We start from the raw sequence: 232,027 nt of genomic DNA, 5'->3' as shown, positions 1-232,027 counted from the left end.
GGGAGGGGGAGAGGGGGAGAGGGGAGAGGGAGGGAGGGGGAGAGGGGAGAGGGGGAGGGAGGGGGAGAGGAGGGGTGAGGGGAGGGGGAGAGGAGGGGGGAGGGGGAGGGGTGAGGGGAGGGGGAGGGGTGAGTAACTGAGGGAGTGGGGTGGGGAGAGTGTGGGGGGAGGGGAGGGGAGGGGGGGAGGGGAGGGGAGGGGGGAGGGGGAGGGGGAGCGGAGGGGGGGTGAGGGGTGAGTAACTGAAGGAGTGGGGTGGGGAGAGTGTGGGGGGAGGGGGAAAGGAGGGGGGAGGGGAGGGGGAGGGGGAGAGGAGGGGAGAGGGGGAGGGGGAGAGGAGGGGGAGGGGGGGAGGGGGAGAGGGGAGGGGTGAGGGGGAGGGGAGGGGGAGGGGTGAGTAACTGAGGGAGTGGGGTGGGGAGAGTGTGGGGGGAGGGGAGGGGGGAGGGGGAGGGGTGAGTAACTGAGGGAGTGGGGTGGGGAGAGTGAGAGGGGAGGGAGGAGCTGGGGAGTGAGTGAAGGTGGGTCTGGGAAGTATGAGTGGGGGAGGTCGGGGCTGGGGAGAGTGAGTGTGGGAAGGGGTGGGGAGGGAGGAGGGGATGGGGAGAGACAGGGTGGTGTGAGGGGAAGGGTGGGGGTGGGAAGAGATTGAGAGGGGCGGGAGGTTGTGAAGGAGGGATGGTGGACATGTGGAGTATGAGGGGGAGGTAGGGATGGGGAGAGTGATGGGGAGGTCAGGAAACGGTGTAGGGTTAGGAGGGTGGGTGAGGGTGGACAGGAGTGGATGAGAAGAGTGAGAGGGGGAGGGTGGGGGTGAGGAGAGTGAGGGGGAAGGGAGGGGTTGGGAGAATGAGAGGGGAGGAGTTTGGGGTGGGGAGAGGGAGGGGGTTGGGAGAGTGAGAAAGGAGGAGGTAGGGTGGGGAGAGGGAGGGGGAGGAGGTCAGGAGATGGGGTCGGGTGAAGGTCACAAGAGTGGGTGAGGAGAGCGGGGGGGAAGGAGGGGGTTGGGAGAGTGAGGGGCATGGTGGGTTGGAGAAAGAGAGAGGGAGGGAGGGGATGAGGATAGTAAGGGGTAAGGGAGGGGTTGGGAGAATGAGAGGGGAGGAGTTAGGGGTGGGGAGAGTGAGAGGGAGGGGGAGGGAGGGGGTTGGGAGAGTGAGAGGGGACGATGGGGGTAGGGTGAGTGAGAGGGGCATAGTGGGGTGGGGAGAGGGAGGGAGGGGATGAGGATAGTAAGGGGGAAGGGAGGGGTTGGGAGAATTAGAGGGGAGGAGTTAGGGGTGGGGAGAGTGAGAGGGAGGGGGTCGGGAGAGTGAGAGGGGAGGATGAGGGTAGGGTGAGTGAGAGGGGCATGGTGGGGTGGGGAGAGAAAGAGGGAGCGAGGGGGTTGGGAGAGTGAGAAGGGAGGAGGTAGGGTGGGGAGAGTGATGGGGGGGAGGTCAGGAGATGGGGGTCAGGTGAAGGTCACGAGAGTGGGTGAGGGAGGAGGTGAGGGTGGACAGGAGTGGGTCAGGAGAGTGAGGGGGCTGGAGTGAGTAGCGGAGGGAGGGGGTGAGGAGAATAAGACAGGAGGAAGGGAGGTGTGGAGAGTGAGATGGGGGAGAAGAGTGTGAGAGCCAAATTATTACATACATTTAAAGCAGAGAGTGTTCGGTTCTTGATTGGTCAGAGCATTAAAGGTTACAGGAAGAAGGCAGAAGAGTGCAATTGAATGGCAGAGCAGTCTTGATGGACCCACATGGTCTAAATCTGCTCCCAGGTCATATTTTATGGACCCGTCTGACCCTGTCATGCTAATGGAAGGATGAGCTGTGGGCCGAAGTGCCGGTAATGGGGGAGATTCAGGTATGCAGCGTCGATGATGGTGGAACAGAAATCCCATTTTGGGGGAAAAAGCGGACACCTCGGATGTTCTGAATGGAAAGACTTGTCCTGACAACAGATGCAGCAAAGGTGGAGGAACTGAGAGAAGGGAGTCACATGTTTACGAGTGACAAGGTGGGAAGCGGTATAACCAAGGTAACCATGGGTATGAGTGGTTTTGTAAAGATGTCCGTAGATAATCTGCCTCTGGGGGTAGAGACAGTGATTGAGAAAAAAGAGCGAGGTGTCAGAGGTGGACCAAGTAAGCTTAAGGGTAGGGTGGAAGTTGCAGACAAAATGAATGAGTCAGTATTAGTGCAGGAGCAATGCCAGTGCAGTTGTCAGTGTAGCTGAGAAAGAGTTCCCGAGCATGACCAGTGGAGATGTGGAGTTGTTGGCCCAAAAGGCTGTCCTCACCAGAGGTAGAGAGGGTCTGCAACTTTAAATTTCTTGGAGCTGTCCTGGGCCCAATACAGAGTGTAATTATGAAGAAAGCACGACAGCACCTCTGCTTCCTGAGGAGTTCGCAAAGATTCAGCATGGCAACTAAAACTTTGACAGACTTCTATACTGACTGACTGCATCGCAGCCTGGTAATGGAAGCATCATGCCCATAAGCAGAAAATTCCACAAGAAAGTAGTAGATAAGGAAGGCCCAGTCCATCATTGGTAAAGCCCTCCCCACCAATGAGCACATCTACATGAAACGGCGTTGTTGGAAGGCAGCATCCATCATCAGGGACCCCCACCACCCAGCAAATGCTGTCTTTTTGCTGCTGAGTTCTGGAAGAAGGTATAGGAACCTCACGCCACCAGGTTCAGGAGCAGTTGCCACCCCTCAATCATCAGGCTCTTGAACTAAAGGGAATACCTTCACTGAACTGCCCAAATATGGACTCACTTTCAGCATCTCTTCATCTTATGTTCTCAATATTTACTGCCTATTTATGATTGTTTCTCTATTTTTCTATTTGCACAGCGGCTGACTGCCCAAGTTGGTGTGGTCTTCCATTGGTTCTGTTATGGTTAATATTCTATGGGTTTATCGAGTATGGTCACAACACACTGAATCTCACAACACTGTACGGTGACATATATGTACTTTGATAATAAATTTACTTTGAACTTTAAAGATGGACTGTTAGGTGAACATGTAACCAACGAAAAGGCAATTGCTGCCATCCATAGGTTTTGGTTTGGAGAAAATTTTGCCGAAAGAAATTGTTGAGAGTAGCTATCAGTTCTGCCAGATGGAGGAGGGTGTTGGGAGAGAGGGACTGGTTGGGTCTGTTGTTCAGGAAGAAGTGGAGAACTTTAAGACTTTTCTGATTGGTGGGGAAGGAAGTATACAGGGACTGGAAGTATGTAGCATTCATGGCCAGGGAACTGGAAGTAGTTGAAGTGATAGGCATGAGAAGTGTCATGGATGTAGGTGGCACCCGACACTTATCCCTGTACGGATCTCCCACCCGGCACTTATCCCTGTAAGCGTAGGTGCTACACCTGTCCCTACACCTCCTCTCTTGCCACCATTCAGGGCCCCAAACAGTCCTTCCAGGTGAGGCAACACTTCACTTGTGAGTCTGTTAGGGTCATCTATAGCATCCGGTGCTCCCGGTGCAGCCTCCTCTACATCGGTGAAACCCAACGCAGATTGGGGGACCACTTCATTGAGCACCTCCGCTCCGTCCACCACAACAGACAGGATCTCCCGGTAGCCACCCACTTCAACTCTGCTTCACATTCCCATTCGGATGTGTCCATACATGGCCTCCTCTACTGCCATGATGAGGCTAAACTCAGGTTGGAGGAGCAACACCTCATATACCGTCTAGGTAGTCTCCAGCCCCTTGGTATGAACATAGAATTCTCCAACTTCTGGTAATTCCCTCCCCCTCCCTTCCTCTGTCCCTATTTCACTCTGCCCCCTCCCCCAGCTGCCTATCACCTCCCTCATGGTTCCGCCTCCTTCTACTACCCATTGTGTTTTCCCCTATTCCTTCTTCATCTTTCCTACCTATCACCTCCCTGCTTCCCCTCCCTCACCCCTTTATCTTTCCCCTTACTGGTTTTTCACCTGGAATCTACCAGCCTTCTCCTTCGCACCCTCCCCCCACCTTCTTTATAGGGCCTCTGCCCCTTCCCTCTTCAGTCCTGACGAAGGGTTCCGGCCCGAAACATCGACTCATCGTTTCCACGGATGCTGCCTGACCTGCTGAGTTCCTCCAGCGTGTTGTGGGTGTTGCTTTGATCCCAGCATCTGCAGGTTATTTTGTGTTATGGATGTAGGTGGGATGGGAAAGAACCAAGGGGATAAAATGGAGTCAAGGTATGTGGACACGAGTTCAAGGGACAAAAGCAAGAAGAAACAATCAGCCTACCAGATGAGGCCAAACTCGGGTTGGAGGAGGAGCAACTCATTCCATCTGAGTAGTCTGCAACCTTGTAGAATTCCTCCAAGACAGCTTTTTAGAGCAGCTTGTGGTGGTTGAGCCCACTAGGGGAAAGGTGATTCTAGATCAGGGGTTGTGTAATGAACTGGATTTGATTAGGAACAAAGAAATGGTGGACAAACTTATTAAGTATTTTACATCAGCCTTCACTGTGGAAGACAGTAGCAATATGCCAGAAATTTGAGTGCCGGGGGTAGCAGTGAGTGTAATTGCTATTACTAAGAAGACGGTGCTTCAGAAGCTGAAAAGTCTGAAGGTAGATAAAGTCATTTGGACCACATGGACTACTCTTCAGGGTTCTGAAAGATAGCTGAAAAGAATACGTAGATATTAGTAATGATCTTTCAAGAGTCAGTAGTTTCAGAATGGTTCCGGAGGTCTGGAAAATAGCAAATATTTACACTTCAAGAAGGGTGGGAGGCAAAAGAAAGAAAATCACAGGCCAATTAGCCTGATCTCAGTGGTTGGGAAGAAGATGGAGTCTTACTAAGGATGAAGTTTGAGGGCTCCTCGAGGTACACAATAAGGTAGGCCAAAATCAGCATGGTGGCTTCCTTTGAGAGAAATCTAGCCTGACAAATCTGTTGAAATTTTTTGAGGATGGACAAAGAAGAGTCAGTGGATGTTGTTTACTTGATGTTCAGAAGTCCTTTGACAAGGGGCCACACATGAGGCTACTTAACGAGAGCCCATGGTATTACAGGAAAGGTACTAACATGGATAGAGCATTGGCTGACTGCAGGAGGCAAAGAGTGGGAATAAAGGGGGCCTAATCTGGTTGGCTGCTGGTGACCAGTGTTCTGCAAGGGTCAGTATTGGGACTGTTTCTTTTCATGTTATGTGTCAAGGACTTGGATGACAGAATTTATGACTTTGTGACCAAGTTTGCAGGGATACGAGGGTAAGTGGAGAGGCAGGTAGTGTTGAGAAAGCAGGGAGATTGCAGAAAGACTTTGACAGGTTGGGAGAATGGGAAAAGAAGTGGCAGATTAAATTAGTGCAGGTAAATACACACAATGTGCTGGAGGACAATTCCATGCATAAAAGGCATTGAGCTCATCCGGAGTGAAACCTTGTTGTCGTCTATGTCACTTGGTTTCACTTTGAAGGTGATAACATGCAAGACCTGTTGCACCTGTCGGGGCATTCTTTAAGGATTCAAGTTTGGTTCGGAATTGCCACTTCACAAGACGGCTTTCTGGAGATCAGATCCGGGCCTCTTGTATTTAACTTAGTCACTAGATCTGAATGCCACTGATCAGGCCCTCAGCAGATTGCAGATCTCCTGGTTCATCCAGGGCTTTTGGTTAGAAAAGACTGAATGATGTTGTAGGGACACAGTCATCTGCAACTATTTTAATAAAGTCCGTGACAACCGTGCTGTATTCACAAGACAAAGGAGCAGAAGTAGGCCATTCGGCCCATCGAGTCCGCTCCACAGCTCCCCCATGAGCTAAACTATTCACCCATCTAGTTCCAATTTTCAGCTTTTTCCTCATGTTCCTTGATACCCTGACTAATTAGATACCTGTCAATCTCCTCCTTAAACACCCTCAATGATCGGGCCTCCACAGCTGTATGTGGCAACGAATTCCACAAATCCACGACCCACTGGCTAAAAAAATTTCTCCTCATCTCTGTTTTAAATGGGTACCCTCTAATTCTAAGACTATGGCCTCTTGTCCTGGACTCATCCACCAAGGGAAGCAACCTTTCCACATCTCCACATCTACTCTGTCCAACCCTTTCAACATTCGAAATGTTTCTATGAGATCCCCTCTCATTCTTCTATACTCTAATGAATACAGTCCAAGAGCCAACAAACGCTCCTCATATGTTAGCCCCTGCATTCCAGGATCCTCTGATGAGTCCTTGAACACGATCCAGTCCCTGACTTGAAGCAATCCCGTAGCCAGTCCTTTGCTTCCCACAACTATCTCTTTGGACCCTCTTTAGCCTCTGCCTGTTTGCTGGAAGGAGTAGGTCAGCCATTGATCAGATTTCCCCATATGTGGTCTAGGCATGATAATGTAGACATTCCTAATCATAGTATAGCAGAGGTGGAGTGTGTTGGGAACCCTGGTGCTGCAGGTGATACGTTAATGATAATTGGAGAGAAATTTCTTCAAACAAGCCTGACTGAAGACCCCAACCATGATTTGAAAGGCATCTCGGTAAGCTGTTTCTTGTTTACTGATGGTGGTACTCAGTACCTCGAGTGCCTGTTTAATGTCAACCTTTGGGAGTATGTAAACCGTGGTCAGAATCATGGAGGAGAATGCTCTTAGAAATTTAGGATTTTTAGATTTCTGCATACAGTGTACTTCCTAAGTTCACCGCAGTAAGATCCCTGACCTGCTTCCCGCCTGATCCACAGAGCCTAATGTAATGAATGATTAACACCAGCTGAACCTAGTTGGTGGAATTGAAGCTACACTTCCTCCTCTTAAAGGCAGCATTCAATATCTGTAACCAGTTTTGGAAATCATACCACAAGTTGTGGTACTTTGTTGATTGACAGAGGATTAATGAAGCAACCATTCTGATTTGTCAGGCATAACCCTGCAGATCTTCATCAGTGAGGTGGAGAACTGAGAGTGGTGTTCCAAAGGCAGTGACAAAAGAGTTATTTACTGCAGAGTCAAACATCTGTGACAGTTCAATAGATATTTTATTGATCCCAAAGGAAGTTACTGTGTCACAAGTATTGCAAACATTGTTTAGAATTGCCAGGATTTTCCGTGGGGTCCTTTGTTCTACTACAGCCTCCAGTGTGTCCAGTTTGACTCCTATTACAGAGTCAGCCTTTCTAATCAGTTTATTGAGCCTGATGGCATCACCCGTGTTGATGCCACTGCCCCAGTACACCACCGCTTGTAAGATTGTACTGGTGACGACAGACTGGTAGAGCATGTGAAGCAGAGGCCTGCATACTTCAAAGGACCACAGTGTCTTCAGGAATTAGAGATGACTTTGACCCTATGTGAGAATATCTCATTTAAGGTCAACACAGCAATGAAACTCCCAGGATGTGGATGTAGTGTTGGAAATGTTTAATCAAGTCAAGTTGATTGTCATTTAACTATATACATGGATACTGTCTAACAAGGCAAGATTTCTCCGAACCAGGGTGTAAAGCACAGTAGTATACTATAACACACAATAATGTGAAAGTAAGGATAAAATCTACAGAAGAATCACCAATAAGTAACAAAGTAAAGTGCCTAAATTAAATATTGTATGGTACAAAACAGATTAACGGATGACACTTCAAAATTGATGCGAGGCAGGGAGTTCAGAAGCCAAATGGCATGAGGGAAGAAATGGTTTCCCATCCTGACCGTTCCTGTTTTTATGCATTGGAATCTCCTGCCTGAAGATTGTGACGACAAACCAAGTTATCAGAAGATTCATGCTAATGAAAAGAGATGAGGGAGACAATGGAGGAACGTTCAAAATGTTAATGAGAGAGAAGAGAGAGATAATGGAAAAGAAACACAGTTCAGAATATTGACAGACCGGTTGCTTTGAACCTGAACAAACTGTTTGAAGTTTGATGGACAGGCAATACTCCAGCAGGGGGATAAAAAGAACAGGTTTGCTAAGGCATGACACACCACGAGATAACGAGACCCTGGAAGGGCAGTGTGCCCCCACAAGTTGGTGGAAGTTTGGCGGTCTGGTCGCGGGAACCGACCATAGACACACAGGGTGAAAAGGTACGATCGGTGGGAACCTGGTGTGTGTGTCCGCCCTTGCCTGGGTGCCGGGTTCACCGCGGAAGAACGGTCATATCCGGAACGGAGGGGTCACAGTCGGTGACCACAGAAGACATTAAAAAGGGTCCGCCCGAAAGCCAACTGCGAAGAACATCAAAGGTCTGCTGAATCAGATTTGCATATCTCTATCTCTCTCTCTCTCTCTCTCCAACGGCACAACAGCGATTACTGCGAACTGTACTAAGCTGAACTGAACTCTGCATCACTTGAGACTGATCATTTTACCCCTAGACTGCGATAGAGCTTGGTTGATTCCTATTACCCTAGTTCTGTGTACATGTATGTTTTATCATTGCTAACCGTTGCATTTATATCCTTACGATTAGAGCACTGTGTTACTTATTTCTTTAATAAAACTTTATTAGCTTCTGTTAAATCAGACTCCAACTAACTGGTCCATTTCTGCTGGTTTGGCAACCCAGTTACGGGGTACGTAACATAAGTAGGGATCTCGTCCGCGATTTTAAATGCCAAATTTGGGACTGGGTAAATTGATTGGGTTAAAATTCCCGAAAGAAAGAAAGGGCAAACAGCAGAAATGGAGATTGAGGAATTTCTAAAGGCGCCAACCTTGGAGGCATTAGAGGATGCCAGGAAATCAGAATTGGCAACTGTGGCCAAACGACTGAATCTTTTTAAGAGGAAGTCGACAATGAGGACAGCGGAGATGCACAGAGCTATCATTGAGCATTATGTATCTAAAGGTGTGTTTCCCCAAGGGGAGCTGGAGGTGGTATCTATGGGCAAACCTGGTGGAGAAGCAATACAGCGGCAAATGGAAAAATTGAGACTCGAGCACGAGTTCTGGGTAAAACAGCTGGACCAAGAAGAGAGGGACAGGCAAGTAGAACGACAACAGAGAGAGAAACAGAGGGAAAGGGAATTTGAGCTGGAGAAGTTAAGGATGACGCTAGAGAGGGGCCCATGCCGAACCAAGTTGGAGGGTTCAGGGCGACCCAGGAGGTTAGGCTGGTTCCCCCATTTGAGGAGGCCGATGTTGATTGGTACTTTCTACATTTTGAAAAAGTCGCTGCAAGTCAGGACTGGCTGAGGGATAAGTGGGCTGTTTTGCTTCAGAGAGTACTTAAAGGAAAAGCCCAGCAAGCTTACTCGGCATTGTCCGCAGAATATGCCCAGAGGCATGAGGTGGTGAAAGAGGCGATACTCAGGATTTATGAGTTGTTCCCGGAGGCATACCGGCAGAGGTTCCGGAATGCGATGAAGTAGTGGGGCTGCACGTATTTAGAGTTTGCCCGTGAGATGCAGATGTATTGTGAGCGTTGGTGCGCTTCGAAAGGGGTCAATGGGGATTATGACAGACTGCTACAGCTAATACTGATTAAGCAGTTTAAAGGTTGTGTCCTTGAAGGTATGAGGCCCTATCTAGATGAGAGAGAGGTAGAAACCTTAGCCGCAACTACTAAGTTAGCGGATGAATACGCGTTAACACACAAAGCGAAGTTTACCCCGAGTAAAAGCTACCAGAAGGGTCGTCAGGACGGCGGGGAGACTCCGCCAGAAAAGTCAGAAAGTAAGCCAGGGACTAGTGAGAAGGATTAGGTAGACCGGGAGCAGTTTGGTAGGAAGTCTCCTGGGGTCGTATGCTATAATTGTGGGAAAGCCGGTCACTTTGCATCCAGGTGCTTTGCCCCAAAGAAGGAGACAGGGAAAGGGAAAATGACAGTTCTGACTGGCTGTATTGAGCTGGCAAACAAACTGCTAAGGGAGAAGAGGTCTGATAAAGTTCAGGAAGGGCGCAAGAGGTTTATCTCAGCCTGATTGGTGTCGGTGAGGGAGGGGTTAAACCCAGTTCCAGTACAGATCTGGAGAGACACTGGAGCTTGTCAGTCATTGATATTAAAGAGCATGTTAGACTTTAGTTCAGAGACCCAGACTGGGGAGGTCAGGATGATAAAAGGCATTGGGAAAAGGACTGAAGCACTACCTTTGCACTAGATACACCTAAGAAGCGACTTGCTCTCTGGACCGGTCACGATCGGGGTGAGGCCCGAACTACCGATGGAAGACGTGGAGGTCTTACTCAGTAATGACCTCGCCGGCGGAGAGGTGTACCCAGCAGTAAAACTGACAAGCCAGCCTGCCAGGATTGGGGCCCCGCCCATGGACTCACACGCGCAGTGGCTCGGCGTGTGTCCAGAAAGGCTACCGAAGCGAATATAGATTTAGCTGAGACGTTTTTACCAGCCTTGTACCAGGAGGGGTTAGAAAGTGAGAAGGGGCGTAGTGAAACGGAAGTTGAGATAGACTTATCATTGGCAAGGAAGGAATTTATACAGGCACAGGAGCGAGACGAGGAGCTGATGGTTTTGACGGAGACAGCTCTCTCCGAAACAGAATTAAAAAGGGAGCCAGTGGGCTATTATGTGAAGGAGGGAGTACTAATGAGGAAATGGAAACCACGTAACATGCTCGCAGATGAGGAATGGGGGGTGGTGCAGAAAATTTATGGGGATGAGATTTTTAACCTGGCCCACAAGGTACCCCTCGGTGGACATTTTGGGGTGAGGAAGACAGTCGATAGAATCATGAAAGAGTTTTACTGGCCGCACAGGAGGAAGGATGCTATTGACTATTGTAGACGTGAGCTAACACAGTTACAGGCTATTGATATGCTAACAGCTTGCCACGATAGGCGAGCAGACCTAGTCGGTGTTATCACGAAAATTAATGAGGCTAGGGTGCCACCTGATAAGGGGAAAACCCATTTTGAAAAGGTAAGTATGGTGCCGACCAGATGGGAGAACTCTATTGTTTTGGCCAACTTTGCTGGTGAGTTCTCTCACTTAACCCCCGAACAGAGTGAGCGGCCAATAAAGCTAATTAAACGGCACGCACACGTATGTCCAGATGTCCCAAGGCGATGCAAAGAGCTGGGACATGGTGTTGTTGTCACATCAGGTCAGCCTAGTGAGCAACACCCCTATAGGATGATTAATTCAGTGACAAAAGGGCTAAAGAACACAGAAGCGTATATTGACGATTTAGTGGTCTGGAGTGATACGTGGGAGGAGCACATTATGGCAGTAGAGGAACTGTTTAAAAAGCTGTTGGAAGCCAGCCTGACAGTGAACCTCGCAAAAAGTGAATTCGGCCATGCGAAGGTCACCTATCTGGGATTTGTGGTAGGACAGGGGCAGCTGGCTCCGATGCAGGCTAAGGTGCGGGCTGTCTCTGAAGTCCCCGCCCCGACAGACCAGAGAGCCCTGAGAAGGTTCTTGGGGATGATGGGGTACTATTGGAAGTTTTGCAAAAACTGCGGATATTACCCTCCCTCTTACTAAGCTCTTGCCAAAGAATGCTAAGTTTGTGTGGGACGACCTTTGTTATATTCATCCGGGACGGAAACCACTGAGAATTTACACTGATCACAACCCAGTAGTGTTTTTGGGCACTATGAAGGATAAAAACAAAAGGTTGCTAAGTTGGAGCCTGGTCTTAGAGGATATTAAGATAACACATATAAAAGGAACGGAAAATGTGATTGCTGACTGTCTGTCAAGGTGTTGACAACTTAAAGTTCTCTGTATTAGCTGAATAGCTGATGACCCTGTACATTAGTGTGTATCTAATAATGTATTCATGCCTATAATTTTTACCCCGGTAAAAATCCTTTGAATGATAGGGGTGTGACGACAAACCAAGTTATCAGAAGGTTGATGCTAATGAAAAGAAATAAGGGAGACAATGGACGAATGTTCAAAATGTTAATGAGAGAGAAGAGAGAGATAACGGAAAAGAAACACAGTTCAGAATATTGACAGACTGGTTGCTTTGAACCTGAACTGTTTGAAGCTTGATGGACAGGCAATACCCCAGCAGGGGGATAAAAAGAACAGGTTCACTAAGGCATGATACACCACGAGATCACGAGATAACGAGACCCTGGAAGAGCGGTGTGCTCCCACAAGCTGATGGGAGTTTGGAGGTTTGGTTGTGGGAACCGACCATAGACGCACAGGGTGAAAAGGTACGATCGGCAGGAAGCTGGTGTGTGTGTCTGCCCTTGCCTGGGTGTCGGGTTCACCGCGGAAGAACGGTCGTATCCGGAACGGAGGGGTCACAGTTGGTGACCACAGAAGACCTTAAAAAGGGTTCGCCCGAAAGCCAACTGCGAAGAACATCAAAGGTCTGCTGAATCAGATTTGCATATCTCTCTCTCTCTCTCTCTCTCTCTCTCTCTCCAATGGCACAACAGCGATTACTGCAAACTGTACTAAGCTGAACTGAACTCTGCGTCACTTGAGACTGATCATTTTACCCCTAGACTGCGATAGAGCTTGGTTGATTCCTATTACCCTAGTTCTGTGTACATGTATGTTTTATCATTGCTAACCTGTTGCATTTATATCCTTACGATTAGAGTACTGTGTTACTTATTTCTTTAGTAAAACTTTATTAGCTTCTGTTAAACCAGACTCCAACTAAGTGGTCCATTTCTGCTGGTTTGGCAACCCAGTTACGGGGTATGTAACAAGATAGAAAGTCAAAGAGGATGCTGGATGAATGGGTGGGACCCTTAATAGTGTAAGGGCCCTGTGTACGCAGCACTCCTGATAAATGTCCCCGATGGATGGTAGGGAGACCCCTATGATCCTTTTAGCCATCCTTACACTCCTTTTTAGGGACTTCTGGTCCAATGCTCGGTTGCTCCCAAACCAGATGGAGATACAACTTGTCAGGGCACTCTCAGTGGTGCTCCTGTAAAACACAGTTACGATAGGTAGGGAGGAATGGGAGCCTCGCTTGCATCAATCTCCTTAGTACTGTGTCTTCTTGGTTGGAGAGGATATGAAAGAGAGGTACCGCTAACTGGAGTGCTCATCCTGGGAGCAGTCATCGCTAGAGTAGTCTGAGTCAGAGTAGTAAGGCTTAGGCTCAACTGTGCTTTGGTGAGAACAGGAAGAGCCATGGATGAGCCATGTATTTGCAGAGAGGGATGGTTCGTCTGCGCTGTCCTGAAGTCCATAATGATATCCTTGGTCTTCTCCAGGTTCAGACTTAGGTTGTTGTTCTCACACCAATCCATCAGATGCTCCACTTCCTCTCTGTACACTCCCTGTTTCCTCAACTCATTCGTCAGCAGCCAATATCCTTTAAATATCAAGTCTGAAATCCAATGTTTTTGTTGAGTCATCATCTCATAATTTCTGATTGTGCAATGTGGAATTGGTTAACCGTGGCAACTCATAGGCCAAAGTATTCATGCCATAAATACATTCTTCAAGCCACCTGTATACAAATGTGCCAGTGTTTAGCCTGAAGCTCAGTATCTTAATGTTTTTTTTGATGAGTACTGTGATCTGTAAAAGTGTGTCAGTTGTGATACACCACATTTAGACTCAACTAAAATTAAAGCTGCTTAAAGTAGTCAGGGATCATGAGTTTATGCAGGATGCAGCTTCGTACTTGTGAATTACTTGGATTCATATAGAAGTTGTGTTTACCTGTATGTCCCTAGAACGTTGTATGCAATAAGATAAACATCTCTGAACTAGCCAAATCCATTGTTCCAACCTGAGAACCATATAGAATCTGATTTGTTGTTGGTCAGTATTGAGCAATGTGTGCTTGTTGACCCTGGTTGGACAACATTTTTCCACCAGAGTGACTTTCATAAGTTCAGCTAGTGTGCGATTGGCTTTGATTATAAAGCACTAATATAGCACAGCCTCATCCCGTACAGGTGTCATCTTCCTCTGTATTTACTAGCGAGATCTGTTACATAGCAAGAAGGATTAGGAACTGTTGCTACCTCGTAGCTAGCTGTGTGCTGGCGAAGATTAACTCAACCCAATGCACAACAAGGAGCAAAAAGGGCCATGTCTGTGTCTATGTTCACTTTAATATATTAGTGCTCTCACTAAGATTAATTTGCTAAATTAGAATGGACACCAAAACTGAGGTAAGTTAAGTGAATTGTTTTTATTTTATATAAACTCTGATCAAAATGATTGTAAAATGTGAAAGTATACAATTTAGTCCCAAATAAAAAGAACAAATGATTATAGTTTTCAGTAAGGCACAAGTTAGTTGAAGCCACACATGAGAAGCTGATTATATAGAACTAACATTACTTATTTTAGTTGGCATGAAATTTCTTATGATTTAAAAAACATATAACATTATGTAAATCTGAGGTTATAATATTGGCTTTTGGTTAAACTCAGGTGTTGGATCTTAAGTGCCCTTGTAGATTAATATAGGCTTGCGGTGTATGCAAAACAGAATCCATCTTTCTTGTAAGGCATCTCTGTTCATCAATATCACATTATTAAAAATTGAGTTTTTTGGCTAAGTATGCGAGTGTACAAAATTTTTAAAAGTTAAAACTGACTGGCTGGTGAAATGGGTAGAGAATTAAAATTAGGTAATGCCTACCTTTCTGATCTCCATTTTGCCTAGTTGTCAACTCAGAAGGTTGTGGCTTGATGCCTATGTCAAGGCTTGGCTGAACAACCCAAACTGACATTTTTTTCCTAACTTGATCTACGGTGAAGGAAAATCATTTTTTGAACCCCAATCCAATCTGAGCCTCACACATGGTAGACGTCATGGGGTAGAGTCCATGATATGTTATACAGTGAGAGATTGGTGTCATGGGCCAGAAATGATCTTTGAATTCATGTTAAAATGGTGTAAGATGTGCAATTCATTAATGGATTGGGTAAGTCCTTGCTGAATGAAGTGGCAGATCAGAGTTCATCATATTGCAATTATAGATCATCAAATTTATAATTGGATGGGGTACATTAAGTAGATTAGATCAGCCTCTGTATAGGAGTAGTCAGCAGAACATCTATGGAATGATTCCAGCTGCGGTTCCAGGAACGGGGCTATTAGATTTTTCAAAGGAAGGCATCATATGCTGAGGGCATGTTGGTTGTACTCAGTCAATCCCATTCTCATTTGTGGATCAGAATTCCAGCTTCTCTTGACAATGTAGGAAATCCTATACACCGATTCAGAGATGTGGACTTTGTATCCCAGTTTTTTTCCTGGTAATTCTAAAATGTACTTGCCCTGTTAATATGGGTAATTGGACCGTCTGCAACAAGCCCAGCTCCAAAAGGGGGCAATGTTCTCTACAAATAAGGAGTATAGAGGTCAAGGGGTTTTGCCAGAATGACGTCTGAGCTAATCAGTTCAACTGCAGGGACAAATTGCACAGAAGACTCAAGGGGATCTAAGCTAAGATTGAGAGTATAGTTGCAGAGAAATTATTTCCTGTCGTGAATGAGTCAGGGTAGAGATATAACTTGCAATTACAACAAGGCGATTCAGGACAGAAACTTTTCCACACAAAGGGCAGTGGAAAGTTGAGAATTTCTCACTCACAGAACTGCCGTGGAAGGGGATTTTTTTTGTTAGGAGTAGGTTTCTCTACTCAGGTCACCAGGTTTTTGTTTGTGAAAGGTACAAATGATTAAGAAGCTGAATGTTATTAAGATGCAAATCGGGCATAGTCTAATTGAATGTCGGAATAGGCCAAGGGGCTGACTGGCTCCTTATACTTCGTGTTTCTGAGTTCGTGGTGGGGAAGGCTGAGCCCCACATTCCTTGGTAACATCGGGGGGACAGTTCTCCTGCTTGGGCAGATGATGATAGGAACCCCTTGCTGACCCCCTCTGTGGGCTTTGTCACTCGGGCCGCAACTTCAGCTGCTGTTCAATGTTCTCCCTCAGATTATATTTTAGAACCTGTAGCAACAAAAATTAGAATAGTCATCCTTGTAAAAATTCAGATACAGACATTTCCCACGATTCTGACCAGATTGAATTTCTTCTATAAAGGAGGTCACTCACCCACGGAGTTTCTGCCAGAACTCAGAGCAATCCCGTTCTATTCCCCACACACCTCTCTATAGCCCATTCTCCATCACAGTCCTGTGACCTCACCACGAATCTCCCAGCACCTCCTATGCAAAGGCTAATTCACAGTGATGTACAAAACCACACTGAGAATTGAACCTGGTTCACTGAGGCTGAAACAGCAGCACTACCCACTGAATTGCTGCATCATTTGCCAACGTCCAAACTCAGACTAAATAGCACATTCACAATATTTTTAGCCTCGGCACTCAATTACAGTGTCTCCATCATCACCATCTATCTCACTACAGTCCCACTTCCCACCTCACCACATTCCCCCCCCTTGATGCCACATCTCCAACTGCTCTCCATATCCTCACCCCCAGTATATAAGACCATAAGAATTAGGAGAAGAATAAGCCCTTTTGGCCATTGAGTCTGCTCTGCCATTTCATCATGGCTAAACCATTTCCCTCTCAGCCATAGGAAACATCTGCTCCACGTCCACTCTGTCGCGGCCTTTCAACACTCCATAGGTTACCCGCATGGCCGTGCCTGCAAACAGACAACACCAGAACTGTGCTTTTATCACGCTCAGGTTGGTACGAATGCTAGGAAATGCCATTCGCCTTGCAGCTTCAACAATGCCTGTGCATCGGGACATCAGAGATCTGTGAACCCCAGGGGTTCCAGCTGCCAGGGTTGTCTACTGTTCATTACAGACACCCTTTCAGGGCAATGCTTCGTATGTGACAAGGGTGCTCAGGTGAGTGGGTAACGCATAATAGTGGCTACTTTTGATGGGAGGTGTTTAGCACCTTCTGCAGAGATGAGATGGCTGAGAAAGGCAATGGTATGTCATGACATATATCAGTGATAATAAACTTGATTTTCATTCAGCCTCAACCACTTCCTCTCACTGCTAGTTCCATATATCTCCAACCCACCGTTGCCCCGCAGGTTCTTGTTAAACCTTTCAGCTCTAGTTTTCAATTTTTCAACTCTGGATGAAAGACTGCTGTCCCTGTCTAAACCTCTCACTTCATATATCATGGAGCAATAACACTTTATCGATTTTAATCAACAGATGGATTGTTGGGTCAGTGCTTAATTATATAAATACATATTAATCCTTTCCATTGTAAGTTATTAGAACCAATTTGCTCCTTTTGTACATACCTTTCCAGTGGTTGTCAGAGGGAAATCCTTCACAAACACAATGTATCGTGGGATTTTGAAGTGGGCGATCTGTGGGAGACAAAGAGGCTGGAAAATTCAAACACACTTTCTCTCCCTAACTAAGGAGCAGTGAAGTGACTGGATGTGGGAACTTTGGTGAAATTACCTTGCAGTGATTATCAACCTTTCCCAGTAGAACTATTTGTTAGTATTCATTCTGTCACAGAGATCCACACAATGTATGCTACAATCTGGAGGTAATAACCTTTATTTAGCTACAGACCAATGTGGATCTTTTGGTGTGAAGACCTGCCTGATCATTTGGTAATTAACATTCAGATCCCCAATCCCTCCTCAAATGCAGGAGACTTTTTGAAGAGAAAACCTCTCCATTTACAAGGAACAAGCAGCTTCTCAACTTTAAGGGTTAAATTTCCTAAGTCTCCACATGCATTGGAAATCTCATTGGATGGAAATGAACTTGGGACTCTCCTGATCCAACTTTAATAGCTTGAAAATCCTGAACAATCAATTGTCAGTGCCTTGGCCTCCGTGCCTGACTCTGCTGCAAACAAAAGCAGCACGGCCTCTGATTGTGTGTCCTAGCTACTCTCTCTGAGCCTCCCCCTGAATGCACAGTGGGGAAAGATGTTGCTGAGACATTTTCAGCTGTCACACAAGTAGAATTGGGATGTCCCTTGTTACATGTACCTGCCCTTTGCAGTAGGCCTTGAGCTCCTCAGCGGTGCACTCCATTCCATCATGCAGTTTCACACAGGCACAGACCTCTTCTCCCATCTTGTCATCACGAACTCCAATCACCTGCCAACAGAATGTACATGTAGCTCCCATTAATCAGTCTCAGCCTCCTTGGATCTCTAACCACTTACTGAACTGTAAGAGCACTAGCTTCACACAATCATCTCCTCATTACTTTTCAATTCACCTCAATGGTGGACTGCTCAAGACTGAATAGTTACCTTCTGTTCCTTTACGTATAGCAATGTCCCTATCTACTGCTCGGAAACAGACTTACAGGGCAAGAAGAGTTAGGTGCAGAGTAAAGTTCTCTGCATGTTGTGCTAACAGTATATCATAACATCAGTGTTAAGATGGCTTCTCCAGTGCCAATCTAGTATTTTTTTCCAATCTGAGTGAAATAACTCAAGTTAAAATAATCTAAATATTGTATTTCATGTACATTTATAGAACCACAGAAACAGGCCTTTTGATCCACCTCTTCCAGTCAACTTTGGTGCCTAGACTTCCTAATCTCATTTGCCTATAATAGAGTCAGTGCATCGCAATGTAGTTTTAATAATCATTGGTTAGACTAAACTTGAAACTTTTTTATTGGATAGGAGGCCATTTGTCCTATTATTCTTGTGTTGATTCACTGAAAAAGCTGCAACTTCACCCCACTCCTGTATACTTTACCCCTGGCCCTGAAATTATTCTGAACCTTACACTTTAATCCAGTTCCCTTTGTAAAGTCATAAAGAAATAAAATTTCCTTTCACCTTGAACTCTTTTTCCATTCAATTAATAATTACCAGCTGTTGACTTCTTGCCAGAGAAAGTAGTTTCTCTGTAATTAATCCAAGAAAACCTATCATGAATTTTATTCTTGGACATTGCTTGGTATGGCAACTACTTTGCCCACAACTGCAAATAAGTGCTGAGAGCTGTGAACACAGCACAGTAGAGTATGGAAACCAGCCTTCCCTCCATGGGATCTGCCTATACTTATTGCTGCCTTAGTAAAGCAGCTAACATAATCAAGGACCCTACCCATCCTGGACCTTCTTTCTTTCCTCCCCCACCCATCTGGTAGAAGATGCACCAATTGGAAACACCAATGGCCAGGAATGGAGAAGTTTATAGCAAGTGGTTGATATGGCCCAGTCCATCACAGGAAAAGCACTCCCCACCATTGAGCATATTTACAAAGAGAGCTGAATCAAGAAAATAGCACCCACCATCCAGCAGGCCAGGCAGCATCTGTAGGAAGAGGTACAGTCGACGTTTCGCCCAAAATGTCGACTGTACTTCCTATAGATGCTGCCTGGCCTGCTGCGTTCCACCAGCATTTTGCGTGTGTTGCTTGAATTTCCAGCATCTGCAGATTTTCTGGTGTTTGCGTTTTTAGATCCACTATCCAGGCTACTTTTGCTATTACCATTATAGATTGCACATCAGGGGGTTCAAGAACAGTTATTACTCTGTAACCATTGGGCTTTGATAACTTCACTCATCTCAAATCTGGACTGATTTTACAACCTACAAGGACTCTATAACTCAAGTTCTTAACATAACTTATTTTATTTGCATAATTTGTTTTATTTTGTACATTCGTTGTTTGTCAATGATTAGTTAGGATAGTTTTTCATAAATTTGATTGTTTTTCTTTATTCTTCTGTAAATGCCCACAAGAAAATGAATCTCAAGGTAGCATATGGTGATATCTATGTACCTTGATAATAAATTTACTTTGATTATGACTTTGGAAGCACATACCACCGGGTTCTAGGACTACTTTTATCTTGGTGTTATAAGACTTGAATGGCTCCCCTTGTTCAATAAGATGGAGTCTTGATCTCACAATCTGCTTTACTATCTAACTGTACTACACTTTCTCTGTAACTGTAACACTTTGTTTTCCAATCTGTTACTGTTTTCCTTTGCATTAGCTCAGTGCACTGATAAGTTTGGATGACATGCAAAACAAAGTTATGACTATAATAAACTAATATCAATATCATTCTCTTTAACCAAAGAATACTTTTAAGTTTCACAAACTCCACACTCTGTCACCCCTACTACTATTCTTGTAGAATCCCCCTTCACACCTTCTCCAATCAGCATTGGGCACAAACTCCATATGATGCTTGATTCATGATAGAAATGTTTACCACTGCTTCCGTACTTTTGTGTGATTGTACCCCTTACTTTCACTTCAAAGACAAGGCTATCGATGACATGGGACACTTTGAATATTGTGAACAGTTTTGGGCTCCTCATCTTAGAAAAGATGTGCTGGCTTTGGGGAGGGTCCAGAGGAGGTTCACAAGGATGATTTCAGGAATGAAAGGGTTATCATACGAGGAATGTTTGATGGCTCTGGGTCTGTACTCACGGGAATTCAGAAGGATGGGGGAAATCTCATTGAAACCTTTTGAATGTTGAAAGACCTAGTCAGAGTAGATGTGGAAAGGATGTTTCCTGTGGTGGGAGAGTGTAGTACAAGAGGGCACAGCCTTAGGATAGAGGGACGCCCTTTCAAAACAGATGTGGAAGATTTCTTTAGCCAAAGGGTGGTGAATTTGTGGAATTTGTTGTCACATGCAGCTGTGGAGGTCGGGTTGTTGGGTGTATTTACGGCAGAGATCGATAGGTTCTTGATTGGACACGGCATCAAAGGTCACGGGGAGAAGGCCAGGAACTGGGGTTGAGGAGGAGGTAGGAAAAAAGGATGAGCCATGATCAAATGGCAGAGCAGATCTGATGGGCCAGATGGCCTAATTCTGTTCCTGTCTTATGTTCTTAGCTCCTGACTGCTGACTTGTGTATTTTAAAGACCACCAGCAACTGCACTGTTTTGATTTATTTATTGATTGATTGATTGATATACAGCACAGAATAGACTTTTCCGGCCCTTCGAGTCACGCCATCCAGCAATCCTCCAATTTAATCCTAATCTAATCTCAGGATAATTTTACAATGACCAATTAATTTACCAACTGGTACATCTTTGGAATGTGGGAGGAAACTGTAGCACCTGGAAGAAACCCATGGGGTCATGTCCAAACTCCTTACAGGCAGCAGCAGGAATTGAATCCAGCTCGCCTGCACTGTAAAGCATTGTGCTAACCACTGAGTCGCCCCGTTAAACCCTTGCTGTGTGTTTATCCATAGCCTTGTGGTGACCGTTGACTTTCTGATGTTAGCGCAACGTTTGCAGGAACATGGTTAAAGATCAGCTCCAGAGCAACTGGGACTGGCGATTTCCACACACACACACACATACACGCGTACATGAATCGACCCTCCTGGGACATACCTGCACCTCAGCTACTTTGGGATGCTGGTGGAAGAATGCCTCTATCTCCACAGGGTAAATGTTCGCTCCTCCACGGATGATCATGTCTTTAATTCTGCCAATGATCTTGCAGTATCCATACGGATCAAGCATGCCAACATCACTGAAAGTGCAGAAACAATAAAGTTCAATTTCAGAATTCAAAGTACATTTTTTAATCAAAGTACATATGTATGTTACCACATACTACACCGAGATTCATTTTCTTACAGGCATGTACAGGGAAAAAAAAGAAATACAATAGGATTTATGAAAAACTATACGTAACAAAGACTGACAAACAACTGAACTGCAGAAGTAAACAAACTGTGTAAATAAAAAATTAATACTGAGAACATGAGTTGTGAAGAGTCATCAAGAGTCTGTAGGTAATTAAGAGAATCAGTTTATAGTTGTAGTGAATGAATTTATCCATGCCAGCTCAGGAGCCTGTAGCTGGTTGTGTGAGAGCTAAGGCTTCTGTAGGCTTTTGCCTGTAACGGACTGAGCTGCATCCCGCCACTTTCTGTAGCCCTTTCCATTCCTGGGCATTGATTTTTCCATACTAGGCTGAGATGCAATGATTTAGGATACTCTTCACTGTGCATCTCTAGAAGTTTTTCAAAAGTTTTGCTGACACGCACAATCTATGCTAACTTCTAAGAAAGTAGAGGTGCTGTTGTTCCCTCTTTGTGATGACACTTATGCTGATTCCAGGATGATATGTTAATACCAATGTTAAAGCTATTGACTCCCTTTTCCTCTGTTCCCCTAGTGAGGACTGGCTCATGGGCCATAAATTCACTTTGTATTCTTCTGGCTGTGACCGGAGGCCATTGGTTATTGGAGATGGTGTTTAGTTGCCAGTTTTCTGTATGTAACTGAGGATCAGAATTAGAATCTTACAGTTCAGCTCACTGTGTCTACATTAAGCAGTTGGTGTATAACCTGCAGTCTTTCAGTCAATGAAATAACCGGGCCACACCAGAGTGATGTCCCCCAGGTTCTAGTCTTGGTCAGAACCCAGTTAACCTCTGTAGGCCAAGGAGAGTATTCAAGTGGTATAACAGATCCCTGTATCCTCCACGAGGTACCTCAGCAGGAATGTCCCAGCATGAATGATAAAATGGACTCGACCTCTCAATCTGCCTTGCACCTCATTCCCTGTCTGCATTGTACGTCCTCTGTAACTGCAAGCCTATATTCTGCATTCTCTTGTGTCCTGCTTACTTGAACTGAGAGACTGAATACAGGAGCTCACACTGTATCACACCTGCTTCAAAATAACTGACTTCCCAATCAAAAAAAAGTACTTTCAATGCTTTATTACGAAACTAGCAAAGATGAATGATCTTCAGTGATAAAAACCTAAATTAAGAGTGATTAGTATTCAAATTAGTGTAATAAGCAGTCAACCAAAAAAAAGATGGCACCTAACAGTGACACCACTATTTGCATCTTTGGAAAGGATCCCGGCGGGAACGGAAAAAAAGATGGTGGTCCTGGAACATCGAAGGAAGCCCCGATAACTATGGAACTAATGAAGAAACTTATAGAAGATACAGTTACTCAAAGACTCGCCGCAATTGAAGGAGTGTTGAAGATGATTCTGAATCATTCAGACATGAAATCAATCAACAACAAGCTAGAATCTCGGAACTAGATGAAGATGGCTGCAAAAGGGATTGAAAAATTGAAGCTCTTGAAAAAAGTTTAACTTCGGTAACTCAACAGCTGGAACATTATCAAGCTAAGACTATTGATCTTGAAAATCGCTCTCGACGACAGAATTTGCGAATAATTGGTTTTCCTGAAGATGTTGAGACAGGAGATCCTACCAAATATTCCTCTAAATTGTTAAAGGATGTGTTCGGTCCGGATATATTGGAGGAGCCCCCACTGTTAGATCGTGCACACCGTACTTTTCGCTTTAAACCAGAGAAACTGGCCAGACCGAGACCAATCATCGTTTGGTTTCATAATGTCCGTGATGAGGAACGAGTGATTCGAGCTGCTCGGCACAAAGGCATGATTGAGCTTCAAGATTTTAAGTTCCGAATTGTCGAAGACTACAGCCAAGATGTATTGAAAAAATGGATGGCTTTTAAACCACAGATGTCAGAAATTTATCATCAGGGCTATAAAATAGCGTTACTGTTTCCAGCCTGTTTGAGAGTTGTTATGCCGGACAATTCTCGTAGCCTATTTAAAACTCCGATGGAAGCCCGAAGTTTCCTTAACAATCTGTCTCCCTCTGCGGAAGATTAATTAATGTATCATTTTTTTTTCTTTCTCGTGTTTGATTTGTTTTTTCGTTTCCTTTCTTTTTAAAGGAAAAAAAAAGTTAATTTTTAGTTTGTAAAAGTAGAACTTTATACTTTGAGGGCTTTTGCCTTGATCTTGTAGTGTAGGTATGCTCTATATTGTCAAATGATATTATGCTTTTCTGTTAGTGATCTTGCATATCTTACTCTTTATATTTTTTTCTTTTTGAAAGTTATTTAGTTACAATTTTAGTGCTTGTTTTCTTTTCTTTCTGAGATGTTACTGGAGTATTATATTTTAAGATGGTGGATTGTTTTCTTCTTCTTCCTAGAATCCTCTCTTTTTTTTAATGTCACTTCCGATCATTTACATACGAAAAATCAATAATATGATCTGGCACTTGACTTTTTTTTGGAAATACAAGTAAGGAGTAACTATTCTATGCTTGTAATCATTGTAAGCTTTTTCTTTTCGTTATAGTAACCTTTTTTTACTTCTTTGAATATGGGTGGTATTTCTTATGATAAACATATTTCTTTTGGGTTGCCTTCTGGAAAGATAGGGTTAGAATTAGCTATAGATTTAGCACTGGCCACTTTCTGGCTTTTTTTGCGGGAGGAGGGTGGTATTATTGTTCTTATTTTTAATTTATTTTTGTTTTTTAAATAGGCTGACCTGAAACTACCAAAATGTCCAAAATGTCGTAACTTCTGGTTCCTCTTTGGACCCTTTTTTCCTCTTCCAGGGTCATGAGTTTGTACTCTGGTTAATCCTTTACATACCTTATGCTCGAGCTCATTACGATGGATAAGATTATTAATTTGGTTTCTTGGAATACAAGTGGTTTAAACTACCCGATTAAACAGAAGAAAATTTTTAAAGTATTCCATAGGGTGAATGCTCACATTATCTTTGTACAAGAAATTCATGTCCGGAAAGAGGATAATCAGCGTTTTTTTAGATTCTGGAAGGACTAACAGTACCATTCGAATTCACAGGCCAAAGTAAAAGGTGTTTCTATTTTTATAGATCCGTCAATTTCATTTCTGCACCATGAGATGACTTCTGACCCGAATGGCAGATTTTTGTTAATTATTGGTTTGTTATTTAACAAAAAAGTTGTTATGCTTAATGTCAATGCCCCAAATGTTGGCTGTCCCGATTTTTTTAAGAATCTCTTTACATCTCTTCCTAATTTAAATGACTATGGTTGATCATGGGTGGAGATTTCAACTGTTGTTTAAATCCTTTGATGGATAGATCCATGTCCAATCAAGTACTTCCGAATAAATTGGCTACCCTTATTAACCCTTTTATGACTGACTCTTGAATCTCAGAAATTTGTAGATTCTTGCATCCGAATGAGAAAGAGTTCTTGTTTTTCTCACATGTATATCATCACTATTCAAGAATTGACTATTTTTTAAATCGATTCTCGATTAATTCCTCTTGTTACTGGTTGTGAATATGATTTCATTGCTGTTTCTGATCATGCACCATTGAAATTATCTATTAAGTCAAGGGATACATCTACTAATTCTAGACAATGGTGATTTAATACCACTTTGCTTCAAGACTCTGATTTTGTCAGGTTTATTGAGGAACAGATTAATTTTTTTCTTCACAACAAATTCTACAGAGGATATTTTCAGTGGGACATAATAGGATACTTTTAAAGCATATATTCGTGGACAAATTATTTCATATACTGTGGGATTAAAAAAGTGAACTAATAATGAAATATTTAAACTGGTTGACAAGATTAAAAAAATTGACAAGAAATATTCTATAGCCCCTAATCAGGAGCTTTATAATCAGAGAGTTGAACTTCAAATGGAACATAATCTCTTACTATCATCTTCAGTTGAAAGTCAATTAATCAAAACTAAGAAGCAATTCTATATACGTGGTGATAAAACTGGGAAACCATTGGCTAATCAATTGAAATTGGCCTCGGTTAAACAACAGATTGTTAAGATTCGTAAACAAGATGGCACTTTGACGGTTGACCATGGTGAGATAAATAAATCCTTTCAAGAATTTTACACTCCCTATATCAATCAGAATTTCCTGATGACTCCACGGTAATGCATCAATTTTTAAAGAAATTGAATATTCCAAAATTACCATCTAATGAATGCTTAAAACTAGACGTACCTATTACAGTAGAGGAAATAAAAAATGCTATTTTTTCGATGAACTCAGGTAAAGCACCTGGCCCAGATGGATTTACAGCCGAATTTTAAAATTTTTTTCTACTACACTGACTCCTTGGCTATGTAGAGTTTTTAGGGATGCAGTATCTATAGGTAAATTACCACAATCTTTTTATCGAGCTTCTATTTCCCTAATTCTCAAGAAAGATAAGGATCCTACTGAATGTGCATCTTACAGGCCTATATCTTTGCTGAATGTGGATTCTAAGATTTTTTCTAAAATATTGGCAATGAGATTGGAGAATGTATTACCTCAAATTATTTCTGCGGATCAGACTGGATCTATTAAAAATCGTTACTCTTCTTTTAATATTAGGAGATTAATGAATATTGTTTATACTCCTTCACCCAGAATTCCAGAATGTGTTATTTCATTGGACACTGAGAAAGCTTTTGACAGAGTTGAATGGAATTATTTATTTAACACCCTTGAGAAATTTAATTTTAGTTCGATATTTATATCTTGGATTAAACTGATATATCTCACCCCTTTGACTTTGGTATTTACTAACAATCAAAGATCTCCTCTTCTTCATCTATTCCGTGGTACTAGGCAGGGCTGACCTCTCAGTCCATTACTGTTTGATATTGCTTTGGAACCGCTAGCTATTGACATTCGTGACCCCCCTAATATATTTGGCATCACTCATGGAAATGAGACTCATAAATTATCACTATATGCAGATGATCTACTATTATATATTTCTAACCCAGGGAAATCTATTCCGGCCGTATTAACTTTGCTTGCTCAGTTTAGTAGTTTTTCTGGTTACAAAGTGAACCTAGGTAAGAGCGAACTTTTCTCATTAAATATGCAGGTTTCCATTTATAGATATTCTCCATTCAGAGTGACTACTGACTATTTTACTTATTTGGGAATTAAAATTACTAAGAGACATAAGGATCTCTTTAATTTCAACCTTTCACTATTAATTAATCAGGTTAAACAACTGATTACTAAGTGGTCCCCATTGTTTCTATCACTGATGGGCCGAATTAATGCTATTAAAATGATTATTTTACCTAAATTTTTATACTTATTTCAAACGATATCAATTTTTATTCCTAAATCCTTTTTTGATACTATTGATTCTAAAATTTCCTCTTATTTATGGCAAAATAAAAATCCCAGATTAGGTAAAAACTATTTACAGAAGTCCAAGAAAGATGGTGGTTTAGCACTGCCTAACCTAAGATTTTATTATTGGGCAAATAATATCTGATATTTAATATTTTGGACACAAGATTGGAATATAACTCCAAGCCCACACTGGGTAAACCTTGAAGGCTACTCTGTACAAGGGTTCCCTTTAGCTTCCATTTTAGGAACTTCACTTCCTTTTGTACTAGCTAAATTGAATAAACAAATGGTTAATCCAATAGTTAAACATACATTGTGAATATGGTTTCAATTTTGTAAATTTTTTGGTTTGAACAAATTTATGTTATCAAATCCTATTATATCTAATTTCTTTTTTCAACTCTCGGTTATGGACCAAGCCTTTTTGATATGGAAAATGAAAGGTATAACATGTTTTCGTGACTTATTTCTGGATAACTGTTTCATGTCTTTTGAACAGTTATCTAAGAAATTTGATTTGCCTAGATCCTGTTCTTTTTAGATATTTACAAATAAGAATTTTTTAAAATACTACGTTGCCTACCTTTCCGACTTCATACCCTACTGATATCACTGATGAAATTTTAGGTTTAAATCCTCTCCAGAAGGGATTAATAGCAGTTATCTATGATATAATTATGAAATTACAGCCAGGTATATCTGATAAAATTAAAAATGAATGGGAAAGGGAACTTCAACTTTGTCTACCTATAGAGAAATGGGATAAAATTTTTCAATTAGTTAGTTTTTCCTCTATATGTGCTAAACATACATTAATACAATTTAAAGTAGTACACAGAGCTCATATGTCTAAAGATAAATTAGCTTGTTTTTATTCCCATATAAACCCTATTTATGACAGCTATCACTCTGAGGTAGCTTCTTTAACTCATATGTTTTGGTCCTGTCCTCTCTTGGAAAAATATTGGAAAGATATTTTTGATATTATCTCAACAGTTCTATGTTTTGATTTACAACCCCATCCTATTACGGCGATTTTTGGATTGCCAATGGTAGAACATAGATTTTTATCTTCTTCAGCCTGTCGAATGATAGCTTTGGTAACTTTAATGGCCGGGAGATCCATTTTATTGAACTGGAAGGAGACCAATCCTCCTGCTACATTCCAATGGTTTTCCCAAACTATATTAAGTTTAAATTTAGAAAAAATTAGAAGTGATATCTTTGACCCTTTGGTTAAATTTGAAGAAACTTGGAAACCTATTATGCAACATTTTCATATGATGTAACTTGACCTTTCCAAATCTTCTTTATTAACTTAAAATATATGAATAGAGGAGCGGAGTTGACGACATTACTGAACGTGTTCAATCTAAGATATTGGTCTAGCCCTGTTTTGTTCTGTTTGCTTTTTTTGGGTTTAGTATTTAGTTCTTTTTTTTCTTTTTTTTTGGGTTTTTTTTCTTTTTATTTCTTTTTCTTCTTTATAATTAATTTCATCATGAGTTTGGAAGTCTATCATACCTATGTTATTTGAAATCTTTTTTGTACATGTTTATTAATAATATTATTCCAATCTCTTTGTATCAACATTGTTATTGTGTTTATTGTGCAGAAAGATGGCAGGTGGAGTTTAATGCTGAAAAATGTGAGGTGTTACATTTTGGTAGAACTAATCAAAATAGGACATACATGGTAAAGCATTAGAGAATGCTTTAGAACAGAGGGATCTAAGAATAGTGGTGCATAGTTCCCTGAAGGTGGAATCTCATGTGGATAGGGTGGTGAAGAAAGCTGTTGGTTTGCTGGCCTTTATTAATCAGAGCATTGAGTATAGGAGTTGGGATGTAATGTTGAAATTGTATAAGGCATTGGTAAGGCCAAATCTGGAGTATTGTGTACAGTTCTGGTCACCGAATTATAGAAAAGATGTCAATAAAATTGAGAGAGTACAGAGGAGGTTTACTAAAATGTTGCCTGGGTTTCATCTCCTAAGTTACAGAGAAAGGTTGAACAAGTTAGGTCTTTATTCTTTGGAGCATAGAAGGTTGAGGGGGGACTTGACAGAGGAGTTTAAAATTATGAGGGGGATTGATAGAGTTGATGTGGTTAGACTTTTTCCATTGAGAGTGGGGAAGATTCAAACAAGAGGGCATGGGTTGAGAATTAGAGGACAAAAGTTTAGGGGTAACATGAGGGGGAACTTCTTTACTCAGAGAGTGGTAGCTGTGTGGAATGAGCTTCCAGCAGAAGTGGTTGAGGCAGGTTCGATGTTGTCATTTAAAGTTAAATTGGATAGATATATGGACAGGAAAGGAATGGAGGGTTATGGTGTGAGTGCAGGTCTGTGGGACTAGGATAGGGTAAGAGTTCGGCACGGACTAGAAGGGCCAAGATGGCCTGTTTCCGTGCTGTAATTGTTATATGGTTATATGGTTTATAATTTTGAAAATTAATAAAAAGATTTAAAAGGAAAGGAAATGGGACCCACTCTCAGGGCCCCATGACCAGCCATTTTTCGTTATGTCAAGGACACGGCCTGGAAGACTAGTGCACCTTCAGGGTGCTGGATTTTTGTGGCTCTGGAAGTGGGTGAATTCGAGGTCAGTGCCACTGCCTGATGTGTCACAGAAGCAGGGAGCTGGCTGCTGGCTGTGTGCCCAGAGACCTGAGATCTTTGGGCACAGAGCTTGGAAAAAGCAACGCAACAGACTTTTAACACCATAAATCAGCGAGTTATTTTCTTATGTCTCCCCTCTCACTGTGAAATAGGGACATCTCTTTTTCCCTTATTAGGGAGAGAGAGAGAGCCTGTAGTATGTCGAATTGAAACCTATTGAAATTACCTCGTGGCTCACTCCCACTCAACTAGACGACGCTAAATTAACTAAGACAAAATGTGAGTGCATAACTATATTCGTTTGATTCTAGCACTCCCTAACCCACATGACAAATTACCCATAATAAACGCACAACACAAAATACCATAAGATATAGGAGCAGAATTAGGCCATTTGACCCATCGAGTCTGCTCTGCCATTTCGAAGGTTTCAAAGATACATTTAACGTCACAGAAATGTATACAATATACATCCTGAAATGCTTTTTCTTTGCAGCCATCCACAAAAACAGAGGAGTGCCCCAAAGAATGAATGACAGTTAACTGTTAGAACCCCAAAGTCCCCCCCCACCGCACATAAGCGTTAGCAAGCAACGATCCCCCCTCCTTCCACCAGCAAAAAAAACATCGGCACCCACCACTGAGCACTCGAGCCTGCAACAAAAGCAAGAGTAAAAACACAGACCTGCAGTACTCCAAAGACTACACATTTCACCCGGTATTTGACATACCACAGGCTCTCTCTCTCCCTAAAAATGGAGAAAGAGATGTCTCCATTCCACAGTGAGAGGGAGGACATAACAAATGACTTGCTAGTTTACGATGTTAAAAGTCTGTTGCATCGCTTTTGCCAAGCTCTGTGCCCTAAGATCTCTGGTCTCTGGGCACACAGCCAAAGATCTTCCAGCTCGCACGACACACTGGTCTGGGAAATGGACCTTCGATCTGCCCGTCTCCAGAGGCCCGATCTCCTAGGCCTCCAAAGGCGAGCTGAACTCTTAGACCACACCCTTGGCATATCAGATAATGGCCAGTCATGACACCCTGAGAACGGGTCCCATTCCCACAAAGAACCGAAATCAGTGTGTAACTCCAGGTCAGGGTCTTCAAAAGAATCCTGAAATGGAAAAATAAAGATATTAAAGATGGAATTAGAGCTGTTTCTGAGGATGCAAGAAAAGGAGTTGTCGTTTAGCGCCATCTTGACTAAGCTCCACCCTTCGTTCCAATCAAGGCTGATGAATTTCATAGATTCACCTTTTTCTGGCTAAAGAAATTGCTCCTCATCTCCATTCCAAAAGGACACCCCTCTATTCTGAGGCTGTGTCCTCTGGATTTTAGACTCTCCTATCATAGTAAATGTCCTTTCCACATCCACATTATCAAGGCCTTTCACCATTTGATAGGTTTCAATGAGTTTACCCCTCATTCTTCTGAATTCTAGTGAATAAATGATCAGAGACATCAAATGCTCTTCATATGACAAGCCATTCAATCCTGGAATCATTTTTGTGAATCTCCTTTGAACCGTCTCCAGTTTCAGCACACTCCTTCTAAGTTAAAGGGCACCAAACTGCTCACAATATTCCAAGTGAGGCCTCAACAATGCTTTATTTTGTCTCAGCATTACATCCTTATTTTCATATTCTAGTCCTCTTGAAATGAATGTTAACATTGCAGACTCAAAATGTAAATTAACTTTAAGGGAATCCTGCACAAGGACTTCCAAGTCCCTTTGCGCGTCAGTTTTTCATATTTTCTCTCCATTTAGAAAATAGTCAGCCCTTTTACTTCTTCTACCAAAGTGCATGACCATCCACTACCTAACACTGTATTCTATCTGCCATTTCTTTGCCCATTCTCTTAATCTATCTAAAACCTCTGTAGCGTTTCTACTTCCTCAAAACTACCTGCCCCTGCACCCATCTTCATATCATCTGCAAACTTTAAAACAAAGCCATCAATTCTATCATCCAAATCATTGACATATAATGTAAAAAGAATCGGTCCCAACACAGGTCCCTGTGGAACACCATTAGTCACCGGTTGCCAGCCAGTAAAGGGTCCCTTCATGCCCACTCTTTGCCTCCTGCCAATCAGCCACTGCTTTACCCACACTAGAATCTCTCCTGTTATATCATGGGCTCGTAGCTTGTTAAGCAGCCTCTTGCATGGCACCTTGTCAAGGGCCTTCTGAAAATCCAAGTACACAACATCAACCGATTCTCCTTCATCTATCCTCCTTGTAATTTCTTCAAATAATTCCAACAGGTTTGTCAGGCAGATTTTCCCTTGAGGAAACCATGCTGACTATGGCCTATTTTATCATGTGCTTCCAAGTACCCTGAGACCTCATCCTTAATAATTGACTCCAACATCTTCCCAACCACTGAGATCAGACTAACTGGCCTATAGTTTCCTTTTTTCTGCCTCTCTCCCTTCTTGAAGAGTGGAGTGACATCTGCAATTTTCCAGTCTTCCTGAACCATTCCAGAATCCAGTGATTCTTGAAGGATTATTACTAATGCCTCCATGATCTCTTCAGCCACCTCTTTCAGAACTCTGGGGTGTAGACCATCTGGTCCGGGTGATGTATCTACCTTCAGATCTTTCAGTTTCCCAAGAACCTTCTCTCACGTTATGATAAATTCACACACTTCATACCCCCTGACACCTGGAACTTCCACCATACTGCTAGTGTCTTCCACAGTGAAGGCTGATGCAAAATACTTAATTAGTTCATCCACCATTTCCTGTCCACCATTAATACCTCTGCAGTATCATTTTCCTGCAGTCCAATATCCACTCTCACCTCTCTGTTATATTTTATGTATATGAAGAAACTTTTGGTATCCTCTTTTAAATTATTGGCTAGCTTACTTTTGTATTCCATCTTTACCTTCTTAATGACATTATAGTTACCTTCTGTTGGTTTTTAAAAGCTTCCCAATCCTCTAACTTCCCACTAATTTTTGCTCTATTATATGGCCTCTCTTTGGCTTTTATGTTGGCTTTGACTTCTCTTGTTAACCATGGTTGTGTCATCTTTCCTTTAGAATATTTCTTCCTCTTTGGAATATATATATCCTGTGCCTTCTGATTGCATCCAGAAATTCCAGCCATTGCTGCCAGCGTTGTTTTCCAATCAATTCCTGTGAAGTCCTCTTTCATGCCTCTGTAATTGCCTTTACTCTACTGTAATACTGATACATATGACCTTAGCTTCTACTTCTCAAATTTCAGGATAAATTCAATTGTATTATTGTATAATTGTATTTCCTCTAAGCGTTCTTTTACCTTAAACTCTCTAATCAATTCTGGTTCATTGCACAACACCCAGTCCAGAATAGCTGATCCTCTTGTGAGCTCAACCATGAGCTGCTCTAAAAATCCCTCTTATAAGCACTCTAGAAATTACCCCTCCCGTAATCCAGCACCAACCTGATTTTCCCAATATACCTGCATATTGGAGTCACCACAACTATTGTAAGATTGCCCTTTTAGCATGCATTTTTTATCTCCCAGTGTAAATTGTAGGCCACATCCTTACCACTGTTTGGGGGGCTGTATGTAACTCCCATCAGGGTCTTTTTACCCTTGCAGTTCCTTAGCTCTATCGACAATGATTCAACGCTTTCCAACCCTATGTCACCTCTTTCTAATGATTTGATTTCATATTTTTACCAACAGAGTAACACCACCCCCTCCTGTCTGGCCTTTTGATACAATGTGTATCCTTGAACATTAAACTCCCATCCACAATCTTCTTTCAGCTATACCTGCCAATCTGTAACTGAGCTCTAAGCCATCTAACCTTATTCCGTATACTGTGTGCATTCAAAGATGTATCACCTTCAGTCCTGCATTCACCCTTTTTGATTTTGTCTGCATTTTACATTGCAACTAATCCTGTTGACTTGTAATTCTGCCCTATCAATGGCCTCCCCTCATTACACATTGCTTCTTTATGTAAACCATCTACCTCATCTTCAGCACTATCATCCGCATTTCCCACGACACTTCTTGTATTGAAGTATAGGCCGCTCAGGACACTAGTCACACCATGCTCAACCTGATTCCTGACCTTGTCTGAGGTCTCAGCAACATCTGCCTCCACAACCTCTCCATGAGCTGTTCTGACACTCTGGTTCCCATCCCCCTGCAACTCTAGTTTAAACCCCATCGTGCAGCATTAACAAACCTTCCTGGTCCCTCCAGTTCAGTGCAAACTGTCCCTTCTGTACAGGTCCCACCTTCCCTGGAAGAGAGCCCAATGATCCAAAAATCTTACACCCTCCCTCCTGCACCAATTCCTTAGCCAGATTATATTAAACTGTATAATCTTCCTAGTTCTGGCCTCACTAGCAGGTGGGTACAATCCTGAGATCACAGCCCTGGAGGTTCTGTGCTTACTCTCTGAACAGCTTATGCAGAACCTTGTCACTTGTCCCACCCATGTCATTGATACCTACATAGACCATGACTTATGGTTGCTCACCCTCCCACTGACCCTGTGGTGCAGAAGGGTGGGACGGAGAAGAGGAGAGCTGTCGTCATTGGAAACTCTATAGTCAGGGGAGCAGACAGGAGATTTTGTGGACGTGAGAAGGACACCCGCATGGTTTGTTGCCTCCCGGGTGCCAGGGTCCGGGATGTCTCTGACCAGGTGCACGACATCCTGGTACGAGAGGGAAAGCAACCAGAAGTCGTGATACATGTTGGGACCAACGACATAGGCAGGAAGAGGGATGAGGTCCTGAAGTGTGAGTTTCAGGAATTAGGCAGAAGGCTGAAGAACAGGACCTCAAGGGTGGCGTTCTCAGGATTGCTGCCAGTGCTACGTGACAGAGATGGTAAGAATTGGAGGAGATGGCAGTTGAATGCGCAGCTGAGGAGTTGGTGCAGGGAGCAGGGTTTTAGATTTTTAGATCATTGGGATCTCTTCTGGGGAAGGTGGGACCCGTACAGATTGGATGGGTTGCACCTGAACTCGAGGAGGAGCAATATCCTTGCAGGTAGGTTTGCTAGCATGGTTCGGGAGGGTTTAAACTAATTTGCGAGGGGGATGGGACCCACAGTGATAGAGCAGTGAAAGAAGTGCATGGAGTAAAGCCAGATCTAACATACAGAGAGGCTTTGAGGAAAGAGAAGCAGAACAAACTGTGTAAAGACAGTAAGGTAGAAGGGCTGAAATGTGTGTACCTCAATGCAAGAAACATCAGGAACAAAGGTGATGAACTGAGAGCTTGGATACATACATGGAATTATGATGTAGTGGCCATTACAGAGACTTGGCTGGCACCAGGGCAGGAATGGATTCTCAATATTCCTTGATTTCAGTGCTTTAAAAGGGATAGAGAGGGAGGAAAAAGGGGAGGAGGGGTGGCATTACTGGTCAGGGATACTATTACAGCTACAGAAAGGGTGGGTAATGTAACAGGATCCTCTTTTGAATCAATATGGGTGGAAGTCAAGAACAGGAAGGGAGCAGTTACTCTACTGGGGGTATTCTATAGGCCCCCTGGTAGCAGCAGAGATACAGAGGAGCAGATTGGGAGGCAGATTTTGGAAAGGTGCAAAAATAACAGGGTTGTTATCATGGGTGACTTTAACTTCCATAATATTGATTGGCACCTGATTTGTTCCAAGGGTTTAGCTGGGGCAGAATTTAAGTGTGTCCAGGATGGATTCCTGTCACAGTATCTGGACAGGCTGACCAGGGGGAATGCCATACTAGATCTAGTACTAGGTAATGAACCGGGTCAGGTCTGTGACGAGAATACACATAGATTAAGATGTTAGCTGTCCTGTGCTGGCACCACTGGGATCAGCAGTTGGTCTGCCACCTGTCCTCAGGAGAAAGAGAGATAAGGAAAACAATGGAGCAGCATTTGGAGATGTTAATGAAGGGACGGGAGAGTTTAACGGAAGGAGAGCTGTCAAGATCGGCTCCCCCTTTGAACCCTGAACTGTTTGAAGTGATGGACAGGCGATACCCCAGCAGGGGGATAAAAAGGGACAGGTTCGCTAAGGCAAGACACACATGACACCACGAGGTAACGAGACCCTGGAAGCGGTGCGTCTCCCACAAGTCGGTGGGAGTTTTGGAGGGCTGGTCGCGGGACCAAGCCATAGACGCACAGGGTGGAAAGGCACAATCAGCGGGAACCTGGTGTGTGTCCGCCCTTGCCTGGGTGCCAGGTTCACTGCAGAGAAACGATCGTATCTGGAAACGGAGGGGTCACGGTCAGTGACCTCAGAAGACATCACAAAGGGCTCACCCGAAAGCTGACTGCGAAGAATATCGAAGGTCTGTGTGGAAGCCGTTTGAATATTCATTCGTTTTGCTCTCTCTCTCCTTCCCCCCACTGTCCAGCTCTCACGGCAGTGATTACTGCGAACTGAACTGAATTCAATTGAACTGAACTTTGCGTCACTTTGAAACTGGTCATTTACCCCTAGATGACGATAGAGCTTGATTGATCCTGTTATCCTAATTCTGTGTACATGTGTGTTTATCATTGCTGAACTGTTGCATTTATTATCCTTTTGATTAGAGTACTGTGTTGCTTGTTTCTTTAATAAAACTTTCTTAGTTCCAGTAATCCAGACTCCAACTGAGTGATCCATTTCTGCTGGTTTGGCAACCCAGTTACGGGGTACGTAACATAAGTGGGGTTCTCGTCCGCGATTTTGAAAGCTAAATTTGGGACGGAGTAAATTGATTGGGTTAAAATTCCCGAAAGAAAGAAAAGACAAAGAGGAGAAATGGAGGTTGAGAAATTTATAAAGGCGCCGACCTTGGAGGCATTAGAGGATGCCAGAAAAGCGGAATTGGCAGCTGTGGCCAAACGGTTGAATCTTGCTAAGGGGAAGTCGACAATGAGGAGAGAGGAGATACACAGAGCTATCGTAGAGCACGATGTATTTAAAGGTGTGTTTCCCCAAGGGGAGCTGGAGGTGATATCTATTGGAAAATCTGGTGGAGATGCAGTACAGGTGCAGCTTGAAAAACTGAGACTCGAGCACGAGTTCTGGGTACGGCAGCTAGAACATGAAGAGAAGCAGTTAGAAAGGCGGGAGAAAGAGAAACAGTTAGAAAGGCAGGAGAGAGAGAGAGAGAGACAGCTGGAGCGAGAGGAGAAACAGAGGGAAAGGGAATTCGAATTGGAGAAGTTAAGGTTAAGGGCCGAGCAGTGGCTCGTGCCGAACCAAGGTGGAGGGTTCCGGGCGACCCAGGAGGTTAGGCTGGTTCCCCCATTTGACGATACCGATGTGGATCGGTACTTTCTCCATTTCGAAAAAGTTGCTACAAGTCAGGACTGGCCGAGGGATAAGTGGGCTGTTTTGCTTCAGAGTGTACTGAAAGGGAAAGCCCAACAAGCTTACTCAGCTTTGTCCGCGGAAGATGTCCAGAGTTATGAGGTGGTGAAAGAGGCCATCCGCAGGATTTATGAGTTGGTCCCGGAGGCATAACGGCAGAGGTTCCGGAATGCGAGGAAGCAGTGGGACTGCACATATTTAGAGTTTGCCCGTGAGATGCAGACATATTGTGAGCGTTGGTGCGCCTCGAAAGGGGTGGATGGGGATTATGACAGACTGCTACAGCTGATCCTGATTGAGCAGTTTAAAGGTTGTGTCCCTGAAGATATGAGACCCTACCTAGATGAGAAACAGGCAGCCACGTTAGCCGCAACTGCTAAGTTGGCGGATGTGAATGCGTTGACGCATAAAATGAAGTTTGCCCCGAGTAAAGGCTACCAGAAGGGTAGTCAGGACGGCAGGGAGAGTCCGCCAGAAAAGTCAGAAAGTAAGCCGGGGACTAGTGAGAAGGATAAGGTAGACCGGGAGCAGTCTGGTAGGAAGTCTCCTGGGGTCGTCTGTTATAATTGTGGGAAAGTCGGACACTTTGCGTCCAGGTGCTTTGCCCCAAAGAAGGATACAGTAAAAGGAAAAATGGTGATTTTGACTGGCTGTATCAAGCTGGTAAACGAACCGCTAGGAGAGGAAAGGTCTGCCAAAGTTCAGGAAGGGCGCAAGAGGTTTATCTCGGCCGGATTGGTGTCAGTGAAGGAGGGGTTAAACCCAGTTCCAGTGCGGATCTGGAGAGACACGGGAGTGTGTCAGTCATTGATATTGAGGAGTGTATTAGAGTTTAGCTCAGAGACCCAGACTGGGGAGGTCAAAGTCAAAGGTATTGGGGGAGGGACAGAGGCAGTCCCTTTGCACCAGATACACCTACAAAGCAACTTGGTCTCTGGACTAGTCACGATCGGGGTGAGGCCCGACTTACTGATGAAAAGCATGGAAGTCTTGCTCGGTAATGACCTCGCCGGGGGAATCGTGTTCCCAGCCGTGAGATTGACAGGTCAGCCTGCCAGCATTGAGGCCCCGCTCATGAACTCACAGGTTCATCACGGGACTGCGGAAGTAAATTTAGCTGAGACGTTTCTGCCAGCCTTGTACGAGAAGGGGGTAGAAAGTGAAAAGAAGGAGTGTAGTGAAACAAGAGGTAGTGAGGGAGCTGAGACAGACGTAGCATTAGCCAGGAAAGAATTTGTGCAGGCGCAGGAGCGGGACGAGGGGCTGATGGTTTTGGTGGAGACAGCTCTCTCTGACGCAGAATTAAAAAGGGAACCAGTAGGCTATTGTGCGGAGGAGGAAGTACTAAGGAAGAAAGGGAGACCAAGTACCGTACCCGCAGATGAGGAATGGGGGGTGGTGCAAAAGAGTTATGGGGATGAGATTTTTAACCTGGCCCACAAGGTACCCCCCGGTGGACATTTTGTGGTGCTGGAGGAAACAGTTGGTGGAATCATGAAAGAGGTTTACCGGGTGCACAGGAGGAAGGATGTTATTGATTATGGCAGATGCGAACTGAGACGGTCACAGGCTTTTGATATGCTAACAAACCTAATCGGTGTTAGCGCAGAAATCAATGAAGCTAGTGTCCCCCTGATAAGAGAAAAAAAACATTTTGAAAAGATGAGTATGGTATCGACCAGATGGGAGAAGGCTATTGTTTTGGCCAGCTCTGCTGATAAGGTCTCTCCCTTAATCCCCGAACAAAGTGACTCTTTAGGAGAAGTAATTAAACGACTCACCAACGTGTGTTTGATTGTCCCGAAGCGATGCAAAGAACTGGGATGCTGGGTGGTGTTTGTTACGCTAGGTCAGCCTAGTGAGCAACACACCTATAGAATGAGTAATTCAGTGACGAAAGGACTGACGAACACAGAGGTGTGTATTGGCAATGTAATACGGCTGTCTGAAGCCAGCTTGATAGTGAACCTTGAAAAAAATGAGTTCGGCCACACGAAGGTCACTTATCTGGGAATTGTGGTGACACAGGGGCAGCTGGCAGCGATGCAAGCTAAAGTGTGGGCTATCTCTGACATCCCAACCCCGACAGCAGACAAGAGGGCCCTCAGAAGGCTCTTGGAGATGGTGGGGTACTGTAGGAAGTTTTGCAATAACTCTGCGGTTACTACCCCTCCCCCTCCTACTAAGCCCTTGTGAGAGAAAACTAAGTCAGAATGGGACGACCCTCGTTATTGTGGTCCGGGACGAAACCCAATGAGAGGTTACATTGATCGCAATTCATCAGTGTTTTTGGCCACTATGAAGTTTGCTAAGTTGGAGCCTGGTCAAAGAGATTACTAATAACACATATAAAAGGAACAGAAAATGTGATGGCTGACTGTCTATCAGGTGTTGACAACTTCAAATTCGCTGTATTAGCCAAATAGCTGATAAAGATGTATATTTGTGTGTATCAAATAATGTATTCATGTTTGTAATTTCTACCCCGGTAAAAATCCTTAAAGGTGGGAGGTGTGATGAGAATACACATAGATTAAGATGTTAGCTGTCCTGTGCTGGCACCAGTGGGATCAGCGTTGGTCTGCCACCTGTCCTCAGGAGAAAGAAAGATAAGGAAAACAATGGAGCAGCATTTGGAGATGTCAATGAAGGGACGGGAGAGTTTAACGGAAGGAGAGCTGTCAAGGTCGGCTCCCCCTTTGAACCCTGAACTGTTTGAAGTGATGGACAGGCGATACCCCAGCAGGGGGATAAAAAGGGACAGGTTCGCTAAGGCAAGACACACACGGCACCACGAGGTAACGAGATCCTGGAAGCGGTGCGTCTCCCACAAGTTGGTGGGAAGTTTTGGAAGGCTGGTTGCGGGGCCAAGCCATAGACGCAAAGGGTGGAAAGGCACGATCAGCGGGAACCTGGTGTGTGTCTGCCCTTGCCTGGGTGCCAGGTTTACCGCAGAGAAACGATCGTATCTGGAAACGGAGGGGTCACGGTCGGTGACCTCAGAAGACATCACAAAGGGCTCGCCCGAAAGCTGACTGCGAAGAATATCGAAGGTCTGTGTGGAAGCCGTTTGAATATTCATTCGTTTTTCTCCCTCTCTCCTTCCCTCCACTGTCCATCTCCCACGGCAGTGATTACTGCGAACTGAACTGAATTCAATTGAACTGAACTTTGCGTCACTTTGAAACTGGTCATTTACCCCTAGACAACGATAGAGCTTGATTGATCCTGTTATCCTAATTCTGTGTACATGTGTGTTTATCATTGCTGAACTGTTGCATTTATTATCCTTTTGATTAGAGTACTGTGTTGCTTGTTTCTTTAATAAAACTTTCTTAGTTCCAGTAATCCAGACTCCAACTGAGTGATCCATTTCTGCTGGTTTGGCAACCCAGTTACGGGGTACGTAACAGGTCACAGATCTCTCAGTGGGTGAGCATCTGGGGGACAGTGACCACCGCTCCCTGGCCTTTATAATTATCATGGAAAAGGATAGAATCAGAGAGGATAGGAAAATTTTTAATTGGGGAAGGGTAAATTATGAGGCTATAAGGCTAGAACTTGCGGGTGTGAATTGGGATGATGTTTTTGCAGGGAAATGTACTATGGACATGTGGTCGATGTCTAGGGATCTCTTGCAGGGTGTTAGGGATAAATTTGTTCCAGTAAGGAAGATAAAGAATGGCAGGGTGAAGGAACCATGGGTGACAAGTGAGGTGGAAAATCTAGTCAGGTGGAAGAAGGCAGCATACATGAGGTTTAGGAAGCAAGGATCAGATGGGTCTATTGAGGAATATAGGGAAGCAAGAAAGGAGCTTAAGAAGGGGCTGTGAAGAGCAAGAAGGGGGCATGAGAAGGCCTTGGCGAGTAGGGTAAAGGAAAACCCCAAGGCATTCTTCAATTATGTGAAGAAAAAAAGGATGACAGGAGTGAAGGTAGGACCGATTAGAGATAAAGGTGGGAAGATGTGCCTGGAGGCTGTGGAAGTGAGCGAGATCCTCAATGAATACTTCTCTTCGGTACTCACCAATGAGAGGGAACTTGATGATGGTGAGGACAATATGAGTGAAGTTGATGTTCTGGAGCATGCTGATATTAAGGGAGAGGAGGTGTTGGAGTTGTTAAAATACATTAGGACAGATAAGTCCCCGGGGCCTGACGGAATATTCCCCCGACTGCTCCAGGAGCCGAGAGAAGAGATTGCTGAGCCTCTGGCTAGGATCTTTATGTCCTCGTTGTCCACGGGAATGGTACCGGAGGATTGGAAGGAGGCGAATATTGTTCCCTTGTTCAAAAAAGGTAGTAGGGATAGTCCGGGTAACTATAGACCAGTGAGCCTTACGTCTGTGATGGGAAAGCTGTTGGAAAAGATTCTTAGAGATAGGATCTATAGGCATTTAGAGAATCATGGTCTGATCAGCGACAGTCAGCATGGCTTTGTGAAGGGCCTGATAGAGTTCTTTGAGGAGGTGACCAGGCATATAGATGAGGGTAGTGCAGTGGATGTGATCTATATGATTTTAGCAAGGCATTTGACAAGGTTCCTCATGGTAGGCTTATTCAGAAAGTTAGAAGGCATGGGATCCAGGGAAGTTTGGCCAGGTGGATTCAGAATTGCCTTGCCTGCAGAAGGCAGAGGGTGGTGGTGGAGGGAGTACATTCAGATTGGAGGATTGTGACTAGTGGTGTCCCACAAGGATCTGTTCTGGGACCTCTACTTTTCGTGAATTTTATTAACGCCTGGATGTGGGGGTAGAAGGGTGGGTTGGCAAGTTTGCAGATGACACAAAGGTTGGTGGTGTTGTAGATAGTGTAGAGGATTAGATTGCAGAGAGACATTGACAGGATGCAGAAGTGGGCTGAGAAGTGACAGATGGAGTTCAACCCGGAGAAGTGTGAAGTGGTACACTTTGGAAGGACAAACTCCAAGGCAGAGTACAAAGTAAATGGCAGGATACTTGGTAGTGTGGAGGAGCAGAGGGATCTCGGGGTACGTTCACAGATCCCTGAAAGTTGCCTCACAGGTGGATAGGGTAGTTAAGAAAGCTTATGGGGTATTAGCTTTCATAAGTCGAGGGAGAGAGTTTAAGAGTCGTGATGTAATGATGCAGCTCTATAAAACTCTGGTTAGGCCACACTTGGAGTACTGTGTCCAGTTCTGGTCACCTCACTATAGGAAGGATGTGGAAGCATTGGAAAGAGTACAGAGGAGATTTACCAGGATGCTGCCTGGTTTAGAGAGTATGCATTATGATCAGAGATTAAGGGAGCTAGGGCTTTACTCTTTGGAGAGGAGGAGGATGAGAGGAGATATGATAGAGGTGTACAAGATAATAAGAGGAATAGATAGAGTGGATAGCCAGCGCCTCTTCCCCAGGGCACCACTGCTCAATAAAAGAGGACATGGCTTTAAGGTAAGGGGTGGGAAGTTCAAGGGGGATATTAGAGGAAGGTTTTTTTTACTCAGAGTGGTTGGTGCGTGGAATGTACTGCCTGAGTCAGTGGTGGAGGCAGATACACTAGTGAAGTTTAAGGGACTACTAGACAGGTATATTGAGGAATCTAAGGTGGGGGCTTATATGGGAGGCGGGGTTTGAGAGTCGGCACAACATTGTGGGCCGAAGGGCCTGTACTGTGCTGTACTATTCTATGTTCTACTTAAGAATGCTGAGGACTCAATCTGAGATATCCTGGACTCTGGCACCCAGGAGGCAACATACCATCTGGGAATCTCGTTCTCATCCACAGAACCTCCTGTCTGTTCCTCAATTAAGAAATCCCCTATCACCCCAGCGTGCCTCTTCTTCCCCCTTCCCACCTGAGTCACAGAGGCAGAATCAGAGCCAGAGATCTGACCATTGTGACTCTCCTCTGTTAGGTCATTACCCCCCCCCCCCCAACCGACAGTATCCAAAGTGGGATACCCGCTGTTGAGGGGGATGGCCACAGGGATACTCTGCATTGGCTCCTTCACCCCTTTCCCCTTCCTGACTGTCACCCAGTTTCCTGTGTCCTGCATCTTGGGTGTAACTACCTCTCTATATCCTCTCCGTCGGATCATCCCTTCAGCCTCCTGAATGATCCAGAGTTCACGCAGTTCCAGCTCTGACTCCTTAACACAGATTGTTAGAAGCTGCAGCTGGATGCACTTCTGGCAGTTGTTGTCATCAGGGACACTGGAGGTCACCCAGCCTTCCCACATCCCGCAAGAGGAGCATTCCACTATCTTGCCTGGCATCTCTCCTATCGTAGCAGAGCAGATATAAAGAAGGGAAAGGAAAAATGAAACAACCTTGAGCTTTTCATTTCTTTGCTTTCTCTGATTGAAACCTCTCTTCTCTGAAGCCTCAAGATCACCACTCTGTCCCTGTCCACTCAGACGACGGCTGCTGGGGTGATGGCCACTACCCTTGCCCCTGCCTTCCTTTAACTTGCTCTTGCCAATCAATCACAAATGCCGACTGGCCAATGGTCAAAGCTCCTTTTTGCTGCAGCTATCCACTGCTGCCTTTTGTACCCGATTGAAGTCCACTCCTCTCAAAACTTCCAGTGTCTGAATTGGTCAAGATGCAGTACGGCACACAGAAAGTCGATACATGGCTCCAACAACCCAGCCTCTAACATTACACTATCATAATTCATCCACATATTACAAAAACAGGAGGCATGAAATCATTAAGGATAAACATCTTAACAGTTATGGAACAACACACACAAAATGCTGGAGGAACTCAGCATGTCATGGAAGAGAGTGAACAGTTGACGTTTTGGGCCAAGACCCTAAATTTGAACATTTATGAAAATGTTTTCTTGCTTCATTCTTCTTCCAGTCAAGTCATGTACCAATCATCTGGGCCAGAAGTTACCGGCACTTAGCCCAGCACAGAGTGATCTTTACTACCACTCTCTGTCAAGTCAAAGGCACAAAGTTTCTAGAGCTGTAACTCCTCAAACCTCTGCCTCCTGTAGACGGCAGATCTTGGTTATAGGTCTATCTAGACAGCTAATCTTGGTCGTAATACGCACCTGCCCACAAATCTCAATTGTCTGGAAAGATTTAGACCATAAGATATCGGAGCAGAACTAGCCAATTGGACCATCGAGTCTGCTCCGCCATTTTATCATCGATGAACCCAGATCCCATTCAATGCCATCCACCTGCCATCCCACCTTACCCCTTGATGCCCCGATCAATCAGGAATCTATCAATTTCCGCTTTGAATATACCAATGGACTTGGCAGAGCATTCCACAGATTCACCACCCTTTGGCCGCACTTGGAGTATTGTCAACAGTTGGGCCTCTTATCTCAGAAAGGATGTGTTGTCATTGGAGAGAGTCCGGTGTAGGTTCATGAAGATAATTCCAGGAATGAAGGGGTTAACCTATGAAGAGCATTTGGCAGCTTTGGGCCTGTACTCACTGGAGTTTAGAAGAATTCTGGGGGACCTCTTTGAAACCTACCAAATGTTAAAAGGACTAGATAGGGTGGATGTGGAAAGGATGTTTCCTGTGGTGGGGGCATCCAATGACAATATATCCTTTCTGAGATAAGGGGCACAAAACTAGTGACAATACTCCAAGTGCAGCCTCATTAGTGTCTTTCACACAGACCTGATCAACCTCTCCCATGTTCCTCCAAGATGTGGACCAGCCAGGTGTTGAAAAATACATTTCATTCTTTTTTGAAAAGGACGTCACTGATACGTGAATGATTTCACTTCTCAATGGCTTCTCACAACTCATGCTCAGCTCCAAAAAAATTTGTCGCATTATCAGAGTGCAGTTCACGAACCTGTTCTCGTTTTGTTATAAAACGTTGAAGTGCATTAACAAAGGAATCTGTGTCTAAGGAAGGTACCACTTCAATGTGAAGACTCAAGTAGCTAGACAGGTAAATATGGCCCCATATCTCTTCACTGTACTTCTTCTGTTCTTCACCTCAAAAGGTCCAAATTAGTCCACTCCTACACGTGTAAGTGAAGGTTCATCTGGAGAGACCCTGTCCAGAGGTAGATCCGCCCTGTGCTGGTGTCCTGGAGCGGTGTGCAACCATCAACAAACAATGCACGTGGACAGGATTCTTCTTATAGCTGTACCAGCACTAGGGCAAACCAGTATTTTTGATGCAACCTGGATAACATGTGGTTACTCCACCATGTCTTGTCTCACCTGATATAAATGCCTCAGAGTGATGTCTGAGATATGAAGGACTTTCGCCACTATAACTGGATGTTTAGGTTCTTCAGGCATGGCTGCCCGACTAAACTATCCACCAACTCTCAATACACCATCTTCAAGTACTGATTGAGCTTGAAAATATGACTGTTCCCCTCCAATGAGCCCTATATCGACACTTTCCTGATTCTTTAGATCTACCCAAGCTCACAGATTTACAGAATGAATGCCTATTAGAACCAGTAACTGCCAAAGAACTGAACGCAGCCATCTTGAGATTAAAGGCTGGAAAGTCTCCAGGCTCTGATGGGTTTACCTCAGAGTGGTACAAATCGCTGAAGTCACAGTTAGTTCCATTATTACTTAACACCTTTAATTGGATCTTACAGAGAGGAGAAATTCCACCTTCCTGGAGAGAGGCGACTATCTCAGTTATTCCTAGAGAGGGTAAGGATAAACTAGAATATGGTAATTACTGGCCAATCAGTATTCTTAATTTGGACTACAAATTATTTACATCTATATTAGCCCTATACACTTATATTGTGGCCAAGTGGTTAAGGCATTGGACTAGCTACCTGAAGGTCGTGAGTTCGAGCCCCAGCCGAGGGAACATGTTGTGTCGTTGAGCAAGGCGCTTAACCACACAGTGCTCTGTGACGGCACTGGTGCCAAGCTGTATGGGTCCTAATGCCCTTCCCTTGGACAACATTGGTGTCGTGGAGAGGGGAGACTTGCAGCATGGGCAACTGCCAGTCTTCCATACAACCTTGTTCAGGTCTGCGCTCTGGAGAGTGAAGACTTTCCAGGCGCAGATCCATTGTCTCGCAAGACTAATGGATGACTTTCTAAATTAGCTCATAGACTGGAAAAGCTTTTATCTGGCCTCATCCACTTAGACCAGACAGGATTTATTCAACAAAGACAAACACAGGATAACATAAGGAGAACTTTACACATACTAGAACAGGTTATTAAGAATGGGACAGAGACAATGGTATTGGGATTAGACGCTGAGAAAGCTTTTGATTCAGTTAGTTGGGTATTCCTATGCAGAGTGTTAGGAAGATTCGGCTTTCAAGAAAAGTTTATTAAAGTAATCCAGACTTTATATGACAGCCCTACAGCTCAAATTAAGAAAAATGGGGACCTCTCTGACTCTTTTATTTTAAAGAGAGGAACTAGACAGGGATGCCCAATTTCCCCTTTCCTTTTTGCACTATACATTGAAACTCATGCCCAACTAATAAGACAGAACGAAATTGTAAAAGGTATCAAGGTGGCAGGGATTGAACAGAAGGCGCTATTCACAGATGACATTTTAGTCTATTTGAGTGGACCAGAAAAATCATTTATAGGATTGTTTACACTGTTGGATGAGTTCGGGAAAATATCAGGTTATAAAATTAATGTAAAGAAATTGCAGGTTTTGTCCTTAAATTATATAGCATCCTAAAAACTGCAGGATACATATGATCTTAAGTGGGAAGCTAAATCATTAAAATATTTAGGAATAACCCTGCCAAAAGATCTTTCAACATTGTCACAGGTAAATTATGGGCCATTAATTTCAGAGATAAAAGCAGATATACATAGGTGGAATCGTATCCCCTTTTTAAGTTTAAATTCAAGGATAGATACCATAAAAGTGAATATTCTCCCTCGGTTACTTTACCTTTTCCAGACTTTACCTGTGGAGGGTTAATCAATTCAGGGAATGGGACAAATGGATTTCCTGCTTTACCTGGCAAGGAAAGAAACCTAGAATCCGATTTAACACCTTACAGTTAGGAAAGGAAGGAGGAGGTATGGCACTTCCTTGTTTGAGAAATTATTTTTATGCTTCACAGATAACCCCTCTGTTATATTGGTGTAATAGGGAATATAAGGCTAGATGGAAGGAAATAGAATTTGGATTGGTTGACAGTTTTCCTCTACAGGCCTCAATAGCTGACAAAGGATTGATGGCCCAATTGGAAAAGATTAAAAACAGCTGGATAAATCTCACATTAAAAGTATGGCAGAAGGTGGCTAATTCATGTGGAATCAATAATATGTTAAAACTTTTCAGATGGTGTGCTTCCCAGCAGAGGAGATAAAAGGTTTGAACTATGGATAAAGAAAGGTCTTACAACCTACCTCTCATTCACACATAAAAGAGTATTACAAAGTTTTCAATCCCTGCGGGATAAATACGGCCTAGAACACAATGACTTTTTTAGGTACCTTCAAGTACACCATCATGTTAACCAGAGTTGTAGATAAACAGACTTGTCAACAGTAGAATTAGAATTTTTCAAGATTCTCAATTCGGCTTACAGTTAAATACCAAGTAAATCAGTTTCTCGATTATATAATGCCCTCTCTCATGCCAAAAATGTAAACACATTGTATATTAAAGAGAAGTGGGAGAAAGAAACGGGGTTGGTACTTTCAGAGGAGGCTTGGGGGAAAATATGCAGCTTCCAGTGGTCTTCGACTAACTCTTTGATTAGGAGAGAACATTGTTGGAAAATTATTATAAGATACTTCAAGACCCCATATCAGGAAAAATATAAAGACACAAATGTGATGTGTTGGAGAAGGTGTGGCTCCAAGGAGGCAAATCATTTCCATATTTTTTGGGATTGCCCTAAATTAAGTTTATATTGGGAAGGTATTCACAGAACATTAGTTAAGGTATTTAAGACTCAGATACCTCTGGACTTTGAGACTCTCTGCTTGGGGCATGTATTGTTTTTGGAACAGAAGAAAGATATAAAGCTGCTGCAGGCCCTTTTAGCGGCAAGTAAGAAATCAATCTCCAGAAAGTGGATAAATCCAACATCACTTACATTAGAAGATTGGCATGAAATCATTTTGGAAATATTTAAAATGGAAAAGATGACCTACTCTCTGAGAACTCAAAAGGAAAAATTTATTGTTCAGAAAAACCTTTTACTTCAACCCTCTAGAGGCCACATCCGCTGGGTTGCTTGAAGCGTTTGCATACTTCCATTGAGATGCATCTGGAACCTCAGGAACTTCTGCACACTGTCTCATTCCTGATATACTGTTCTTTAGCACAGAAGTCTCATCAGTCCAGACAAACAGGGTCATGAAGTTAGATGTGCAACTCCTTCCTCCACAATGATCTCCATACAAGGAATGAAAACTAACTTCACTGGAGCTTCCCTAGATTTTCCCATAATAAAAGCCATAGTCATCCTCATTTCCGTCTGTAAACTTATGTAACTGTGCAGCAGCAGCAACTTCTCCAAAATGCAGGGCTTTCAATCATCCAACAACATTGAGTCTTCAAATTGGCAGAGTTCTTCCAGCCAGCTTGTCTACTCATGAGCAGCTGATGTCAGTACAGTGTCATCCCAGCCAAGTACTTTCTTCTTAGCAGATAGCACCAATGGACTCGAGATTCCTAGAGGATCACGGATGGAACTAACTGTGGAGTGGATTCCCCTTCTGGTGAGTGGTTCATCTTGAATTGTGATCTTAAACTTGAAAGCATCAGACTAAGTGCACCATTGCACACCCAGTCAGTCAGTCAGTGGGTGCTGTCCCGAACCTGGGATTGGTGGCTATGCACCTCCATCTTCTTCGATCTCGCGCTCTTTTTCTGGCCTCAGCATAACTCAACCCAGTCCATTGCCACCAACTGGTTCGCTGCCTTCCTCTTTCCCTCCTTCCTTCTATCATCCCTTCCAATAACAATTTCTGCTGTCCACCACCTCGTAAGAAGTGCCCGGCATATTCCAGCTTCCTTTTCTGCGCATTCTTCAGCAATTCCTTTTCTCTCCTCGCTCTCTTCAACACTTCCATATTACTGACCTTCATCACCCATCTCATTTTCTGCATTCTCCTTAAACACCACATTTCAAATGCCTCCAGTCATTGTTGCGCTTCCTTGCATAAGGTCCACGATTCGACTCCATACAACAGACTGCTCCAGACGTAGCATTTCCAAATTCTACAATGCAGCCCAGAGTCCAACCTCTTGCCACACAACACCTCACTCAGGCTCCAGAACATTGATCTTGCAATCTCAATTCTTCATCTAATTTCTGTATCACATTTCCCATCCTCTGTGACCATCTGTCCCAAGTACACAAACTTCTTGACTTGCTCTATGCCTACGCCGTTAATTTTGATACTGATTTTGGGGACTTTGTTCTTCCGTGATACCACCATCATCTTCGTCTTTGCAGCATTTACTTTCATTCCAAATCGTTCTCCTTCAGCATTTATCTTATCTACTATTCTGAGTAACTCGTCCTCAATCTCAGCTAACAACACTGAATCATCTGCATACCTCAAGTTGTTCACTGTCACTCCACCAATTTGGACACCAGCTTCATCGTTCAACACCCTGAAGATTACCCCTGAGTAAATGTTAAATAATAAAGGGAAGATAATGCAGCCCTGGCGAACCCCTTTTTGGATCTCAACTTCCGGTGAATTCCCACCACTAGTTCTTATTACTGTCTTCTGATGCCAGTACAGACTCGCAATCAGTCGAACATCTTTCCCACCCAGCCCCAATGAGTTCAGGCAATTGACCAGCTGTTCATGATTGACTCAGTCAAACGCTTTTTCGTAATCCAGGAAGCACATGTAAATGTCTTTTTCTTTTCTAGACCTCGTTCCACAATCATTCGCAAATTGAAAATCCCTTCACGGGTACCCTTACCCGGTATAAATCCACTCTGGCACTCATTAATTTCATTAAGAACTGTCCTTTTTATTCTGCTTAGAAGTATTAGTAACAAGATCTTGGAGGCATGACTTCTAAGACTTATGGTTCTAAAGTCTGAGCATCTCGTGCTCTTACTTTTCTGTGGGATCATGACAAACTCTGACTCCACAAAATCTGTTGGCCACTTTCCTGTTGAGTAGATGGTATGGCAAAGCCTCGTGATCTCCTCAAACTCCGAGTCACCAAGGCATTTCAACATTTTGGCTGTAATACTATCTACACCACAAGCTTTACCAGTTTTTAACTTTCCAATGGCTGCTCTTGCTTCTGCCACCAAAATTTCCGGACCTTCCATGTTCTTCTCACTCACTTGATCATTACTAGCATCGTAGTACAATTCCCTAATGTATTCCATCCATCTACTTTTCACCTTATCATTCTCAAAGAGTATGTTCCTGTCCTTGTCTTGAATAATGCCAGTCCCTGATTGTGTCTTGATCCTGTTGGTCATCTCTGCAATCTCCCTGTGCATATCCCTTGAATGATGCAACATATCCATGGTCTCTATCTTTTCACACCGTTTGATAAACCATTGTTCTTTAGCTTTTGCACATTCTGCTCCTATTTGTTGGTCCAATTCCTTGTATTTCAATGTATCTTTCTTGTGTTCCCTTCTCTCTTCCATGAGCTTCAGGATGTGATCCGTCATCCAGGCTTGTTTAGCTACGCACCTTCTTTTGGAGAGACATTCTTCAGCTGCCATTTGCATACAGTCCTTCAGGTTTGACCACGTTATCCAGTGTTTGCTCCATGTCTTCTACTCTCAGTCCTTTAAACTTATTTTGTACTGCTGCAGAAAATCCTTCACTATATTCGCTCTTCTTCAGTAAGTCCATATCCAGCCTGGCTTTCTTGGTTGCAGCCTTAATGCACACCCAGTACTCTCCACCAAATCCAAATCCTTCATGTCTTTCACTCTTCATGGTTCTGGTGTCACAGTTAGCACACTATGCCAATTGCTTATCCACTTTGCAAATCGAAAGCCGCCTTTAGCAAAAATGGATACAAAGTCATGATAGAGAGACATAGAAACATAGAAAATAGGTGCAGGAGTAGGCCATTCGGCCCTTCGAGCCTGCACCGCCATTTATTATGATCATGGCTGATCATCCAACTCAGAACACCGCCCCAGCCTTCCCTCCATACCCCCTGATCCCCGTAGCCACAAGGGCCATATCTAATTCCCTCTTAAATATAGCCAATGAACTGGCCTCAACTGTTTCCTGTGGCAGAGAATTCCACAGATTCACCACTCTCTGTGTGAAGAAGTTTTTCCTAATCTCGGTCCTAAAAGGCTTCCCCTTTATCAGACTTTCTTATCACTGCGTTCCAGATCCTCTTCTGGCACTCTTTCAGCATAACCTTTGGAGATGACATCCTTCATGAAAGCTATTTAGTCAGTAAGGAATGATAAATCCTTCTTAAACCTCTTCCTTAGATTTAGAGCTGTTCTGCAATCTTCCTGTTATTTAGCAGGCTAACTTCCTTCTTTCTCAAAGGTAAATCAGTCTGGTTGTGGCTGTTCAGTAGTTTTGCAGAATTCATAACCAGCTCCATGAACTTGTGATCTTCTCTTGACAGGTTGTTCATCCTGACTGCCTTCAGGGAAGTCTGCCCGGAACCACTGCCGCCAAAACTCATCCAAGATTGAAACTGAGATCCTGTGAACTCTCGCTCAGGCTGTGCACGGTACCTCCCGTCGCCATTATTTCCTTTCTGTGATCCATCTGCAGCCCAACCCAACATTGTTCTGATTATATAAGTCCATTATTAACACTGCAAATCACGTGCAATACCTCCAATGCTTTATGCACATTTGTCCCTATCAGCAGCTCAGTTCCCAAATTCATTTCTGGCAAACAGACATATCTCAGGTGAGACCATTCCTGGAGATCCCTCCGTTGAGCAATGTTCCCTTCGTGCACAGGCATACTTTCCTGTGTATAGATGTTAGGTAGTTCTCAACAGTTTTCACCATCTCAGCCAGCCACTTCCAATCCTGAAATGATGTAGCTAGTCATGACCTTCTCTTGACCCATAGTGTGTATGTCACAACCATGAACTCTGCTGTGGAGACTATGTGTCCCACAGTTGGGCTGTGCAACTGATTCGACAGTTGTGCTCATGATTATGCATGTTCCAGCCAAGTATTGTTTCATTATGGTAGTATTTAACTCCCTCCATTTTGTTCTAGTCTTGTCGAGATTTGACCAAAAGCACAGCAAATTTTACACTCCCTGCCTACCCTCACCCTTATGCAGGAAAGAAGATTACCATTTCCACAGATGCTGTAAATTAGCAGTAATTCATTTACTATTTAGTTACTATTTCCAGCTGCAATGTTAGCATTTAACTTTCAGTTCGAGAGTTTTAGTTAATAGCCTTGTTGGCATAGCATTTATTGCCTTCCTTTTCCTTTAAACTCCGCAACAGTTTTCACTAAAGTCAGTGAACTGTTGACCTGCTTCAGTCTCAGTCTCTCTCTCTCTCTCTCCCACCCCCCCCCCCCCCCCACACACACACACACACACACACACACACACACACACACACACACTTGGGTCATATCTAAATGTATTGACAGCAAATCTTGACCACAAAAATGGACCCAGTAGAAAAGAGCTGCCCTTGGCCCTGAGATGCATTGGCTAGGTTTGGGAGAAGTTACAAGCAATTAAATCTATGTTGGGAGAAGTGACCGAAGCAATGTGGCAAATAATCTCAGTTCGACAAGCCCAGTCTTGGCTGGAGGAACAGGTGTCATCCCTCACTGAATCTGTTCAGCAGCTTACCTTCAACAAGCAGTATCAGTTGTCAGCAAACTTGCAATCTCAGAACTGCAGTCTACGAACTTACAGCTGATAGCCATTGGCATTCTCACAAGTGCAATCCAGCAGCCTTTGACCACATTAGTCTCACTCCCAACATCTCACAGATCCTTCTTTTCTGCTGCCTCAGCAACCTTGGCTACTAATGCCCTGACTGTCGCATCTGAGGGAGTACTGACCGCTGTGTCCGTACCAGAACCGAGTATTCCCCCCACCAGGCAGATACTCTAGTGACCCCGATGGCTATAGGAAGTTCATCAGTCAGTGTGAGCTGATTTTCCAAGCATAGCCCGGTCAGTTTGGTGATGATGCATGTAAGCTTGCGTACATGGTAAATCTCCTGGATGGCCCTCTGCTCAGCTTGTTCAATGCTCTAATGGAGCAAGGACCCTACCCACCCAGCCCACTCATTGTGACATGCTGTTGCGCAGTTAAGGAGAGTTTTTGACGTTCCAGTAGAAGGTCAGGAGAGTGCCCATCAACTTCTGAGCCTGCGCCAAGGTAGAGGGACAGTGAGAGACTATACATTTAAATTCAGCACATTGTGGTAGAGATAGGATGGAATGAGAGACCCTTCATCATTGCCTTCCAGTGTGGACTGAACACAGAGGTCTGGCACAAGATCACTGTCCATGATGAGTAGAACAATCTGGATGACCTGATTAATCTGGCCATTTGTGTTGATAACCAGGTAACTGGGTGACGAAGGAAGAGAATGTCTTGAGCTTCCTACTCTTTGGATCACTGTCTGTCTGCATCCTCTCCCTCAAAACCCATCCGTAAATCCATGGGGGAGCCTATGCAAGTGGGGCACATGTGCTTATCTCAAGAGGAACGAGATTGGCGCAGAACAGGGTCCTACCTCCAGTGTGGTGATCCAGGATATTTCCAGGCGTCATGTTCCAAGCATCTAGTAAAAGATGATGCCTGTCAGCAGAGAGGGGAGTCCTGATAGGTCTGTTCTCTCTGCAATCAGCTTCAGCTATGTGCCTGCTACACCTAGCTTCCTAGTCCTGGGACCTCAGACCCATGAGTGCCAGGCATTAATCGACTCTGGGGCAGCCAGGAATCTCATAAACACCTCTCTGGCTCAAAGATGTGGAGTTCCAACACAGAAATTGAGGGAAAAGATTGATGTCTAGGCCCTGGATGGCTTATCTCTGGGCACTGGCCAGATCCACCTCTCCACCGCAACCCTCTAACCTGCCCTGGAAGGCAACCACAGGGCACAACTCTCCTTCTATTTGGTTAATTTGCCTGAACTGCCACTAGTGCTTGGTCTCCCCTGGTTATCCTGACATAACCCATGGATCAATTGGTCCCTTGAAACATTCCAAGAGTGGGGACCAGAATATCTGTCTACCTGTCTCAATCCAGCTCAAGCCCCAGTCTATGAATCCCCTCCTGTGTCAACTATCGATGTGGAATGGACCTGTCTGGCATTCTGGTTGAATATGTGGATCAGTAAAAAGAAGACCTTTTGAAGAATGCCTCCACACTAGCCATACAACTGTGCCGTTGACTTCTTACCCAGTATCAGTCCTCCCCCGGGTCCAGCCCTTTTCTCTCTCTCTCATCCCAAAATGACGGCCGTGGAGAATACATCAGGAGGGATCTGTCAACCTTATCAGCAGGAGCAGGCTTTCTGTGAGCAAGAATGATGCAAGCTCCAATCCTACATTGATTATCAGCCCCTGAACAATGTCACCATGAAGTACCACTACCCTCTTCCCCTGCTTGCCACTGCGTTTGAACATTTCCAGAGGGTAACCATATTTTCCAAGATAGACCTGCATGATGTGCTTCATATCAGAGAAGAGGATGAGTAGAATAGAGCTTTCAACACCTCTCCTAGCCACTCTGAGTACCTTGTAATGCCCTTTGGTCTGGACAATGCCCCCGCTGTTTTTCTGGCATTAGTTAGCAATGTGCTCAGGGACATGTTGAATCAGTTCGCTTTTGTGTATTTGGACAACATTCTGATCCATTCCTGCTCTCACCAGGAACGTGTCCAGTACATCCAGAGGATTCTCTGACAGCTCCTCAAGAATAACCTGTTTGCCAGGCCAGAGAAGTGTGAATTCCATAAAGACCAGGTGTCATTCTTCAGCTATATACTTACCCCTTCCAGTGTTCAAATGGGCCTGAGTACAGTTCAGGTGGTCACGAAGCGGCCAAAGCCATCTACAGTCAAACAGGTACGGCACGGCGCTTCAAGGGGTTTGCAAACTTTTACCACTGCTTCATCCAGAATTTCGGCTCTATCGCATCCCCCATAAATCCACTCACCAGGAAGACCTGTGCAGGATTCCACTGGCCAAGTGCAGCAGAGCACATATTCTCAGAACTAACGTGCTGCTTCACCACTCTATGGTGCTGCAAAGCCCAGACCCATCCCGGACATTCATTGTCGAAGTGGATGCATCAGATGTCAGCATTGGAGCCGTACTTTCCCAGCAATCTTCTGCAAATACACGATTGCATCCTGTGCTTTTCTTCACAGTTGCTTGCCTCCGGCCAAGAGTAACTACAATGTCAGAAACCAAGAACTTCTGGCTGTCAAGGAGGTCCTGGAAGAATGGCTTCACTGGCCAGAAGGGGCAGAGTATCCTTTATTTTGGTTTGGACAGATCACAAGAATCTCTCCTACCTTCGAGACACTAAGAGACTCAACTCCTGAGAAGCCCATTGGCCTCTCTTCCTCACTCGGTTTAATTTCATCCTTATCTATCATCCCAGCAGCAAGAAAGCCAAGTCCAACACTCTCTCCCAGCAGTTCAATGGATGAGGACAATGCCTATCCAGACCCATCCTTCCTCGCTTGTGCATTGCTGCTCCGGTGATTTGGGGAATAGAGGCAGAAGTAAGGGCCAGCCGTACAACAGTTGAATCTAAGTCTCTTGCAGGGGACCCCCATCTGACCGTTTGTCCCTGCTACAGTGCACTCCAAAGTGTTGGAATAGGGTCTCTCCTCCCATATGGTTGGCCATCCAGGAATTCAATGGACCCAGACTTTATCAAGAGACAATTTTGATGACCATCTATGTCCCTGGATGTTCACAAGTTCGTATCTGTCTACCCCACCTTCACTCAGAATATCTGCTATGTCTGCTGCCTGTGCCCTGCTGCCCCTGGTCACACCTCTCAGTGGATTTCATCACTGGGCTTCCTCCATCTGATGGAAACACTACCATTCTGGTTGCTGTGGAACGATTCTCCAAGGCTGACCACTTCATTGCTTGAAAGGCTTTCATGCCTTCAGATTTGATAGGTACCCAAGAAAGAACTTTTTTGCATGGAGGCACATGCAATTTTCTGTTCAATACCAAAATGTTCCTGTAATAAAGCCTTAGCCTTTATGTATCTTTTTTAGGATTGATATGCTGGCAGCTTCTGACAAGTTCCCTAGGGCAACCCCTAGTGTACTCCTCAGAGGTGGAGCACGATGTAAATCAGCACGATGTGGAGTCATTATAACAGTACGTAAATTCACATGTAGGCCTGATTGAAAAAAACAAACGGGAGATATATGTTATATTAATTCATTGGGTAACAAACACACAAATAGGCTTAACCTTTACATCAGTGGAGCAGCAACACATCACAGCACCATATTCTTCTTCTTGAATCTGATTGAAGATGCTTTTTGCCTTTTCCATTATTATGACCTGGCTTAGGGTCATGTTTCATTGTCATCCCACTATATATTTTCCATTTTTTCAAGCCAATAGCTCCTTGAGCAAGTCTCCTTTGATGATGCTAATATTGAAGTCGTCATTGCAGAAGCTTTTATCTTGTCTGCAATTTTTATAATTGTTCTGATAGTCAATGTAGCCAATTTCAAAGAGGTGCCAACATCAAACTGACACTCACCAGCTTCCAAACACCATATCACTTGCAGTTTCACGTCCATGCTAATGCTATTACTCGATATCTTTAAAGTACTATTCTGACTGGAAGTTGCAGGCTGTTGTGGGTGAAAAAATGGAATAAATTGGCGAGGGAGCAAGAACATTTACACACGCAGGGGGTGACAGAGCGTGAACTAATACACGATTGGCTGAGAGTGTATATAAAGTGCTCTGATTGGCTGATTGAATGTTTATTATAATGGCAGATGCTCTTGAGAAGTTTTAGGTGTTGCTTACAATGATTTTTTGTCATTTTTTAACATTTCGATAAAGAATCGCATAACCGCTTTGTAACATATCAGTGCTATGGGAGGTAGAGTTATATGGGGTCTGAGTGTAGAGGCTGTCAGTCTTGCCTTCAACACTGTCTTCAAAAGCCTTCACAAATGCAGGATCACCCTCAAAGATTCGAATTTCTTTTTTTTAGGCAAAGATGTGATATGTTGTTGTGCTAATAAGGCTGTTGTTACTTTTTGCTTCTTTATTATATCAATACAGTGAGGTTGTTTCCATGCTGTAAGTGGATACCTCCACGAGCACTTTGAGCTGTGGGGTATTACATAGGATCAGAGTGCCTCATTCATGCAGACTGAGAGTGAGAGTAAATACTCTGAACTATCCCTTGGGGACTTGTACATGCATCCCAAATATTCGAGGAACAAATGAATCAACAATGACATTGAGCGTTTTTGTTTTTCTCTGTGCCTTTTCAATATAGGAAATCACACCATAGGACTGTTCTGCTGGAGTACCCTCAGCACTCGCCACACTTCACACTTGAAGTCTTTAGCACATTAACCTTGGTCACCTTTGTGGCAATTTTATCCTCAAACTTAAGTTTGCCATTGCTGCATAGCAATTAATTGTTCCTCTTGCTCCTCCAGTGCACGTTTATCCTTCAATAATTGTCAGTGTTATTAATGCAGCTAAATCAGCCTCTGCTTTAATGCATGCAGAGGAGGTAGTAGATACAGAAGATTTTCTTCCTGCAACCAGACTTCGAGAACTAATATTAGATACACTGGCACTTGGTTTCACATCATTCTGTGAGTTCTCTGCTATGTGCTTAGTCAAAAGATGCCTTGGACTTTAAGAAACATTGTCAGATGGAAGGTGAGACACATATTCACTTGTTGCAGCAACATGACCTTCAATGAAATATGTTTGGGTCAACCATTGTTTCACAACCTCTATGAACACATTATCATAGCTAGTAATGTTTGAAAAAATTTCATTCTGTTTACCTGTTCGTCCTTGGGAAGTAAGGATAACAGTGTTTGATGTTGCTTAGCAACAGCTTCACAGCGATTAGTCAAGTCCTCAAGATAAGATTGCACTTGTAAGGAATTTTCCTTATTATTCATAAGATCTTTAATTGATGGTAATAAACCTTTAATTTTGTTCATATTTGTCACATACTCCTTTCAAAGACCTTCAATTTGATTGCCTTAGTAGTAACTTGAATTCCTCTTCTGATAGTCCCAACTACACGGTTGCTAGTGACAATTCCATGCTTTGATTCACCTATCTTCCTTTTTTGCAAAACTCACAATTAACTCTTTGTTTGCCCACAGCACATTCACAAAATGCACTACTGATATTCTGTTCAGTAAATGTAGGCAACAAACTGTGCGCCCATCCACATCGCATAAATTAGCCAAATAGTGTTCGGTTCAACCCAAAGAATACTTCAGCACTTCAATAAAACAAAGCAACGGACTGTCAGACCAACACCTCACCACCAAGCAACAGTCCCCAATGGACAGGCAGTGCTGACTGTTCAAAACTACGTTCAAACCACAAATACACAGCACAAGTAACTGCTCCAGCTTCACCAACAGCTCCGAAACAATCCTTGCCGTAGACCAGTGTTCGCTTGGTATAACTTTTTTGTTGACAAAATGTAGTGGTTACTTGAAAACAAAGCAAAATTGCTGCCAGACTGAGCACAGGAGCTGGTACTGTATGACATGCTTCCAAATAACTGAGCTCCAGTATGTGCAATCCTTTATTATGAAACCATGAACGATCTTACAATGATATAGCAAAATAAAAGTAATTAACATTCAAATTAGCATAATTAAGCAGTCAACAAAATAATATCACCCCTGGCTTACACCCTCTCAACTAGACTAAACTAAACTAAGACAAAGCATGAATACGTAACTGTTCTCATTTGTTTCTTCTTTGTTTAAATAATTAATTACAGGTTACATGTATAAATACACAAATTGCATATGTCATCTCACTACCACGTGAAATGCATGTGCCTCACTTAAAATAAGATCGAAATTCAACTCACATTTCGGATTCCTTTGAATTAGTTTAATTTTTTAAGTTACAAAACATAACACTGGCGACAAGGTTATATTTTAAAATGAACCTGAGATGTCCACTGTCCTACTTAGGTGCAGCAAGATGTTTGAACAAAAGCAGAAATGTGAGTAGCGGCCAATTTGAGAGATTGAAAGCTTGAGAAGATGTAGTTTAACTCAGTTCACCAATTGAGTAGGAAAGGCAGTGACTCGTGGCAGTTCAGAGCTTTGAGCAGTGGCCAACTGGAGAGATTGGAAACCTGAGAAGATGTAGTTCACTCAAGTTCACTGATTAAGTAGAAAAGGCAGCGACTTGTGAAGGTTTGGAACTTTGAGTAGCAGCCAATCAGCATCAGAATTGATTGACAATAACAAATTAAAGTAAGGCAGGGGCAAGTGGAGCAGCCATTTCATAGCAGTCATTATTGGAGTGGATAGATAGAGAGATTTTGAGGCTTTAGCTCTTCAAGACTTCAGTAAGAGAAAGCAAAAAATGCTCTAGGTAGAGACCACCTCCCCCCCAACACACACGCATACACACACACACACACACTCACTCGCACGCACGCACGCGCACACAGTCGCCCACACAGTTTATTGTTCTTCCTTGTTTATAGCTGTACAGTTAGAATAGTAGAGATGCCAGGCAGGGTAGTGGAATGCTCCTATTGCAGGCTGTGGGAAGGCAGGGAGACCTCCATCCCTGATGACTACAACTGTGAGAAGTGCAAAGTGCGCCCAGCTGCAGCTTCTGACACTCCGCATTGAGGAGTTGGAGTTGGAACTGGATAAACGCTAGATCATTCAGGAGGCTGACGGGTGGCAGATAGAGCATACAGAGAAGTAGTTACTCCGACGGTACAGGACACAGGAAACTGGGTGACGGTCAGGAAGGGTAAGGGGTTAAACTGCCAGTGCAGAGTAACCCCATGATCTTTCCCCTCAACAACAGGTACACCACTTTGGATACTGTTGGGAAAGATGGCCTAGCAGAGCAAAGACACAGCGGTCAGGACTCTGGCACTGAGTTTCACTCTATGACTCAGAAGGGAAGGTGGGTGAGAAGAGATGAGCTGTGGTGATATAGCATTGTTGGAGGAACAGAAAGGAGGTTGTGTAGGTGAGAACAAGATTCCCAGATGGTGTGTTGCCTCCTGGGTGCCAGGGTATCTCAGATCAAGCCCACAACATTCGTAAGTGGGAGGTCAGAGGTCATGGTGCATGTAGGTATCAATGAGGTAGGCAGGTTGAGTGATGAGGTTCTTCAAAGTGAGTTCAGGGAGTTCGGTGCTAAGTTAAAGGTCAGGACCTCTAGGGTTGTGAGCTCAGGATTGCTACCCATGCCATGCGCTAGTGAGGCCAGCAGTAGGAAGATCACACAGTTTAAAACATGACCAAGGAGTTGATGTGGAAGGGTGGGAAAAAGATTTTTGGATCATTGGACTCTCTTCCAGGGAAGGTGGGACCTGTACAGAGGAGACAGTTTGCACCTGAACTGGAGGGGGACTAATAACCTAGCGATAAGGTTTGTTAATGCTGCACGGTGGGGTTTAAACTAGAGTTGCAGGGGGATGGGAACCAGCGTGTCAGAACTGAGGTTGATGTGGAGGCAGATGTTAAGGCCTCAGACAAAGTCAGGAACCAAAAGGTTGAGCATGATGTGACTAATGTCCCTACCCGCCTGTATTTCAATGCAAGAAGTATTGTAGGAAAGGCAGGTGAGCTCAGGGCATGCATGGATCAACAGCTGTTAGTGAGACTTGGCTGCAGGAGAGGCAGGGCTGGCAGCTCTATATTCTGGGGTTCCGTTGTATAACCATATAACCATGTAACAATTACAGCATGGAAACAGGCCATCTCGGCCCTTCTAGTCCGTGCCGAACGCTTACTCGATGTGGCAGAGCAGGAGGGATTGGAGCAGGAGGACTGGTGTTACTAGTCAGGGAAAATATCACAGCAGTGCTCAGTCAGGACAGACTGGAGAACTTGACTAGTGAGGTGTTCTGGGTAGAACTGAGAAATAGGAAGGTATGACCACCTTAATGGGGCTATATTACAGACCACTCAGCAGTCCGAGGGATTTAGAGGAACAAATTTGTGGAGAGATTGCACTGTTGCAACAATGTATATTTTAACTTCCCACATATTGACTGGGAATCCCATAATAGACATAGAAACATAGAAAATAGGTGCAGGAGTAGGCCATTCGGCCCTTCGAGCCTGCAACGCCACTTATTATGATCATGGTTGATCATCCAACTCAGAACCCCGCCCCAGCCTTCCCTCCATACCCCCTGACCCCCGTAGCCACAAGGGCCATATCTAACTCCCTCTTAAATATAGCCAATGAACTGGCCTCAACTGTTTCCTGTGGCAGAGAGTTCCACAGATTCGCCAGCGTTCAGGAAACATGTTCAGGAAAGTTTCCTTCATCAGTATGTGGAAATCATAATGCCAGATACTTGATCTGCAAATAGGGAATGAGACAGACCAGGTGATAGAAGTTTGTGTGGGAGAACACTTTGCATCTAGTGACCACAATGCCACTAGTTTCAAAGAAAATATTAAAAAAGATAGGTCTAGTCTGTAGGTTGAGATTCTAAATTGGAGAAAGGCCAGTTTTGATGGTATCAGAAAGGATCTGGCAAGTGTGGATTGGGACAGGCTGTTTTCTGGCAAAAGTGTACTTGGTGCACATGGGAGGCCTTCAAAAGTGAAATTTTAAGAGTACCAAGCTTTTATGTGCCTGTCAGACTATAAGGTAAAGGTAACAGGTATAGGGAACCTCGGGTTTTCAAGAGATATTAAGGTCCTGCTTAGGAGAAAAAGGAGGTGACTAGCAGGTAGAGGCAAGTAGGAACAAGTGAGGTACTTATGCAGTATTCAAAATGCAAGAGAACACTTCAGAAAGAAATCAGGAGGGCTAAAAGAAGGCAAGAGGTTGCCCAGCAGACAAGGTGAAGGCAAATTCTAAGGGATTCTACAGATCTGTTAAGAGCAAAAGGATTGCAAGGGACAAAATGTAAGATCAGAATGTTAATCCATGTGTGGAGCCAAAACAGATGTAGGAGAACTTAAATTAATTCTTCGCATCTCTATTTACTCAGGAGGTGGCCACAAAGTGAGGCAAAATGGCATCAACTTCATGGACCCTGTATAGATTGCAGAGGAGGTGGTTTTTTCTGTCTTGAGGCAAATTAGGGTGGATAAATCCCCAGGCCCTGACAAGGTGTTCCCTCGGACCCTGTGGGAGGCAAGTGCAGAAATTGCCGGGGCCCTAGCAGAAATATTTAAATCATCCTTAAAGGCAGGTGAGGTACCAGAGAATTGGAGGGTAGCAAGCGTAGTTCTGTTTAAGAAAGGCTCTAAGAATGAACCAGGAAATTATAGGCCAGTAAACCTGACATTAGTGGGAAAGTTATTGGAAGGTATCCTGAGGAACTAGATATATGAGTATTTGGACAGACATAGTCTATATGGTTTTGTGTGTGGTAGGTTTTATAGAGCCTGACTGATCGTATAGCGTTTTTTGAAGAAGGTACCAAGAAAGTTGATGAAGGCAAGCCAGAGGATGTTGTCTACATGGACTTTAGTAAGGCATTTGACAAGGTCTGGCGTGGGACGGCTGTCAGGAAGGTTCAGTCACCCAGCACTCAGGATGTGGTAGTAAACTGGATTAGACATTGGTTTTGTGGGAGAAGCCAGAGAGTGGTAGTAGATGGCTGCCCCTCTGATTGGAGGCCTGTGAAGATCCACAGGGATCGGTGCCAGATCCTTTGTCGAACTGTTGCCCAACAGAGGACAAACAGGTGATGGTGCCAGCCTCTGTGCCTCTGGCTGGAGAGCACACTGGACCACGTTGCTCAGAGGAATCGTGAGTGGTCCAACCACAACAGGTTTTGTAGGCAACATACCTGATATGTTAATCAGGCAGCTACTTGCAAAGTGTGTCTTCGTTTTAAGCTGGAAGGGAGTTCACAGAGCATCAGTAAAGTTGCACGCATTCAGTTTTTGTGAGTATGAAGAACCAGAATCGACTCTCTGTGCATTAAGGTTATTGCGTGAACTTGAAATGGGAGACAAAAAGCTGCTTGTAAAGGTAGGTGCAAAGACCAAAGCCCAGCTGGATGAATGGAAGGCCAAAAAGAAGGGAGTGAATGGAGGTACAAAAACAGAGGATTTGTCAGATGATATTGTGGATGAGGAAACCAAGAGGAGAGAACAGATGGTGAAGGGAACAATGAAAGGATTAATAAGAGAACACTCCAGTGAACTAAATGGCCCTTCCCAAGATCAAGATGCACAAACTAGAAGAAAAAGGAGGGAAGAAGTGGAGAGAAAGAATGTGAAGAGAAAGAGAATGGTGTGAAAGACAGAAAGAATGTAAGGAGGAAAAAGAAAGGGATTGAAGTAGATCCAGAGAGAGAAAGGAGAAGGAAGGTGGTAACCGCTGCCCATGTCACTTCCTGTAGGCCCGGAGTGAACTCCTACAGCAGCACGGAGGAGGCCCCAGCCACAAATCTCACCTGGCAAGCAGAGCCATCCCTCTTGTCAGGAAAGACGTTATCCTACAAGAGTAATAAATCCTCCACAGTGATTAAATCTTCATGGGACAATTCAAATTTTACAATGTTGTGCATAGTAGTTTGTATTATATAGTATACTATATACTGAATGAGATACATTCTTGATTGAGCTGGAGTTTATAGCTAAGCAGGGAGGAATGTTATGTATTTAATATTTGAGTAATATTGTATATATATATATATAGTTTGATTAAGCATTCTTCTTCATTTAAACAATTCATTACAGGTTACATGTATAAATACATGAACTGTCACGCTACCATGTGATATGTGCGCATCTTGATTAAAATAAACACGAAGTTAGACTCACATTTTGGATCCTGTGTCTTCCTTTGAATAAGCTTAATGGTTTGAATTTACAAATGTAACACATGCCCCAACCCATGTGACAAATTACCCTAATAAACACACAACACACAATACAGAAAATAGGTGCATGGCTCCTGCACCTGTCTAGTATCTTGATATATTGATCTGATGAAAGTATATGCATAAATAGTGAAAAAAAACTTTTTTCACTGTATCTTGTCATGTGTAAAAATATACCAATTTACCATCAGGAATATCCCAGCAGGAATGCACCATCAAGAGTGTCCCAGCAGGACTGTGCTAGGTGTGCCTCTCAAGAATAGCTTCGCACTAGGGTTTGGTCAGTCCAGTGATAGAGTTCCTGAGAAGGGAGATATGACAGTTTAAATTCTCCCCAGTGACCTTAGCAAACCTCCTTGCCAGGATATTGGTCCCCCTGGGTTGAGGAGGACTTGTTCTGGGTGGGCTGGTGGAATCAGTATTGGACCCACAGGTTTAAGCAAAGGTGCGGTGGGAAGTGATTAATATCATAGGGTTGATGTAAATTTAACAAGAGCAATGCTGGGGAGAGAACACTTACGTTGGTTCATTGACCTCGCCAGTGGAATTGGAGTGTTTTGCAGAGGCAACACTGCTGGCATCCTTCCAGTGTTTTGAAGCACCTGCTGGACGCAGCCTATGTCTCCCAAGTATACAGCAGGGTTTGAGACCTTGATCTTTTCCAAAACTGTGCCAAGCACTGGACTTCATTGTCGATGTGTACCTTCATTGTTGAGAGATGAGATCCATGCTGCACAATTTCCAGCATTTTATCATGGAGCTACACTAGCTGGGGCTGCTGTTGCCTGACAGAGGACCTGCGCTTTGCGTAATATTGAGTATGAAGCCTGTTTTCTGAATGTTTCAGGGAACGAGTGGACGATGGCAGCAAGGAGCCATGGAATAGTGTGGTAAGAAGGGGAGAGGTTAGTTGAGATGGAAGAACAGTGAAGGAGTGACTGAAGGAATGCGCTGAATCTACAGAGGTTAACAGTTGTCTGATTGTCAAATCTTATTGAAACTGGTTCTTCCCTTCCTCGATCTCTCCATCTCTTTCTCTCCAAACATCCAATAAAAGTGTAGCGTATTCAATATCTGAGTAATATTGTAAATATATTGTTGTTTTAAGCATTGCTCATTTGTTTACACAATTCATTATGGGTTATATGTAAGAAGTACATGAATGGCAAACATCTAATGCCACCACATCATGCCTGACCATTTCAGTAAAAAAGGGAAAGAAAAAACTAGACAAAAGGTATCTCAGCTCCTGTGTTTTTTTCTCAATTAGTTTCTGGGAGTTACAAAACATAACAGTGGCATTGAGGAAATTTTAAAATGAACCTGAGACAATACCAATCTGTTGAAGTACAGTATGTTTTTCTTCAGAAGGGCTGAGAGAGAAGTTTGAGTTTATAAAAAGGCAGAAAATGGATGAAACTAACGAGCAACAACTATATCCACGGGTTCATAATCAGTGAGTACTGGGTGATGATAATTTTTTTAAATGCAGAAATGGCTAGCTAAATCAGAAAGATAGATGTTCTTGATTGCACAACAGATAACCAGATGATGTTTACTTAACAAATTGAGCAGTATTTTGAAGCAAATGAAATAGCCGATGAAAAATGAGCGCCAGTGTTGCTGAGTGCAATAGGTGGACAAGCATACAGTTTCCTTTGAAGTTTAAGGGCTCCAACCAAACCAGACAAAAGGAGCTTTGTTTATAACGTGAACATAGTTCAGGAATATTTAGAATCAGAACCATTGTTGATTGTAGAATGCTTTAGGCTTCATAAGTGGAATCTAAAGGAAAGGGAGTCCACTTCAGCTTGCGTGGCCAAATTGAAGAAACTGTCTGAATATTACCAGTTTAGCAATCGTGCACTGAGGGATCATTTAATTTGTGGAATCTTACAAGGAAGCATTCAAAAATGGCTCCTAACTGAAACAAAGCTCACATTTAAAAGAACAGTTGAAATCACTGCATCAATGGAAACAGCAGCCAGAAATGCAATTGAGTTGAGTCAGCAGTGAAGGTGAGCATGAACAAAATTGCAACATCTTGGCACATGGCCAAGTGGTTAAGACATCGGTTTAGTGATCTGAAGGTCGCTAGTTCGAGCCTCAGCTGAGGCAGAGTGTTGCGTCCTTGAGCAAGGCACTTAACCACACATTGCTCTGCAACGACACCGGTTCCAAGCTGTATGGGTCCCAATGCCCTTCCCTTGGACAACATTGGTGTCGTGGGGAGGGGAGACTTGCAGCATGGGCAACTGCCGGTCTTCCATACAATCTTGCCCAGGCCTGTGTCCAAGGCGCAAATTCATGGTCTCATGAGACTAACGGATGCCTATTAAACAGAAAACCCGTGTGGCCGAACAAATTGTGCTACCATTGTTGCAGGGGCTCCCATACACCAGACCAATGCTGATTTAAAGGTGAAACTTGCAGAAAATGCAACGAAGTAAGACATATACAAAGAGCATGTTGGACAGACAAAAATAAATGGGCTACACGGGGAAGGAAAAAAGATCAAAAGTCAAGTTGCAGTTTCAAGAAGCCCATTAATCTGCATGCTGCTGATGAACACTCTGATCATGAGGAGAGTGACACAGGACTGAGTAGACTTAAGATTTACAATGTGAAAACTGACAGGAGACAAGCAACATGGCTTACAGCACAGTCTTGTGCAATGACATTCGTAGCCGTGAAATACAACAACAAACAAGCCACATTTGGCTTGTACGGTGTGAAAACAGGAGGACCAACAGCGACAGGCTACAATTGGCCGAGACAACTACAACTTGATTGGAAGTACGGCCACCATTTGCATGCCATATCTCCTGTACCAAAAACAACAGATGATAGACAATAGTAGAAATAGGCCATTCGGCCCTTCAAGCCAGCACCGCCATTCACTGTGATCATGGCTGATCATCCACAATCAGTACCCCGTTCCTGCCTTCTCCCTATATTCCTTGACTCCACTATCTTTAAGAGCTCTATCTAACTCTTTCCTGAAAGCATCCAGAGAATTGGCCTCCACTGCCTTCTGGGGCAGAGCATTCCACATATCCACCACTCTCTGTGTGAAACAGTTCTTCCTCAACTCCGTTCTAAAGGCCTACCCCTTATTCTTCAACTGTGGCCTCTGGTTCTGGACTCCCTCAACATCGGGAACATGGTTCCTGCCTCCAGTGTGTCCCATCCCTTAATAATCTTATATGTTTCAATCACATTCCCTCTCATCCTTCTAAGTTCCAGTGTATACAAGCCCAGTCGCTCCAATCTTTCAACATATGACAGTCCCGAGAATTAACCCAGTGAACCTACACTGCACTCCCTCAATAGCAAGAATGTCCTTCCTCAAACTTGGAGACCAAAACTGCACACAATTCAAATTTGGAGACGAAAAAACTGCAGACTGCAACTGCACAGAAGTCCATAAGACCATAAGACATGGGAGCAGAATTAGGCCATTCAGCTCATGGAGGCTGCTCCCGGATCCCACTGAACCCCGCGCGCATCTGCCTGCTTGAAGTCAACTGAAAGCAAGTTAAGAAAGTTCACTGGAAGATCCACAGTGGCATTGAAGGATGGGATTAGAAAACTCAAACATATCAAGCATAAAACAGTGTTAAATGAAAATGCTATACCTAAGTTTTACAATGCCCATCCAGTTCCTTATACCATCTGTCACAAAGTAGCCAGTGAGTTTGATTGAATGGGGGCTGAAGGAATTCTTTCCAAGATTGAAGGAATATATGTATGGTATATGGTTATGGTATAGGTGCAGTCATGTATGGTATATGGTTACTGTATAGGTGCAGTCATGTATGGTATATGGTTACTGTATAGGTGCAGTCATGTATGGTATATGGCTATGGTATAGGTGCAGTCATGTCACATGTTATGAGTGACAGAAGTGAACACCCCCATAGCCTTTGCATCACAGTCCTTTATCACTGCAGAGAAAGAAATATGCATAGATTGACAAAGAAGCCTTGAGTCTGGTTTGGGGGGTAAAGTGTTTAAACCAGTACTTGTACGGGAGTGAGTTTACCCTTGTTACTGATCAACAAGCACTAGTGTCCATTTCCAATCCACAGGATGGTCCACTAACAGCAGCAGCACAAACGCAGAGATGGGCTCCAATTTTTGGAGGACACAATTACAAGATTGAATTGAACTAATCGTGGGAATGCTGACGGAGTGTCCCGTTTACCCTTGGAAAAGAAACACCTGAAAAATTTACAAAAGAGAACATTCCTCGACATATTTTCCTGAATGCAAATTGAAAGCCTCTCTGTTTTGGCAGAGATGACCCAAAGAGAAACCAAAAAACCAGAAAGACTCTTCTGAAGGAGTATGTTCCGGAATACTTATTCAGTGACAATAGACCAGTTTGTGGTGGAACAGTTTCAGTCATTCCCAGAAATGAACGGAAGAAGACATGTTACATCTGTACCATGCCACCCAACTACAAACGGCTTGGCGGAGAGGTTTGTCCAAAGAACACACCACGAGCAATGCCAGAAGAACACGCTACACTGAATCAGATCACCCATTTCCTCTTTGTATATCGCAAGGCAGCATAGTCCACAACCAACACTCGCCAGCTATGCTGTTCCTGGGTCGTCCCTTGTGCCCATGCTTGGATCTCCTCAAAGCCAGTCTCAGCAGGAGTATGCTGCACATGCAGCTGAGGCAAACTGAGCTCTCCTCAAACAAGGTGGTTTGCGGTTTCACCCCCGATCGAGCGGTCCTAGCAAGGGACTACGGAGGTGATCAAAAGTGTTACTTAGAAAAATTAGAGACAGAGCTGGACCACTGTCCCTGACAGTGCAGATTGTGTCTGATGCCCTCTGGAAATGATATGTCGATCAGTTGAGGAGAGTAGAGTCAATTGTTTCAGAAGAAAGCTGTCGAACACTGTCAGAATCACTTTCTGCAGTCTCAGAGTCAACTCCTACAACCACCACGGAGGAGGCTCCCTGTCAGGAGTGGCTTATCCCACAAGAGTAAGAAATCCTCCACAGTCAGTAAATCGTTAGGCCTGAATGGGACAATTTCAAATTTACTATGCTGTGGATGCCTGTACAGTAGATGTATTAAATAGTATACCGCGTAGGATGGCTAGAGAACAATAGGTTACAGATTTGAGTTGAGATGCATTCTACACTGAGTTGGAATTTATAACTAAGCAGGAAGGGGTGTAGCGTGTTCAACATTTCAGTAGTATCTGAGTAATACTGTAAATATATCATATTAAGCATTCCTTGTCTGTTTACATAATTTATTCTGGGTTATGTGTAAGATGTACGTGAATGGGAAACACCTAATGGCACACACCACATCATAGATGTCATATATAAAAAAGTAGACCAAACATATCCTGGCTCCTGTGTTGTTCTGTTGATTAGTTTCTGCAGTTACAACACATAACAGGAGGTCTATCTTGACAATATTCCTCCCACTCTTTTTCTGGCCTCCTTTCAAGATCCCAGTTCTCTGTCTCCAATGATGAGACTTTCCACCCTTGAGCCTGTGCCCCTGACTTCACCCCATCTGCTGGTCTCATTTTCCTTCCACCAGCCCCGGCATTCAACAGGTCATCCTTCACAATTTCTGCTGCCACCAACACATCTTCCCTCTTCATATTCCACAGACGATTCCATGCACAACCCTAGCTCACCCTTCTATCCTCACCACTCACTCCCTTCTCATGGCATTTCTCCATACAACCGTAGGAGAGGCCACGTCTTCCCTTTCCACCCAGAACTCAAACAGTCCTTCAAAGTGACCAGTGATTCACTTGCACTCATTACAACATTAAAGTGAAAAGGGCCATAAAGACAGGGAGAGGATTGTGGTGTTGAAGCTACCATCACAGATCGCGGCCACTCATTGCGAGCTGCTCCTCGCATAGTCACACTGTACATCTACTTTCATCATTTTACACTTTTACATCGAAATTCTCTGACTTTATTCTGTGTCATTACTGTATTCCCTTGTTCTACCTCAATGCACAGTGTGTGGATCAGACCTGTACGAACTTTCACTGTATCTTGTACTTGTGGTAATAATATTCCAATTCCTATTGCATCTCACTGCAGGGCGGAGCGGTCAGTAGGAGACTCCTGGCTCGTCCTGTTTCTATTCCTCCAGCTGATCTCATCACTTATTGCGACTGGCAGCCTCTTCTCTCCCACTGAACTAAAAGCTGCAAGTGAACTACAATTTCCACAGCAAGTTAACAATCTCACTATAGATTGTCACAGCAAACTAACAGTCACATTATAAGTTCTCTCGCTCACCCAACTCCTGTAATTTGCAGTCGTCCCTGGAACAGAGCAGCCCATGCCAAGCACTTGGTCCCGAACTGCTTAACAAGAGTAGAACTGAGGCTGGATTTTTTCTCAGTGTTTGGAGGAACAAAACTCAGATGAACTAGCGACTGGGTTTCCTCCTGCACTTAACCCACACTCACTCACCCCGTTTTATACCAGCCCTCCGGGGTGATAACTTCCTTTGTCTGTTCCTGGTCATTCCAGTATCCCAACATGACGGAATAGCCGCGGATCCACAGTTCCCCTGCCGTGTTCACAGGAAGGATTTCCTCAGTTTGGGGATCCACAACTTTAGCCTGTGATACAAATTGAAAAACCTGAATTAGATTTAGATTAGATTATGAAGACACGCAGTCCTCTTTTATTGTCATTTAGTAATGCATGCTTTAAGAAATGATACAATATTCCTCCGGTGTGATATCACAGAAACACAGGACACACCAAGACTGAAAAGCTGACAAAACCACATAATTATAACATATAGTTACAACAGTGCAACAATACCATAACTTGATGAAGAACAGTCCATGGCACAGTAAAAAAGTTCAAAGTTTCTCAAAAGTCCCACATCTCATGCAGACGGGAGAAGGAAGAAAACTCTCCCTGCCATGTCCGACCACAGTCCGACTCTGAGTCGTCCAAAAACTTCGAGCTCTGATCAGCCCTCCAACACTGAGTACCGAGCACCATCTCTATCCGAACGCTTTGATCTCAGCCTTGGTCGCCAGCAGCAGGCAAAGCCGGGGATTTTGGGTCCTACCCTCCGGTGATTCTCGATTGCACAGCTGCTCCTCCAACAGCAGTGAACCAGGCATTTCAGAAATTTCTCCAGATGTCCCTCTGCTTCTCACATCTGTCTTCATCAAATCAGAATTGTCCACGGCCCCTATTTAACAGATACGATATCATTTCACCGGAGAGCTGCGCGCACTGCATTGCGCTGCCATCTTCTCCTCCCGCCGGGCATGGATTGGTGGAGCAGTACCCTGCAGATTCTCCTTAAATCAGAAGGCATTAAACGTGTTTCTGTGAGCTTCTGTGCAGTGCTTAACGCTAGCGTCACCATCCCTGTGGGAATGCTAATCTGCTGGGAGGTAAGTGCCACTGTACGCAAGCTGCCCAGGAGAAAGCACACAGGGCTGCTGAGCAGTGAAATGTTGGATAACAGTAAAAAGAGACTGCAGGAGAGGCACGCTTAGGGTTTGGGAGCCACACCCTTTCCATTAATAAACCATTTGAAATCGAACATTAGCAGACACAAATGTAAACCTAACAAAGCAAATTGTAAATGTAGGCTACACAACTGCACCTAATTTTTATTAGCCTGCTTCCAGCAATCAAACTCAGACAATGAACACAGTTAGCCTCTAATTTTTATTGACGTGATCACATTTACAAAAATAGAATAGCCAGAAAATGAATGAATCACAATATTATGACACTCAATATTTCATAATGCATTTTGCTTACATGTCGCAGTACATCGATCAGTGTCACTCATTTTTCACTTGTTGCTTCCAGACACTTGACATCTCTCGGCTTTAACCAGCCTGTCAACATCAGGGACCAGTTTCTGGGCAGTTGTGATTTTCATAATGTCATTTAGATGTCTGTGTGTCAGCTGCGAGCACAGTTTGGATTTGTTAATGTTCATTATGGAGAATGCCTGCTCACAGAGTTATGTTGTCCCGAACATGCAAAGGATCTTTGAGGCAAAGTCTGTCATCTTGGGGTACATCGGTCCCAGGTATTGATAGAATGAGTCCAGACACACAGTCTCAAATTTATATTTCAAAGCCGAGCTACACTGAATTTTAATTAGTTCCATTTGGAGTTCCTCCGGCACATCTGATGCTGCGTTGACGGCAAACGGCAAGCAAAATAGTGAGAATTCCTTCTCCAGCTGAGTGAAGACTTGGAAACGATTCTGAAGCTCACTTTTCAGCCGTGATATTTTGTCCTTGTACCTGTCCATGTTGTCACTATTCCCATGAGCGACACGCACAGACTGCAAAGAGGGGAAATGAGCTGGGTTGCTCCAGAATAGTGCATCTCCCACAGGCTTAATTTAATTTGAAAGGCACGAATGCTGTCCTAGTATTCTGTAACAAGTTTGTTGTGGCCTTGCATATTAACATTAAACACATTTAAGTGCTCTGTTATATCCACCAAAAATGCAAGATCATGAAGGCAGTCTGGGTCATCCAACTCTGCCACCGGCTTCCCTTTCTCGTTCATGAATAGTCCAATTTCCGCCACGTAATTGAAAAAAATGTTTGAGCACAACCCCTCTGCTCAACTAGCGGACTTCAGTGTGGTAGGATAGGCCATGTCCAATACTACTTTCGGACAAAAGCGTGTCAAATTGCCGATGGTTGAGTCCCTTGGCTCTAATAAAATTAACCGTTTTGATACTACGTCCATGACATTGTCCATTTTCAGGCTCCTGCTACATAACGCCACTTGGTGTATAACACAATGAAAATTCCAGAATTCCTGCTCTGAATTCTCTGTCTGAACTTTCTCTCTGAGTTTCACAACAACACCCGCCTTTTTCCCGACCATGGACGGTGCGCCATCTGTTGCCACGCTGACAGCGTGACTCCAGTCAACCCCCAGTCTGTCCAAGGCCTCGACGAGGCTGGAGAAAACGTCGTTCGTCGTTGTGGTGTTCGTCATGGGCACCATCTCCACAAACTCCTCGGTGACAGTCAAAGACGCATCAACACCACGAATAAATATTCCCAATGGAGCTACATCAGTCACGTCGGTGCTCTCATCAATTGCAATAGAGAAGGCGATAAATGACTTCACTTTGTCTTTTAGTTGACTGTTCAAAGCTCCTGCAAGGTCCCTGATTCTCTCTGCCACAGTATTTCTTGACAAGCTGATATTACCAAAAGCCTGACTCTTCCCAGGGCACCAGCTCAGCCGCCGTCAGCATGCATGCTTTGATGAATTCCCTCTCTGAGTATGGCTTCGACACGGCAGTTATTTTGTTGGCACTAATATAGCTGGCCTTGACAGCTCCATCATGAGTCTCTCAACCTTTAGTGAACATTGATTGCTGATTTTTCAGAGCTGCTTCAAGCTCGTTTACCTTTTGCGTTCGGAGTTGCCCTGCGTACTTGTCATATTTTTCTCCGTGTGACATCTCATAGTGTCGTTTGATATTGTACTCTTTTGCCACAGCCACTTGTTGCGAGCATATCAGACACACAGGTTTGCCGTTGACATCACAGAAGAAAAAACGAATCTTTCCAGTTATCATTAATTGAGTATCCCACCTTCGATGTCAACTTTTCTTTTCTTGGAAAGCATTTTGAACCACAGCAGCAAACAGTCTCAGCCTTGCTACAGGTGTTACTTCCCTGAGTACTCTGTGTGTTTATTTAAAAACGCAAACACGAGGAATTCTGCAGATGCTGGAAATTCAAGCAACTCACATCAAGGTTGCTGGTGAACGCAGCAGGCCAGGCAGCATCTCTAGGAAGAGGTACAGTCGACGTTCGGGCCGAGACCCTTCGTCAGGACTAACTGAAGGAAGAGTTAGTAAGAGATTTGAAAGGGGGAGGGGGAGGGGGAGATCCAAAATGATAGGAGAAGACAGGAGGGGGAGGGATGGAGCCAAGAGCTGGACAGGTGATTGGCAAAAGGGATATGAGAGCATCATGGGACAGGAGGCCCAGGGAGAAAGACAAGGGGGGGGGGGACCCAGAGGATGGGCAAGGGGTATAGTCAGAGGGACAGAGGGAGAAAAAGGAGAGAGAGTGAAAGAAAGTGTGTATAAAAATAAATAACGGATGGGGTACGAGGGGGAGGTGGGACATTAGCGGAAGTTAGAGAAGTCAATATTCATGCCATCAGGTTGGAGGCTACCCAGACGGAATGCAAGGTGTTGTTCCTCCAAGGTGGCCTTCTATATATTGGCGAGACCCGACGCAGACTGGGAGATCGTTTCGCTGAACATCTATGCTCTGTCCGCCAGAGAAAGCAGGATCTTCCAGTGGCCACACATTTTAATTCCACAACCCATTCCCATTCTGACATGTCTATCCACGGCCTCCTCTACTGTAACGGTGAAGCCACACTCAGGTTGGAGGAACAACACCTTATATTCCGTCTGGGTAGCCTCCAACCTGATGGCATGAATATTGACTTCTCTAACTTCCGCTAATGTCCCACCTCCCCCTTGTACCCCATCCGTTATTTATTTTTATACACACTTTCTTTCTCTTTCTCTCCTTTTTCTCCCTCTGTCCCTCTGACTATACCCCTTGCCCATCCTCTGGTTTTTGCCCCCTCCCCCTTTTCCTTCTCCCTGGCCCTCCTGTCCCATGATCCTCTCATATCCCTTTTGCCAATCACCTGTCCAGCTCTTGGTTCCATCCCTCTCCCTCCTATCTTCTCCTATCATTTTGTATCTCCTCCTCCCCCTCCCACTTTCAAATCCCTTACTCACTCTTCCTTCAGTTAGTCCTGACGAAGGGTCTCGACCCGAAACGTCGACTGTACCTCTTCCTAGAGATGTTGCCTGGCCTGCTGCGTTCACCAGCAACTTTGATGTGTGTTACTCTGTGTGTTTATACTGTGTCTGATGACGTATAGGGGCCCTAGTGGTCTTCAGTGCAGGGTGGTAGGTGTTTGTGCACAGCGGCTGGTTAAGTGCTGCCTGTTGTTTTCTAAGTGCACACAGCAAGCTGCCGGCACAGACAGCGGTGGGAGAGAGAGCGGCTGCCGTACAGATACATAATAAATGGTCGTGAAAATACCTTTTTTTTCCCCAAATCATCCCACGGGCCAGTAGTTTGACACCCTTGCTCTAGGCTTTTAAATATTTGATAGGTTTCATTGAGATCTCCCCTCATTCTTCTAAACTCCAGCGAGTAAAGGCCCAAAACTGGCAAATGCTCCTTATTCATTAACCCATTCATTCCTGGAATCATTCTTGAGAACCTCCTCTCAACCCTCTCCAATGTCAGCACATCACTCCTTAGATAAGTGGTCCAAAACTGCTCACAATATACAAGTGTGTTCTGACTAATGCCTAATAAAACCTCAGCATTACATGCAACACACATCAAAGTTACTGGTGAACGCAGCAGGCCAGGCAGCATCTCTAGAAAGAGGTACAGTTGACGTTTTGGGCCGGGACCATTCGTCAGGACTAACTGAAGGAAGAGTTAGTAAGAGATTTGAAAGTGGGAGGGGGAGGGGGAGATACAAAATGATAGGAGAAGACAGGAGGGGGAGGGATGGAGCCAAGAGCTGGACAGGTGATTGGCAAAGGGGATATGAGAGGATCATGGGACAGGAGGCCCAGGGAGAAGGAAAAGGGGGAGGGGGGAAAACCCAGAGGATGGGCAAGGGGTATAGTCAGAGGGACAGAGGGAGAAAAAGGAGTGAGAGAGAAAGAATGTGTGTATATAAATAAATAACGGATGGGGTACGAGGGGGAGGTGGGGCATTAATGGAAGTTAGAGAAGTCAATGTTCATGCCATCAGGTTGGAGGCTACCCAGACGGAATATAAGGTGTTGTTCCTCCAACCTGAGTGTGGCTTCATCTTTACAGTAGAGGAGGCCGTGGATAGACATGTCAGAATGGGAATGGGATGTGGAATTAAAATGTGTGGCCACTGGGAGATCCTGCTTTCTCTGGTGGACAGAGCGTAGATGTTCAGCAAAGCGGTCTCCCAGTCTGCGTCAGGTCTCGCCAATATATAGAAGGCCGCATCGGGAGCACCGGACGCAGTATATCACCCCAGCCAACTCACAGGTGAAGTGTTGCCTCACCTGGAAGGACTGTTTGGGGCCCTGAATGGTGGTAAGGTGGGAAGTGTAAGGGTATGTGTAGCACTTGTTCCGCTTACAAGGATAAGTGCCAGGAGGGAGATCAGTGGTGAGGGATGGGGGGACAAATGGACAAGGGAGTCGCGTAGGGAGCGATCCCTGTGGAAAGCAGAGGGTAGGGGGAGGGAAAGATGTGCTTAGTGGTGGGACCCCGTTGGAGGTGGAGGAAGTTACGGAGAATAATATGTTGGACCCGGAGGCTGGTGGGGTGGTAGGTGAGGACCAGGGGAACCCTATTGCTAGTGGGGTGGCAGGAGGATGGAGTGAGAGCAGATGTGCGTGAAATGGGGGAGATGCGTTTAAGAGCAGAGTTGATAGTGGAGGAAGGGAAGCCCATTTCTTTAAAAAAGGAGGACATCTCCCTCGTCCTAGAATGAAAAGCCTCATCCTGAGAGCAGATGCGGCAGAGACGGAGGAATTGCAAGAAGGGGATGGCATTTTTGCAAGAGACAGGGTGAGAAGAGGAATAGTCCAGATAGCTGTGAGAGTCAGTAGGCTTATAGTAGACATCAGTGGATAAGCTGTCTCCAGAGACAGAGACTGAAAGATCTAGAAAGGGGAGGGAGGTGTCGGAAATGGACCAGGTAAACTCGGGGGCAGGGTGAAAGTTGGAGGCAAAGTTAATGAAGTCAACGAGCTCAGCATGCGTGCAGGAAGCAGCACCAATGCAGTCGTCGATGTAGCGAAGGAAAAGTGGGGGACAGATACCAGAATAGGCACGGAACATGGACTGTTCCACAAAGCCAACGAAAAGGCAGGCATAGCTAGGACCTATACGGGTGCCCATAGCTACACCTTTAGTTTGGAGGAAGTGGGAGAAGCCAAAGGAGGATCAGTATCACATCCTTCCTTTTGTATGCTAGTTTTCTCGCAATGAATGCTGATATCGCATTTACCTTCATTACTACCAAGTCAACGTACAAATTAACCTTTAGGGAATCCTGCACGAGGGCTTCCAAGTCCCTTTGTATCTCTGAGGTTTGAATTTTCTCCCCATTTAGAAAATAGTCTACCCTTTTATTCCATCTACCAAACTGTATAACCATACATTTGCCGACACTGTATTCCATCTGTCACTTCTTTGACCATTCTCTTAATCTGTCTAAGGCCTTCTGCAGACTCTTTGATTCCTCAATACTACCAGTACCTACACCTATCTTTATATCATTTGCAAACTTTGCCACAAAGCCATCAATTCCATCATCCAAATCACCAACATGCAATGACGTGCAGAAGTCCGGGCACCCCTGGTCAAAACTTCTGTTACCGTCAATAGCTCAGTGTGTAAAGGATGACCTGATTTCCAAAAGGCATAAAGTTAAAGATGACACATTTCTTTACTATTTTAAGCAAGAAAACTTTTTTATTTCCATCTTTTAGTTTCAAAATAACAAAAAAGGAAAAGGGCCTGAAGCAAAAGTTTGGGCACCCTGCATGGTCAGTACTTAGTAACACCCCCTTTGGCAAGTATCACAGTTTGTCAACGCTTTGTGTAGCCAGCTAAGAGTCTTTCAATTCTGGTTTGGGGAATTTCCACCCATTCTTCCTTGAAAAAGTCTTCTAGTTCTGTGAGATTCTTGGGTCGTCTTGCATGCACTGCTCTTTTGAGGTCCATCCACAGATTCTCGATGATGTTTAGGTCAGGGGACTGTGAGGGCCATGGCAAAACCTTCAGCTCACGCCTATTGAGGTAGTCCATTGTGGATTTTGCTCATTGTGGCCAAAAAGTCCTATTTTAACTTCATCAGTCCACAGGACTTGTTTCCAAAATGCATCAGGCTTGTTTAGATGTTCCTTTGAACCTTTTGAATAGAACTTTTTGGCCGCAATGAGCAAAGGTATCTTTGGAGAAAAAAGGGTGCAGAATTTCATGAAAAGAACACCTCTCCAACTGTTAAGCACGGGGGTGGATCGATCATGCTTTGGGCTTGTGTTGCAGCCAGTGGCACGGGGAACATTTACTGGAAGAATGAATTCAATTAAATACCAGCAAATTCTGGGAGCAAACATCACACCGTCTGTGAAAAAAACTGAAGATGAAAAGAGGATGGCTTCTACAACAGGATAATGATCCTAAACACACCTCAAAATCCACAATGGACTACCTCAAGAGGTGCAAGCTGAAGGTTTTGCCATGGCCCTCACAGTCCCCCAACCTAAACATCATTGAGAATCTGTGGATAGACCTCAAAAGAGCAGTGCATGCAAGATGGCCCAAGAATCTCACAGAACTAGAAGCCTTTTGCAAGGAAGAATGGGTGAAAATCCCCCAAACAAGAATTGAAAGACACTTAGCTGGCTACAAAAAACATTTACAAAGCTGTGATACTTGCCAAAGGGGGTGTTACTAAGTACTGAACATGCAGGGTGCCCAAACTTTTGCTTCAGGCCCTTTTACTTTTTTGTTATTTTGAAACTGTAAAAGATGAAAATAAAGAAGTTTTCTTGCTTAAAATATTAAAGAAATGTGTCATCTTTAACTTTATGCCTTTTGGAAATCAGTTCATCTTTTACTCGCTTAGCTATTCACAGTAACAGAAGTTTTGACCGGGGTGCCCAAAAGTTTGCATGCCACTGTATAACATGAAAAGTATCGGTCCCAACACGGACCCCTGTGAAAGAACACTCAACACCAGCAGCCAACTAGAAAAGGCCCTCCTTATTCCCCCTCTTTGCCTCCTGCCAGCCAGCCAGTCTCGTATTCATGCCAGTATCTTTCCTGTAATAACATGAGCTCTTATCTTGCTAAGCAGCCTCACGTGCAGCACCTTGTCAAAGGCCATCTGAAAATCCAAGTACACCACAAATGTCAGTGAAGCACAATGCAGCAGGAACTAATGCAATCAATTCCATGATACAGAGCCTTAGACAGAGCACAATACAGAGCAGTGAAAACCGTAGCAACAAGTCAATGGTGAACTCTGCATTTGTTCACTGAGAAAATTGATCAGGGCCAATTGAAGTAGGTTGTAAAGAGAAACCAGAAGGAGCAGACTCCTTGAAGAGGGGTGCTGGAAGGCAGAGAGAAGATGGAAGGAGCAGACTCCTTGAAGAGGGGTGCTGGAAGGCACAGAGAGAAGATGGAAGGGATAAGAGGAAGAATAAAAAAAAAAGCAATGAGAAGGAACGTTGACTCTGATAAAGATAAGTAGGAAAGAAAGAGGAGGATGGGCCAAAAAGAGGCAGAAGGGAGGAGGAAAACTGGAGAGAATGGGACATTGATAGAAAGATAGGAAAGAACTGAGTGAATGAGAATGAGAAGAGGAGAGAAAGAGATGAAGGAGGGGATAGAAAGGAGGTGGGAAGTTTGGGAAGAGGAGCCAGTTCTGTAAATTAATTTCACCAGCAACAAATGGTACTGCCTTGTTCTTACCTCAGCATGAGGGGAGATGTATCCAACTGTCTCTGTTTTCTGTTTTATATCATCTCGTAGAAATCCCTGAAATGTGACAGGACTGTTCTCTGTTGTCCCATATGCAATCTGTACAAGAGAAGACACCTGTCATTCACAGTAATAAACCCAGCTCTCCATGATTAGGGAATTGGATGAGATAGTTGGTAAGCCCATTGGTACGCCAATAGTCTGACATGTCACCTTGCTTAGAAAATCAGGATAATGTAATTGGGCTAATTACCATTTCACCTGTTCTGGAATAACCTAGAGACCTGGATTCAAATCTACCAGCTGTACCAGAAGACTCAGCGACCTCTTCCGAAAGTGACTAAGGATGAAATTGTCAGCTGCTGGAGCAAGGAATGAGGTGCTGGGCTATAAATTTAACCTGCCTGATGTTCTACTTCTGAATGACTGCATCTAAGCCTTATCTTGCTAATCAATGTGTGAGCGAGTGAATTTTCAAGCCACTCACGATCTGACTAAGTCAGAGTCCAGGTATATATTGATTGATTCAGACATTAACAATGCTGACCTTGACTGAAACAACTACAACCACCACAGCCTCTGACGTTCCTGTCAGGTTAGTCCCCAAGACAGATGTGAAAGCAGCTGTCAGTCTTCAGGAGGAGTCACCCCTCTAAAGACCTGTGCTCATCAACTGGCTGGACTGTTCACTGAGATCTTTCGCCTCTCGATGGGCAGTCTGAGGTACCCACCTGCTTCAAGCAGGCTTCAACTGAGAACAACGTGGTAACCGGCCTCAATATCTATTGTTGAATATCACTTGCCTTTACCTCTCACCAACACCCCACCTCAGCCCTCCATATCCTTACCTTCACCTCACCCCTCCCTAACTTTACCCTCACCTCACCCCTCCCTATCTTTACCCTCACCTCACCCCTCCCAATCTTTACCCTCTCCTCACCCCTCCCAATCTTTACCCTCTCCTCACCCCTCCCTATCTTTACCCTCACCTCATCCCTCCCTATCTTTACCCTCACCTCACCCCTCCCTATCTTTACCCTCACCTCACCCCTCCCTATCTTTACCCTCTCCTCACCCCTCCCTATCTTTACCCTCTCCTCACCCCTCCCTATCTTTACCCCTCCTCACCCCTCCCTATCTTTACCCTCTCCTCACCCCTCCCTATCTTTACCCTCTCCTCACCCCTCCCTATCTTTACCCTCTCCTCACCCCTCCCTATCTTTACCCTCTCCTCATCCCTCCCTATCTTTACCCTCACCTCACCCCTCCCAATCTTTACCCTCTCCTCACCCCTCCCTATCTTTACCCTCACCTCACCCCTCCCTATCTTTACCCTCTCCTCACCCCTCCCTATCTTTACCCTCTCCTCACCCCTCCCTATCTTTACCCTCACCTCATCCCTCCCTATCTTTACCCTCACCTCATCCCTCCCTATCTTTACCCTCTCCTCACCCCTCCCTATCTTTAAACTCACCTCACTCCTCCCTATCTTCACACCTCACCTCACCCCTCCCTATCTTTACCCTCAACTCAACCCTCCCTATCTTTACACTCACCTCATTGGGCATGAGGAGTGAAGGGACAGAGTTTGTGAGGAAAATCAGTGGACATGAGGGGTGAAGGGACAGAGTGAGTGAGGAAAATCAGCGGACATGAGGGGTGAAGGGACAGGACGGAGTGAGTGAGGAAAATCAGCGGGCATGAGGGGTGAAGGGACAGAGTGAGTGAGGAAAATCAGCGGACATGAGGGGTGGAGGGACAGAGTGAGTGAGGAAAATCAGCGGACATGAGGGGTGAAGGGACAGGACGGAGTGAGTGAGGAAAATCAGCGGACATGAGGGGTGGAGGGACAGAGTGAGTGAGGAAAATCAGCGGACATGAGGGGTGAAGGGACAGAGTGAGTGAGGAAAATCAGCGGACATGAGGGGTGAAGGGACTGAGTGAGTGAGTGAGGAAAATCAGCGGACATGAGGGGTGAAGGGACTGAGTGAGTGAGTGAGGAAAATCAGCGGACATGAGGGGTGAGGGGACAGGACAGGGAAGTAAACATTTACCTAAATGTCTTTCATTTACTTATGTGGTGTGGAAACTTGTCCTGAACATTATATTTCAATATATCATTCCTGGTCTCTCACAAAGCAGCAAATTACAGATCAAAGCCCAACTCTGAAACAAAGTGACTTACAACTTGTTTACTACAAAGACAGTTTGGATAACCCAGGGTTGTCCTTGTCACTCTGGGGCAGATATCTGTGTCTGTATTCCTGCTCTCTTCAGTACGATACACAAAGTGTCAGACTCCTCTGTGAAACTGGAGAGCATTGTTAGCCATCCTCAGTATCTTCACTGTGCGCTACAAGGTATTCGTCCCTCTGCTCCGACTCTCTGCTGTCTTTCCCTGGGGCAAAGCCTGGCTTCTTCAAGTCAAGTCCCTTTTATTGTCATTTTAACCATAACTGCTGGTACAGTACACAGTAAAAACAAAACAACGTTCCTCCAGGTCCATGGTGCTACATGAAACAACACACAACTACATTAGACTTCAGACCTACACGGGATTACATAAAGTGCACAAAACAGTGTAAGATATTACAATAATTAACAAACAAGACAATTGGTACAGTAAAGGATTATTATTATTATTATTTCCTCTGGAGCCCGCGGTATCCTTGCATTAGTTATAATTCCTCAGGGGAATGTGGGAGGTATTGGGTGTAAGATACATGAACACACAAGGGGCTGTTAGCGCTCAGCAGGTCTGACATCTGTGGGGACGAAGGAATGGTTATTCTCGCCACAGGATTGAGAATGTCGAGGGAAGCATTGGTGATTTATAGAACTTGGTGGGGGGGGGGTGGCGGGAGTTAAGGCTTATAGGAACCAGTTAAGGGAGGGATGATGGGCAGATGGAACTAGATGGGGGAGAGTGGTGAGTTTCTATAAGGTGATGGAATGATAAAAGGTGAACAAATGGAGAGGGTCCTTAGGAAAATTCATTGCTCATAACACTGAATTGTAACCTCCCTAAGGGGATGATGAGATGTTGTTCTGAAGGTTTAGCCTCACTGCAGCAGTGGAGAAGGCAGAGGACAGACAGGCTGGCGTGGGAGTGGGAAGGAGAGTTAGATTGATATGCAACTGGAAACTCAAGGTGTCTGTTGTGGGCAGAGCACAAGTATTCCACAGAATAGTCACCTAGTCTTCACTTTGTCTCAGCACTACAGAGGGGAGCCCATCATGAGCAATGAATTGATCTGTGGATGAGTTTGCAGGGGTGCAGGTGAATCTTTGCCTTATCTGGATGGAATACCCCTCGACCGTCAGGCTCTTGAACAAAAGAGGATAACTACACACATTAAGGACTTTTTATCTTGTTCATTATTTATTACTATTTATTTATATCTGCATTTGCAGTTGGTTGCTCAGTGATCCTGTTCACCATTACTGTTCTATAGATTTGATAAGTATGCAGTTGTATGCAGTGACATGTATGTACCCTGATGATAAACTTTGACTTCGGGCCCCTGGATGCTGGTGATGGAGGATGTCATGAGACATGCTTTGCACCTCCTCAAAGGGCAGCAGTGTGCTGTGGATCAACATGACGATGTGCTGCTGGGTGAAATGGGTCTGGCCCATTAAAGGAATTCAATTTCCCAGAGAAGTTTCATTTAGGGCAGGAGCCAATTTGGTAAGTATCACACAAGGATAAAGATTGACTTTATTTGTCACATGTACGTCAAAACATGAAACATACAGTGAAATGTGCTATTTGTGTCAACGACCAACACATTCCAAGGCTTGTGCTGGGGGCAGCCCGCAAATGTCCACACACTACTGATGCCAACAAAACATTCCCAGATGTTACCTACCCCAAAGCAAACCGTATGTCTTACCCACCCCAAAGCAAACCGTATGCCTTTGAAATGTGTGAAGAAAGGGGAGTAGCAGGAAGAAACCCACGCGATCACAGGAGACCTGACAGACAGCAGCGGGAATCAAACCAAGACCTGTGAACACCGGCACTGTACAACATTGAGCTGATATGCTACCATACCACATATTAAAGCATCGCAAGCAGGAAGCACACATTCATCCCAGTCCTGGCTCTGAGTGAGCAGCATTAGAATCAGAAATGGAATAGGTTTATTATTGCTACATGTACTGAAGTATTTTGAAAAGCTTGTCTTGCATACTGTTCATACAGGTCAGATTATTACACAGTGCATTGAGGTAGCAACAGGTAAAAAAAAATAAAAAAGCAGAATCAAGTGTGAAAGCTACAGAGAAAGGGAATGCAGATAACAGTGAAGTACAAGATCATAATGAGGTAGATTGTGAGGTCAGGAGTCCATCTTATTGTACCACAGTGGGGTAGAAGCTTTCCTTAAGCCTGGTGGTACATGCTTTCAGGCTTTTGTATATTCTGCTCAATGGGAGAGGAGAGAAGAGGGAATGTCCAGTGTGGGAAGAGTCTTTGGTCATGCTGCTTGCTTTCACGAGGCAGTGAGAAGCTGAGACAGAATCCATGGAGGCAAGGCTACACTGAGCTGTGTCTCGTGGTCACAGGCAGAGCAGTTGTTGTACCAAGCTGTGATGAACCCAGATAGGAACTTTGCATGGTGCACCAAAAAAATTGGTAAGGGTTGACAGGGACATGTCAAATTTCTTTAGCCCACTGAAGAAGTAGAGGTGTTGGTGAGATTTAACAGCTATGGTGTCAACATGGGCTGGGACAGGTCAGGCTTTTGGTAAAGTTCAAAACATAGAAACGTCGAAAAAATACAGCACAATACAAGCCCTTTGGCCCACAATGTGGTGCCAAACATGTACTTACTTTAGAAATTATCCAGGGTTACCCATAGCCATCTATTTTTCTAAACTCCATGTACCTATCCAGGAGTCTCTTAAAAGACCCTATTGTATCCGACTCCACCACTGTCACTGGCAGCCCATTCCACTCACTCACCACTCTGCATAAAAAAAACTTATCCTGACTTCCCCTTTGTACCTACTTCCAATCACCTTAAAACTGTGCCCTCTCATGCTAGCCATTTCAGCCCTGGGAAAAAGCCTCTGACTATCCACACGATCAATGCCTCTCATCATCTTATATACCTCTATCAGGTCACCTCTCATCCTCTGTCGCTCCAAGGAGAAAAGGCCGAGTTCATTCAACCTATTCTTGTAAGGCACACTCTCCAATCCAGGCTTCGTTTAGCATAGTGCCCCAGTAAAAAAAAAATTAATATGTTTACCCTTAATATACAAATGCTTACCATTTGTTTACTTAGTAACTAATAACTAAATTATAACAAAGTAACATAATAATATCAAATTATAACAAGCCTTTTTTTTCATTTTTGGTCTAAGACCCATTTATAACTCAAGTTTCAAGGGAGGGGGGCATCTTCTCTGCCTCTCCAGGTAACATCTGTCAATAAACTTGTTTGTTTTAATACAGATTTCCATATAAAAGTCATGAAAGGTTGACCTCTGAGCATAGGGGGTTAAGAAGATGTGCTCCTCCAACTTGCTAAGAGTTCAAGGCAGCAGATCGGCTCTGTATAATGAAGACTCCTCTGTGCAGCTGTCTTAGATATATACGCATCTTTGTGCTATCACTTGTCTTCCTTACCCATATCTCATTCGTTCCAGCTGAGCTAATTACACAACCAATCTTTGCGTTTTCCTTAGCTTCCAAATAGATAGCCTGACCTTTATGATACCATCTCTTATCGCAATGTAACTTTCCATCTTCTATTCGTGCTTCATATCTTTGTGCTGGTGATTCAGCAGGAGTGCCGGGAAGATGCTCAGGAGAAGACAGGGATGCTGGTCTTTTTGGAGATTTAAGCTTATTGGGAGTTCGCAGATCTTCCATTATCTGTTCATCTGTTAACAAGTAATTTAACTGTACAGGTGCAGGTTTTTGTCTTTTGTCTGTAATTGGAACAGGGTCATTCGGTCTCCTCCTTAGTTTCCTAGTCATTATTGGTTTTACCTCCATAGAATCTCCTGTGAGTTCCATTGTTAGCCTCTCATTCTCAATCATCTTTCTCTTTTCTTCTAACTCAATCTTTTTATCTTCAAATTCCTTCACTGCTGCTTTCTTCTCTTTAATATAATTCCTTTCTACTTGTTCTGTCTCCAGTTGCAGAAAAAGCTCTGCATTTCGTATTCTTTCCTTGTATTCTTGATCTAGATTCTTCATCCTTTTCTGATACTCCTGCAAAGTGCCTTCCTGTAACTGCTGTGGCTGTCTTTTGAGAGATGTCAATTTCTCCTGGTACATCTGCTCTTTTACTTCCAGGTAGTCTTCATCGTCCTGCTTATTGGCAATATCTGTCTCACTTGCAGCCTCTGTATCTTCATCCGAGTCGGGACCACAGATACTGCGTTCGTCCCCATCGTTGATGCTGTCTAGATCCTCCCCGTCATTGTAATAGTCGACAAGGGTGAGAGGAGAGCTGCGGAAATCTTCCCCTCCAAACTGCCCCTCCTTTGTTGACACATTTAGTGCCTTGATGGTGTGCCAATCCAACTGGATTTTCCTGAGCCATTCCCATCCCAGCAACAGTGGTCCTCCATTTTTCAGTACATAGAGGTTCAGCTGCTGTGTTTTGTCTCCGTAGGTCACTGTCACTTTAATTTTACCTTTGGGATGCACCTTCTGTTCTGTGTAAGTCTTTAGCAGTAGCTTAGTTCGTTTCAGAGGTTTGTGAGAAAACAGTCGTTTGTGGTCATGTACAGAGATCACCGTTAAAGCTGAGCCTGTGTCCAACTCCATTTTCAGTCTCACGCCTGCCTCTTGTGGAGTGATCTATGTTACTCTTCGATCATCTGTCTCTTTCACGCTGTGAAGTTGCAGACAATTCACTTTCGTCTGAGTCATTTTCATCAGAACTGCTTTCTTCCATTTTGTGTACATTGTTGTGTTTTCCTTTCTGGGGTTTGTTTCTCTGTATTTTGTCCTTTTTCTGCTGTTGACTAGCTTTGCATACTCTGCCAGTGTGGTCCAGTTTTCCACAGTTTCTGCATTCTTTGTATTTAAACCAACAGTCATCAGGGTCATGTGACATGTTCCCACAACAGTAACATTTCTTTCCTTCATTTCTGTTCAGTGACATTTTATTCGTAGCACACTCCAGAGATTTTTGTTGTATCTCTGAAGCACTCCGTGCCGCTGTTTCCGTTGATACTGCAATGTTCAGCACCTTCTCCAATGTAAGGTCTCTTTCACACAGAAGCTTCTTCTGTGTGGTTTTACAGTACATGCCACACACTAACCCGTCCCTCAATGCATCTGATAGACCAGCTCCAAATTGACAATGTTCTGATAATTTGTGCAATTCAGCACAATATTCAGAAATGCTTTCATTTTTAAAAACGCAAACACGAGGAATTCTGCAGATGCTGGAAATTCAACATCACACATCAAAGTTGCTGGTGAATGCAGCAGGCCAGGCAGCATCTCTAGGAAGAGGTACAGTCGACGTTTCAGACGTTCCTGACGAAGGGTCTCGGCCTGAAACGTCAACTGTACCTCTTCCTAGAGATGCTGCCTGGCCTGCTGCGTGCACCAGCAACTTTGATGTGTGTTGTTATGCTTTCATTTTTGCTCCGATTCCATTTGTGAAATTTAAATCTTTCAGCAATGACCAGTGGTTTGGGGATTAAATGCTGTTGGAGAATGTCTACTATTTGCTTGAACGTTTTGTCAGCTGCTTTTCAGGGGTTAACAAGCTCCGTAGCAGCTCGTAAGTTTTTACTCCCATAATACTGAGTAAGACACCGGCTTTCTTTTCATCATTAACACCATTAGCCTCACAATATAACTCCACCCTCTCAATTTTAGTTGCCCAGTTTTCAATGCCACTATCAAATGCTGTAATGGTTCCAATCATCGCCATCTTTGTTATGTTAATTTAGCCCCCATTTTCTTTTTGACTCACATGCCCTTTTTAGCTAGCGTCATGAGCGCACTCCATCTAGATGTGTGTGTCGCTCCTTTTTATCTCCCTTCTGGGGCAGGCAGACTCTCAGCCCCTGGGGGTCAGCGCCGGCTGTGGTCTCGGCTGGATGTGCTGCGGCTCCGACTGTGTCTTTTGGTCTCCCGATGTTCCCGACCCCGGATGTGCTCCCGCTTCCTTTCAGACTCGCGGCCTCGCTCTGCCTCCTCCTCCCGCTCCTTGGCTCGTTCCTTGCGCTCTTCTTCCGAGTGTCATTATCAATTAAAACACGGCATTCCGATACGATGTAGGTTCATTAACCTTGACACCAATTTGTTGTGTATGTGGCCTGGTGACACAACAATGCTATTAATAAAAATGCTGGAGCCTGGAGCCAAATTTCATGGTTCTTTACTGGCAGAAACCGCACTCGGCACACACTTACAGATCAATACGCGCCTAATAGCGTATGCTCAATATGCGCCTAATAGCGCATTCAGCGACGTGTTACTAAAACATAAAGCAGTCCCTTATTACATTGTAGGCCAGGGGTCACCAACCCGTTGATTGCGATCCACCGGTCGATCTTTGAGACTTTCCCAGTAGATCCCGAAAAAAATCAAAAATAAATACACAAATACTGTTGTAATGTGAGCATTATAAAAATAAGTAATACTAATTAGGATAATGGTAATATAGCAATACTTTTGCTACAAAGCTGTTTGTAAAGAGAGATTGTTTCTGGTTGTGGGATTTTAGTTCCGTTCTTTCTGCCCAGTGCGCATGTGTGTAGCACCCCCACCATGAACTGCATTTTCAGCGTGGCTTGTGCTGCATCAAAGTGACCAATTAAATTAGATACGCAGTGGTCCCCAACCACCGGGCCACGAAGAATGCAGCGGTACAGCGGTGGCCGGAACGCACCCAGCACATCGTTAAGAAAAAAAGCCGAAATAAACAAGTTAATTAATTAGGTGCCACCCAGCACGTAAATGTTGCCCCAGATCAGAGGCAATTGCCAATTGTGTCGCTTCTGACTGAGAGAGGTAGTTTTTTCTCCAGTTCTACACACACTTTTCCACTGTCACACTTGGTTGGCGCTATTCTGTCACACCTTATCCCCTTGCTCTTTACATGCTTATAGAATGCCTCGGAGTTTTCCTTAATCCTGCTCACCAAGGCCTTCTCATGGCCCCTTCTGGCTCTCCTGATTTCATTCTTAAGCTCCTTCCTGCTAGCCTTATAATTTTCTTGATCTCTATCATTACCTAGTTTGTTGAACCTTTTGTAAGCTTTTCTTTACTTCTTGACTAGATTTTCTTGTTCACTGCTAGGAATTTGTAGCTCTCAGTCCTTTTGTTGATGTGGATGGGAACATGCACACTTTGCACCAGCCATTTCTACCCCCCACCCACCCACCGCCTCCCTGAAGCCAATGACCAGCTCCTTTGAAGAAAAGTTTGTTGTCATGTCAACATGTTCACTGGAGTCTCTGTCTCCTTCCTGTACTCTGACTCATCATTATTTGAGATATTGCCCACTAGGGTGGTATCATCTGCAAACTTCAATGAGGAGAACTGAAGAACTGAAAAGAAAGCAGATCCTTCAAATTTCTGCTGCCTCAGAGAAGCAATGGATATAGAGCTTCAAATAATAATGAACAGAAATCAGGCAGTGGTGAATTGGGCTGAAGTTGTGTACAGAGACATGCTTTGGTCTTATTCTGCTCTGGAACAGTGGCTTTCCACGTGCTGTGTTCCTGTCAGCTTTATATTTGAGGTGTGAAGGGAAGCCAGTGCACTCCGTGGAGTTGCAGATCGGTGATTGTCCACAGTGGCTCAACAGGAGAAATGCAGTCACAGGTAAGATCATTCATGTTCCTGTTAGGTTGAAAGGAAAGGTTAAAAGTTTGAGAGAGCCATGGTTTTCAAGGGATATTGGAAACTTGGTTTGGAAAAAGAGAGATATCTACAATAAATATAGGCAGCATGGAGTAAATGAGGTGCTCGAGGAATATAAAGAATGTAAAAAGAATCTTAAGAAAGAAATTAGAAAAGCTAAAACATATGAGGTTGCTTTGTCAAGTAAGGTGAAAATAAATCCAAAGGGTTTCTACAGCTATATTAATAGCAAAAAGATAGTGAGGGGTAAAATTGGTCCCTTAGAGAATCAGAGTGGACTGTTATGTGTGGAGCCAAAAGAGATGGGGGGAGACTCTGAACAATTTCTTTTCTTCGGTATTCACTAAGGAGAAGGATATTGAATTGTGTAAGGTAAGGGAAACAGGTAGGGAAGGTATGGGAACTATGATGATTAAAGAAGAGGAAGTATTGGTGCTTTTAAGGAATATAAAAGTGGATAAGTCTCCGGGTCCTGACAGGATATTCCCTAGGACCTTGAGGGAAGTTAGTGTGGAAATAGCAGGGGCTCTGACAGAAATATTTCAAATATCATTGGAAACGGGGATGGTGCCAGAGGATTGGCGTACTGCTCATATTGTTCCATTGTTTAAAAAGGGTTCTAAGAGTAAACCTAGCAATTATCGGCCTGTGAATTTGAGGCCATTGGTGGGTAAATTGATGGAAAGTATTCTTAGAGATGGTATATATAGTTATCTGGATAGACAGGGTCTGATTAGGAACAGTCAACATGGATTTGTGCGCAGAAGGTCATGTTTGACAAATCTTATTGTATTTTTTGAAGAGGTTACAGGGAAAGTTGACGAGGGTAAAGCGGTAGATGTTGTCTATATGGACTTCAGTAAGGCCTTTGACAAGGTTCCATATGGAAGGTTGGTTCGGAAGGTTCAATCGTTAGGTATTAATATTGAAGTAGTAAAATGGATTCAGCAATGGCTGGATGGGAGACGTCAGAGAGTAGTGGTGGATAACTGTTTGTCAGATTGGAGGACGGTGTGTAGTGGTGTGCCTCAGGGATCTGTACTGGGTCCAATGTTGTTTGTCATATACATTAATGATCTGGATGATGGGGTGGTAAATTGGATTAGTAAGTATGCAGATGATATTAAGATAGGTGGAGTTGTGGATAATGAAGTAGGTTTTCAAAGCTTGTAGAGAGATTTAGTCCAGTTAGAAGAGTGGGCTGAAAGATGGCAGATGGAGTTTAATGCTGATAAATGTGAGGTGCTACATTTTGGTAGGACTAATCAAAATAGGACATATATGGTAAATGGTAGGGCATTGAAGAATGCAGTAGGACAGAGGGATCTAGGAATAATGGTGCATAGTTCCCTGAAGGTGGAATCTCATGTGGATAGGGTGGTGAAGAAAGCTTTTGGTATGCTGGCCTTTATAATCAGAGCATTGAGTATAGGAGTTGGGATGTAATGTTGAAATTGTACAAGGCATTGGTAAGGCCAAATTTGGAGTATTGTGTACAGTTTTGGTCACTGAATTATAGGAAAGATGTCAACAAAATAGAGAAAGTACAGAGAAGATTTAACTAGAATGTTACCTGGGTTTCATCACCTAAGTTACAGAGAAAGCTTGAACAAGTTGTGTCTTTATTCTTTGGAGCGTAGAAGATTGAGTGGGGACTTGATAGAGGTGTTTAAAATTATGAGGGGGATTGATAGAGTTGACGTGGATAGGCTTTTTCCATTGAGAATGGGGGAGATTCAAACAAGAGGACATGAGTTGAGAGTTAAAGGGCAAAAGTTTAGGGGTAACATGAGGAGGAACTTCTTTACTCACAGAGTGATAGCTGTGTGGAACGAGCTTCCAGCAGAAGTGGTTGAGGCAGGTTCGATGTTGTCATTTAAGGTTATGTTGGATAGATATATGGACAGGAAAGGAATGGAGGGTTATTGGCTGAGTGCAGGTCGGTGGGACTAAGTGAGAGTAAGAGTTCGGCATGGACTAGAAGGGCTGAGATGGCCTGTTTCCCTGCTGTAATTGTTATATGGTTATATGTTTATATAATTAAACAGCAATCCTAGAAAATGATATTTCAAACACCAGCAAAAAGCAAAGAAGGAATATCGGGTCATTTTGACTGCCCTGATATATGTGAACTTGTTGTCAGAAACAGTAGAAAATATGGACAACATCAGTGCCAATTTTCCAGCACAGACTGCCCAGTGCCTCAGGCAGGGGGTCAGCAAATCTCAAGAATCAGGTGAGTTGTAGCAAAGTTGAAGCTTAGGCAACCATGACAACTCTTGTTGATTCCTTGAGGCACTGCTGGAGAGGAACCAAGGTGAACACCAGAATAAACTTCACCCTAAAGGTGAGATAGATTCAGAGAGAATGGACCAACCCCAGGAAGTGTACTTCTGCTGCAGTCACTGGAGGTGGACATGCAGGAGGAAAGCTGAGAGGTGAAGCTAAGCCTGGCAAGCCCAGCTTTTTGCTTTGGAGAGTTCCCCAAGGTCTGTAGAGCAGAAGGGGATGTGCTTACATTCGTTCCACAGGCGTCACAAAAGATGCTCTAGCATTAGCTGCCTTAAGGATAAGAACAGGCAGACATATTAGCGATCTGATAATCCTACCATGTTGCTGTAGGAGATCTCAAGGACAGCTATACATAAGCCACATGAGTGTGCAAGAACATGGAAGACAGAATGTGGGGTTCGCTATGTTGGCCAACAAAACAGAAGTGTTTTTTAAAATGATGACAGATTAGTTAATGTTGTATTCAAAAGGAGTTGGGTACACTTGTACACAAGTTCACTGAAAACCAACAAGATGGCTCTGCAAGCGATTGGACCTTTATTATAAGAGGATCTGAGTATAGCTTGTTATAGTTACACAGGGCCTTGCTGAGCTGGTACCTGGAGTAACATGGACAGTTTCCACTCAACAAAAGGGGATTGACTTGCTATGGATGGAATCCAGTGGATATTCATGGGCTGGTTCAAAGGATAATAGGTTTGCTGTTTGGGAACAGTTGACCACAGACGAGGCCTGTATTCAGTAGAATTTTGAAGAATGAGAAGAGATCTCATTGAGACTTACAAAATTCTTACGGGGCTCGATGTGCCGAATGAGAAGTCCAGAACCACGGGGTCACAGTCTCTGAACAGGCTATTTAGCACTGAGGTGAGGAGACATCTCTTCTCCCAGAGCGTGTCTCTACTCAAAGGCCTATGGAGGTTCAATCATTGAGTTTGTTCAAGAAAGAGAGGTGGGCTTCTGAGCATTACAGGAATCAACGGATATGTGGACAGTGGATGGCACCGAGGAGGAGGAGTAGGCATGATCTTGATCAAATGGCCTCCTCCTGCTCCTGCAATCAGGCAGGCTGGTGGAATACCAGCTGATCCACTGGCGAGAGTAAAGTGCAAGGATAGGGTGCAAGGATAGGGTGCAAGAGTAGAGTACAAGGGAACTGAAGCTTACTGCAGATGCAGAAACTCCACACCTGAAACTCTGGCAATCCTAAGAAACACCCCACTCTGAATTTAGGATGTATTGCACCTGGAGAGAGCACAGAATACTCAAATGATTCTGCAGATGCACAGGAGAGAGCATCCTAACATGCCGCATCACTGCATGGTACAGAAACTGCACGACGGACAGGAAGGCTCTGCAACAGCCCAACGTACTGACACCTGCACCAGCCAAACCACCATCAAGGATATAAATACAGAAAGGTACCAGGAAGGGACCGTAGTATCACGCACCGAGTTCATAGACTGGTTGTCCACTCCCATCAGGGAGGAGATTACATAGCGTCCAAGCCAGGACCAGCAGACACAGGAACAGTTACCTTTCCCCAAGCAGTGAGAATGATGAACACCCCCACTCACTAGTCCACCCTCCACTCCCCAGCACCTTTACCATTTCCTCTCAGAGTCACCTTATGTACAGACACTCATGTTGCTAGTGTCACTGCATCGGCAATCTATGTATAAGCTATCACGTAATTATATTTTTGTGTTTTTTTATTATTGTGTTCTTTATATTATTGTGCTTCATCAGGTCCAGAGTAACAATTATTTTGTTTTGCTTTACACTTGTGTAGGGAAATGACATTAAACGATCTTGAATGGAGTAAGGTTAGGAGAGCAGGGTAGGTCTCCAATTAGCCAGAAACTTACTGACAAGAGCATGTTTGAAGTGCTGAAGAACCTGCTGATGTTCCCAGCACTCTCCCAGGAGAGGAACAGCAAGGGTTAATTGTGAAGTGTTGCTCTCTTTATCCTGCCCCCTTCCAACAGGAACAGAAAGGCACCACCTTGCTCTGTCACACAAGCAGGTGGCTTGTTTTTGGAGCTTGGAGATAAGGTGGGCAGTTCCTGCTCTAACTGCTCCCTCTCAGTGAAGCCGATTCTGCTACTTATCCAAAAGGTTTTCAGAATTTTCCAAATTGCTCAACAAGTAGGAACGGAAAGGGAAGTAAACAGCAGTAAGATTGAAATGAGTTTCCGTCAGCAGCTTCCTGCAATCACCTACATACTCTACAAAGAGTGCTGATCAGCACGCAGTGCACACAGTACAGATACTGGCTCCACAAATGGCCCTTCATTCACTTCCACTGTACATCACCCCCTCATTCATTCTCATCTACAAGATTTCCTTTATTTCTTTAGCCAGCTGACAACTTGATATTAGATTTAGCTACCTTCATTTTTTTCTTAAATTAGCTTGCTTTTGATAAACTATTTCCCCTTGTAACCTTGCGCTTTGATCAAGGTCCTGACAGCAAACCAGCTGGCAGATCACTTTCAGCCAAAAAGGTCTTTGGAATGGTCAGGAGAATTGGATGGGGAGAAGGTGGTGTCATAACAATAATTGCTGAAATTGACACAACATGCAGTCCATGCAGTACAGTCCTCAGCCAGGTTTCCTCTATATCCTAAGTAATTTCCTGAGGCTCTTCCCTGAGCCTCATCCAAGGCCAGTTTATTGCTTGCCTGTAATGGGACTGACACTTGTCACAGGCCTCTAGTTGTCGAACACAAACTGGTGCCTTTTCTCTGAACAACCCTGGTGAGCGTAGCCTCAGCCCGGGGTCAATAGAGCCACTCAGAGAAAAAGCTGATCAGGATCTAACAGATTGTCTCATCAGCTATCTTAACCCTCTCTCAGATTTTGATTCGTCCTTAATGCTATCCTAAGACGCTGAGACATAAGAGCAGAATTAAGCCATTTGACCCATCAAGTCTGCTCTGCCATTCAATTTTGGCTGATCCTTTTATCCCTTCCTCAGCCCCACTCCCCAGCCGTCTCCCCGTAAGCTTTGGTGCTATGTCCAATCATATTAATCATATTAATTCCCAGTCATATTACACCCAATGACCTGGCCTCCACAGCTGCCTTGTGGTGACAAATTCCACACATTCACCACTATCTAGCAAAAGAAATGTCTCCACATCTTTGTTTTAAATGGATGCCCCTCTATCCTAAACACAAAATAATCTGCAGATGCTGTTGTCAAAGGAACACTCACAATGCGCTGGAGGAACTCAGCAGGTCAGTCAGCATCAGTTGAAAAGATTAGTCGACGTTTCGGGCCGAAACCCTTCGTCAGGACTGAAGGAAGAACTTTGGGGAGGGTTTGAAGAATGCTGGTAGTTGAAGCAGGAAGGTGATTGGAGGAGAACAATGCGAAGTAGTAGAAGGAGCCGGGAGATCCTGTCTGTTGTGGGGACGGAGCGGAGGTGCTCGACGAAGCGGTCCCCCGATCTGCGTCGGCTTTCACCGATGTAGAGGAGGCCGCACCGGGAAGCTCCACTCCGTCTGCCACAACAGACAGGATCTCCCGGTAGCCACCCACTTCAACTCTGCTTCCCATTCCCATTCAGATATGTCCATACATGGCCTCCTCTACTGCCATGATGAGGCTAAACTCAGGTTGGAGGAGCAACACCTCATATACCGACTAGGTAGTCTCCAGCCCCTTGGTATGAACATAGAATTCTCCAACTTCCGGTAATTCCCTCCCCCTCCCTTCCTCTATCCCTATTTCACATCACCTCCCTCATAGTTCCGCCTCCTTCTACTACTTCGCATTGTTCTCCTGCCAATCACCTCCCTGCTTCCCCTCCCCCACCCCTTTGTCTTTCAAATTACTGTTTTTTTCAACTACCAGCATTCTTCAAACCCTCCCCAAAGTTCTTCCTTCAGTCCTGACGAAGGGTTTCCGCCCGAAACGTCGACTAATCTTTTCAACCGATGCTGACTGACCTGCTGAGTTCCTCCAGCGCATTGTGAGTGCCCCTCTATCCTGAGGTTGTGCCCTCTTGTCCTAGACTCCCCTATCATGGGAAACATCATTTTTACATCTACTCTGCCTAGGCCTTTCAATATTCAAAAGGTTTCAATGAGATTCCCCCCCCACCCCCAATCCTTCTAAATTCCAGTGAGTATAGGCCCAGAGCCTATAATGGTCAGAATCAGATTTATTATCACCGGCATGTGATGTGAAATTTATTAACTCAATTGATAGCCCTTTTATTCCCAGAATTATCCTTGCAAACTTCCTCTAAACTCTCTCCAATGCCAGCACATCTGTTCTAAGATGAAGGGCCCAAAATTGTTCAGGTGAGGCCTCACATGTGCCTTATAGAGGAGAGCCTCAGCATCACATCCTTGCTCTTGTATTCTAGACCTGATGAAATGAATACTAACATGGCATTTGCCTTCCTCACCACAGACTCTACCTGCAAGTTGACCTTAAGGTTGTTCAGCATGGGGACTCCCAAGTCCTTCTGCATTTCAGATTTTTGTATTTCCTCCCTATTTAGAAAATAGTCTGCACATTTATTTCTACTACCAAAGAGTATGACCATGCATTTTCCAACATTGTATTTTATTTGCTACTTTCTTGCCCATTCTCCTAATCTGTCTGAGTCCTTCTGCATCCTACCTGTTTCCTCAACACTACCTGCCCCTCCACCAATCTTCGTATCATCTGCAAGCTTGGCAATGAAGCCACATGTTCCATCATCTAAATCATTTATATACAGCATTAAAAGAAGCAGTTCCCACACCAACCCCTGCAGAACACCACTGGTCACTGGCAATCAACCAGAAAAGGATCCTTTTATTCCCACTCACTGCCTCCTACCAGTCAGCCAATACTCTAACCATGTTAGTAACTTTCCTGTAATACCATGGCCTCTTAACTTGGTAAGCAACCTCATGTGTGGCACCTCGTCAAATGCCTTCTGTAAGTCCGAATATACAACATCCACTGCTTCCCTTTTTTCAATCCTACTTGTAATCTCAAAGAATTCCTACAGGTTCGTCAGTCAAGAGTTTCCCTTAAGGAAACCATGCTGACTTTGTCCTATCTTGCCCTGTGTCACCAAGTACTCCATAATCTCATCCTTAACAATCCTCCCAACCACTGAGATCAGGTTAACTGGTCTATCTCTTCCTTTCTGCTGCCTCCCTCCTTTCTTAAAGAGTGGAGTGACTTTTGCAATTTTCCAGTCCGCTGGCACCATGCCAGGGTCCAATGATTTTTGAAAGATCATTACTCATGCCTCCACAATCTCTACCACTGTCTCTTTCAGAACCCTTTGGTAGATGATAAGACCAGCAACATTGGTAACACCATTGAGGGCTCCACTAGAGAGCTGTGTCTATTAACTGGAATATTTTTAGCTGTGCATCAAAACCAATCTGTAAGTTCGCATATCAAATTCCTAACCCTTCCATCTTGTAAAGTAGTTGAATGGAGATACCTGATCTAGATCTCATTTAAGTACTAGATTGTAAATGACTAATGGATTTCCTTCAAGAGATTCAGTTTAGTAAATACATAATAGAGAATACGACAAATTAAACAAGGCACTTTCGAAGAAATAACTGAAGAGGGAAAACACAAAGATTTTTTCTCTTTACTCTGTAAGTAAGACTTGACCTGATGTGGGTTCCAGTTGGACATTGGAGAATGAAACCTGCAGACTCCTAGTTTAGCTGCAAAGACTGAGCCGCTTGCATCTCTTGGTCAGAAACCTGATGCTGTGCTGCAGCAGTCCATAGTTCCTTTCAGGCAGCTCCTCCCTGCATCACCCAACAAGGACAATTCATTCCATATCTGGTTTTCTGCAGGCTTCCTGCCTGTTTATCCAAAGGACTTACACACACACACTCACACATACACTCTCACACACACACACACACACACAGAGGAATTATACTTCGTAATGGGTGTGTCAATATTTACAATCATGGAGTTTCATTGGCGAGATTGAAAATCTTCCACAGCAAAACGTTCTGCCAAACAGGTTTCTGTGACTGTGAACAAAGGGAGTCAGGCTTCTGTTCAGAGGCTATGTTTAGTAAACTGAGGATTAGTAACTGAGCAACTGAGAACATTTAACTCCTAGAACAAGTCTTTTTCTTATTTAAATGTTATGTTTGGATCACAAATCCTTAGACTGGGATGTGGTTTGGGATATTGGAATTCTATATTTGGATTGGGTTGTTTTTTTGGATTAGAGACGTTTACCCAGACTTGACTATGATACGTGGTCAGTGAATGCAGAGGTGCTGAAGGCTGATACATAGGTCTAGGCTAATTGTTAGAAGTCTACTGTCTGTTTCTTCAGTACAGGAGGTAGGAGAATGAGGCTGCAGGTGGACATCTTTCTCAGGACAGGACTATGGCCGGTGTATGTGTGTTCTCAGCCCAAATCTGTCCATTCCAAAGTTTTACAAGGTCCTAACAGGAAATTAAGCTGTAAATATTTTGCTGGAAATGGCACCATGGAGGTTGAATTACACCACAGGTCACCCGGAAACTGGATTAAAGCTCTAAAAGTTCTAAATCCCACCGTGGAAACAGGAATTTGAATTGTCAATTGAGTAAAATTCAACTATAAATGTTGAGAGTGAGAGTCAGAGAAGGGGTCCTCTGTGGAATAGTCAGGTCAGTCTCTTCATTCTTGCTCATCTCCTCTCTGTAAATTTCGTCTATCATCTTCAATCTGAGCCTCAGTCTGTGCAGCTTCTGCGAATGAGTCTGGTTTATTTCTATTTCCTCCTCTGAATCCTGTGCAGCTCAGATGGTGTCCCCTAAACCTCTTTCACTCCATGGAGAATAAGCCCAGTTTCTGCAGTCCTCCCTCACCATAGACCAGTTCTTCTCAATCCCAACTTGCTTCTCCTAGCCTTGACATGTTACCTAAAGTGTGGTGATTCACACAACACAATACTCCTATTAAGGCTTTAAAGTAATATTTTTTATGCATAGGTTCAACATTGAACACAGATTTTGCAGTCTCTGCCACTATCTACAAGGCCCGGGATCGATGGCCCTCTCAAAATATTCTGCCACCTAGCCGTGCACAGAGCCTCTGCCCCCTCCAAGCTCACTATACTCAGCATGGTTCTCATCGAACTCTTTACCAGAGCTGCACTGGACGTACCTTCACGATGTCCCGGCACCTCTCCTCCTTCCTTTGTTGTTGAGAGAGCCCTGGCTTTAATCGCTGCAGCTCCCGCCCTTGTTGGATGGTGCTCTGCCTGTATGTGAAACACCTTTATTCAAAGGTCTCTCACTTTCTGTTAGCTTTAACCTCCCCACAGCCTCGATTAACAGCAGCAATTGCCAGCTGAGGCTGGAGACACACTTCTTATCAGATGTGACCAAGTCCAGGCCCTGGTTCTGCTGAATCCTCAGGATAATGAGTTTGCATCTGTTTGCTCTGTGACCTCTTGCCCCTTGGGCAAATACAAAGGCTTTTAAACATGTAGCCGCAGGCATAAAGCCAGGTTGTCTCCTGCCCTAACCAGATTCTCAAATGGACCTCTCATATGCTGGTAATGAATTCCTGTTCTCTCGGTCTCCCTTGTCATGACCCTTGCCCCTTGTCATGACCCTTGCACTTTGCTTTACCTGACTGCATTTTCTCCAGAGCCAAAACATGATATTCCGTGTTCTCTTTTTCTTTTACCACCTCAGAGTAATTTTGAATGGAATGATCTGCGCACAAATACAAGCTCTTCACTGTATCTTGGTACAGGTGAAAGCACCAACATAAGGTGCTGGCCCCTTTAGTGGTGAGGTGGCCTTGTCTATGCAGTGGTAACAGCAGATCATGAGAAAGTGCACATTTCTATGGCTGTAGCTTGGTGGCCCACCAGGTTGTCTCGTGGCCTGGGCAGGACACTGCCCCTGCACATTGCCCACCAGACTGTCTCGTGTCCTGGGCAGGTGGCAGCCCCTGCACGTTGCCCACCAGACTGTCTCGTGTCCTGGGCAGGTGGCAGCCCCTGCACGTTGCCCACCAGGTTGTCTCATGGCCGGGGCAGGAGATTGCCCCTGCACGTTGCTCGTGTATCACCTCGCAGGTGCTCACGCCACGGGTTCTTGCTCCTGAGACGGTAATCGACAGGGCAGAATGGGAGTGGAGCTAGGCTCAGCAGATTCTCCCTGTCAGCCTGGCATCATGTCCCGTTGCTACAGCCACCCACTGCCTCCTTGATGGACTGCTTTACTGACCGTAAAGATGTCTATGACTTTGTTCAATGCGATTCAACTCTGTTTTTCACTTTCCAAGACAGACTGCTGTCCAATATAAACTTTGGCACAGCTAAATCAGCTGTGTGTCTGAAGCCAGTGCGGAACCCAAGCCTGGCCTCTCACAGTCAACTATGTCTACATTGTCATCCCCACTGACACGAGACATAGATCACTGTGGCTACCTCTACATTGTGGACCTCTGCTCGGCAACACTGTGGGCCGCAGATCAGTCAGACAAACAACACAGGTACACAAACGAAGGGTCTCAGCCCGAAACATCAACTGTACCTCTTCTTAGAGATGCTGCCCGCCCTGCTGTGTTCCCCAGCAACTTTTATGTGTGTTGCTTGAAATTCCAGCATCTGCAGATTTCCTCATGTTTACACAAAGCAAAGCTGCATCTCCATGCAGTGTTCTGGAGACCCACCTGATCCAATGGTTTGAATATGTAATTATCTCCTGTGCCCAGGGCCACATTTACCCCCTACTCGGTGCTACTGAAAGAACCATCATTAACCTCTTTGCTACTTTTCCAGCTGGCTGTGCAGAAATTGGCCATTGTGCTTTCTACAGTCCATCAGTGGCCACACTGCGACAATTGTGACACATCATGGGACATCCTGACAGCAGCATGAAAGGTGCTATCGAAATGCAACTCCAGAAGACCAGGAAGTGAGCACAACCATACCCGCACGGAATGCACATTAAACAGCAGCTTTGTCAGCAAGACACACGTCCCAACAATGAGTGAAAATGTCTGCTCAGGAGTGGGAATGCTGGAGGCAGAAGCTGACCATTCAGGCATCCAGACCTCATCAGTCATTTGTATCATAACCCCAGATTCTCATCTTTGCTCCAAATCTTTCAATATCTTTCGAAACAAAAACTTACCACTCCTTGAGAATTCAGTTTTTCAGTACCACAGTCACTGGAGAGAATCCCAGTAGTCACAGGCTTCCAGTCAGAGAGGCTTCCATCTACGACCATTCCCTGGCTTCTCCCACAAATCCAAATTACTACCTCATCTTGAATGCTTCATTCTTGACCAACCTCGCATGCGAGATCTTGTCAAAGACACTGCTGAAGTCTACTGCCTTGCCTTGTTAACTTTCATGGTAATTTTGTCGATAAACTCTATAAGATTGGTTAGAAATGACCTACCAGGCACATAGCTGCTTTGACTATTCCTATTCAGGCCCCATCTATCCAAATACTAATACAGTATAACCGTTCCCTAAGAATACCTTGCAATAACTTACCCAATACAGTACTGATGTCAGGCTCAGTACCCTATAATTTCCTGGCTTATTCTTAGAGCCTTTCTTAAATAACGAAACAACAATCCTCCAGCACCTCACCATGGCTGAGAATGTTTTAAGTATCTCTGCCAGGTCCCCTGCAATTCCTGCATTTGCCTCCCACAGGGTCCAAGAGAACACCTTGTGAGGCCCTGGGGGTTTGTCCACCCTAAATTGTCTCAATACAGCAAACACCTCCTCCCCTCTAACCTGCATAGGGTCCATGACCTCACCGTTGCTTTGTCTCATTTCCACAGACTCTGTGTCTGTCCTGAGAAAATACACACACAAAAAAATCTATTTAAGATCTCCACAACTTCTTTCAGCTCCGTGCATCGTGACCGCTCTGATCTTGCAGGGGACCAATTTTGTCATTTGCTCTCAATGTATCTGTCGAAGCCATTGGGATTTTCTTTCACCTTGTCTGCTGGAGCAACCTCATGCCTGTCTGATTTCCTTTCAAATGTCCTCTTGCATTTTGTATACTCTATCAGCTCTTCATTTGTATACTCTATCAGCCAAGTACACCTTTGACAGAAAATAACCTGCCCCAATCCAAACTTGCTAGATCCTTTCTCCAATTTAGAATCTCAACCCAAGGACCAGGCCTATTCTTCTCCATAATTATCTTGAAATCTGTTCCGTCTCATTCCTTAATTTGAGATCTAGTATTTCACTCTCTCTAGTTGGGACCTCTATGGACTGGTCCAGGAGACATTCCTAAACATGTCTGACAAACTCTGTCCCATCTAGTCTTTTTACAGTATGGGAATCCCAGTCAAAGTGTGAAAAGTTAAGATTACCTACTATCACAACCTTACGTTTCTTGGAACAGTCTGCGATCTCTCTCCAAATTTGCCACTTAAATCCTGTCGATTGTTGGGTGGTCTATGATACCATCATGCCTTTCTTATTTCTCAGATTCACCCATAATGCCTTAGTAGATTTCTCCAGTCTGTCCTGTGACATCTTCCTTGACTAGTAATGCCTGCTCTTCCCTTTAATTCCTCCCACTGCTTCACAGCTAAAACAAAAGAACCCTGGAATACTTAGCAGCCCGTCCTGCCCCTCCTGCAACCAACTCTCACTAATGGCTACAACGTCATAATTCCACTTGCTGATCGATGCCTGAAGCTCACCCGCCTTTCCGACAATACTCCTTTCATTGAAATACACACAACTTAGAACATTAGTCCCACCATGCTCAGTCTTTTGATTCCTGGCATTGTATGAAGCTTAACAACATTTTCCCCATAACCACTCTGCTATCTGCTCCGGCGCTCTCGTTCCACTTCCTTGCAACTCTAGTTTAAACCTGCACAGCCTCAGAATAGAGGGGTACCCACTTAGAATGGAGGTGAGGCGGAATTTCTTTCACCAGAAGATGGTGAATCTGTGGAACTTGTTATCACAGAGAGCTGGTGGAGACCAGAGGTTGATAGATTCTCGATGTCAGGGTGTGAAAGGTTATGGGGAGAAGGCAGGAGAGGGAAATGGATCAGCCATGATCAAATGGTGGAACAGACTCAACGGGCCAAATGGCCTACTTCTGCTTCAATTTCTCACGGACTTATAATGCTCTGAGAACTGCACTGAATGGACATACACCTGTGATGTTAAATCATTTCCACTGAACGGACATACACCTGTGGTGCTCACCACAGGGGCAGCTCGTACAAATGCTAACTTCAATCCAGGTGAGATGGAGATTTTCAGGTCTTCAACACAAACCTCAGTGTGGATAAATAAACTGCAAACTTTGCCCACAGCGTTGCACTTAAAGGTGAGCTGCAGAACTAGACTGCAGACAGTCTGGTTACCTCACAGCCTACACTGGACAGTGCACAGAGTACCACTCTGATTGAAAGACTGGTGTTTATTGATATTACACTGCAGTCTTTGCCAGGTTCATCCAGAACACTGATATAATGAAGATATTCAAAAACAGACCTCCCAACTGGGAACACAGACCACAGGAGAAGCTGGAGGTTTACTGCCACTTGCGTTCCCGAACAGCAATCGGCTCTGACACGTTTACAGAACTGAGGTGCTCACTGTGCATTCACCACTATAGTTGGACCTACAGCTGAGATTTTGGTGACCAGGTTGCCTTTGGTTACAAGTGTGAGCTCGAGGCAGTGCAATGAGGACACCAGGGCCCTCAGTAAACTACACGAACAAAGAATACAATATCAGATCAGAAGCAGAGAGGGAAATGTACCAAAAGCTAAAGAGAAATGAGCAGTTTGATACCAAAGAGAAAAGTAAAACAAAAATTACATTTTCCGATCTAAAATCCACTATCAGATTGGTCATACACAATTTAATGTCACAGAGTCATACAGCACAGAAACATGTCTCTTGATGTCTATATTGACCATCAGTAACCTTTCTGCAGCCTTCCCATTCACTAGCACTTGGTTTATAGCCTTGGTGATATCTACGCTCGTCCAGACACTCCTTAAATGTTGTTAGAATCTCTGACCTCCACCACGCACCTCGGAAAAGGGTTGTGCTTTACAATCACCCTTTACATGAAAATATTCCTCCTCCTAATCCTTTAATCCCCTATCCTAATCCTGTCAATGTCCCTCATAATTGTGTATACCTCAGTTGAATTTCCTCCCCAGGTTTCTCCACTCCGAGGAAAACAAACACAACTTATCCATTTTCTCCTCTGAGATGAAATGCCTCATCCTGGTGGATCTCTAGTGCAGTCACATCCTTCCCATAGAGCACTGATTAGAACCGCAAAGAATACTCCCACTGTGGTTTATAAAACTGCACAGTTAACCTCTCTGCACTTATACTTTGTGTCCTATCTAATGAGGCCAAGCACCCTGTACACCTTTATCACCTGTACCTGTACACCTTTATCAGCACCTGTACCTTTATCACCGCCTGTACCTGTACAGCTTTATCACCACCTGTACCTTTATCACCTTTATCACCACCTGTACATTTATCACCTTTATCACCGCCTGTACCTTTATCACCACCTGTACACCTTTATCAGCACCTGTACCTTTATCACTGCCTGTACCTGTACACCTTTATCACCACCTGTACCTTTATCACCTTTATCACCACCTGTACCTTTATCACTTTTATCACCACCTGTACCTTTATCACCACCTGTACACCTTTATCACCTGTACCTTTATCACTTTTATCACCATCTGTACCTGTACACCTTTATCACCACCTGTACCTTTATCACTAACTGTGCCCCACCTTCAAGAATCATTGGGCTTATACAATACTCCCTGTACATAACATCAATAGGATTAAATTCCCTCTGCTGTTGCTGTACCAATCCTACCAACTGCTCTGTATCGGTTTGTTCCACATTCAGAACACTGGCTCCAGTCTTCAGATCAAAGTCAAGTTTATTGGCCGATGTTCAAGTCCGTAATGAAAACCTGACTTGCAGCAGCATCTCCGTCACATTCGCTAGACAAGCAATGTTCACAAGAAAAATGTAAAACAGATTAAACACCTGCCACTGTCTTCATCCACAGCACGCTGGCCCTCTGTATGTTTGTAACACTTCTCATAGTTTAACCCAAGGGACCCGTGCGTGCTGGGCATGTCTTTCCTCCTGAGAAGGTGTCAGGAGTATTACATTTATCGTTCCCCAGTCCCCTCCCCAACTCCTGTATCTAGGGAGGTGCTGGATAGCAACAGATCATCTTGCAGTTTCTCGTCAGGCACATGAATGACACAGTATGTAGGAGGCAAGGGCCAGACTGATCCTAGAGTAGGTTACATTGGCGGCTGTTGGCTGAAGAGGCTGTACTGGGTTCAGTTACCCAGGATGAATCTCATCTCTGCCAGGTGGCTTGTTTACATTAGTTAGGCCAGTCTAAACAATCTTCATCCATCCATAATCTCTGCCATCTCCCTTACCTCCAGCTCCACTGGTTCATTGCCAGCCAGTTGCTTCATCGGCTGGACAGTGAGGCATGTCTGTCAACTGAGAATCCGGGTTCTGCTGCTCCCTCTGCCCTCTGTCCCTGATCACAGTCCCCACATCCTCGCCCCACACATCTCTCCTGCTTTTAATTAACCCCATTGTGAATCTCCCCTCCTTCAGCCCCCTCACTCTCCACCAAACTACTTTCATCTTCCTTCTGACCGTCCAACTCTCCTTATCTCCCCACCCTCTCCCTCATACCTTACCATTTAACCTTCTCCTTCCTTCCCTGCTCCGGATGACCTAGCCTCTCTCTTACTCTCTTCTGACTCTCCACAATCTCCTTGCACCGTCTCTTCTACCCACTTCTCCTACCTATCAATTCTCCATCTCATTCCCCCTCACCCTGCTTTCCAGACTGAGGAAACAGCACCAATGTCCCGGGGCCAGTCTTGATCTTGGGTGCTGTCTGTGTGGGGTTTGCATGTTCTTCCTCTGCCTGCTGGGCTTCCTCACACATCCCAAAGACATGCAGGTTGGTTCATTAATTTCCCCCTACAGGTGCTAAATGGCAGATTTCTTGGGAACTGATGGGACGTGCCCCGTTGCTTTTCCCACTTTTCCCTTGGTGCTAGATGTTGTGGTCAGTAGCAGAGGTGAACATTTTGTAGACGGTACATCGATATGGAGGGAGTAACAGGGTGGTGGATGGACTGTTTTGGATTGGATATTGGATAAAGAGTTTCATAAGAGTTGGACCTTCAGGACTGGGAACTCTTCCATTTTGTTCCTGACGTGTTTAGTAGGTGGTGGATCAAGAGGTGAGACACCATACGATGGCCAGCGTCCCACCCGTTTCTGCAGCAAGATGTCGATGAGGCTGGTTCAGTTAAAGCTTCTGTTTAACAGCTGACCCAAGGATGCTGATGGTGGGAATTTGGTTCTAGTAAAGACTTGGAGCTCGGAAAAAGTGAGGCAACAGACCCTTAACACCATAAATCAGCGAGTTATAACCATATAATAATTATAGCATAGAAACAGGCCATCTCAGCCCTTCTAGTCCACGCCGAACACTTACTCTCACCTAGTCCCACCGACCTGCACTCAGCCCATAACCCTCCATTCCTTTCCTGTGCATATATCTATCCAATTGGACTTTAAACGACAACATCGAACCTGCCTCAACCATTTCTACTGGAAGCTCATTTCACACAGCTACCACTCTCTGAGTAAAGAAGTTCCCCCTCATGTTACCCCTAAACTTCTGCCCCCTAACTCTCAACTCATGTCCTCTTGTTTGAATCTCCCCCACTCTCAATGGAAAAAGCCTATCCACGTCAACTCTATCAATCCCCCTCATAATTTTAAATACCTCTATCAAATCCCCCCTCAACCTTCTACCCTCCAAAGGATAAAGACCCAACTTGTTCAGCCTTTCTCTGTAACTTAGGTGCTGAAACCCAGGTGACATTGTTATGTCTCTCCTCTCGCTATGAAACGGCAACACCTCTTTTTCCCTTATTAGGGAGAGAGAGCCTATGGTATGTCGAATTACCGGGTAAACGAGTTGTCTTTGAGGTACTGCAAGTCTGTGTCTTTATTGATGCTTTGCTGCACACTTGAGTGCTCAGTGGGGGGGGGGGGTGCAGATGTTTTTCTGGTGGGGGGGTTGTTGCTTTGCTGCTGCTTATGCATGGGTGGGGGGAGCTTTGGGATTCGAACATTTAACTGTCATTCATTCTTCGAGGCCTTCCTCTGTTTTCATGGATATTTGAGAAGAAGAAAAATTTCAGGATGTATATTGTATACATTTCTCTGACATTAAATGTACCTACTGAATACTACAGGTAAGTGGTTAGACTCTCTCTTTCGGATGATCACTGCCTCAAACATTTGTTGCAGAAATGTTTCTTTCTGCTTATCAGCTCATGTCTGAATGAAATTGAAAATTGTACAGTGCAGTGAGAAAGAGGGTGTAAAATGAGGGTAGAAGCAAAAAGTAGTAAGGTGAAAAGTAAAACATAATTGTATAAGGGCTACGAGTGTTGTAAAAGCGAGCCTGAAGGTTTTGTGTGTCAATGCAAGGAGCATTCGTAACAAGGTGGATGAATTAAAAGTGCAGATTATTATTAATGAATATGATATAGTTGGGATCACAGAGACATGGCTCCAGGGTGACCAAGGGTGCGAGCTCAACATTCAGGGATATTCAATATTCAGGAGGGTGAGACATGAAAGAAAAGGAGGTGGGGTAGCATTGCTGGTTAGAGAGGAGATTAACACAATAGAAAGGAAGGACATTAGCCGGGAGGATGTGGAATCGATATGGGTAGAGCTGCATAACATTAAGGGGCAGAAAACGCTGGTGGGAGTTGTGTACAGGCCACCTAACAGCAGTAGTGAGGTTGGGGATGGTATTAAACAGGAAATTAGAAATGTGTGCAATAAAGGAACAGCAGTTATAATGGGTGACTTCAATCTACATGTAGATTGGGTGAACCAAATTGGTAAAGGTGCTGAGGAAGATGATTTCTTGGAATGTATGCGGGATGGTTTTTTGAACCAACATGTCGAGGAACCAACTAGAGAGCAGGCTATTCTGGACTGGGTATTGAGCAATGAGGAAGGGTTAATTAGCAATCTTGTCGTGAGAGGACCCTTGGGTAAGAGTGACCATAATATGGTGGAATTCTTCATTAAGATGGAGAGTGACATAGTTAATTCAGAAACAAAGGTTCTGAACTTAAAGAGGGGTAACTTTGAAGGTATGAGACGTGAATTAGCTAAGATCGACTGGCAAATGACACTTAAAGGGTTGACGGTGGATATGCAATGGCAAGCATTTAAAGATCGCATGGATGAACTACAACAATTGTTCATCCCAGTTTGGCAAAAGAATAAATCAGGGAAGGTAGTGCACCCGTAGCTGACAAGGGAAATTAGGGATAGTATCAATTCCAAAGAAGAAGCATACAAATTAGCCAGAAAAAGTGGCTCACCTGAGGACTGGGAGAAATTTAGAGTTCAGCAGAGGAGGACAAAGGGCTTAATTAGGAAAGGGAAAAAAGATTATGAGAGAAAGCTGGCAGGGAACATAAAAACTGACTGTAAAAGCTTTTATAGATATGTGAAAAGAAAAAGATTGGTTAAGACAAATGTAGGTCCCCTACAGACAGAAACAGGTGAATTGATTATGGGGAGCAAGGACGTGGCAGACCAATTGAATAACTACTTTGGTTCTGTCTTCACTAAGGAGGACATAAATAATCTTCTGGAAATAGTAGGGGACAGAGGGTCCAGTGAGATGGAGAAACTGAGGGAAATACATGTTAGTAGGGAAGTGGTGTTAGGTAAATTGAAGGGATTAAAGGCAGATAAATCCCCAGGGCCAGATGGTCTGCATCCCAGAGTGCTTAAGGAAGTAGCCCAAGAAATAGTGGATGCATTAGTGATAATTTTTCAAAACTCCTTAGATTCTGGACTAGTTCCTGAGGATTGGAGGGTGACTAATGTAACCCCGCTTTTTAAAAAAGGAGAGAGAGAGAAACTATGGAATTATAGACCAGTTAGCCTGACATCAGTGGTGGGGAAAATGCTAGAGTCAGCTATCAAAGATGTGATAACAGCACATTTGGAAAGTGGTGAAATCATCGGACAAAGTCAGCATGGATTTGTGAAAGGAAAATCATGTCTGACGAATCTCATAGAATTTTTTGAGGATGTAACTAGTAGAGTGGATAGGGGAGAACCAGTGGATGTGGTATATTTGGATTTTCAAAAGGCTTCAGACAAGGTCCCACACAGGAGATTAGTGTGCAAACTTAAAGCACACGGTATTGGGGGTAAGGTATTGATGTGGATAGAGAATTGGTTAGCAGACAGGAAACAAAGAGTGGGAATAAATGGGTCCTTTTCGGAATGGCAGGCAGTGACTAGTGGGGTACCGCAAGGCTCAGTGTTGGGACCCCAGTTGTTTACAATATATATTAATGACTTGGATGAGGGAATTAAATGCAGCATCTCCAAGTTTGCGGATGACACGAAGCTGGGCGGCAGTGTTAGCTGTGAGGAGGATGCTAAGAGGATGCAGGGTGACTTGGATAGGTTAGGTGAGTGGGCAAGTTCATGGCAGATGCAATTTAATGTGGATAAATGTGAGGTTATCCACTTTGGTGGCAAGAACAGGAAAACAGATTATTATCTGAATGGTACCCGATTAGGAAAAGGGGAGGTGCAGCGAGACCTGGGTGTCATTATACACCAGTCATTGAAAGTGGGCATGCAGGTACAACAGGCGGTGAAAAAGGCGAATGGTATGCTGGCATTCATAGCGAGAGGATTCGAGTACAGGAGCAGGGAGGTACTACTGCAGTTGTAGAAGGCCTTGGTGAGACCACACCTGGAGTATTGTGTGCTGTTTTGGTCCCCTAATCTGAGGAAAGACATCCTTGCCATAGAGGGAGTACAAAGAAGGTTCACCAGATTGATTCCTGGGATGGCAGGACTTTCATATGATGAAAGACTGGATCGACTAAGCTTATACTCGTTGGAATTTAGAATATTGAGGGGGGATCTTATTGAAACGTATAAAATCCTAAAGGGATTGGACAGGCTAGATGCAGGAAGATTGTTCCCGATGTTGGGGAAGTCCAGAACGAAGGGTCACAGTTTAAGGATAAAGGGGAAGCCCTTTTGGACCGAGATTAGGAAAAACTTCTTCACACAGAGAGTGGTGAATCTGTGGAATTCTCTGCCACTGGAAACAGTTGAGGCCAGTTCATTGGCTATATTTAAGAGGGAGTTATACATGGCCCTTGTGGCTACGGGGATCAGGGGGTATGGAGGGAAGGCAGGTACAGGGTTCTGAGTTGGATAATCAGCCATGATCATACTGAAGGGCGGTGCAGGCTCGAAGGGCCGAATGGCCTACTCTTGCACCTATTTTCTATGTTTCTATGTCATCAATAACTTAGAGAGTGCCTATGTATGACATTCTGTTGGAAGGAAGGTCATCACTGAAGCCACTGAAGACTTTTGTACCCTGAAGACAGTCTTAAACAACTCCTGCGAAGATGTCCTGGGGCTGGACTGATGTTCCTCCCACCATGACATCTTCTTTTGTGAGAGGTCTGACTCCAGCCACTGGAGGTTTATCCCTCGATGCCCAATGACTTTGGTTTTGCTGTGCTCCTGAATAGCACATTTGGTTAAATTGTGCATTTATGAAAGGTTTTTCACTTTCTCTTCACTGCTGTAATTCAGCTCTTCAGGCTGGGTTCGGGCAAAGGCTGAGAGGTCCTGAGCCTGGGTTTCAGTGAATGGGTCACTCAGGACTCAGTGCGGCTTGCTACCACCGATTGTGACAGTACACTGGGGTATTAGCAGTTCAAAACAGATGCAAGCATCATTTAAAGCTGTGACCCAACAATTAACATGAGACCTAAAGCCCAATGATTCCAACTTTTATCTTTAAAGCTTCTTGTAAAGAGAGCTGTCATAGATCTCGTGATGGCATTCAAGGGCAGGTGAAGGGATAGACCATAAGACCATAAGATATAGGAGCAGAATTAGGCCATTTGGCCCATCGAGTCTGCACTGCCATTTCATCATGGCTGATCCATTTCCCTCTCAGCCCCAATCTCCTGCCTTCTCCCGATATCCCTTCATGTCCTGACCAATCAAAATTCTATCAACCTCGGCCTTAAATATACCCAATGACTTGGCTTCCACAGCCACCTGTGGCCACAGATTCACAGCCCTTCACCAAAGGATGCCCCGTGCTTGCCCACAGAACTGTAGATAGGCCCAGTTGTGATCTCATCACAGTTCATTTGCCCAGATCATAACTGTATCCTTTGATTCAAGTGTCTTTATCTACCTTCACCACCTCCTCAGCTTGTTCCAGATAACCATCGCACTCGGTGTGAAAAACTTAATTTTCAGGTCTCCTTGAAGCTCCTCCCCACTCATCTTAAACCTGTCCTCTCTAGTTGCAGACTCACTTGCTGAAGAAAGACTCTTTTTATCCTGTATATGACCCTATTAATTCTATAAACATCTATAAGGTCCCTCTCAGCGTCCTATGTTCTAGAGAGAATAAATGGAGGCTGTCCGATCTCTCCTTATAAACGGTGCTCTCCATTCCAGGCAACACAGGCACGAGTCTCTTTGACAATCTCTCTGTTGGACCACAGCCTTCCTGTAGCACTGTGTGGTGACCAGAACAGAACTGCACACAATAGTCCATATGTTGCTTTATACTGTTGCACTTCTTATATGCAGTGCCTTGGCCTATGAATGCAAGCATAGCAAATGCCTTCTTCACCACTCTATCCACCTGTTTCACTGCTTTCAGCGAGCAATGTGCTCTGTATGTCTCACCGGAACGACCTCCCTCAGTGCATTATCTCACACTTATCCAGATTAAATTCCATCTGCCACCACCACCAACTTCCCAGATAATCTAAGTCCTATGTCCTTCTTCACTGTCAATGGATCCGCAGTTTCTGTGTCATCTCCAAGTGTACAAAACATTTACCCTACTTTCTCAACCAAGACATTTATACATATGACAAACAACAAGGGTCCCAGCATCATTTCCCAAAGTACAGTACTTGTTACAGATTTCCCGTCAGGGAAATGCCCATCCATCACAACCGCCTGCTTCCTATCAGCAAGCCATTTTGAATCCAGTTCATCCACATACCCCAAATGACTTGTGCCCCAATACGCTGGGGAACAATGCAGACTTTTACAAACGGCTTATTGAAATCCACATAAAGAATGCCTCCTACAGAGCCTTCATCAGTTTTCTTAGTTTTTTCCTCAGAAAACTCAGCAAGGAATGATCTCCTCTGCACAGAAGCAGGCTGACTCCTCCTAATTGGTACTTGCCTTCCAAGTAAACCGAAATCCCATTCATCAGAATCAACTGACTTTCCTACTGCAGCTGTAGAGCTTGGATCACTGGACCATAGTTTCCAGGGTTAACCACACTGGCAATTTTTAACAATTAGCCACATTCCCTCTAACACAGGACTGTGGGAACCGTGCTCAGGAAGTTATACAATGTGAAAGCAGACCCTTTGGCCCAATTGATTCACACCAACCAAGGTCCCTGTGCAAGCCAGTCAGATCTACCAGCATGGCCCACAACCTTCTAAACCTTTCCAATCCATCTACCCATCCAACTGCCTTTTCAAAGATGTTATTGTCTTTGTCTCCGCAACTTCCCCTGGCAGCTCAATCCACCTACATACCACCCTCCGGGTAAAAAGTTGGCCCTTGAGTTCCTATTAAATCTTTACCCTCTCACCTTAAACCTATGCCTCCTGGTTCTTGATTTCCCGACCCTGGGAAAAAGACCAGCTGCATTCCCTATCTGTGCCCCTCATGATTTTATACATCTCTAAGTCTTCTGTGCTTTAAGGAATAGAGTTCTTGTCAGTCCACCACTTCCTTAAGTCCTGGCAACATCTTTGTAAATCATTTCTGTGCTTGTTTCAGTTTAATCACATCTTTCCCTCATTAGGAGAATGAAGGCTACACAATACTCCAAGTGTGGCCTCACTATGTCTTACACAACAGCACCATCACCTCCCGATTCCTGGACTCAACGTCCTGACTTATGAAGGCCAGCACATCAAAAACCTTCTTCACAACCCCGGTAACCAGTGACTTCACTTCCAATAAACTCTGCATTTGTACTTCAAGGTCCCTCTGCTCTGCAACATCCCCTAAGACCTGCAGGATCCTGCTAAACAGAGAACAGAGATATTACACATTGGAACAAACAACTAGTTATGAGGGGTATAGACAGGGTAAACGCAAGCAAGCTTTTTCTACTGAATGGTAGAGACATAGGTTAAGACAGAATATTTCAGGTGAACTTCTTCACTCAGAGGGTGGTGTGAGTGTAGAACGAGCTGTGGAAGTGGGCCCCAATGCCACATTGAAGAGAAGTTTGGATACATAGATGGATGGGAGAGGAATGGAGGGCAATGGTCTGGGTGTGGGTCAACGGGACAAGGCAGAATAACAGTTTGGCAGAGACTAGATGGGTCAAAGGGCCTGTTTCTGTGCTGTACTGCTCTATGACTCTATAACAGCAGAGCTCTGGACAGAACATTTGCCCCAAAACCTTGTGCCAAGTTTGAAAAGCTGAAATAAATTTCTGAAACTAAATATCTTCTAAATGTACTGAAACCCACCTGACAACGACACTCGACCATCAGTGCACTGTGACTGGAACTACTACCGACAGAATGGACTGAAACTCACCTGACAACGACACTCGACCGACAGTGCACTGTGACTGGAACTATTACCAACAGGATGGACTGAAGATACTCTAACAGCATCTTCTGAACTGATCACCTGCACACCCCAAGGTCATGTGCAGCAGATACATGTGAGCATGGCCGCCCGCAGCTTCCCCTCACACAACGCTCTGGTCGGTCTTTGGATGACTGTGCTCGAACTCCCTTTACCTGACTGCGAGAGCACGGTAGCCCGAGTGTCAGCTTCCCCCCAGGTGTCTCTGGTTGGGCAATGTGTGGCCAACATTGCTCCTTCTAAGCTGTGTGGGTGTGCGGCCGCACGGTAACTGAAATGCTCCCCTGCACATGCCTTCGTTACTGCGCAGATGGAATTTTCTTTTATTTATTGTCAATGTTAATGTTTAAAATTCCACAGTTTTCAGGCTGTGTGAAAATCTCCTGCTCAGAACAATGGTTGGTCTGTGCAGTTGTTAAAAAAAAATTAGAGGGAATGCAGGTGGCTAACTGTTGCCACATCAAATAAAGCAGCATAAGATAGATGGACACTTCATTGATGTCAAAGGAAATTATAATGTCACAGTAGCATTACAGTGCACAGATATACAAATATTAGAAGAGAAGAATAAAAAAAAATAGTTATCTCAAACAGTTTAACAGGTGGGGTCATCACTTCCCCAGCTACAGGTTGACTCATTATGGAGCCTAATGGCCGAGGGTAAGAATGACCTCATAGCGCTCATTGGAGCAGCGCAGTTGTCATAATCTATGACTAAAAGTGCTCCTCTGTTCAGCCAAGGTGGCATGCAGAGGGTGAGGAACATTGTCCAGTTTTGGGCCCCATATCTCAGAAGAGATTATGATTATAATTATGAGGACACACAGTCCTCTTTTATTGTTATTTAGTAATGCGTGCATTAAGAAATGATAAAAATGTTTTTCCAGAATGATATCACGAAAACACAAGATGTGGTTATCATTGGAGAGTCCAAGGAAATTCACAAGGATGATTCTGGGAATGAAGGGGTTAACATATGCGGAGCATTTGGCAGCTTTGGGCCTGAACTCACTGGAATTTGGAAGAATGCGAGGGGATCTCACTGAAACCTACTGAATGTTGAAAGGACTAGATAGGGTGGATGTGGAGAGGATACTTCCTACGGTGGGTGTATCCAGAACTAAAGGGCACAACCTCTTTTAGAACAGAGATAAGGAGGAATCTTTTGTGGCCAGAGAGTAGTGAATCTGTGGAATGTTCTGCCACAGACTGCGGTGGAGGACAAGTCCATGCGTATGTTTAAGATGGAAGTTGATTGTTTCCTGATTGATCAGGGCATCAAAGGATATGGTGAGAAGGCAGGTGTATGGGGTTGAGTGGTATCCAGGATCAGCCATGATGGCCTGGCAGAACAGGCTCGATGGGCTGAATGGCCTAATTCTGCTCCTATGTCTTATGGTCTTATACTCCGAAGGACTCAGTCTCCTCGGGAAGTAGAGGCGACCGTGGCCCGTGTGCACAGCCTGCGTCGGTGCTCCATACAGCACATACAGCTGTGGATGCCCGATCATTGAGGGTGATTGATAGGTACCTAATTAGTCAGGGTATCAAGGGATATGGGGAAAAAGCCGGAAATTGGAACTAGATGGGAGAATAGTTTAGGTCACGGTGGAGTGGCAGAGCAGACTCGATGGGCTGAATGGCCTACTTCTGCTCCTGTGTCTTGTGATCTTGTGAAGTCTGTCATTCAGGCGCACTCCTAGGTAGTTGTTGGTCCTCGCCATCAATAGTAACGGGGATCAGTGCAGGCTTAATTTTCCTAAAGTCCATCGCCATCTCCATCTCCTTTGTGTTACTGATGCTGAGCTGCAGATGATTCAGCTTGCAATATTTGACCAAGTCCTCAACCAGGACCCATGACTCCTACCCCTGAGAGGGGCAGAATGACACGCACAATGTGAACAGTACTGTAGGGCATAGTAACCTACTGGCAATCCTTCCCTCCTACACAGCCCATAACCTTTCGTTTTTCTCTTATCCATAAGAGTCTCTGAAATCTCCTCTGCCACTACCTTCTCAGTCTCTGTGTAAATAACCCTACCTCTGACATCCTCCCTAAACTTCCCTCCACTGGCCTTAAAAAGACTTCCTCTGGTATTCGCCATTGCAGCCCCCGGAAAAAACTCTGGCGGTCCTCTATTTCCCCACGCCTGGTATTATCTCCATCAAGTCACCGCTCACCCTCCGCTCCCGCCTCCTTCAAACCTGCCTGATAAAACCTGTCCTGTCATCCAGGCAGCAGCCTGATAGACCTCTGCCAGGTTTCATAACCTTCCTGTAATGAGGCGACCAGAACTGAACGCAACACACCGAGGAATGTTCAGTAACATTTTGAAATGTGGTTTGGAAATAACGATGAAAGGAATATTGGAGAAGGATTGAAATCCAAACCGTTATGTAAGGCTTGAGCTAAGGACCCGAAAATGTGTTTTCAGCGCCCGCGAACTGAACCCTCTGCCAACTCTGCTGGAATGAGGGCAAACACTCCCCCCCTCCCCCGGCCGCTGATTTGGGGACGACTCGCTCACACGTCTCGCAATTGTGGGACGGGACGGGACGGGACGGGACGGGACTTTTACAAATAAAAGACACAAACGCGAGCATCAGGATGGCAAGCATTAGCGAGCAGATCGGGTCAGCCTCCCGCCCAGCCCCAGCAGCGCTCCGCCCCGGCAGCAGGTTATAAGTAAGAGCGGCGTGCTGCGGGGACAGATTGCCTTGCCCGCCCGCCCCAGCAGCACCATGCAGCCGTTGCGCTGGTTGTGCCTCCTGCCGCTCCTGGCCGCGGTGACAGCTGCCCCTCGCTGTCCACCCGGCTGCCACTGCCTCGGTGACCTGCTGCATGTGGTGTGCGAGAACAAGGGGCTGAAGAAGATCCCGCGGGTGCCCAGCAAGGTGCGGCTCCTGAGTCTGCAGCAGAACAACTTCCCGAGGTTGACCGCCGGCGGCTTCAGCCCCTTGAAGAGCCTGGTGTCCCTGCACCTCCAGGACTGCCACATACGGGAGGTGTCGGCCAACGCCTTCCGCGGCCTCAGGAAGCTGGTCTACCTCTACCTGTCCAACAACGAGATCAGCACCGTGCGCCCCGGCGCCTTCCAGGACCTGGTCCAGCTCACCTACCTCTACATGGATCACAACCGCATCAGCGAGCTGGCCAAGGGGCTGCTGAGCCCGCTGAAGAGCCTCTTCCTGCTGCAGCTCAACAACAACCAGATGAGCCAGATCCGGCCCGGCACCTTCGCTGGGGCGCGGGAGCTCCGCTGGCTGCACCTCAGCAACAACGGGCTCTCCTCCATCCCGCCCGGGGCGCTGGACGACGTGGAGAACCTGGCCACGCTTCACCTGGACGGCAACAAGCTGGGCAGCTACCCGACGGCCGCCCTCAGTAAGCTGAGGGTGGTGGAGGAGCTAAAACTCTCCTCCAACCCCATCAGGACCATCCCCGACAACGCCTTCCGCTCCTTCGGCAGATACGTCGAGCGCATCTGGTTGAACAACATGGGGCTGGAGAGGGTAAGTTCACCCGGGCTAACGGGGTGAGAGCGGGAGGGGGGGGGTGTCACGGGCTGGAGAGAGTAATTTCACCCAGGCTAATGGGGTGAGAGCGGGAGGCGGGGGTGTCACGGCTGGAGAGGGTAAGTTCACCCGGGCTAACGGGGGGAGAGCGGGAGGCGGGGCTGGCACGGGCGGAGCGAGGCGGGAGTGTCTCGGGCTGGAGAGGCGGGGGTGTCTCGGGCTGGAGAGGCGGGGGTGTCACGGGCTGGAGAGACGGGGGTGTCACGGGCGGGGCGAGGCGGGGGTGTCACGGGCGGGGCGAGGCGGGGGTGTCACGGGCGGGGCGAGGCGGGGGTGTCACGGGCGGGGCGAGGCGGGGGCTGAAGGTCTCCGACTAGCGATGGAGAGCGTGAATATTAGATTAGATTCAACTTTGTCATTGTGTCGAGAACAGATACAAAGCCAATGAAATGCAATTAGCATCTGACCAGAAATGCAAAGAATAGTGTTATTTACAAAATAACTTCGAATAAAAAAAGTGCTACAGCACACAACTATAAAAGTACTGAGACAGTACAATATGGGTGCAATACTGCTTAGCGCTGTGATGTGGGGTTCAGCAGCGTCACAGCCTCAGGGAAGAAGCTGTTCCTGTGCCTGCTGGTGCGGGAGCGGAGGCTCCTGTAGCGCCTACCGGATGGGAGGAGAGTAAAAAGTCCATGGTTAGGGTGAGATGAATCCCTGCAAATGCTTTTCGCCCTGCCCAGGCAGCGTTTATGGTAGATGTTCTCAATGGTGGGCAATTGGGTGCCGATAATCCGCTGGGCAGTTTTCACCACACGCTGGAGTGCTTTGCGGTCCGATACAGGACAATTGCCATACCACACTGAGATGCAGTTGGTGAGTATGCTCTCAATGGTACAGCAGTAAAAGTCCGTCAGTATCCTGGGACAGAGGTGAGCTTTCTTGATGCTCCGCAGGAAATAATGTGAAGATATTCCTGTTACTGATAACGCTTGGATTGCGGCACCACCGGCGGTAATCTCCCCGCCGTCCCAATCCACAGCAGGCTCTCGCCCGGTTGGGACCACATTTCCCAAAGCGCTGGCGAGCCAATAACTACCCGCCTGGCGATCCCCCAGTCAGGATGTCAATGAAACGGAGGCGTTTGGACACCAATGAAGTTACCGGAAGAAACGAGAAACTTAGTCTGCATTTGGGGTTGGGTTTGTACCGAGCAGCTTGGGGCCTCTGGACTTGTGAACCTCCTCGAGGTGAGGATAGGTGACCTCCCAGTCCTCCAGCCGGCCCGGTCCTTGTCTCTGTGTGCGCAGGATGGCAGCTGCCCAGAGTGGTGTTGAGTGCCTGCTTAACCCGGCCAGCGGGGTTCGTCCAGGTCTGGAGCCGACTGCTGCCGGAACTCAGAAAACCGGTGAAAGATGCCAGAACAAACCTGACGGGGCGTTTGAAAATCAGTGAAGTTTATATGTAGTCTAGTCAGTGTGGAGACAGAACTTGTATCTGCTAGTTCACATTGGCACGCCTAGGCAGCCACGTGATCACTGTTACTTACTGGCCAGAATCTGAGCTTTTTTTTAACAGCATCGGATCCTCTGTGTCCAATTGTTGGCGGTGCCATTGCCATCGGCCCGAAAGGTGATTCTATACAAGCCAGACTGTAAACTGTGTGTTTCTCCTCATTTATCACTATGTTTAAAAGCTAACTAAACAGACACACATTTCTACCAACCAAGAGAAGGGTCTTTCAGAAGACTCCACAGATGAAACTCTTTAAATACAAGACACAATCGCAGGTCTATACAGCTTTGCTAATGTCCACTGGGTTCTTCAACAAGCGAGCCATTGACTGCAGTGTGCGCCTGAAAGAAAGGTCATATTCAGATGTGCTTCTCCGGGAGGTTCTGCCAGGCACCGTCAGTCAGTTTATTTGAAGTCTCCTGGATTTCGTACACCAAGGAAACATACATGTTTTATTTAAGTCTTTATTTTCTGGACGCGGACATCACTGGCAAGGCCAGGATTGTATTGACTATCCCTAACTGCCCTTAGAAGGTGGTAGTGAACTGCCTTCTTGAATCACTGTGGTCATTCTCGAGTAGGAATCATCACCCAGCATTGGATAAAGAGCTCCAGTATTTTGACTATTGACAATACATTTCTAAATCCTTTGTGACCAGAGGGACATCTACAGGAAGCTTCCCCAGTCTTTTCTGCTGGTAGTGGTTGTGGGTCTTGAGAGGTTTGAGGGGGTGTCAGCATCTGAGCTTAAGTGACTGCAGCCGCTGTGCAGAGGTGGTGAGGGAATGGATCTTTGGAGTGACCGATGGGGCACTCTCCCTCCTAGATGTGTCCAGACTCCAGGGCCTTGCTGGACCTGCATTCATCCAGACATTCCATAGCACGCCGGACTTATGCCTTGAAGATAGTGGAAAGACTTCAGGAGAGTCACTTACTCCAGAATCCCCAGCTGCTAATCGCCGTGAATGAAGCTGGAGTGTAGGTAGAAGAGTTCACCTGTGTCCTGTAGATTACCTCCACAGGAGAGGAAATAGATTGAGGAGAGTGTTGTGGAGATGACAGAGCCTTGCATGATCAGTCTGCACAGAGTGGATCTGTCTTGGACCCACTGTCTGCATACCACGCGATGCCCATATATCCCAACACACCAGTGACTTGCTTCTTCTCTGCCTGTGCCTGTGTCTGACTGTAGTCCAGGTCTTGTTGGCTACAGGCAGGGGCTGCTTCATCTTGTCAGACAGCTGCTTAATGTCTGTGTTCACATGTTCAGGACCAGAACTGCACAAAGTTGCTGATGCTGTGGGCCACACTGCCTTGTCTGGATTTGAAGATTACACAGACGCTGTATGGGTTTATTCTCACGCTGTTAGCACCCATTGGGGGTATTTCAGAAAACACGAGGCAAAATATTTCCATCACATACACAGGCTTCAGAAACAGACTGGCTCTACCATTTCCATATTGTACAGTTTAAGAACTGGGTACATTCACATGTGCATACACACCCAACCACACTCACATGTGCACACACACCCACAACCCTGCAGACACACCCACCCACATTTACATATACACACACAACCCTGCAGAAACACACCCACATGTGCACACACAACCCTGCAGACACACACACCCACATTTACATATACACACACAACCCTGCAGACACACACCCACACTCACATGTGCACACACAACCCTGCAGACACACACACCCACACTCACATGTGCACACACAACCCTGAAGACACACAGTCCCACACTCACATGTGCACACAACCCTGCAGACACACACACCCACATTTACATGTGCACACACACCCACATGTGCACACACAACCCTGCAGACACACACACACCCACATTTACATGTGCACACACACCCACATGTGCACACACAACCCTGCAGACACACACCCACACTCACATGTGCACACACAACCCTGAAGACACACAGTCCCACACTCACATGTGCACACACAACCCTGCAGACACACACCCACACTCACATGTGCACACACAACCCACACTCACGTGCACACACAACCCTGCAGACACACACACCCACACTCAGATGTGCACACACACCCACACGTGCACACACAACCCACACTCACATGTGCACACACAACCCTGCAGACACACACACACCCACACTCACATGTGCACACACAACCCTGCAGACACACACACACCCACACTCACATGTGCACACACAACCCTGCAGACACACACACACCCACACTCACATGTGCACACACAACCCTGAAGACACACAGTCCCACACTCACATGTGCACACACAACTCTGCAGACACACACACCCACATTTACATGTGCACACACAACCCACACTCACGTGCACACACAACCCTGCAGACACACACACCCACACTCAGATGTGCACACACACCCACACGTGCACACACAACCCACACTCACATGTGCACACACAACCCTGCAGACACACACACACCCACACTCACATGTGCACACACAACCTTGCAGACACGCACACCCACATTTCCATGTGCACACAACCCTGCAGACACACACACCCACACTCAGATGTGCACACACAACCCTGCAGACACACACACCCACATTTACATGTGCACACACAACCCACACTCACATGTGCACACACACCCCTGTACACCGACTTTTATGTTTGCACACACACACACGTGCACGCACACAGACCCACATGCTCTTCTACTCTTCATATAACGCACACTTTCAATTGACCTGCTCCCCAACCAGCACAATTTCTGGTAGACCTCAAAAGAATCAGCAGACAATAGGAGATGACGCTAATGTTTTCTTATACCAAGCAGGCCTGTGCTGAATTCACAGCCCAGATGTATTTGCTGTTGTTCTAGTTATGACATTGCGAGCTGGTATAATTAAAGTGATCTTGATACCACTGGACTAGATTAAGGACACAACCGATTACATTTAAGATCACCATGACCTGTGCTAAGGATGGACAATCCAGCCACCTCAGGAAATAAAGTACCTCCCTAGTAATGAATCTATTGCAGTATTGCAGTATGGTCTGGGCTTAAGTCTCTGGAACATGAACCCATGACTTTCCAGCTCAGAGACAGTAGTGCAATGGTGATAGAACTGTTGCACACAGGTGACTATCACATCTCTGTAAAGCCAGTGTTCTCCAGTCTATGAACAGTTAGTTATACAGTACCGATCCTTCACAGTTTTCCCTGAGTTCAGACCAGTTTCTCTAGGAACGGCATCACAGATTCAGCAGAAGTCAGTTGCCATCCGAACCATTCCCTGCCCCTCACCTAGAGTGCCTCTGGCACCTCCAGTGGTGTGCGAGTAGCCAACCCCAACACTGGTGCAAGCTTCTGGCTGCTGGCAAAGGCCAGCTTGTTCACGGACTGCCCTCTGCAAAGTCCTGTCCCTCCTCCCGCCTTCCCCAGCACAAACCCGGTTAAAGGGACATTGGATCTGGAATAGGGCTGCACCTGGCCTGTCCTCACACCTTTCTTGAATAAGTACCAGGATCCTTTGGAAATTTTCACATGTGCAGAGATGGAAAAATCCCAGGCAGCTTCCAGACGAGGGTTATGGACAGAGAAATAGCAGCTCCCTGCTGCCACATGCTGTCCAGCTTGAGTCTACAAGATCGACAGTGAGACAAGCAGCAGCCACAGCCAAGACTGAAAACAGTGACAAAATTGTTTTCAGGGTTTGCCAAGGAAGGCACCGAGGTCTTTAACACTGCATAAGGTCACCTGGAATATTTTCTCCAGCTTGAATATGCCAAGGAGGAATTGCAGAGGCTTAGGCTGTTTACACGAGGGCTCTCTGCAGCTCTGGCAGAGCTGGGCTGTCCCTATCTACTCCCTGGATGGAACGTGGAGACCTGGCACAGATCAGCTCCTGCCCTGGTCCAAACCAGCACGGGCCAGCCTGGAAAGGACATTCCGCTCTGAAGCTGATCCTCTACAGAAGAACACCATCACATCGACAAGCTGTCATGTCTGACCCACAGGTTTTGGCCTGTTGGTACAAGGGATGAAGCCCTTACAGGTCCCTCACCCCTCCCAGGGGGTCCAAGCCACAGTATGCAGCAAACAATGACTGTTCCTTCAGTTTTCCCCGTGATTCTGTGCTGCCACCTTCACTGTTAGACTGTAATGGGGTGGCATGCGTGTCTCTGATACGTGACGACAGTGGAGGTTCACTGTGAGTGAGTCACAACGTGGGGGAGGCGGTCATCGTGCGTGCAGCTGCTGTGGGGAGTTCAAGATGTAGCAGATGGCGGGGGGGGGTCACCATATTTGTGACAGATGTGGGGTGGGGCCTTGCACATGACCAGCATGGGGGTTCACCATATTTCAAAACATGGGGGTTGTTCACAGGTGGTGGGTGGGGGCTGTTCACACTGTGACTGGACTGAAGCACAACGTCCTGTGACACTCGGGAGGCGAGACTGCACTGCTGACAGTTGGCTTGCGGCCAGCTACTCAGTCGAGGTACTATCCGGTCAAGCCTTGCTGTTTATTCTGTGTTCGTCTCACTGAGCCAAAGACTCTCCACAGTTCCGAGAGGATGTGAAATAGTCCAATTCAAACTGAGCATCTGAATGGGTTCATTTGTCCATGTTCCCTGCTTTACTCTGATGACAGCTGCGACCTTGTTCAGTATCCGACCACTGTCTGCTGACAGTTTGGAGATTGACCCATATCCGATAAACCGCGTGTGTGTACGTACCTGTGGGGTGTGTGTGTGTGTGTGTGTGTGTGTGTGTGTGTGTATGCGTGTGTGTCAATGCATCTGTGTGCATCTGTGTACGTGTGTGTCTATGCATCTGTGTGCGTGTGTGGGTATCTGTGTGTGTATATCTATGCATGTGTGTGCACAAGTGTGTGTGATTCTCTGTGTGCGTGTGTCTATGCATCTGTGTGTGTGTGTACATCTGTGCGTGTGCGCGCGAGTGTGTGTGTGTGTGTGTGTGTGTGTGTGTGTGTATATATGTGTGTGTGCACACACACGTGTCTGCTCTGTGGCGATCAGACTGTCCTCAGGTACAGCCCAGCTTGTTGATGTGGTTGTCACCCTGCTGTTAATTTTCAATCCTCCCCCCCACCGCCCCCATGACTTGGAGCTTGGAAGTGGGAAACTTTCTGTCCTACACACCATCTCTTTTGACTCACTGCTTCTTAAATCCATGTTAAATGCATCCCACCCACACATTTACTGCTCCATCAGCATCTGATCAGAACCCCAGTTCTTCAGCAATAAACATTCATCAACATGCAGCTCAAACTTCAGTTCTTCCATAAGGTGGTAAGACAGAGCAGTAGAATTCAGCCATTCAGCCCGTCAAGTCTGCTCCGCCATTCCATCCTGGCTGATTTATTAACCCTCTCAACCCCATTCTCCTGCCTTCTCTCTATAACCTTTGATGCCCTGACTAATCAAGAACCTATCACCCTCCACTTTAAATATATCCAATGTTTTGGCCTGCAGAGCCATCTCTGGTAATGAGTTCCACAGATTTATTACCCGAAAGAAGTTTATCCTCACCTCCATTCTAAGTGGATGTCGCTCTATGCTGAGACATTGCCCCCAGTATGAGACTCCTCCATTATAGGAAACCCACTCTCTCTGGGCATTGCAATATTCAATTGATTTTAATGAGATTCCCCCCTCATTCTTCCAAACTCCAGTGAGTACAAGCATAGATCCAACAAATGCTCTTCGTGTGTTAACTCTTTCATTCCTGGGATCATTTTTATCAACCTCCTCTGGACCCTCTCCAAATCCAACACATCATTCTTGGATAAGGAGCCCAAAACTGCTCACAATACCCCAAGTGCGATCTGACCAATGCCTTATAAAGTTCCAGTATTACATCTTTGCTTTTTATTTCTAAACCTCTTGAAATGAAGACTAACATTGCATTTGCCTTCCTACCACAGACTCAACTGCAAGGTTAACCTTTAGGGAGCGTGCACAAGGGCACCCTTTGTACCTCCGATATTTGAATTTTCTCCCCATTTAGAAAACAGTCAATGCTTTTATTCCTTCCAACAAACTTGCCTCCAGTTACCCTGAAAACTCATTTTGAATAAACTCCAACATCTTTCCAACCACTGAAGTCAGGCGAACTGGCCCAAAATTTCCTTTCTTCTGCTTCCTTCCCTTCATTACTCTCCCCATACCCTACCACCGAGGGAGGGGTCCGTACCCACTCTCCCTACCACCAAGGGAGGGGTCTGTACCTACTGTCCCTACCACCGAGGGAGGGGTCTGTACCCACTCTCCCTACCACCGAGGGCCCTGTACCAACTCTCCCTACCACCGAGGGAGGGGCCTGTACCCACTCTCCCTACCACCGAGGGAGGGGCCTGTACCCACTCTCCCTACCACCGAGGGAGGGGTCCATACCTACAATCCCTATCACCGAGGGAGGGGTCCGTACCTACAATCCCTACCACCGAGGGAGGGGTCCATACCTACTCTCCCTACCACCAAGGGAGGGGTCCATACCTACTCTCCCTACCACCGAGGGAGGGGTCCATACCTACAATCCCTACCACCAAGGGAGGGGTCCGTACCTACAATCCCTATCACCAAGGGAGGGGTCCATACCTACTCTCCCTACCACCGAGGGAGGGGTCTGTACCTACTCTCCCTACCACTGAGGGAGGGGAGGGGTCTGTACCCACTCTCCCTACCACCGAGGGAGGGGCCTGTACCCACTCTCCCTACCACTGAGGGATGGATCTGTACCTACAATCCCTACCACTGAGACTCACAGTCACTCTAGCATTTCTTGACTAAAACTTCCGATTGTTCGAACTCTCTGAATCTCTCGATCTCTCTTTCTTCATTTAAATTTGTTTTTCAGAGAATATCCATTAATATTTCCGTGTACAGTCTGGCAGCAGAATCTCCTGCACAATGCTCCTTTGATATTTTATTGTGCCAAACGCACAACACAAACGCTAGGTGATGCTCTTCAAGATTGGATAAAACATATTATCAAAGTAAATACCTGACACCACATACAACCGTGATTCATTTTCTTGCAGGCATAAAAAACAAATTCATTATCGAATAATAACCCAACAGAATCAATGAATGTCCGCTCCAACTTGGGCGTTGAACCAGAGTTCAAGAACAAAAAGAAACAAACAATAACGGCAAATAAGGAATAAATATCATGAAAATGAAATGAAGAGTCCTTGAAAGTGAGCTCAGAGGTTATGGGAACCTTTCGATGATGGATATCCCCTTTGGTTCAAGAGCCTGATGGTTGAGGGGTAATAACTATTCCTGAACTTGGTGATGTGTGTCTTGAGGCTCCTGTGCCTTCTGAGAAGAGAGCACGTCCTGGCTGGTGGGTCCCTGATGATGAATGCTGCTTTGCTGTGACAATGATTGTGTCATCGTGTTCAGTGGAGGCGAGGGTTCACTCATTGCCCCTTTGTCTTTAACTCTGTGTTGTGCTCATCCCTGGACCTTTGCTGTTTGCCTCTTGCCTGTGTGCAGGTATGAGGAGGACAGTTGGTGACCGAATTTACTGAAACGCAGTCTGGGCATGGAGCACCAGCTACTCCTTACATCAGTATAACAATTGTCTAATGCGTTGGAACCTCTGCTGCTACAGGTTATACGTTGATGCAAATTGGGCAGGGTTGTTTTTCCAAACAATCCTTATTGAAGTCCCCAGCTAATGATTTGAAATACAACAGGATGGACTGTTTCTTGTTTGGAGATAATTTATCAGTGAGGGTTAAAATTAGACTGTTTTTTTTTCTTTTCAAGCTATTTGATTTAATTGAGGCATTTCTAGGTAAAGCTGCAGGATTACAGACGATTCATTTAGCTATTCGGTTTAGTTTTCAGATGGAGCTTTCAACGGTGTCACTGCCCTCTCAGCTCTCCACCTGAATGACAACAAATTACAGTCTCTGCCTCAAAGCCTCACCTTTACCAAGATGAAGAACATCACCCTGTCCGACAATCGATGGGACTGCGCGTGCTCGCTGGCTGCACTCCGAAGGTAGCGGATTTCTCAAACCCAGTTCCAAATCTTTCCTCTAACGCATTTTACACAGTTGGACCTAAACCTGTCACATTGGTCCAGATCAATTCTGCTTTTCTTTAAAGAGCAGGCTTAACCACCATGCTTACTATCCACCATACTTGTTTGGTCATTGGTGTCTAACCCACTGCTTGCCTTTGGACTTTGCATGCCACCTGATCCAAGGCTCCTTCCACAGTTCCTTTGCTTAACCCTTGTTTCTCAGAAAAAAAGAGTGTCTCGAACTAAAGCTGAGTGATGGCTACTGAACTTCCCTTTATTTACTCTCTCGCCTCTGCCACTTGCCCTAGCTCCCTCACTACTGCCACATCTCCAGCTTCGGTTTGTATGTGTGATGCTTGGCAATCCATCTGCCACCTCGAGGTTCAGACACTTGAGATGCATTAGGCTTTGACTGAGTTACTTAAAACCAGAGACAGAGAGGCACTGATCCCAATGGAGGAGGTCCAGGGGATAAAAAATACAGGCAATATAGGAGAAAGTGGCCTTGGGTGCTATTTGTGTAGAGTTTGCATGTTCTTCCTGTGACTCTGACTTCGTTTCCTCCCACATCCTACAGACATGTCATTGGTAGGTTAACCAGCTGAAATAAGTTATCCTTGGCAGTGGAGAATTGGGAAGGAGTGGTGAGGGAGGTTTATGTAGTAGCTGGATACTTGATGGTTAGCATAGGTAGAGGACTGTTGCTGTGTTGTGTGAAGCCACAAGTGGTTAGGGTCTGGGAGATAGTGTCAGAGGGAACAGTGGAAGCAGGTAGAATTATAGTGTTCAGGTGGGTACTGGATAAGGTACAGGGTCAAGTTGAGAGGACATCTAGTTGGATTGCACAGATTTGATGGGCTGAACGACCTCCTCCCGTACATTGACTCTTCTGTGATTTGAAATGGAATAAAAATGTTGACAATTTTCTAAATGGGGAGAACATTCAGAAATCGGAAATGCCAAAGGACCCGAAAGCCTGAGTGCTAGATTTCCTAAGGATTAACTTGTAGGTTGTGTTGGTAGTAAAGAAGTCAAGTGCAATGTTAGCATTCATTTTGAGAGGACTAGAGTATAAAAACAATGCTGTAATGTGGAGACTTTAGAAAACGTGTTTAGAGTATTATGAGAAGTCTTGCGCCCCATATCTAAGAAAAGACATGCTGGCTTTGGAGAGGGTCCAGTGGAAGTTTAAGTGAATGATCCTGGGATTGAATGGAATACTGTACGAGGAACTACAGTTTGATGGCTCTGGGACTGTATTTGTTGAAGTGTAGAAGAATGAGGGGAGATCTCATTGGAACCTACTAAATATCTAAAGACTTAAATAGAGGGAGTTTCCTATTGGAGAATTTAGAAACAGAGGGCACAACCTCAGAATAGAGGGACATCCATTTAGAATAGAGATGAGGAAGATTTTCTTTAGCCTGAGGTTGCTGACTGTGAAATTCAATGCCACAGACGGCTGTGAAGGCCAAATCATTAAGTATATTTCAAGAAGCTAGATTCTTGAATTACTGAGACTATCAAAGGGCAGCATGGTAGCGTAGTGGTTAGCACAACGGTTTACGGTACAGGCGACTGGGGTTCAATTCCCACCACTGCCTGTAAGGAGTTTGTACATTCCACCCATGACGGTGTGGGTTTCCTCCCTCAGTCCAAAGACTGTAGTAGGTTAAATGATGATTATAAATTTCCTGGGCAGTACGGCTGTAAGAGCCTATTCTGTACTATATCTCATTAAACAATGGTAATGAGGAGGAGACAGGAGAATGGGTTGAGAGGGAAATCAAATCATTGGGCTAATTTGGCCTCAGTGTCTTACTGTCTGGATTAGTGGGCAGAGCACTGAGGGGAACTCCCTCCCCTTATCTGAAGTAGTGCCTTGTGTTGCTCTATATCACACCTCAATGGAGCATGGACCCTGAGGTGTTCTCACTTGGTGCTAGCCTCTGACTTAAGTGCACTCAGGAAATGAAAGGCAAGGTTTCCGAGGTGTAGGTGCAGCCAGATTGCTCTCAACCCTTCACCAAAGGACTGACCTCTAATCATCTGCTGTTTCCTCCCGGGCCTAGATGGATGGACACCAGCAGGAACCGGCCAGAGGGAACCTGTGCTTCTCCCAGCCAGTTCCGGGGTCAGCAGATCCGGGAAACTGCTGCCTTCCAGACCTGTAAAGCACGCGCAAAACGCAACAGAAAGTCTCCGCTCTGAGCAGGTACGTGCAGAATGGGGATAGAGAAAGTCCTGCAGCTGGCCAGGACAATTCTGCTTTCAGCCAGAGGGGTTGTCAGGGCTCTGACTCAGTAAGTTGTGTCCAAAGAGAGGGTGGCACACCCTCCTCAGTGTAGGGTTTCATTCGCTGCTGCACACTCCTTCTGTCCCTTCCACATGCACATGGTCCGGCACTGGGCAGCGAAGGAGCAAAAGAGTCGTGCGGCACTGAAATTGTCACAGAGCACAAAATTCTAGCCCTGAGTATAGGTGTTGGGACATGATGTGATCGTCATTGGTAAGGCCACACTTGGACTATACCGTACAGTTTTGGTCACTGTTCTATAGGAAAAGGGGTTAAATCAGAAAGCATGCCGGGGGGTTTACAAGGAAGTCGCCAGGACTCAAGGGCAAGAGGTTGGCCGTGCTGGCACTCAGTGCTTGGGGTGCAGGGGATTGACAGCTGACCTGACAGAGATGTGTTTAATCATAAGGGACATAAATAAAGTCACTGCACACACTCTTTTTCCCAGGCATGGGGAAATCAAGGGATAGAGGACAGCTGCCTAATGTGAGAGGGGAGAGATTTAATAGGAAGCTTTTTCATTCGGAGGGTGGTCAGGATATGGAACGAGATGCCAGAGGAAGTGGTTTAGAGAGGCACATTAACATTTAAAAGGTATTTGACAGGTACATGTTTAGGAAAGGTTTAGATAAAGGAATGTATACCAAGCATGAGCGATGGGAGTAGCTTAGATGGGCATCTTGGTTGGCGTGGAACGGTTGAGCTGAGCAGCCCCTATCCCTCCCCTAACTATCCTCACCAACTCCCCCTTGGTGTGAACTCCCAAATATCTGAGTGAATTCTTTACTCTGTTGTGCCCTTTCTCTCTCTTATAGAGTCATGGTCATAGATCCGTACAGGCCCTTCGGCCCAACTAATCCTGGAGCATCGAACAGTAGAGCGCAGGAACAGGCCATTTGTCCCACAATGTTGTGCCAAAACAGATAAAAAAGCACATCAGAAACACAAAAACACTAATTTCTCCTACCTACACAATGTTCATATCCCTCCATCTCCCTGACATCCATGTACCTATCCAAATGTCTCTTAAAAGTCTTTAACATATTTGCCTCTACCACCATAACAGTCAGTGCATTCCGGGCATCCATCACTCTCTGAGTAAAAGAACATACCCCCCACATTCCTCCTTGAACCTACCCCCTCTTACCTTCAACGCAAGCCCTCTGGTGTTAGACAGATAATCCCTGTCCACTCTGTCTATACCTCTCATAATCTCATAAACCTCGGTCAGATCTCCCCTCAACCTTCGGCACTCCAGAGTGCATAACCTTTAAACCAGGCAGCACCCTGGTGAACCTCTTCTGCACCCTCTCCAAAGCCTCAGCGTCCTTCCTACAGTGAGGCAAGCAGAACTGCATGCAATGCTCCAGATGTGGCCAAACCAGAGTTTTGTAAAGTTGCAACATAACCACCTGACCTTTGAACTCAATACCTTGACTAATAAAGCAAGCATTCCACAAGCCTTCTTAATCATCTTATCGACCTGTGTAGCCATACCGAACTCCACCAATTACAGATCTCCATCTCTGATAAACCCCTTCAACCACTACCCTCTGATTTCTATGTGCAAGCCAGTTCAGAATCCAAACAGCCAATTCGTCACGGACCCCATGCACCAGAATCTTCTGGATTAGCCTCCTATGAGGATCTTTGCCAAAAGCCTTATTAAAACCCATGTAGACAACATCCACTACCGCACCCTCATCAATCTTTCTCGTCACCTTGTCAAGAAATTCAATCAAGTTGGTAAGACACAACCTGCCACACACAAAGCCATGCTGGCTCTTCCTAATTAGGGTATGGGTTTCCAATTGCTTGTATATCCTATCCCTATGAATTTTTTCCAGCAATTTCCCTACAATTGACATGAACTCTCCAGCCTATAGTTCCCAGGATTTTCCCTTGCTCCCTAAAGGTACAATATTAGCCATTCACCAGTCCTCCAGCACCTTGCCTACGGCTAGAGAGGCCAGAAAGGTACTGGAGATGGGCCCAAGCTCACCAAGGTGCCTGAATCAACCTCATTTGCACATCTAGTTAACATCTCTCTAAATCTTTCATATCTATGTACTTGACCAAATGCCTTTTAACACTGTGTGACAAAGTCGTCCCTCAACTCTCCTCGAAAGCTTTCCCATTTCACCATAAACCTATGCCCTCCAGTTTTATACTTTCTGCCCTGGGAAAAAGATTGTGATTATCCATCTAATTTATTCGGGGGTTAGTTGTGATAAATCTAATTTATGTCCCTCATGAATTTTACCCTCTCTAAGGTCATCCATCAGCCTCCAGGAATCCTCGTCCAAACTAGCAGAGGAGACACCTATTGGACTGTGTTTGAGCTACCTATATATCCCCAATGCTGGAGGCCCTTCAATGGGCCTTGGGATGGAGAGCAAGCAGGGGAGGGGTTGAAATTTTAATGTTGCACCTTTTAAGAGAGTGGGAGGTTAGAGTAACTGCTACCTACACACCCTAGCTTTCTGACACCTCTTGTTTTTCCAGTAGGTAATGGGGACGTCCGTCCTGGAGACTGGCTCCTCCACCAACCATTGCCAACTGCTGACTCCTCACAGCCAATTCCCACGCACACAGAAGGAATTTCTCAGTTACCCTTGTGAATCAGCTACTAAATTCCTTGTAACTTTGAAGAGCATATAATGGATTGCAGCTTCAGCTCAGTGAAACCTCCTCACTGTCCATGTGTGTGTGTCCCTCAACAGACTCGGCGCTTACAGACAGGAATGGAAACCAAGCAGATGACACAAATGGGGCAAATAGTCTTCTAGCTCGAAGCATCCTTTTGATTAGATACACACAGGCTTTCGTCTAACTATACATATTTATGTATACATACATGTAGGACATTCCTCAGTCAAGATTGTCTTTCTCCTCCCACCATCCCTGCCACGTCAGTCAATCTTCTATCAGACGCTTCGACAAAAGTCATACTTTGGATAATGAACCCTCCCAGTCCCAAACTCAGCTCTCTCACCTAACAGTACAGTCTCCCGTTTTTACAAACCCTGCCAGTGCTCCCGTCTTATTTCAGTCTGCCTGCTTTCTTCACCCTTAAACATGTTGTCACATTCAGTCACACGTCTGTGTAGGGAAAAATTGTTCCAACTGCCCTCCATACCAAATTAACTTGGGTCCTATGAAAACTCCCTCTACTCTAAGGGCTCCCCTTGTTAGAAGAACCAAAATGTTGGATTTGCAAACTGTTTATGATCTCTATAAAGATATCAAATATAACGGGCAAGAACACGAAGGCCTTGAGGCCTGTACTAATGCAGCAACCAGATTGCAATATTATCTCTACTCCTAGTTGGGACTTATACAGTGAAAGAGTAAGGGGGAAGGACAGACTTCAGGGAGGCATTGTGTGTGCAGACAGGCAGAGTCGGGTGGCCCTGGAGAGATCTTGCACAAAATGAATCCACAGAGCTTGCAGAACACATTCACACGGCACAAAAGTACTTTCTGTTGGCACAGTCCTCCCCGTGGACCAGAGGCAGAGATTCAATCCTTGCACTGAGAGTCAGGGCTCCCGCCAACCTTTCATTTTGCAGATTGTATGGAATGACAAGATTCTTGCAAGGCCTCAGGTAGTACATGCTGGGTTCTGTAGTGCTCACTTAGAAATCTAATCAACAAGCCTAGCAAGCGTGGGATAGAGTCAAATATGTCTGCTCCCAGTAATGCACACTGGACCCAAAGATCCACTCCAGACTGTCCAGATTGCACAGTCGCCTTCTTGAACCTCTGAGCCCTTGGTTATTTCCAGACACTGTACAATGCCTAGAGCTGTGAGTCTCTCCACTTGGAGAGAGCTATCACATTCATCTCCCTTCAACAACGTATCTCTGGACCCTGACTGTATCGTCCCAGCACACTCACACGTTATTACCTAATGAGCTCATTTTATTGGTTACAGGCACCCAGACAGATATGGCTTGGGCTGATCCTTGTCTGAATTATCTTTGAATGAGGAAAGAGGAGGTGGTTTACAGCAATGCAACTTCTGCTATTCATCACTTTGTTCTTATTTGTCTTGAGTGGAATTATCGGTCTGGAGGGCTGGAAAGTCTACGTCACAGCATCAGACACCAAGCACTGAGAGCAGAAGCTCTTCCAAACCGCCAAGTCAAATTGTTAGAACCTGACCTTAAAATACATTATCGAATTCATAGTTCAATCATGTCTCATGGGTCTTCAGACTGAGTAACATCAATTCACTTACAGCTTTTTAAAACGTCTTTCTTTCCAACTTCATTGAGAAATCTCACTTGTGGGGAAACCAGAAGACCCCAGAAGCACTGTGGAGACATCTACAGCCGTGGCAAGCATGTGAGACATGTCCCCATTTTGCTCAAATCATGCGTATCAATGAAACCTATTATCAGAACACACGATAGGTCTGTAGCTTGTGTGTCTGTGCTGCCCACTGTAACCCTCAGCTCCACCTAGACAGTGAAGTCTCATTCATCATTGTGGAAGCTTTCCTTCAGAATGAGTGGGGCAGGGTGGTAGAGAAAATCAGTCTGCTGGTGGTGATGGAACTGAATGTACTGTCCATACACACTTGGTTTGGTGTGGCATGGCCAAGGAAGGCAGGCTTTCAAAGTGAAAAGTAATGGCAGAGGCATCCCACCTTCTAGAAGCTTCCACCACGAGTGTAACAGGTGTGTTAGAACATCCCCAACACTGAGGCCCCCTCAGGTCACACACATCCCCCGAATGAGGACCTGCAGCATATAGGTTTGTTGTTGGCGGGTGAAAATCCTGAAAACCCCAGATATATCAGTACCACGGGCTATATCGATCACGACGAGGACTGCAGTGGTTCAAGAAGGTAGCTCCCCAGCACGTCCTGGCAGATACATCAAATCTGCCTTTCACAGCGATACCAGTGTCTGAAGAGCAGCTAAGTGAGCACTAGTGACACTGAACCCCCAGATACGGCCTCCAATATTATTCCAAGCTAAGTCTGCATTGCAGTGTATAACAGCGAAATGCACCCTAGGTGCCCTAGCTCTCTCCAGTACAACCTCCCCTCTTACCATGGAGGACGGGCATGCACGTTTCTGTGAGCCTGCTATCAATCAGAGTCTTTACCGTAATCTCACTGTTAGACACCGAGCAAAATTAAGGCAATTTGTAAATTTAAAATGTAACTTTTTTTCAAAAACAGTCAGTAGCTAGGGAAGTGTCATGGAGAAGCAGAGAGGTGATTGTTTTCTGACGTGTCAAGTGCTGTGAGGGACTGCTGCAGTAAGCTGAAGCCACTGTATATAAAGTGTATACATTAAGTAGAACCTGGTGCAGGTCACTCTTAACGAGGCCCATATGACATTGTGGGTCTTAAAATGTCTTCTGCCGCCAAGCTGACATTCTCGTTCCAGTAAGTATGAATTGCTGAGCAACTCTTCTGCACTTTACTTGCTACAAGTCTATCAATAAAAACTATTTTCATATCATTCAAAGGCAACCTTTCGTTATTTGCCAACTTGCAAGAGATTCTGCAGATGCTGGAAATCTTGAGCAACAGACAAAATGCTGGAGGAACTCGGTGGGTCAGGCAGCATTTACAGACAGGATCAAAACAATCAGCCTTTTGTCCTGATCAAGTCCTGGCGAACAGTTTCAACCCAAAATGGTGATGTTATTTCCCTCCACAGATGTTGCCAGACCCAGCGGTTTGTGTGTGTGTGTGTGTGTGTGTGTGACTTATGCTGCCACCTCTCTGAACTGAAGAATTAACCCCCACCAGGACGCGCCCTGGGACAGCAGTAGCTGTGCTCAGCTTCGCAGACGCGGTGGGGGGCAGAGGAATGAGGCCTCGGGGTCCAGTCTCACACCCACCTTCCAGCCATGGCTAACAAGAGAAAATCTGCAGATGCTGGAAAGCCAAGCAACACACACAAAATGCTGGAGGAGCTCAGTGGGCCAGACAGCATTTTGTGTGTTTTCCAGCTATGGCTTCTGGCTGAGGTCAGTTACAAGGTTTGAACCTCCCGTTCCCTGCAGGGGGACTGGCCTGGTGTGGCCGGTTCACACACAGACGTGTCATTCTCTCTGTTACAGAGAGCTCACCGACAGTCTGCTGTCCTTCACTGTCGTGGCATCTCAGGGGTAAGACTGCAGCAGAATTAGTCTGGTGATTAACTGTCCTTGCCCATGTTACCCACAGTAGATGGGTAGGGTTGTTGGTCACTCTACCTTCCCACCCACTGGAACGGAGGGTTGGGGAAATGACCAGCAACTCTGGCTGGAATGTTCTTGTGGGCTTGGTTACCACACAACAAAGGGATTATTGACCTTTAAGGTTAAGTTCATGAATACACCAAAAAAAACTTGAAATTAAACAGTCATTGAAAACTGCAGCGCAGAAACAGGCCACTTGGCCCATCTAATCCTTGCAGGCCTAGTCCCTGTATCTACCTGTACCCGGACCACATCCCTGCAAAACCGCTCACATCAATGTAGTATAGTGTAACTATCCAAACCGACCTTAAACGTTACCATTGGACTGGCACCTACCACTCCTGCTGGCAACTCTCCGCTTTTTGAAGCGCACCTGCAAACTCCCTTAAATATTTCACCTTTTGCCCAAAGCACATGAACCCTAGTTCTCATCTCATCGAATAAGAGGGGGAAAAGAGTGTATCTTTGAATATTCATAGTTCTCATGTTCTCGTACATAGGAATCACCTTTGCAACTTAAAAAAAAACTCTGGAAAATGCCACGTTTACTTACTCAGGTAATTAAAAGCATCAGAAGAATCACATGAACCAAGTAAAAGCACATTCTTCCCACATGAAGCAACCTCTACCCTAATCAAAAACCCATCTGCATCCCTGTGGAAACCACACAAGAAAGTCAATCCCCAACACAGTAATGCAGAGAGAGCGCAAGAAAAATAACGTACTCTGCATGGGTTCATCATCCATCCGGAAGGGAAGGAGCTGTTCCTGAAATGTTGAGAGAGAGTCCTCAGGCTTCCTCCTTGACGGCAGCAATGAGAAGAGGGATGTGATGGGGTCCTTAATGATGGATACCACCTTTTTGCAGCATTGCCTTTTGAAGATGCCTTCGATGCTGGGGAGGTTAGTGCCCGTGACGGATATGGCTGAGTTCACAACTTTCTGCAGCTTTTTCCAATCCATTGCAGTGGCCCCTCCATACCAGACACCGACTTTCAGGACCGATAGATTTTTTAAACATCTTAAAATGATGTTGCTTCCTAAAGTAGCCACGGCTGTGACTGTGGATTTCGGCTGTTGTAGTCCTGAACCAAATACCTCCTGATGATTTGCTTCGAAGCTGCACGCAGAGTTGCCACTTTCCGACGCCACCTTTAGAGGTGACGAGAGAGTTACAAGGTAGCCAGGAAGCAGCTGAAGAATGGACTTAGGGGAAATAGAGTGGGGGGGTGGGGGGAATGAGAAAGCCATGGCAATGTAGGATTTAGGAAAACCCCAAGGGGTGAAGAACAGGAGGATTTCCAGAGTGTGGGTAGGACTGATCAGGAATAGCAGAAGGAACATGTGCCTTGACACAGAGGAGGCAGGGGGATACTTGATGAATACCTTGCTTCAGTGAGAGGGATCTTGACGTTTGTGAGGACAATGTAAAACAGGCTGATATGCTTGAACATGTTGATGTTAAGAAAGAGAATACGCTGGAACTTTGGAAAAACTTTAGGATAGATAAAACCCCAGGGCCAGATGGGATATACCCCAGATTAGCAAGGAAAGTGAGGGAAGAGATTGCTGTACCTTTGGCAGTGATCCTTGCATCCTCACTGGCTACAGTCATACCAAATGTTTGGAGTGTGGCAAATTTTATTCCTTTGTTCAAGAAAGGGAGTAGGGTCAGGTCATGCTTCACGAACCAAATGGAATCCTTCGAGAAGATATCAAAGCACATTGTTGAGGGAGAGCAGTGGATACGGTGTATATGAACTTTAATAAAGTGTTGGATAAGGTTCCCCATGGTAGCTCACTCAGAAAGTCAGGAGGCAGGAGATTCAGGGAAACCCCCCGTGTGGATACAGAATTAGCTTGCCCAGAGAAGGCAGAGGGTATTCTGTCTGGAGGTCAGTGACCAGTGATGTTCCACAGGAATCTGTTCCGGGGTCCCTGCTCTTTGTGATTTTTATAAATGACTGGGATGAGGAAGTGGAAGGATGGGTTAGTAAGTTAGTAGACGACACCAAGGTTGGTGAAGTTGTGAATACTGTAGAGGATTGTTGTAGGTTGCAATGGGACGTTGACAGGATGCTGAGATGTGGCAGATGGAGTTCAACTCTGAAAAGTGTGGGGTGATTCATTTTGGATGGTCGAATTTGAAGACAGAATACAGCAGGATTCTTGGTAGTGTGGAACAACAGCAGGATCTTGGGCTCTATGTCCACAGATCCCTCAAAGTTGCCATGCACGTTGTTAGTGTTGTTCAGGTGTATGGTGTGTTGGCGTTCATTAGTCTGTGGGTGGAGTTCAGGAGCCGTGAGGTAGTATTGCAGCTCTATAAAACCCTGGCTAGGACACACTTGGAGTATTGTGCTCAGTTCTGGTCACCTCTTTATAAGAAGGATGTGGAAGCTTTAGAGAGGGTGCAGAGGAGATTTACCAGGGTGTTGCCTGGACATGTTTCATCAGGATATGTTGTGAAGACTCAGTCTCATTAGAGCAAAGGAGGAAGAGAGGTGAGTTGCAGAGGCGTACAAGATGGTATGAGGCATAGATAGAGTGGACAACCAGAGACTTTTTCTCAGGGTGGAAATGGCTAATACAAGGTGACCGGATGAAAGTATAGGTGGGTAGCAGAGGTAAGTTCTTTACACAGAGTCCGGTGGATGCGTGGACTGTCCTGCTAGGGGTGGTATAACAGACGTAGATAGGCACAAAAATAGAGAGTTATGTAGAAGGGGAGGGTTAAATTCACCTTAGTGTAGGTTAAAAGGTCGGCACAACATCGTGGGCCAAAACACCTGTACTGTGCTGTCATGTTCCATGTTTTTTAAAAATGTTATATTTTATTTAGAGAGTCACTGTGCAGAACAGGTCCTCTGGGCCCAATGCAGCAAACTACCTGCTTAATCCTGGCTTTATCACAGGGCAATTTACAATGACCTGCTAACCGGTACAGTGACCTACTAACCAGTAGGTCTCTGGGAGTAAACCAGAGCACTTGGAGGAAACCCACGTATAAATGGGAAAAACAAACAAACTTTCTTGCAGAGGTCACCAACACTGAACTCCAAACATCAACGCGCCAAGCTGCAATAACTGCTATGCTGCCGTGGCATCCTTCTATGTTGTAAAACGCCAGCTGGCTGAAGCTTTCCGAAAGTAAATTTAACAATGCTCCCCACTGTTGTATTGGCTTCTTCCCTCCACATGATCTCCGAAGCAGTTCAGGGTTATTTAGTCACAGAGGATTAGTGAAGCAATCGCTCAAGCCCAGCGTGTAGTGCACTAACGGGTTGCCTATTGGATGACTATAGAAGCTGACGTGTGATCCACATATTCTGGTGCCGTGTGGACACAAGTAAGTGCCAGCTGTGGTCAGTGGTCGGGTCTTTTGGTTGTTCAATCTCTCCTCTTGCAACTGCCAGTTGTTCTGTGGGGCACAGCGGAGGTCATTCACATTTAGTACAGTTCCCTCTGGAACAGATTTCCTCTGGGCGTGTCTATGGAGTGCAAAGTCTATCCAGTTTTTAGATTTAATATTGAAGGTTTTTAATGTTTTGATTTTACTTTAATGTTGAATTTCTTCAGGCTGATGTTGTTGTTATCTTTGAAGTGTTTCCTTTACTCTCCAGAGCTCTCTGATCTTCCTTCAACTGGAGTAAAGGTTGTGTTTGGGGAGATGCGAGTTAGACATCAGGTGACATGACCCATCCATTGGAGTTGGTATCACTGTGTTGTAGTGCAGATGCTGTTCACGTTGACCTCCTCCAGTACACTGATGGTAGTGCGTCTGTCCCTCAAGCTGATTGTCAAAATCTTCATCAGGCTCTTTGCTGGTTTTGTTCCAGGGGCTTGCAGTTGCCGACTGTAGGTGGTCCAAAATTCAGCCCCAGATAGTAACGTAGGAAGGATGGCTGCTCTATAGACCAAAAGTTTTGTTTGGACCTGTAGGTCACGGTCTCCAAAGGCCCCTATCATTAATCTTGCATAGGCTCCACCAGCACTGTGTGATCTCCGAGTCGATGTCTGCTTTTGAGGAGAGAATGCTGTCAAGGTCAGGAAAGTGATCTACAGATTCGAGGGCAATATCAGCAGCTGTTATAGAGTGCTGGTTAAATGGCTGTTTGGGCGGAGGCTGACATGGGGCCTGTATCTTTTTTATGTTCAAAACAAGACACCTTGGCAAAACATTCAGGATACACTGGAAATCTTCTTCAGAGATGCTGCAATTAACACTGCAACGCAAAAGGCCATTCAGCCCATCTAGTCTGCGCTGAACTATTAATCTGCCTTGTCATATTGACCTGCACCTGATCAGCCCTCCATATCCCTCCCATCCTAGAAATCCTGTACAGCACAGAAACAGCCCTTTTCCTAGAAATCCTGTACAGCACTGAAACAGCCCTTTTCCTAGAAATCCAGTACAGCACAGAAACAGCCCCTTTTCCTAGAAATCCAGTACAGCACAGAAACGGCCCCTTTGGTCTCTCCACGTCCTTTCTTCATTACGTGCCGTGCTACTTTAATGTTTTCAAAGGGACTGGTGCTTACATTTTCTCACTGATCATAATTCCCCACTTCATCATTCAAATATCTTTCAATTTAGAACATGGAAAATACAGAAAGTTTAAAGGAGATGTGGAGCCCTTAGGGTCATGATATGATGTCAAATGAATGTAAATCCCTTCTGCCTGTTAATGATCCGTGCCTCTCCAGGCCCTGCACATTAATGTGTACATCCAACAGCTTCATATATGTCACTGTTGTACTGGTTCCACACTACCCCCTAGCATCCTGTTCTAGGCTCCCACAACTCTAAAAAACACACAACCACGTGCTCTACAGATCTCCTTTAAACTTTCTCCTCACCTTGTGTACATTCTCTGAAAGTTGACATTTCTACCCTTTGAGAATTATTTTAATTTTGCAAACCCTTCAGCCTCTGCCCCTCTGAGACAATAAGCGCAGTTTGCCCAACTTTGTAGCTCATACCCTATAATCCAGGCATCTTCTGTAGCCTTTCCAAAGCTTCCCTGTAATAGGACAGATCTGTACATAATGCTCCAGGTGTGGCCTAACCAAAGTTTTATATAGCTGCAATACGAGTTCCTTATTCTTGTACTCAGTGCCCTGACCAATGAGGGCAAGCATGCTAGCTGCCTTTTTTAATCACCTAATCAAGTCACACAGCCACTTTGGACTTGCACCCCAGGATCCCTCTGTACATCAGTATGGTTAAGAGTCCTGCCATTAACTGTACATCTTACTCTTTAAAGTGACCCCTTTTGCTTGGATTGGCCTCCTCCTGCCATTTCTCTGCCCATTCCCAAAAATGACCTATATTCTATTGTATCCATTGACAGTGCTGTCCACAACTCCACTGATCTGCTCGTCATCTTCAAACTTGCCGAACCAACTATTTACACTTTAATCCAAGTTACACACACACACCCCACCCCATGGCCCTTGAAACGTTTAGAGAGAAATGTGCACAGTATTTACCTAAATAGTGTTTAAACATTGCTAATGAGCCTACCTCCACCACTATTTTGGGCAGCTCATTCCAGAATACACACTATCCTTTGTGTGAAAAGCTGCCCCTGATGTCCTTTTTAAATCTCTCGCCTCTGATTGTAAACAGATACCCTCTTGGTTTTAGTACCTTCTCCCTGGTGATGTCCCTCATGTATACCTCTGTCAGGTCAACCCTCAGTCTCCGGTATTCCAGGAAAAAAGTGCTAGTCTATGCAATTTCTCCTTGCAACTTAAGCCCTTAAGTCCAGACAAAATCCTGATGAATGTTTTTTGCACCTTTCTCATTAAAAATGATCTTTCCTATAACTCCAAATGAGGACTCACCAATGCCTTGTACAACGGCAGCATAACTTACCGTCTGCTGCGATCAGTGCCCTAACTGATGAGGGGCAGTCAGCCAAACACCTCTTCACCACTATATCTACCTATAACCTGTCTTCAGCAAAAAATGCACTTCAAGTCTGAAGTCTCTATTTTCCATTACACTCCCTCAGGTCAAATCGTTCACTGTACAAGTCCTATGTTGGTTTGATTTCCCCAATTGCAACACCTGACATTTGTCTGAATTGAAAGCGATTTGCCAATCCCCTGCTTACGTAACTAAGACCATAAGACAGGAGCAGAGTTGTGGCATTCATCCCATCAGATCTGCTTTGCCAGTTGATCACGGCTGATTGATTGTTCCCCGCAACCTCATTCCCCTGCTTATCCCTGTAATCATTAACAACGTTGCCCCTGTAATCATTAACAACTTTACCCCGTAATCATTAACTTTGCCCTTGTAATCATTAACAACTTTGCCCCTGTAATCATTAGCAACTTTGCCCCTGTAATCATTAACTTTGCCCTTGTAATCATTAACAACTTTGCCCCTGTAATCATTAGCAACTTTGCCCCTGTAATCATTAACAACTTTGCCCCTGTAATCATTAACAACTTTGCCCCTGTAATCATTAACAACTTTATCCTTGTAATCATTAACAACTTTATCCTTGTAATCATTAACAACTTTACCCCTGTAATCATTAACAATTTTACCCCTGTAATCATTAACAACTTTACTAATCAAGAACCGGTCAACCTCCACTTTAAATACAGTGGATTTAGGTTAATTGGACCATCAGTAATCGATACATCTGCTTATTTGGGACAACACTAAAAGGACAAAAACTAACTGAGAACAGAGCTGAGGTCCCTTCCTTTACTTGGGACAGGAGACTGTTGCTGAAAGGTTTATAATCAGTGTCAGTTGGACGCACTTGTGCAGCTGTTAGACCGTGCACAGTTTTGAAATAGCATCAGTTGTGTGTGTTTATGTTCAAAAAGCAGTGAGTTTTGTCACTGATAGTTGATGAGAAATAAGCAGTAAGACAATTCAGAACCATTCTGTGCACCGTAGTTTCAAGCACTCAAGCTTGGAGATGCTAGAAATGGCCAGGAGAGAAAATGAAACTATTTCACTGCTTCAATAAATTAGGAACTATGAAGAATTTGAAGGTAGCAGCAATCATCTTGAACGTGACAATGAAAATGAAGATTTGGAAGATGCAATCATCGACAGCATTGTATGAAGGCAGTCCATTATCTGCACTCAGAGTGTGCGCTGATTTTGTTCATTTACAGTCAAAGGAACACATCCAGTACACGGTGAATGAATTCCAATGAGGATAATAATGATGAAATTCCACAATTTTATAGTACTTCAGAGGTATTGTAGTGTTCTAATTTGTTCTGTATTTCAAGTACATAAATTGTTACTGTAATTCATTAAGTACAATGGAGTTTGTCTTTTTTATAACTTTATAATTATTTCCATGAAGCTTCAGCTAACTGGGACAGCCACATTAATTGAGCCAAAATATATTGGTCCTGATGTGTTCCAATGAACCAGAATACACTGTATGCCCAATGATTTAGTCTCCACAGCATTGAATTCCACAGACTCACCACCCACTGGCTAAAGAAATTCCTCCTCATCTCTGTTCTAAATGGACGTCCCTCTATTGAGGCTGTGCCCTCTCGTCCTAAACTCTGTCACGATTGGAAACATCCTCTTTATGTTCACTCTATTGCTGATTTTCAACATTCGATAGGTTTCTGTGATTACCCCTCCCCACCATTCTTCTAAACTGCAGTGAGTACAGACCCACAGCCATCAAATTCTCCTTATACATTAACCCTTTCATTCCTGGAATCATTCCCAACCCTTCTCAGGCCCTCTACAGTCCCAGCACATTCCTTCTTAGATATGGTGCCCAAAATGGCTCAGAATACTCCAGATGTGGTCTGACTAATGATTTATAGAGCATTATATTCTTGTTCTCTCAAAATGAATGCTAACATTGCATTTGTCCTCCTTACTAATGACTGCAAGTTGACCTTTAGGGAATCCTACACAAGGACACCAAAATCCCTTTGTACCTCCAATTTCTGATTCTACTCTCCATTTAGAAAATTATATATAACTTTACTCCTTCTACCAAAGTGCATGACCATACACTTCCCTGCACTGTATTCCATCTGTCATCTCTTTGCTTATTCTCCTCATCTGTCCAAGTCCTTCTGCAGACTTGCTGCTCCCTCAGCATTACCTCCCCTCCAGCTATCTTGGTATCATCCACAGACTTGTCCATAAAACCATCACCCAGATCATTAACATTCAGTGAACAGTTACTGACCCCTGTGGAATACCACTAGTCACCGACAACCGACCAGAAAGAGTTCCCTTTATTTCCATTCTTTGCCTTTTGCCAGTAAATCTTCTGTTAATGCTAATAGCTTTCCTTTAATACACAGCCTCATATAGGGCACCTTGTTAAAGGCCTTCTGAAAATCCAAGGAAGCAATATCCACTGACTCTTCTTTGTCTATCTTGCATGTCATTTCTTCAAAAAATTCCAACAGCTTTGTCAGGCAAGATTTCCCCTTAAGGAAACCATGCTGACTTTGGCCTTTTTTTAATCATGTATCAAGTGCACTGAAACCACATCCTTAATAATGGACTCCAACATGCAGGAAGTCAGGCTACAGGCCTTTAATTTCCTGTCTTTACCTCTCTCCCTTCTTCAAGAGTGGAGTGACATTAGTGATGTTCCAGTTCTCCAGAACCATTCTAGGATCTCATGATTCTTGAAAGATCATTACTAATGTCTCCACAATCTCTTCAGCAACCTTTGTCCATCTGGGTCAGGTGACTTATCTACCTTCAGGCCTTTCAGATTCCGAAGCATCTTTTTCTTATTAAGAGCAACTACACTCATTTCTGCCTCTCAAATTTCTGACATGCTGTGGGTGACTTCCACAGTGAAGACAGGCTCAAAATACTTATTCAGTTCATCTACCATTTCCTGGTTTCCCATTACTACCTCTCCTCCAATCCTTTACCTTCCCACTCATTTTTGCTTTATTGTATGCACTCTCTTGTTTTTAAGCAACACACATCAAAGTTGCTGGTGAACGCAGCAGGCCAGGCAGCATCTGTAGGAAGAGGTGCAATCGACGTTTCAGGCCGAGACCCTTCGTCAGCACTAGTTTCTCTTTTGTTTTTATATTGTCTTTGGCTTCCCTTGTCAGCCACAACTACCTCATCCTCCCTTTAGAATGTTTCTTCTTCTGATCCAGAATCCACTGTGATTTTTCATAACCTTTTATACCGCCCACAACATCACCTATTTTAGTATCACTTGCAAGCTTACTGTCAGGCCTTGTACAGTCACCTTCTAGTTGTTTATATAAATTACAAGCAACTAAGGTCTCAGCACTGACCCCATGGCACCCCCCTAGGCACAGGCCTCCAGTCTGAGAAAGAACCCTCAACCATCACTCACTGAGCCTATGATAAATCTAATCAGCTGTCTCCCCTGGGATCTCACGTGATCTGACCATCAACACCAGCCTGCAGTGAGGAGTGAGGGACCTTTCCCCATACAGACGACATCTGCTGCCCTGCTGTCACCTAGCCACTTAGTTACCTTCTTGATGAACCAGGATTTCTCAGACATGAATCCCTACATACAAAGCCATGCTGACTGTCCTGAATCAGACCCTGTCCCTCAGTCATCTCCAGCAATTTACTCCTCATATATCACACTTTCCAGCCTTAGTTTTTGCAATCTTTTTAAACAATGGTACCACATTAGCCACTCTCCAGTCTTCTGGAAACTCACCTGTGGTCAGAAATGAAACAAAATCGCTGCAAGGACTTTTGCAATTTCTTCTCTAATTTCTCACAACGTCTGAGAATGCACCAGGTTATTTCCTGGGGATTTATCCACCTTAATGCAGTTTAAGGCCATCAATATCTCCTCATAGGATCCAAGATATCACCCATTTCCTCAGCTTCTAAAATTTTCTCCATAGTAAAAACTGATCCCAGCCTATCCAATCTCTCTTGATGACTGAAGCTCTCCCTTCCAGACAACACACTTATGAATACTTTCAATACCCTCTCCAGCTTAACCACTTTGCTCTATAATGTGGTGACCAGAACTGCACACAATACTCCAAGTACAAACTAACCAACAATTTGTACAATTGTAACACAACTCTCAACTTTTATACTCACAACTCAGCCAGTGAAGCCCATCTTGTTATGTGCTTCCCTCCACATTCCTAACTAGCATTCTCACCTAGCTGTGTACAGTCTGCATATTTGGTCCCTTCATCTACACCACAAATACAGATGCATAAATACCAGATGCTTCGGCACTAATCCAGCTTCCCAACCTGAATATAAAGGATTTTTGCTGATTTGCTGCTATGTTAGCCAGTCTGTACTGGATGGAGAGAGCTGGAAGATGCAACAAGAAGAGGACACCCGTCTGCCACCCCGATGCACCGAAGCATCTGATGTTGTCTGGGAGCTGCCGAGCTGGAATTGCTTGCAGTGTTGGTGCTCAGCTTCGGAACCTGACCCGGTGGTGTGCGTGTCAGCACTGCTTGGACCTGCAGAGACTGGGAGACTTGCTTAATGAGAAATCCCATCACAGTGCCTGCGACAGTGTGCCTGAGAACTGTGACAACAAATGGGTATCAATTGGTAGGATTATCTGCTGTCTTTAAGCTTTCTGACAAATGCTCCCTGTTCTTGTGTCCTCTTCATCTCTGATTTTTTTTAAGTTATGTTTTTATTTGGTTTTTTTTGGGACAGTTGGTCAAAATGGCAACACCACTGCCTTCTCGAGATGGGGCAGGTGTCACTTGGAGACTTTGACATATTGGCAAAAGGGCCACTTCAGAGTCAGGAAGGAGGAGGAGAGAAAACCCTCCTTCCTGCAGACCCAGTTCTGCAGGTCATAAGCAGAGGATAAAGTACGACAGCCACTGATGCTGTCAAACCTTGCTGAAAATTTTCTTCATCGACCGAAGCTCCAATCATGGCTTGTTTCAGTCAAACTGCTCCAACCCTGTTCACACTCTTCTGCAGCCTCCGCTCACACCTTCCTCATCCACTCGCAAGAACCTGCGTTGCCTTAACCTTTGTCTTAGACATATTCTGCTTCATGTTGACACTGCGACACAAGCTAGCAGTGTAGCTTCTTGTTTAAAAGAGGACATTGGAATGGACAAGAAGGGTGTTATTGAGTAGTGTGAGAGGTGAGGTTCAAATATCCAGTACAAATTCCAATAAAACTCACAACACACAGTAACAAACTATGACATTTATAGTGGTTTGACCCAACTACACCAGTTCCTAATGATAACCTACATCCCTCCTCCTGTCCTGCTTCTGTTTGTGCAACATACGACTTAAAAAGTGTTTACAAATAACCTCCCCTTTGATCACAGTCATTTAACCTGAAGTGGACTCAACATCATAACAATTTTCTTCAGGTTGTACTACTTGAGCTAACCAGCATGAGACAATTTTTCCCGGTTGTTTTTCTAACCATTGGAACATCACCACCTGCAAGCCATCCAAACCTGGAATAATGTTTCATCGTTGCTGGCTCTAATCCTGGAACTCCCTCCCCAACAGCACTTTCAGGGGCAATTTTGGAAGGGGCAATGAATGATGGTGTTGCCATGGTGACCAACGACCCCAAAAAAAAAAATCAGAGATGAAGAGGACACAAGAACAGGGAGCATTTGTCAGAAAGCTTAGAGACAGGAAGTAATCCTGCCAATTGATACCCATTTGTTGTCACAGTTCTCAGGCACACTGTCGCAGGCACTGTGATCGGATTTCTCAGTAAGCAAGTCTCCCAGTCGCTGCAGATCCAAGCAGTGCTGACATCCACACCACCAGGTCAGGTTCCGAAACTGGGCACCAACTCTGCAAGCAATTCCATCATCACAGCAAGTCAAATCTTTTCAGCTCTTTGTCACTTCCCAGCCTCTGACATCTTCACCACTCCCACCCCGCCACCACCTTGCCTGGCTCTCACCCTCACCTCCTCATCTCACCCCCTCCTTCACCTGCCAGCTCTTGTTCCATTTCCTCCCTCCACATTTTTATACCGACGGACCCCTCCCCAACCCCTCCATAATGTTGACAGTCCATTTTCCTTTTAAGATGCTGTCTGACCTACTGATTTCCTCCAGCATTTTGTGTGTTGCTCCAGATTCTAGCATTTGTAGTCCCTCATGGCCAGCTTCTCTGTGTACATTATAAATTAACTCTTCTCCCTCTACCTCATTGTTCCCCATCCCCAGCTGTGACATTACACTGATATCAAACTGTTCTCTGTAGTACTGGAGCAGAACCTGTTCCACACAGTAGTCCAGCCACTGCCTACACTAAATCCTGTCACCATGCCCTGCTAATTCCTGCCTCACCAACAAACATCCCTGCTAACCCAAAGTCCTTCTCTTCCAGACCTCCCAATCCCGCCCCCACCACCTCTGCTCACTCCATTCCTTCTGCCCCCACCAATGCCTGTTTATCCGACCTCAGGCCACACACAGAAAATGCTGGAGAAACTCAGCAGGTCAGGCGGTATCTATGAGGAGAATAAACAGTTAACATGTCAGGCCAAGACCCTCTACCTGATGAAGGGTGTCAGCCTGAAACGTTAACTGTTTCTAGAAGCTGGCTGACCTGCCGACTTCCTCTATCATCTTGTGTGTGATGCTCAAGATCATTTTGGGAAGAAGCAAAAAAACAAGGTAGGTCTTACACAGTGAGTGATAGGCCGCTGAGGAGTGTGGTAGAATGTAGGGATCTGGGAATACAGGTCCATAATTCCTTGAAAGTGATGCTACAGGTTGATAGGGTCATAAAAGAGCTGGTGGTAGACCTGAGGAGAGCTAAGGTGCCGGTGACCCCTGTTTCCATGCAGGGGGTCAGTGTGGACATGGTGGAGGATTACAAATACCTGGGGATACGAATTGACAATAAACTGGACCGGTCAAAGAACACTGAGGCAGTCTACAAGAAGGGTCAGAGCCGTCTCTATTTCCTGAGGAGACTGAGGTCCTTTAACATCTGCCGGACGATGCTGAGGATGTTCTACGGGTCTGTGGTGGCCAGTGCGATCATGTTTGCTGTTGTGTGCTGGGGCAGCAGGCTGAGGGTAGCAGACACCAACAGAATCAACAAACTCATTCATAAGGCCAGTGATGTTGTGGGGATGGAACTGGACTCTCTGATGGTGGTGTCTGAAAAGAGGATGCTGTCTAAGTTGCATGCCATCTTGGTCAATGTCTCCCATCCACTACATAATGTACTGGGTGGGCACAGGAGTACATTCAGCCAGAGACTCATTCCACTGAGATGCAACACAGAGCATCATAGGAAGTCATTCCTGCCTGTGGCCATCAAACTTTACAACTCCTCCCTTGGAGGGTCAGACACCCTGAGCCAATAGGCTGGTCCTGGACTTATTTCCTGGCATAATTTACATATTACTATTTAACTACTTATGGTTTTATTACTATGTATTATTTATGGTGCAACTGTAATGAAAACCAATTTCCCCCGGGATCAATAAAATGTGACTATGACTATGACTATAGCTTTTTGCAGTTCTTTCCTCATGTGAGACACATAGTTGAGATATGTTTTCTGCGACAAGTCTTCAGCACTGGTTCCAGAACAGAGAACTACAGGTAATCTCACTTCATCCCCGGACATTGATTCGTATGGCGAGTACCCTGTAGCTTCAATCTGTGTACAGTTGTAGCAGTGACCAAATGTCCAATATGCTGGCTCCAGCTGTTCTTTTTGTTGGTATCCAGGGTTCCAAGCATGTCTAACGATGTCCGGTTGAACCTTCAGGCTGAGAATCACTCTGAGGGTTATATGACATGGTCCTTGACTTCTCAACTCCAAGCAAGCCCTGTAACTCATGTATGAGCCGACTCTCAAAATCCCTTCCCAGGTCACTGTGTATTTGTCTTGGGAGGTCATAAGGAACAAAATACTTCTCTCATAACACTTTGGCAACAGTGGATGCTCTCTGATCCTTTGTGGGGAAGGCTCGAGCATTTTTGATGTAGTGATCAGTAATGACCAAGTCATTAGCAGTGTTACTGGAATCAGGGTCTACAGAGAGGAAATCGATACACACTAAATCAAATGGCCCAGTACTCTGCAAGTGAGTTAATGGAGCAACTCTTATAGGCAGCGTCTTCATCTGAATACATTGGATGCACAACTTCTTTGAAGTATTCAACCTTAGGCTTCATTTGGGGCCAATAGAACTAATTTCAGACCAATCTGTAGGTCTTGTCAAACCCTAAATGACCCAAGTCATCATGAAGTGACTTTAGTCCAATCCTCCCAAACTTCTCAGGCAAAACCAACTGGGAACACCGAGGTCTGTCTGAGGGAGATGTAATCCAGTATAAAACTTTGTTCCTCAACTCCTGTTTGTCCCATTCCCTCATAAGTAGGGTGCTTTGTCTTCTCAACTTGGGCCATATCGCCTTTGACAACAGCTGACTAAATGACACCCATACAAGGGTCATTTCGCTGGGCTGCTACCAATATTGCAGGACTAAAGGCAGGCAACTGCTTCATATCCAGACCAGTCAAGTTGCCATATGCTCAAGGAATGGCATGACTAGAAGCTCCTAAATGATCCTCAGCTAATGTGCCATAGCCTTGCCTCTGATTTCCCCTCTGTGGGAAAACTGTCACTTTGCTTTAACACCAGAGGCAGGAATACCCTCCCACTCTCTGTGCATTTCTAGCACCTCATGCCAGCATTGGGACAACACATCCACATCAGTGTTCTGGCTCCCCGGCTGAAATCATAAGCAGACAACGCCGCCAACCACTGATGACTGGTGGCGTCCAACTTTGCTGAGGTCAGGATCTAAGTCAGTGGATTGTTGTCAGTCCTCACCTCGAACTTGCACCATATAGATAGTCACTTAACTTATCCACTATGGTCCATTTCAATGCCAGAAACTCCAGTTCGTGCATAGGGTAGTTTCGATCAGGGGATGACAGACTCCAGCTGCCAAAAGCAATCTCAACACTTTACTTTGGTCCAACATAGAACACCGCCTAAGCCCTCACGGGTTTGTAAAGGCCAGCACAGGTGCCTTAGTCAGCAACTCTTTAGTACATGCAAGGCCTCTTCAAATTTTGCACCCCATCTTTCCCTGAAAGGCTCCAAAGAGCTAAGATAAACCTTGCCTTCTTCTCCTTTCATTATCCTCCCTTTCTTTGGGGAAGTGAGGAAGTGACCACACAGAAGCTGATTCAAAGGGTGGCTTACTGTGGCGTGGCCCTTCACGAGTCTCCCATAGTCCCCACAGAATCCAAGGCACTCACATTCCTGGGCCTTGGCCAAGCGGTCACTGCCTCTATCTCAGACGGACCCAGAGCCATCCGGTGTCAGCAATCATTCAAGTACATTTATCAAAGGATGTATAAATGATGTAACCTTGAGATTGTCTGCTTACAGTCATGAAACCCAAAAGAATCCAATTTAAAAAAAAAGACCAACACCCAATTCACAGAGAAAGAGAAAATAAACACACAAATCATGCAGACAACAGAAGCAAGCACAGCATTCCGTACCCTTAGATCTGAATCGGTGGAGCAGCCCGGAGTGGGTCTACAGACATGAAGCTTAGCTGTCTCACCGTCTCAGCGTTGCAGACAGAGCAGTGACCATAGCAAGAGAATGAGCAGAAGTGGCCGGCTGTCACCTCGGGTCCCAACAATCGGGGCCGGCGTTTTAATCCTCCAAATAGCGGATAGTGCCTCTCAGTAGGATCTGGGCCCCACCACAACAAAATTATCTGGGCTTAGACCTGAAGCCACTCTTGACTTCTCCAAGTCGGCTTGAAATTTAGAGTGAAGTAGTCAAACACCCGGGTTAGTTGGACAGGCGCCGAAACTCCCCCTCTCCGAATCACTCGCTCCAACTCCCTCTGTGTCAAATTTGCAACACAGCACAACGGCTCATCCCTCGAATTTGCTTCGCCTTTGCTCGGCTCTTCATTGTTTGTGGTGATCATTCACCAGAATTTACTTCAGGAAATGTCTTATCAATAATATATCCAGTCATATTTCTTGCCTTTCATACTACCAATAAGCTCTTGCTTGTTTTCAGCAGCACCACCTTAACCCAGAAGTTTAAGTCATTTGTTTAACATTTCACGGTTAAAATCACATTTCTCCTCCATCCTGATGTTTGGTCTGAACAACGACTGAAACTCTTGCCCATGCCTGCTGTTTTTATGCATCAGACTGCCACACGATTGGCTGATTAGATACTTGCATTAACTAGAAGGTGTTCGGGTGAACCAATTAAAGTGTTTTTCGGTATTTCGGTGCAGGGTCTGTAGCATTCTGTGACTCTATTTCCACATCCGCCCATTGTCTTGAGTGCTTGTGGTACCTAATCTTAGTCCTCCCCAATCTCTTCTGTGGGGAGGGGGAGAGGATTGTTAATGTTGCTGTTTATTCTGTGGGGATGGTATCAGGGATTGTTATTGTTGTTTTTCTGTGGGGGAGGGGGGAGGGGATTGTTATTGCTGTTTTTTTCTGTGGGGGGTTCAGGGATTGTTATTGTCGGTGTTTTTCTGTGGGGGAGGCGATCAGGGAATGTTATTGTCGTTTTTTCTGCAGAAGTGGGGGTGAGGGATTGCTATCGTAGCTGCTTTTTCAGTGTGGGAGGGGGTCATGGGTTCTGGGTCTGCCAATTTTGTTTCTTTTATTTTTCCATGGCTATCTAGAGAAGATGAATTTCAGAGTTGCTTTGTACATGCATACTTTGACAATATAATGCACCTTGAACCTTGCTGGATCTCATGGTAGGGGATGAGAATGGAGAGAGTATAAAAACATAGGATCAGTGTTAGATTAGTGTAAAATGGATGATAGATGGTCAGCACGTGTCTTGTGGGCTGAAGGACCTCTTTCTCTGTTGTGTATCTCTATGAAATTTTGTTATAACCCTTATAAGATACACGATTTGATGTGCCGACTAGTGAGTCTGCAGAGTTACAAGATAAGAAGTGGTCATTAAAATTGAGCTACATGGGAATCTCTTCTCAGAGGGTTGTAAATGTCCACTGTTCTACAGCTTGGAGCCTGATGATGGCACGGCCAGGGTGGAGTCTTGTGTACAGGTCTCTTTGCATTGCATAGCATATACAATATTGCTCCGTTTACGTTTGGGATGGGAACTGCAGAGATCCGTAATTCGGCAAGACAAAACAACCGCTTCACAAACACAAACACGGGGAAATCTGCAGATGCTGGAAATTCAAGCAACACACACAAAATGCTGGTGAACGCAGCAGGCCAGGCAGCATCTCTAGGACGAGGTACAGTCAACGGGTCTCAGACCGAAACGTCGACTGTACCTCTTCCTATAGATGCTGCCTGGCCTGCTGCAGTCACCAGCATTTTGTGTGTGTTGCTTCACAAACAGATGGCCCAACATAGGAGGGCCAACACCTCAGGTCAAGACTCGGCTGTATGACTACACCTAAAAGACAAGGGCCACTCCTTTGATGATAACAACATACACATTTTGGAGACGGAGAAGAGGTAGTTTGAAAGAAAGGTTAAAGAAAGCATCTTTGTCAAACTGGAAAACACATCCCTGAACAGAGGGGGTGGGGTATGATACCAGCTATCAGCTACTTACAATGCAATCCTCACATCTCTACTCCGGCATCTCAACAACAGTTCACACCAGTCATGCAAAGGTTAAGTCTAATAACCCTCTCATTACCTCTACGACTCTTAACGAGTCTCATGTGATTGCTATACCTTTAAATAACTCACCAAAAACTCCCCACCATGGATCAGAACTGAAGAAGTCTCTTGCATGAATAGTGAAACATTATCTCGAAAACACAGCAAGTTCAGTTGCCTTGATTTACTACTGCTGTATATACAATGGGGAGGGAACGTCGACTCAGACCATGAGAGGCCTGCGTCGGCATTTTCATGCCTTACAAGGCGCAGATTGGAAGTCTGTGTGGGGCACCACTCCTCACACAGACTAGAGCAATGTGTGATTAAGTACCTTGCTCAAGGACACAAACACGCTGCCACAGCTGAACCTCAAACTAGTGACCTTGAGATAACTAGACGAACGCCTTAACCACTTGGCCACGTGCCCAAAACATGTCCCCCCCCCCCCCCCCCATATACAATGGCCTGGATGACTGAGAACCTTCACCACAGACTTACCTCTTAAGTGTTCAGTCCGAGGGCCACCAGTCACCAGTGTCAGGTTTGTCAGTAGTAACACATCCCAGTAATGAAAAGTCATTACCTACAATCTGAATGGTCATTTTACAGGTGGCATTTCCTTGTTACCCTGTGTTTAAGCAGATTGACAAAGCCACTCTCACTTTAAAGTCATGCCTGGGTCTGACTCTTCACAATCATCCCCCCAGTCAATGGAGAAAGAGGCGGGAAGAGTTTGAGCCAGTACTCACAACAAATTCTTGTAACTTCATCCTGTCCAGGATTTGCTTGGCCAGTTCGGAAGGACACAGTGAACCACCTGAAACTGCTGCAGACAAACAATCAGAACTCAAATGTTAGCTTCCTCTGTCAATGAGGAAATTAACCCATCCAATCACAACTAACCCTTTCCCACAGTGCCATCCAATAGAAATTAACTGTTGCTCATTCTCCCAGCCAATCACAATGAACCCTTCTTCATAGTCCCACCTAATAGAAATTAACCTTTCCTTATTTTCCCATCCAACCACAACTAACCCTTTCCCATGTCCCATCCAATCATAATTAATCATTCCTCATTATCCCACCCAATCACAATTAACCCTTCCCCACAGCTCCATTCAATCATTGTTAACCCTTATGTCCTGAATCAGGGGTTTGACCAATCCCTTTTCTCCCCTGGATGTTGTTGGACTCATTGAGTTCCTCCCACACATTGCTTACTGCTTCAGGTTCAAGCATTAGTAGCCCCCTGCTGTTACCCCTTCTCACTGTCCTGTTCAATCACACCGTTGGTTGTTAAGAAGGCACCATGATGGCAGGTTTCAAAACATCCAGGAACCTAAAACACTGTACTCATCCGAAACTCACTCCACAAGCTCACCATGTGAAGAATACTTAAAAATAACAGACCAAACAAAGTAATTGCTTCTGCTATTAATTTTTATCAGGACCCTGTTGAAGGATTGTATTCTGGTTTGGATATAATGTGTGATACCTGCTCTTTACTTCAGTTCCCACTGTCCAGGCAGCTCTGTGCTATTACAATTATGATTCTTCTTTTTTTGGTGTGCGCCTACGTGCATGCCTGCGTGCACGTCTGTGCGTCTGCGCGTCCGTGATAATGTCTTTTTCATGGCTTTTACAAGGTGCGGAGCGAGAGAGAGACTGTGTAGTGCGCCACTCCTCACACAGACATTTTTGCAGTATTTTTCCCTTTATTTTACGAGGTCGAGTTGCGATCTCGACACTCAACCTGGCACAGATGGAAAGCGTACTCGGGAGCGGCTCCGACTGGATTCGAACCCGGGAACCTCCACTCCCAGGTCCAGCGCTGATGTCATTGCACCACCAGCCAGCCCTACAAATTATGATTCTATTGTCACACCCACTGTTCATTATGTAGAGTTCGTCTTGTGGAGATTTGTTTATAGGCCTTAACCCCCCCACCCCCCACTGCTCCTAGATATTCCCATTTCTTCCTACATCCCTAAGATGTGGACAAATTGGGTGCTGTGAGTTACCAGTAGGAAAATTGGGAAGAATGGAGAAATGGGGCTAATACAGTTGCTTGAAGAACCAGCATTTACTTGATGGGATGAACAGACTACTGCTATGTTTGAAAGAAAGATGAAGGTAGGAAAATATTAAAACGTGAACTGGCATGGGAGAGGTGGAGATTGAGAGAGACAAAGAGTAACTCTGAGTTAACCGACAGAGATGGAGCTGAGATATATTTACCATCCTGCAGGAAGCCATGGAGTAACGATTTCACAATTACTGCTTCAGGAGAAATCAGAGGCTGAAGCGCCCACAGCAACCATTGCTCAAGTATTCTGCAGGGGCTGCACGCCATCAAAATGTGAGAATAGGCTGAGCTGGCACTGACTGTCACTGTCAGACTAGAACCCAGCAATACCATGATGAGCTATCATGGAAGAGAATGTGTTTACTGTGGGCAAATTCCCATCTCCTGCATATGATTCAAAGATTCAATGAAGGGTTCATAACAAGCAGGCACCTCGCAAACCTGTCCCACCCTTCACTGTGGCGTAGTGGTGCTGTAAACAGGGGCAACGCTGAGGTGGTGCTAGCTGGTGCTATAGCCCCAGCAGAAATTGCAATAGCACCAGCGTAGCACCACCAAGAAATTAACTGAAATTTCACATACAAATTGCAGCTGCTTTGCTTTCTCTGTATAGTTTTGAATACAGCTTGTTTCTCCAGTTGATCTAGTGAAACAGCGCCCCCAATTACCATAGCACCCACGCAGCAGTAAAGTTATAAACTCTGTCAGATCCACTCTACACTTCGTTCGTTGTCAGTGTCTTGCCGTTGCTGTCCTCAAATCAGTTAAGCTGATCTAAGGTCACTTAAGGTGGTGATGTCACTCACTCTCACTCACGCGAGAAATTGATAGTATACATCCAGGCGCAGATCCATGGTCTCGCGAGACTAATGGATGCCCCACACATACACACATTGTGATTTTACAAGCTAGCGTGGACCTGGCACGTTCATTATTTTGGCAGTGTGAAAAATGGATTGATTTTTAGTCAGAAAACGACCTCATCCAGAGGAATCAGTGGTGTCTCAGCCTGAGCCTGTCTTAATTGAAAGTGACATGCAGAAAGAAGTAAGTGGGGATGAGGATGACAGCAGTTCATTGAAGGAGTTTGAGGGTGAAGTAGAGGAGCAAGAAATTGAGCAGTATTCGGAAGATAAAGGACATGCAAAGATTGTCCAAGAAAATCGTGAGTATATTTGAGCAGTAGTTGAGTCTCTATGCTATACTGCGAGCCAAGGCATTGCCCAGCAAGGACAGCGGGAGAATGATGGATCTGGCAATAGGGGAAACTTTGTTGAGTTGTTCAGTGTAATTGGGAAGTTTGATAAGACTGCAGCTAAAAAAATAGAGGACAATCCTGGAAATGCAAAAAAACACCCATCACGATATCCAAAATGAAATTATGGGTATTATGGCAGATATGGTCAGACTTCAAATACGTGCAGAAATCAAGGAGGCTGGACATTTTGCCATCATGGTGAATGAAAGTAAAGACTTGAGTAAAAAGGAGCAAATATCGGTATTTGAATAACGAAACAGTGCTTGAAGAATTCTTGCACTTCACTCCAGCAGAAGAGTTGGACGCAGAGTCGCTTCTTAAAAGCATTGAACAGACACTCGCCCAGTGTGGTATTGATACGAACGCGTGTATAGGTCAGTGTTATGACGGGGCGGCAGTGATGTCCGGGTGCATTAACGGGGTACAAGAGAGGTTCAGGAAAGAGGTCCCGCAGGCATTATATATACACTGCCATGCTCACAGACTGAACCTCGTTTTAGTGGATGTTGTGAGCAATGTACCGCATTGGGCGGGTTGAATTTTTTGAAACTGTGCAGCTGCTTTACAACTTCTTTTCAAACCCTGTTGCCCACGATCTTTTCATGAAGAAACAGAGAGAACTGGAATCAACTGCACAGCCCGTGGAGTTGAAGAAATTGTCAGATACATGCTGGGCATGGCAATATACAGCTTTGTGGGCCATAAGGAAATCACTCCCTGCCATTCTAGCTACGCTACAGGATATTATGGGTCAACCAAATGCACGGAGGAAAGTGGAGGCCGGAGCTGTAAACAGACTGATTGACGAACAGTTTACTTTACTTCTCACTCTGTTTGAGGATTTATCCCGAGTCACCAAGTTCATGTCAGACCAGCTACAATCTCCCAGTTTGGAGCTTTCATCCGCTGTGGACTTGGCTCAGTCTGTTATCGATTCACTCTCAGCAAAACGGAGAGAGGAACCATGGAGTGAAGTTCAGACAAGAGCTAGGGACCTGTGCGGCAAGGCCGGTATACAGAGCAGAACACATGAAAGGAGACAGGCCCAGCCACCCCGCCGCCTACATGATTTTGTTGTTGAGTCCCAAACTGAACGCACACCTGTCACATCCTCTGATGACCTTCACAAGCACTGTTTCTATCCGGTTATAGACAGACTTCTGACTGAAATGAAAAGACGGTTCTCAGTTGAGACTTGGGGTGTTCTGACTGGAGTCTCAGCATTGAGTCCCAAACACAAACTCTTCCTAGACAAGAATTGTCTTTGGCCAATGGCCCAATACTATGGAGTGACTGAAGTGAACCTGACTGCAGAGCTACATCAGGTTCAGCGTCTGCTGAAAATAAAACAAAAGCAAGTACAGACAGCAAATGACATAGTGGAATTTCTAGGTCCAATGAGACCCTACCGCGATGCATTTATAGATTTATACAAACTAATCTGCATATCACTGACTCTGCCTATGACATCTGCTTCATGCAAACGGAGTTTCTCTTGCCTCAGACGCCTCAAAAACTACCTAAGGAATAGCAGCAGCGATGCTCGGAACAGCAACTTGTCCCTATTGGCCATAAACAGCCGGAGGACCAAAGCACTTGACATCCAGAAAACCATTGATGCTTTCACCACCAATCACAACAACAGATGGATTGTGCTTCTCTGAAAACATCAATGGTGAGTGCAGTTGATTTTTAAAAAATTTGGGCCAAGACTAATGCTGATTATTATTATTATTTTGTGGTGGATACTCCATAGTCTTTATGTTTCCTGCAAATCCTAAAATATTACATTTACTGCTATTAAGCCTACTGGTTTTGCTTAGACTTCCAAGCGGTGATTCTGTTGATTTTTGTTTTAAATTCAGTAGCCGAATTAATTGAGGTACTGCATGGTCAGAGTACGATTTGTCCAACTTCTGGTAAAGCCTTGCATCTGTTGTTTGCCTTATTTGACTTTAATAACTGTGTATCTTTTGGCAGTATCTGTCTATGTAATGTGAATAGCAGTGGACATTGTGGGTTAGTGTTGTGTTTTTCAGATGAAAAGCAAGCATTTGACACTGATTGCGGGATTGGTGCGTGATTCACGTTGTGCTCTGTGGGTCGGATGCTCTGTTGGTTTGTTTGTTTATGCTCTGTGTAGCCCGGGTTGTCTCTGATGCTGTTGACCCTGTCACAGTTCACTTCTATATTATATTCATCAATTGCTGTTGCCTGTGAATCAACAGAGGCATTTATAGTAGGCTGACTTTTGAAGGCCACGCGTCTGGAATTGCGAATACATATTACCACAGGGTACATCCCTCAGCACCATCACTGAATAATTCAGCCCCACTGTAGCACCAGCAAGAAAAAATCTCTGGCGCCACCACTCGCTGTAAAGCATAGCACAACATTTTACAGTAGCAGCAAGCGGGGTTCATTTCCCACCTCTGCCCGTAAGGAGTCTGTACGCTCTGCCCGTAAGGAGTATGTGCTGTCATGTGTGACACCAAGCAGAGTTACTGGACGGATGATGCTAATGAGAGAGATAACGGAGGACAATGGAGAAACATTCAAAATGCTAATGAGAGAGAAGGGAGAGATTAACGGGAAAGAAACACAATTCAGATATTGACAGACTGGTTGCTTTGAACCTGAACTGTTTGAAGTTTGATGGACAGGTGCTTTCCCCAGCAGGGGGATAAAAGAAGCAGGTTTGCTAAGGCACGAGACACACCACAAGACCCTGGAAAGAGCAGTGTGCCCCCACAGGTGGTGAGAGTTTGGAGGACCGGTTTGCAGGAAACAATCAGAGGTTCACAGGGTGCAAAGGTACGATCGGTGGGAACCTGGGGTGTGTGTCTGCCCTTGCCTGGGTGCCAGGTTCACCGCGGAAGAACGATCATATCCTGAACGGATGGGGTCACAGTTGGTGATCACAGCGGGATTAGAAGACATCAAAAGGTCTGCCTGAAACCAACTGCGAAGACATCAAAAGGTCTGCCTGAAACCAATTGCATTTCCCACTCTCTCTCTCCAATGGTACAACAACAGTGATTACTTCGAACTGCACTAAACTGAACTGAACTCTGCTTCACTTAAGACTGATCATTTTACCCCTAGACTGCGATAGAGCTTGGTTGATTCCTATTACCCTAGTTCTGTGTATATGTGTGTATTATCATTGCTAACCCGTTACATTTATATCCTTACGATTAGAGTACTGTATTACTTATTTCTTTAATAAAGTTTTATTAGTTCCTAGTCATCACAGACTCCAACGAGCGTTCCATTTCTGCTGGTTTGACAACCCAGTTACGGGGTATGTAACATGAGTGGGGGCTCATCCGGGATTTTGAACGCCAAAATTTGGGACTGGGTAAATTGATTGGGTTAAAATTCCTGAAAGAAAAAAAAAGGGCAAATGGTAGAAATGGAGAATGAGGAATTTCTAAAGGCACCAACCTTGGAGGCATTAGAGGATGCCAGGAAATCAGAATTGGTGACTGTTGCAAAACAGTTGAATCTTTTTAAGGGGAAGCCAACAATGAGGAGAGCGGAGATGTACAGAGCTATCGTTGAGCATTATGTATCTAAAGGAGTGTTTCCCCACGGGGAGCTGGAGGTGGTGTCTATGGGCATATGCAGCAGTGCAGCTGCAGACGGAAAAGTTAAGACTCGAGCACAAGTTTCGAGTAAAGCAGCTAGAACGAGAAGAGAAGCAGTTAGAATGGGAAGAGAGAGAGAAGGAAAGGGAGTTTGAACTGGAGAAGTTAAGGATGACGCTAGAGAGGGACCAAATGCCGAACCAAGGTGAAGGGTTCAGGGCGACCCAGGAGGTTAGGTTGCTTCCCTCATTTGAGGAGGCCGATGTTGATCGGTACTTTCTACATTTTGAAAAAGTCGCTGCAAGTCAGGACTGGCCGAGGGATAAGTGGGCTGTTTTGCTTCAGAGTGTACTTAAAGGGGAAGGCTCAGCAAGCTTACTCGGCATTGTCCACAGAAGATACCCAGAGGTATGATGTGGTGAAAGAGGCTATACTCAGGATTTATGAGTTGGTCCTGGAGGCATACCGGCAGAGGTTCTGGAATGTGAGGAAGCAGTGGGGCCGCACATATTTAGAGTTTGCCCGTGATATGCAGATGTATTGTGAGCATTGGTGCGCCTCGAAAGGGGTCACTGGGAATTATGACAGACTGGTACAGCTAATACTGATTGAGCAGTTTAAAGGTTGTGTCCCTGAAGGTATGAGGCCCTATCTAGATGAGAAAGAGGCAGAAACGTTAGCCGCAACTGCTAAGTTAGCAGATGAGTACGCGTTAACACACAAAGCAAAGGTTACCCTGAGTAAGAGCTACCAGAAGGGTAGTCGACAGGGCGGAGAAAGTCCGCCAGAGAAGTCAGAAAGTAAGCCGGGGACTAGTGAGAAGGATAAGGAAGACCGGAAGCAGTCTGGTAGGAAGTCTCCTGGGGTCGTATGCTATAATTGTGGGAAAACCGGTCACATTGCATCCAGGTGTTTTGCCCCAAAGAAGGAGACAGGGAAAGGAAAAACGACGACTCCGACTGGCTGTATTGAGCCAGCAAACAAACCGTTAGAGGAGAAGAGGTCTGATAGAGTTCAGGAAGGGCGCGAGGAGTTTATTTCGGCCGGATTGGTGTCGGTGAAGGAGGGGTTAAACCCGGTGCCAGTGCAGATCTGGAGAGACACTGGGGCTTGTCAGTCATTGATCTTAAGGAGGGTGTTAGACTTTAGTTCAGAGACCCAGACTGGGGAGGTCAGTGTGACAAAAGGCATTGGGAAGGGGGCTGAAGCAGTACCTTTGCACCAGATGCACCTAAAAAGTGACTTAGTCTCCAGATCAGTCACGATCGGGGTGAGGCCCGAACTACCGATGGAAGACGTGGAGGTCTTACTCGGTAACGACCTTGCAGGTGGAGATGTGTACCCAGCAGTAAAGCTGACGAGCAAGCCTGACAGGACTGAGGACCCGCCCATGGACTCACAGATTATCCCGTTTGCGCAGTGACTCGGCGCATGTCCAGAAAGGCTGACGAAGTGAATGTAGATTTAGCTGAGACGTTTTTGCCAGCCTTGTACCGGGAGGGGTTAGAAAGTGAGAAGGAGCATAGTGGAGCAGAAGGAACTGAGGGAGTTGAGGTAGATTTATCATTAGTGAGGAAGGAATTTATAAAGGCACAGGAACGAGACAAGGAGCTGATGGTTTTGACGGAGACAGCTCTCTCTGAAGCAGAAATAAAAAGGGAACCAGTGGGCTATTATGTGAAGGAGGGAGTACTGATGAGGAAGTGGAGACCAAGTACCGTGCCCGCAGATGAGGAGTGGGGGGTGGTACACCAGGTGGTAGTGCCGAAAATTTATGGGGACGAGATTTTTAACTTGGCCCACAAGATACCCCTCGGTGGATATTTTGGGGTGAGGAAGACAGTCGATAGAATTATGAAAGAGTTTTACTGGCTGAACATGAGGAAGGATATTATTGAATATTGTAGACGGTGTCATTCCTGTCAGGTGGTGGGAAAGCCGAACCAGGTCCTGCCTAAAGCACCCCTTCGACCGATACCCGCTTTCGGGGAACCTTTTTCCCGAATAATTGTGGATTCTGTCGGTCCCCTGCCCAGAACTGCGAGTGGGCGGGAGTACGTGATGACTATGATGTGCGCTGCCACCAGGTTTCCAGAGGTGGTGCCCCTGGCAAGCGTCAAGGCTCCCGCAGTAGTAAAGGCGCTTGTGAAATTTTTCACTACGGTGGGGCTGCCCAGGGAAATCCTGTCAGATCAGGGGAGTGTCTTCACATCTCACACATTCCGACGGATGTTGGATGAGATGGGAGAAAAGCAGATTTTGGCCTCCGCGTACCACCCGGAGTCCCAAGGGGCGTTGGAAAGATTCCACGCAACATTAAAGACCATGATTAAAATTTATTGTCAAGAGAATGCTAGGGGCTGGGATGATGCCTTGCCTCTTCTGGTATTTTCCGTAAGGGACACAGTTCAGGAGTCATTCGGGTTCAGCCCATTTGAGCTCGTCTTCGGTCATCGGCCCAGAGGACCCCTGACCTTACTGAAAGAGCAATGGTCCAGTCCGACAGTACAGGTCAATGTGATTGATTATGTTTTAAAATTTCATGAGAGGCTTAAAAGGATCTGTTACCTTGCCAAAGAAAATCTACAACACTCCCAAGCTAAAATGAAACAGTGGTATGATAGACGTGCCCGCGAACAAGTCTTTCAAGTGGGCGATAGGGTCTTTGTTCTGTTTCCAGTGGTAACCAACCCCCTCCAGGTGAGATTCCACGGTCCGTACAAAGTGATTAAAAAGATAGACTCTTTGAATTGCTATCGAAGTGCCGGACAGACGTAAGCCAACCCAATTAGTACACTTTAATATGTTAAACACTTACCACGATCAGAAAGCAGACCTAGTTGGTGTTATCATAAAAATTAATGAGGCTGGGGTGCCAACTGATAAGGGAAAACCTATCTTGAAAAGATAAATATGGTGCCGACCAGATTGGAGAACTCTATTGTTTTGGCCAACTTTGCTGATAAGGTCTCTCACTTAACCCCCGGACAGAGTGAGCCGCTGATAAAGCTAATTAACTGGCATGCAGATGTGTGTCCGGATGTCCCGAGGCGGTGCAAGGGGACGGTACATGATGTTGTCGTTACATCAGACCAGCCTATTAAACAACACCCCTATAGGATGAACTTGGAGAAGGGCAAGCTAGTGGAGAAAGAAATTGAACACATGCTAGCCACAGATATCATTAGGCCATCCAAATCGGAATGGGCATCCCCCGTGTGGTTGTCCCGAAAGCCAATGGGAGCATACGATTCTGTACAGATTACAGAAAGGTGAACGCCATCACAAAAACTGATGCTTACCCCATCCCAAGGGTAGACGATTGCATCGATAAAGTGGGGAGAGCTACGTACATCACAAATATCGATTTGCTGAAAGGGTACTGGTGTGTTCCTTTAATTGACCGGGCTAGAGAAATCTCAGCACTTGTCACTCCATCCGGGTTATACGAGTATAATGTTTTACCTTTTGGCATGAAAAATGCCCCAGGGACCTTCCAAAGGATGAATAATTTGGTGATAAAAAGGTTAAAAAACGCAGAAGCGTATATTGACGATTTAGTGGTCTGGAGTGACACGTGGGAGGAGCACATTGTGGCGGTAGAGGAACTGTTTAAACGGCTGTCTGAAGCCAACCTGACAGTGAACCTCGTGAAAAGTGAGTTCGGTCACGCTCAGGTCACTTATCTGGGATATATGGTAGGACGGGGCAGCTGGCACCGATGCAGGCTAAGGTGTAGGCTATCTCTGAAGTTCCCATCCCGATGGACAAGAGGGCCCTGAGAAGGTACTTGGGGATGGTGGGGTACTATCGGAAGTTCTGCAAAAACTTTGCGGATATTACCCTCCCTCTTACTAAGCTCTTGCCGAAGAATGTGAAGTTTGTGTGGAACGATCTTTGTCAACAAGCCTTCGAGAGTCTGTCACCACCCTGTATTGAATGCGCCTGACTTTTCAAAACCCTTCTCCCTAGCAACAGATGCCAGCGATGAAGCGACAGGGGCGGTGCTGTTGCAGACAGACAAAGAGAAAATTGAACACCCGGTGGCTTATTTTTCTAAGAAGTTTAATGTCCATCAGAGAAATTATTCCACTGTGGAGAAGGAATTACTGGCAATCATACTGGCATTACAACATTTTGAGGTTTATATTTGTCCGGCACAGAAACCACTGATAATTTACACTGATCACAACCCATTAGTGTTTTTGGCCACAATGAAGGATAAAAACAAATGCTTTCTAAGTTGGAGCCTGGTCTTACAGGAATTTGATATGAAGATAAAACATATAAAAGGAACGGACAATATGATTTCTGATTGTCTGTCAAGGTGTTAAAACTTAAAGTTCTCTGTATTAGCCGAATAGCTGATGACTACCTGTATATTAGTGTGTATATTAAAATGTGCATTCATGCCCATAATTTTTACCCCGGTAAAAAATCCTTTTAAGGGTGGGGGTGTCATGTGTGACGCCAAGCAGAGTTACCCGACGAATGATGCCAATGAGAGAGATAACTGAAGACAATGGAGAAACATTCAAAATGCTAATGAGAGAGAAGAGAGAGATTAACGTGAAAGAAACACAATTCAGATATTGACAGACCGGTTGCTTTGAACCTGAACTGTTTGAAGTTTGATGGACAGGTGAAACCCCAGCAAGGGGATAAAAGGAGCAGGTTTGCTAAGGCATGAGACACGCAACAAGACCCTGGAAAGAGCAGTGTGCCCCCACAAGTGGTGGAGTTTAGAGGACCGGTTCGCGGGAACCGATCAGAGGCTCACAGGGTGTGAAGGTACGATCGGTGGGAACCTGGGGTGTGTGTCCGCCCTTGCCTGGGAGCCGGGTTCACCGCGGAAGAACGATTGTATCCGGAATGGATGAGGTCACAGTCAGTGACCACAGCGGGATTAGAAGACATCAAAAGGTCTGCCCGAAACCAACTGCGAAGACACCAAAAGGTCTGCCTGAAACCAATTGCATCTCCCATTCTCTCTCTCTCTCCAACGGTACAACAACAGCGATTACTTCGAACTGCACTAAACTGAACTGAACTCTGCTTCACTTTAGCCTGATTATTTTACCCCTAGACTGCGATAGAGCTTGGTTGATTCCTATTACCCTAGTTCTGTGTATATGTGTGTATTATCATTGCTAACCCGTTACATTTATATCCTTATGATTAGAGTACTGTATTACTTATTTCTTTAATAAAGTTTTATTAGTTCCTAGTAATCACAGACTCTAACGAGCATTCCATTTCTGCTGGTTTGGCAACCCAGTTACGGGGTACGTAACAGTACATTCTGCCCATAGGGAGTCTGTACGTTCTGCCCGTAAGGAGCCTATACGTTCATACCGTAAGGAGTCTTTACGTTCTGTCTGTAAGGAGTCTGTACCTTCTGCCCGTAAGGAGTCCGTACGTTCTGCCCGTAAGGAGTCCGTATGTTCTGCCCGTAAGGAGTCTGTACGTTCTGCCCGTAAGGAGTCTGTACGTTCTGCCCGTAAGGAGTTTGTACATTCTGCCCATAAGGCGTCTATACCTTCTGCCCGTACGGAGTCCGTATGTTCTGCCCGTAAGGAGTCTGTACCTTCTGCCCGTAAGGAGTCCGTACGTTCTGCCCGTAAGGAGTTTGTACATTTTGCCCGTAAGGAGTCCGTACATTCTGCCTGTAAGGAGTCTGTACGTTCTGCCCGTAAGGAGTCCGTACGTTCTGCCCGTAAGGAGTTTGTACATTTTGCCCGTAAGGAGTCCGTACATTCTGCCCGTAAGGAGTCTGTACGTTCTGCCCGTAAGAAATCCGTACTTTCTGCCCATAAGGAGTCTGTATGTTCTGCCCGTAAGGAGTCCGTACGTTCTGCCTGTAAGGAGTCTGTACGTTCTGCCCATGACTACATGGGTTTCCTTCTGGTGCCCCAGTTTCTTCCCACAGTCCAAAGACGTGTCGGTTGGCAGGTTAATTGGTCAGTGTAAATTGTCCCATGATTAGACTTAAATTAGAGGATTGCTGGGTGGTGCAGTGAGGAGAGTGAGGAGAGGCTTGATGTTTGAATGGAACTTCTGACAGATTTGACAGGATGGGCATAAAGAGTATATACTCTAGTATATCTGATATTTAAGAAGGGTGGGAGGCAGCAGAAAGGAAACTATAGACCTGTTAGCCTGACATCAGTGATTGGGAAGTTGTTGGAATAGATTGTTAGGGATGAGATTATGGAGTACCTGGAGGCACATGACATGGTTTTCTGAAAGGAAGATCCTGCCTGACAAACCTACTACAATTCTTTGAGGAAGTTACAAGCAGGGTAGACAAAGGAGATGCAGTAGACGTGATGTACTTGGATTTTCAGAAGGCCTTTGACAAGGTGCCACCATGAGGCTGCTTAGCAAGATAAGAGGTCATGGAATTACAGGGAAGTTACTAGCATGGGTGGAGCATTGGCTGATCGGCAGAAAGCACAGAGAGTGGGAATAAAGGGATCCTATTCTGGCTGGCTGCCAGTTACCAGTGGAGTTCCACAGGGGTTGATGTTGGCACTGCTGCTTTTTACAATGTATGTCAATGATTTGGACTATGGGATTAATGGATTTGTGGCTAAATTTGCCAATGATACAAAGATAAGTGGAGGAGCAGGTAGTGTTGAGGAAACAGCGACTTAGATAGTTTAGGGGAATGGACAAAGAAGTGGCAAATGAAATACAATGTTGGAAAGTGTATGGCCATGCACTTTGGTGGAAGAAATAAACGGGCAGGCTGTTATTTAGATGGGGAGAGAATTCAAAATGCAGAGATGCAAAGGGACTTGGGAGTCCTTGTGCAAGAGACCCTGAAGGTTATCCTCCAGGTTGAGTCGGTTGTGAAGAAGGTGAATGCAAAGTTGGCATTCATTTCCAGAGGTATAGAATATAAGAGCAGGGATGTGATATTGAGGCTCTATAAGGCACTCGTAAGACCACACTTGGAGTATTGCGTGCAGTTTTGGGTTCCTTATTTTAGAAAGGATATACTGAAGGTTCAGAGAAGATTCACCATAATGATTCCAGAAATGAAAGGGTTACCATATGAGGAATGTCTGGCAGCTCTTGGGCTGTATTCCCTGGAGTTCAGGAGAATGAGGGGGGATCTCATAGAAACACTCCGAATGTTAAAAGGCCTGAACAGATTAGATATGGCAAAGTTATTTCCCATGGTAGGGGAGTCTCGGACAAGAGGGCACGACTTCAGGATTGAAGGACGTCCATTTAGAACTGAGATGCTGAGAAATTACTTTAGATTATGAAGACACACAGTCCGCTTTTATTGTCATTTAGTAATGCATCCATTAAGAAATGATACAATATTTCCTCCGGTGTGATATCACAAAACACAGGACAGACCAAGACTGAAAAAAACTAACAAAACCACATAATTATAACATATAGTTACAACAGTGCAACAATACCATAACTTGATGAAGAAGTCCATGAGCACAGTAAAAAGTTCAAGGTCTCTCAAATGTCCCACATCTCACGCAGATGGGAGAAGGAAGAAAAACTCTCCCTGCCATACCCGACCACGGTCCCACTCCGAGTCATCCGAAAACTTCGAGCTCTGATCAAGTCTCCGACACCAAGTACCGAGCACCATCTCTATCCAAATGATTCGACCTCCATCTCGGTCGCCAACAGCAGGCAAAGCCGAGGATTTTGAGGCCTTCCCTCCGAAAGATTCCCGATCGCGCAGTAACAACAGCAGCGAACTGGCGTTTCAGAAATTTTTCCAGATGTTCCTCTGTGCTTTCACGTCTGTCTCCATCAAATCAGAATTGTCCACGGCCGCTATTTAATGGATACAATATAATTTTTCACTGGAGGGCTGCGCACGCACGGCGTGCTGCTCTCTCTCCTCCCGCCGTTCAGAGGGTGGTAAATCTGTGGAATTTGTTGCCACGAGCGGCTGTGGAGGCCAAGTCATTGGGTGCATTTAAGGCAGAGATAGACAAGTTCTTGATTAGCCAGGCCATCAAAGGGTATGGGGAGGAAGGCAGGGGAGTGGGGATGACTGGAAGAATTAGATCAGCCATGATTGAATGGCAGAGCAGATTCGATGGGCTTCTGCTCCTGTATTTTATGGTCTTATATCAGTGAGATCCAACGTAGATTGGGAGATCGCTTCGCCAAGCATCTACATTCTGTCCGCCAGAACAAGAGAGATCTCCCAAAGGCCACCCATTTTAATTCCCCTTCCCACTCCCATTCCAATTCGTCCATCCATGGCCTCCTCCACTGCTGGGATAAGGCCACACTTGGGTTGGAGGAACAACAGCTTATATTCATTTTGGGTAGCCTCCAACCTGATAGCATTGACATCGACTTGTCAAACTTCCAGTAATGCCTCCCCCCTTCACCATTTCCCACCCCCTTGTCCCTCTCTCATGTGACCTCCTTGCCCGCCCATCGCCTCCCTCTGGTGCTCCTCACTCCCCCCTTCTTCTTTCTTCCATGGCCTTCTGTCTCTTCACCAATCAACTTCCTAGCTCTTTGCTTCATCCCTCCTCCTATCACCTTTTGTTCATCTCTCTCCTTCCCCCACCTTCCAAATCTACTCCTCAGCTTTTTTTTCTCCAGTCCTGCCGAAAGGTTTTGACCCAAAACATCAACTGTACTGTTTTCCATAGGTACTGCCTGGCCTGCTGAGTTCCTCCAGCACTGTGTGTGTGTTGCTCAGGTTTCCAGCATCTGCAGACTTTCTCTTGTTTGTGGGTGTAAAGACGATGTTTCCTCTTGTAGGGAGACTAAATCTACAGGTCACATTCAAGACAGGCATAAGGTGAAACTTTTCGTTAAGAGGTCTTGATTCTTTAGAACTCTTGTTGCCACGGATTAGCAGGGCTCTGAAAACTTCCACTCGTTTCTCACTCACACTTTATTTAATTGTAAACAAAGAGTTGTCAACAGTTCAGTCTGTTCTAAAAACTGATCAAAACACTGTGCACTTCTGAATCGCATCATGGTATTTACAGGAATAATGTAGCGACCACGCAGAATACATTTTTCAAGTGTTAATAGACAATACAAGTTGACTACCCCTTATCTGAAACACTTGAGGCTGGAGTGTTTTCAGACTTTGAGATAGTTTGGGTTGCCATCATATCTGACTTTGAATTTGTAGGCAGCCCTTGCTTTGCAGCTGTTCAGCATGTTAGATTTTCATCAGCAACAATCTTGGCAAATTCGTCAACGGATTTCTCTGCTGCCTCATCATCAGTAGGCACTTTATCATTTAATGCCATGCCTTTTCTTAAATTTCTGCAACCAGCCTGCTGAATATTCACAATAACCTTTAATTTTTAGTTTGTCATGATAAATCTTTGCTTGTTTCATGATCAGCTTACTATTAAATGGTATATGTTCACTCTGACGCTAACAAATCAACTCTTTTTAATACACATTTGAGATCTTCATTTTTCACTTCATGCAGTGTTTTTCACTATTTTTGAGGTCACTTCTCAGACTGTGGTGTGCGCAGACCTGCACATCACCGGGGAACCTTCCCAGCACCTTGTGCAATTTTCCATTGTGGCATCAGATCAGAGCTCAAAAAAATTTTGGATTTCAGAGGTTTTGAGATTTTGGAATTTTGGATACTCAGCTGGTTCAGTCTGCATATTAATGGCCTTAGGATTAATAAAATAACTGTCCTGCTAGTGCAGGCTCTACAATCCTTCATTGGCATCCTTATCTTGCATTGGTCTGCCTGGTGACCTTGGGTTCAGGTCTGAACTAAGATCTTGTAGAGAGTAGCTCTGTTTCCAAGGGCCTGGTCAGCTTGGACGATGACAATATCTACACACTGTCTCTGTCAGCACATTGTCTTGCTGCAACTTCCACACATACTGTTCCATAAAAAGTGGTGAAAGGTGGAAAAACGGAACGAGGATTATGTTTGCACAGACACCATCTGAATAGGGTGTGCACCACTGTAGGCCAAGAACTCTGCAATAGCTATGAATATTTTTGCACTGGCAGTGGGTGGATGGGAAAATCAGACCAGCTTTCTCCTGCAGGCCGTGATTTGACATTTTCAGTTGGTGTGACGTTCATGAATATCCTTTGGGTTTGGGGTGATATATGATTGTGTAGGGTGCTCTGATAACATACAGCCAAAGGAAAGCAGTCTGTGCAGATGGTGAGAGGTGAACCAGGGTATGTACACTATAACTCCTTGCCCATCCTCTGGGCTCCCCTCCCCCTTTCTTTCTCCCGAGGCCTCCCGTCCCATGATCCTCTCCCTTCTCCAGCCTCGTATCCCTTTTGCCAATCAACTTTCCAGCTCTTAGCTCCATTCTTCTCCCTCTTGTCTTCTCCTATCATTTCAGATCTCCCCCTCCCCCTCCCACTTTCAAATCTCTTACTACCTCTTCTTTCCATTAGTCCTGACAAAGGGTCTCAGCTCGAAACATCGACTGTATCTCTTCCTATAGATGCTGCCTGGCCTGCTGCGTTCCACCAGCATTTTGTGTGTGTTGCTTGAATTTCCAGCATCTGCACATTTCCTCGTGTTAGGGTCTTTTAAAAGACTTCTTTATACACGGAGCTTAGAAAAATACAGGGCTATGGGTAAGCCTAAGTAGCTCTAACATAAGGACATGTTCGGCACACCTTTGTGTGTTGAAGGGCCTGTATTGTGCTGTAGGTTTTCTATGTGATGAGCAGGATGAAATTTAGCCCAGATCCATGTGGCAAAGATTGCTGGTTGGCCAGTGAAAGGAATATGGTGCTACAAACAGAGGGGTAGAGATGGACGGATTTGAGCAGAGGTACCCTCAGGCTTCCTCAGGGTGTTGTGAGTGCTTTCACAACTGGAACGTTCTACATGGATCCCAGCTCCTCAGCCCTCCAAAAGGCACTGGCTTTGCAGACTGCCCAGTAAAAATCCCTGGGGGACGTAGAGGACTCCCAGAACGAGAGCTCCAACCAGATTTTTGTGCAGTGGGCCGGTTCTTACCTACTTCCAGGGTTGAGAGGTCAAAGGTGGAGAAGTCCTTCTGACTCAGCATGCCAATGTACATGGTGGGAGTCCCATACATTATCGTACATCTGGAAGAGGCAGATTGCACATGAGAAATGTTGCAACTGGAGACCTGATGGCCAGCAATAAGGAAGGACTGAATGGCCTATTTCTGTGCAACATCTCTACTTGTCATAATTTCTCATTATTCTGCAAGCATCCCATCTCCCCCTTCCACTTTCTCATCACGTCATTTTGTTGGTGGAGCTCAGGCCAACATCCTGGTGAACCGTTGTACCGATTCCTTCTGATCTTGAAGATTCCAACCCACTGCTCTCGACCTTCCTGGGATCCCTCAGCAACTCCCTCCCCAGTTCACTCCTTCACTGAGAAACCTCCTGCCTCATTATGCAGACAACACGATGCTGGTGAAAGTTAGGGTGGGACGGTGCAATGCAACACTGTCCCTGCTGGTGGTGAGGATTTTATCAGTTGTACAACACACAGGATCAAAGTTCACAAATTTCCCTAAACTCAAGGCTAGGGTAACCTGTCACCATGGAAACTGAGCATTCTCTTGGACCTTCCACAAGTGGTTACACCTCCCACTTCTGCCATACACACTTCGTACATAGAGCGGGATATCAACAGCCTCATTTTTGTAGGCCCCTAAATGAATCCTTCACCCCTGCTGACCCTTGCAAGTCTGCTGGTCTGTGACTGTGCACTCCTAACTGCCAGACCAGAACCCACCTCTGCTGGATGTGGGATCAATTGTGGCTGCTCCCTGACCAAATCTTTCTCAGGCCTCTCTCTCCCCCTGGATGAAGTCAGGTGATACGTTTGACGGTTTTCAGCTCCTGTTAGCTTCTACCTTGAACTGCTCTGCTGTCTGCTAATGCTCACACCTCACAACCAGACCACTTTCACTGTGGGCTGATTCTACACCGAGTCACAGGGCAAAACAGCATGAATACAGCTCCTTCAGTCCAAACAGTCTATGGTGACCATGAGCTCATCCATTCAGTCCCAATTTCCCACATTCAGCCTATACCCCTCCAAGGCCTGTCCTCCATGAACCTGCCTCAGCCACCTCCCCATTTACTAACCCCTCCCCCCCCATGAAAAGCTGCCTCTCAAGTCTTTCCAAAATCTTTCACCTCTCACCATAAAATTCAGTTTTGGTCTCCCTTGCCCTGGGAAAAAGACGGTATCATCCATCTTATCTATGCAGCTCATAATTTTAAATACTTTTATAAGTTCACCCTTCATTTTCCCGGCTTTCCAAGGAATAACAACAGTCTGGCCAAAATCTCCCTATAAGAGAGGAGGGAGTTCACTCCACTCTGCACGAGTGCAGAAGGCAGCAGCGAAAAGGAGCTTTGACCGGTGTCTAAGTCTGGAAACCAGAAGTTTTGAGAGGAGGGGACTTCAATCAGGTCCACTGCCTGGGTGAAAAAGGCAGCAGCGAGAAACAGCTTTGACCTTTGACCATTGACCAATTGGCATTTGTGATTGATTGGCAAAAGCAAAGTAAAGGAAGGCAGAGGCAAGCACAGCAGCCATTGTCAGAGTGGACATAGGCTTCAGTCAGAGAAAGCAAAGGAAAGAAAATCTCAAGGTCAAATCTTTTTTCCTTTCTTTCTTTCTATCTGCTCAGCTGGGGTAGTTGAGATGCCAACAGAATAGTGAATACGCATTTTGTGGGATGTGGGAAAGCAGGGTGACCGCCAGTGTCCCTGATGACTACGACTGCCAGAAGTGCATCCAGCTGCAGCTTCTAACAATTTGCATTAAGTAGTTGGAGCTGGAAATGGGTGAACTCTGGATCAGACAGAAGGCTGAGGGGGTTTTTCCTCAGCCCCAATCTCCTGCCTTCCCCCTATCCCCTCAAGCCCTGACCATTCAGCAATCTGCCTTAAATAGAGAAACATAGAAAACCTACAGCACAATAAAATCCCTTCAGCCCACAAGCTGTGCCGAACGTGTCCTTACTTTAGAGCTACCGAGGCTTACCCACAGCCCTCTATTTTTCTAAGCTCCATGTACCCATCCAGGAGTCTTTTAAAAGACCCTAATGTTTCTGCCTCCACCACCGTCACCAGCAGCCCATTCCACGCACTCACCACTCTCCACGTAAAAAGCTTACCCCTGACATCTCCTCTGCACCTGCTTCCAAACAGCTTAAAACTGTGCCTTCTTGTGTTAGTCATTTCAGCCCTGGGAAAAAGCCTCTGACTATCCACACGATCAATGTGTGGATCATTATCTTATACACCTCTATCAGGTCACCTTTCATCCTCCGTTGCTCCAAGGAGGAAAGGCGAGTTCGCTCAACCTATTCTCATAAGGCATGCTCCCTAATCCACAACATCCTTGTAAATCTCCCCTGCACCCTTTCTATGGTTTCCACGTCCTTCCTGTAGTGAGGCGACCAGAATTGAGCACAGCACTCCAAATGGGGTCTGACTAGGGTCCTATATGGCTGCAACATTACCTCTCGGCTCTTAAACTCAGTTCCATGATTGATGAAGGCCAATACACCGTATGCCTTCTTAACCACAGAGTCAACCTGCATAGCAGCTTTGAGTGTCCTATGGACTCAGACCCCAAGATCCCTCTGATCCTCCACACTGCCAAGAGTCTTACCATTAGTACGATATTCTGCCATCATATTTGACCTACCAAAATGAACCACTTCACACTTATCTGGGTTGAACTCCATCTGCCACTTCTCTGCCCAGTTTTGCATCCTATCGATGTCTGGCTGTAACCTCTGACAGCCCTCCACACTATCCACAACACACCCAACTTTTGTGTCATCAGCAAATTTACTAACCCATCCCTCCACTTCCTCATCCAGGTCATTTATAAACATCACAAAGAGTAGGGGTCCCAGAACAGATCCCTGAGGCACACCACTGGTCACCGGCCTCCATGCAGAATATGACCCGTCTACAACCACTTTTTGCCTTCTGTGGGCAAGCCAGTTCTGGATCCACAAAGCAATGTCCCCTTGGATCCCATGCCTCTTTACTTTCTCAATAAGCCTTGCATGGGGTACCTTGTCAAATGCCTTGCTGAAATCCATATACACTACATCTACAGCTCTACTTTCATCAATGTGTTTAGTCACATCCTCAAAAAATTCAATTAGGCTCATAAGGCATGACCTGCCCTTAACAAAGCCATGCTGACTATTCTTAATCATATTATACCTCTCCAAATGTTCATAAATCCTGCCTCTCAGGATCTTCTCCATCAACTTACCAACCACTGAAGTAAGACTCACTGGTCTATAATTTCCTGGGCTATCCCTACTCCCTTTCTTGAATAAGGAACAACATTCACAACCCTCCAATCCTCCAGAACCTCTCCCGTCCTCATTGATGATGCTAGGATCATCACCAGTGGCTCAGCAATCTCCTTCCTTGCTTCCCACAGTAGCCTGGGGTACATCATGTCTGGTCCCGGCGACTTATCCAACTTGATGCTTTCCAAAAGCTCCAGCACATCCTCTTACTTGATCTTCTTCTTCTCTTCGGCTGTCCATTGATTTTCGATGTTGACTGAGGCCTGGGCAAGACTGTATGGAAGACCGGCAGTTGCCCATGCTGCAAGTTTCCCGTCTCCACGCCACCAATGTTGTCCAAGGGAAGGGCACTAGGACCCATACAGCTTGGCACCAGTGTCGTCGCAGAGCAATGTGTGGTTAAGTGCCTTGCTCAAGGACACAACACGTTGCCTCAGCAGAGGCTCGAACTAGCGACCTTCAGATCACTAGACCGACGCCTTAACCACTTGGCCATGCGCCAATATCTCCATGCTCAAGCTTTTCAGTCCGCTGCAAGTCATCCCAAGTCCTTTTCCGTAGTGAATACTGAAGCAAAGTATTCATTAAGTATCTCTGCCATCTTGTCCGGTTCCATACACGCTTTTCCGCTGTCACACTTGATTGGTCCTATTCTCTCACGTCTTATCCTTTTGCTCTTCACATACTTGTAGAATGACTTGGGGTTTTCCTTAATCCTGTCTGCCAAGGTCTTCTCTTGGCCCCTTCTGGGGAGAGGTAAAGGGGTGGGGGAAGTCTGCCCCCTCCCCCAGCTGCCTATCACCTCCTTCATGGTTCCGCCTCCTTCTACTACCCATTGTGTTTTCCCCTATTCCTTCTTCACCTTTCCTGCCTATCACCTCCCCGCCTCCCCTCCCCCACGCCTTTATCTTTCCCCTTACTGGTTTTTCACCTGGAACCTACCAGCCTTCTCCTTCCCACCCTCCACCCACCTTCTTTATAGGGCCTCTGCCTCTTCCCCCTACAGTCCTGATGAAGGGTTCCGGCCGGAAACGTCGACCGATCTTTTTCCACGGATGCTGCCCGACCTGCTGAGTTCCTCCAGCGTGTTGTGAGTGTCCAATTTATGCTTCCAAGTTCCTGCCTGATAGCCTCATATTTCCCCTTACTCCAATTAAACGTTTCCCTAACTTGTCTGTTCCTATCCCTCTCCAATGCTATTGTAAAGGAGATAGAATTGTGATCACTATCTCTAAAATGCTCTCCCACTGAGAGATCTGACACCTGACCAGGTTCATTTCCCAATACCAGATCAAGTACAGCCTCTCCTCTTGTAGGCTTATCTACATATTGTGTCAAGAAACCTTCCCAAACACACCTAACAAACTCCACCCCATCTAAACCCCTTGCTCTAGGGAGATGCCAATCAATATTTGGGAAATTAAAATCTCCCACCACAACAACCCTATTATTATTACTTCTTTCCAGAATCTGTCTCCCTATCTGCCCCTAGATGTCCCTGTTACTATTGGGTTGGTCTATAAAAAACACCCAGTAGAGTTATTGACCCCTTCCTGTTTCTAACCTCCACCCACAGAGACTCCATAGACAATCCCTCCATGACTTCCTCCTTTTCTATGGCCATGACACTATCTCTGATCAACAGTGCCACGCCCCCACCTCTTTTGCCTCCATCCCTGTCCTTTCTGAAACATCTAAAGCCTGGCACTTGAAGTATGCATCCCTGCCCCTGAGCCATCCCAGTCTCTGTAATGGTCACAACACTTGGCCTCCATAGCTGGCTGTAGCAACAAATTCCACAGATTCACCACTCTCTGGCTAAAGAAATTCCTCCTCATCTCCGTTCTGATAGGACGCCCATCTATTCTGAGGCTGTGTCCTCTGGTCTTACACACTCTTACTATAGGAAACATCCTCTCCACATCCACTCCGTCAAGGTCTTTCACCATTCAATAGGTTTCAATTAGATCACCCCTCACTCTTCTGAATTCCAGCGAATACAGGGCCAGAGCCAAACAGTCTACATATGTCAAGCCATTCATTCCTGGAATCATTTTCATAAGCTTCCTTTTAACCCTCTCCAGTTTCACCACATCCTTTCTGAGATAAGGGGCTCAAAACTTCTCACAATACTCCAAGTGAGGCCTCACCAGTGATTTATGAAGTCTCAGCATTACATCCTTGTTTTTATATTCTAGTCCTCTTGAAATGAATGCTACAATTGCAACTGCCTTCCTCACCACAGACTCTACCTGAAAATTAACCTTTGGGAAATCCTGCACAAGTACTCACAAGTCCCTTTGGTCCTCAGATTTTTGTATTTTCTCTCCATTTAGAAAATAGTCAACCCTTTCATTTCTTCTGCAAACTACATGGCCATACACTTCCTGACACTGTATTCCATCTGCCATTTCTTTGCCCATTCTCCTCCTCTGTCCATCCTTCTGTAGCCTCTCTACTTCCTCAAAACTACCTGCCCCTCCACCCATCTTTGTACCATCCGTAAACTTTGCAACAAAGCCATCAATTCCATCATCCAAATCATTGACATATAATCAGCCCCAACATAGTCCCTCTGGAACACCACTAGTCACCAGCAGCTAACCAGAAAAGGCTCTCTTTATTGCCACTCTTTGCATCCTGACAATCAGCCGCTGCTTTATCCATGCTAGAATCTTTCCTGTAATACCATGGGCTCGTAGCTTGTTAAGCAGCCTCATGTGTGGCACCTGTCAAAGGCCTTCTGAAACTCCAAGTACACAATATCAACTGAATCTCCTTTGTCTATCCTGCTTGTTATTTCTTCAAAGAATTCTAACAGATTTTCCCTTGAGGAAACCATGTTGACAGTGGCCTATATTATCATGAGCCTCCAAGTACCCCAAAACCACATCCTTAACATCGACTCCAACATTTTCCCAATCACTGAAGACAAACTAACAGGCCTATAACTTCTTTTCTTCTGCCTCTCTCCCTTCTTTCAGAGTGGAATGACATTTGCAATTTTCAAGTCTTCCGGAGTCATTGCAGAATCTAGTGATTTTTGAAAGATCATTACTAATGCTTCCACAATCTCTTCAGCCACCTCTTTCAGAACCCTTGGGTGTATTTCATCTGGTCCAGCTGATGTATCTACCTTCAGACCTTTCAGTTTCCCAAGAACCTCCTCCCTAGTAATGGTAGTTTCACACACTTCATGACCCCTGACACCTGGAACTACCACCATACTGCTAGTGTCTTCCACAGTGAAGACTGATGTAAAATACTTATTCAGTTCTTCCGCCATTACTACCCCTCCAGCATCTTTTCCAGCAGTCCAATATCCACTCTTGCCTTTCTTCTACTCTTTAAGTATCTGAAACTTCTGGTGTCCTCTTTAATATTATTGGCTAGCTTACTTTTCTATTCCATCTTTACTTTCTTAATGACTTTTTCAGTTGCCTTCTGTTGTTTTTCAAAAGCTTCCCAATTCTTTAACTTCCCAGTAATTTTTGCTCTATTATATGTCCTCTCTTTGGCTTTTATCTTGGCTCTGACTTGTCTTGTAAGCCATGGTTGTTACCTTTACTTTAGAAAGGATGCTGCCCGACCTGCTGAGTTCCTCCAGCGTGTTGTGAGTGTTACGGGATGACTTTACTTGGGACCCGGGCTCTATTTCACTGGACACACAAGTCGAGAACGTAGATGATCACACATCAGCCGTACATTGAGTGTGCAATGATGGCATCTCTACAAGACCCACCAATGACAACCCGAAACAGCAAATATTGCATTAGCACAGGCCTCTGTGTACAAACCCCATTTCCAGAAAAGTTGGGATATTTTCCAAAATGCAATAAAAACAAAAATCTGTGATATGTTAATTCATGTGAACCTTTATTTAACTGACAAAAGTACAAAGAAAAGATTTTCAGTAGTTTTACTGACCAACTTAATTGTATTTTGTAAGCATACACAAATTTAGAATTTGATGGCTGCAACACACTCAACCAAAGTTGGGACAGAGTTAAAATGAGATTGAAAAGTGCACAGAATATTCAAGTAACACCGGTTTGGAAGACTCCACATTAAGCAGGCTAATTGGTAGCAGGTGAGGTATCATGACTGGGTATAAAAGTAGCATCCATCAAAGGCTCAGTCTTTGCAAGCAAGGATGGGTCCTGGCTCACCCCTTTGTGCCAAAATTCGTGAGAGAATTGTTAGTCAGTTCAAAAGGAACATTCCTCAATGCAAGATTGCAGAGAATTTAGGTCTTTCAACATCTACAGTACATAATATTGTGAAAAGATTCAGAGGATTCAGAGACATCTCAGTGCGTAAAGGGCAAGGTTGGAAACCACTGTTGAATGCGCGTGATCTTCGAGCCCTCAGGCGACACTGCCTAAGAAACCGTCATGCTACTGTGACAATTATAGCCACCTGGGCTCGGGAGTACTTCAGAAAACCATTGTCACTCAACACAGTCCGTCGCTGCATCCAGAAATACAACTTGAAACTGTATTACGCAAGAAGGAAGCCATACATCAACTCTATGCAGAAACGCCGGCGAGTTCTCTGGGCCCGAGCTCATCTCAGATGGACCGATAGACTGTGGAACCATGTGTTGTGGTCAGATGAGTCCACATTTCAGCTAGTTTTCAGAAAAAACGGGCGTCGAGTTCTCTGTGCCAAAGATGAAACCAACCATCCAGATTGTTATCAGTGTAAGGTGCAAAAGCCAGCATCTGTGATGGTATGGGGGTGCATCAGTGCCCACGGCATGGGTGAGTTGCATGTATGTGAAGGTACCATTGACTCTGAGGCGTATATTAGGATTTTAGAGAGACATATGTTGCCATCAAAGTGACGTCTCTTCCCTGGACATCCATGCTTATTTCAGCAGGACAATGCCAGACCACATTCTGCATGGGCTACAACAGCGTGGCTTTGTAGACACAGAGTGCCTGTGCTTGACCGGCCTGCTGCCAGTCCAGATCTATCTCCTATTGAAAATGTATGGCGTATCATGAAGAGGAGAATCAGACAACGGAGACCACGGACTGTTGAGCAGCTGAAGTCTTATATCAAGCAAGAGTGGACAAAGTTTCCAATTGCAAATCTACTACAATTAGTATCCTCAGTTCCAAAATGATTAAAAAGTGTTATTAAAAGGGAAGGTGATGTAACACAATGGTAAACATGCCTCTGTCCCAACTTTTGTTGAGTGTGTTGCAGCCATCAAATTGTGTATGTTTACAAAATACAATTAAGTTGGTCAGTAAAACTATTGAAAATCTTTTCTTTGTACTTTTGTCAGTTAAATAAAGGTTCACATGAATTAACATATCACAGATTTTTGTTTTTATTTCATTTTGGAAAATATCCCAACTTTTCTGGCAATGGGGTTTGTACTTCCGTCTACAATTGCACTGCTGTATAATCACTTACCCTTCACTAGCAACTGCCTCGAGGGTTGCTTGCTGTTCAAAACTTGGAGAGGGAAAACAGAGATGAGATCCATAAATGGCTACCATCAGCGAGGCTACCACACACGCAAAGATGTGACAGAGAGGGACTGGCACACAGATCCGGGCTTCCTAAATCGCCAGCACAGGAGCAAATGAGAGAATTTCTTAGTACACATTGTGAAGTTAGAACCTAGAACAGTTATCACAATAAATCTACAGCACAGAGAAACGACTTGATAAACGCCATTTTCCCAACACATTTATCTGTACAACTGTGAGACATAGCAGCAGAATTAGGCCATTTGGCTCATTGAGTCTGCTCTGCCATTCTATCATGGCTGACCCCTCCTCAGCTCCACTCCTAGGCCTTCTCCCTGTAACATTTGATGCTGTGGCCAATCGAGAACCTATCAATCTCCACCTTAAAAACACCCAATGGCCTGGCCCATGCTACTCAGTTCCACAAATCCACCACTGAAATTTCTCCACATCTCGGTTTTAAATGGATGCCCCCCCTATCCTGAGGCTGTGCCATCTTGTCCTAGGCTCTCCCACCATGGGAAACATCCTTTCCACATCTACTCTGTCTAGGCCTTTCAACATCCGAAAATTTTCAATAAGGGCCCCCCTCATCCTTCTGAATTCCAGCGAGTACAGACCCAGAGCTGTCAAACGTTCTTCATGTACTAACCCTTTCATTCCCAGAATCATCCTTGTGAACCTCCTCTGAACCCTCTCCAATGCCAGCACATCTTCTGTCAGATGAGGAGCCCAAAACTGTTCCCAATACTCAGGGTGAGGCCTCAGCAGTGCCTTATAAAGCCCCTACATCACATCCCTGCTCTTGTATTCTAGACCTCTAGAAATGAATGCTAACATGGCATTTGCCTTCCTCATCACCAACTCAACCTGCAAGTTAACCTTTATGGTGTTCTGCACAAGGACACCCAAGTCCTTTTGCACCTCAGATTTCTGGATTTTCTCCCCATTTAGAAAATATCCTGCACATTTATTTCTACTACCAAAGCACATGACCATGCATTTTCCAACATTGTATTTAATTTGACACTTTCTTGCCGATTCTTCTAATCTGTCCAAGTCCTTCGGAAGCCTGCCTGTTTCCTCAACACTATCTGCGTTCCCCCCATCCCCGCCAATCAGACTTCGTATTATGTGCAAACTTGGCAACAAAGCCATCTATTCCATCACCTAAATCATTTATACACAGCATAAAACGAAATGGTCCCAACACCGACCCTTGCGGAACACCACTAGTCACAGGCAGTCAACCAGAAAAGGGTCCTTTTGTTCCCACTTGCTGCCTCCTACCAATCAGTCAATACTCTAACCACGCCAGTAACTTTCCTGTAATACCATGGGCTCTTAACTTGGTAAGCAGCCTCACGTGTAGCACCTTGTCATAGGCTTTCTAAAATCCAAATATAGAACATCCAATGCATCCCCTTTATCTATCCTACTTGTAATCTCCTCAAAGTATTCCAACAGATTTGTCAGGCAAGATTTTCCCTGAAGGAAACCATGCTGACTTTCTCCTGTCTTGTCCTGTATCACCAAGTACTCCATCACCTCATCCTTAACAATTGACTCCAACATCTTCCCAACCACTGAGGTCAGGGTAACTGGCCTGTAGTTTCCTTTCTGCGGCCTTCCTCCTTTCTTAAAGAGTGGTGTGACGTTTACAGTTTTCCAGTTCCAGTACAACCAGTCCAATGATTGTTGAAAGATCATTCCTAATGCCTCCACAATGTCTACCAGTGCCTCTTTCAGAACTCTAGGCTGCAGTTCATCTGGTCCTGGTGACTTATGCACCTTTAGGTCTTTCAGCTTTTTCAGCAACTTCTTCCTTGTAATAGTAACTGCACCCACTTCTCTTCCCGCACACCCTTCAACATCAGGCATGCTGCTAGTGTCTTCCACAGTGAAGACTGATGCAAAATGCCCATATTATATACTTGAAAATGCCTTTTCTATTGACCTTAATATTGCTTGCTAACTTGCTTCATATGTCATCTTTTCCCTCCTAATGATTCTTTTAGTTGCCTTCTGTAGGTTTTTAAAAGCTTCCTAATTCTCCGTCTTCCCACTATTTTTTGTTGTATTGTATGCCCTCTGTTTTGCTTTTACATTAGCTTTGACTTCCCTTGTCAACCACGGTTATACTATTTTGCCATTTGAGTATTTGTTTTTTTTGGAATACATCTATCCTGTACCTTCCTCATTTTTCCCAGAAACACACGCCATTGCTGCTCTGCTGACAACCCTGCCAGCAGCTCCTTCCAATTTACTTTGGCCAACTCCTCTCTCACACCACTGTAATTTCCTTTACTCCACAGAAATACTGTTACATCAGACTTTACTTTCTCCCTATCAAATTTCAAGTGGAACTCACTCATATTGTGATTACTGTCTGCCAAGGGTTCCTTTATCTTAAGCTCCCTAATCGCCTCTGGTTCCTTACCGAACACCCAGTCCAGTACAACTGATCCCCTAGTAGGCTCAACGACAATCTAACATAGCGATGTACAATTAAATGTTGCTGGACTGGTTGAATTAGCTGTAAAATTAACAGCAGGTTTCAAAAATGAAGTATTTATTAAATCAGGAGGCCTGGAAATGGAGCTGGAAGCAGTAGGATGTATATATTAAGTTCATAAGGATCATCCTGGGCAGGAGAATGAAGACCACTCTGATAAAGCATAACCTTTACATTCAGGAACTGTTATAGGGTCAGAGTTATACAACGGGTAACAAGTCTTCAGCCTAACTCGTCCATGCCAACTGTTGCCCAGCAAGTTAGTCCCATCTGTCTACATTTGATCCATTGTCCTCTATACTCAATTAGTTGACTATTAAATGGCATCAAACACTATTTCAGCAGCTCGTTCCAACTATGCACTACCTTGAAGAAGCTGTCCCCAATCTTCCTGTTAAATCTCTTGCCTCCGATCTTAACTATAGGCCTTCCTAATTTTATCATCTTCTTCCTGGGGAAAAAAGGACTGTGTTTTCACCCAGTCTAGGCCCCTCATAATCTTATACACCTCTATCAGGTCACCCTTCAATCTCCACGTTCCAGGGAATACAGTCCTCATCTACGCAACCTCTCCTTGTAACTCAGACCCTCAAGTCCAGGCAACATCCTGGTGAATATTTTCTGGACTCTTATATGTCTGCACCTGGCTGGTGGTGTCAGACTTCTGGACAAAAGGTCCCGAGTTCAAATCCAGCCGGCTCCCCTGCACGCTTTCCATCCGTGCTGGGTTACGAGCTGGTGATCTCTTTGGAAACTCACCCGGCAGAAGGCAATGGCAAACCACTACTGTAACTTGTCTTGTACGCGGCTCCCCACTACGTCAGAGAGGCGTGGAGGGAAATCGTCCGCTAACCGGAGAAACTCCAGATGCAATGTACCTTTCCTTATATGTCTAATAACATCTTACCTATGATGACCAAAACGATATAAAATATTCCAAGTGTGGTGCCCCCAACACATTAAAGAGATGCATCATAACTCCCCAACTTCTATACTCAATGCCCGAGTCGATGGAGGTCAGCATGCCAAATCCCTCCCTCAGCACCTTATCTACTTTCTGCTCCCACCATTTTCTGCTAGCTGTGCATTTGCAATCCCAGGTGCCTCTGTGTCACAATGCTCCCAAGGACCCAATCATTCACTGCACATCCTGCCCTGGTTTGATCTCTCAAAATGTAACATTTATCTCGATTGAAAGCCATTGGCAGACCACAGTACGTGTGCTTGCAACACTGTGTGTCCGACAGAGTGATCAGCAGCACTGGGGCTCCACAGGGGACTGTCTTATCTCCCTTTCTCTTCACCATTTACACCTCAGACTTCAACTACTGCACAGGGTCTTGTCATCTTCAGAAGTTTTCGGATGACTCTGCCATAGTTGGATGCATCAGCAAGGGAGATGAGGCTGAGTACAGGGTTACGGTAGGAAACTTTGTCACATGGTGTGAGCAGAATTATCTGTAGCTTAATGTGAAAAAGACTAAGGAGCTGGTGGTAGACCTGAGGAGAGCTAAGGTACCGGTGACCCCTGTTTCCATCCAGGGGGTCAGTGTTGACATGGTGGAGGATTACAAATACCTGGGGATACAAATTGACAATAAACTGGACTGGTCAAAGAACACTGAGGCTGTCTACAAGAAGGGTCAGAGCAGTCTCTATTTCCTGAGGAGACTGAGGTCCTTTAACATCTGCTGGACAATGCTGAGGATGTTCTACGAGTCTGTGGTGGCCAGTGCGATCATGTTTGCTGTTGTGTGCTGGGGCAGCAGGCTGAGGGTAGCAGACACCAACAGAATCAACAAACTCATTCGTAAGCCCAGTGATGTTGTGGGGATGGGACTGGACTCTCTGATGGTGGTGTCTGAAAAGAGGATGCTGTCTAAGTTGCATGCCATCTTGGTCAATGTCTCCCATCCACTACATAATGTACTGGGTGGGCACAGGAGTACATTCAGTCAGAGACTCATTCCACCGAGATGCAACACAGAGCGTCATAGGAAGCCATTCCTGCCTGTGGCCATCAAACTTTACAACTCCTCCCTTGGAGGGTCAGAGACCCTGAGCCAATAGGCTGGTCCTGGACTTATTTCCTGGCATAATTTACATATTACTATTTAACTATTTATGGTTTTATTACTATTTGATTATTTATGGTGCAACTGTAACGAAAACCAATTTCCCCTGGGATCAATAAAGTATGACTATGACTATTTGCCGATCAACAGCCCACATAGGCAGCTGATGAAAATTTCCCTTTAATTTTTCATAATGTTCCATTCTATCTTGAACTCCACCTATTTATTTTAGCTTTGATGGCCAGAAAGAACTAAAATCTGCAAACCAGTGAACAGGAATGAAACAAGGATGGTGGAACCAGACAAAGCAAAAGTCTTTGTTCCTGTCTTGAGGTTGCAGGAATGGAGGCAGCCATTTCATGAACTGTTTGAATGGATTCTTGCTCCGGGGTAACTTAATCAGAGAAATGGAACATGGACATGGAGAGTTTTCTGCTGTGACTATTTTGCTCTTTATTATGTAAGATGCCTGTTGCCTGGTTGTCTGGTCCCAGTGAATGGGTGACTGATTAGAGTGGTCAGAACCAGTCAGAGTTGGACAGAACAAAACACATCGCCTAAGGCACAATACTGAGGGAGAGACAGAGAAGATTCAGAGCACTCTGATTATCAAAGTACGTCTACAGCTCTGAGATTTCTTATCCCACAGGCGACCATGAAACACAGAAACACCATGGAACCCCCTCAAGAAAACTTCAAACACCCAATGCAGAAAAAAAGAACAATGTGTGCAAATGGGAACAAGCAAGCAAACAGCAAACAGAACATCGAACATCAAACCAGGAGTCCACAGGTACTCCGTTCAGATCAGTGTTGTGCAGCAGCCCACTGTGGGCTGCAGACCCATTCTGTGCCAAAGTGCCCCAGTACACAGTGACTGACCTGAACAAAACAATTAAAAACAGAAAAAAAAAGAAGAACCACAATCCAGAAGCACATGGAACATCAACCTCAAAGAGCACAACCTCACTGATCAATCCTTCCAATGTAGATCCCAAGAATCCGGAAAAATCCTCCGACAGTAGCTAGCAAGAGAAAGAGGAAGAGCTGTCGTAACAAGCAGCTGGCATCAAACACCTGCCCGCCCTCATCGATTTCAAACACCTGCCCACCTGCGTCGATTTCAAACACCTGCCCGCCCGCGTCGATTTCAGACACCTGCCTGCCTCGTCAATTTCAAACACCTGCCCGTCCTCATCGATTTCAAACACCTGCCCGTCCTCGTCGATTTCAAAACACCTGCCCGCCCTCATCGTTTTCAAACACCTGCCCGCCCTCGTCGATTTCAAACACCTGCCCGTCATCGTCGATTTCAAACACCTGCCCGTCCACGTCGATTTCAAACACCTGCCCGTCCTCGTCGATTTCAAACACCTGCCCGTCCGCGTCGATTTCAGACACCTGCCCATCCGCATCGATTTCAGACACCTGCCCGTCCTCGTCGATTTCAGACACCTGCCCTTCCACGTCGATTTCAAAAACCTGCACGTCCGCGTCAATTTCAAACACCTGCCCGTCCGCGTCGATTTCAGACACCTGCCCGCCCGCGTCGATTTCAGACACCTGCCCTTCCGCGTCAATTTCAGACACCTGCCCGTCCTCGTCGATTTCAGACACCTGCCCTTCCACGTCGATTTCAAAAACCTGCCCGTCCTCGTCGGCTTCAGACACCTGCCTGCCCTCGTCGGTTTCAGACACCTGCCTGCCATTGTCGGTTTCAGACACCTGCCCGCCCTCGTCGATTTCAAACACCTGCTCGCCCTCGTAAAATTTCAAACACCTGCGCATCCGCGTCGATTTCAAACACCTGGCCGTCCTTGTCGGTTTCAGACACCTGCCTGCCCTCGTCGATTTCAGACACCTGCCTGCCCTCGTCGATTTCAAATACCTGCCCGTCCGCGTCGATTTCAAACACCTGCCTGCACACGTCAATTTCAAACACCTGCCTGTCCTCGTCGGTTTCTACACCTGCCCGTCCTCGTCGATTTCAGACACCTGCCCGTCCTCGTCGATTTCTGACACCTGCCCGCCCTCGTCGATTTCAGACACCTGCCTGTCCTCGTCAATTTCAAACACCTGCCCACCCTCATCGATTTCAAATACCTGCCCGTCCGCGTCGATTTCAAACACCTGCCCGTCCTCGTCGATTTCAAATACCTGCCCGCCCACGTCGATTTCAAACACCTGCCTGTCGTCGTCGATTTCAAACACCTGCCCGCCCTCGTCGGTTTCAGACACGTGCGTGTCCTCGTCGATTTCAAATACCTGCCCGTCCTCGTCGATTTCAAACACCTGCCCGTCCACGTCGATTTCAAACACCTGCCCGCCCTCGTCGATTTCAAACACCTGCCCGCCCGCGTCGATTTCAGACACCTGCCTGCCTCGTCAATTTCAAACACCTGCCCGTCCTCGTCGATTTCAAACACCTGCCCGTCCTCGTCGATTTCAAAACACCTGCCCGCCCTCGTCGATTTCAAACACCTGCCCGTCATCGTCGATTTCAAACACCTGCCCGTCCACGTCGATTTCAAACACCTGCCCGTCCTCGTCGATTTCAAACACCTGCCCGTCCGCGTCGATTTCAGACACCTGCCCATCCGCATCGATTTCAGACACCTGCCCGTCCTCGTCGATTTCAGACACCTGCCCTTCCGCGTCGATTTCAAAAACCTGCACGTCCGCGTCAATTTCAAACACCTGCCCGTCCGCGTCGATTTCAAGCACCTGCCCGTCCTCGTCGATTTCAGACACCTGCCCGTCCGCGTCGATTTCAGACACCTGCCCGCCCGCGTCGATTTCAGACACCTGCCCTTCCGCGTCGATTTCAAACACCTACCCTTCCGCGTCAATTTCAAACACCTACCCGTCCGCGACGATTTCAAACACCTGCCCACCCTCGTCAATTTCAAACACCTGCCCGCCCTCGTCGATTTCAGACACCTGCCCGTCCTCGTCGGTTTCAGACACCTGCCTGCCCTCGTCGGTTTCAGACACCTGCCTGCCATCGTCGATTTCAGACACCTGCCCGCCCTCGTTGATTTCAAACACCTGCTCGCCCTCGTAAAATTTCAAACACCTGCGCATCCGCGTCGATTTCAAACACCTGGCCGTCCTTGTCGGTTTCAGACACCTGCCTGCCCTCGTCGATTTCAGACACCTGCCTGCCCTCGCCGATTTCAAATACCTGCCCGTCCGCGTCGATTTCAAACACCTGCCCGCACACGTCAATTTCAAACACCTGCCTGTCCTCGTCGGTTTCTGACACCTGCCCGTCCTCGTCGATTTCAGACACGTGCGTGTCCTCGTCGATTTCAAATACCTGCCCGTCCTCGTCGATTTCAAACACCTGCCCGTCCACGTCGATTTCAAACACCTGCCCGCCCTCGTCGATTTCAGACACCTGCCCGTCCTCGTCGGTTTCAGACACCTGCCTGCCATCGTCGGTTTCAGACACCTGCCCGCCCTCGTCAATTTCAAACACCTGCCCGCCCTCGTCGATTTCAAACACCTGCCCGTCTGCGTCGACTTCAAACACCTGCCCGCCCTCGTCGGTTTCAGACACGTGCGTGTCCTCATCCATTTAAAATACCTGCCCGTCCTCGTCGATTTCAAACACCTGCCCATCGTCGTCGATTTCAAACACCTGCCCAACCCCGTCGATTTCAAACACCTGCCCGTCCGCGTTGATTTCAAACACCTGCCTGCCTGCCCTCGTCGATTTCAAACACCTGCCCGCCCTCGTAAAATTTCAAACACCTGCGCGTCCGCGTCAATTTCAAACACCTGCCAGTCCGCATCAATTTCAAACACCTGCCCGCCCTCGTCAATTTCAAACACCTGCCCGCCGTCGTCGATTTCAGACACCTGCCCGCCCTCGTCAATTTCAAACACCTGCCCGCCCTCGTCGATTTCAAACACCTGCCCGTCTGCGTCGATTACAAACACCTGCCCGCCCTCGTCGGTTTCAGACACGTGCGTGTCCTCATCCATTTCAAATACCTGCCCGTCCTCGTCGATTTCAAACACCTGCCTGTCGTCGTCGATTTCAAACACCTGCCCATCCCCGTCGATTTCAAACATCTGCCCGTCCGCATTGACTTCAAACACCTGCCTACCCTCCTCGATTTCAAACACCTGCTCGCCCTCGTAAAATTTCAAACACCTGCGCGTCCGCTTCGATTTCAAATACCTGCCAGTTCGCGTCAATTTCAAACACCTGCCTGCCCTCGTAGGTTTCAGAGACCTGTCCGTCCTCCTCAGTTTCAAACACCTGCCCGTCCGCGTCGATTTCAAACACCTGCCCGTCCGCATCGATATTAAACACCTGCCTGTCGTCGTTGATTTCAGACACCTGCCCGCCCTCGTCTGTTTCAGACAGCTGCCCGTCCTCGTCGGTTTCAGACACCTGCCCGTCCGCATCGATTTCAAAAACCTGCCTGTCGTCGTTGATTTTAGACACCTGCCCGCCCTCGTCGATTTCAGACACCTGCCCGTCCTCGTCGATTTCAAACACCTGCCCGTCCGCGTCATTTCAAACACCTGCCCTTCTGCGTCGATTTCAAAACCTGCCCGCCCTCGTCGATTTCAAACACCTACCCGCCCTCGTCGATTTCAGACACCTGCCCACCCTCGTCGATTTCAAACACCTGCCCGCCCTCGTCGATTTCAAACACCTGCCCCGCCCTCGTCGACTTCAGACACCTGCCGGCCCTCGTCGATTTCAGACACTTGCTCGTCGTCGTCAATTTCAAACATCTGCCCGCCCTCGTCGATTTCAGACACCTGCCCGCCCTCGTCAATTTCAAACACCTGCCCGTCCTCGTCGGTTTCAGACACCTGCCTGCCCTCAACAATTTCAGACACCTGCCTGCCCTCGTCAATTTCAAACACCTGCCCGCCCTCGTCGATTTCAAACACCTGCCCGTTCGCGTCGATTTCAGACACCTCCCCGTCCTCGTCGGTTTCAGACACCTGCCCGTTCTCGTCGGCTTCAGATACCTGCCTGTCGTCGTCGATTTCAAACACCTACCCGCCCTCGTCGATTTCAAACACCTACCCGCCCTCGTCGATTTCAGACACCTGCCCGTCCTCGTCGATTTCAGACACCTGCCCGCCTTCGTCGATTTCAGACACCTGCCCGTCCTCGTCGATTTCAGACACCTGCCCGTCCGCGTCAATTTCAAACACCTGCCGTTCCGCGTCGATTTCAAAACCTGCCCGCCCTTGTCGATTTCAAACACCTGCCCGCCCTCGTCGAGTTCAATCACCTGCCCCGCCCTCGTTGATTTCAGATACCTGCCCGCCCTCGTCAATTTCAGACACCTGCCCGTCGTTGTCGATTTTAAACACCTGCCCCACCCTCGTCGATTTCAGACATCTGCCCGCCCTCGTCGATTTCAGACACCTGCCCGTCGTCGTCGATTTCAAACATCTGCCCACCCTCGTCGATTTCAGACACCTGCCCGTCCTCGTCAATTTCATACACCTGCCCGTCCTCGTCGGTTTCAGACACCTGCCTGCCCTCGTCAATTTCAAACAACTACCCGCCCTCGACGATTTCAGACACCTGCCCGTCCGCGTCGATTTCAGACACCTGCCACCCCTCGTCGATTTCAGACACCTGCCCGCCCTCGTCGATTTCAAACACCTGCCCGTCATCGTCGATTTCAAACACCTGCCCGTCCTCGTCGATTTCAAACACCTGCCTGCCCTCGTCGATTTCAAACACCTGCCCGTCCGTGTCGATTTCAAACACCTGCCCGCACACGTCAATTTCAAACACCTGCCCGTCCTCGTCGGTTTCAGACACCTGCCTGTCCTCGTCGATTTGAAACACCTGCCCGTTCGCATCGATTTCAAACACCTGTCTGTCGTCGTTGATTTCAGACACCTGCCCATCCTCGTCGGTTTCAGACACCTGCCTGCCCTCGTCGATTTCAGACACCTGCCCGTCCTCGTCGATTTCAGACACCTGCCCGTCCTCATCGATTTCAGACACCTGCCTACCTCGTCGATTTCAAACACCTGCCCGTCCTCGTCGATTTCAAACAGCTGCCTGCCCTCGTCGATTTCAGACACCTGCCCGTCCATGTCGATTTCAAACACCTGCCCGTCCTCGTCGGTTTCAGACACCTGCCCGTCCTCGTCGGTTTCAGACACCTGCCCGTCCTCGTCGGTTTCAGACACCTCCCTGCCCTCCTCGGTTTCAGCCACCTGCCTGCCCTCGTCGGTTTCAGACACCTGTCTATCGTCGTCGATTTCAAACACCTGCCTGCCCTCGTCGATTTCAGACACCTGCCTGACTTCATCGATTTCAAACACCTGCCCGCCCTCGTCGATTTCAGACAACTGCCCGTCCTCGTAAAATTTCAAACACCTGCGCGTCCGCTTCGATTTCAAATACCTGCCAGTTCGCGTCAATTTCAAACACCTGCCTGCCCTCGTAGGTTTCAGAGACCTGTCCGTCCTCCTCAGTTTCAAACACCTGCCCGTCCGCGTCGATTTCAAACACCTGCCCGTCCGCATCGATATTAAACACCTGCCTGTCGTCGTTGATTTCAGACACCTGCCCGCCCTCGTCTGTTTCAGACAGCTGCCCGTCCTCGTCGGTTTCAGACACCTGCCCGTCCGCATCGATTTCAAAAACCTGCCTGTCGTCGTTGATTTTAGACACCTGCCCGCCCTCGTCGATTTCAGACACCTGCCCGTCCTCGTCGATTTCAAACACCTGCCCGTCCGCGTCATTTCAAACACCTGCCCTTCTGCGTCGATTTCAAAACCTGCCCGCCCTCGTCGATTTCAAACACCTACCCGCCCTCGTCGATTTCAGACACCTGCCCACCCTCGTCGATTTCAAACACCTGCCCGCCCTCGTCGATTTCAAACACCTGCCCCGCCCTCGTCGACTTCAGACACCTGCCGGCCCTCGTCGATTTCAGACACTTGCCCGTCGTCGTCAATTTCAAACATCTGCCCGCCCTCGTCGATTTCAGACACCTGCCCGCCCTCGTCAATTTCACACACCTGCCCGTCCTCGTCGGTTTCAGACACCTGCCTGCCCTCGTCAATTTCAAACACCTGCCCGCCCTCGTCGATTTCAAACACCTGTCCGTTCGCGTCGATTTCAGACACCTGCCCGTCCTCGTCGGTTTCAGACACCTGCCTGCCATCATCGGCTTCAGATACCTGCCTGTCGTTGTCGATTTCAAACACCTACCCGCCCTCGTCGATTTCAAACACCTACCCGCCCTCGTCGATTTCAAACACCTGCCCGTCCTCGTCGATTTCAGACACCTGCCCGCCCTCGTCGATTTCAGACACCTGCCCGTCCTCGTCGATTTCAAACACCTGCCCATCGTTGTCGATTTCAAACACCTGCCCAACCCCGTCGATTTCAAACACCTGCCCGTCCGCGTTGATTTCAAACACCTGCCTGCCTGCCCTCGTCGATTTCAAACACCTGCCCGCCCTCGTAAAATTTCAAACACCTGCGCGTCCGCGTCAATTTCAAACACCTGCCAGTCCGCATCAATTTCAAACACCTGCCCGCCCTCGTCAATTTCAAACACCTGCCCGCCGTCGTCGATTTCAGACACCTGCCCGCCCTCGTCAATTTCAAACACCTGCCCGCCCTCGTCGATTTCAAACACCTGCCCGTCTGCGTCGATTACAAACACCTGCCCGCCCTCGTCGGTTTCAGACACGTGCGTGTCCTCATCCATTTCAAATACCTGCCCGTCCTCGTCGATTTCAAACACCTGCCTGTCGTCGTCGATTTCAAACACCTGCCCATCCCCGTCGATTTCAAACATCTGCCCGTCCGCGTTGACTTCAAACACCTGCCTACCCTCCTCGATTTCAAACACCTGCTCGCCCTCGTAAAATTTCAAACACCTGCGCGTCCACTTCGATTTCAAATACCTGCCAGTTCGCGTCAATTTCAAACACCTGCCTGCCCTCGTAGGTTTCAGAGACCTGTCCGTCCTCCTCAGTTTCAAACACCTGCCCGTCCGCGTCGATTTCAAACACCTGCCCGTCCGCATCGATATTAAACACCTGCCTGTCGGCGTTGATTTCAGACACCTGCCCGCCCTCGTCTGTTTCAGACAGCTGCCCGTCCTCGTCGGTTTCAGACACCTGCCCGTCCGCATCGATTTCAAAAACCTGCCTGTCGTCGTTGATTTTAGACACCTGCCCGCCCTCGTCGATTTCAGACACCTGCCCGTCCGCGTCATTTCAAACACCTGCCCTTCTGCGTCGATTTCAAAACCTGCCCGCCCTCGTCGATTTCAAACACCTACCCGCCCTCGTCGATTTCAGACACCTGCCCACCCTCGTCGATTTCAAACACCTGCCCGCCCTCGTCGATTTCAAACACCTGCCCCGCCCTCGTCGACTTCAGACACCTGCCGGCCCTCGTCGATTTCAGACACTTGCCCGTCGTCGTCAATTTCAAACATCTGCCTGCCCTCGTCGATTTCAGACACCTGCCCGCCCTCGTCAATTTCAAACACCTGCCCGTCCTCGTCGGTTTCAGACACCTGCCTGCCCTCAACAATTTCAGACACCTGCCTGCCCTCGTCAATTTCAAACACCTGCCCGCCCTCGTCGATTTCAAACACCTGCCCGTTCGCGTCGATTTCAGACACCTCCCCGTCCTCGTCGGTTTCAGACACCTGCCCGTTCTCGTCGGCTTCAGATACCTGCCTGTCGTCGTCGATTTCAAACACCTACCCGCCCTCGTCGATTTCAAACACCTACCCGCCCTCGTCGATTTCAAACACCTGCCCGTCCTCGTCGATTTCAGACACCTGCCCGCCCTCGTCGATTTCAGACACCTGCCCGTCCTCGTCGATTTCAGACACCTGCCCGTCCGCGTCGATTTCAAACACCTGCCGTTCCGCGTCGATTTCAAAACCTGCCCGCCCTTGTCGATTTCAAACACCTGCCCGCCCTCGTCGAGTTCAATCACCTGCCCCGCCCTCGTTGATTTCAGATACCTGCCCGCCCTCGTCAATTTCAGACACCTGCCCGTCGTTGTCGATTTTAAACACCTGCCCCACCCTCGTCGATTTCAGACATCTGCCCGCCCTCGTCGATTTCAGACACCTGCCCGTCGTCGTCGATTTCAAACATCTGCCCACCCTCGTCGATTTCAGACACCTGCCCGTCCTCGTCAATTTCATACACCTGCCCGTCCTCGTCGGTTTCAGACACCTGCCTGCCCTCGTCAATTTCAAACAACTACCCGCCCTCGACGATTTCAGACACCTGCCCGTCCGTGTCGATTTCAGACACCTGCCACCCCTCGTCGATTTCAGACACCTGCCCGCCCTCGTCGATTTCAAACACCTGCCCGTCATCGTCGATTTCAAACACCTGCCCGTCCTCGTCGATTTCAAACACCTGCCTGCCCTCGTCGATTTCAAACACCTGCCCGTCCGTGTCGATTTCAAACACCTGCCCGCACACGTCAATTTCAAACACCTGCCCGTCCTCGTCGGTTTCAGACACCTGCCTGTCCTCGTCGATTTGAAACACCTGCCCGTTCGCATCGATTTCAAACACCTGTCTGTCGTCGTTGATTTCAGACACCTGCCCATCCTCGTCGGTTTCAGACACCTGCCTGCCCTCGTCGATTTCAGACACCTGCCCGTCCTCGTCGATTTCAGACACCTCCCTGCCCTCCTCGGTTTCAGCCACCTGCCTGCCCTCGTCGGTTTCAGACACCTGTCTATCGTCGTCGATTTCAAACACCTGCCTGCCCTCGTCGATTTCAGACACCTGCCTGACTTCATCGATTTCAAACACCTGCCCGCCCTCGTCGATTTCAGACAACTGCCCGTCCTCGTCGGTTTCAGACACCTGCCCGCTGTCGTCGATTTCAGACACCTGCCCGTCCGCATCGATTTCAAACACCTGCCTGTCGTCGTTGATTTCAGATACCTGCCCGCCCTCGTCGATTTCAGACACCTGCCCGCCCTCGTCGATTTCAGACACCTGCCCGCCCTCGTCGAATTCAGACACCTGCCCGCCCTCGTCAATTTCAAACTCCTGCCCGTCCTCATCGGTTTCAGACACCTGCCCGACCTCGTCGATTTCAAACACCTGCCCGTCCGCGTAGGTTTCAGACACCTGCCCGTCCTCGTCGGTTTCAGACACCTGCCCGTCCTCGTCGATTTCAGACACCTGCCTGCCTCGTCGATTTCAAACACCTGCACGTTTGCATCGATTTCAAACACCTGTTGGTCGTCATTGATTTCAGACACCTGCCCGCCCTCGTCGATTTCAGACACCTGCCCGTCCTCGTCGATTTCAGACACCTGCCTACCTCGTCGATTTCAAACACCTGCCCGTCCGCATCGATTTCAAAGACCTGTCTGTCGTCGTCGATTTCAAACACCTGCCCATCCCCGTCGATTTCAAACATCTGCCCGTCCGCGTTGACTTCAAACACCTGCCTACCCTCCTCGATTTCAAACACCTGCTCGCCCTCGTAAAATTTCAAACACCTGCGCGTCCACTTCGATTTCAAATACCTGCCAGTTCGCGTCAATTTCAAACACCTGCCTGCCCTCGTAGGTTTCAGAGACCTGTCCGTCCTCCTCAGTTTCAAACACCTGCCCGTCCGCGTCGATTTCAAACACCTGCCCGTCCGCATCGATATTAAACACCTGCCTGTCGTCGTTGATTTCAGACACCTGCCCGCCCTCGTCTGTTTCAGACAGCTGCCCGTCCTCGTCGGTTTCAGACACCTGCCCGTCCGCATCGATTTCAAAAACCTGCCTGTCGTCGTTGATTTTAGACACCTGCCCGCCCTCGTCGATTTCAGACACCTGCCCGTCCGCGTCATTTCAAACACCTGCCCTTCTGCGTCGATTTCAAAACCTGCCCGCCCTCGTCGATTTCAAACACCTACCCGCCCTCGTCGATTTCAGACACCTGCCCACCCTCGTCGATTTCAAACACCTGCCCGCCCTCGTCGATTTCAAACACCTGCCCCGCCCTCGTCGACTTCAGACACCTGCCGGCCCTCGTCGATTTCAGACACTTGCCCGTCGTCGTCAATTTCAAACATCTGCCTGCCCTCGTCGATTTCAGACACCTGCCCGCCCTCGTCAATTTCAAACACCTGCCCGTCCTCGTCGGTTTCAGACACCTGCCTGCCCTCAACAATTTCAGACACCTGCCTGCCCTCGTCAATTTCAAACACCTGCCCGCCCTCGTCGATTTCAAACACCTGCCCGTTCGCGTCGATTTCAGACACCTCCCCGTCCTCGTCGGTTTCAGACACCTGCCCGTTCTCGTCGGCTTCAGATACCTGCCTGTCGTCGTCGATTTCAAACACCTACCCGCCCTCGTCGATTTCAAACACCTACCCGCCCTCGTCGATTTCAAACACCTGCCCGTCCTCGTCGATTTCAGACACCTGCCCGCCCTCGTCGATTTCAGACACCTGCCCGTCCTCGTCGATTTCAGACACCTGCCCGTCCGCGTCGATTTCAAACACCTGCCGTTCCGCGTCGATTTCAAAACCTGCCCGCCCTTGTCGATTTCAAACACCTGCCCGCCCTCGTCGAGTTCAATCACCTGCCCCGCCCTCGTTGATTTCAGATACCTGCCCGCCCTCGTCAATTTCAGACACCTGCCCGTCGTTGTCGATTTTAAACACCTGCCCCACCCTCGTCGATTTCAGACATCTGCCCGCCCTCGTCGATTTCAGACACCTGCCCGTCGTCGTCGATTTCAAACATCTGCCCACCCTCGTCGATTTCAGACACCTGCCCGTCCTCGTCAATTTCATACACCTGCCCGTCCTCGTCGGTTTCAGACACCTGCCTGCCCTCGTCAATTTCAAACAACTACCCGCCCTCGACGATTTCAGACACCTGCCCGTCCGTGTCGATTTCAGACACCTGCCACCCCTCGTCGATTTCAGACACCTGCCCGCCCTCGTCGATTTCAAACACCTGCCCGTCATCGTCGATTTCAAACACCTGCCCGTCCTCGTCGATTTCAAACACCTGCCTGCCCTCGTCGATTTCAAACACCTGCCCGTCCGTGTCGATTTCAAACACCTGCCCGCACACGTCAATTTCAAACACCTGCCCGTCCTCGTCGGTTTCAGACACCTGCCTGTCCTCGTCGATTTGAAACACCTGCCCGTTCGCATCGATTTCAAACACCTGTCTGTCGTCGTTGATTTCAGACACCTGCCCATCCTCGTCGGTTTCAGACACCTGCCTGCCCTCGTCGATTTCAGACACCTGCCCGTCCTCGTCGATTTCAGACACCTCCCTGCCCTCCTCGGTTTCAGCCACCTGCCTGCCCTCGTCGGTTTCAGACACCTGTCTATCGTCGTCGATTTCAAACACCTGCCTGCCCTCGTCGATTTCAGACACCTGCCTGACTTCATCGATTTCAAACACCTGCCCGCCCTCGTCGATTTCAGACAACTGCCCGTCCTCGTCGGTTTCAGACACCTGCCCGCTGTCGTCGATTTCAGACACCTGCCCGTCCGCATCGATTTCAAACACCTGCCTGTCGTCGTTGATTTCAGATACCTGCCCGCCCTCGTCGATTTCAGACACCTGCCCGCCCTCGTCGATTTCAGACACCTGCCCGCCCTCGTCGAATTCAGACACCTGCCCGCCCTCGTCAATTTCAAACTCCTGCCCGTCCTCATCGGTTTCAGACACCTGCCCGACCTCGTCGATTTCAAACACCTGCCCGTCCGCGTAGGTTTCAGACACCTGCCCGTCCTCGTCGGTTTCAGACACCTGCCCGTCCTCGTCGATTTCAGACACCTGCCTGCCTCGTCGATTTCAAACACCTGCACGTTTGCATCGATTTCAAACACCTGTTGGTCGTCATTGATTTCAGACACCTGCCCGCCCTCGTCGATTTCAGACACCTGCCCGTCCTCGTCGATTTCAGACACCTGCCTACCTCGTCGATTTCAAACACCTGCCCGTCCGCATCGATTTCAAAGACCTGTCTGTCGTCGTTGATTTCAGACACCTGCCCACCCTCGTCGACTTCAGACACCTGCCCGTCCTCTTCGGTTTCAGACACCTGCCTGCCTTCGTCGATTTCAAACACCTGCCCGTCCTCGTCGATTTCAAACACCTGCCTGCCCTCGTCGATTTCAAACACCTGCCCGTCCGTGTCGATTTCAAACACCTGCCCGCACACGTCAATTTCAAACACCTGCCCGTCCTCGTCGGTTTCAGACACCTGCCTGTCCTCGTCGATTTGAAACACCTGCCCGTTCGCATCGATTTCAAACACCTGTCTGTCGTCGTTGATTTCAGACACCTGCCCATCCTCGTCGGTTTCAGACACCTGCCTGCCCTCGTCGATTTCAGACACCTGCCCGTCCTCGTCGATTTCAGACACCTGCCCGTCCTCATCGATTTCAGACACCTGCCTACCTCGTCGATTTCAAACACCTGCCCGTCCTCGTCGATTTCAAACAGCTGCCTGCCCTCGTCGATTTCAGACACCTGCCCGTCCATGTCGATTTCAAACACCTGCCCGTCCTCGTCGATTTCAAACACCTGCCCGTCCTCGTCGGTTTCAGACACCTGCCCGTCCTCGTCGGTTTCAGACACCTCCATGCCCTCCTCGGTTTCAGCCACCTGCCTGCCCTCGTCGGTTTCAGACACCTGTCTATCGTCGTCGATTTCAAACACCTGCCTGCCCTCGTCGATTTCAGACACCTGCCTGACTTCATCGATTTCAAACACCTGCCCGCCCTCGTCGATTTCAGACAACTGCCCGTCCTCGTCGGTTTCAGACACCTGCCCGCTGTCGTCGATTTCAGACACCTGCCCGCCCTCGTCGAATTCAGACACCTGCCCGCCCTCGTCAATTTCAAACTCCTGCCCGTCCTCATCGATTTCAAACACCTGCCCGCCCGCGTCGATTTCAAACACCTGCCCGTCCTTGTCGATTTCAAACAGCTGCCCGTCCTCGTCGATTTCAAACACCTGCCCGTCCTCGTCGGTTTCAGACACCTGCCCGTCCTCGTCGGTTTCAGACACCTGCCTGCCCTCCTGGGTTTCAGCCACCTGCCTGCCCTCGTCGATTTCAAACACCTGCACGTTTGCATCGATTTCAAACACCTGTTGGTCGTCATTGATTTCAGACACCTGCCCGCCCTCGTCGATTTCAGACACCTGCCCGTCCTCGTCGATTTCAGACACCTGCCTACCTCGTCGATTTCAAACACCTGCCCGTCCGCATCGATTTCAAAGACCTGTCTGTCGTCGTTGATTTCAGACACCTGCCCACCCTCGTCGACTTCAGACACCTGCCCGTCCTCTTCGGTTTCAGACACCTGCCTGCCTTCGTCGATTTCAAACACCTGCCCGTCCTCGTCGATTTCAAACACCTGCCTGCCCTCGTCGATTTCAAACACCTGCCCGTCCGTGTCGATTTCAAACACCTGCCCGCACACGTCAATTTCAAACACCTGCCCGTCCTCGTCGGTTTCAGACACCTGCCTGTCCTCGTCGATTTGAAACACCTGCCCGTTCGCATCGATTTCAAACACCTGTCTGTCGTCGTTGATTTCAGACACCTGCCCATCCTCGTCGGTTTCAGACACCTGCCTGCCCTCGTCGATTTCAGACACCTGCCCGTCCTCGTCGATTTCAGACACCTGCCCGTCCTCATCGATTTCAGACACCTGCCTACCTCGTCGATTTCAAACACCTGCCCGTCCTCGTCGATTTCAAACAGCTGCCTGCCCTCGTCGATTTCAGACACCTGCCCGTCCATGTCGATTTCAAACACCTGCCCGTCCTCGTCGATTTCAAACACCTGCCCGTCCTCGTCGGTTTCAGACACCTGCCCGTCCTCGTCGGTTTCAGACACCTCCATGCCCTCCTCGGTTTCAGCCACCTGCCTGCCCTCGTCGGTTTCAGACACCTGTCTATCGTCGTCGATTTCAAACACCTGCCTGCCCTCGTCGATTTCAGACACCTGCCTGACTTCATCGATTTCAAACACCTGCCCGCCCTCGTCGATTTCAGACAACTGCCCGTCCTCGTCGGTTTCAGACACCTGCCCGCTGTCGTCGATTTCAGACACCTGCCCGCCCTCGTCGAATTCAGACACCTGCCCGCCCTCGTCAATTTCAAACTCCTGCCCGTCCTCATCGATTTCAAACACCTGCCCGCCCGCGTCGATTTCAAACACCTGCCCGTCCTTGTCGATTTCAAACAGCTGCCCGTCCTCGTCGATTTCAAACACCTGCCCGTCCTCGTCGGTTTCAGACACCTGCCCGTCCTCGTCGGTTTCAGACACCTGCCTGCCCTCCTGGGTTTCAGCCACCTGCCTGCCCTCGTCGGTTTCAGACACCTGTCTATCGTCGTCGATTTCAAACACCTGCCTGTCGTCGTCGATTTCAAACACCTACCCGTCCTCGTCGATTTCAAACACCTGCCCGTCCTCGTCGATTTCAAACACCTGCCCGTCCTCATCGATTTCAGACACCTGCCCGCCCTCGTTGATTTCAAACACCTGCCCGCCCTCGTCAAATCAAACACCTGCCCGTCCGCGTCGCTTTCAAACATTGCCCGCCCTCGTCGGTTTCAGACACCTGCCCGTCCTCGTCGATTTCAAACACCTGCCCACCCGCGTCGATTTCAAACACCTGCCCGTCCGCGTCGATTTCAGACACCTGCCCGCCCTCGTCGATTTCAAACACCTGCCCGCCCTCGTCGATTTCAAACACCTGCCCGCCCTCATGGATTTCAAACACCTGCCCGTCCTCCACCTGCCCGCCCTCGTCGATTTCAAACACCTGCCCGTCCGCGTCGATTTCAAACACCTGCCTGCCCGCGCCGATTTCAGACACCTGCCCGTCCGCATCGGTTTCAAACACCTGCCTGTCGTCGTCGATTTCAGACACCTGCCTGCCCTCGTCGATTTCAGACACCTGCCCGTCCTCGTCGGTTTCAAACACCTGCCCGTCCTCGTCGGTTTCAGACACATGCCTGCCGTCGTCGATTTCAAACACCTGCCCGTCCTCCTCGATTTCAAACACCTGCCCGTCCTCGTCGATTTCAAACACCTGCCCGTCCTCATCGGTTTCAGTCACCTGCCCGCCCTCGTCGGTTTCAGACACCTGCCTGCCCTCGTCGATTTCAGACACCTGCCTATCGTCGTCGATTTCAAACACCTGCCGGTCGTCGTCGAGTTCAAACACCTACCCGTCCTCGTCGATTTCAAACACCTGCCCGCCCTCGTCGATTTCAAACACCTGCCCGCCCTCGTCAATTTCAGACACCTGCCCGCCCTCGTCGATTTCAGACACCTGCCCATCGTCGTCGATTTCAAACACCTGCCCGTCCACGTCGATTTCAAACACATGCCTGTCGTCGTCGATTTCAAACACCTGCCCGTCCTCGTCGATTTCAAATACCTGCCCGTCCTCGTCGATTTCAAACACCTGACCGCGCTCGTCGATTTCATACACCTGCCCGTCCATGTCGATTTCAAACACCTGCCTGCCCTCGTCGATTTCAAACACCTGCCCGTCCTCGTCGGTTTCAGACACCTGCCCGTCCTCGTCGGTTTCACACACCTGCCTGCCCTCGTCGATTTCAGACACCTGCCTGCCTTCGTCGATTTCAAACACCTGCCTGTCGTCGTTGATTTCAAACACCTGCCCGCCCTCGTTGATTTCAGACACCTGCCCGCCCTCGTCGATTTCAGACACCTGCCCGCCCTCGTCGAATTCAGACACCTGCCCGCCCTCGTCAATTTCAAACTCCTGCCCGTCCTCATCGGTTTCAGTCACCTGCCCGACCTCGTCGATTTCAAACACCTGCCCGTCCGCGTAGGTTTCAGACACCTGCCCGTCCTCGTCGGTTTCAGACACCTGCCCGTCCTCGTCGATTTCAGACACCTGCCTGCCTCGTCGATTTCAAACACCTGCACGTTTGCATCGATTTCAAACACCTGTTGGTCGTCATTGATTTCAGACACCTGCCCGCCCTCGTCGATTTCAGACACCTGCCCGTCCTCGTCGATTTCAGACACCTGCCTACCTCGTCGATTTCAAACACCTGCCCGTCCTCCTCGATTTCAAACACCTGCCCGTCTGCGTCGATTTCAAACACCTTCCCGCACTCGTCGATTTCAAACACCTGCCTGCCCTCGTCCATTTCAAACACCTGCCCGACCATGTCAATTTCAAACACCTGCCCGCCCTCGTCGATTTCAAACACCTGCCTGCATTCATCGATTTCAAACACCTGCCTGCCCTCGTCGATTTCAAACACCTGCCCGTCCTCGTCGATTTCAAACAACTACCCGCCCTCGACGATTTCAGACACCTGCCCGTCCGCGTCGATTTCAGACACCTGCCACCCCTCGTCGATTTCAGACACCTGCCCGCCCTCGTCGATTTCAAACACCTGCCCGTCATCGTTGATTTCAAACACCTGCCCGTCCTCGTCAATTTCAAACACCTGCCTGCCCTCGTCGATTTCAAACACCTGCCCGTCCATGTCGATTTCAAACACCTGCCCACACACGTCAATTTCAAACACCTGCCCGTCCACGTAGGTTTAAGACACCTGCTTGTCCTCGTCGGTTTCAGACACCTGCCTGTCCTCGTCGATTTGAAACACCTGCCCGTTCGCATCGATTTCAAACACCTGTCTGTCGTCGTTGATTTCAGACACCTGCCTGCCCTCGTCGATTTCAGACACCTGCCCGTGCTCGTCGATTTCAGACACCTGCCCGTCCTCATCGATTTCAGACACCTGCCTACCTCGTCGATTTCAAACACCTGCCCGTCCTCGTCGATTTCAAACAGCTGCCTGCCCTCGTCGATTTCAGACACCTGCCCGTCCATGTCGATTTCAAACACCTGCCCGTCCTCGTCGATTTCAAACACCTGCCCGTCCTCGTCGGTTTCAGACACCTGCCCGTCCTCGTCGGTTTCAGACACCTGCCTGCCCTCCTCGGTATCAGCCACCTGCCTGCCCTCGTCGGTTTCAGACACCTGTCTATCGTCGTCGATTTCAAACACCTGCCTGTCGTCGTCGATTTCAAACACCTACCCGTCCTCGTCGATTTCAAACACCTGCCCGTCCTCGTCGATTTCAAACACCTGCCCGTCCTCATCGATTTCAGACACCTGCCCGCCCTCGTTGATTTCAAACACCTGCCCGCCCTCGTCAAATCAAACACCTGCCCGTCCGCGTCGCTTTCAAATATTGCCCGCCCTCGTCGGTTTCAGACACCTGCCCGTCCTCGTCGATTTCAAACACCTGCCTGCCCTCGTCGATTTCAAACACCTGCCCGTCCTCGTCGGTTTCAGACACCTGCCCGTCCGCGTAGGTTTCAGACACCTGCCCGTCCTCGTCGGTTTCAGACATCTGCCCGTCCTCGTCGATTTCAGACACCTGCCTGCCTCGTCGATTTCAAACACCTGCACGTTTGCATCGATTTCAAACACCTGTTGGTCGTCATTGATTTCAGACACCTGCCCGCCCTCGTCGATTTCAGACACCTGCCCGTCCTCGTCGATTTCAGACACCTGCCTACCTCGTCGATTTCAAACACCTGCCCGTCCTCCTCGATTTCAAACACCTGCCCGTCTGCGTCGATTTCAAACACCTTCCCCACTCGTCGATTTCAAACACCTGCCTGCCCTCGTCCATTTCAAACACCTGCCCGACCGTGTCAATTTCAAACACCTGCCCGCCCTCGTCGATTTCAAACACCTGCCTGCATTCGTCGATTTCAAACACTTGCCTGCCCTCGTCGATTTCAAACACCTGCCCGTCCTCGTCGATTTCAAACAACTACCCGCCCTCGACGATTTCAGACACCTGCCCGTCCGCGTCGATTTCAGACACCTGCCACCCCTCGTCGATTTCAGACACCTGCCCGCCCTTGTCGATTTCAAACACCTGCCCGTCATCGTTGATTTCAAACACCTGCCCGTCCTCGTCAATTTCAAACACCTGCCTGTCCTCGTCGATTTCAAACACCTGCCCGTCCGTGTCGATTTCAAACACCTGCCCGCACACGTCAATTTCAAACACCTGCCCGTCCACGTAGGTTTAAGACACCTGCTTGTCCTCGTCGGTTTCAGACACCTGCCTGTCCTCGTCGATTTGAAACACCTGCCCGTTCGCATCGATTTCAAACACCTGTCTGTCGTCGTTGATTTCAGACACCTGCCTGCCCTCGTCGATTTCAGACACCTGCCCGTGCTCGTCGATTTCAGACACCTGCCCGTCCTCATCGATTTCAGACACCTGCCTACCTCGTCGATTTCAAACACCTGCCCGTCCTCGTCCATTTCAAACAGCTGCCTGCCCTCGTCGATTTCAGACACCTGCCCGTCCATGTCGATTTCAAACACCTGCCCGTCCTCGTCGATTTCAAACACCTGCACGTCCTCGTCGGTTTCAGACACCTGCCCGTCCTCGTCGGTTTCAGACACCTGCCTGCCCTCCTCGGTTTCAGCCACCTGCCTGCCCTCGTCGGTTTCAGACACCTGCCTGCCCTCGTCGATTTCAGACACCTGCCCGTCCATGTCGATTTCAAGCACCTGCCTGTCCTCGTCGATTTCAAACACCTGCCCGTCCTCGTCGGTTTCAAACACCTGCCCGTCCTCGTCGGTTTCAGACACCTGCCTGCCCTCGTCGGTTTCACACACCTGCCTGCCCTCGTCGATTTCAAACACCTGCCCGCCCTCATCGATTTCAAACACCTGCCCGCCCTCGTCGATTTCAGACAACTGCCCGTCCTCGTCGGTTTCAGACACCTGCCCGCTGTCGTCGATTTCAGACACCTGCCCGTCCGCATCGATTTCAAACACCTGCCCGCCCTCGTCGATTTCAGACACCTGCCCGTCCTCATCGGTTTCAGACACCTGCCCGACCTCGTCGATTTCAAACACCTGCCCGTCCGCGTAGGTTTCAGACACCTGCCCGTCCTCGTCGGTTTCAGACACCTGCCCATCCTCGTCGGTTTCACACACCTGCCTGCCCTCGTCGATTTCAGACACCTGCCTGCCTTCGTCGATTTCAAACACCTGCCTGTCGTCGTTGATTTCAAACACCTACCCGCCCTCGTTGATTTCAGACACCTGCCCGCCCTCGTCGATTTCAAACACCTGCACGTTTGCATCGATTTCAAACACCTGTTGGTCGTCATTGATTTCAGACACCTGCCTACCTCGTCGATTTCAAACACCTGCCCGTCCTCCTCGATTTCAAACACCTGCCCGTCTGCGTCAATTTCAAACACCTTCCCGCACTCGTCGATTTCAAACACCTGCCTGCCCTCGTCCATTTCAAACACCTGCCCGACCGTGTCAATTTCAAACACCTGCCCGCCCTCGTCGATTTCAAACACCTGCCTGCATTCGTCGATTTCAAACACCTGCCTGCCCTCGTCGATTTCAAACACCTGCCCGTCCTCGTCGATTTCAGACACCTGCCCGTCCTCATCGATTTCAGACACCTGCCTACCTCGTCGATTTCAAACACCTGCCCGTCCTCGTCGATTTCAAACAGCTGCCTGCCCTCGTCGATTTCAGACACCTGCCCGTCCATGTCGATTTCAAACACCTGCCCGTCCTCGTCGATTTCAAACACCTGCCCGTCCTCGTCGGTTTCAGACACCTGCCCGTCCTCGTCGGTTTCAGACACCTGCCTGCCCTCCTGGGTTTCAGCCACCTGCCTGCCCTCGTCGGTTTCAGACACCTGCCTGCCCTTGTCGATTTCAAACACCTGCCCGTCCATGTCGATTTCAAGCACCTGCCCGTCCTCGTCGATTTCAAACACCTGCCCGTCCTCGTCGGTTTCAAACACCTGCCCGTCCTCGTCGGTTTCAGACACCTGCCTGCCCTCGTCGGTTTCACACACCTGCCTGCCCTCGTCGATTTCAAACACCTGCCCGCCCTCATCGATTTCAAACACCTGCCCGCCTTCGTCGATTTCAGACAACTGCCCGTCCTCGTCGGTTTCAGACACCTGCCCGCTGTCGTCGATTTCAGACACCTGCCCGTCCGCATCGATTTCAAACACCTGCCCGCCCTCGTCGATTTCAGACACCTGCCCGCCCTCGTCGAATTCAGACACCTGCCCGCCCTCGTCAATTTCAGACACCTGCCTGCCTCGTCGATTTCAAACACCTGCACGTTTGCATCGATTTCAAACACCTGTTGGTCGTCATTGATTTCAGACACCTGCCCGCCCTCGTCGATTTCAGACACCTGCCCGTCCTCGTCGATTTCAGACACCTGCCTACCTCGGCGATTTCAAACACCTGCCCGTCCGCATCGATTTCAAAGACCTGTCTGTCATCGTTGATTTCAGACACCTGCCCACCCTCGTCGACTTCAGACACCTGCCCGTCCTCGTCGGTTTCAGACACCTGCCTGCCTTCGTCGATTTCAGACACCTGCCCGCCCTTGTCGATTTCAGACACCTGCCCACCCTCGTCGATTTCAGACACCTCCCGTCCGCGTGGATTTCAGACATCTGCCCGCCCTCGTCGATTTCAGACACCTGCCCGTCCTCGTCGGCTTCAGACCCCTGCCTGCACTAGTCGATTTCACACACCTGCCCGTCCTCGTCGATTTGAAACACCTGCCCGTCTTCGTCGTTTTCAGACACCTGCCCGTCCTCGTCGATTTCAGGCACCTGCCCGTCCACGTTGATTTCAAACACCGGCCCGCCCTCGTCGATTTCAAACACCGGCCCGCCCTCGTCGATTTCAAACACCTGACCATCCGCGTCGATTTCAAACACCTGCCCGCCCGCGTCGATTTCAAACAGCTGCCTGCCCTCGTCGAATTCAAGCACCTGCCCGTCCATGTCGATTTCAAACACCTGCCCGTCCTCGTCGATTTCAAACACCTGCCCGTCCTCGTCGGTTTCAGACACCTGCCCGTCCTCGTCGGTTTCAGACACCTGCCTGCCCTCCTGGGTTTCAGCCACCTGCCTGCCCTCGTCGGTTTCAGACACCTGTCTATCGTCGTCGATTTCAAACACCTGCCTGTCGTCGTCGATTTCAAACATTGCCCGCCCTCGTCGGTTTCAAACACCTGCACGCCCTCGTCAAATCAAACACCTGCCCGTCCGCGTCGCTTTCAAACATTGCCCGCCCTCGTCGGTTTCAGACACCTGCCCGTCCTCGTCGATTTCAAACACCTGCCCACCTGCGTCGATTTCAAACACCTGCCCGTCCGCGTCGATTTCAGACACCTGCCCGCCCTCGTCGATTTCAAACACCTGCCCGCCCTCGTCGATTTCAAACACCTGCCCGCCCTCATGGATTTCAAACACCTGCCCGTCCTCCACCTGCCCGCCCTCGTCGATTTCAAACACCTGCCCGTCCGCGTCGATTTCAAACACCTGCCTGCCCGCGCCGATTTCAGACACCTGCCCGTCCTCGTCGATTTCAGACACCTGCCCGTCCTTGTCGATTTCAGACACCTGCCTACCTCGTCGATTTCAAACACCTGCCCGTCGCGTCGATTTCAAACAGCTGCCTGCCCTCGTCGATTTCAGACACCTGCCCGTCCATGTCGATTTCAAACACCTGCCCGTCCTCGTCGATTTCAAACACCTGCCCGTCCTCGTCGATTTCAAACACCTGCCCGTCCTCATCGGTTTAAGACACCTGCCCGTCCTCGTCGGTTTCAGACACCTGCCTGCCCTCCTCGGTTTCAGCCACCTGCCTGCCCTCGTCGGTTTCACACACCTGTCTATCGTCGTCGATTTCAAACACCTGCCTGTCGTCGTCGATTTCAAACACCTACCCGTCCTCGTCGATTTCAAACACCTGCCCGTCCTCGTCGATTTCAGACACCTGCCCGCCCTCGTCAAATCAAACACCTGCCCGTCCGCGTCGCTTTCAAACATTGCCCGCCCTCGTCGGTTTCAGACACCTGCCCGTCCTCGTCGATTTCAAACACCTGCCAACCCGCGTCGATTTCAAACACCTGCCCGTCCGCGTCGATTTCAGACACCTGCCCGCCCTCGTCGATTTCAAACACCTGCCCGCCCTCTTCGATTTCAAACACCTGCCCGCCCTCGTGGATTTCAAACACCTGCCCGTCCTCCACCTGCCCGCCCTCGTCGATTTCAAACACCTGCCCGTCCGCGTCGATTTCAAACACCTGCCTGCCCGCGCCGATTTCAGACACCTGCCCGTCCACATCGGTTTCAAACACCTGCCTGTCGTCGTCGATTTCAGACACTTGCCTGCCCTCGCCGATTTCAGACACCTGCCCGTCCTCGTCGGTTTCAAACACCTGCCCGTCCTCGTCGGTTTCAGACACATGCCTGCCGTTGTCGATTTCAAACACCTGCCCGTCCTCCTCGATTTCAAATACCTGCCCGTCTGCGTCGATTTCAAACACCTTCCCGCACTCGTCGATTTCAAACACCAGCTGCCCTCGTCCATTTCAAACACCTGCCCGACCGTGTCAATTTCAAACACCTGCCCGCCCTCGTCGATTTCAAACACCTGCCTGCATTCGTCGATTTCAAACACCTGCCTGCCCTCGTCGATTTCAAACACCTGCCTGCCCTCGTCGATTTCAAACACCTGCCCGTCCGTGTCGATTTCAAACACCTGCCCGCACACGTCAATTTCAAACACCCGCCCGTCCACGTAGGTTTCAGACAGCTGCCCGTCCTCGTCCGTTTCAGACACCTGCCTGTCCTCGTCGATTTCAAACACCTGCCCGTTCGCATCGATTTCAAACACCTGTCTGTCGTCGTTGAGTTCAGACACCTGCCTGCCCTCGTCGATTTCAGACACCTGCCCGTCCTCGTCGATTTCAGACACCTGCCCGTCCGCATCGGTTTCAAACACCTGCCTGTCGTCGTTGATTTCAGACACCTGCCTGCCGTTGTCGATTTCAGACACCTGCCCGTCCTCGTCGGTTTCAAACACCTGCCCGTCCTCGTCGGTTTCAGACACATGCCTGCCCTCGTCAATTTCAAACACCTGCCCATCCTCCTCGATTTCAAACACCTGCCCGTCTGCATCGATTTCAAACACCTTCCCGCACTGGTCGATTTCAAATACCTGCCTGCCCTCGTCAATTTCAAACACCTGCCCGTCCGCGTCGATTTCAAACACCTGCCCTCCCTCGTCAATTTCAAACACCTGCCCGTCTGTGTCAATTTCAAACACCTGCCCGTCCTCGTCGATTTCAAACACCTGCCCGCCCTCGTCGATTTCAAACACCTGCCTGCCCTCGTCGATTTCAAACACCTGCCTGCCCTCGTCAATTTCAAACACCTGCCTGTCGTCGTCGATTTCAAACACCTGCCCGTCCGCGTCGATTTCAAACACCTACCTGTCATCGTCAATTACAAACACCTGCCCGCCCTCGTCGGTTTCAGACACGTGTGGGTCCTCATCCATTTCAGATACCTGCCCGTCCTCGTCGATTTCAAACACCTGCCCGCCCTCGTCGATTTGATACACCTGCCCGTCCTCGTCGATTTCAGACACCTGCCCGTCTGCGTTGATTTCAAACACCTGCCTACCCTCGTCGATTTCAAACACCTGCCCGCCCTTGTAAAATTTGAAACACCTGCCCGTCCGCGTCGTTTTCAGACACCTGCCCGTCCGTATCGATTTCAAACACCTCCCTGCCCTCGTCGGTTTCAGAGACCTGCCCGTCCGCATCGATTTCAAACACCTGCCCGTCCGCGTCGATTTGAGACACCTGCCCGCCCTCATCGATTTCAAACACCTGCCCGTCCTCCACCTGTCCGCCCTCGTCGATTTCAAAAACCTGCCCGTCCGCGTCGATTTCAAACACCTGCCTGCCCGCGCCGATTTCACACACCTGCCCGTCCGCATCAATTTCAAACACCTGCCTCTCCTCATCGATTTCATACACCTGCCTGCCCTCGTCGATTTCAGACACCTGCCCGTCCTCGTCGGTTTCAAATACCTGCCTACCCTCGTCGATTTCAAACATCTGCCTGCCCTCGTCGATTTCAAACACCCGCCAGCCCTCGTCGATTTCAAACACCTGTCCGTCCTCGTCAATTTCAAACAACTACCCGCCCTCGACGATTTCAAACACCTGCCCGTCCGCGTCGATTTCAAACACCTGCCCGTCCTCGTCGATTTCAAACACCTGCCCGCACACGTCAATTTCAAACACCTGCCCGTCCACGTAGGTTTCAGACACCTGCCCGTCCTCGTCGGTTTCAGACACCTGCCTGTCCTCGTCGATTTCAAACACCTGCCCGTTCGCATCGATTTCAAACACCTGTCTGTCGTCGTTGATTTCAGACACCTGCCTGCCCTCGTCGATTTCAGACACCTGCCCGTCCTCGTCGATTTCAGACACCTGCCTACCTCGTCGATTTCAAACACCTGCCCGTCCGCATCGGTTTCAAACACCTGCCTGTTGTCGTCGATTTCAGACACCTGCCTGCCCTTGTCGATTTCAGACACCTGCCCGTCCTCGTCGGTTTCAAACACCTGCCCATCCTCGTTGGTTTCAGACACATGCCTGCCCTCGTCAATTTCAAACACCTGCCTGCCGTCGTCAATTTCAAACACCTGCCCGTCTGTGTCAATTTCAAATACCTGCCTGCCCTCATCGATTTCAAACACCTGCCCGCCCTCGTCGATTTCAAACACCTGCCTGCCCTCGTCAATTTCAAACACCTGCCTGTCGTCGTCGATTTCAAACACCTGCCCGTCCGCATCGATTTCAAACACCTACCTGTCGTCGTCAATTACAAACACCTGCCCGCCCTCGTCGGTTTCAGACACATGCGTGTCCTCATCCATTTCAAATACCTGCCCGTCCTCGTCGATTTCAAACACCTGCCCGTCCTCATCGGTTTCAGACACATGCCTGCCCTCGTCGATTTCAAACACCTGCCTGCCATCGTCGATTTCAAACACCTGCCCGCCCTCGTCGATTTCAAACACCTGCCCGTCCGTGTCGATTTCGAACACCTGCCTGCCCGCGCCGATTTCAGACACCTGCCCGTCCGCATCGGTTTCAAACACCTGCCTGTCGTCGTCGATTTCAGACACCTGCCTGCCCTCGTCGATTTCAGACACCTGCCCGTCCTCGTCGGTTTCAAACACCTGCCCGTCCTCGTCGGTTTCAGACACCTGCCTGCCGTCGTCGATTTCAAACACCTGCCCGTCCTCCTCGATTTCAAACACCTCCCCGTCTGCGTCGATTTCAAACACCTTCCCGCACTCGTCGATTTCAAACACCTACCTGCCCTCGTCCATTACAAACACCTGCCCGACCGTGTCAATTTCAAACACCTGCCCGCCCTCGTCGATTTCAAACACCTGCCTGCATTCGTCGATTTCAAACACCTGCCCGTCCGTGTCGATTTCAAACACCTGCCCGCACACGTCAATTTCAAACACCTGCCCGTCCACGTAGGTTTCAGACACCTGCCCGTCCTCGTCGGTTTCAGACACCTGCCCGTCCTCGTCGATTTCAAACACCTGCCCGTTCGCATCGATTTCAAACACCTGTCTGTCGTCGTTGATTTCAGACACCTGCCTGCCCTCGTCGATTTCAGACACCTGCCCGTCCTCGTCGATTTCAAACACCTGCCCGTCCTCGTCGATTTCAGACACCTGCCCGCCCTCGTCGATTTCACACACCTGCCCGTCAAGGTCGATTTCAAACACCTGCCCTCCCTCGTCAATTTCAAACACCTGCCCGTCCGCGTCGATTTCAAACACCTGCCCTCCCTCGTCAATTTCAAACACCTGCCTGTCTGTGTCTATTTCAAATACCTGCCTACCCTCGTCGATTTCAAACACCTGCCCGCACTCGTCGATTTCAAACACCTGCCTGCCCTCGTCGATTTCAGGCACCTGCCCGCCCTCATCGATTTCAAACACCTGCCCGTCGTCGTCGATTTCAAACACCTGCCCGTCCACGTCGATTTCAAACACCTGCCCACCATCGTCAATTTCAAACACCGGCCCGTCTGTGTCAATTTCAAATACCTGCCTGCCCTCGTCGATTTAAAACACCTCCCCGCCCTCGTCGATTTCAAACACCTGCCTGCCCTCGTCAATTTCAAACACCTGCCTATCGTCGTCGATTTCAAACACCTGCCCGTCCGCGTCGATTTCAAACACCTACCTGTCGTCGTCAATTACAAACACCTGCCCGCCCTCGTCGGTTTCAGACACATGCGTGTCCTCATCCATTTCAAATACCTGCCCGTCCTCGTCGATTTCAAACACCTGCCCATCCTCGTCGGTTTCAGACACATGCCTGCCCTTGTCGATTTCAAACACCTGCCTGCCATCGTCGATTTCAAACACCTGCCCGCCCTCGTCGATTTCAAACACCTGCCCGTCGTCGTCGATTTCAAACACCTGCCCGTCTGTGTCGATTTCAGACACCTGCCCGCCCTCGTCGATTTCAAACACCTGCCCGTCGTCGTCGATTTCAAACACCTGCCCGTCCACGTCGATTTCAAACACCTGCCCACCATCGTCAATTTCAAACACCTGCCCGTCTGTGTCAATTTCAAATACCTGCCTGCCCTCGTCGATTTCAAACACATGCCCGCCCTCGTCGATTTCAAACACCTGCCCGTCCGCTTCGATTTCAAACACCTGCCTGTCGTCGTCGATTTCAAACACCTGCCCGTCCACTTCGATTTCAAACACCTACCTGTCGTCGTCAATTACAAACACCTGCCCGCCCTCGTCGGTTTCAGACACGTGTGTGTCCTCATCCATTTCAAATACCTGCCCGTCCTCGTCGATTTCAAACACCTGCCCACCCTCGTCGATTTGATACACCTGCCCGTCCTCGTCGATTTCAGACACCTGCCCGTCCGCGTTGATTTCAAACACCTGCCTACCCTCGTCGATTTCAAACACCTACCCACCCTCGTAAAATTTCAAACACCTGCCCGTCCGTATCGATTTCAAACACCTCCCTGCCTTCGTCGGTTTCAGAGACCTGCCCGTCCTCCTCCGTTTCAAACAGCTGCCCGCCCTCATCGATTTCAAACACCTGCCCGTCCTCCACCTGCCCGCCCTCGTCGATTTCAAACACCTGCCCGTCCGCGTCGATTTCAAACACCTGCCTGCCCGCGCCGATTTCAGACACCTGCCCGTCCGCATCGATTTCAAACACCTGCCTGTCGTCGTCGATTTGAGACACCTGCCTGCCCTCGTCGATTTCAGACACCTGCCCGTCCTTGTCGGTTTCAAACACCTGCCCATCCTCGTCGGTTTCAGACACATGCCTGCCCTCGTCGATTTCAAACACCTGCCTGCCATCGTCGATTTCAAACACCTGCCCGTCCTCCTCGATTTCAAACACCTGCCCGTCTGCGTCGATTTCAAACACCTTCCCGCACTCGTCGATTTCAAACACCTGCCTGCCCTCGTCCATTTCAAACACCTGCCCGACCGTGTCAATTTCAAATACCTGCCTACCCTCGTCAATTTCAAACAACTACCCGCCCTCGTCGATTTCAGACACCTGCCCGTCCGCGTCGATTTCAAACACCTGCCCGTCCTCGTCGATTTCAGACACCTGCCCGCCCTCGTCGATTTCACATACCTGCCCGTCGTCGTCGATTTCAAACACCTGCCCGTCTGCGTCGATATCAAACACCTGCCCTCCCTCGTCGATTTCAAACACCTGCCCGTCCGCGTCGATTTCAGACACCTGCCCATCCTCGTCGATTTCAGACACCTGCCCGCCCTCGTCGATTTCAAACACCTGCCCGTCGTCGTCGATTTCAAACACCTGCCTGTCCGCGTCGATTTCAAACACCTGCCCTCCCTCGTCAATTTCAAACACCTGCCCGTCTGTGTCAATTTCAAATACCTGCCTACCCTCGTCGATTTCAAACACCTGCCCGCCCTCGTCGATTTCAAACACCTGCCCGTCCGCGTCGATTTCAGACACCTGCCCGTCCTCGTCGATTTCAGACACTTGCCTGCCCTCGTCGATTTCAAACACCTGCCCGTCCTCGTCGGTTTCAGACACCTGCCCGTCCTCGTCGATTTCAGACACCTGCCCGTCCTCGTCGATTTCAAACACCTGCCCTCCCTCGTCAATTTCAAACACCTGCCCGTCTGTGTCAATTTCAAATACCTGCCAACCCTCGTCGATTTCAAACACCTGCCCGCCCTCGTCGATTTCAAACACCTGCCCGTCCGCGTCGATTTCAGACACCTGCCCGTCCTCGTCGATTTCAGACACTTGCCTGCCCTCGTCGATTTCAAACACCTGCCCGTCCTCGTCGGTTTCAGACACCTGCCCGTCCTCGTCGATTTCAAACACCTGCCCGCACACGTCAATTTCAAACACCTGCCCGTCCACGTAGGTTTCAGACACCTGCCCGTCCTCGTCGGTTTCAGACACCTGCCTGTCCTCGTCGATTTCAAACACCTGCCCGTTCGCATCGATTTCAAACACCTGTCTGTCGTCGTTGATTTCAGACACCTGCCTGCCCTCGTCGATTTCAGACACCTGCCCGTCCTCGTCGATTTCAGACACCTGCCTACCTCGTCGATTTCAAACACCTGCCCGCCCTCGTCGATTTCACACACCTGCCCGTCGTCGTCGATTTCAAACACCTGCCTGTCCGCGTCGATTTCAAACACCTGCCCTCCCTCGTCAATTTCAAACACCTGCCCGTCTGTGTCAATTTCAAATACCTGCCTACCCTCGTCGATTTCAAACACCTGCCCGCCCTCGTCGATTTCAAACACCTGCCCGTCCGCGTCGATTTCAGACACCTGCCCGTCCTCGTCGATTTCAGACACTTGCCTGCCCTCGTCGATTTCAAACACCTGCCCGTCCTCGTCGGTTTCAGACACCTGCCCGTCCTCGTCGGTTTCAGACACCTGCCTGCCTTCGCCGATTTCACACACCTGCCCGTCCGCATCGATTTCAAACACCTGCGCATCCGCGTTGATTTCAAAAACCTGCCCGCACACGTCAATTTCAAACACCTGCCCGTCCGCGTCGGTTTCAGACACCTGCCCGTCCGCGTCGGTTTCAGACACCTGCCCGTCCTCGTCGATTTCAGACACCTGCCCGCCCTCGTCAATTTCAAACACCCGCACGCCCTCGTCGGTTTCAAACACCTGCCCGTCCTCGTCGGTTTAAGACACATGCCTGCCCTCGTCGGTTTCAGACACATGCCCGCCGTCGTCGATTTCAAACACCTGCCCGCCGTCGTTGATTTCAAACACCTGCCCGTCCTCCTCGATTTCAAACACTTGCCCGTCTGCGTCGATTTCAGACGCCTACCCTTCCGCGTCGATTTCAAACACCTGCCCGTCCTCGTCGATTTCAGACACCTGCCCGTCCGCGTTGATTTCAAACACCTGCCTACCCTCGTCGATTTCAAACACCTACCCACCCTCGTAAAATTTCAAACACCTGCCCGTCCGTATCGATTTCAAACACCTCCCTGCCTTCGTCGGTTTCAGAGACCTGCCCGTCCTCCTCCGTTTCAAACAGCTGCCCGCCCTCATCGATTTCAAACACCTGCCCGTCCTCCACCTGCCCGCCCTCGTCGATTTCAAACACCTGCCCGTCCGCGTCGATTTCAAACACCTGCCTGCCCGCGCCGATTTCAGACACCTGCCCGTCCGCATCGATTTCAAACACCTGCCTGTCGTCGTCGATTTGAGACACCTGCCTGCCCTCGTCGATTTCAGACACCTGCCCGTCCTTGTCGGTTTCAAACACCTGCCCATCCTCGTCGGTTTCAGACACATGCCTGCCCTCGTCGATTTCAAACACCTGCCTGCCGTCGTCGATTTCAAACACCTGCCCGTCCTCCTCGATTTCAAACACCTGCCCGTCTGCGTCGATTTCAAACACCTTCCCGCACTCGTCGATTTCAAACACCTGCCTGCCCTCGTCCATTTCAAACACCTGCCCGACCGTGTCAATTTCAAATACCTGCCTACCCTCGTCAATTTCAAACAACTACCCGCCCTCGTCGATTTCAGACACCTGCCCGTCCGCGTCGATTTCAAACACCTGCCCGTCCTCGTCGATTTCAGACACCTGCCCGCCCTCGTCGATTTCACATACCTGCCCGTCGTCGTCGATTTCAAACACCTGCCCGTCTGCGTCGATATCAAACACCTGCCCTCCCTCGTCGATTTCAAACACCTGCCCGTCCGCGTCGATTTCAGACACCTGCCCATCCTCGTCGATTTCAGACACCTGCCCGCCCTCGTCGATTTCAAACACCTGCCCGTCGTCGTCGATTTCAAACACCTGCCTGTCCGCGTCGATTTCAAACACCTGCCCTCCCTCGTCAATTTCAAACACCTGCCCGTCTGTGTCAATTTCAAATACCTGCCTACCCTCGTCGATTTCAAACACCTGCCCGCCCTCGTCGATTTCAAACACCTGCCCGTCCGCGTCGATTTCAGACACCTGCCCGTCCTCGTCGATTTCAGACACTTGCCTGCCCTCGTCGATTTCAAACACCTGCCCGTCCTCGTCGGTTTCAGACACCTGCCCGTCCTCGTCGATTTCAGACACCTGCCCGTCCTCGTCGATTTCAAACACCTGCCCTCCCTCGTCAATTTCAAACACCTGCCCGTCTGTGTCAATTTCAAATACCTGCCAACCCTCGTCGATTTCAAACACCTGCCCGCCCTCGTCGATTTCAAACACCTGCCCGTCCGCGTCGATTTCAGACACCTGCCCGTCCTCGTCGATTTCAGACACTTGCCTGCCCTCGTCGATTTCAAACACCTGCCCGTCCTCGTCGGTTTCAGACACCTGCCCGTCCTCGTCGATTTCAAACACCTGCCCGCACACGTCAATTTCAAACACCTGCCCGTCCACGTAGGTTTCAGACACCTGCCCGTCCTCGTCGGTTTCAGACACCTGCCTGTCCTCGTCGATTTCAAACACCTGCCCGTTCGCATCGATTTCAAACACCTGTCTGTCGTCGTTGATTTCAGACACCTGCCTGCCCTCGTCGATTTCAGACACCTGCCCGTCCTCGTCGATTTCAGACACCTGCCTACCTCGTCGATTTCAAACACCTGCCCGCCCTCGTCGATTTCACACACCTGCCCGTCGTCGTCGATTTCAAACACCTGCCTGTCCGCGTCGATTTCAAACACCTGCCCTCCCTCGTCAATTTCAAACACCTGCCCGTCTGTGTCAATTTCAAATACCTGCCTACCCTCGTCGATTTCAAACACCTGCCCGCCCTCGTCGATTTCAAACACCTGCCCGTCCGCGTCGATTTCAGACACCTGCCCGTCCTCGTCGATTTCAGACACTTGCCTGCCCTCGTCGATTTCAAACACCTGCCCGTCCTCGTCGGTTTCAGACACCTGCCCGTCCTCGTCGATTTCAAACACCTGCCCTCCCTCGTCAATTTCAAACACCTGCCCGTCTGTGTCAATTTCAAATACCTGCCCACCCTCGTCGATTTCAAACACCTGCCCGCCCTCGTCGATTTCAAACACCTGCCCGTCCGCGTCGATTTCAGACACCTGCCCGTCCTCGTCGATTTCAGACACTTGCCTGCCCTCGTCGATTTCAAACACCTGCCCGTCCTCGTCGGTTTCAGACACCTGCCCGTCCTCGTCGATTTCAAACACCTGCCCGCACACGTCAATTTCAAACACCTGCCCGTCCACGTAGGTTTCAGACACCTGCCCGTCCTCGTCGGTTTCAGACACCTGCCTGCCCTCGCCGATTTCACACACCTGCCCGTCCGCATCGATTTCAAACACCTGCGCATCCGCGTTGATTTCAAAAACCTGCCCGCACACGTCAATTTCAAACACCTGCCCGTCCGCGTCGGTTTCAGACACCTGCCCGTCCGCGTCGGTTTCAGACACCTGCCCGTCCTCGTCGATTTCAGACACCTGCCCGCCCTCGTCAATTTCAAACACCCGCACGCCCTCGTCGGTTTCAAACACCTGCCCGTCCTCGTCGGTTTAAGACACATGCCTGCCCTCGTCGGTTTCAGACACATGCCCGCCGTCGTCGATTTCAAACACCTGCCCGCCGTCGTTGATTTCAAACACCTGCCCGTCCTCCTCGATTTCAAACACTTGCCCGTCTGCGTCGATTTCAGACGCCTACCCTTCCGCGTCGATTTCAAACACCTGCCCATCCTCGTCGATTTCAGACACCTGCCTGTCGTCGTCGATTTCAAACACCTGCCTGTCCGCGTCGATTTCAAACACCTGCCCACCATCGTCAATTTCAAACACCTGCCCGTCTGTGTCAATTTGAAATACCTGCCCACCCTCGTCGATTTCAAACACCTGCCTGCCCTCGTCAATTTCAAAACACCTGCCTGTCGTCGTCGATTTCAAACACCTGCCCGTCTGCGTCGATTTCAAACACATGCCTGTCGTCGTCAATTACAAACACCTGCCCGCCCTCGTAAAACTTCAAACACCTGCCCGTCCGCGTCGATTTCAGACACCTGCCCGTCCGTATCGATTTCAAACGCCTCCCTGCCCTCGTCGGTTTCAGAGACCTGCCCGTCCTCCTCCGTTTCAAACAGCTGCCCGTCTGCGTCGATTTCAAACACCGGCCCGTCCGCATCGATTTCAAACACCTGCCCGCCCTCGTCGGTTACAGACAGCTGCCCGTCCTCGTCGGTTTCAGACACCTGCCCGTTCTCGTCGATTTCAATCACCTGCCCGTCCGCATCGATTTCTAACACCTGCCTGTCGTCGTTGATTTCAAACACCTGCCCGCCCTCATCGATTTCAGACACCTGCCCACCCTCGTCGATTTCAGACACCTGCCCGTCCGCGTCGATTTCAAACACCTGCCCGCACACGTCAATTTCAAACACCTGCCCGTCCGCATCGGTTTAAAACACCTGCCCGCCCTCGTCGTTATAACATCTGCCCGCCCTCGTCAATTTCAAACACCTGCCCGCCCATGTCGATTTCAAACACCTGCCCATCCGCGTCGATTTCAGACACCTGCCCATCCGCGTCGATTTCAGACACCTGCCCGTCCTCGTCGATTTCAGACACTTGCCCGCCCTCGTCAATTTCAAACACCTGCCCGTCCTCGTCGGTTCCAGACACCTGCCCGTCCTCGTCGATTTCAAACACCTGCCCGTCCGCGTCGATTTCAGACACCTGCCCGTCCTCGTCGATTTCAGACACTTGCCTGCCCTCGTCGATTTCAAACACCTGCCCGTCCTCGTCGGTTTCAGACACCTGCCCGTCCTCGTCGATTTCAAACACCTGCCCGCACACGTCAATTTCAAACACCTGCCCGTCCACGTAGGTTTCAGACACCTGCCCGTCCTCGTCGGTTTCAGACACCTGCCTGCCCTCGCCGATTTCACACACCTGCCCGTCCGCATCGATTTCAAACACCTGCGCATCCGCGTTGATTTCAAAAACCTGCCCGCACACGTCAATTTCAAACACCTGCCCATCCGCGTCGGTTTCAGACACCTGCCCGTCCGCGTCGGTTTCAGACACCTGCCCGTCCTCGTCGATTTCAGACACCTGCCCGCCCTCGTCAATTTCAAACACCCGCACGCCCTCGTCGGTTTCAAACACCTGCCCGTCCTCGTCGGTTTAAGACACATGCCTGCCCTCGTCGGTTTCAGACACATGCCCGCCGTCGTCGATTTCAAACACCTGCCCGCCGTCGTTGATTTCAAACACCTGCCCGTCCTCCTCGATTTCAAACACTTGCCCGTCTGCGTCGATTTCAGACGCCTACCCTTCCGCGTCGATTTCAAACACCTGCCCATCCTCGTCGATTTCAGACACCTGCCTGTCGTCGTCGATTTCAAACACCTGCCTGTCCGCGTCGATTTCAAACACCTGCCCACCATCGTCAATTTCAAACACCTGCCCGTCTGTGTCAATTTGAAATACCTGCCCACCCTCGTCGATTTCAAACACCTGCCTGCCCTCGTCAATTTCAAAACACCTGCCTGTCGTCGTCGATTTCAAACACCTGCCCGTCTGCGTCGATTTCAAACACATGCCTGTCGTCGTCAATTACAAACACCTGCCCGCCCTCGTAAAACTTCAAACACCTGCCCGTCCGCGTCGATTTCAGACACCTGCCCGTCCGTATCGATTTCAAACGCCTCCCTGCCCTCGTCGGTTTCAGAGACCTGCCCGTCCTCCTCCGTTTCAAACAGCTGCCCGTCTGCGTCGATTTCAAACACCGGCCCGTCCGCATCGATTTCAAACACCTGCCCGCCCTCGTCGGTTACAGACAGCTGCCCGTCCTCGTCGGTTTCAGACACCTGCCCGTTCTCGTCGATTTCAATCACCTGCCCGTCCGCATCGATTTCTAACACCTGCCTGTCGTCGTTGATTTCAAACACCTGCCCGCCCTCGTCGATTTCAGACACCTGCCCACCCTCGTCGATTTCAGACACCTGCCCGTCCGCGTCGATTTCAAACACCTGCCCGCACACGTCAATTTCAAACACCTGCCCGTCCGCATCGGTTTAAAACACCTGCCCGCCCTCGTCGTTATAACATCTGCCCGCCCTCGTCAATTTCAAACACCTGCCCGCCCTCGTAAAACTTCAAACAGCTGCCCGTCTGCGTCGATTTCAAACACCGGCCCGTCCGCATCGATTTCAAACACCTGCCCGCCCTCGTCGGTTACAGACAGCTGCCCGTCCTCGTCGGTTTCAGACACCTGCCCGTTCTCGTCGATTTCAATCACCTGCCCGTCCGCATCGATTTCTAACACCTGCCTGTCGTCGTTGATTTCAAACACCTGCCCGCCCTCGTCGATTTCAGACACCTGCCCACCCTCGTCGATTTCAGACACCTGCCCGTCCGCGTCGATTTCAAACACCTGCCCGCACACGTCAATTTCAAACACCTGCCCGTCCGCATCGGTTTAAAACACCTGCCCGCCCTCGTCGTTATAACATCTGCCCGCCCTCGTCAATTTCAAACACCTGCCCGCCCATGTCGATTTCAAACACCTGCCCATCCGCGTCGATTTCAGACACCTGCCCATCCGCGTCGATTTCAGACACCTGCCCGTCCTCGTCGATTTCAGACACTTGCCCGCCCTCGTCAATTTCAAACACCTGCCCGTCCTCGTCGGTTCCAGACACCTGCCCGTCCTCGTCGATTTCAAACACCTGCCCGCCCTCGTCGATTTCAAACACCTGCCCGTCCGCTTCGATTTCAAACACCTGCTCGCACACGTCAATTTCAAACACCTGCCCGTCCACGTAGGTTTCAGACACCTGCCCGTCCTCGTCGGTTTCAGACAGCTGCCCGTCCTCGTCGGTTTCAGACACCTGCCCGCTCTCGTCGATTTCAGACACCTGCCCGTCCTCGTCGATTTCAAACACCTGCCTGTCGTCGTTGATTTCAAACACCTGCCCGCCCTCGTCGATTTCAGACACCTGCCCGCCCTTGTCAATTTCAAACACCTGCCCGTCCGCGTCGATTTCAAACATTGGTCGCCCTCGTCAGTTTCAGACACCTGCCCGTCCTCGTCGGTTTCAGAGACCTGCCTGCCCTCGTCGATTTCAAACACCTGCCTGCCCTCATGAATTTCAAACACCTGCCTGTCGTCATCGATTTCAAACAGCTGCCCGTCCGCGTCGATTTCAAAGACCTACCTGTCGTCGTGGATTTCAAACACCTGCCCGTCCGCGTAGGTTTCAGACACCTGCCCGTCCTCGTCGGTTTCAGACACCTGCCCGTCCTCTTCGATTTCAGACACCTGCCTGCCTCGTCGATTTCAAACACCTGCCCGTCCGCATCGATTTCAAACACCTGTCTCTCGTCGTTGATTTCAGACACCTGCCCGCCCTCGTTGATTTCAGACACCTGCCCGTCCTCGTCGATTTCAGACACCTGCCTCCCTCGTAGATTTCATACACCTGCCCGTCCGCATCGATTTCAAACACCTGTCTGTCGTCATTGATTTCAGTCACCTGCCCGCCCTCGTCGATTTCAGACACCTACCCGTCCTCGTCGATTTCAAACACCTGCCCGTCCGCGTCGATTTTAAACACCTGCCCGCACACGTCAATTTCAAACACCTGCCCGTCCGCGTCGATTTCAAACACCTGCCCTCCCTCGTCAATTTCAAACACCTGCCTGTCTGTGTCAATTTCAAATACCTGCCTACCCTCGTCGATTTCAAACACCTGCCCGCACTCGTCGATTTCAAACACCTGCCTGCCCTCGTCGATTTCAAACACCTGCCCGTCATCGTCGATTTCAAACAGCTGCCCGTCCACGTCAATTTCAAACACCTACCCGTCCGCATCGGTTTAAAACACCTGCCCGTCCTCGTCGGTTTCAGACACATGCCCGCCCTCGTCGATTTCAGACATCTGCCCGTCGTCGTCGATTTCAAACACCTGCCCTCCCTCGTCGATTTCAAACACCTGCCCGTCCTCGTCGGTTTCAGACACCTGCCTGCCCTCGTCGGTTTCAGACACCTGCCTGCCCTCGTCGATTTCACACACCTGCCCGTCCGCGTCGATTTCAAACACCTGCCTGCCCTTGTGAATTTCAAACACCTGCCTGTCGTCGTCGATTTCAAACAGCTGCCCGTCCGCGTCGATTTCAAACACCTGCCTGTCGTAGTCAATTTCAAACACCTGCCCGCCCTCGTCGGTTTCAGACACGTGCGTGTCCTCATCCATTTCAAATACCTGCCCATCCTCGTCGATTTCAAACACCTGCCCGTCGTCGTCGAATTCAAACACCTGCCCGCCCTCGTCGATTTCATACAGCTGCCCGTCCTTGTCGATTTCAAACACCTGCCGGTCCGCGTTGATTTCAAACACCTGCCTGCCCTCGTCGGTTTCAGAGACCTCCCCGTCCTCCTCCGTTTCAAACACCTGCCCGCCCTCGTCGATTTCAAACACCTGCCCGTCCTTGTCGGTATCAGACACCTGCCCGTCCTCGTCGGTTTCAGACACCTGCCTGCCCTCGTCGATTTCAAACACCTGCCTGCCCTCGTGAATTTCAAACACCTGCCCGTCCTCGTCGATTTCAAACACCTGCCCGTCCGCATCGATTTCAAACACCTGCCTGCCCTCGTCGTTTTCAGACATCTGCCCGTCCTCGTCGATTTCAAACACCTGCCCGCCCTCGTCGATTTCAAACACCTGCCCTCCCTCGTCGATTTCAAACACCTGCCCGTCCTCGTCGGTTTCACACACCTGCCTGCCCTCGTCGGTTTCAGACACCTGCCCGTCCGCGTCGATTTCAAACACCTGCCCGTCCTCGTCGATTTCAAACACCATCCCGACCTGCTCGATTTCAAACACCTACCCATCCGTGTTGATTTCAAACACCTGCCTGCCCTCGTCGATTTCAAACACCTGCCTGTCGTCGTCAATTTCAAACACCTGCCCGCCCTCGTCAGTTTCAGACACGTGCGTGTCCTCATCCATTTCAAATACCTGCCCGTCCTCGTCGATTTCAAACACCAGCCTGCCTTCGTCGATTTCAAACACCTGCCCGCCCTCGCAAAATTTCAAACACCTGCCCGTCCGCGTCGATTTAAGACACCTGCCCATCCGCATCGATTTCAAACACCTGCCTGCCCTCGTCGATTTCAGACACATGCCCGCCCTCGTCGATTTCAAACACCTACCCATCCGTGTTGATTTCAAACACCTGCCTGTCGTCGTCAATTTCAAACACCTGCACGCCCTCGTCGGTTTCAGACACCTGCCCGTCCGCGTTGATTTCAAACACCTGCCTGCCTTCGTCGATTTCAAACACCTGCCCGCCCTCGCAAAATTTCAAACACCTGCCCGTCCGCGTCGATTTAAGACACCTGCCCGTCCGCATCGATTTCAAACACCTGCCTGCCCTCGTCGGTTTCAGAGACCTGCCCGTCCTCCTCCATTTCAAACACCTGCCCGTCTGCGTGGATTTCAAACACCTGCCCGTCCGCATCGATTTCAAACACCTGCCTGTCGTCGTCGATTTCAAACACCTGCCCGTCCGCGTTGATTTCAAACACCTTCCCGCCCTCGTCGATTTCAAACACCTGCCTGCCCTCGTCGATTTCAAACACCTGCCCGTCCTTGTCCATTTCAATTACCTGCCTGCCCTCGTCGATTTCAAACACCTGCCCGTCCTTGTCGGTATCAGACACCTGCCTGCCCTCGTCGATTTCAAACACCTGCCTGCCCTCGTGAATTTCAAACACCTGCCCGTCCTCGTCGATTTCAAACACCTGCCCGTCCGCATCGATTTCAAACACCTGCCTGCCCTCGTCGTTTTCAGACATCTGCCCGTCCTCGTCGATTTCAAACACCTGCCCGCCCTCGTCGATTTCAAACACCTGCCCTCCCTCGTCGATTTCAAACACCTGCCCGTCCTCGTCGGTTTCAGACACCTGCCTGCCCTCGTCGGTTTCAGACACCTGCCCGTCCGCGTCGATTTCAAACACCTGCCCGTCCTCGTCGATTTCAAACACCATCCCGACCTGCTCGATTTCAAACACCTACCCATCCGTGTTGATTTCAAACACCTGCCTGCCCTCGTCGATTTCAAACACCTGCCTGTCGTCGTCAATTTCAAACACATGCCCGCCCTCGTCGGTTTCAGACACGTGCGTGTCCTCATCCATTTCAAATACCTGCCCGTCCTCGTCGATTTCAAACACCAGCCTGCCTTCGTCGATTTCAAACACCTGCCCGCCCTCGCAAAATTTCAAACACCTGCCCGTCCGCGTCGATTTAAGACACCTGCCCATCCGCATCGATTTCAAACACCTGCCTGCCCTCGTCGATTTCAGACACATGCCCGCCCTCGTCGATTTCAAACACCTACCCATCCGTGTTGATTTCAAACACCTGCCCGCCCTCGTCGATTTCAAACACCTGCCTGTCGTCGTCAATTTCAAACACCTGCCCGCCCTCGTCGGTTTCAGACACCTGCCCGTCCGCGTTGATTTCAAACACCTGCCTGCCTTCGTCGATTTCAAACACCTGCCCGCCCTCGCAAAATTTCAAACACCTGCCCGTCCGCGTCGATTTAAGACACCTGCCCGTCCGCATCGATTTCAAACACCTGCCTGCCCTCGTCGGTTTCAGAGACCTGCCCGTCCTCCTCCATTTCAAACACCTGCCCGTCTGCGTGGATTTCAAACACCTGCCCGTCCGCATCGATTTCAAACACCTGCCTGTCGTCGTCGATTTCAAACACCTGCCCGTCCGCGTTGATTTCAAACACCTTCCCGCCCTCGTCGATTTCAAACACCTGCCTGCCCTCGTCGATTTCAAACACCTGCCCGTCCGTGTCCATTTCAATTACCTGCCTGCCCTCGTCGATTTCAAACACCTGCCCGTCCTTGTCGGTATCAGACACCTGCCCGTCCTCGTCGGTTTCAGACACCTGCCTGCCCTCGTCGATTTCAAACACCTGCCTGCCCACGTGAATTTCAAACACCTGCCCGTCCTCGTCGGTTTCAGACACCTGCCTGCCCTCGTCGGTTTCAGACAACTGCCCGCCCTCGTCGATTTCAAACACCTGCCCGTCGTCGTCGATTTCAAACACCTGCCCACCCTCGTCGATTTCAAACACCTGCCCTCCCTCGTCGATTTCAAACACCTGCCGTCCCTCGTCGATTTCAAACACCTGCCCGTCCTCGTCGGTTTCAGACACCTGCCTGCCCTCGTCGGTTTCAGACACCTGCCCGCCCTCGTCGATTTCAAACACCTGTCCGCCCTCGTCGATTTCAAACACCTGCCCACCCTCGTCGATTTCAAACTCCTGCCTGTCGTTGTCGATTTCAGACACATGCCCGCCCTCGTCGATTTCAGACACCTGCCCGCCCTCGTCGATTTCAAACACCTGCCCTCCCTCGTCGATTTCAAACACCTGCCCGTCTTCGTCGGTTTCAGACACCTGCCCGTCCTCGTCGATTTCAAACAAAATCCCGACCTCGTCGATTTCAAACACCTACCCATCCATGTTGATTTCAAACACCTGCCTGCCCTCGTCGATTTCAAACACCTGCCTGTCGTCGTCAATTTCAAACACCTGCCCGCCCTCGTCGGTTTCAGACACGTGCGTGTCCTCATCCATTTCAAATACCTGCCCGTCCTCGTCGATTTCAAACACCTGCCTGTCGTCGTCAATTTCAAACACCTGCCCGCCCTCGTCGGTTTCAGACACGTGCGTGTCCTCATCCATTTCAAATACCTGCCCGTCCTCGTCGATTTCAAACACCTGCCTGCCTTCGTCGATTTCAAACACCTGCCCGCCCTCGCAAAATTTCAAACACCTGCCCGTCCGCGTCGATTTAAGACACCTGCCCGTCCGCATCGATTTCAAACACCTGCCTGCCCTCGTCGGTTTCAGAGACCTGCCCGTCCTCGTCGATTTCAAACACCTGCCCGTCCGCGTCGATTTCAAACACCTGCCTGCCCTCGTCGATTTCAGACACATGCCCACCCTCGTCGATTTCAGACATCTGCCCATCCTCGTCGATTTCAAACACCTGCCCTCCCTCGTCGATTTCAAACACCTGCCCGTCCTCGTCGGTTTCAGACACCTGCCTGCACTCGTCGGTTTCAGACACCTGACTGCCCTCGTCGATTTCACACACCTGCCCGTCTGCGTCGATTTCAAACACCTACCCGACCTGGTCGATTTCAAACACCTACCCATCCGTGTTGATTTCAAACACCTGCCTGCCCTCGTCGATTTCAAACACCTCCCTGTCGTCGTCAATTTCAAACACCTGCCCGCCCTCGTCGGTTTCAGACATGTGCGTGTCCTCATCCATTTCAAATACCTGCCCGTCCTCGTCGATTTCAAACACCTGCCCGTCGTCGTCGATTTCAAACACCTGCCCGTCCTCGTCGATTTCAAACACCTGCCCGTCCGCGTTGATTTCAAACACCTGCCTGCCTTCGTCCATTTCAAACACCTGTCCGCCCTCGCAAAATTTCAAACACCTGCCCGTCCGCGTCAATTTAAGACACCTGCCCGTCCGCATCGATTTCAAATACCTGCCTGCCCTCGTCGGTTTCAGAGACCTGCCCGTCCTCCTCCGTTTCAAACACCTGCCCGTCCGCATCGATTTCAAACACCTGCCTGTCGTCGTCGATTTCAAACACCTGCCCGCCCCCGTCGGTTTCAGACACCTGCCCGTCCTCGTCGATTTGAAACACCTGCCCGTCCGCGTCGATTTCAAACACCTGCCCATCCGCGTTGATTTCAAACACCTTCCCGCCCTCGTCGATTTCAAACACCTGCCTGCCCTCGTCGATTTCAAACACCTGCCCGTCCGTGTCCATTTCAAATACCTGCCTGCCCTCGTCGATTTCAAACACCTGCCCGACCTCGTCGGTTTCAGACACCTGCCCGTCCTCGTCGGTTTCAGACACATGCCCGCCCTCGTCGATTTCAGACATCTGCCCGCCCTCGTCGATTTCAAACACCTGCCCTCCCTCGTCGATTTCAAACACCTGCCCGTCCTCGTCGGTTTCAGACACCTGCCCGCCCTCGTCGATTTCACACACCTGCCCGTCCGCATCGATTTCAAACACCTGCCCGTCCTCGTCGATTTCAAACACCATCCCGACCTCGTCGATTTCAAACACCTGCCCGTCCGTGTTGATTTCAAACACCTGCCTGCCCTCGTCGATTTCAAACACCTGCCTGTCGTCGTCGATTTCAAACACCTGCCCGCCCTCGTCGATTTCATACACCTGCCCGTCCTCGTCGATTTCAAACACCTGCCCGTCCACGTTGATTTCAAACACCTGCCTGCCTTCGTCGATTGCAAACACCTGCCCGCCCTCGCAAAATTTCAAACACCTGCCCGTCCGCGTCGATTTAAGACACCTGCCCGTCTGCATCGATTTCAAACACCTGCCTGCCCTCGTCGGTTTCAGAGACCTGCCCGTCCTCCTCCGTTTCAAACACCTGTCCATCTGCGTGGATTTCAAACACCTGCCCGTCCGCATCGATTTCAAACACCTGCCTGTCATCGTCGATTTCAAACACCTGCCCGCCCTCGTCGGTTTCAGACACCTGCCTGCCCTCGTCGATTTCAGACACCTGCCCGTCCTCGTCAATTTGAAACACCTGCCCGTCCGCGTCAATTTCAAACACCTGCCCGTCCTCGTCGATATCAAACACCTGCCCACCCTCGTCGATTTCAAACTCCTGCCTGTCGTTGTCGATTTCAGACACATGCCCGCCCTCGTCGATTTCAGACACCTGCCCGCCCTCGTCGATTTCAAACACCTGCCCTCCCTCGTCGATTTCAAACACCTGCACGTCCTCGTCGGTTTCAGACACCTGCCTGCCCTCGTCGGTTTCAGACACCTGCCTGCCCTCGTCGATTTCACACACTTGCCCGTCCGCGTCGATTTCAAACACCTGCCCGTCCTCGTGTATTTCAAACACCATCCCGACCTCGTCGATTTCAAACACCTGCCTTCCGTGTTGATTTCAAACACTTGCCTGCCCTCGTCGATTTCAAACACCTGCCTGTCGTCGTCGATTTCAAACACCTGCCCGCCCACCTCGGTTTCAGACACGTGCGTGTCCTCATCCATTTCAAATACCTCCCCGTCCTCTTCGTTTTCAAACACCTGCCTGCCTTCGTCGATTTCAAACACCTGCCCGCCCTCGCAAAATTTCAAACACCTGCCCGTCCGCGTCAATTTAAGACACCTGCCCGTCCGCATCGATTTCAAACACCTGCCTGCCCTCGTGAATTTCAAACACCTGCCTGTCGTCGTCGATTTCAAACATCTGCCCGTCCACGTCAATTTCAAACACCTGCCCGTCCGCATCGGTTTAAAACACCCGCCCATCCTCGTCGTTTTCAGACACCTGCCCGTCCTCGTCGATTTCAAACACCTGCCCGCCCTCGTCGATATCAAACACCTGCCCACCCTCGTCGATTTCAAACTCCTGCCTGTCGTTGTCGATTTCAGACACATGCCCGCCCTCGTCGATTTCAGACATCTGCCCGACCTCGTCGATTTCAAACACCTGCCCGCCCTCGTCGATTTCAAACACCTGCCCTCCCTCGTCGATTTCAAACACCTGCCCTCCCTCGTCGATTTCAAACACCTGCCCGTCCTCGTCGGTTTCAGACACCTGCCTGCCCTCGTCGGTTTCAGACACCTGCCCGCCCTCGTCGAATTCAAACACCTGCCCGCCCTCGTCGATTTCAAACACCTGCCCACCCTCGTCGATTTCAAACTCCTGCCTGTCGTTGTCGATTTCAGACACATGCCCGCCCTCGTTGATTTCAGACACCTGCCCGCCCTCGTCGATTTCAAACACCTGCCCGTCCTCGTCGGTTTCAGACACATGCCCGCCCTCGTCGATTTCAGACATCTGCCCGTCCGCATCGATTTCAAACACCTGCCCGTCCTCGTCGATTTCAAACACCATCCCGACCTCGTCGATTTCAAACACCTGCCCGTCCGTGTTGATTTCAAACACCTGCCTGCCCTCGTCGATTTCAAACACCTACCTGTCGTCGTCGATTTCAAACACCTGCCCGCCCTCGTCGATTTCATACACCTGCCCGTCCTCGTCGATTTCAAACACCTGCCCGTCCACGTTGATTTCAAACACCTGCCCGCCCTCGTCGATTTCAAACACCTGCCTGCCCTCGTCGATTTCAAACACCTGCCCTCCCTCGTCGATTTCAAACACCTGCCCGTCTTCGTCGGTTTCAGACACCTGCCCGTCCTCGTCGATTTCAAACACCACCCCGACCTCGTCGATTTCAAACACCTACCCATCCATGTTGATTTCAAACACCTGCCTGTCGTCGTCGATTTCAAACACCTGCCCGCCCTCCTCGGTTTCAGGCACGTGCGTGTCCTCATCCATTTCAAATACCTCCCCGTCCTCGTCGATTTCAAACACCTGCCTGCCTTCGTCGATTTCAAACACCTGCCCGCCCTCGCAAACTTTCAAACACCTGCCCGTCCGCGTCAATTTAAGACACCTGCCCGTCCGCATCGATTTCAAACACCTGCCTGCCCTCGTGAATTTCAAACACCTGCCTGTCGTCGTCGATTTCAAACAGCTGCCCGTCCACGTCAATTTCAAACACCTGCCCGTCCGCATCGGTTTAAAACACCTGCCCATCCTCGTCGTTTTCAGACACCTGCCCGTCCTCGTCGATTTCAAACACCTGCCCGCCCTCGTCGATTTCAAACACCTGCCCTCCCTCGTCGATTTCAAACACCTGCCCGCCCTCGTCGATTTCAAACACCAGCCCTCCCTCGTCGATTTCAGACACCTGCCTGCCCTCGTCGGTTTCAGACACCTGCCCGCCCTCGTCAATTTCAAACACCTGCCCTCCCTCGTCGATTTCAAACACCTGCCCTCCCTCGTCGATTTCAAACACCTGCCCGTCCTCGTCGGTTTCAGACACCTGCCTGCCCTCGTCGGTTTCAGACACCTGCCTGCCCTCGTCGATTTCAAACACCTGCCCGCCCTCGTCGATTTCAAACACCTGCCCGCCCTCGTCGATTTCAAACTCCTGCCTGTCGTTGTCGATTTCAGACACATGCCCGCCCTCGTCGATTTCAGACACCTGCCCTCCCTCGTCGATTTCAAACACCTGCACGTCCTCGTCGGTTTCAGACACCTGCCTGCCCTCGTCGGTTTCAGACACCTGCCTGCCCTCGTCGATTTCACACACTTGCCCGTCCGCGTCGATTTCAAACACCTGCCCGTCCTCGTGTATTTCAAACACCATCCCGACCTCGTCGATTTCAAACACCTGCCTTCCGTGTTGATTTCAAACACCTGCCCGCCCTCGTCGATTTCAAACACCTGCCCTCCCTCGTCGATTTCAAACACCTGCCCGTCTTCGTCGGTTTCAGACACCTGCCCGTCCTCGTCGATTTCAAACACCATCCCGACCTCGTCGATTTCAAACACCTACCCATCCATGTTGATTTCAAACACCATCCCGACCTCGTCGATTTCAAACACCTGCCTTCCGTGTTGATTTCAAACACCTGCCTGCCCTCGTCGATTTCAAACACCTGCCCTCCCTCGTCGATTTCAAACACCTGCCCATCTTCGTCGGTTTCAGACACCTGCCCGTCCTCGTCGATTTCAAACACCATCCCGACCTCGTCGATTTCAAACACCTACCCATCCATGTTGATTTCAAACACCTGCCTGCCCTCGTCGATTTCAAACACCTGCCTGTCGTCGTCAATTTCAAACACCTGCCCGCCCTCCTCGGTTTCAGACACGTGCGTGTCCTCATCCATTTCAAATACCTCCCCGTCCTCGTCGATTTCAAACACCTGCCTGCCTTCGTCGATTTCAAACACCTGCCCGCCCTCGCAAAATTTCAAACACCTGCCTGTCGTTGTCGATTTCAAACAGCTGCCCGTCCACGTCAATTTCAAACACCTGCCCGTCCGCATCGGTTTAAAACACCTGCCCATCCTCGTCGGTTTCAGACACCTGCCCGTCCTCGTCGATTTCAAACACCTGCCCTCCCTCGTCGATTTCAAACACCTGCCCGTCCTCGTCGGTTTCAGACACCTGCCTGCCCTCGTCGGTTTCAGACACCTGCCTGCCCTCGTCGATTTCACACACCTGCCCGTCTGCGTCGATTTCAAACACCTACCCGACCTCGTCGATTTCAAACACCTGCCCGTCCACGTTGATTTCAAACACCTACCTGCCTTCGTCGATTTCAAATACCTGCCCGTCCTCGTCGATTTCAAACACCTGCCCGTCGTCGTCGATTTCAAACACATGCCCGTCCTCGTCGATTTCAAACACCTGCCCGTCCACGTTGATTTCAAACACCTACCTGCCTTCGTCGATTTCAAACACCTGCCCGCCCTCGCAAAATTTCAAACACCTGCCCGTCCGCGTCGATTTAAGACACCTGCCCGTCCGCATCGATTTCAAACACCTGCCTACCCTCGTCGTTTTCAGAGACCTGCCCGTCCTCCTCCGTTTCAAACACCTGCCCGTCTGCGTGGATTTCAAACACCTGCCCGTCCGCATTGATTTCAAACACCTGCCTGTCGTCGTCGATTTCAAACACCTGCCCGCCCCCGTCGGTTTCAGACACCTGCCCGCCCTCGTCGATCTCAGACACCTGCCCGTCCTCGTCGATTTGAAACACCTGCCCGTCCGCGTCGATTTCAAACACCTGCCCGTCCGCGTCGATTTCAAACACCTGCCCTCCCTCGTCGATTTCAAACACCTGCCCGTCCTCGTCGGTTTCAGACACCTGCCTGCCCTCGTCGGTTTCAGACACCTGCCTGCCCTCGTCGATTTCAAACACCTGCCTGCCCTCGTGAATTTCAAACACCTGCCTGTCGTCGTCGATTTCAAACAGCTGCCCGTCCACGTCAATTTCAAACACCTGCCCGTCCGCATCGGTTTAAAACACCTGCCCATCCTCGTCGTTTTCAGACACCTGCCCGTCCTCGTCGATTTCAAACACCTGCCCGCCCTCGTCGATATCAAACACCTGCCCACCCTCGTCAATTTCAAACTCCTGCCTGTCGTTGTCGATTTCAGACACATGCCCGCCCTCGTCGATTTCAAACACCTGCCCGCCCCCGTCGGTTTCAGACACCTGCCCGCCCTCGTCGATTTCAGACACCTGCCCGTCCTCGTCGATTTGAAACACCTGCCCGTCCGCGTCGATTTCAAACACCTGCCCATCCGCGTTGATTTCAAACACCTTCCCGCCCTCGTCGATTTCAAACACCTGCCTGCCCTCGTCGATTTCAAACACCTGCCCGTCCGTGTCCATTTCAAATACCTGCCTGCCCTCGTCGATTTCAAACACCTGCCCGCCCTCGTCGGTTTCAGACACCTGCCCGTCCTCGTCGGTTTCAGACACATGCCCGCCCTCGTCGATTTCAGACATCTGCCCGCCCTCGTCGATTTCAAACACCTGCCCTCCCTCGTCGATTTCAAACACCTGCCCGTCCTCGTCGGTTTCAGACACCTGCCCGCATTCGTCGATTTCACACACCTGCCCGTCCGCATCGATTTCAAACACCTGCCCGTCCTCGTCGATTTCAAACACCATCCCGACCTCGTCGATTTCAAACACCTGCCCGTCCGTGTTGATTTCAAACACCTGCCTGCCCTCGTCGATTTCAAACACCTGCCTGTCGTCATCGATTTCAAACACCTGCCCGCCCTCGTCGATTTCATACACCTGCCCGTCCTCGTCGATTTCAAACACCTGCCCGTCCACGTTGATTTCAAACACCTGCCTGCCTTCGTCGATTGCAAACACCTGCCCGCCCTCGCAAAATTTCAAACACCTGCCCGTCCGCGTCGATTTAAGACACCTGCCCGTCTGCATCGATTTCAAACAC

The 232,027-nt window shown here is 47.3% G+C and overlaps 3 protein-coding genes across 5 annotated transcripts; 1 reads left to right on the top strand and 2 right to left on the bottom strand.

The window, feature by feature from the left end:
- Positions 1 to 14,019: 14,019 nt before the first annotated feature.
- On the bottom strand, positions 14,020 to 188,432 carry LOC140187433 (medium-chain acyl-CoA ligase ACSF2, mitochondrial-like). Its single transcript, XM_072242756.1, has 12 exons — positions 188,351 to 188,432; positions 184,648 to 184,702; positions 184,439 to 184,559; positions 179,029 to 179,177; positions 170,286 to 170,377; positions 153,117 to 153,193; positions 79,179 to 79,286; positions 70,099 to 70,250; positions 21,164 to 21,305; positions 17,815 to 17,925; positions 17,104 to 17,172; positions 14,020 to 15,813 (listed from the first exon to the last, which is right to left on the bottom strand). Exons 1-12 carry the CDS (start codon positions 188,430 to 188,432, stop codon positions 15,754 to 15,756), a joined length of 1,218 nt encoding a protein of 405 aa, XP_072098857.1. The 3' UTR covers positions 14,020 to 15,753.
- LOC140187321 (sin3 histone deacetylase corepressor complex component SDS3-like) lies at positions 84,724 to 113,154 on the bottom strand. The gene is made up of 5 exons (XM_072242498.1): positions 113,075 to 113,154; positions 112,365 to 112,550; positions 102,934 to 103,047; positions 98,484 to 98,580; positions 84,724 to 85,689 (listed from the first exon to the last, which is right to left on the bottom strand). The coding sequence occupies exons 1-5, from the start codon at positions 113,152 to 113,154 to the stop codon at positions 84,724 to 84,726; spliced, it is 1,443 nt and encodes a 480-aa protein (XP_072098599.1).
- chad (chondroadherin) lies at positions 115,858 to 133,987 on the top strand. 3 transcript variants are annotated; one of them, XM_072241973.1, is made up of 4 exons: positions 115,858 to 116,641; positions 126,042 to 126,205; positions 128,302 to 128,444; positions 132,463 to 133,987. In XM_072241973.1, exons 1-3 carry the CDS (start codon positions 115,871 to 115,873, stop codon positions 128,438 to 128,440), a joined length of 1,074 nt encoding a protein of 357 aa, XP_072098074.1. In that variant the 5' UTR covers positions 115,858 to 115,870; the 3' UTR covers positions 128,441 to 128,444; positions 132,463 to 133,987. The 3 variants fall into 3 exon arrangements, with proteins under 3 accessions (XP_072098074.1, XP_072098072.1, XP_072098071.1); XM_072241971.1 differs by having other exon boundaries at positions 131,034 to 133,987; XM_072241970.1 differs by having other exon boundaries at positions 131,031 to 133,987.
- Positions 188,433 to 232,027: the final 43,595 nt, after the last annotated feature.

The sequence above is a fragment of the Mobula birostris genome, chromosome 24 (genome assembly GCF_030028105.1).
Source record: "Mobula birostris isolate sMobBir1 chromosome 24, sMobBir1.hap1, whole genome shotgun sequence".
NCBI lineage: Eukaryota > Metazoa > Chordata > Chondrichthyes > Myliobatiformes > Myliobatidae > Mobula > Mobula birostris.
The sequence above is the reverse complement of the archived record's forward strand: the minus strand, read 5'-3'. Positions and strand labels throughout refer to the sequence as shown.

Coding starts and splice junctions, on each gene's coding strand:
- LOC140187321 (XM_072242498.1), bottom strand. CDS start 113,154: ATGCTGTTAGAGTATCTTCAGTCCATCCTGTTGGTAATAGTTCCAGTC. Junction 103,048..112,364: donor GTGCTGTTGTGTAAGACATA/GTGAGGCCACAC, acceptor TTGTTCGTGTAG/TTTACTGAGGGCCCTGGTGT. Junction 85,690..98,483: donor GGTGCCGGGACATCGTGAAG/GTACGTCCAGTG, acceptor GTGTCAACAAAG/GAGGGGCAGTTTGGAGGGGA.
- chad (XM_072241973.1), top strand. CDS start 115,871: ATGCAGCCGTTGCGCTGGTTGTGCCTCCTGCCGCTCCTGGCCGCGGTG. Junction 116,642..126,041: donor ACAACATGGGGCTGGAGAGG/GTAAGTTCACCC, acceptor TATTCGGTTTAG/TTTTCAGATGGAGCTTTCAA. Junction 126,206..128,301: donor TCGCTGGCTGCACTCCGAAG/GTAGCGGATTTC, acceptor TCCCGGGCCTAG/ATGGATGGACACCAGCAGGA.
- LOC140187433 (XM_072242756.1), bottom strand. CDS start 188,432: ATGTTTGAAATTGACGACGACGAGCAAGTGTCTGAAATCGACGAGGGC. Junction 17,926..21,163: donor CCAAAGTAGCTGAGGTGCAG/GTATGTCCCAGG, acceptor TTCTGTTGGCAG/GTGATTGGAGTTCGTGATGA. Junction 15,814..17,103: donor CTCTGACAACCACTGGAAAG/GTATGTACAAAA, acceptor TTGTTGCTACAG/GTTCTAAAATATAATCTGAG.